At 42.5% G+C, this 213,113-nt stretch overlaps 3 protein-coding genes across 3 annotated transcripts; all 3 read right to left on the reverse strand.

Moving 5' to 3' along the window:
* Window positions 1-59,938: 59,938 nt before the first annotated feature.
* Bcl2l10 (BCL2 like 10) lies at window positions 59,939-62,176 on the reverse strand. Its single transcript, XM_026389957.2, has 2 exons — window positions 61,748-62,176; window positions 59,939-60,082 (listed from the first exon to the last, which is right to left on the reverse strand). Exons 1-2 carry the CDS (start codon window positions 62,174-62,176, stop codon window positions 59,939-59,941), a joined length of 573 nt encoding a protein of 190 aa, XP_026245742.2.
* A 6,445-nt stretch (window positions 62,177-68,621) lies between these two features.
* Gnb5 (G protein subunit beta 5) lies at window positions 68,622-109,058 on the reverse strand. The gene is made up of 11 exons (XM_026391782.2): window positions 108,888-109,058; window positions 96,222-96,358; window positions 93,059-93,100; window positions 90,432-90,508; window positions 85,673-85,805; window positions 81,260-81,403; window positions 79,311-79,402; window positions 75,974-76,022; window positions 73,053-73,149; window positions 72,166-72,332; window positions 68,622-70,933 (listed from the first exon to the last, which is right to left on the reverse strand). Exons 1-11 carry the CDS (start codon window positions 108,997-108,999, stop codon window positions 70,922-70,924), a joined length of 1,062 nt encoding a protein of 353 aa, XP_026247567.1. The 5' UTR covers window positions 109,000-109,058; the 3' UTR covers window positions 68,622-70,921.
* Window positions 109,059-117,980: 8,922 nt separating this feature from the next.
* Window positions 117,981-210,414, reverse strand: Myo5c (myosin VC). The gene is made up of 41 exons (XM_026391409.2): window positions 210,262-210,414; window positions 200,721-200,831; window positions 197,623-197,788; window positions 196,433-196,577; window positions 194,777-194,933; window positions 192,395-192,538; window positions 191,201-191,282; window positions 189,923-190,030; window positions 183,707-183,813; window positions 180,221-180,486; window positions 176,068-176,149; window positions 173,265-173,405; window positions 171,323-171,448; window positions 168,570-168,653; window positions 166,530-166,664; window positions 165,543-165,640; window positions 161,206-161,292; window positions 160,599-160,710; window positions 159,395-159,606; window positions 155,854-156,019; window positions 155,394-155,540; window positions 153,902-154,066; window positions 152,693-152,786; window positions 150,742-150,805; window positions 147,768-147,948; window positions 145,566-145,659; window positions 145,231-145,294; window positions 145,064-145,144; window positions 143,321-143,501; window positions 141,723-141,816; window positions 141,261-141,324; window positions 140,986-141,154; window positions 138,127-138,214; window positions 136,138-136,236; window positions 134,823-134,977; window positions 131,527-131,616; window positions 129,131-129,281; window positions 128,221-128,503; window positions 121,956-122,130; window positions 121,380-121,460; window positions 117,981-119,573 (listed from the first exon to the last, which is right to left on the reverse strand). The coding sequence occupies exons 1-41, from the start codon at window positions 210,286-210,288 to the stop codon at window positions 119,421-119,423; spliced, it is 5,229 nt and encodes a 1,742-aa protein (XP_026247194.2). The 5' UTR covers window positions 210,289-210,414; the 3' UTR covers window positions 117,981-119,420.
* Window positions 210,415-213,113: the final 2,699 nt, after the last annotated feature.

A 213,113-nucleotide genomic window follows, 5' to 3' on the forward strand; every position in this document is an offset into this window, starting at 1 on the left:
AAGTTCTTTGCTTATTTTTAAATGGTATAGTTTAGCTGCAGGAGTTCTTCATTCAAGGTATTAACCTCTTATGAGGTATTATGGTTTGCAAATATTTGCTCCCATTTGTAGACCGCCTTTTCATTTTGTTTCACTTTGTTTTCTTTGCTGCACAGAAGCTAAATTTGATGCAGTGTCACATTTTTGCTTTTGTTGCCTGTGCTTTTGGTGTCATATCCAAGAAATCACTGCTAAATCCAGTGTAGTGAAACTTTCTATGTTGTAAATTTTGGGTTTAGATTTTTGTTTTGAGTTGATTTTTGTATACAATGCAAAGTTAAGGTCCAACTTCATTCTTCTGCATGTGGATAGCCAACATTTATTGAAGATATCCTTTCTCCATTATGTAGCCTTGGCATCTTTGTTGGCGATTATTTGACCATGATAGAGTTTATTTCTGTTTTTTTTTTTCCTTCTTCTTTTTGAAGAGAGGAGAGAGAGAGAAAAAATTTTTTTAATATTTATTTTTCAGTTTCGGTGGACACAACATCTTTATTTTTTATTTTATGTGGTGCTGAGGATTGAACCCAGCGCCCTGTGCATGCCAGGCGAGCACGTTACTGCTTGAGCCATATTCCCAGCCCCTTCTTCTCTATTCTTATACAGTGTCCTGCTTTATGCCTTGTCAGAGTTTTTGATAGCCACCTGGCTCTCTTGGCTACTATTTGCATGGAATAACTTTCCATCCTTTTCACCTTCAGCCTATGCATGTCCTTGTATTTAAAATTATTCCCTTTAGATAGCATATAGATTTTTTAAAGTTTATTTAGCCACTTTGTCATTTAATTAGGAATTTTAATCCATTTATATTTAAAGTAGTTACTGATAGGGAAAGACTTACTATTGCTATGTTGTTTTCTAAGTCTAATAGTTATTTTGTCCACTTTTACTCTTGCCACCTTACTTTGTGTTTGATTTTTCTTTTTCTTTCTTTTTTTTTTTTAGGTGATGTGCTTTCATTCCCTTTTCATTTTGTTTTGGGCATCTTTTATAGATTATTCTCTTTGTGGTTACCATGGGAATTACATAAAGCATTGTGGTCATATTTCTTGCACTTTAGGAGTCTTGTTAACAAGAAGTCGGGGACTAATCTGATATGAAGAAGATTGGGGCTTACTTTTTCTTCTGTTAGGTGCAGGCTCTCTGCTTTAATTCCTAGGTCCTTGATCCACTTTGAGTTGAGTTTTGTGCATGGTGAGAGATAGGGGCTTAATTCATTTTGTTGCATATGGATTTCTAGTTTTCCCAAAAAAGCAGCATTTGTTGGAAGAGGCTATTCTTCTCCAATATATATTTTTGGCACCTCTGTCTAATGAGATAACTGTATTTATGTGGGTTTGTCTTTGCATCCTCTATTCTGTACCATTGGTCTACAAGTCTATTTTGGTGTCAATACCATGCCGTTTTTGTTACTATTGCTTTGTAGTATAGTTTAAGGTCTGGTATTATGATGCCACCTGCTTCATTCTTCTTGCTAAGGATTGCTTTAGCTATTCTGGGTCTCTTATTTTCCAGATGAATTCCATGACTGCTTTTTCTTTTTCTATTAGGAATGTCATTGGGATTTTGATTGGAATTACATTGAATCTGTATAGTGCTTTTGGTGGTATGGTCATTTCGACAATATTAATTCTGCCTATCTAAGAACAAGGGAGATCTTTCCATCTTCTAAGATCTTCTTTAATTTCTTTCTTTAGCATTCTGTAATTTTCATTGTAGAGTTCTTTTACCTCTTTTCATTGATTTCCAAGTTTTTTTTTTTTAGGTTATTGAAAATGGGGTAATTTTCCTAGCTTCTCTTTCAGAGGGTTTGTCATTGATGTACAGAAATGCCTTTGATTTGTGGGTGTTGATTTTATATCCTGCTACTTGCCAAATTCATTTATTAGTTCTAGAAGTTTTCTGATGGAATTTTTTGCATCTTCTACGTATAGAATAATACCATCTGCAAATAGTGATAATTTAAGTTCTTCTTTTCCTATTTGTATCCATTTAATTTCTTTCATCTAATTGCTCTGCCCAGAGTTTCAAGAACTATGTTAAATCAAAGTATTTTCAAAGTGAAACTCAAGATATATCACCTTTGCTTCTGGGTTAAAAAGCTAGTTGATAGTATTATTCCTTACAAAATTGTTTTATTTAAAAGTATTATTTTTAAATCAGATTCTGTGGTATTACATAGACTATATTTGACTAGTGCATGTCATCAAGCAGACTGGACTGCTCTTTATCAGCCTTTTTGGTTCCCATTTACTTTTCAAAATCCAAAGGTTCTATCCTAAATTGGTCTACCATGTACACAATATTAGTCAGTTTCAACTGTAGTTTTACCCTATGCCTGTTCAGTTAGGGTTGCTTATTCAGGTTTAGCATTTGCGTAGATGAAAAAGAGTGCTGAACTCTAGGGAGATCTGAGTTTTAGACTTGAGTTTTATCACTCACCTGTTGTCTCTTGATCTCATTAAATCCTCAACTCCTCCACTTCCTGTTACTGGGGTTTGAACCCAGAGATGCTGTACCAGCTTTACCTGAGCTACATCCCAGCCCTTTTTAAGACAGGATCTCACCAAGTAGCCAAGGCTGGCCTTGCATTTGCAATCCTACTCCCTCGGTCTCCTGAATCTGGGATTATAGGCAAGTGCCATCTTATCTGACTTAAATTTCTTTTAATTAGAAAGTACATACTACTTGAACCTGACAATCCAGTCTTCCTGGAACAGCATTTAATAGGACAGTTTGTGTTGAATACTAACCCATTACAAGAGCACAAAGATTAGTCCTTGCCAGGGTGTGCTTCTTAACAGATTTTATTCCTTTAATATCTATATTAGACTGGCCACAGTGAAGGGCCTTTTAAACATTGAGAATAAAGTTTTTCACTCTGTGAATAAAGGAACCTGGAAGTCAGTGCTTTTTTTTTTGGCAGTGCTGGGGGTGGAACCCAGGGTTTCATGCATGCTGGGCAAGCACTCTGCTACTGAGCCACATCCCTGTCCCTTTTAGTTTTCATTTTGAGATGGGGTATGAGTTGCTGAGGCTGACATCAAACTTGCAGTCCTCTTTCCTCAAATACCTTTGCTGCTGGGATTGCAGGTATGTACCATGGCACCCAACTCAAATGGGACACTTCTATCCTGGCTCTGGTAGATGGGGGTCCTTCTCTAACTGGGTGCTGTGAATCACCTATTTTTTGGAAAACTGACACATTTCAAACTTTGATTCCATAAAACTTTGCTCCAGGAGCTCCATCCTGCTTTGGTTATTTTAAAGGATAACCTCCCATAAATGTTACTAAGCCCTTTCCTCATTTCCTTAGAGCACAAAAAGCCTACATCTAACCTGTTTGGAAACCTCAGTGCATGAAATATCAATTTTTTTTTACCCTAAAAACAAAGGTTGTATTTATTGCACCCTTACCTACTGATCAAGGAAAAAAGAGCCAGAGTATTGAAACCATAGTGATGTTTACCTTTGACCTTGAGAGCTTGTGTGAAGGTTCTAGTAGGGGAGCACAGCTGCTTTTATACCCTTAACCAGAGAATCAGGAATGTTGTCCTTCTCCACCCAAGCCTGCAGTTCAGGTGGGATGCAGGTAGAGTAGTGAAGGAGGAAAGGGACACCCATGTGGCCAGCCAGATCAGTCAACACAGGTGATCAGTGGGTGACAGATGTCAGCTAGATGGCCCTTACATCTAGTTGTTTGCCTTTCAAAGAGCAGTGTGAATTCACCAAGCTCTTTCCTCATAGGACCTGGGGCAGTCTCCTTAAATATTCCAAGAGATGGATTTTTGTGTGCTCTTCCTACATTTTGTGTTTAACAAATATCTTGAAGGGAGGGGCTATTGATCATTCTCCTTAGAGCACTGTCTTGGTTACAATGCAGAGATCTAATAAGATTCCATTACCTTTGCAGGTTCTTTTGGATACCTTAGTCCAGTGCAGTGGTAGTGTTGCAACTGTAGCTAAGCAGAACATTTCCTTTTTGTTACAATGTGTCAGCACCTGTGAAGCCTTGCTGTGGCTGCCAATGGGCAAGTGTGGTGCTAGTGCCTGGTCTGAAACACTGCTCCTGGTCTTCTGGTTCAAACTCCATTCCAAGCTTATTTCTTCATACCAGATTTAAACCACAAACTTGGATTCATGTCTGTACATTTAGACTTTGTTTTCACCTGTGCTTACCACTCCCACCCACTCCTGGCTTGAACCTCTGATGTGACTTCAGCTGCCAGCTGAGACATTGAATTTTGTATTGTTGCATAGTGCTTAAGCACTATGGGAATCAGATCTCATCAGCTTTAAACTGCATGTTGTTATGTATCAACATTATATAGATATTATTTAACTTCTTGGCTTTCTTTATTTGTAAAGTAGGCTAGTGACACCTAATAAATGGGGTTGATGTAAGAATTAAATGAGACTATGAACATGGCCTTTTAGCATGGTGTCTGTTCCTAACAAGTTGTTATAGCCTTTTTTCTTGATTGATGAATTATTGTCCATTCCTGCCAAATTGAACTGAAGCACTGGACTCTGACCTTGACTTTACCTTTAGTATTGCATTCCTCTATCTAAACGTCTGACCTGGACCTACAGGTGGCTTTGTGCTCTAGCCATCCTACTCATCAGCAATCTCCAACTTTTGGTTGCAGTATCTGGACCTTTATCACCAGCTCAGATCCTTATTTGAATGAATTCAGTGTAGGGAGTACTCAGATCCCTAAAAGACTAGACTGAGTTCATATTCACTTTTTGGGTTTGCCATAAGTAGCCTACATTGCCACCCTGCCCAAACAAGCATCTTCACTTGGAATCCGAAAACCCCAGGGTCATTTTTTTGAAAGCTCACATCCCACCCATCAATGAATTCTGTGGCAGTTCATAGCTGCCACATGATTCCCACCTACAGGACTATCTATTGCAGTAGCCTCCTAACTGATCTCCCTGCTATGACCTTGACCATCTACAGTTTATTCTTAATATAGTAGCCAGATTGAGCATTTTAAATCCTAAAGCAGACCATGTCACCCCTCTAGTTACTCAAAATTTGAATGAACTTTTCCCTTAGTAAATGCCATAATCTTAATTGAGGCTAACAAGGTATTTCTCTGCCACTCTTTGTCAATCTGTCTCTCACAGCTCCAAATCACACTGGCTCATGGTTGCTTCCACCTTAAGGTGTTCACCAGTTGTCACCTCTTAGAAAGTTCTTAGCTCAGAGAGTTCTTCATTCTTTCAAAAGTCTCTGTTCAAACATCACCTTATCACAGCAGTGCCATACCAGTGCATGTAAGATAGCACATATCCCAGCACCCTTGTGCTTCTGCCCTGCTTGATTTTTCTTTCTAGCACATAACCACTGAAATGTTATGTCCTTCATAAATTCTTTCTCCCTCTACTTAAAAGTATAAACTCATTACTGCAGTTTCTGGACCTTTCTCACCAGCCAGGACCCAACACCTAATACAGGGCTTGGTATTTATTGGTTGAATGAAGGCGTGAAGGGAACTATGACCATTGTCTTCCAGATTCCTTCTGCATTGATGGTACTCTGGTGCAAGGACACCAAAAGTTCTGAGGTTTGCTTACTTTGGGGATAAGTCATTCAACTTTATAATTTGCAGGGGGGAATCTGTAACCTTGGGATGACTCTGCAGAACCAGTAAGCTCTTCAGTTGCTGTTCTAAGAGCAGTTAAAAATTCTCGGAAAACATAAGTCTGGTCTGGCCAGTTTATTATCCTTAATTGCATTTTCAAATGTGGGTGCAGCTCGGGTTAGCAATTGTATTGCTCCTGAGTCAGCTGCTTGACTGTTTCCCTGTTCTTGTCAGAATGACTGTACCTGTTAGGATTGCACAACATGTTCTTGACCCAGTTAAGATCTTGCAATGCTGTTTGTTTTTCACTGTCTCTGCACTATCCTTGTTAATCGTAACCCTGGCAAATGAGCCAGGCCTGGATTATATGTCTAGTTAAGGATCACTGGTGACCACCTATGCTAGCCTTAGCAAAAAGGAGCAATTTCTCAGGATGCAAGAGTGACTCATGGATCATGAATCCTAAAAACAAGAGTCACAGGAAGGACCAGAACTAGGCTTCGGGTCTCTGCTCCTCTGCTTTGTTCATTCATGGTCAACTGGGATTTCTGATCCAAAAAGCTGGCAGAAGACAGGGCTCATTGCTCCAACTTCAATCCTTACAACTCTATATAGAATTCTTCTGTCTGTCCATCCCTGTGTTTCCTTCTCCCAGTTCAAAGTTTCTCTGAAAAGAAATCACATTGGCCCACCCCAAGTTTAGTTAGCTGTTGCCAAGTGGCAGGGTTATGTTAAAAATGTAGCATTAATGGGGGTTAAACCTTGTTGATGTGATGTGGAAGGCAGACATTTTTAGCTAACTGTCCACCAAATGGACCTGTAACATGGTAATAAGCTATCTCTTATCTATTGGTCAGCTTTCAGACATACTCTAGGTTACAGTTGCTCAAACTGGGCACACTGGGGCCCCAGGCATTGATGCCATTAGTTTATCTCTTGGCTGGCCTTGAACATGATGATCCTCCTACCTTAGCCTCCTGAGTTGCTAGGCTTATAGGCATGTGTGATCATGTCTGGCTTAAAAAAATAATTGTTTTTAAAAAGTGAGATAATGTTGAAATAAATTTTCTCATATATAATAATGTAACCCTAAAAAACTTAACCTGAGTTATTGGTTAGCTACCTTCATGCACCACAAAAAAAAAAAAAAAAAAGGAATTCTAAGACTTATAACAAGAAATTAGAATGTTAATATTGTATCATCTGGATTCATAGATATCATATGAGTTATCTTGTACATAATAATTATTCAAGTTGAAGGTTCACAAATTATACATCAAAAATTTGAAGTTGTGGTGTCTCAAAGAGGGACATACAAAGACACTCGTGATTTCCAGGTTTATGATTTGGAGTCTCATTCTCGCATGGCGTTTTAAGTGGTGTTATTGTTTAGAGTCTGTCTCCATGTGTACCCAATGTGTCTAGGGCTTTCCTCAACTGACCAGCGGCTGAGTACTAAGACATCAGGATGTTATTTTATTTTTCACTTTTTAAAGATGCAGGTAAGGGGCTGGGGATGTGGCTCAAGTGGTAGCGCGCTCGCCTGGCATGCGTGCGGCCCCGGTTCAATCCTCAGCACCACATGCAAACAAAGATGTTGTGTCCGCCAAATACTAAAAAATAAATATTAAAAAAAAAGATGCAGGTAAGAAAATGAGGAAAATAACTATTATCCCATCACATGGGTAATATCATAATCACTGTTAGTATTTTGGGCTTTTCCATCCAATCCATGCTTATTACTTTATTTTTCTATTTGGTAAAAAGTAAAAATTCAAAGGTACCTGAAATAATAATTTCCTCTTTTCCTCTCTACACTCTCTCTTCCCTCCAAATATCCTAGTCTTCACAGGTAACCACTTTGAGGGCTTATTGTATATTTATCCAGAATTTTCCACACATATACATATATATGCACTTAATTTTTAAAAATTGGAATATTATATGTACTGTCCTGCAACTTTTCTTCTCACATTTCAAGCATCTTTCCATATTAATGGTAATTGAGATATGCTGTTTTTAATGCCTCTCCAGTGTGCAGTTTTGAAGATAGATTGTCACTTATGTAACTAATTTCCTAGGAATGGATATTGTTTACTATTACAAATGCCACTGTAATAAATATTCTTCCTGTGCTTTTTGATGAATTTCTGAGGATACACTTCTAGAAGAAATTCTGGGACAAAGTTTGCTTCCACTGAACATTTTGATAGATCCTCCCAGGACTGCCTTATATCCTGTCTATATCAAAGTAGCAGATCGATTATTTTCAAAATCTGGAATTTCTGAGCTGAACTGTGCTATACCCACTGGAATTGCTGTTTAGCATTTCCCAAATTGCCTTCTAAGTGGTTGCACTATTTTGCTTATTTTTCCCCTTTCTGGACTGCATGGCATATTATTGGGGAGTTCATCATTTTCTTTTTTTTTTTAAAGGACACCTACTAAATATGCCACACAGATTGCAAAAATCCTCTGTGACTTTGTATGTTTATAATAAATTATAATTGAAATGAAAAATTTACATATAAATTTTATAATGTCTTCATATGTATTTCAACATATAACTCCATATTTTAAAAGGATACAGAGAAATGTTCTTAAGCATATTAACAGGGTTGTGCAACTATCACCAGAATTTCAGAACACCTTCGTGTCCCTTAAGAGAGACCCTGACCCTATTAGCAGTCACTCCTCAATCTGTACCCCTCCAATCTCCCTGCAACCACTAGTGTGCTTTCTCTAGATTTGCCTGTTACATATCCAATAATGTGTTCATAAATAATGTGGTCTTTTATGAATGGCAGCTTTCATTTACCTTATTGTTTCACTGATACAGTAGCATGTATCAACACTTCATTGCCTTTTTTTCCTGAATAATATTTTATTGTATGGATGTATCAATTTGTTTATTCATCACTTGGTAGCCATTTGTATGGTTTTTACTTTTGGCTATTATGAATGATGCTGCTTATATGTTAATATTCAATTTTAAAATTAAAAAAAATTTGTTGTAGGTGGACACAATACCTTTATTTTATTTTAATATTTATTTTTTAGCTTTTAGGTGGACACAATATCTTTATTTTACATTTATGTGATGCTGAGGATTGAACCCAGTGCCTCAGGCATGCCAGGCGAGCACTCTCCACTGAGCCACAGCCCCAGCCCATATTAATATACAGTTTTTGTTTAGAAGTATGTTTTTAGTTCTCTTGGGTATTTATCTAGAAGAATTACTACATCACATGATAATTTTTTGAGATGTTAGACTCTTTTACACAAAGACTGTATAAATTTCCCTCCCGACTATTGGTGTATGAAAGTTCCAATTTCTCCATATCCTTTGCAAAATTGGTATTGCTGTCCTCTGAACTATAGCCATACCAGTGGATGTGAAGTGATATTTTATTGTAGTTTTGATTTCTACTTTTATGATGTTGAGAAATTTTGTGCTTATTGACCATTTGTATATAGTTTTTAGAGAACCGTCTCTCCAGAACCTTTTCTAATTGCATTAAATTGTAAGAACGCCTTACATATTCTAGATACAAATTCCTTATCAGATATATGATTTGAAAATATGTTATCCCCTTTACTCCACACACTTCAGATAGAGCCCTAATAACCAGAATATACAAAGAACTCAAAAAATTAGACAATAAGATAACAAATAACCCAATCAATAAATGGGCCAAGGACCTGAACAGACACTTCTCAGAGGAGGACATACAATCAATCAACAAGTACATGAAAAAATGCTCACCATCGCTAGTAGTCAGAGAAATGCAAATCAAAACTACCCTAAGATACCATCTCACTCCAGTAAGACTGGCAGCCATTAGGAAGTCAAACAACAATAAGTGCTGGAGAGGATGCGGGGAAAAGGGCACTCTTGTTCATTGCTGGTGGGACTGCAAATTGGTGCAGCCAATTTGGAAAGCAGTATGGAGATTTCTTGGAAAGCTGGGAATGGAACCACCATTCGACCCAGCTATTCCCCTTCTCGGTCTATTCCCTAAAGCCCTAACAAGAGCATGCTACAGGGACACTGCTACATCGATGTTCATAGCAGCTCAATTCACGATAGCAAGACTGTGGAACCAGCCTAGATGCCCTTCAATAGATGAATGGATAAAAAAAATGTGGCATTTATATACTATGGAGTATTACTCTGCATTAAAAAATGACAAAATCATAGAATTTGGAGGGAAATGGATGGCATTAGAGCAGATTATGCTAAGTGAAGCTAGTCAATCTTTAAAAAACAAATTCCAAATGACTCCTTTGATATAAGGAGAGTGAACAAGGACAGGGTAGGGACGAAGAGCTTGAGAAGAAGATTTACATTAAACAGGGATGAGAGGTGGGAGGGAAAGGGAGTGAGAAGGGAAAGTGCATGGAAATGGAAGGCGATCCTCAGGGTTATAAAAAATGTCATATAAGAGGAAAGGAGGGGTAAGACAAGATAATACAAATGGAAGAAATGATTTACAGTAGAAGGGGTTGAGAGAGAAAAGGGGAGGGGAGGGGAGGCGAGGGGAGGGGAGGGGGGTTAGTAGAGAATAGGACAGACAGCAGAATACATCAGACACTAGAAAGGCAATATGTCAATCAATGGAAGGGAAACTGATGTGATACAGCAATTTGTATACGGGGTAAAAGCGGGAGTTCATAATCCATGTGAATCAACCATGTAATATGATGTATTAAGAACTATGTAATGTTATGAACGACCAATAAAAAAAAAAAAAAAAAAAAAGAAAATATGTTATCCCATTCTATGGGTTGTCTTTTTTTTTTTTTTTTTAGTTGTAGATGGACACAACACCCCCATTCCGTCTATTCATTTTTTGTGGTGCTGAGGAGCGAACCCAGTGCCTCACACATGCTAGGCAAGTGGCTACCACTCAGCCACAACCCCAGCCCCTGGGTTGTCTTTTCATAGGATAAATTGGGGAATATTTTTCCCTCTTCTAGTTTTAGAACAGTTTGTGAAGGATTGTTATCAATTTTTTGAATGTTTCATAGACTTCACCAATGAAATCATCTGGGCCCAGCTTTGTGGGAAGTTTTAAAATTATTGTTAGATTTATTTTTGTATGTGATGTTAAAATGGGTCTCTAATGTTTTTCTAAATAAATGCCAGTTGTCCTAATGCCATTTGCTGAATAATCTACCTGTTCCTATTGATTTTGAATGAACAAGTTTTGGAGATTTGGATCTTGACTACAACTTTACTCCTATAAGTTACAAAGCAAATTTCATTTATTAGTGGTTATAATGTTGGAGTCTTGAGAAATTCTTTGTCCCATTATAATGTGGGACATCAGGAAAACAGAAGGGACCAGGATATGGATCATAACTTCCCTGCCATCACAGTCGATGTGTTGGTATGGTTGGGACTGCATACTTGGACCACCAATACCCCAGAGGCGTGTCTAGTGGGCTGGGAACACATACCTCGGACATCTGCCCATCCACACACAGGTTCAAGCCAGGCCAGAGGTCACCACCCAAGTCTGCTGGCATGGATTCCTGCCTCAGGTGACTCTCTGGACTTTGGAGTCTGCTTGCTCTGTTGGGCCTAGCATGTTCCCTGTACCCCACCCTACCTTTGCCTTGCTGTTCTCAGACTTTGGACTTGGCATCTTAACACACATCACAGTGGCCACACCTCCCTCCACCCTTGGGAGCAGTGTCTGGGACTTCAGATCTGGACACTTTTCTCCCTCTAGCATGTGCCTTTGCTTATCATCTGTAGAACTTGCCCTGACCCTCACTGCCATGATCATCCCACAACTGCTCATGATTTAGTCTGAATACATTTTGCTGGACCATGATGTCCGGGAAATATGACCCTCTGTTTGTCCCTGTGACATTCTGTCTCCTGATTCTATTGTGCACAGTAGATGCATATGAAGTCATGGGAGTAAATGAGAGCAGGAGGGCATGGTGAGAAGGGACCAGAACTGAGCCCTGTAGAACAGTAACATTCAGAGTCGAGAGACAGGAGGCACACAGCCAGCAATGGAGGCTGAGAAAAAGTGATGTCCAGGGTAGGCAGAAAATGAAGAGGACAGAGTGACTCAAGTCAAGAGATAAGAATTCTTCAAGCTGGGCAGGGTGGTACATGCCTATAATCCCAGCAGTTCCAGAGGCTGGGGCAGGAGGATCGAAAGTTTAAACCCGGCCTCAGCAACTTAGTAAGATGCTGTCTCAAAATAAAAAATTAAAAAATGCTGGAAATATGGCTCAGTGGTTAAGTACCTCCAGGTTCAATCCCTGGTACCGCGCCCCCCCACAACAACAACAAAAAATCTTCAGCATGGAGGGAGATGGTAGCAGGTAACAGTATCAAATTCGACTAAGAGAATTCATACTTTATACTGATTGAAAAGCACCTAATGGATTTGGCCACCTAAAGATCATTGACTATCACATTTATATTCACGATCAAGTAACTGTTAAAAGCCCCTCAAGGGCTCCCTAGTACCCTCCAGATAAAGTATCCTTCACACCAGTACCATCTTTTAACACTTCCACTCACCCAGGCTCCAGCAAAACAGAGCTATTGCAAGGATAGATGACACATTCTCTCTTGTCCCTGTGCTGTTCCCTCTCCTACACCCTTTTCCTCCTTTCAAACTCCCTCTGTGCTCAAGTATCATCCTCCAAGAAGCATGCAGGCTGGGTTGGATGGCTCTCTTCTTTCTCTCCCAACTGTGCTGGTATAGGTAAGGTTGTCTTGTCCACCTTCCTCCCCCAAACCTCTGGTCAGGGCCTGCCTCACTGATCTCTCATGAATGCAATGAAGCAATTCTTGGTAGTGGAGGTGGGGTGCATCCTGCTTCTGACCAGGTAAGTAGACACTGGCAAGCCAAACTGGCCACAGGCCACAGGCCTTGGTTTTGTTTAAGCTGTAGGCCAGGTTTGCAAAGAGACTTGTGCCAGGAATGCAATTCCAGGGCATTAGGTTACAAAATCTCCAGTGCCATGAGGTCAGTGGCTTTCCACAGCACTACATCTGTCTCCCCACACATCATGGCCTCTGCATCCTTCCCCCACTTCCTCACATTACGTCCCTTCCCTCCTCCATGCACCTATCTTTTACAAGTGTCTGAACCTGGTAACTCATACTTGCTTCTGCATTTTTTAATCCCCTTTGGATCATCCCTTGCCTTCAGGTCTTCTTATCTCAGTGCTTACACTGTGAAAAGGTCATTGTGAGTTTGCTGCTCTGGCTGGATGGCTAATTCTCCAAGGGCAAGGAACATCCTTGCCATTGCCCAGCCTAAGCCTGCTACTCGCTTGTCAACTGGTTTCAGGGAAAGTCAACTTTTATATTTTTAGTAACCAAGGAGGCAGGCATTAGGATGCCAAAATCTTCAGACCATTCTGACATGGTTCTTAGGCATGGTGACAGAATTACCTATGCAAGATTTTTCCTTCACAACACTAAAAATTGGACTCCAGGCTCATCTGCCACCTTGAGGCCAGGCGCCCCCTTTGTGGAAAAAGACCCTCTCTTCAGAAAGGTCAAACACCACTCAGAAACCACACACTGCCCCTTGCAAAAAATTCTTCCTAGGGCTGGGGTTGTAGCTCAGTGGTAGAGCGCTTGCCTAGCATGCGTGAGGCACTGGGTTTGATCCCTGGCACCATATAAAAGTAAACAAATAAAATAAAGGTATTGTGTCCATCTACAACTAAAAAAATATATTAAAAAAATTCTTCCTGGGATTAGAAAGTAGCTTAACTGTTTTTTAAAACGTAATAACATATATTACTTTACTTTTGATAATAAAACCATAACTACTCATAAAGTTCAGAAAGTTGTAATAAAGAACAACACAATAACAAGCTCCAAACCCAAACCAAATCCTACCTTCCAAGAGAGCGAGTGGGGATATTTTAATGTCATTTATTCACCTAAACCTTTTTCTATGAAAATAAAGGAAAGATGTAAAGAGTAGGAGTATATACGTAACACAGAAAGTAAAATACAAATGTAACAGTTGAGGTCCCTCCTCCAGGCGAGCCCTTGTCCTGGAAGTCTTCTGACTTATTAAGCCTGCAATCACCCTGGCTTACCCTCAGCACTTCCAGCTTCTCCAGCCCGTGGCTTTCGTTTTCTTTAATGCCTAGCACCTTTCACCTACTGCACAATCTTCTTATTATGTTTATTATGTGTCTGTCCCTTACCTCATGAATGTAAGAACCAAGAAAATGGATCTTTGTTAGTTCTGTATCCCAAATGTCCACAACCGTTCCCAGCACACACTAGGTGTTAAATAATGATTTGTAGAAGGATGATTTAACATTGAATATTATGAGTCTTCCATTTTTCATTAAAAAATTTATAAACATGGGCTGGGGCTGTAGCTCAGTGGCAGAGCCCTTGCCAAGCATTGTGAGGCACTGGGTTCCAAAGAATAAAAAGGTATGCTATCCACCTACAACTACGAAAAACTATTTTAAAATAATGTGCAAATGTGTAATAACTGGAAAGTGTATAATATTCCATTCTTTGCCTCTATCATGATTCATTTGACCTTTTCCTTATTATAGATTATTTAGATTGATAGTTTTTCATCATGATAAATAATATTTTGACTTTTTTTTGTATGTATGTGGGGCCAGGTATTGAACCCAGGGCCTTGTGCATGCTAGGCAAGCATTCTACCAACTGAGCTATATCCCCAGCTCCTAACTTCTTTTTATTTTTTATTATTTTCTTAGAATAAATTTCTAAAAGCTTAATTCTGGGTCACATAGTATTAACATTTAAAGTTTTTCTGATGGCCAATATAAAATTCATTTCTATAAAAATTATGACACATTACAATATCACCCAAGTATACTGATATTGAATATATTCTTTTATCTTTTCAATCTTGGCTAATATTCAGGCCAAAAAAAATTACACCTCAAATTAAATTCACATGTCTCTGATTTTTATTATTTATTTATTTATTTATTTTTGAGAGAGAGAGAGGGAATTTTATTTTATTTTATTTTAGTTTAGTTTAGTTTTCGGCGGACACAACATCTTTGTTTGTATGTGGTGCTAAGGATCGAACCCGGGCTGCAAGCATGCCAGGCGAGCGCGCTACCACTTGAGCCACATCCCCAACCCTGTCTCTGATTTTTCAAGTTAAAAACATTTTCATGAATATTGGCCATTTGATTTTTGCTTAAATAACATGCCAATTTATATATTTGCCCATTTATAAAAATAGAGATTTGTTTCAATTTTGAACCACACGAGTGTAAAAGTGGTCCACTTTATGCTTTGACTATAGCCCCTGCTGCTCTGCCACTGCAACTTATTTTTGTTTTATTTATTCTTATTTGTAATATATAATAGCAGAATGCATTTCAGTTCATAGAACACAAAAGAGCACAATTTTCTATGTCTCTGGTTGTACACAAGTAAAATCACACCATTCGTGTATTCATACATGTACTTGGGGTAATGATGTCTATTACATTTCACCATCTTTCCTACCCCTATATCCCCTCCCTTACCCTCCTTCCCCTTGCCCCACTAAAGTTCCTCCATTCCTCCCATGTTCCCCCCCACATCCCCATTATGGTCCAGCATCCTCATATCAGAAAACATCCAGCATTTGTTTTTTTTGGGATTGGCTTACTTCACTTAACATGATATTCTCCAGCTTCATCCATTTACCTGCAAATGTCATGATTTTATTCTCTTTTAATGCTGAGTAATTTTTCTTTGTGTGTGTGTGTATATATATATATATATATATATATATATATATATATATACATAGATACTCTTCAATAGATGAATGGATAAAGAAACTGTGGTATATATATATATATATTTCAATAGATGAATGGATAAAGAAACTGTGATATATATATATATATATATCACAGTTTCTTTATCCATTCATATATATATATATATATATATATATATATATATATACCACAGTTTCTTTATCCATTCATCTATTGAAGAGTATCTATGTTGATTCCACAATTTAGCTATTGTGAATTGTGCTACTATAAACATTGATGGGGCGGCGTCACTGTAATATGCTGTTTTTAAGTCCTTTGGGTAGAGACCAAGGAGAGGGATAGCTGGGTCAAATGGTGGTTCGATTCCCAGCTTTTTTTTTTTTTTTTTTTTCCCAAGGAATCTCCACACTTCTTTCTGGATTGGTTGCAGTAGTTTTGATTTGAATTTCTCTAATTGCAAGAGATGTTGAACATTTTTTCATATATTTGTTGATTGATTGTATACCATCCTCTGAGAATTGTCTGTTCAGTTCCTTGGCCCATTTATTGATTAGGTTATTTGTGGGGTTTTTTTTTTTTTGGTGTTAAAATTTTTTGAGTTCTTTATATATCCTAGAAATTAGTGCTCTGACATGTGTGTGGTAAAAATTTGCTCCCATTCTATAGGCTGTCTATTCATCTCACTGATTATTTCTTTTGCTGAGAAGAAGCTTTTTAATTTGAATCCATTTCATTTATTGGTTCTTGATTTTATTTCTTTTTAAATTAATTTATTTTAATTAGGTATATATGACAGCAGAATGCATATTGATTCATTGTACACAATTGCACAACTTTACATTTCTATGGTTGTACACAATGTAGTATCACACCATGTGTGCAGTCATACATGTAACTACAGTAATGATGACTATTTCATTCCACCATCTTTCCTGGCCCCATGCACCCTCACTCCCCTGCCTCCCCTTTGCCCAATCAAAGTTCCTCCATTTTTCCCATGCCTCCCCCTCCCCGTTATGGATCAGCATCTACTTACCAGAGAGAACATTCAGCATTTGGTTTTTGGGGATTGGCTTACTTCACTTAGCATGATATTCTCCTACTCCATCCATTTACCTGGAAATGCCATAATTTTATTCTCTTTTAATGCTGAGTAATATTCCATTGTGTATATATATCACAGTGTCTTTATCCATTCATCTATTGAAGGGCATCTAGGTTTCTTCCACAGTTTAGCTATTGTGAATTGACCTACTATGAACATTGATGTGGCTCTGTTAACTATAGTATGCTGATTCTAAGTCCATTGGGTATAGACTGAGGAGTGGGATGGCTGGGTCAAATGCTGATTCCATTACAAGTTTTCTAAGGAATCTGCATACTACCTTCCTATTGGTTACACCAATTTGCAATCCCGCTAAAATGTATCAGTGTGCCTTTTCCCTCACATCCTTGCCAACATTTATTGTTGCCTATATTCTTGATAGCTGTCATTCTGACTGGAGTGACATGAAATCTTGGAGTAGTTCTGATTTGCATTTCTCTATTTACTAGAGATGTTGAACATTTTTTCTTTTTTTCTGATTTTTTTTTTGATATTTTATTTTTTAGTTGTAGTTGTACTCAATACCTTTATTTTGTTTATTTATTTTTATGTCGTGCTGAGGATCAAACCCAGGGCCTCGCATGTGCTAGGTGAGCACTCTACCGCTGAGCCACAACCCCAGCCCTGAACATTTTTTCATATATTTGTTGACCAAATGTATATCTTCTTTTGAGAAGTGTCTGTTCAGCTCCTGAGCCAATTTATTGATTGGGTTGCTTTTTTTTTTTTTTTTTTTTTTTTTTTTTGGTATTAAGGTTTTTGAGTTCTTTATATATCCTGGCGATTAGTGCTGTATCTGACGTGTGTGTAGCAAAAGTTTGCTCCCAAAATGTAGGCTCTCTGTTTACCTCATTGATTGTTTCTTTTGCTAAAAAAGTTTTTTAGTTTGAGTCCATCCCATTTATTAATTCTTGATTTTATTTCTTACACTTTAGGAGTCTTGTTGAGGAAGCCGTAGCCTAATATGACATGATAAGAATTGGGCCTACTTTTTCCTCTACTATGCGTAGGGTCTCTGGTTTAATTCCTAGGTCCTTGATCCACTTTGAATTGAGTTTTGTGCATGGTGAGAAATAGGGATTTACTTTCATATTGCTGCATATGATTTTCAGTTCTTCCTGCACAATTTGTTGAAGAGACTATCTTTTTCCACCATATGTTTTTGGTGTCTTTGTCTAGTATGAGATAACTGTATTTATGTGGGTTTGTCTCTGTGTCTTCTATTCTGTACTATTGATCTACATGTCTATTTTGGTGCCAATACCATGCTGTTTTTGTTACCATAGCTTTGTAGTATAGTTTAAAGTCTGGTATTGTGATGCCTACCTGCTTCACTCTTCTTGCTAAGAATTGCTTTGGATATTCTGGATATCTTATTTTTCCAAATGAATTTCATGATTGCCTTTTCTATGTCTGTAAGGAATGATGTTGGGATTCTGATTGGAATTGCATTGAATCTGTATAGTACTTTGGATAGTATGACCATTTTGACAACATTAATTTTGCCTGTCTAAGAGCATGGGAGATCTTTCCATCTTCTAAGTTCTTTAATTTCTTTCTTTAGTGTTCTGTAGTTTTCATTGTAGAGGTCTTTCACCTCTTTTGTTAAGTTGATTCCCAAGGTTTTTTTTTTTTTTTTTTTAGGCTATTGTGATTTCCTAATTTCTTTTTCAGAGGATTCATCACTGATATATAGAAATGCATTTGATTTATGAGTATTGATTTTATATCATGCTACTTTGTTGAATTTATTAATTAATTTTAGGTGTTTTCTGGTGGAGTTTTTTGGATCCTCTAAGTATAGAATCATGTCATCAGCAAATAATGAGAGTTTGAGTGTTTCTTTTTCTCTCTGTATCCCTTTAATTTCTTTCGTCTGTCTAATTGCTCTGGCTAAAGTTTCAAGGACTATGTTGAATAGAAGTGGTGAAAGAGGGCATCCCTTTCTTGTTCCAGTTTTTAGAGGGAATGCTTTCAATTTTTCTCCATTTAGAATAATGTTGGACTTGGATTTAGTGTAGATAGCTTTTACAATGTTGAGGTATGTCCCTGTTATCCCTAGTTTTTCTATTGTTTTGAACATGAAAGGATGTAGTATTTTGTCAAATGCTTTCTCTGTATCTATTGATATAATCATATGATTCTTATCTTTGAGTCTATTGATGTGAGGAATTATATTTATTGATTTCCAGATGTTGAACCAAACTTGTATCTCTGGAATGAACCCCACTTGATCATGGTACATTAATTTTTTTGATATGTTTTTGTATGCAATTTGCCAGGATTTTACTGAAAATTTTTGCCTCAATGTTCATCAGGAATATTGGTCTGAAATTTTCTTTCCTTGATGTGTCTATTCATCTCACTGGTTTTGGTATCAAAACCCTGCCTGGTTTTGGTATCAGAATGATTCTAGATTTGTAGAATGAGTTTGGAAGGGATCCTTTCTTTTCTATTTCATGGAATAATTTGAAGAGTATTGGTATTAATTCTTCTTTGTAGGTTTTGTAGAACTCAGCTGTGAATCCAGGCTTTTCTTGGTTGGTAGGCTTTTGATGGTGTGTTCTATTTCCTTGCTTTAAATTGATCTGCTTAAATTGTGTATGTCCTCTTGACTCAGTTTGGATAGATAATATGCCTCTAGAAATTTGTTGGTGTCTTTGAGGTTTTCTATTTTACTGGAGTCTAAAATTTCAAAAAAAAAATAAAAAAAATACAATTTCAAAATAATTTCTAATTGTCTTCTGTATTTCAATAGTGTCTGTTCTGATATTTCCTTTTTCATCACAGATTTTAGTAATTTGGATTTCCTCCTTCCTTTTTGTTAGAGTGACTAAGGATTTGTCAATTTTATTTTATTTTTTTCAAAGAACCAACTTTTTTGTCAATTTTTGAATTGTTTCTTTAGTTTTAATTTCATTGATTTCTGCCCTGATTTTAATTATTTCCTGTCTTCTACTACTTTTAGTGTTGGGTTGTTGTTCTTTTTCTAGGGCTTTGAGATGTAATGTCAGGTTTTTTAATTTGTTGACTTTTTCTTCTTTTCATGAATGAACTCCATGCAATGACTCCTCTTAGTACTGCCTTCATAGTGTCCCAGAGATTTTGATAAGTTGTATTGGAGTTCACATTTACCTCTAAGAATTTTTTTTAATCTCCTACCTGATGTCTTCTGTTATTCATGTGTCATTCAATAGCATATTGTTTAGTCTCCAAGTGTTGGAGTAGCTTCTCTTTTTAATTTTATCATTGATTTCTTATTTCTTTCCATTATGATCTGATAGAATGCAGGGTAGTATCTCTATTTTTTTGTATTTGCTAAGACTTGCTTTGTGGCATAACATATGGTATATTTTGGAGAAGGATCCATGTGCTGCTGAGAAGAAAGTATATTTGTTCCTTGACAGATGGAATATTCTATATATGTCTGTTAAGTACAAATTATTGATTGTATTATTGAGTTCTATAGTTTCTTTGTTTAGTTTTTGTTTGGAAGATCTATCCAGTGGTGAGAGAGGTATATTAAACTCATCCAGTATTATTGTGTTTTGGTCTATTTGGTTCTTGTATTTGAGAAGGGTTTGTTTGATATATATAGATACCCCATTGATGGGGGCATAGATATTTATGATTGTTATATCTTGTTGATGTATGAATCCCTTAAGCAGTATGAAATGTCTTTCTTTATTTCTTTTCACTAGATTTGGCTTGAAGTCCACTTTATCTGATATGAGGATGGAAACCCCTGCTTATTAACGTGTTCCATGTGAGTGGTATATTTTTTCCCACCTTTTCACCTTTAGTCTGTGGATGTCTTTTCTTGTGAGATGAGTCTATTGAAGCAACATATAATTGGGTCTTTTTTTAATCCAATCTGTCATTCAGTGTCTTTTAATTGATGAATTTAGGCCACTGATATTCAGGGTTGTTATTGAAATGTGATTTGTATTCCCAGAAATTTTGGTTTATTTTTGGTTTTTAACTTAACTTGGTTTCTTCTTTGATTGGCCTTTTCTTTAGTGTAATTCCTCCCTTTGCTGATTTTCATTTTCTCCTCATGGAATATTTTGCTGAGGATGCTCTGTAGTACAGACTTTCTAGTTGTCAATTCTTTTAACTTTTGTTTATCATGAAACATTTTTATTTTGTCATCAAATCTGAAGCCTAATTTTGCTGGATATAAGATTCTTGGTTGGCATCCATTTTTCTTTAAGAGCTTGGTATATGTTGTTCAGGATCTCCTGGATTTTGAGGGTCTAGGTTGAAAAATCTGCAGATATCCTAATTGGTCTTCCCTATATGTGATCTGATTCCTCTCTCTTGTGGCCTTTAAGATTCTGTCCTTATCTGTATGCTAGGCATTTTCATTATAACATGCCTTGGTGTGGATCTGTTGTAATTTTGTACATTTGGTGTCCTGTATGCTTCTTTTGTTTGATTTTCCAATTCATTCTTCATGTTTGGAAAATTTTCTGAAATTATCTTATTGAAGAGATTGTGCATTACTTTGGTTTGAATCTCTGTGCCTTCCTCTATACCAATAAATCTTAGATTTGGTCTTTTGATGCTATTCCATAATTCTTGGATATTCTGTTCATGGATTCTTATCATCTTCATTGTGTGGTCAACTTTATTTTCCAAACTGTATACTTTGTCTTTATTATCTAATGTTCTGTCTTACAAGTGATTTAGTCTCTTGGTGATGCTTTCTATTGACTTTTTTATTTGGTTTATTGTTTCCTTCATTTCAAGGATTTCTGATTGGCTTTTTTTTCAGAATCTCTCTCTCTTTTTTTTTTATTTAGGTGTAGTTGGACACAATGCCTTTATTTTATTTATTTATTTATTTTTTATGTGGTTCTGAGGATCGAACCCAGGGCCTTGCACGTGCTAGGCGAGCGCTCTACCACTGAGCTACAACCCCAGCCCCAGAATCTCTAACTCTTGAAGTAATCTTTTGCTACCTGTATTTGTTCCCTTCTCTCTTTGTCGTTGTGATCTATCTTTGCCTGTATTTGCTCTCTTTTCTCTTTGTTGGAACGATTAATTTTTGCCTGTATTTGCTCATTTAAGTCTTTCTTTAATTCAGAGATCATTTCTTAAAAATATTTTTTTAGTTGTAGATGGACACAATACCTTTATGTTATTTATTTTATGTGTTGCCAAGGATTGAAGCCAGTGCCTCATACATGCTAGGCAAGCACTCTACCACTGAGCCATAACCTTGGCCCCTCAAAGATCATTTTAATTATGTACGTTCGGAACTCCTTCTCTGACGTTTCATCAACTGTGCTGTCCATGGGTTATGTTATTGTAGTATCTTGGTTTGTTTGGGACACTTTTTTCCCTTGTTTTTTCATGTTATCTGTGTATCTTCCGTTCTTGCAGTGCAGATCTGAGGTATTACAGTTTCTGCCCTATATGTTATAGTAACCGTGCATATTATCTCTACCTCACCTTGGTGTTGAGCTTCCAGAACCTGCCAGTGACCTTCAACGGATACTACTGGAACTATAGGTGGTGGTGGCAATAGTAATTGATCTATTTAACTTGTGATTCAGTTCGGGCAAATCATATGACTCTAGAAAGTTGTCAATGCCTTCGATATTTTCTATTTTATTAGAGTACAAATTTTCAAAAGAATTTCTAATTATCTTTTATATTTCTGTAGTATCTGTTGTGATATTTTCTTTTTCATCTTGGATGTTACTAACTTGAGTTTTCTCCCTCCTGCTCTTTGTTATCATGGTTAAGATTTTATCAATTTTATTTATTTTTTAAAAGAACCAACTTTTTGTTTTGTCAATTTTTTATTGTTTCTTTTGTTCCAATTTCATTGATTTCAGCTCTGATTTTAATTATTTCCTGTCTTCTGCTGCTTTTGGTGTTGATTTATTCTTACTTTTCTAGGGCTTTGAGATGTAATGTTAGGTCATTTATTTGTTGACATGTTCTTTTTTTTAAAGGAATGAACTCCATGCAGTTAACTTTCCTCTTACTACTGCCTTCATAGTGTCCCAGAGATTTTGATATATTGTATCAATGTTCCCATTTACCTCTAAGAATTGTTTTTATTTTTTAGTTGTAGATAGACACAATATCTTTATTTATTTTTATGTTGTGCTGAGGATCGAACCCAGTGCCTTGCATGTGTGAGGCAAGCGCTCTACCACTGAACGATAGCCCCAGCCCTAAGAATATTTTAATCTCCTCTTTGATGTCTTTTGCAACCCATTGTTCATTCAATAGCATATTATTTGATTTCCAGGTGTTGGAGTAGCTTCTTTTTTTAAATTTTATGACTGATTTCTAATTTTATTCCATTGTGATCTGATAGAATTCAGGATAGTATCTCTAGTTTTTAATATGCTAAGAGTTTCTTAATATATGGCAGCATATATTACGCCACATAATCTATGTGCTGCCGAGAAGAAAGTGTATTCACTCCTTTATGGATGAAATATATAACTGTTATGTCTTGTTGATGTATGGTTCCATTAAGCAGTATGTAGTGTCCTTCTTTATCCCTTTTGATTAACTTTGGCTTGAAGTCTACTTTATTTGATATGAGGATGGAAACCCCTGCTTGTTTATGTGGTCCATGTGAATGGTATGTTTTTTTCCCAACCTTTCACCTTCAGTCTGTGAGATAAGTCTCTTGAAGGCAGCATATTGTTGGGTCTTTTTAAAAATCCAATCTGCCAGCCTATGTCTTTTGATTGGTGAGTTTAGGCCACTAACACTTAGGGTTATTATTGTGACATGATTTGTTTTCCTGGTCATTTTTGGTTTTTGACTTGACTTGTTTTCTCCTTTGATTGGTATTTCCTTTAGTGTAGTACCTCCATTTGCTGATTTTCATTGTTGTTTTTTAATTTCCTCCTTATAGAATATTTTGCCAAGGATGTTCTCTAGTGCAAGCTTTCTAGTTATAAATTCTTCTTTTAACATTTTTGTCATCAAATCTGAAGCTTAATTTTGCTGGATATAAGACTCTTGGTTGGCATCATTTTCTTTCAGAGCTTAGTATAGGTTGTTCCAGGATCTCCTGGCTTTGAGGGTCTGGGTTGAAAAATCTGCAAATATCCTAATTGGTCTCCCCTATATGTGATCTGATTCCTTTCTCTTGTGGCTTTTAAAATTCTCTCCTTATTCTGTATGCTAGGCATTTTCATTTATAATGTGCCTTGGTATGGATCTGTTGTGATTTTGTACATTTGGTGTTCTATGAGCCTCTTTTGTTTGATTTTCTAATTCATTTTTCATGTTTGGAAAATTTTCTGAAATTATCTCATTGAAGAGATTGTGCTTTCCTTTGGTCTGGAACTGTATGCCTTCCTCTATCCCAATAATTCTTAAATTTGGTCTTTTGATGCTATCCCATCATTCTTGAATATTCTGCTCATGATTTCTTACCATCTTCACTGTGTGATCAATATTCTTTTCAAGATTATATATTTTGTCTTCCTTGTCTGAGGTCCTGTCTTCCAAGTGATCTAATCTGTTGGTGATGCTTTCTTTTGAGTTTTTAATATGGTTTATTGTTTCTTTCATTTTGAGGATTTATATTTGGTTTCTTTTTCAGAACCTCTATAACTTTATAGAAGTAATCTTTTGCTTCCTATATATGCTTATGTGGCTCTTATCAAAATGATCTCTTGCTGCCTGGATTTGCTCTTTTAAGTCATCTTTAATTCAGAGAACATTTTAATTATGTACATCCTGAACTCCTCTCTGTCATACTTCTGCTGTGCTGGCCATGGATTCTAATAATATAATGTCTTGGTTTGTTTTGGACACATTCTTTCCTTGTTTGTTTTTTTTTTAATGTTGATTTTGTGTTATCCCTTCCATCACTGTGGATCCAAGGCATTACAGTTTTTACCCTATAGGCTTGAAGTGTCCTGCAGGTTTTCAATACCTCTCCTTTAAGAGGGAAAACAATGTGAACAGATCCCAATACAAACAATATACAACCTATTTAGTCTTTTATGGTTTTGTCACAATATACAGAAATGGTGAGTTCAATTATTATCCACAGTATAAGGGGTCTACAGTTTCTGGTGGTGGACAAAGAACCAGGGGTAAGGTGTAGGATGAGATGTTGAGGTGGTAGGAGGTGAGGATATGGAGTTATTAGATCTTTGAAAGTATGAAAGTGGAATCTAAAGAAGTTGGTTAGTAGCAGGAGAAGAGAGAGAAAGTGATTTTGGGGAGACAAGCAAGTGGGAAGACAGTAGAGTACAAAAGCCAAACATAAATGTCAAGAAAAATAAAAAATGAAAAAAATAGGAGATAAAGAATATACAACACCACTGTAATATACTATTCAGACATCCCAGTCCTCAATATCCTAATTCATGAAAAGTACTTGGTTTCACAAATGTTGGGGATATGTGGGTTGGAGGACAGAGAGAGAAATCTTGAAGGAAGATACAAGGATTTTTTTCCTGGAGATCAGTGTCTTTCCTACTTCCCTTCTCATCTAGTGGGTGGGCTTGTGGTGTCTTCACCCTCAGGATGGTGAAGGTTATTAGGGTGGGAGGGTTGGTCTTGGGGGCAGAGCTCCTGGAAGTGGGATATAGCAATTGCTGGTCCCCAATGGGAGACTGCACCCCAAGGATCTCCTTTGGGGCCTACTCATGTGATGTGGGCGCCTGGTCTTATCTCCTCATATTGCCTGTAGACCTTGCAATTCCTGGTCTCTAACTTGGTATCTAAACTGCATCTTGTTCACCCCATCTCATTCATTTCCCAATCAGGAACCTTTCTCTCCAAGGTGTTGTGGGCTGGGATCTGGGGGCTACACACCTGTTGTGGAGAGATGTTTTATATTGGGAAATTCAGGACCTGGTTTTGTGAACTATGGATCAGCCACACAAACTCATGCACTGTGCAGGGTTAGCAGCTGCTGGGGAGAGTGGGTAGTTGGAGACTTTCAGTACCTTGATATTGCTTCTAAGCCCCAGCAGGTGTTCCAAGCTGGGGGTTGCCCCAACTAAAGATGGTGACAAAGGTGTCCCAAGATGGAGGTGGCTGCTCTCAGCGATGGGGTGTTGGGTTGGGTGGGGCCTGCTGGTGGCATTGAGCAGCTTGTTCGGAGATGCAGCTCTGTGGCATACAGTGTTGTGGACAGCAGCTGTCTCTGAACCCAGTGCAGTGTCCCCAGGTGCAGGTTACCATGTGTAGGGGACTGCGGCAGGGGTTGCAGTGCCCCAAGATGGAGGCAACCGAGGGAGCCCTATGTTGGCAGCTGGAGTTCCTGTACAGGTGGTGGCCAGGAGTCCCACATGGGTGCCGATGCCGGTGGTTCTACTCGGGCACCTGGAGATCCTGTGTGGACGAGTGGCTGGGAGTCCTATGCTGAAGCTGAGGCCTGGTTACCTGCACAGGCACGATGGCCATGATTCCTGCATGGGAGCAGCCGTAGGGGGTCCTCTAATTACTTACAGAGAAACAGTATTCCCACCACTTGAATCCCAAGTCCCAGAGTGGCACAGAATGCAGCCTCCCTCTAGCCCACCATCTTGGAAACAGCGCCCCCCACAACTTATTTTTAAAAGGGGACTTGTTTTTTTTCTCTTCCTCTCTCTCTGCTCCTCCCTAGTATCTCCTCCTCCCTAATCTCTGGGGAAACAGGACCACCTTTATTCCTAATCCAAGCCAGAGTTATCTGTCCTTGAACACACATCCACCACAGGAATGAAGGAATTCCGATTTGGGGGATGGTACCAGAAGATCTCAGAAATAATTACCTTCCAGATTAACAAGTGAATTACAACTGCACCAGAGAACATGTGGAATGTAGGCTTTGAATCATCTCTTTAAAAGCCCCCTGTTCCTGCTGATGGGCAGAATCAGCTTCTGGGACAGGAGTCCCCTGTGATTCTTTTCCTTTGTTTGCAAAGCAATAATATTCTTTTTCCTTTTTTCAAAACCATGTCCTTGTTATTGGATTGGCATGGGGACAAGGATAGAGCTTTTGATAACATGAGCTCTTTATATATTTAATTTTAACATTTACATCTTGTTAGATTCATCACTCATTTTGTCCAGAGTAACTTTCAACTTAAAATTTTTTTTTAAACATTTAGGCGTTAAAAAGTTCTTTTTATACTTGAATTTACCATCGTTTTTTCCTTCGGTAAGTATCTTTTTTTTTTTTTTTTGGTTTTGTGGGTTTTTTTGGGTACTGAGGAATGAACCCAGGGGTGCTTAATCACTGAGCCACTCCCACAGCCCTTTTATTTTTTATTTTTGGGGTACAGGAATGGAGCTCAGGGGCACTCAACCACTGAGCCACATCCCCAGCCCTATTTTGTATTTTATTTAGAAACAGAGTCTCACTAAGTTGCTTAGGGCCTTGCTAAATTGCTGAGGCTAGCTTTGAACTTGCAATCCTCCTGCCTCAGCCACCCAAGCTGCTGGGATTATAGCATGCACCACCATGACCAGCTTGCTATTTTTATAACTAGAAAGTTGTTCTAAATGTAGAGAGTTTTTTGGCTTTTATTTGGTTCTTATGTTTATTATTAATTTTTAAATTTATTTTGATTTACAATGTAAAGGACCATCTCAGTTGATTTTTTTTCCTGGAATGATTGAACTTCCAAAGATATTTATCAAATAAGTCTTTCTGATTAATTTCTGATTATTCCACTTTCATTTATAAAGTATTTAAGTATATTAGGAACTATTCTTAGGGTAGATATTGATTTGCCAGTTTGTTGCAGCATTAGTACCATACTGTTTTGAATATTATAATTTTAATATTTGTATCTTCAAGTTTCTCCTTATTAAAGCTACCTTCCATTTCTCCAAATTGAAATGAGTTACCTAGAAGGGGATTCACTTCAATGAATTCCACACATACTTGGGAATATGCTCAGGCTGAGGACATCACCTCTGCACTGTCCTCTGCAGTTAGTTGACAGCTCACCACCACCAGAGATGTGATTCTGTTTTAAAGATGAGGGAGCTAAAGTGAAGAGAAGCTGGGCTTCAGCTCCAAGAATGTCTCCTTGAGCAATTGAGGACAGGGTAGAGCACGAGGAAGGGAGGACATGGCTTCCTGTGCCTCTGGTAGGGGTCTGGTTCAGGAAGGGCCCTGAGCCTGCACCTGCTTATGCCCTCATGGATTTCCTGAGTCAGATCCTCAGTCAAGCTATTTCCCTGAATTTTCTGTTTTTACAGAGTTTGAACACAGTTTCCAAATATATTTTCCAAAAACCCTAGATCAAAACAACTCCCCCTAAACCACACAGTTCCACACAGAAAAATCCAGATCTCTAACCTCTGGAGAGAACAAAACAAAACAGAAAACCTCAAAGAATCTAGTTACGTTAGGGGTTCTCACGTAGCAAAGATCAGTGGGGACTCCCCTTTAGATGAGTCATACGTTCCCTGACCCATTTATTTTCTGCCCTGGCCTTGTAGGCTTCTGAGGGGACAGTCCCCAGGGTTAAGGGACCAGGAACAGAGCTGCAGGTCAGTCCCCACTTCATTGATTCTGAGATAGCAATTTAGGGTAAAGAGAGAGAGAGAGAGAGATACTGAATCTTAAAGGAAACACTCACTGCCATTGAGATGTAGAAAGCATAGTTGTAAATCTTGAGCAAAATGCCTTGGCCCGTGACCTTTAAAACTAAGGGAAATACAGAAGTACAGGGGAAACTGGTAGAAATTTTGCTGCTCTACCCTGGCTCCATCTCCAGACTGGCCCCTGATATAGCCCTTCTACAAATATTGGACCCCCAGTTCAAGTCAGGGCCGCTTCTCACTCTAAAGACAGCCCACATTCTCCCTTGAATGTGTAGCTGCTTTCCTAAATAAACCTCTGTCTCAGCCTCTATCTGGCTTGTGCTGAACTTCTTTTCCTTTGCACTAAGAATCCCGCTGATTCTGAGTTGAGTTCCGGCTGTCCTCTGGGAACTCCTCAGACCCTTCCCCTGGAGACATCTCTTCCACTTCAAGCTGGGAAGTGCCTCATGAGTGTGTCCTGCTGCTGATTCCCTGGGAGATGCTCCTTGCTCCGTCAGCATCCCATCCATCCCTGATCTCTGCTCTGCTTTCTGACAGAGAACAGCAAAGTTTGCCTTTCCTGGCCTCAGTGGACTAGGTCCCATGAAATACCTACTGATGTCCACAGTCCTTTGGATATTTCCATAAAAGCAAGCATCTACTCCATCTTGTGGGACAAAGGGGTTGGGCCTCACAGTACCCCTCACCCTTCATTTCATGGGATTCCCAACACAGATGCAACTCCATTGATTGAACACCACCCAACAGCAAAGGCTGTCCAGAGTCAACCCAGCACCACCAGGGCCTCAGAAATCAGACTGTTAATGGCACTCTTGCTTATTTGTCAGAGGTCTTTGAAGCTGAAAGCATCCTTGGCAGTTGCTGAGGTCAACCCACTGAGGACTGAGGAAGGCACAAGTTAGCTCCCCATTGTCTCACAAGATTTACAGCAGGTTTTTTCCTTGCATACTGCATGTAAGAATAAAATACTGGTTAAATAACCTATGAAGCTAGGCACAATGGTGCATGCCTGCAATCCCAGAAACTCAGGAGGCTGAGATGGGAGGATCTCAAGTTTGAGACCAGCCTCAGCAATTTAGCAAGACTCTCTCAAAAAAAAAAAAAAAAAAAAAGAGAGAGAGAGAGAGAGGTGGGGAGGGGCTGGGGATGTAGCTCACTGATAATGTGCCTCTGGCTGCAATCCCCAGTTCCTAAATAAATAAGTAAATAACCTATGGCAAAGCAGAGAGAGGCAAACACTATATGATCTCACCATATGTGGAATTTTAAAAAGGCAAACTCTGAGGTAGAGAGCAGAATGCTGGTTACCAGAAGTGGGGGTGGGTGAGTGGAAAGGGAAGCCATCAGCTAGTCAAAGGGTATGATGTTTCAGAGAGGAGGAAGAGCTTCTGGTGTTCTGTTGCAGAGCACAGCTACTAACATTAATAATAATGAATTGTATATTTTAAAAATTTAAAAAGATTTTAAATGTTCTCACTGAAAAGAAATGATAAATGTATAAGGTAATGGACATCCTAAATAGCCTATTCAGTTATTCTATGATGCACAGATGTAGTAAGACATCATGTTGCACCTGTAAATATATATAATTATTGTTTGTCAATTTAAAACAATATTTTAAAAACTTGGGCAAATCTCCTCTGGGATGTACTAATGGTAATATCTCTAACACCATGGAGTAATATATTAAATATGTTGTTAAGTAGAAAAAGCAAGGTTAAAAACAGATAAAGTGTGGCATATCCATATACTGGAATATTATTTGGCAATAAAAAGAAATGCTGGTACATGCTACAACATAGATTAAGCTTGAAAATATGCCAAATGAAAAAAAAAAAAGGGCCAGCAGGTGTGCTGACACCTACCTCTAATTTCAGCAACTTGGGAGGCTGAGGCAGGAAGATCATAAGTTTGAGTCCAGCCTCAGCAACTTATTGAGTCCCAAAGCAACTTAGCAAGGCCCTGTCTCAAGATGAAAATTTTTTTAAAAGGGCTGGGGATGTGGCTCAGTGGTAAAATGCTCCTGGGTTCAATCCCAGTACAAGGAAGGAAGGAAAGCAGGGGGGGAGGGAGGGAGGGAGGGAAGGAGGAAGGCAGGCAGGCAGACCAAAGGTCCCATAGGTCCCATATTATATGATTCCACTTACATGAAACATCTACAATAGCAATTCCATAGGGAAAGAAAGTACCTTAGCAGCTGCTTAGGCTTGTAGTGGGAGAGTTGGGAGAAACAGGGTTGATGGGTACATGATTTCCTTTTGGAATAAAAATATCCTAAAACTGATTATGGTGATGTTTGCATGACTCTGAATATATTAAAATCATTGAGTAATACTTAAGGTTAATTGTATAGTATGTGAATCGATAAAGCTAAATATTAAAAAGTTAAACCTGGAAAAAAAAGCAAGTTAGAGAAGTGTACAATATGCTCTTGATCTCCTTAGAAGGGGTGCTAAAACTATAATGACGATTCACATCAGAAGGATAAAACATAAAACTTTTTTTTTCCCTTTTTTTTTTAACCTATGGGGAAAGAGAAGGGATAATAGAGTTGAAGTTTGGGGGATAGAAGCCAGAATTCTCTGAATAGACTTTCTAAATTTGGATTTGAAATCATGAGAATATTTGAATAATTTAAAAAACAATTCAAAATGAACTCCTACTTTAAAATCTGGAACAAGACAAAAGATGTCCACTTTCACCACTTCTATTTAATATAGTGCTAGAAATTCCAGCTACAGCATTTAGGCAAGAGAAAGAAGTAAAGGTATAAAAATAGAAAGAAAGAAATCAAATTATCACTGTTTGCAGATGATATGATCCTGTATTTAAAAGATCCAAAAAACTCCACCAAAAGACTGCTAGATTAGCTGAGTGTTGTGGCACATGCCTGTAATCCTAGCAGTTTGGGAATCTGAGGCAGGAAGATTGTGAGTTCAAAGCCAGCCTCAGCAAAAGTGTGATGTTAAGCAACTCAGTGAGACCCTGTCTCCAAATAAAATACAAAATAGAGCTGGGAATGTGGCTCAGTGGTAGAGTGCCCCTGAGTTCAATCCCTGGTACTCCCCTCTACAAAAAAAAAAAAAAAAAAAAAGACTGCTAGATTAGCTAGAGCTACTAAACAAATTTGCCAATCAGGTTATAATAGCTTTCCTAGATACTAACAATAAATACACTAAGAAAGAAATCAGGAAAACAATCCCATTCATACTAGCCTACACATAAACAAACAACAACAACAAAACACTTAGGAATAAATCTAACTAAGAAGGGAAATGATTTCTACAATGAAAACTATTGAATATTGAAGAAAGAAAATTGAAGAAGATCTCAGAAGGTGGAAAGACCTCCCATGTTCATGGATAGGCAGAATTAAGATTGTTAAAATGGCCAAATTACCAACAGATTGAATTCAATCCCCATCAGAACACCAATGACATTCTTCACAGAACTAGAAAAAGAGTCCTAAAAATCTTTTGGAAGAATAGAAGATCCAGAATACCCAAAACAATTTTAAGCCAAAAAAGCAATGCTGGAGGTATCACAACACCTGACTTCAAATTATACTACAGACCTAGAGTAACAAAAACTGCATGGCATTGGCATAAAAACAGATGCATAGAACAATGGTACAGAATAGAAGACACACAAGTCAGGCACAGTGGCACATGCTTGTAATCCCAGTGGCTTTGGAGGCTGAGACAGGAGTATCACGAGTTCAAAGGCAGCTCAGCAATGTCGAGGCACTAAACAACTCAGTGAGACCCTGTTTGTAAATAAAAAATACAAACAAGGGAATGTGGCTGGCTCAGTGATTGAGTGCCCCTGAGTTTAATCCCCAGTTCCCCCCCCCCCCAAAAAAAAGAACAGAAGACACAGACACAAACCCACACTTTTACATCTGATCCTTGACAAAGGTACCAAAAACATACATTGGAGAAAAGAGAGCCTTTTAAACAAATGGTGCTGGGAACACGGTTGTCCATATGTAGAAGAATGAAACTAGACTCTTATCTCTCACCCTGTAAAAAATCAACTCCAACTGGATCAAAACCAAGGAATTAGACCAGAAACTATGCAACTCCTAGAAGAAAATGTAGGGTCAACACTCCAGCAAATAGGCACAGTCAATATGCCAAGCTCAAGAAATAATGCCAAGAGTTAATAAAAGGGATAGTACCAAATTAAAAAGTTTCTGAACAACAAAGGAAATAAGAATGTGAAGAGAGAACTTACAGAATGGGAGAAAATCTTTGCTAGCTATTCTACTGAGAGAGGATTGCTATCTAGAATATATAAAGAACTCAAAAAACTTCACACTCATAAAATCAAATAACCAAATTAATAAATGGACAAATGTACTAGACACTTTTCAAAAGAAGAAATACAAATGGCCAACAAATGTAAGAAGAAATGCTCAGCATCATTTGCAATTAGAGAAATGCAGATCAAGACTGTACAGATATAATCTCACACTAGTCAGAATGGCTAGAATACAAATAAGAGTAAATGCTGGAGAGGATATAAGATATAGAGAAAAATGAGCACTGTAGGTGGGATTGTAAATTAGTACAACCACCGTGGAAATCAGTATGAAGTTCTCAAAAGACAAGGAATGCAAGTACAATGACTTAGCGATGCTGCTCCTTGGTATTTATCTTAAAGAAAATTAAAGGCATCAGGGGTTGGGGGCTTTCTCAGTGGCAGAGTGCTTGCCTCCCATGTGCAAGGCCCTGAGTTTGGTCCTCAGCCCTGGGGAAAAAAGAAAGTGATAAAGAATTAAAAGCAGCATGCTATAGTGATATGTGTAGACCCATGTTTATGGCAGCACAATTCACAATAGCTGAACTATGGAACCAGCCTAGTTGTCCATCAACAGATAACGGATAAAGAAAATGTGGTACATATACACAATAGAGTTTTATTCAACCATAAAGAAAAATGCAGTCATGTCATTTGTAGAAAAATAGATGGTACTTGGGAACATTATTGTAAATGAAACAAGCCCAAATTAGAAGGTCAAGGGTCATGTTTCATGTGTGGCAGTTAGAGAAGAAAATGGAAAAGAAAGGTGGAGGTGATCCTATGAAAATCAAAGGGAGATCAGTAGAATAGAGAAAAAGGTGGGAAGGGAGGTGGGAATGGGGGGGGAGGAAGACTGGTCAAATTCTATTGTTATGTTGTGTGCACAAACGAATATATAACAACACATCCCATCATTATGAACAACTGAAATGCATCAATAAGAAATGAACCCTAAGCAATTAGAAGCAAAATTAACTTCATACCAAGTTTATGGATAACTAAAGAAGAAAGAACACTTCTTGGTGTTTGAAGGAACAGAGTTTTAAGGAAGTATACTGATCACAAGTCCCTAATAGGATTTGTCCTAGGGACAAAAAGAACTTCAGAAATATCCCAAACTATTTTTAGTAACTACATCATTTTTGACGCAGCAGTATGCTTATCTTGACATTGTTGGATATATATTGCACAGAAAAGCCAATGAATGTTTGTGTATTGAGGAGTGGGATTTTTAGCATAAGAAATAGAGATGATTATCAGTAAAGTTAAATAAACACTGTATAACCCTGAACTGGAATGGAAAATACCAATATGACCTCATAATGTTTTCCTGTGTGTGTGTGTGTTTTGTACTGGGGATTGAACCCAGGGGCACTTAACCACTGAGCCACATCCCCAGCCCTTTTTATATTTTATTTAGAGACAGGGTCTCGATAAGTTGCTTAGGGCCTCACAAATTTGTTGAGGCTGGCTTTGAACTCATCATCCTTTTACCTCAGCCTCCTGAGACACTGGGATTACAGGCACCACCACACCCAGCTCATGATGTTCTCTTTATCCTTATTTTTTGTACATCTTCTTCAGTATGAGGGATTGAACCCAAGGGTACTTTAACGCAGAGCTACACCCCCAGCCCTTTTGGAGACAGGTTTCACCAAATTGTTGACTCTAGCCTGGAACTTGAAATCCTCTGGCCTCAGCCTCCCAAGTAGCTGGGATTACAGGCACACGCCACTGCATCCAGATTTCTTTATCCATATTTACTAACCTTTACTTTATCACTTACCCATCTACCATCTGTCATCCATCTCTATTTTCCTAGATCTGACCAGTGAAAAGGTTTGCCTATGTACATGGCTTTAAAACCTCACTTCTCATTTTCTACTGTGTTTATTTTCCAGCTCTGTTCTCCTGGAAACCTGATAACAGTGGAATGTCAGTTGTGTTACTAGGCAACGTTGCTAGTGGTAAAAATGACCCACTGCATCTGGACAGCGAGGATAGTGAATGAATGCAAAGAACTGGTGGGAAGCTGTGGCTTCTGAGTATATGATTCAGAGCTAGATATGTCCCTTGAGGCACCATGGGAGCTATTCCTGTTAGACTATTACTAGAAATATCAGGTAATGGGGAAATGAGGCTTTAATTTGCTATTTATCTGAAGTTCCAATATAACTAGGTATCCTGTATTTTATTTGCCAACCCTATTTGGGGACAAGGAGCTAAAAAAATGTCCTCTGCTACCGCCACTGGTATGCTGTTTCCTGCCCTTGAATTTTTTTTGTTGTTGTTGTTGTTTGGTTTTGGTACTGGGGATTGAACCTGAGGTACTTAATCTCGGAGCCACATCCCCAGCCCTTTTAAATATTTTATTGAGAGACAGAGTCTCACTAAATTGCTTAGGGCTCGCTAAGTTGCTGAGGCTGCTTTGAAGTCACCATCCTCCTGCCTCAGGCTCCTGAGATGCAGGGATCACAAGCATGAACCGTTACATCTGGCTGCCCTTGAATCCTTTTTCTAAATGAAGTCAATATCAAGTATGGCCTACTGTAGTCATGTGAGTCCAGAGGTCTAGTAGAACCTGAGAATAACTTCAAGGAAAGCATTGTCACCTGGAAAGAGTAACCAGCTCAGGGATATTAGCACCTTGAGAACCCAGACTGTGGTCTCTAGATAACTGTTTCCTATTTAAAGGCAATGGCTGATCCCTGTCTGGGGCAAGAAAGGTACAAGATGAACCTGGAACCTGGTCCTACGGGCAAGCAAGGAGCTTCTGAATACCACAGGCATGTGTTTCAGAGGACTTAGGAGCTTGCATAGAGAGGCTGCGATGAGCATAAATGAAGATATGGGGAGTGAGGGAGCATGTAGAAGAAAAAGGATCGACCATAGTTGAAAATCGTTTAAGCTCGGTGAGGTATGTGAGGATTCATTATGTTATTTTCTCTAAAATTGTTTTTGAAATTGTCCATAATAAAGGTCTAAAAATAATAAAATAAAAAGTGGTTGTACCAATTTCCACTCTGTGCAGGAGGGGTATAGAAGCATAATGACAATTTTAAGTGGCTGCATGGAAATGAAATATCATAAGTTATTTATATGTTCTATTATTTTAAATACACTTCAAAGACAAATTGTTTTATATAGGCTGGGAGTTTTGAAAAGTTTGCATATAAAGAGGACTTGAGTTGTAAAAAATTGCAGGGACCCAATTGTACATAAATATAAATGAGTAAGTAACAAAAACTCTAGGTTCAGCTGGATATGGTGACACTCGCCTGTAACCACAGCAGCTCAGGAGGCTGAGGCAGGAGGATCACGAGTTCAAAGCCAGCCTCAGCAAAAACGGGATGCTAAGCCACTAAATGAGACTTTGTCTCTAGATAAAATTTAAAATAGGGCTGGGGATGTGACTCAGTGGTTGAATGTTCCTGAATTCAATCCCAGGTCCCTCACACCGCCAACCCCACCAAAAAAAAAAAGAAAAGAAAAAAGAAAAAGAAAAACCCAACCCTTTAGGTTCAATGAGTAAAGAGCTGAGATTCAGAGAAAATATCAATTTTACTCAAAAGAAGATAAGCTGAACCCCACTGGTAGTCAGGGGATGCTCGTGTCTCTGTATTCCCTTCTTCTCTCTTCTAGGATCAGACAGGAGGTAAATCAAGCACCTTGGGTCCTTGGAAGACCACTTCTGTGTGGCCAGAGGCAAAAGTACCTTCCTGCCACTGCACATCCAGGGCTGCTGGGTGGCCAGTCAGGGCTCCACCTCACTGCAGGGGGACCAGACCACTGAAGCAACAGCCTAGGCTGTGTGGCCCTGCCCTAGACTGGAGAGGAGCCAGACTTTTTAAGACTTTGAGAGCTTTCTCTCATTCCAGCAGGTTGCCTTGGGAGAGCAGGGCTGTATCTGGGTGTCCTTTGTCAGGGAGCAGGACTGCTCAGCACATTCTAGCCAGTTGCTCAGTCTGTGCCAGTCACCGGGCTACACTTGGCCCATGGAGTGCCCTCTCCTTCCTTCACTCTAGCACCACTGGCTGTCTTTTGGCCTCTTGTTTTATCTATCCCCCTCCCAACTTCCACCTCCGTGTAGGGCAGGCCCTGGGTCTCAGAAGAAAGTCTCAGGAGTCAAAGGCCTCCCAGAGCAATTGCCAATCTTGAGAGTTGCTCACAGTTACTGGAAAGCTGCTCCCAAAATATAAATAGTTGTGGTAAAGTCTGTGGTCAGAGCTGTCAAACCACAGTAAACCCAACTTCTCTCTCTTCTTTCTCAGCTGATTTCTGAGAAATAGTCTTTACTCATTGAATAGCAGGTCTGTCTCTAGTGGGGGACACTTGTTTCCTAATAGTACACAGAAGACACAAGAATCTTGCGGGTGGGAAATGTCCCAGGTGCCTTCTTTATTTGACCTTTATCAGAGGAAATAAACTTCTTAGCCAAATTAGGCATTTTCTGGATATGCAGTGGGTGCTAAATATATATCTTCTAAATCAAATTTACTCTTGCTTGATTTTTCGGGTGATGGAAACATACAATTACAATCATGCTGAAATGCATGTGTTTCTAGGAAGCTCCCAATTTTTAAGATGAAATAATCTTTGTGTTTTTATGCATTCTTTTTCTTCCTATTTCAAACCTTTAATTCCAGGGTGGTGTGCTGTGGGAGCACAGTTTGCAGGGTGATTATTTCGGATGAACATATGTAACAGGGAAGAGCACCAATGAATATGACTGTATTGTAGAGAAGAGCTTTTAAGTCTTTTCTCTTTAGGGCTGTTTAACAAACTCCACCGCTTAAATCAGTCCTGTGCAATTCTCTAAGCTCATGAAGGGCAGATGTGGCTTTGTGTGGCGAGGTTTCACATGCTCTCCCCACGTGGCCCATGGCACCTCATCTCCCCAAGCTCCTCTGTGTATGTTACTCTGCCCACTTGGAAGGAAGTTCTACTTGGTTCTCCTAACCCTTTTCTACAGATTTTCTGAAGACACCAAGAGGGACCTGGGTGTTCTCCTGTCTCATCTTAGTTTCCCCACCTTGTTAAGACATGGTTTCACATGACATCCATGAGCTCAAATCTCTCTCGTTCCCTCCCTTCAGTCAACCATTTATCAAATACTTACTGCCTGCAGAAATGTATCAGTTTGGAATATATTTGGCTCAAAGAACAGAAAAAAAATCAACCTCCAGAAGCTTAGAAAATGATGATTCATTTTTCTCATGTAACAAAAATTCAGGGGACATAAAGTTTTTTTTGTTTGGTTCAGCGGCTAGAAAACATTGGAGATAATGTCTGATTATTTTGCCTTTCCTTTGTGGGCTCAACATAACTATTTCAGTTACATATTTATATTAATATTATAAGTGGTTTCATATTTATCCATATGAATTCATACTTAAGGCAAGGAGAAGGAAGAAGGGACCATGCCAGTACTGTCAGTTCCTTTGTGTTAGCAAAGCAAAAGATTTCTCAGAACCTAGTTACATACCTTCACTCACATTTCCTTGGTGAGGGTATGTTATGTGACCACATCTAGCTGCAACTGTGAGCGGGGAAAGCCACTACTTAGCCTTTCCAATTCCAAATGTAGAATCAAAGAAACAAGAAAGTTGAGACTAGGCAAAGATGAGTCAACCCTCTGGGTCTGCAATGAGAGTCCTCCAATTGTATTTTGGGTTTTTTTCTTGGAACTTAACATGTCTGAAGTCAAGTTCCGCATTCCTTATCCTCCAACCCATCCTTCCAGTTTCCCACACCCTAGCTCTGTTTCTTGCCTTCTGTCAAGGGTTCTCAACTCTAGACTTGTAGTGAAAAATAGAAGGGGAAGACCCTTGACTAAAAGGCAAAAACAAGTCACTATGACTCAACTCCACAAATGACTTGCTTTGGGATCCTAAGTAAATTATTTGCAGCTTCTGAGCCTTGTTTTTTTTCTCACCTGCAACATACCTTCTAAACACTTTTACTCCATCGGAATATTGAAAAATTTGGCTGAACTAACTACACCTGAAAGTTCCTGGTACAGCATCTGGCCCATATAGATGCCCACAGACCTTTGTCGCACAAAAAAACAAGGCTGTCAGTGTACATCTATTGGTCTGGGATGCCAGCACTTCTTACCCACCTCTCTGGTAGCATTACCCTTTTCAAGAATCCCCTGACTACATCTTGCAGTTATATATGGCTGGCTACTCACGGTGCCCCCACTCTTGGTCAAAGTGTGAGCACATGATCCTGTCCTGACCAATCATATCGCCCCATCTCCTCACACAGTGATCAGTATGTGACTGGAAAGGCCAATCAGAGAACTTCTCTAAAAATCATATGTGTACCAAGAGATATTTTCCTTGGCCATTGGTTCTTCTGGGATTGTATAAATCTGAGGCTGCTTTTAGCCCTGGTATTCCCTTTCTCAGTCACACTGTCACCAAATTTTTAATATGTGCTGTGTGTTGGTTGGTGTGGATTTGTCGACAATGGGTGATAAATTCTGTGATAGGGGAGAAAGGACTACTGGCGGTTATCTGCTCAAGACACAGGATACTGGTGAACTAAGGGGGTTAAACACAACCAAGAAGGCAATTAAGGGAATCCAGGAACATATGTGAGGGAAAAAATTGCACTGAGTAAGATGTTTGCATTTTAAGTTTATTTTCAATGGAGGGATAAAACAAATGGCTGAGACTTGCTCCAGTGATGGTTCCAACCTAAGTTCATCACCAGGGCTGCATAGAGTACGAATCAGCTGAAGCATGTGCATATGTACACACATCTGGAAAGCACAATTATAATTTACTGAACTTGAACAGTGCACCTGGCCATGATGGAACAGTGGTTAAGGCACAGTTTTTTCCTCTGGCTTCTCAGTTTTCCTCCTGTCTCACCACCTGCTCCTCCGGGGCAGTCTTTGCAGGACTCACTTCTCTACTCAGTCAAGAGTCACAGCCTCCCAACAAAGCTCCTCGTTACTGCTCTTGCTCCTCCGTTTGTGGTCAGTCTCCCTTGAAATCACACCATTTACGTGAATCCAAAACTGAACTTCTGAAGTCCCCTCCCTGCCCCCAACCCCCCCAAAAAGACTTGTTTTGACTTTTGTCTCTTATTTCTCAGAAAAACTTATCACTTCCAAACTCAAAATATATCTAGAATTTGACATTTTGTCACTGCTAGTGTTAAAGTCATAACTATTTACCAGCTGTGTCAATTCAGAAGCCTGCCCACTAGCCTTCCTTTCTCTGCCCCTGATGATACCCTGTACACACAACAGTGTTAAGATTTAAATCACATGTCGTTACTCTGCATCAGTCCCTGTCCCTCCTCAAGTGACAGCCTAAGTCCTTACCACATCTCAGAAGGCCACAAAATCTGCACTCTCCACCTCCCTCCCTGTCTCAGCTCAGCCCCTGGATTCCTCTGGCTCATTTTGTCCCCAGCCACACTGGTCCTGATAACAATTCTTCAACATGCTGCACACGCTTCTTTCTCAAGGCATTTTTTTCCATTTCTTCTACTTAGAGAGTTCTTCTCCCAGATGTTCTGCCTGGCTGGTTCCTTTGAAATGTTAAAATCTTATTTTCAGTGAGAACAACAACGCCTTTCCCGGGACTCCTGGGTTCCCCTTACTCTGCTCTGCTTGTCTTTTTCTCCCCTATATAACACATTTCTTTCTTTCTTTCTTTCTTTTTTTTACTTGCCTTGATTTTTTCTGTATTTTTTATTGGTGAGTTAAAATTGAACATAATGGTGGGATTCATTGTTACATATTTGTGCCTGCAATATAACAATAGGATTTGGCCAGTATCATTCCCCACTATTTTCCCCTTTCTTCCTTCATCTGTGACAGGGGTTCATTTGATGCTTTGACTATATCCCTTGTGGCTTTGAAACTTACATGTTTTTTTTTTTCTTTTTCCCAGTCTTCTTTTCCCTAAACTTCTCACTTCTCTCTGATCTTCTTTTCCCTAATATCATTTTCTCTAAAACACCTCTATAAAAGCCTCCTGTTTCTGCTGATGGGTAGAATCACAACCTTGAGGACAGGAATTTCTGTGTTTCTCCTTTGTTAGCAAAGCAATAAACATTCTTTTTCCTTTTTCCCAAAACTGTGTCCTTGGGCTGGGGATATAGCTCACTTGGTAGAGTGTTTGCCTCACATGCACAAGGCTATGGGTTCAATTCCTAGCACCACATAAAACAACAAAAAACTGTGTCCTTATTAGTGGATTGGCATTGGGGACAAGGACTGAGCTTTTGGCCACACCTCCACCTGGTTACTTTCCTTCCTTCTTCTGATCTCCCTTTGATTTTTATGAGAGGGCCGGCACTCCCCTTTCTTTTCCTTTTCTCTTGCTAGCTTTCATATGTGAAGAAAAAACATGACCCTTGACTTTGAGTTTGCTTTATTTGGAATTAACCAACGACAATTTCATTTTTCTTTATGGATGGATAAAACTCCATTGTTTTATTCATTTTTTTAATGACTCAAAGCAAACTACAGTATAAATTTATTGACTCTAATCATTCTTAGTTAAGATTTAAGCAAAATGAACAGACAATAGAATTAGGTACAAGTAAGCAATGGATTAACACTAGATATTCTATTTGAGTATGGATTTTTACTCTAAAACAGCTTATTCCTAAAAAAAAAAAAAAAAAAAAAGATGATTTACTCCAAGGCCTAACAACAAAACCACTCATTCATTGTTTTTACTGAATAAAACTCACATATATCACATTTTCTTTATTCATTCATCCACTGATGGACCACTAGGCTGGTTTCATGGTTTGGCTATTGTGAATTGTGCTGCTGTAAACATGAGTATGCATGCATCACTACAGCATGATGCCTTTAATTTTTTAGGATAAATACTGAGGAGTAGGATAGAGGGATCATACCGTGGTTCTATTCCTCATATTTTGAGAAACCTCCATACTGATTTCCATAGCAACTATATAATTTACAATCCTACCAACAGGCACATATTGCTTTCTAACCTATCATATTTACTAATTGTATTTATTGACTGTCTGCCCCTATTAAAATGTTATTTTCATGAGGTAAAGGTCAAGAATCTTCATCCGTTTTGATCACTGATTTTCACAGGAGATGGGAAAGGTCTTTGGGAAATCTGATCATCAGGGGAAGGATCTCAGGATAACAACTTTGGATTCTACAACATTCAGCTCAACCAGATCACCTGACAGTGGAGTACACTGATAAGCATCCTTAAAGTTTTCAACCAGCATTTTACTTAGCCCCTGTTTTTTAGATACAGGCAAACAATCTAAAATTACCAAATACCCAAGGAAAGACTCTAACATGAAAGAAAGAAAGAAAGAAAAACAAAAAAATTAAATGATAACAAATTGTGGGAGGTGCAACTGGAACAAAGACTGCAAGAAGAATATTTAATAGCCCCCGAAAGATTATGCATTCAAGAAGCAAAAAGAAGTTATAAGAAGGAATATTCAGAAAACAAAAAAAAGCTCTAAGAAACTAAGAACATGAAAAGGAAAAAGAAAGATAAAATTGAAGAAATCTAGTATAAAACAAAACTCCAAAACCAAGATGTAGGAAAATAAGAAAAATCAATGAGACAAAGTAAACCCAATATTAAGAGTAGTAGGAGCAATAACACAAAAGTAATAAGAAGATCAATGGACTGAACCAAGTAAATCTCCCAGGATAGAAGAAAATGAATCTCCAGATTGGAAAAGGTTTTATCTAGTCTCCAGAACAGTGGATAAAATTATACACCTGCATCATTGTGAAATTTCAGAATCCAGGGATCAAAGAGAAGATCCTGTAGGCTCCTGGAGAGGAGAAGAAAACAAAGAAAAAGAAAAGAAAGGAAAGGAAAGGGGAAAGGAATGGAAAGGAAATGAAAAGAAAAGAAAAAAAAAAGTAATAAAGGACTGTGAACGCCAGGCATGGTGGCATACACCTGTAATCACAGCAACTCGGGAGCCCAAGACAGGAGGATCACAAGGTTGAGGCCAGCCCGCACAACTTGGCAAGGCCCTAAGCAAGTTAGTGAGACCTTGTCTTGAAATAAAAACTGAACAGGACTGGGGATGTAGCTCAAGGTAGAGGGCCTCTGGGTTCAATCCCCAGTACCCACTTTGCCCCTCCCCCGCCCCCCAAAAAAAGATCAGGAATCAACACTAGAAAGGAAAGAAACATGGAAAAATCTTGGAAACCAGAGGAAAATGGAGAGGCCCCTCTAAAATTCTGAAGGATAATAATGGACAATTTTGAATCCAGACAAAGCATTAATCAACTGCAGGGGTGAATAATGATTTCAAAGCAAGGCTTAGAATATTCACCTCCTGAGTACTCATGGTCAGGAAGATATCAGAGGGTGAGTTTCACCAAAATGGGGGTGTAGAGCAGGAAAGGCCAGTGAGGCATAGAAACAGGAGATTCAGCACCAGAGAAAAATGAGGGGAATCCTGGGTCTGTGACACTGAGGGAACAGGATGACGATTGTGTGCCTGGCACAGAGGTAGTCAGTCCTAATGTGAGGCAGGGAGAAGGTTCTGGTAGGTTCTTCAGGAAAATGAAATTTACAGAACACCCCATGTGAATAAATACCAAGAGGAGATTTAAACATCTGATAGAGAATTTAAGGATGGATTACTGAGAAGTTTATAGAAAGCGAGTCCCAACTAATCAAGTAAAAAAAAATTAAGGCAATTATTAACTCAAGGAAATGAAAGTGCAAGAACGAACTAATCATAGTTGGTTACATGACTCAGCTAGGAATAACACAAAAATCATAATGTAAAACATGAATATTGATTGAACTAAAATTATAATTGTATTGAGTAGAGTTGGGAATGGAAATTGTGTATGTGGCAAGAGACGGGGGTGGGAAGGCTGTACCTATCACAGTGCAAAGACAAGTGACAATGTTGCTAAATGCAAAAACATCAAGAAATAAAATCCAAGCACCCTACTTAAAGATAGAGCAAATCCTGAAAGAATCTATTTAAAGACTTGAAAATGTCTCTGGGACTGGGAAATGGAGGGAGGAGCCTAGGAACTGTTTTTCCCCAACAGACCTGATTGAAATATTTGATTCTGTCAATTATAATTCTGAAAAAGTTGGCATTCATCTAATTCAAAGTGCATGTGCCTATTTTAAGTATGTTACTGATGAAATCTTAACTAGGTTAATTAATGTGATTGAGCTCAAATAGAGTTTTATGAAAGGGTAACTATCAGATATTCGTTTAATGCTGTGGCTCAGTCCTGGATGTACCAGCACTGGCTGCAAGTTAGAGCCATCTGAGGAACTTTTAGAGCCTAGTCATGCCATGATCCACCTAAACCAATCAAATTAAATCCCCAGGACCAGCAGAGGCAGCCCCAATTTTATATGTACTTCTAATATGTATTCTAATATAGTCTAATGAAGACCTGAGGAAATATTTTTAGATTTACCTCTACATTTCTTTAAGTGCCACTCATGGGCTACTCAATCAGGGGCATAGACTATTGAGGAGTTCTGGCCCCACTTTGAGGACACGAAGGTGATGCACAAGACAAACTCCACCTCGGAAGCAGGACTGGAACAGGGTCTCCTGGCTCTATGGGGACGTCAAGGTCAGTATTACTATAATCCCAAGGTCAGAAGAACAGTGACCTCCATGGCATTGGCACAGGATAAATTATGAGGGCTCAGGACATGCATTTATTCTTTGTCTTTGCATTTTCCAAACTTGTGAGGAAACCCAAATGCTGAAAGATTCTTTCTTTATGAGGTGGCCAGAACCTGGGTTAACCTGTTACTTAAACACAAAAAAAGAGAAAACCAAACCTTCAAAATAATTTTTAGCACATAATAAATTCAAATTTATGGCCCCTTCACAATCCCATACTTCTCTTTGAACTGCTAGGACCACCTTTTTTTTAAAAAAATTGTTTTTTAGTTGTTGACAGACCTTTATTTTATTTATTTATATGTGGTGTTGAGAAATGAACCCAGTGCCTCAAACATGCTAAGCAAGTGCGCTACCGCTGAGCCCCAGCCCCAGCCCCAGGACCATCTCTTATTAGTCATGGAGGTATGATGGCTCTAATTCATCTTATTTTTAAAAGCATGGTTTATGGACAAGCATTACATCAGCAGAAACTTAGTCTCCACTTGACATTTTTTTCATAAATCAATTGCAGAAAATAGCAAGCTCATGCCAGGATCCCCAGGACTGTTGCAGGAAATCAAGTTCACTATCATTATAGCCCAAGTCAAGAGGAATGAATGGCCTTCTGAGGCTCAACTCTTAGGATAGTTAGGGAGCCCTTACCTGAGGCATGGGATGGACACTAGGTTTCAAGCAGAATGGAGGGTCCCACCTAACTGAACCAGGGCCTCTCCCTATTTCCTTGCAGGCATAAGGGACCTGCCTGAGGCAGGGTCTGGATTAGGACTGGGCTATAGGAGCTGTGGCTAACGTAAAGGTTTTACATGCAGGCCGTGTTCCAAAGGCTTTGTGCATATCACCACCCCTGATGGGCTTGCGTGGATGACATTAGATGACTTGTCACAGGGCTCAGAATGGCCAAATAAGAGCCAAAATTTACAGAAGGTTCACGCTGGGATAGAAATAGATTAAATCTTCCACAGAGCAAAAGGGAATAGCAGTGTCTGGGAGGAGGTAGGAAGTGGAGGCTGTTTGCCTTGCAGTTGGAAGTCCCCAGATGAGTGTCACAATGCCACGTAACTACTTATGCTCTAGGGGGCTATAGACTCCACCTCCCCAGCGGGCAGTGCCCAACCCCAGACAGTGGTACTTTGCTTCGGGATTTTCATCAACTACAGTCATCCACATTTTCAATTCCTTTGAATTTCAAAGATTAGATGTTATTTTTTAGTTATGAGGTGTCCCCTAAAAGCTCATATGAGAGATAATGCAAGAAAGTTCTGAGGTGGTTATGAGAGCCTTAACTCAATCAACGCATTAATTCACTGATATGAATTAACTGGGTTTAACTGTAGGAAGATAGGGTGTGGCTGGAGGAGGTAGGTATGACTTTGTGGTTTATGTTTAGTCCCTAAGGGGCAGAGCTCTCTCTGCTTCCTGGTGGCCATGTCCCCAGCTTCTTTCCTCCTCCACACCCTTCAGCCCCGATGCTCTGCCTCACCTCAGGCCCTGAGCAGTGGAGTTGGCCCTCTGTGGACTGAGACCTCTGAAACCATTAGTACCGAATAAACTTCTAAAATTGTTCTTGTCAGGTCTTTTGGTCACAGCAGCAAAAAAGCTGACTAAAACACTAAGACATGGTGAAGAAACAAACTGGCACTGTTAGCTAGTTGAGCAGAATCTTAACAGTGTGGAATATCCCACTGCACAGGATGCAGGCTTAGTGTGAGAAGTGGCCAACCTTCATGGCATAAGCAAAGCACCATTTGGCTGCAGAAGGGGCAGAGGACCCTGTCTTCCGGCAAGTCAGCATGTGTAGTCATGTGGTCCAGGAAGCCAAGGGAATAGGGGCAGAAGTCTTCTATTTTAAAGAAACAAGTTGTATTTTCCTCAGATCTTGCTTGGGTAGAGAGGAAGAGTTTCCTTTCCCCTTTGGGTGGTGTGACAATGGTCCACTTTATGCTTTAATCCATTTATGCTGGATGCTCTTCCACTGAGATAAGAGCAAAGGACTGATAAAGTAGAGAATGAATGATTGGGTCCCTAAGATGGGGGCTAATTCAAAAGCAAATAAAATGCTAATTCCTCCAGAACACTTCTCCCTCCTCAAAACCTATTGCCAAGTTACCTGCCTGCAGGGAAGTGTTCCCCCCAGCAGAGTTGTTAATGAGCACGTCCTGGGCGGCTCCTTTCCCATCTTTGGTCATTCCCACCTTTTGGCCAGATAGGCAGGATGGCAGAAAGGGGCATGAGAAGAAATCTATAAAATCTATAAAAGGGCAACACACCCCACTCCTTCGGGCACCAGCTCTGGACCTCCTCCTCTCCAGAGGAGTCTTTCTCTCTGTTCTACTCATTTGCTCCAATATTTATATGAAATTTTGTTCTATCTTTTAATTCAAACTTTTTGACCTTGCCTCGGTGTTTCTCAGGTGTTTAATCTTCCACACCAGGGGTACAAGGATCCAATCCTGATTTTCAAGACCAGTTTCACTACTGTGACTTATTTTTAAAAGGATGCTTCTTTCTCTTCCTCACTCCTCCTCCCTAATCTCAGGGGAAACAGGATTACATTTCTTCCCCATCCGAAGCAGAGTTGTTTGTTCTTGAGCACACACCACTGGAAGTAAGTACTTTGAGGATGACACAGGAAGACCGAAATGATGTCTTCCGTATTAATAAGTGAATTACAACTCCCGACAGAGAACGTAGATTGTAGCCTTTGAATCACCCAGTTCCCTCATGGGCAGAATGTGAGGATGGCCTTAGGCCTGAGCCTAAGCAACTCTATTTTAGAAACTCTAGTTTGAAACTTGGAGTATCACCAGGCATGCCTAACGGAGCCTCCCCAGTATGGCCCTCAAGCACAAACAAGTCACTTCTCCCCACCCTGACAAACTCGGAGTGAAGTCTCTGTCGTGCTGTCCTCCCCCGAGAAAATCAGGGTGGAGACCACCAGACCAGATGTTTTAACCCCAGGGTAAACAATGTCACTGAGAGACCTGGAACTGATAAGGATTAAAGGGGGGGGCGTCAAAAGCCCCAAAATTTTATATAAATATTGGAGCAAATGAATAGACATTAAGCCAGCTGACACTGATGCACACAAGCCTGAGAGCCTGATGAGGACCTGGACTGACATCCCAACACTTGTCATCATTTGCCTGATCCTCTGCATTTTCCTCACCACTCTCAAACTCTGCAGCCACATCTTGACCCTGGTGAAAGCCAAAATTCTCCCTATGACCCTCTCCTCAACCGGCTGTCAGCTCCACCCCAGGAGAAGCCTGACGTGGTTCTGATCTGATCACCATGGTCTGAGTGAGTGTGCATCTGCTAGACGTAAAGCCTAAGGCTTGAGACTTTTGATCTGATACTTGAACTTAGTACTCAGAGGGAACGTCTGTCATGAGCCAGTCATGATTAAGGGTATTTGTGTGCTTAGAATCAATCTAGAATTGTTTGCTGTGAATTGATTAAGTCTATTGCAGTGCCTAGCATTAAGGATTGTCATTTTCTTGATTAAGAACCTATAGAGTGAAATTGTATTGAGTGATTTGAGTGAATAAAGCATTGACTGGGGCAGAAATGCATGGACATTCTTTATCTCTACCCTCGACTACAGATGTCGTACCTTTTGCCCCTCTTGACACAGAATCATAGCCTCTGGGACAGGAGTCTCCTGTGCTTCTCCTTTGCTAGAAAAGCAATAAGCCTTCTTTTTCCTTTTTTCTCAAAACCATGACCTCATTATTGGATTGGCATCGGGGACAAGGACTAAGCTTTTGGTAACAGTGGGAATGTGTAATAGTGTGAAGAACAGTGTAGCAGTTCCTCAAAATGTTAAACATGAAATCACGTGACCCAGCAATTCCATTCCTAGGCATATACCCAAGAGAACAGAAAACAACCACACAAAAACCCGTGAAAGAAGGTTCCCAACAACGTATTTGTAATAGCCAGAAAACAAAAACAACCCACGTGTCCTAGCTGATGAATGGATAATAAAGTGCTACATTAACATATTGGAGTATTAGCCCCTAAAGGGATTGAGTACTGACATGTGCCACTGTGAGGATAAACCCGGAAAACACTATGCTAAATGAAAGAAGTCAGAAAAAAAGTCATGAGTTATCTGATTGTTTACATGAAATGTCTGGAATAGGCACATCCATAGAGACACAATAAGGTAGTGGTTGCTAGGGAGTGTGGGGAGGGAGGATTTGGGAGTGACTGATAATGGATCCAGAGTGTCTTTTTGAGGTGATAGAAATATCTGGAATTAGATAAAGGAAATGGTTGTATGACACTGTTAATACACTAAAAACATGGAATTATCAGTGTGCTTTAAAATGTTAAAAGTCATTGTTAAACAAATTTATTGTAATAATAATGAACAGAAAAACTGCAAGTTGTTATAAAAATAATGTCCAGCAAGTTTATTTTATATTGGTGGTGTTGGCAATCAAATCCTTATCCTTACTAGTATTTCAGTAATATTTATATTTTTGTACTAGGGATTGAATCCAGTGATGCTTTACCACTGAACTACATCCACAGATATTTTTGAGACAGGGTCTAAGTTGCTGAGACTGGCCTTGAACTTGAGGTCCTCCTGTCTCAGCCTGCTGTGGTGCTGGCATTATAGGCATGTACCACTATGCCTGGTGTCAGTAAGATTTTTAATTTCCAAAACCTTTATTATGGGAAATCTTTTAAATGGTTGAAGGTCTTCCAAATTGGAGGTTTCTGTGTTTTCCTGTGAAGTTTTTTTTTTTTTTTAATTGAACCCACAGTGCTTAACCACTGAGCCACATCCCTAGTACTCTCATACCCTTTTTTAAAAAGTATTTTTTCTAGAGACAAGTTCTGAGTTGCTCAGTACCTTGGTAAGTTATTGAGGTTGGCTTTGAACTCATGATCCACTTGCCTCAGCCTTCCAAGTCCTTGAGATTATAGGCAGCATCCTTAATCCTTTGAAGTTTCGCTTTAGTTGCTTCTTCGATTCTGTTTTCTTGGGAGTGTTCTTTCTGCTGTTTGTTACTTCTATGCAGTTAGAATTTTCTCTGAATGTTTGGTGACTCTTGGGGGTTAGTTACTAGTTATTGACAAGGATCTAAATCAGTAGTGCTTAATCCTGGGTGCCAAGCAGGGTCACCTGGGAATGCTGTAGGTGGCAGGGGGACCAACAATATTGGAATTTGGGGGGAGTTGGGAAGGACTGGCATTGACATAAAGACCCCATGTGATTCTATGTGCAGTGGAGTCAAGAGCTACTCATCCAGATTGACTGGCCAAGGCTTTTAGGGCCAAGTGTGAGCCCCTGAGTCCAGGCAGGAACTCTCCTTAGGTGTTGGAGGGGACAGGGAGAAAAAGGGCCACTTGTCTGCAAATAGGGGCTGTGTGGCCGTCTGGGTCTTCTGTGACCTATGGCCCTCCCTGGCTGAATTCAGGGCTCCCTCTGGGAGCCTCCCTTATTACAACTCTCATTTCAGGAAGCTATAATTATTCCTTAATCCACTGGGACACACCTAGAGCCCGATGTTTGGGGTGGGAGACTGGCTGCCCCTTTACTCTTTATGCACCCCCCCAACCCCGCCACAGGACCCTGCTTTCTCATCTTACCATTATTCCACAGTTTTGTGGGAGAAAAACATCATGGGTTTTGAAGATGCTCTTTATTTCTGGAAGCAGAGCTAGAGATAGAGATCCCGGGTTCCACTGTCAATTCGCTCCCAGTGACATTGAATCTGGATAATCCATTCTCTAATAGCACCCCTCCCTACTTTGCTAATGTTGATTATCAAATTGTAATATACACATATACACACATTTGGGCTGGGGTTGTAGCTCAGTGGCAGAGCGCTTGCCTAGCATGTGTAAGGCACTGGGTTTGATTATCAGCACCACATATAAATAAATAAAATCAATGTCCATTGACAACAAAAAAAATTAAAAATATATATACACATATATACATATATACATACATGTGTTTACAATAAATACATATCTTTTGGTATTGGGTATTGAACCCAGGGGCCATTAACCACTGAGCCACATTCCCAGTTTTTTAAAAATACTTTATCAGAGACAAGGTCTCACTGAATAGTTTAGGGTCTCGCTAAGTTGCTGAGGTTGGCTTTGAACTTGCGATCCTCCTGTCTCAGCCTCCTGAGCTGCTGGGATTACAGACATGTGCCACTGTGCTCTTTCACAAGCTGTCTGTGGGCTGTGTGTGGACTGTTGTGCATAGTAGCCTTGTGGGGGGATAAGTCTGACATTGGGAACTCCCTATGGCACTCCCCACAGGGATTGACCGCCTGATGCAGGTGAACTTCCCCCTCAAGCTCTGCCAAAGATCCCACACAGCACCTGAGATGGGTGTGACCTACCAAGATGCCAATCAGCTTGTTGACTGCGAGACATCATAAGCAAGACTCAGCCCTTGAAACCTTATCTCTGCCTTTGGTGTACCCCCATAAATAAACCACCAGAGCCATTTTGTCTTTCTTGTATTTCCAGAGCCCATGTGGACTAGATCTATCAGGAGCTTCACTTTCTGTAAATATTTCTGAGTATTTGAGCTTTGTTTTTATTACTAATTATTTGAGATTGTAGGTCTTAGGGTGGCTTGGATTATCCTGGGCAGAAAGAAGACCCCTTAATGAGAGGCTGGCTGTAGTCCCCTTGATAGTGCCTAGTCCCAAACCATTCTTAATTTTGTTTTTAATTTGTAAAGTTTATTTTTTTACAATGAATCTTTTTCTGTGGGAAACCAGTGACAAAAGATGAGTGTCTGTACTGGGGTCCTAAGCAAATACAGAGGATATGACAGCACACCAGAACAGATACACGGCAACCACCGAGAAGCAAGTCTCACAGAATAGTCAGAGAAAGAGAACTTGGGTGTTCTTATAAGCTATTTTGACAGGGCAAAGCCAGGATACAGGTTGTCCCAGATCCACCTCATGCTGAACAGTGCTTCTTCAAAGGTCTGTCTAGTACAACCAGGGGACTGGTTATTAGGGCCTCATATTACATATAAAGGCATGATATTCAAAGATGGGAATCACTTGCTTAGAGCGGACAAGTGCTAAGAACAATAAAATCAGTTTGACATTCAGTACTTGTGTACTAGGCTCTGGACTAAGAACTAAGAGAAGACTCTTTCCATCATCAAAACAACGTCAACTTGTAAGTACTATTGTCAACAGGCATTTTCTCCCTGATGAGGAAAGAGAGGTTAAGGGAGGTTAAATAACTCGGTGTTGGGATTTCTGTCATGGTTCTCTCTAATCTACTCTTGAGTACGACCATAAGTCAAGGTAGCCACTCTCTAGGAGAACCTGGACCAGGAGGTTCCGGTGTGCCAGTCAGTGAGACCCAATGAGGTAAAACTGAAATGAACGAAATAGAAGAAATTTGTTACTCACAGATCCCAGAGAACTTAGGAGCACTGACAGGAAGTCTGGAGGCAAGAGCAGGAGAGTTGTGGGACCACTCCTTTATTAAGGCCCCAGGGGCTTTACCTGTTGGGCTTTCCCATGGGTGTTGTGATTGGCCAAGTTTTAAGTGACTCTGGTGTTATTCCTGTCAGTGGCTGTGGGCGTGTTGCGTTTGGTCAGTGCAATGAGGAATAAGTGGCTGTACTGCAGTCTGTTGGGGAAGAGAAGTTTCAACCAGGCCAGCCCTGGTGGGGTATGGCTGGGTTTGGAGCAATTTATGTTGATGCCAAGGCAAAACAAAACTATATTGAACACATTTGACAATTTGGCCAGTGTCATTCACTTGAAAAGTGGCAGAGCTGAGGGCAGAGCAGGCAGGGTCCAGGATCCAGCCCAAGTCTTCTGAGTTTATCTCCAGCATGGAACCTGGGAGTAAGACGCAGCGGACAGCACGGTGGCTGAGATAGCCAAGTCAGAGGTCAGCTGCCCTTTCTTCCAGAGCTGGTCACTTATCAACCGAACCTCTCAAAGTCTGTTTCCTCAGAGGAGCAGGGCTCAGCTGTGCTGAATACCTGACAATGAACCCTTCTAAGTTATTGATACTCGTGAAAAGAGGCAGAAAGGAATACACAGAGGAGAGCTTAGATAAAAGAAAAATTATGTACACCAATAATTCAGTTTTTAAAATTCCTGATTAGCCCATGGGAAAAAAAAATCCAGAAAAAGTCAAGTTGATTTTGCCAATTTTCAAATCAGAAAGCAGAAGCTCAAGGGATAGAAGGGAAAGTGGGAACATGATTTTCTCGGTCCTCTTCTTACACGACCCATCAGGTTCCACAGTCGATCATGTCTTCTACCTTGAGATGCTTTCTTCTCCTAACGTTCAGGGCTGCAGTCTGGTGAGGAATTTGTAATTGGCAATAATATTGATGTTATCCTTAACTCTTTAACTCCCACTAAGTAAATATTACTTTTGAAATCCAGCCTATATAGATTTGAGTCCCATCCTAGTATTAGTTCTATACAAATACAAAGGATGTGTCCCATGGCAGAGTGCAAGCATTGGTCACAAGAGTGAGACAGAGTGGTGAGCATGAACAAGGTAGCTCAGAAGGCAGAGGCAGTAATGACACATATGCGTAATCAGTAGGAAAGGGTGCCCTGTGACCATCGGGAGCAGGGGGCCTCAGAAGTCCCTGTTACCTGCTTAGGAGCTGGAATGGGAGTGTCTGATTATCGTTGCTGCTCAGATTCTTTCCCTGATCTCCTACCAGATGCTGCACTAGGTGCTGGGTGTACAAATGAACCAAGTAGGGCACAGGCCCTGCTCTCAGGAGCTTATGGGATGAAACAAATCCAGGGCTACAGTTTGAGTCATGAACACACAGAGAGGATAGGGTGCTGTGCAGGAGGGGCTCCTCCCAAGGGGGCTTCTGAAGAGCAGTCTCTTGAGCTAAATCTTGGACAGCAAGCAGGATGTAGCTGCATGCAGAACACAGTGGGTGAGGAGGCCGATGGACAAGTCTCCAGCTGTGAAGTTATAATCCACTCAATAAGAAGGAACCCAGTGGGGAAGGGGCAGAAGACAGCCCAGTGCATGGGGGTGAGCACATGGCAGGACATGAGGAGTTGAATGAGATGTCCGTCACCTAGGCCCTTGTGGATTAATTTAAGCAATTTGAACTGATCTGAAAGCTGGAGGATACCGCTGCAAGACTTAAACTGGGAAGGTAGACACCAATAGGCTGGTGTTTTAAGGAAGAGCTTCCTGGCTGCAATTCAGAGGACTGCTAGGAGTGGGGAGTGGCTCGGGTCCCACTTGGAAGAGGATGAGGGTTGACTGAATTGTGTCCCCCTCACCCCCTGCCAAATTCATATGTTGACGCCTTAACCCCCAATGTGACTGGATTTGGAGACAGGGCCTTTCGAGAAGTACTTAGGATTAAATGAGGGAATAAGAGAGGGTGGAGTTTGGTAGTTCAATGAGTGGTGTCCTCATAAGAGGGGGATACACCAGGGGCACATGAGGACACAGTGAGAATACAGCCACCTGCAAGACATGGAGAGGGGGCTCAGGAGAAACCAAGGTCCATTGACCTTGTACTTTCTAGCCTCTTGAATTGAGAGGTAAGTTCCTATTGCTTAAGTCATTCAGACTGTGTTATTTTGTTACAGCAGGCCTAGCACACCAACACCAACAGTGTTCTCTATAAGTTTTAGAGGTTGTAACAGTAATTGTGGGAAGGTCACAGTGTGAAGATAGGTCATAGGCCAGACTGACATACTACCTAGGTTAGCATTAGATAACCAACACATTGCAAAATACACATAATTATTTGTGTGCAGCATGAGCATTAGGCCTGGACTCTAAGTGATGAACTATAGTTTTGTCAGCTTCCCTACTCCCTTAGTACCAGGGATTGAACCCAGGGGATCTTTAATCACTAAGCCACATCCCCAACCCTTTTTATTTGTTGAGACAAGTCTCACTAAGTTGATGAGGCTGGCCTTGAATATGCTATCCTCCTGCCTCAGCCTCCTCAGTTGCTAGGCTTACCACCACACCCAGCTCAAACCAGCTTTTGAATAGGTTTTCTTTTGTAGCTCTCTGCTGTCTGCAGTGAGGCTTGTCAGTTTTAGGATGCCTCATCCTCATATCTGCCACTTTGGATGAGGAAAATCGTGGCCTGCTAAGGGTTCCTTTCTTCTGCCCATCACCTATCTGGGGTCTAGAATGTTGGTCACAGTTTGAGTTACAAGCAGCAAAGACCACCCTGGCTAATTCAAACAGGACTAGAAGTTTCCCTGGAAAAGTCCTCGGGTGACACAGTGTAGTGTCAATGAACTGAGCCCCAGGAGCAGCAGCATCAGGGAAGGAACATGCCTCATTTGCTCCCAGTAGTCATATCCTGTCACTGAGCTCTTTCTGTGTGTGTGCTGCCACTTGAAGAGTTGATTGTCCTAGGACATGTCCCATTTGGTACATCCTGTTACAGTAACTCCTTCCCTCACATGGCAACTAGGTATAGAATATACACCTGGCATCTTTCCAGGTCATGACCCTGCTGGTCAGATGTGGGGAGGCAAAGGGGGACCTCACTTCCACAGGGAGGTCTGCCTTGTCCTGGGTCTGGGCTAGCTCGTGACTGGCATGGTCTCATTGCAGAAGGAAGGGTTTGGGAAAGACCACCGAGCTAGACACACTTAGGTCAAGGGCCAGCTTTCTATTGAGAGGAGGGTAAATTGTTCTTTCTTTCTTTCTTTCTTTTATTTAAAAAAATAAATGACAGCAGAATGTATTACAATTTTTATTACATGTATACAGCACAATTTTTCATATCTCTGGTTGTATATTCGTGTCTTCATACATGTACTTTAGATAATGATGTCCATTGCATTCCACCATCCTTGCTAATCCTCTGTCTCCTCCCTTACCCTCTTACCCTCTGCCCTATCTAGAATTCATCTATTCCTCCCATGCTCCCCCTCCCTACCCCACTATGGGTCTGCCTCCTTATATCAGAGAAAGCATTCAGCATATGTTTTTCTGGAATTGGCTAACTTCACTTAGCATTATCTTCTTTAGTGCCATCCATTTACCTGCAAATGCCATGATTTTATTCTTATTGTTGAGTAATATTCCATTATATATATATCACATTTTTTAAATCCATTCATCCACTGAAAGACATCTAGGTTGGTTCCACAGTTTAGCTATTATGAATTGTGCTGCTATAAACATTGATGTGACTGTGTCCCTGTAGTATGCTGTTTTGTTCTTTTATTAAAAGTAAATATGAGGGGCTGGGATTGTGGCTCAGTGGTAGAGTGCTTGCCTAGCACTGGCGGGACCCGGGTTCGATCCTCAGCACCACATAAAAATAAAGGCATTGTGTAGAGTCCATCTACACCTAATAAATTTTTTAAAAAGTAAATATGAGTGGGCTGGGGATATAGCTCAGTTGGTAATGTGCTTGCCTTACATACATAAGACCCTGGATTTAATACCCAGCACCACCACCAAAAAAAAAAAAAAAAAAAAAAGGTAAATATGAGCAGGCATGTACGGAGCAGTTGTGAGTGGTCAAGAGTTAATGATGATTAGTGTGATTCTGTGTACCTGAGGGCCATTAAAAAGGTAGCACAGGGGGCTGGGGATGTGGCTCAAGCGGTAGCGCGCTCGCCGGGCATGTGTGCGGCCCGGGTTCGATCCTCAGCACCACATACAAAGCTGTTGTGTCCGCCGAGAACTAAAAAAAAATAAATATTAAAATTATTTTTTTAAAAAAAGGTAGCACAGGATTATCATTAAGGATATGAGTACCATTCAATGGTATTTTGTGTTGGTTTTATGTTGATAGGGAAATTTGGGATGGAAGTCAGGGATCTGTGCTGCTTTTAACAATTCACAGCCCCTTGGAGGGAGATGAGCGAAGGAAATGGGTGTGTGTGTGTAGAGAAGAGTAATGAGGGAATGTCAGTCCAGGTGATTTGTACCATTTCCACTGGAGGCAATGAGGAATCCATAAAGGTTTTCGAACAAAGATATATTTCTGGTATTTTACTAGTTTACTCCAAGTAGCAGAATTGCAGATGGATTTGAGGTATGAAAGGATAAAATGTGCCCAAAAGAGCTGGAAAGAGATTCTAAGTTCCTAAAGAAACACGGGATCAAGAAATCCTTCTCTACCACTGACCTGCATACCTGGCCATTTTTATTTTTTTATTTACAGAAAGTGTCTGTGTTTCAGAGAACGGCCTTAAACGTGCTATCCTCCTACCTCAGCCTCCTAAATTGTTGCAATTACAGGCATGCCCAGTGAGGACAGAGAGATTTTGATGAAGAAAGAATATGTCCTGGGAGTGATACCAAATACTTAGGTATGTGCTGGGAAAAGCAGCAGGGAGATAAGGAAGTGGGGTCTCAAAGGACTCCCAGATTACAGGGAAAGTTCGACTGGGGGAGGAAATTGAGTTTGAAGCAAACAACATTCACCTAGAAGGTCCAGCCAGCATTTAGAAATGCAAGAAAAACTTGAGATAGCAACACATAGCCTTCAAAGTAGCCAAGGAATGGAGCCTCAGGCCAAAAGTCCTTACCTCCAAGACCACAGGGCTGTCACATTGAGACATGCTATTTGAGGGACCTACTATGTACAGGCTGACAGGTGATATCACTAAAAATTTTGCACCAGAGAGGCCTGAACTTCCACAGCAACCCATGCCACGTCATGCTAATCTTTCTTCCTCTTAGTAGGCCAGACCACTTAGCTTATGGAGCGAGCTAGAAAACAAGTGATTGCCACATGAGAAAAATACTTCTTTCCTGTGGCTAGATATTCTATTTGGAAACATGTCCTGAGACTGCCAGGCTCACCACATGGTAGTCAGCACTGCTTACCTTCAGGAGACGGTTTCTTGCCTCAGAGGATTAGTGCAGATGTATTTAATCCCTAACGGACTCCAAGAACTGAGAGTCTAAGTTAAATTCTGACCAGAGCAATATCTCCGTCTCTCCTTCCTTCTCAAGTGGGGGGAAAATGCTAAAAGAAAAGGCAGCATCTATCGACTGGAAATCAAGGGAGATCCTGGTAGATAGGGGAGAGTTATCACAACTATTTATGAATTTATGCAATTAACTAAGAAGGTAAGGTGTAAGTGTTGGAAAAGGAAACTAGTTAGAACTAATGAGCATTCAAAACAGCCAGATTTAGACTCTAAATTTCTTTTTATAGCAGTCATACCAAATACTTAGGAATCAGGACTGAATAGTTTCATGTGTATCAACAATTAGTTTAAATAGAAAAGGAAATCTGGGTCCCAGGTACTTTTGGGCATAGTCACATCCTGAGATGGGAGCACTAACACCAGAGCAGTTTCCTGGGGGGGGGGTCCCTAGCATTCCGTGTGGTCTTCCCTTCATGTAGGCTCTCTTCACCTGGTGCGCCAGAGTCTTCCCCACAGAAACCCAGGGGCCGAGTCCTGTTAGCTTGGCTCAGGAGTGGGCTCTGTCAGGCCAGATCTGGATTGTGTTTCCTCACGTTGGGGTGGTGTAAAGTGGGGAAGAGTGGACCCCCCCAGAGCCACATGGTCTGAGAGGAAGGAAGATGCCCATAAGAAAACTGAGGTGTTTGCTGGGCATGATGGTGCACGCCTGTAATCCCAGTGGCTTGGGAGGCTGAGGCAGCAGGATTGTGAATTCAAAGCCAGCCTCAGCAAAAGTGATGTGCTAAGCCAAATCAAAACTACTCTAAGATTTCATCTCACTCCAGTCAGAATGGCAGCTGTTAAGAATACAAGCAACAATAAGTGTTGGCGAGGATGTGGGGGGAAAAGGCACACTCATACATTGCTGGTGGGTCTGCAAATTGGTGCAACCAATCTGGAAAGCAGTATGGAGATTCCTTAGAAAACTTGGAATGGAACCACCATTTGACCCAGCTATCCCACTCCTCGGTTTATACCCAGAGGATTTAAAAACAGCATACTACAGGGACACAGCCACATCAATGTTTATAGCAGCACAATTCACAATAGCTAAATTGCGGAACCAGCCTAGATGCCCTTCAGTAGATAAATGGATAAAGAAAATGTGATATATACACACAATGGAATACTACTCAGCATTAAAAGAGGATAAAATCATGGCATTTGCAGGTAAATGGATGGAGTTGGAGAATATTATGCTAAGTAAGCCAATCCCAAAAAACCAAATGCTGAATGTTTTCTCTGATATATGGATGCTGATCCATAATGGGGATGGGTGGGGAGCATGGGAGAAATGGAAGAATTTTAGATAGGGCAAAGGGGAGGGAGGGGAAGGGAGGGTGCATGGGGGTAGGAAAGATGGTGGAATGAGATGGACATCATTACCCTAAATACATGTATGAAGACCAAATGGTATGGCTCTACTTTGTGTTCAACCAGAGACATGAAAAATTGTGCTCTAGATGTGTAGTATGAGTTGAAATTTTTTCTGTCATATATAACAAATTAGAATAATTTAAAAAAAGAGAATTCCTCCTATAAGTAGGGAAAGAACAAAGAACAGATCACTTTATAATCTTGGGATAAGGATGACCTTCTTATAGAAAACCCAAATACCAAAAGCCATAAAGGAAACATTTAGGATTACAACTTTGGCAAGAATGTGAAGAGCTAAGCATCCACAACTTTGGACTGGTAGAGCCAATTTGAATAATAATATAGTGGAAGCCAACTTTGGGTAGGAGGGGTGAGGAATTGAAACCATGGGCACTTTGCCACCGAGTTCAGCTTCAGCAGAGGCTGCTCTTGAATTTACAATTCTGCCTCAGCCTCTCAAGCTATTGGGATTATAGGTGTGCACCACTACATGCAGAAGTAGCAGCCAAATTTATACACACACACACACACACAGAATTCTCTAACATAATCGGCATCTGTGAAAGGGTACGCACACACACACACAAGAAATCCATGCAACATTGCTTCTAATAGCCTGAGGAAGGAGAAACACCCTAAGGCACCTAGCAATGGAGGGATAGTTAAAGCAGCTAATCCTGCCATAGGGGAGAATACTCTATAACAGATCTGCATGGCAGAGCTTCATGCTCTGAAGTACAAGAGCTCATAAGACTAAGTCAAAAGAGCATGTCCACTTTTATATAATGCAAGTATAACAGTGGCCAGGAAGGCCTGAAGGGACATGGCACAGCTGACCACCTTGTAAGTGATGGGTTGATTGCAGAATGGAAGGTGGAACAGAGGAAAATTATTTTTATGAGCTTGTGTGGTGATTAAATGATTTAAAATAAAGCATTGTTACATATTATCTATTTAAGGAGGCAATGAAAAATGGTCATCGAGTTCCTCATAAAAACAAAGGAGAATTGAATCAGAGGAAAACCAACTTAGTTTCTTTAAAAATATACATTTATTAAAACTTTGAAGTTACTTAAAATTTTGTTCAAGTCAGAGGAAAAAAACAATATTGGCTCTATAAACCTAGATGTCCCAGGAAGTCGATATCAAAGGATTTAGATTTCAAAGAATTCCTTATAAAAGGATTAATATCACATTCCTTGTTGCATGGGACTTAGATTTCTCTGAGGATCATTTTGCCCTGAAACCACAGCCATGGTGAGTTAGCAGCGGAAATGTTGGATGGACAGGAGAGGTTTCTATTCATTCATCCTAATGCAGCCAAGAGCACATTTCTCAGTTAATGGAATGCAGTTTCTTCTGCAGTTCTTTGGAGCAAAGAGCCTTTAGACTCCCTATTTCCCCCACTCAGAAAAGAGCCTCTGCGGTTTAGTCCTCACACCTGAGTATATGCTGAAACATTGGCTGAACATGAGCTGAAACATTGGCTGAATCATCACCGCAGGACTCCCTGTAGCATGGGGGTAAAAATGTCTCTGGGAGGAAGTTTTCCTGAGTTCTTGTCTTCTTATCTGAAATTGTCACTTAGCTGGTCATGGTTAACAGATAAAAATGGGTTTAAAATGTTAGGAAGTACGATAAAATCGATAAAATCGTGTGCAGAAATAGATGAAGATAGTTGCTAAAAGGCACGACATAAAAATCTGGACCAGAAGATTTCTCCAAAACGTTAGTGGCAAGGGTGTCCTAAAGAAGTCACAAAAGCCATCCTACAAGGGACAGAGAGAAGAGAAGAATTAGGTTTCCTGATGCTCAAAACCTGAGCTCAAATACACAGGGGAGGCTGGGGGTGCAGCCCAGTAGTAAAGTGCAAGCATCGCAATGCACAGGCCCTGGGTTCAATCCCTAGCATAAAACCAAAACCAAGCAAACAGAAATATTAAAAAACCCAATATGCAGGAGGTTCCAGATTAAACAGTAAAATAACTCTTGTATTTAAAAAGAAAGGGGATTCTGACAATAGGCAACTTGTAGCTAGGAGCCCATCAGAATTTGTAAGAAGTCCAACATAGTGCACAGAAGCAACCATTTAACTTTGTCACCTAGAGCGGGAACACTCTAAATGGAAGAAGGGAGACTGCCATGAGTAATCACACTCTTTTCTGAACAAAGAACCTATGCCATTAGGGGAACTGCTAAATCACTAGATTAAAAAACTATCACCTGAGATAATAAGGCAAGAGGCTCCATTTAGGAAGGGAATTAAACTCCAGGTTGTGGCATTTTATTTCTAGCCAGAAAATAAGGGTAAATCCTGTTTACCCAGTAGGATAATTTCCCACTTATTGATGTTAAGAGATTATTCCTTAGTCACTGTTGATTAGCAAAAAAAAAAAAAAAAAAAAAAAAAAACACCAAAAAACCAAAAACCAAAAAACACAACACCCTCCTAATTTCCTCTTTAGGTGCAGAGAGCCTCAGGTACCCCATCTGTTACCAGAGAAAGGCTACATGGAAATTGACAAACAGACTAAAGTTTTTTTTTTTTTTTTTTTTTTTTTTTTTTAAATTACCAGTTTCTATAGTTTAGCTGTATTTATCCTGTAATATGGGTCACTCCAGTCCTGATTCAAGACTGGTGAGGAGGGGATGAAAGAAACAAGGGGTCTAGCTCAGAATCCAAGAGTCATACTGTGGGCTTAAGTGGTCAGCTTTCCTTGGGTCCAGGAGCTGAAAATTAATCTCCAGTGTAGTGGCACACGCCTGTAATCCCAGCAGCTCGGGAGGCTGAGGCAGGAGGATCTCAAATTCAAATCTAGTCTCAGAAATTTAGTTAGTGTCTCATTGAATTGCTTGGGGCCTATCTCTAAATAAAATGTAAAAAAGGGCTGGGGATGTGGCTCCGTGGTTAAACACCCCTGGGTTCAGTCCCCAGTACCAAAAATCATCATCATCATCATCATCATCTCCAACCGAAAGTCTGGGGCCTGGAAGGTCCCATCAGCAGGGTTCAGGGGATTAGAAATGAAGGTCCCCACTGGTGACCACACACTCTGCCGGATCTTTCTCCAAAAGTCATTTAACAAGCAGCAGGAGGGGAAAACCCGCCTGGCCTGGGCTGCATTATTGTTGACTTTACTAGTTGGGAATCCCTACATGAGTGAACCCTGCAGACCTAACAGAGTTTCCTAAAAGCTAGTTAAGGGGGCAAGGTCAAAGCTTGCAGACCCAAGTCATGCTCAATTAATTGGAGCCCTCTAGCAAGCTCAATTTCTGCCAATCTGACTGCCAAGAGAAGAAACCCCGGACATTCACCAGCCTTTCCCGTGCTGCTGAACCCAGACTTTTCACTTTCAGGAGAACCCCCGCCCCCCGGGGGCTGATGGGTCGGGGTCCCCCTCAGTGCTAGCAGACCTGTGCTGCGTGGTGCTCACCCAGCCGCCTTGAGCCTCCAGCCAGGCGCGGTGCCGCCCCACGAGCTGAGCACAGAGCAAGTCCACGAGACGCCGACTGTCCAGGGCAGCTTGGTCCCGCGTGTGCGGCCCGTGGGTGTCCTGCGGCTTTCTCTCCAGCAACGTCCCTGCGAAGGTCACAAGCATCACCACACGGCCCCAGTTGAGGGCCTGGTTGTCGGAAAGAACAGCCTCTGCCATCTGTGCCATCAGCTCGACGCGGTTACCTGGGTGCCCGCGGTAAAGGGAGAAGAAGGGCTCGTATCGCTGTTGTAACCGGGTGGCCGCAGAGCGCAGCACGGCGGCCTCGGGAGTGGACGGCGGCGGCTCGGGGGTGCCCGGCTCCCGGGCACAGTACTCCAGGTAGTCGGTCAGCAGCTGGGCGGTGCGCTCCTGCAGCAGGTCTGCCATCCTCTGGCCTCCGCACCGGGCCTCGACCCCCGCCTTCTCTCTAGAGCCCACTGCGTCTACCCCAGCTGGCGCCAGGTTCCTGTTTTTCTAAGGTCGGGAGAGAAGCCTTTGATGGGAATCCCACTTGCACCTGTGACATTCTATAAGTGAGTCCCAGAGGTTTGCGGGAGTTCGCGTGTGTCTGTAGCAATCAGGAGCAGTGCCAGACTGGGATTATTGCTTAGTTCTGGGCTCCGGGATTAAGAACCAGAGTTGACAGTCCAAGCTGGGCATGGCTCTTGCCTTTCCTTTAAGGCCACACAGCCCGCACTGACTGCTCTCCAGCAGCCATTAACCAGCATCTCTAAATTGGAAGAATGCATTCAGGTGTGTGTTGATTTCTTTGGTTGGGTGTGGCAAAAGGGGCAGGAAACAGGGCTAATTCTCCTGGAGGCTGCTACAGTGCTGTATTCATTTGCAGATGTTAAGAGCCTGTGGGGTGCTAGGCCTTTCCCCCTTTGCACTGGAGATGTGATGAAGAACAAGACATATGGTTCCTGACCTCAAGGACCTTAACTTCTAGAAATGGGTGGACACAAAGGAATGGACCATTTCTTTAATTATAATTATCACTATAATAGGAGAAGTTGAAGTATTCAGTTATTAGGAGGCAGCTGCTCCTTGCACCACCATTCCTATATTGCTTAGAGTTCTCATTTCTTTTACTGACCAATTCCTTATTATTCCAATCTTCTGATACAGTAAAAAATCTTCTATTAAACTTTTTCAGTTCATATTACTCTATGGTTTCTTTCTCCTGATTGGACACAGACTGATATAGAATTGGTACTAGCAGTGACATTTCTGAGGTTCAGTGGTCTGGAACATGTTTTAATATCCCTTCCAGAGTAAAAGACAAATCTGCATCACCTACAAGAAAAAATAAAGAGGGGTTGAGGTTGTGGCTCAGCGGTAAAGTGCTTGCCTAGCATGGGCAAGGCCCTAGTTTCAATCCTTAGCACCACATAGAAATAAATAAGTAAAATAAAGGTATTGTGTACAACTACAACTAAAAAATAAGAAAAAATAGTGAAAGAAAGAAAGAAAGAAAAATGAGACACAGCACTTAGTAGTTATCTTAGTCCATTCAAGTAACTATAACAGAATACCATAGACTAGATGTCTTATGAAGAAGGGAAATTTGTTACTTACAATTCTATTGGCTGAAAAGTCCAATGTCAAGATGCTGACAGATTCTGTGTCTGACAAGAGCTCACTTTCCTGGATCATGGCAGTTTTCTTACTGTGCCCTTACATTGCAGAAAGGGTAAATGAGCTCTCTGGGGCTTCTTTTATAGGGGTAGTAGTCCTATTTATAAGGGTTCCATCCTTGATCTAATCATTTTCTAAAGTCCCCCATCTCCTAATACCATCATGTTGGGGTTTAGAATTTCAGCATGAATTTTGGAGGGATACAAGCATTCTGTCTGTAGCAGTAGGCCATTTAGGTTTCACAGGCAACATATACCACATTTGAGTGTTCTACTTCAACTCAGTCTACAGGCTGGTGAATTGGGGACCGCAGTAAAAGAAAGCTGTGCAGAACATGCAGGCTGCCATGAGGCTACTCCACCCCTTGGGTCTTATGATCCAGCAGATCTAATGGTACTTGCTGTGTCAAAATATGCTGTATGCAACCTCTGGCAAACACTAGTAGACGATGGTTGGAGACCACTAGAATTTTAGCAAATTCTATTACTTCTTCTGAAGATGACTTTTCTCCTTTTGTGAAGTAGGCTGTGGCTTTCTACTGAGCCTTGGTAAAGGCTATAGGCCTAACCATAAAGAGACTACACAGCTTGAGTCCCATCTGAACTCAATGTTGTCTAGACTACTGAGTCATAAAGCTGGATGTATAGAGCAGCAATCTGTCATCAAATGGGAATGGCATATGAGAGACTGAACTCAGGCAGGTTGAGAAGGAACAAGTATATAAGCAGGTTGCCCAGACTCCTTCAACCCCAAGGTGCTTTCCCTTCCCCTCTTTCCATGTGTATGGTCTCTTGGGGTGTTGTTTAGGCCAGTTGATCGAGGAAAACTCAAGCCTGGATTACAGATGGTTCCATATGATAAGCTATTTCCATATGAAAGTGGATAGTGCCAGGCATGGTGGCACAGACCTGTAATCCCAGAGACTTGGGGGGCTGAGACTGGGGGACTGTGAGTTCAAGGATAGCCTCAGCAAATTAGCAAGGCCCTAGGCAACTTAGTGAGACCCTGTCTCAAAATAAAAAAAATAAATAGAGCTGGGGACTTAGCTCAGTGGTAAAGCACTCCTGGGTTCAATCCTCAGTACAATTAAAAAAAAAAAAAAGTGAATAGCTATGGCATTCACTCACACTTAGGGGTGACTGTGAAGGACACTGGCAAAGGAAAATTTACTCAGTGGGCAAAAATAAGAGTAGTGTGTTTGTTGTCTACTTTGCCTGGGGTGAGAGATGCTTAGAGTACAGATCTACACTGATTCATGGGCATTCCTGATGGTTTTCCTAGATTGTCAGAGCCTTTAAAAAAAAAAAAAAAAACAGGAGTGAAAGACCGATGATAAGGAAACACTGGGAAGATGATTATGGCCGGAGGCCTCTGAATGGGCATAGACTGTGAAGGTATTTGTGTGCTGTGTGAATGCCTGCCAAAGGGCATCCACTGCAGAGACTCAATCAGGTGGACCAAAATAAGCACTCTGTGAAATGTCAGTCAGTCTCTCTACCTAGCTGTTTGCTCAGTGAGCAGGAAGGTCATGGCAGCAGGGACAGACGGTATGTACAGATTCAAAAACATGGAATTTCCACTATAGAACTTGAGCTGGCTAATGCTACTGTTAAGTGCCTGATCTACCAATGGGAAAGATTCCCATCAGAGTGAGCCAAATGAGAGATGTTGTAAGAGAATATAAATCTATACACATCAAATTCTTATTTGAACTGGTTAAGTATCATATATGCAAGAGAGTCATGATTCTACTATTCTGAACAATATATTTTAACAATAAGCACAACTTTTCTTAGATTTAGAGAAGCTTGAGAGTGAGTAGGAAATATCTGCCATTGGTAACTCTTTTATCAATAGAACTAAACAATAGATAAAAAAATTATCTCCCACACAGAATTTCCTATTCACACATAGTGCCAAGAGGCAGTTTGTAGTCAGACATGATTAAAATCCTGGCTCTGCAGCTTTGAAGCTGTGCAATCATGGGCAAGCTATTCAGCACTCCTGGCCTTGATTTCCCATCTCAAAAATGAAGATAAGTAAACGTCTGCATCCCAGGACTGTGGCCAGGAGTATATTAGTTGATGTATGCAGAGTGCTTAGCACAGTGTCTGGCATGCTGTAAAAGCTTGCTTTTGCAGAGAAGTTTTTGATATTCATACGAAATAACCAGGGCTCCAACCCAGGCTCATTTGTTTTACTCAAACATACAACTGTCTTATCTATGTGATTTCTGTTTTGTTTTTTTTTTTATTTTGAAATTTTGCAAACAGCTTGTAGCTGCCTTTTATTTTTCTGCATTTTTACATAACAGCTTTACTGAGATATAATTTATATACCATAAGACTCACACCTTTAAAGTATGTAACTCAGTGATTTTAGTGTATTTAGAGTTGTGCAATCTCACCTCCATCTAATTTCAATACTCCAAAAGAAATCCATTCAGCAGTCAAACTCCACCTCCAGCCCTAAGTAACCACAAATCTACTTTCGGTCTCTGTGGATTTGCTTATTTGGACATTTCGTATAAATGGAATCATATAATCTGTGACTCTTTGTGTCTTTCTTTCACTTGGCACAAAGTGTTCAGGGTTCGTCCATGAGGTAGCATGAGTCAGCACTTCATTCCTTTTTATTGCTGAATAATAGTTCATTCATCCATTCAGCTGTTGTTCAGCATTTGGGCTATTTCCACTTTTGGCTATTATAATGCTGCTATGAACATATGTGTTTGGGTTTTGTGAGGACAAACTTTTCTTTTTTATTTTATTTATTTTTTTAGTTACAGATGGATGCAATACCTTTATTTATTTATATCTATGTGGCGCTGAGGATCGAACCCAGTGCCTCACACATGCTAGGCAAGTGCTCTACCACTGAGCCACAACCCCAGCCCTAAACTTTTCATTTCTTATGAGAAGAGACCTAAGGGCAGGAGGCTGCCTGTTACTGTGGAAAACACACAGGCTGGAAACAGTGACCTCAACTTCATGGTTTCTTGTTTATGACAAAGTCAGGCATTCACAGTGGTGTGTTGGTTAGCTAACCTCAGGTTCCGAGACAAGCACTTCCTGTTGTCAGTTTTCACATAAGTGAGATACCATTCTTACATTCAGTTATTGGTATTTATTTATGGGGGTTAGATTAACCATAGCACCATTTCTGATCCCGTCTCCTCACTGGAGGCTCTGCATCCTTTTTGTAATACAAAATATAAAATAACTTCATATCTTTCACCAGAATCAGCCTGAGTTAGCCCACGGGGGGCCATAGTCCCTGTGGCTGTTAGCAGTTCTGAAAGCTGGCCTGGCTCCAGACAAGTCCTGTCTAGAAATGAGAAGTCCGGGGTCTGCCCTGAAGAGTGATCCAATTCTCACTCACAGACAGGATCTGGAGACAAGAAGATCCCCCAGGGGGCTTCCTCATCGTAATCCTGGCCCCTCTGTGCCTACCCAGTGCAGCCCGAGGAACCATGTTTCACCCTGCTGTTGACTGGGAAGGTTCTCAGCAGGCAAGTTTGGGAAATGAAGATCTACAGTAAATCCCTGTTCTCCAGGCCTGGGAGAAACAACATGGCCTCAACCCCTGCCTCTGTTAATCTTCCAACCTATCATTGCTCTTACCCGGGATTCTAGAGGTCCTCCTTAGAAAAGGTTTTAAGCAGGTCACAGGCTCCAGTTTCTCTTGGGCCCTTCTGACTGCCTCTCTGGGACCCTCTGTGACTTCCCATGCTGCCCAGGGTTGCCCCAAGCCTCCTCTGAGGGCCTTTCCTAGAGGCCAGCTCTCCTTAGTTATCCTGGTTTCTTCTTTTCTAAGCTCTTCTAAGGCCTTAATGGCCCCCAGGGAGTTCTCACTCAGAGGTGCCTGAAAGGGCCCACTAGCTTCTTCTTCTTCTTTTTTTTAATATTTATTTTTTAGTTGTAGTTGGACATAATACTTTGATTTTATTTATTTTTTTAAAATTATCTTTAGTAACTGGGGATTGAACCCAGGGGAACTTGACCACTGAGCTACATCACCAGTCTTTTTTATTTTTTAAAGAGAGAGTGAAAGAATTTTTTAATATTTATTTTTTAGTTATCGGCGGACACAACATCTTTGTTGGTATGTGGTGCTGAGGATCGAACCCGGGCCGCACGCATGCCAGGCGAGTGCACTACAGCTTGAGCCACATCCCCAGCCCAATACTTTGATTTTATTTATTTATTTTTATGTGGTGCTGAGGATTGAACCCAGGACCTTGCCTGTGCTAGGCAATCACTCTACTGCTGAGCCACAACCCCAGCCCCTAGCTTCTTAAAAGTATGAACCAGAGCCCCTGAAGGGGTGAGAGGGAGGAAGCCAGGAAGGGGATGAAGAGAGGAGAGAAAAGATGGTGAGGGGAAGAGAGGAGGAAGAGAAATGAGGTAGGGATAAGAATAAGAAGGAAGGAGAAAGAGGGAGAATGAGTAAGAGGAGTGAGAGGGGAGAGGGAAGAAATAGGAAGGGGACTGGGAAATGACAGAGAGGGGGCCAAAGTTTTGAGTAGGCATTTCACCTACTTTACTACTGTCCCATTTCATAGATGAGGAAACTGAGGTTGAAAGATATTTAGAATTATGTATCCTGCATAAGTGGTAGAGCTGGGAACCCAAGGTCCTCACTCTTTGTCACCATACCGCCCCTCCTAACTTATGGAGGAGCCGAGTGTCAGTGGGGCCAACTTCTAGCTAGTTGGAATTACATGAGCCCAGACACACAGGCCTTTTCAAGGCCTAGAACCTGTGCTGCTTTTAAACCACCAATCACCGAGAGGAGGGTGTGGAAAGGGTTGGAGGGGAGAAGAGAAGTGGACACGGAGTGTCTGCTTCTGGCTCACCCCAGAACAGGGAAGGTCACTGGGACCCCAGGTTCTTATAGGCTGACTGCCTACTCTCTAAAGCAGCTGATATGATTTTGTTCCACAAATATGTCCCACAAACACTGTTGACTCTACACATCCTTTCTGCCTAAAGTTTCTCTCTGGCTGGGGAGGAGGTTCCCTGAGGCTCCTCTCTTGCCTGGGACACATCCTTTGCGCCCCTTCACCACAATTGGTTCAGCAGGTTGTCCCCAGGTCTGCTACAAAAAAAAAAAAAAAAAAAAAGAAAAATTGATTCAAAAACTACACTCAGTATTATTTTCAATATGCAAAATACAATTTATTACATGGAGTTTACCCTTGAGTCTCCACATGGCATAGTATATTCCAAATAAAGAATTTCACCAATAAATACTAAACAGCACCCACTGTGAGAACATGGACTTTGGGGAGAGGTGGCTTCCTGCCCAAGGCATTCTGTGGAATACTTTCATCTGGCCTTGAAGTTGCTCTCTTGGTTGGAAAATCTTGGGCTACTTTGCAGGTGGACTGATGATGCTTCCACCCCCAAACATGGACACTTGAACTTGCTTCCCTGAGTGCAGTGGGCTTTCCTTTGCCCTGTGTTTCTTCACTTCTGGAAGCTAGCAGGTCCAGGTCAGAGTAGAGAGACAAAGAGGTGTGTGGAGAGGGAAGGGGTGACAGCTCGAGGTCAGTGAGTCCCAGGCAAATTCTGGGATGTTCAGGAGCAGAGCTCATCCCTTAGGGTTGACCCTGTCAGCCGTTGGACGATTCTAAAACATGGCTCCTCTGAACCATGCTCCCTCTAACCCTGAGCTCTCAGGAGGCAGGAAGAGGCCATTAATCTTTTCCTCTCTACCCTGGCCCTGGTGTCTTATAAAAACCCTTGGTAAATATTTGCTCTGCAAATGATTAAATACAAGTACTGTGTTTATTTAAAGTGAGTTTATAGAACAGCTGATCTGCTTGATTTTGACTGGTGGGCCCATCATGATGCTTGAATAGTTTTGAGGGTGGGCTTGGCACTCCCACCTCCCCAGTGCTTATGGGAGTCCAGGCCTTTCCCATGTCTGTTCCAGCTCCAGCTGTGCAAGGGCCTCTTGGAGAAGCAGGCCCTGGGGCTGGGCCGACAAAGCCAAAACTACCACTAGGAAAAGGGCTGGGCAGAGCAGAGAGGGGACTGGACAACCCAGGGGATATACACAAATAGCCTCAGCACAGCAAGCACCTGGCCGGTCACACCCCAGGCCACCCACAGGGCAAGCCTCGCCTAGGAAGGATTTGGGTCTCTGAGGTGACCTTTCAGTCCCCTAAGTAATGTATCTTTTTGTATCCACCCCTCCCCCCCTTTTTTGACAGGGGTCTGGCTATCTTGCTCAGTCTGATCTTGAGCTCTTGGACTCAAGCGATCTTCCTACCTCGGTTCCTGAGCAGCTGAGACCATGGATGTGTGCCACGGTGCCTGGGCACATGTGAACTTTTTGAATGAGCAGCTTACTAAAACAAAGAATAGATCTCTACAACTTAAAATTAAAACAAAGAAAGGGAAAGAAAGAATAAAAGGAATCTCATAACAAAAAGTACTTGGCATCTTCTAGAAGGAACTGCTGAATTTCAAATAAAGACAAAACGTTCTTTTGATATTTTTCTCCAAATATATGATGAATAAATACATTATTATTCAAGATCTATCCATCAATCTGTGTATGCAATTACAATTGCAGTGCAATATATATGAATATAATTTATATGGATAAGATCCACTTTGATCCAAGTGTTTCCACTAATGCTACTAATAGGTTTTTAAATAAGTTTACTGTCCTATGTTCCCACACAGGAAGGTTTTGCTTGCTCTCAGAAGCATTGTGTTACAGACAGCATTCAGCTCTTCCCTCAAATGAGGAAAAATGCCCTAATACATTTATTTAGGCATATACCACATCAGCAATGTAATTCATGAATCAAACATCCTGTCTGTTTTATGCATATTCCTGCTTCATTTATAACAGTGTACACAGACAAAAATGTTCTATCTCAAAAAAGATGACAGGAGACTGAAAAAAGATAATTTTATAATAAAAACACATTTTTAAAAAGTGATTTTGTCCAATGACATTTGGAATTGGAATTTTGTTCTGTCACAGGCCAATTAACATATTCCTCCTTAGACAGTCCATAAAACCAGCACTTCTAGAGCAAGGTTCCAAAAGTCACAGTGTACGCTAAGAAAAAGCAGATTTTAAAGTGTTCTGAAAATGAATTTGATTCAAGGAAGTAGTATGAAATATTCAATTGCTGAATTCTATGGGCAACAGAATGAGTTGAGTTATTCAGAATAAACTTGAAGTTATTTAGAATAACCTTAAAAATGGATAAACTTTATAAATAGGTCAAAATGAAAAATACTGTTCTTCAAAGTATTCTTGTAGTGCTGAAGGCTCATGAGAATGTATTTCCAGGGGCGGTGGTTTTAGCAGTGATGCTGAAGATGCTTAGTGAGCTTTGAGCTATGCAGCTGATCCCTTAAGCTAAACTGCAAGAAACCCTAAGCTCTTCTAGAAGGTCTATCTATTTACAGGTGAAGATTTCACATTCCATCCTCAGGTACGTATGTGTGAACTGTGAGATGACGATTATGCCCAGACCTGTGAAGACAGATAATTTTTAATTCCTTAGTAGTTAACAACTTGTCTCACTTGAACTTAAGGAGATAAAATCAATCTATCCACTTGTATGCACACGGCACACGCATGAACTCACTCCATCAAACTAGGGTACTCACGTGCCTTAGGAGGAAAACATTTCATTCCCAGCCACCTGAAGGTGCTTCTGGGGATCTGACTCCCCTCTCCCTTAGTTAATCATCCATAGGCATCTGTGGCCTCTTTACTAGAGACTGGTAGCTCTTTCAGATTGAGAACTGAGCCATCTGTACCCCAATAGTTCACTGTGTTTGTCAATAAGACACTTAGATGAACTCACAGAAAACTTTTTGTTTCAGGAATTTTGTAAAAATTCTTTATGTCTATTTATCCTAAAACTAGACATTCCATTTGCCCACTTTAGAAATAATGTCCAAGTCTCAGGACAACTTAGAGCATCAAATGACTGTTTACTCTACCAGTCTTTGAAATCCTTCCCTCACCCAGGTTCCAGCAATCTTAAAACTATCATGCCACAGACATGCCCAATCCTAACCAACTGCCTCTGTCCTAAGACCTGCCTTAAGCCAGACCCTCACATGTGCCTCTGCCCTCCCCTTCTGAGATGCTACTAAGTCTCTGTCAAGTTTGTGATCCTTCATATTGACTTGTGGAATAAACTTGCTTTGCTTAATGAATAGGCTATTTTGATGATACTTTGAGGGAGCCAATGGTGGACAAGGTCATGGAGCTTGAGAATCTGAAGAAAGCCACGAGGGCTTGTTTCACACACACACTTTGTAAGACCATTTTAGGAGCTTCACAGGCTTCCTAAAGTGTCTGTGGCCTGTGTCCCTTGTCATAACAAGGTCATCAGTAAGAAGAACACAGCAAAACTGGGAGGAGAGGCTAGAAATCTGGTGTGCCAAAGGTTAGGATCACAAGAATTGTCCCTCAGGGTCAAAAGCAGCATTGTGGATTATTGAGCCCAGCTATCCCTCAACTTGACGCTGACACATGGTTGTCCAATCTGTGCTTGAACACCTACCTGTGCGGATGGGGCCCTCTGCACCTCTCCAGGAAACTCCTTGCCTCTATGGCTGCCCACAGAGCTGAAGTGATTGCTGCCTGGCTGACCAGCCCATCTCAGCCTGCTCTGCCCTCTCTGCTTTAAGGAAGTCTGGTCACTTCTCCCTCCTGTCACACCCGGAACAGTAGAAACACATTTCACTTACTCTCAGGGTATGATCCCACGATCCTGAGCAGAAAGCAGTCCCGTCAGGAGAAACTCGGAGAGTACTGACGCGGTTTTCGTGCCCAAACAGGATGGAGACTCGGGTGCCTTTGAGAACATCCCAGACGTTGATGGTATAATCATTGTATCCAGCAAAGAGCAGGCGACCTTCAAGTGGGTGATATGATGGTTATTAAACCAGTTTCCTCCCTCCTGCTTTTCTTCCGTCACTCACTCGCACATTCATTCACTTATTCATTCAATCAGTAAACAGTATCTTAGGCCACAATGTGCCAGGCCCTGCACTTTGCCTTTGGGATTCAAGGAGGAAAAAGCACAGTTGCTGGCCTCATGCTGGATGTGTGGCAGAGAGAAATAAATCACTGTAATATCATGTGACCATTCTATAAGGACTTACGTGTAGTACAGGATATGGGACCCCAGAGGAAGGGGGACCAAGGGGCAAGGCGGACAAAAACAGATCATTTTGCCAGGTGTGGTAGCGTACCCCTGTAATCCCAGCTACTTGGGAGGCTGAGGCAGGGAAATTGCAAGTTCAAAGATGGTATAGACAATTTAGCAAACCCTGTCTCAAAATTAAAAATAAATAAATAAATAAAAAGGGCTGGGGATGTAGTTCTGTGGTAAAGTGCCCCGGGTTCTATCCCCCAGCATCACACAGACACAGACACACACACACACAGACACACACACACACACACACACACATACCACATACACACAAAGGGCAGTTGAGAAAAATGGCACAAATGTGAGTTTAGCATATTGGTTCACAGAAAGTTTAGTTAGTAGAAAGCTTGACAGAGAGTTGGTTGCATTCAGGTCCTGTCTTACAATCCTGGGGAATGTTCTGAAATACAATCTTACCACTGAGGGAGAAGTCCACGCTGGATGCTCCGAATATGATACTCTCTTTGGAATAGATGGCAACCTCCCTGTCTGCTCGGAGGTCATAGAGGCGACACTGAGGTACAAAGAAACAGACAAAAAAGCACTTACTTTTGGCTCCACTTTGGTGACATGGTGACCCCAGAGCTACTGGTGGGTGCTAGTGGCTTGTATGGTTTGACAGATGAGGTAAAAATATCTCTTTAGCTTTTTCTTCTACTATTTCATCCCTCAATTTTGACTTCCATTAATCTCCATGGATCATTGGAAACCCAAACAAACAGTACATGCAGAAAATTTCTTCAGGTACAAAAACAAAAATGAAATATCTTTTCCTGATAAAGGAAATATGGTTATTGTAGAAAATTCAGAAATATTCAGAAGTGCATAAAAAAAGGAAATAAAAGTCACCCCAAGTCCTAGACGTATGCTAATGTCTAGATTGTTTCCTTCAGTCTACTTCTATCTTATGTGTGTGTATATAAATGGGGTAGATTTAAAAAATTTTTATTAATTATTGGTGGACCTTTATTCATTTATTTGTTTACAGGTGGTGCTGAGAATCAAATCCAGTGCCTCACACATGCTAGGTAAGCACTCTACCACTGAGCCACAACCCCAGCCCTGGGTAGATGTTTTATTATTGTTTATAGTAACATTATAAGCATTATTTAATTATCATTAGATAACCTTCAAAAAATTTTATATGGTTGTCAAACATCCCTCATGTTGATATGTTAGAATCTTTTTGGCCACACCCTGTTAAGTGCTTGCTTTGTGACTAATTTTTCTCTATAAATAATACTATCATGCTGCCTCATCTGGTGGTGTACACCTGTAATCTCAGCTACTTAGGAGGCTGAGGCAGGATTACAAGTTCATGGACACCCTGAGCAACATGGTGAGGTCCTGTCCCAAAATAAAAAAGGTGTGGGATATAGCTTAGTGACAGAGTGATTGCTTAGCATGTGAGAGACCCTGGGTTCAATTTCCAGGACTGAAAAAAAAAAAATCTATTGTGAGCATTCTTATGTAAAAATCTTAATACACCTCTGAAAATTTCCTTAGAATAGTCAAGAGGTAGAATTTCTAGAATAGAATTGTTCTCAAGAAATGGCATGCCAAGTCAAAACACAAGGATGTCTTAAAAGCTCATAATTTCCACTGAAAATCTTCCCTTCAGAAGGGTGGTACCTACAAGCCTCACTGGGGTTTCTCCAAAGATTCTCTGCCTCACCAGCTCCACCCCTGGGCAATGCTTGGCTGATCCAACAGGCAAAACAGGCATCTGAATACATTCAAGTTGCATTTCTTTGATTATAGATGAATTAAAAAATATTTTTAGGTATTTATTGGCCATTTTGGATTTTATTATTTTGTAAATGGTCTATAGTTATCCTATATAATAAATGAATAAAGGTCCATCAAATGTGGTATTCAGCTTATTGATTATGTAACCTCTTCATATCTAAAGGATTTTTACTTGGTCTATCACATACATGGCAAGAATTTTTCCAAAATATATGCTCTACCTTTTTTTCTTCTGGCACTGGGATTGAACTCAGGGGCACTCAACCACTGAGCCATATCCCCAGCCCTATTTTGTATTTTTATTTGGAGACAGACTCTCAGTGAATTATCTGGTGCTTTGCTTTTGCTGAAGCTGGTTTTGAACTCTTGATCCTCCTGTCTCAGCCTCCCAAGCTGCTGGGATTACAGGCATGTGCCCACATGCCCGGCTATGTCCTTATCTTTTGTTAATATTTTTTGACATAGAAAAGCTTATGATTTTCATTATTACCAAAACTCTTAATCTATTACCTTGTAATTTTTTTATAGCAGCAAATTGGAATGAAATCTATTATTTAATAAGATATTTAATGCTTTTTTTTTTTTTTTTTTTTAGGAACAGGGTCTCCCTATGTTGATTAGGCTAGTGTTTAACTCTTGGGCTCAAGTGATCCTCCCACCTCAGCCTCCCAGGTAGCTGAGACTTACAGGTGCACACGACCAGGTCCTACTGATACTTGACATTTTTTTTTTTTTTTTTGAGAGAGAGAGAGAGAGAGAGAATTTTTTAATATTTATTTTTTTTAGTTTTCGATGGACACAACATCTTTATTTTATTTTTATGTGGTGCTGAGGATCGAACCCAGCGACCCGCGCATGCCAGGGGAGCGTGCTACCGTTTGAGCCACATCCCCAGCCCAATACTTGACATTTTTGAGGGCAGCCGAAAAATATTTTTGCCCTCAAAAATTGATAAACATAATTTGCAATTAGTATCAAAAGACTTGAAGCTGGGTCTACTTTTGGCTCAGCAAGTTATATCTAAGAGTTCTAAGGAAATAATAAGAAAGGTACACAAACATTTACTTAGAGCAGTGTTTTTAACAGGGGAAAAGAAAATGAGAAAAGCTGACTGTCCATAAATCAAAGCCTGTTTAAGTAAATGCTGGCATGTCTATATGTGGAATGCTATTAAGAAAAATATAATGTAGACAAATATTTACCAGTATGAGAAGACTTTTATAATCCACTATGTGAAAAAGGCAAATTATAAAGCATTTTGTTTGAAGAGACAAAAGACAGGAATTTATCTAACTGATTTTTGTCTTAGAGATATTAAGGTAATTTTATTTTTCTCCTTAAAAAATTAAGTTTTGGGGACTGGGGCTCAGCGGTAGCGCACTTGCCTGGCATATGTGAGGCACTGGGTTCAATTCTCAGCACTGTGTATAAATAAATAAAATAAAGGTCTATCAACTACTAAAATTTTTTTAAATTTTTCTTCACTGAATATACATTACTTTCATAAGAAGCTATTTTTTATAAGACAAAATTAATTTATTATATCTCTCTTTCTCATAGGAAAAGTTTTCAAGAGCTTAGAAACATACCGTAGCATCATCTGACCCTGAAGCAAAGGCGTCTCCACTGGGATAGTACCTGCAGAGAGAGTTTGGGTAGAAAGCAGTTAATCCAGAATGGTCATTACTGCCCCTTGACACCCATAAGAGTCCTCTGGGATGGCTGTTCCAGGAAGACCCTCCCATGTTGCACATCCAAAATCAGAACCTCCACCTCTAGGGACAGAGGAACATTCGTTAAAGAGACCTGAAGGGAGGCTTCTATGGCAGGTCCAGTGACCTCTAGTTTTCTTCTCTGTCAGCAGGGGACGGTGACACTGGCCTTGCAGGGTGTGAATGAGGAATAAATGAAATATGTGTATTTGTATCAGGCACTGAACACAGAGCAGGTGCCCTGTAGATGTAGTTTCCCTTGATCACATACCTATTTCCCGAGAGTGGGCTCAGAGCTCAAGGATAAAAATGTGGTTATGAACAGGCACTGGAGTCAGATATACACAGCCATGTTCAGCTGTCTGTGCTGTCATGTACTACATGTGGCTGTATCTTGCCTAGCTTTAGTTTCTTCAGCTAAAATTGAGGATAATATCACATATTCCCTGTTGGGAAGACGAATAAGACCCAACGTGCAAAGAATTTCACATGGTGCCAAATAAAAAGCATTCAATAAGCAACTATTACTGCCATGTTCACTCTTCTCAATGATAGGTAGGAAAAATGGGTAGATGATGGGCTGTGGGCAGAATCAGAACAGAGGTCTCCAAACCCCACTCTGCCAGCACTCAGAGGTGTCCCCACACCTCCTGTTGCACCCTCTTTCTTGTATAAATGGCCTACATCCAACAGCTCTATAAAGGCTGGAGCAGAAGGTCTCTTAAAACAGCTTATGGAATTACCTCTCCTACCTGGGGGAGTTGAAAGTAAAGACATTTGGCAAGAGAGAGTGGGAAGCTTGACTTTGTGTGACTAACTTATACCAGTCTGAAAGCAGGGGATGGAGAACAGAAAGGCTCTTAGATGGCACGTGCTGAGAACTGGAAGCTCTGCTTCAGTCAGTCTGTTGTCTTTGGAAGCTCATATTTTTGAAAGTACTAGAGATTCATGGAGTCTGACACACCAATATTCCAATGTCAAATTAAAATGATATCTAGATTATACTCCATTTGGGACATCATGAGCTATGATTTCCTTCTGCTGGCAGGAAATTTAGGGTTCAAGTGTAAAATGGATTATCTGAAAGTGACGTTTGGTGTGTCTGTCTCTTTCCCTCACTGTCTCTCTCTACTATTGCTATGGTTAAATGCCAAGGGCATGCTAAGAGACCAATGACAACACTTAGTGTGACCTTAGCTTTGGAGGGACAGTATTTTGTGTTTGCCCTGGCATCCTAGACACAGCGTACTGGATCAGTCCCCATAAAATCTGCCTGATGAATCTCAGCATCAATTTATAGCACTCTATAAAATAAGTTAACTGGGATTGCACTCTACACAGAAGGAATGTCCACTTGATAGGTAATATTTTTTTCTTACTGTCAAGAATGAGGTCTATTTCTCTACTTATCAATATCTTTAAAAAATTTCTTATCTTAAGAATTCATAAATACTTAATGTTTGGTTGTATGTATCCCTCTGATTTCCTCAGCAGAGGAGACAGATGAATACATTGGCTGTACAATGTGGCCCCTGTCACCAGAGGACATCTAACTCAGTCCTGGGAACTAGGCAGCCTCCTGAAGAGACCTGGAGACCTGAGAGTCTGATGGACATTAGAGGAAGGGGGTTCAGGGTAGAGGGCACAGCATGGGTGAGAGAATGTGCACTTTAAAACTGTACTTCATTATCACTATTTTTGAGACTTTATCTTCCATTATGCATCTTACTTCATTTGCTCTCTGTAGTGTTTCTGGATTGATTTTCCTTGATTGTCCATGTAATTACTACTCATTTGCAAAAAGGAAGTCTCTTTCTTTTTCCTTACCCCACATTTGACAGTAGGGAGTACTGAAGTAAATAAGTATTCTTTTGTTCTTGCTTTTAAGAGGAACAAGTTTAGTGTTTTCCCACCAAGTATAAAGAACATTCTTGGGATTCTGAGTATAATGAAGACTCTTTAAATACTATCTCAGCAGTGGTGTCTTCCATACATGTCACATCCTGACCTCTCCCTTAGAATCCCATTCACAGATTCTGCAACCTACTTGACATCTTCCTTGGATATCTATTAGGCATCTCAGACTGAACTAGTCCTGAACAGAGCTCCTAGATCCATGTGTAAAATAATCTCCTCCCTGCACTTCCTCTAGTCTTCCCTGTCTTAGGAAATGGATCACTACTTACTGCCCCTGATAAAAGATTTTTGTTCCCTAAGTTCAGGGTTCTCCCATAGTGCATCCTGTGAGCGTGCAGGTATTATTTGGCTCTCTGTATGTCACCCTGGGGTGACTTGGGCTCAAGTAACCAGCACAAACATACTGATACTCTGGATATTGCCACTGCTGTTAATAGAAACTGTCCTTCATCTCTGAGTCGTATCTTCTACCAGCATCTATGAGTGATGGCAGCCTAACTTGTTCACTTTCAGGTAGGTAAAATCTCAGACCCTTGATAATTCTTAACATTTCTCTGTCTCCATCATGTCTTCCTTAGCTTCAACCACCATTTCTTTCTTGAATTCACACAACCTTCTAAGTGGTCATCATACTGCCATTCTTGCTCCCCTATGATCTATATAGAGTGCTCTTTTCAAGGTGAAACATGCTCCTGTTAGCTACCCTGCCCCTAAACTCTCCAGTGGTCACCTGGCCTTTTGTTAGGTCCCTCGACATCTCATTTCTGTGTTCTTCCCCCAACTCTTCCACCTGCAGCTTGGCTCTTTTATTATTCTGGCCCTGATTTCAGGGTTTCCTTCTAGCAGAGGCTTTGACTTTTTATCTAAGAAATAGCCCATCCCATCATATCTCCCTGTCTTACTTTTCTTCATATCATTTATTGATATCTCAAATTAAACTGCACTTTTATTATTTATAGTTTATCTCCTCTAGTAGAGAAAAGACCTTGCCTATGCCTATCTTATTCACCACCGGCAATCTCAGTTATGAAAATGATGTCTAGTATATTAACACTCAGTAAATATTTGCTGGATGCATGAGAAATATTAATTCAATTTAGGGAGGTTAGCGATTATTCCTAAAGAAATTAAATGAAAACTCTCCATGTGACCTGGAGCGCTGATCATTTCTATCACCTTCAGCCTCTCTTGTTGAGTAGTCCCTCTCAGCCTGAAGGTGGTTCCTGGGCTGGGGATAATCCAAGCCCAGGTAATGCTGACAGGACAGAGAAGTAACAGGAACACTTTGCTTACTGACCGGACACTGTTGATGTCAGATTCGTGTGTTTCAAAGGCCTGCACACATTGGCCAGAGCGCATGTCCCACACCATGGCTTTCTTGTCACATCCCTGCAAATGTAAAATGACTCAGAGTTATGGCACTGCAAGGACTGTCTATAGTCAGAGAAGGAGTCCCAAGACATTTTTTTCTGAGAATAGCTACTTTTCTCAACCGATAAACCCTGAGAAAGTTAGAACTAGGTCTAGGAATAGGAAGGAGCAAGGCAGGGGGGCACCCAGCTTTCCCCTTTAGCATGTTTTCTTCTTTCACACATTTCTCAATGGAGGTGACTCTCCAGAGCCTCCTTCTCACCCTCCTTCTGGGCATTTCCCTGTCCTTCGTTTCCCCTTCTCTTTTTCCTTTTTCTGTCCACCTTCTTAAGCCCAGAGGGCAAGGCAGGCAGACGGTGGTGCATGGTGGGCTCTCTCTGCTGTGACACTAATGAGCGGGTCAGCAGGGTTAAAGCTGAGTAGCAAAAGTACCAGCTCTGTCTGAGGTGCCCTTGGGCCACCTGCAGCTCAGCAGCATGCTGGGCTGGGAACTGGCAAACAGAAGCTTAGTCTTGGACTTGCCATCAATTTAGGAGAGGCACCTGCTGGGCTTCCACCTCAGCACTTGGAAAGGCACCACACAGAGGATCATAAAATGAGACTTTTCACACCATGCTATCAGGATTCTGGGAACAATTTGATAAATTCCTGCACAGCAATCCTGTTACCAAGCTTAACAGGTAAAACGCAGACCCTCAACAGTCAAACCGAAGCAATGGCTTAAACTTGATGACCAAGTTGCAGCTTCAACTCAGAGCAAAGGGTTCAATGAAGCAGCATAGGGGCTATCTCGGGGAGACCTGATGGGGTGCAGTACTCTGAGTGTCACTGAGATGCGGACAGTAAAATCAGGAGTGTCTTCACATCTTTAGTGGACAATAAATCAAATGGAGTCCAGTGCTCTAAAAGATAATATAATCTACAGTAATAATGATAATTTTAAAAAAAACCTGTATAGTTGAGCAGTGATAAACACAGTTGTATAATCACAATGGGATAAAACCTACAGATGGTCAAATACCCATGAAGAAAACCAGGGTCCATGCCAATGACTCCCAGGGCTGAGGCATAGCAGCCTGAAGTAAAAAATCTTATGTCTCTCAGAAGCAAAAGTCATGGGACAGACTGTGTGTGTCACTGTCCTCACTCACCACTGTCTTCTAAGTGAGGTGAGTCAGGATTGGGGGTCAGGTCAGCCAGCTCTGTTCTGACCTTATTCCTGGGCTGCCACAGAAATGCCTGCCCCTATTACCGGCACAACACAACCTCTTCCATCCACTGCTGGTAATGTTTTGAGGAAGGGTAGGGGTAGTTCTATTGCATATTATGATAAATTTATAGGTGATAATATTTGAAATCAGGTAGTGAATCCAGAAGCCAGGTAGCCTGACTCCTAGTCTAATGCTGCACCGTGTTATATGGCCTTGTCTTTCAACTCTGAGCCCTCAAATACTCTGGTCCCTGCACCCTGGAGCGGGAGGGGGTCGGTGGCCAGTAGACATAGGCTGGAAGAGTTTTCGACAGCTCTGAAGCTCTGAGCACATCTCTGTGCCACCACCTCAGTAGCCATTGCACCTGTGTGGTACCTCATCTCTAGTGCTAATACTGTATGGCAGATATGCACCTTGAGTTGAATCATTTACATGGGAGAACATTCCAGATCTTTCTTTAGACTGCTGTCAGCAGCAGAACAGAAGGGGGCTTGGAGCCAGTGTTGCCATGGTGATAGGAGCTGGGGTGGTGTAGGGAGCTGAGGACTCTTCCTGCAGCTCCTTCTATGGAAGGAGCAAGTCTGGTTCCATGAATGCATAAGAACTGCCACCACAGGCCTCCCTAATGGACAAAGGACCATAAAGATTTTCCTTGGGTCTTTACCCCAGACACAAAGGTGTTTCCGGTTTCTGAGGGGGCCAAATCCAAGCAGAGGACATCAGCCCCGTGCCCATGGAAGCTCTGCAGCAGCTGCCCGCTCTCCACATCCCATAGGGCGCATGTCCCATCGCCACTGGCTGTCAGGATCTGTCAGCAGAAAAGGACAAGGGAGAGTGTTGGGGGAAGTCCATCACTTAAGCTTAAAATTCTCCAGGAGTCTGTCCAAGCAGGCTCCTTAGACAGACAGACAGACAGACACAGACACACACATACACACACCCCTTGGTGGATCTGGATGCAAGAACATAAGTCTCTCCTGTAGGAAGGTCTCTGGCAGTCACTGAGTCATAGATTTCTGGGCCTGTTTTCCTCTAAAGTCAAAATGCCAGTGGCTCTACTGTGGTACCTACAGGGCTCCACCACTGGCTGCATGTAGGAGGTGCTCTATGGAAACCTGTCAAACAGATACCACTATTGTGCAGGCCAGACACTAAAGTGATTCTCAGAGGTGCCCACAAACCACTGGGCTGCTTGCTGATCTAAGGAGTCTGAAGTGGGGCTCAAGAGCCCATATTTCTCCTACACTCTCAGTGAGGTTGTGGTTGGTCACTAAATTGTACGTAGAGCAACAAGGACCTAGGCAGCTATTTGTCAGGTGCATTCTCCTGCTGCTGCTTCTGCCAGAGCAGGATGTGGCTCTAGAAGCTCCCCAGGATCGTTGACACATGCTGGAAGACACTCATGCACACACAGATTCAGTACACATTTGCTACGTGCTGATGATGTCTGGGCCCTGTGCTGGGGCATTAGGGCTTGCAGAAAGATCTTGTGATGGTGTTTGTTTTCCCAGAACTTGATTTAACAAGACTGGCAGTGAGAATGGAACCAACATAATTCCCTTTTCTGTGTTAACTCCAGGACCAGACATTCTTTTGTTACTATGCTAGACAAAACTGAGACCATGTAAAAGGACCTGGATGCTTGCTCTAGGAATACCTGCCCCTGGAAGAAAAGACTGTGAACCAAACAGACTTCCTTATTAAGACTAACCATGTGCTCATCAAGACTCCAAGACCTTCACTGTGCTCACCAGTCCATAGCTATAATGTCATAAATCAGTTTCCCATCTGTCTTGCAAGGCTCATCTTATAATCACTCAGCCTGGACCCTGAAACATGGGGAGAACCCTCCCCTGATGACCCCATTTGACATACAACAGATGTGATGGAGCTGAAGTGCTCCCTAACTGCAGGGGTCTAATAAACTCAGCTCTGCTTGACAACATGTTTCCCTGATGGTTGCCTGGGGGCTGCCATCATCACCAGACAATGCAATGATCACTGGAGTCCATGTGAGAAGTACTGAGATGCAGGCAGTACCTGAGGAGCCCTGACCCAGGGACAATGTCTGAGGTGGCCTTGTAGGAGTGAGAACTGGCCAGACCAAGAGAATGGGAAGGAAGGGTGACCCAGGAGGCCTAGGTTCCGCTCTGAACGAAGGTGAGCTGCACCAGACTGAGGACCTCAGACTGCAGGCAAGTAGCTGTGGAAGCTTCTAGCAGAACAGCAAGAGAAAGGCACCTTCCAGGAAGTCTGATGGAGGCCAGTGCAGCCACCCAAGCGGCCTCTGTGCAGCAGCCAAGCACAGAGGATAGCCTGGAGTGCAGAGGAGCCCTGGTGCCAGGGAAAGGCTTGGGTGGAGGTGGAGTTCTGGTTGTCACCACTGCCAGTGCATGGGAAGCTTGGGCTGTGGCTGAGCACAGCCTCCTGGGGTTGGGAGCTGGTAGGAACTTAGGGCTCATGGCCCACTTAGGTCGCATCAGAGAGCCCTGGAGCCCTCTTTGTACGCAGCAGAAGAGAAGATCCACCACGGTTAAGTCCTGAGAACAGAGCCTCCTACTCCTCACCTCTGGCTGCCCCACAGGGTCTAGGTGAGGTGTGGATGGCTACTGAGGATTGAGGGAAGGACACAGGGACTGTGCCTCCAGGGCTGTCAGATCTGATGCACTCACTGTTCCCATCCCTCTGCCAATTTCCAGGACTGGTGAGTTCTCCCTCCTCTCCTCTCCTTCCCCTTTCTCTTGTCCCTTCTTATATGTTAGATCTATCATTTAAGTTTTTTTTTTTTTTTTCCTGTAGGGATAGGGCAGATTACAAGGAGGGGAATCTGTTCCCACCCTGGCCTGCACTGTATTGGCTTAGGTTTCCTGATGGACAGTCTGGGGAGGCCAGGATCTCCCTGAAGCCAGGAGAGGATACTCTGAGGTTCCTCCCTGGAGCAAGAGCTAGGAACGCGTCGTCCCCCAGCTCACTTGCCTCCTGGGCAAAGCTGCTGAGGCCCCACTCAGGGACAGCACTCAAATTCAGGGGATCTCCAAGGCTGCAAAGCCCCTGCACCTGTGCTCAGGGCTGCCTCTGGCCCTGGTGTCCCTTGGGAGGCTTGTGCACATTCAACAAGATGACTTAGGTTGGTAAACGTAGCTTGTGAACCCTTAGACTTGAACAAAATATTTTTTTCTTTTTTAAATTTCCACCTCTAGTACCAGGGATTGAAACCAGGGCCCCATGCATACTAGGCAAGTGCTCTACCACTGAGCTACATCTCCAAAACTTGAAATAAATCTTAATTTGGGTACCAGTGTTTTGGAATGTGCTCTTTAGTCTCTCCTGGCCACACCCACTAGTGGATGTTCCAGCCCTTTCCTGTCCTAACACTTGCAAAGGGTCAATAACATGACTTTTTATGGGACACTAGTTCCAAATAATCTGCTTTAAATGATTAGCCCAGTCTAGCTCTTTGAGAGATTTTTATACCATACTCTTTCACCAAAGAAATAGTTTTTAAACATCCAAAGTAAATTCTTAATATGGATTTTTTTGTTTTAATTTTTTTGTGATTTTCAATATAATGTAAATAAAAATAAACTTTAAAAAATTCCAAATATTTATTCAGACAAATGCACTATACTGAATCCTAAGCTCACTGTCACTCGTTTGTTATGGAATGCAGAGTCATAGCAGCCACTTCAGTTTCTGTTTATCATCCTAGATCCTAGAGATGGAAGAAACCTTAAGTTCAGTGGTATCAAACTATGAAGTGCATCTGAATCACCCATAATGCTTTGTGTAATATTACTGAAATAATATTGGGTAATATTTATTGATATTTACCAGGAACTATGTTATTTTATATAAATTATCTCACTTAATCTTCAGAAAACCTTAGGTGGGAAGAATTTACTATCATCCTTACCTGTAGTGAGAAAAACAAATGACAGAGAAGTAAAAGCCTTACCTAGCATCACTATCTAGAACACCAGGGAGCCAAACCTAGCCCCTGCATTGCCCCCTGGGCTTGCCCCCTAGAGGAAGGCAGCAGGGACTTCCCTCCATCTCCACCAGCTGCAGGATGACACAGGTGTCCCCTTAGCTCCTACTGCCAGCATCTGTGGCAACAGAGTGAGAGGATGGGTATTCACCAGAGGGACCTCAGACGGCTTCAACCCATTGATCTTGAATCCCTCAGAGCCTCTCTTTATCCAGACTAAATGTCCTGTGTTGCTTTGGCTGACCCTCAGGCTCGAGGACATCTAGCTATGGCGATTGCTGGTTGCAATGCCCCCTACTGCGCAGGTCTGTGAGACTCAAACAACAGATGCTCGCATTGCCCATTGGTGGCACCCCAAGTGTGGACATTCCTTCCACCAGTGACTGAATAGTTACAGATACCTGGACTCCCTACCTCCAGCCTCGCCTCTCTCCTGGCATCAACCAGCTGAAGCCAGAGCAGCCTATGGACTCTCCTTAAACAACCCAAATCTGACTCACACCTACAATGGTTCCTTCTATAGGGCCCTCCCTGGGCTCTGCCACTGCCAACCTCTAGGGCTGCTTTCTTCCCATGGGCTCCCTCACACACTGTGGCGGCCTGAGGTGGCAGCCATCCCTTCTCACAGGCAGGGCACGTATGTGATGCCCTCTGGCTCTGAGCTCCCCAGCTTCCCCCACTGTCCAATCATTATTGATTCTTTTGGAGGTCCCTAAGGGTGAGACTGAGCTTTCTGCCCCAGAGTCAGGTGGTATCTGTCAACAGGGGGTAGGCACATAGGCAGGATTGCTGGGTAAGTGTGAATAAACAAACTATGGGAGGCTTTTTACAACTTGCTAAGGAAAATAGTGAAGTGTTAGGGTTGTATTGCTTTTGCTGTGGTTTATTGAACGTAGGGCACAAATTTAATACCAGAAGCATTTTGATTTTGCAGTTGTTAAAACAGGAATGTAAAGTATGGATATGAGAAGTGTGAGAAGCACCACCCCGAAGCTCAGCCAAGTTTTACACAAGTAAGTGCCCTAAAAACTCCATTCAGACCAGGAGACAGCAAGTCCCACTGCCCCAGAAGATTCCCTGCCCACTTACCTGCATGTCAGAGTTGGTGAAGCTGCAGGCCGACAGGTAGTTGGTATGCATAGCTACAGACTTCTTTTTGGCAGCCATGTTCTCATTTTTGTCAAATGTCAATGGGTACACGGAGCACTTATTATCCAAACCACTAGCAAGAGGGAAACAAGCATCAGGGTGAACGCAGATGTACAGGACATGTGTACTGTCTTATTTGTATACACTTGCACAACCTTTTCCTTAGCAGGAAACTTACACTGTAACCTTCCCCCCAACTTTTACTTTGAAGATTTTCAAACCTGCAGTAAAACTGAAACAAAACAAAAAACCTTATATCAGATTCCTTCACCTACATTCATTAAGTAATATTTTGTCATGTTTGTGGGAGCAAATTCTGAACCCTGTGAATGCAAACTGCAGACATGACATTTTATTTCTAAATACTTCAATTTGCAAATTCACATCTCCTAAAAATTATAATGTTCTCCTATATATCTACTACATCTTTATCATATCTGAAAAAAATTAACAAAAATTCCATAACATTATGTAATAAGTCATCCATATTCAATTTTCCTCAGTTGTCCTCAGGATCCAGAATCCAATGAAGGTTCACATCTTACATTCAGTTGTTACAATTGTTTAAGATCTTTTAATCTAGAACATACTACCTTTATGTTTTTCTCATGACAGGAGATCTTAGGTCAACTATTTTATAGAAGGTCACACATTCTGGATTTGTCACATTGGTTACTCAAGCACAGGTTTAGAGTCCCTTAGCCAAAATGCTTAGGACCAGAAGTGTTTCAAAATTTAACTTTTGAAAAATCTGCATATTTCAAAAATTCTGGGGAGGGGACCCAGGTCTAAACATCAAGGTCTCTGTTTTATATATACCTTATACACATAGCCTGAAGGTAACTCTATACAATACTTTTAGTGTACCTATGTGTAGACTGTGACCTGAAATAACAATAGTAACAGATCACAACACAAGGAGAAAAAAGTCTACAGGTGTACAGTAACACTGGGAGAGGAGATTCCTCCTTCCAGAAACATACCAGCCAATAGAGGTAGAATTTTCTACTTGTGGTATCATGTTTCAGATTTTGGGGTACAGTGGACTTCATTTCCAGATTAGGGAAATTCAACCTGTATAATATTTTTTGGCAATAATAATGTAAAGGTGATATTGGGTACTTCTCTCTTGTTGCTTCACTTCAAAAATATTGTGATACCTGTTGTTCTAAGATTGGTGATGCTTACTACTTGGTGAAGGTGGGCCTCCACCTTTCTCTCCAAGGTAAAGGTCGTTAGTTGATCACAAGTAATAATCTGTGGTGTGATATTTTGAGACCATGGAAAATATCCTCTTCCCCCAAAGCCTTTCATACAATGGCTTAGTGTGATCAGCCTTGCTTGAATCAAATATTACTGTAGGGATGCAAAATGGTGACCTTCTGATTTGATAATGCCTTTTGCATTTATCAGCTGGTTTGTTTCTGGAAGGAAGAATTGCCTCCCCAGTGTCACTGAGCACCTACAGACTTCTTTTCTCCTTGTGTTGTGATCCATTACTATTGTTATTTCATTTAAATAATTATTTCAAGTCGTCCCAAATTTGGAGTCAAGTCAGCTCTTTTTTTTTTTTTTAAATGAGCCTCAATTGGTCCTTGAACGTTTCCTCCCTTCCTCTTCCTTCTCTCCTACTCTTCTTTCCTGTGCTAGGGATTGAACCTATGGGATGTTAAACACATGCTCTACTACTGAGTTATATTCCCAGCTTTTTCCTACTTTCTGGAACAGGAAAATATCCCAGGTTTATTATTTTTCTGCCCCAGACCTAACATCAGCCTTTAACCAAGGATCCCTGTTTCCCTTCAGTAGGGAATAAGCATGGGGTCACTCTTTCTGAGGCTCTGGGGAAGCTCAGGGAACCCTCTACCTTTTTAGAGATGGAGGTGTATGCTTGGGTGGTTTATTATTAGCAATCTGCTCTGGCAAGCTTGTTCACAGATGGTGTGGTTGAGAATGATTTGCAGTAGGCTGTGGTGATGAGCAAGTGCGCCATGGGGCAATGTTCTCACCTGAACCTTCAGTTGGGGACATGTCTTCCCCAGCCTGGAGTCTCACAATAATTTCTCTGTAGCTTTGTTGGAACACTTAATACTTAAGGTTATTTGCATCGCTAAGAGAAGCAGAGTTTTGCAGAGTGATGTACTTGGTATTGAATCTCTGCTTTAGTACCCAACTAATTTTGTGATCTTGGTTGTTTTATAGAACATGGCATGGGGTGGACTTGTGAGGATGCCATGGTCAGGGAATATTATGTTAGATTTACCACCAGAAACTTTACCACAGTTGCTCATGGTAGTTCTAGGGAAGGTCTGGGGGAGGGGGAGACAGTACTTTTGCCTACACTGAGGATTCAGTATTTCCCAGTTTAGTCTATTGCTCTCCCATCCATCCCCAATTAAAAAAAAAAAAACACACAAATATGCACACTTTCTTCTGGTTCCTTTCTCTGAGATCGGCGAGGCAGCCAGTACAGGTACTGACCATCCCCATTGGTCAGGGCCAGGGAATCAGATGACTCAGATTAGGGCACCTGTGAGCCCCTCTCTGAACTGTTTCTGCACCAGTGTAAGGCACCAGGAAGCTAATTACCAGGGCCTTTCACAATCCTTCCCTCCTGTCCCCTTGCCCTCATCAAAATCCTTTCACTGGGTTCCACTTAGTGAGGGTCATAATAATAGCCTACAGCTTCACTTTTAAAACTATTATTGAAGACATTGTTCATTCTATTATTAGCTGCATTGTAAGTTACAAAAGAATCTACCCAATATATTCTTTCTAAAATTTAGACCTGATACTTAATATTTCAATATCAAACACTAAAGAATTATGTGACCCATACAACTTTAGGCATTTGCCAAAATACATACCCAACTAGAAACATTACTCTAGGATTTTTAAACTGTATTTATTATACCTACTAAGTGGTGAAGAACTGACCTGACCTAAGAGAATTTTTTCCTGGGAGGTGATGTCTGGGCCCCTGGAATGTCCTGCCCGGTAAATGTCTTTGTTTGCCTGAGGGGCTTTGGCTATTAAGCAATCTCATAGGTGATTTATGATGAGAGCTTTGGGATATGTCAGTTCCAACTCCAAGAGGAACTGCAGACTGAAGGTATGAGCTGGAGACTCATGCAGGCAATATGTCATCGAGCTCCAATAACTTGGGACACAGAAGGCCTAAGTGAACTGCACCAGCTGGGGATCTTCTGTGGATACTACCACACTGTGGCCAAGAGGAGAAAATGGCATCACCTCCTGGGGAGAGGATGATTGGAAGCTCACCATTCCCAGAATCTACCCTATGCCCTGTCCCTTTGGATGGTCTGGTTTCTACCCTGCTGTGATAAAGCTAAGACAGGAAGTACAGTGCCTTCCAGCCTGAGGGTGGTTGTGGGGACCTCTGAATTTGTGGTTGGCACCTGCAGTGAGGACAGCCTTGTGGGGACTGTGCCTCCTAACTGTACAGCCAACAGAACTCCTCTGCACCAACCTTATAATTGTGGCTGCTTCTCTCTCCCTCTCTCTCTAAATGTGGCACGTATTTGGCACATATATATGTCTATTTTTTGTAGCCACGTCATATTCTTTTAGAAAGAAAATGGGATGAATTTTACATAAATGAGCACCCAGCTATAATTAACATGACATACTTTTGTTAATTAAAAAGTTAGAAAATATGAAATACATGTGTATGAGCTCTAGGGACACATTTGGTCTTGGCACTTGGAAGGAAAGAGTGAGAAGATGTCCCCAGGACAGCTGCACAAAGGGAGTGGACACTGGTGAAGATGGTTGGTATGACTCTGGCTGGGTGACAAAAGTTTTTCTAGGGGCCCTGAGTTTTCCTTTCTAAAATGCCTTTTTTTTTCTGATTATAAAAATAACATATGCTTATTAAAAAAACCCTAAAAGTAGAAAATATTATCAAGAAGAGAAAAATTTCCCATAGTCTCATCATCCAGAATGAACTACTATCACAATGGCTACAGTTCATCCCAGTCTCTACTTTGTCTCTTTTTTTCAAACATGGCTGAGACACTAGAGAAGTATTTTGAATGGTCCCAGAATTGTTTAACACAGGACAGGAAATTATGTATGTTTCAATTCTAGCCATGTAAAACTGAGCTTCAGGAGAGAGAGAGAATAAGGCACAATTTTCCTAGTAACCTTGATATTCTTTTCACACACTGTAATTGAGAACTTCTATTTTAATTGCTGTATAATATTTCAATCAATTCATATACCATAATTCACTCATTTTTTGATGAATACATTGTTTCCTTTCTTTTTTATCTATTTTAAAAATGCAAAATAAATGTCATTTTTTGCATGGCTTTTGTACATTTGGGGTCATTCTTTTCAGATGAATTACTAAATGTAGTCACTGGAGCAAAGCTTACACATTTTTCAAGGCATTTGAAATATACCACCAACCTGCTTTCCAAAATGTTTGCACCAATTCACAGTCCCACCAACAACAGTTGAGAGGACAGGGGACAGGTCTGGACTTACACTTTTGTCAATGTGCAGTGAGAATCATCATGAAAGAGAGTTTTGTGGGTTCTTCTTTGATAAAGTTCAGGGAAGGATTTAACCCATCGTTAACAAGTAGTAACAAAATTTATAAATTCTCATTTGTTTGCTTGTTTTTGCCAATAGAACAGTATTTTGTGACTAACTGGAAATCTGAAAAGCTTACCCGCAAGCTATGGCACATCCCGACGGGGCGTAAGCACATGCCATCACCCACGTGCAGGGCATAGTGACCGCGTGCTCCTGAAACACAGCATGTACCGTTCCAGAGTGAGCGACAGGCACTTCTACACAGGTCTTAACATTTAACTTTTACAAAAGAGTTCCCACTGAGTCACCTCATAGTCTCAAAGGGGAGAGCTGTAGGACAAAGGTGGGCTTGGGACTGATGAAGGGTCTCAGCCTCCCATCATCAACCAAACTATGTCCTATATTCTAAAAGTAAAAATATCTCAACTAGCAAAAAATATTAATAGGTTTACTTCTAAGTATTAATTAATATTTTACTCTTTTTTTCTTTTTCTTTCTTTTTTTTTTTTTTTTTTTTTGGTACCAGGAATTGAACTCAGGGATTGCTTAACTACCTAACAACATTCCCAGAACTTAGAACTTTGTTTTTTATTTTGAGACAGGGTCTTAGGGCCTTTTTAAGTGGTGGAGACTGGCTTGGAACTTGTGATCCTTCTGACTCAAATCTCTAAATAGATGGGATTACAGGTATATATCTGCATGCCTGGTAATATTTTATTTTTATTTTTATTCATTATTTTGGTGGTGGTGCTGGGGATTGAACCTAGGATATTGTGCATGTGAAGCAAGCATTCTACCAACTGAGCTATATCCTCAGACCAATATTTTACTTCTTAATGTTACATTCCCTTTGTTCTTCTGCTTGACTACTGGGGTTCCTTTTCTTTGAATCTGAATATGTATCTGCATCTCCTTTCAGGTAAGTATTTTACCTTATTGATTCTGATTTCCATTTTCCATGTAGAAGTTTGCTTACTGGTGAGTAAGCATAAGTCTCTGCTCACTATAGGTCCTGAAACCATTTCTGGAGAGGGGGTACATGCATGGGGGTGACAGGTGGAGGAGGGTGACCTTGGGTTGTGTGCATGGATCACAGAGAACCTGTAAATGGAAGCATTAAGAACTAAGCAGACGGGGCTGGGTTTGTGGTTCAGTGGTAAAGTACTTGCCTAGCATGTGTGAGACCCTGGGTTCAAATCTCAGTACCGCATATAAATAAAATAAATGTCCATTTATAACTAAAATAAATATATATTTTAAAAAAAATAACTAAGCAGAACATCCCTGGCTTCTGCCTGGTGGCCCAGTCACTATGTCCTCCTGCATGCAGATAAGCTAACAATAAAAACCATATCTCTTGGACACTTGCGTCATGATCTTAATTCCAAGGAGCACAGGATATTGGTCCTGGTTTTGACAGTAACAACATATGCAATCCCATGTGGAATGGACATTTTTCCTGCTTGTCCCGCATTGTCCACCAATGAAGCGAGAGATGGGACTAGATGATTCCCAATGGACATTGGGAATCATGGTGTGAATCTCCATGTTTCCGTGGGGAAACACAGGCTCCAATACTGCCTGCCAAAATCCTGTTGTCACTCACAGTCTTGCAGCCTTTCAGATGCTAAGAATAACCCACACCCTCCAATGAGCGGAGCTGAAGTGGCCGCTCTCAGCACAGGGCCAGGGCCCTTTTGCTTAATAGTAATGGCTATGTTCTCTAAGCAGCCACACAGCATCCCTGAAGCTCCCAGAAATCAGCCCGTGCCCTATGCCTAAGGTGCAAATAGAAATGATTGCACCCCACAGTGCAGAAGATGCTGAGGGACGCCAGGAGAGGCTGTGGCTTGCAAGGAGGTGATGTGTAAGAAAGCCCTATTTAGATTGCTCTTTTTATTATTCTCCAGGAGCCTGACCATTAAGGACTCTGTTCTACAGTGGAAGAGGGTGGACAAGTTGGCCTCCTTCAGTGCATGGTGTCCCTGCACATCCTCTACAAAATGGTTCTGGTCCCTTACTGGACTAGATCACGTAACAGCTGCTTACCATGACATTTACTAACACAATCAATGATGGGGAACATGGATGCTATTCAGCTGCCGCTGTATCAGGAGGTATGGGTCTCCTTTTCTTATATGGCTAAGAGGAAGATCTCCTTTCCAAATAAATATTGGAACCCATATTTAATACACAGTTCTCCTACTGCAAATGCTGTATGATATAGGTATGCAAATGCCTAGCATAGAGCTCAGCCTATATGTTATGTTAAGTCTAAATCTAGATCTAATTTTAGGCATGTGTGCCCAGACCAGACTCCACAGTATCACATGATGGTTCAGTTCAGTCCCACAGCAGCCTCAGCTTTCCACCTGTTCATTTCCACTGATGTGGAGTCTGGCCCAAGGTACAAGGGGAAGAAATGATGGAGGATTTTGGTACTTCCCATCATTACTTGGAAGAAAAATAGTAAAATGCAGTGGGACATGCGAATGTGGCAGTTTTCTATGCTATGCCCGTTCCCACTTTAGCATTAGTTCCCTCTATAGTAACTACATGTTCTTCTCAGGGTGGGGGAGTTCTCGAGAGAAGAACAAATGCTGCTCTGGGCTGGCTGAGCTGCTCAAATGTGGCTGGGCTTTCCCTGGGCTTTCCCGTCTAGTGGTCACTCGCAGTGGGGCCCTGGTGGAGGATCAGGATAGAGCACTTTCAAACCAGGCAGGATACTGAGATTCCCTGATGTGCCTGGGAAGGAGGCCTCACCTTGTTGGTGGTGAAGGAGTCCCACACGATCACCTTCCCATCCTGGAGGGAGAAGAGAAAACAGTTCAGGGGCTGGCAACAAGTTCTCTCAGGTGATTGCTGAGAAGTCCGTGTCAAGCTGCGTCTAGCAGGACAGTGAAGTGGAAAGCTGGTGCAAGTACCTGGTAATCGAGACCCGCCAACCTACTCATGAAAAAAATGGAGGTGGGGAGGGGCTGAACTTCCCAGGCTGGCGAAAGGCCCAGTTTTAAACCCTACATTCTCTGAATCAACATGAGTACACAAAGCAAGGCTCAGATGCTTCTTCTATACTGCTGATCAACCTGCACAAGCTGTTGGTACACTGCTGTCATCCCCCCTATTCTAAATGTCCAAAAGTTAGACAGGGGAGTAAAAATTTTAAATTACCTTTAGGTGCCTGACAGGTAAACAATAAATCTCTACATTATCTCCAATACCTCATCCCCTCTCCCATTTCCTTGAAGTCCATGTTCTCTGCAGTCCACTTCTCCAGGTGCCCAAGGACAGCAGAGCTCCCCACTCTTGAGATTTCACACCCAGAACAATGTGCAATATGCTCCTATAACAACAGGGAGCCCTTTGGGCAGTTGTTCAGTGAACAAAGAGCACCCCCTGTCAGGGGTGCTGTGCGCTATTGATTTCACAAACAATATGGTTACTTTCCTTGTGACTGCTGGTACCCATGCTGGGGGTGTAGGGCATGACCACCTTGCCGTCTATTTGTAGTATAAACCCACTGGAGGTAAATCTATGAGTCCTGCCCCCTACAAGCATCCACCTGCCCAGATCATGGCGGATAGTGGAAGAGGGTGGACAAGTTGGCCTCCTTCAGTGCATGGTGTCCCTGCACATCCTCAGGGATGGTAAATCTGCGCTCTCTATGGCAGGCTCAATTTTTGAATCACTCAAGCATTTGGAGCCAAATCTGCTGAATGAGCTTGAGGGAAATCAGAAGAAAACGCCACCTACAGGCAGAAGCAAGGTCTGATTTCTAAAGGGATGCAGCTTCTTGCTTCACATGATCTGATGGAAAATTTCTGGATTCAGGTGTGTGGCTGAGGAACCTTGAAGCTAAGTCAAAGTTGGTGTTCCTTTCAGGATCCCTAAGTGCAGTGGTTCTTCTGGTCTGAATTCTGACTAAATGGCCAAACACAAAGTGTGGGTAGCTCAGCTAAGCCTTCTGTGCCTCAGTCCTCCGTGCCTAGAGCCTCCACAGACGGTTGTGGGGGAGAGTACTGATGTCACCTCACTTCCCATGTCCATGGCTTCCTCCCCCTCCCAGCCCACTGGTCTCCCTGTGTACTCTGGAATTTCATTAAACTAAATGTGGTCCCCTCCATGAGCACAGATTTATATACCAGGGGCCTACATGCCTGGAGAGATTGTGCCTTCCACCATAAACCCTAATCCTACCCCATCAGGATGACTAATCTCCTGCCTTTTAAGGGAGAAGGTTGCTAATGAGTCAGTCTGTTGCAGAGCTTTCCTGTATTTTCCAGTTTCCTCCCCACACCCACACGCACCTCCTCCTACCTCTCTGCAGCAGAGGAGGATGTGCGGGCCTGTGCTATTGTGACCCTGGCCTTCCCACCTGCAATAGGTGGTGCATGAGTGATAGAAAAGCTGGTATTCCATATGCTTGTAAGGATTTAAAAATCCAAAGAGCTAGCTAGGTAGCACCATGTACATCTGGATAATCACTTTGTGAAAATAAACATTTGAGAAAAAAGAAAGGTTAGAAAGAAATGCTGCAAAATAATAATAACAGTTGGGGCAAGGCAGTGGGAAGAAAACCTTTTTGTTCTATTTTTCAGGGTTTCTTTAATATGCCTAAGTGATAAATTTATTATGGACAAAAATACAAAGCAGGTGAATATGACATGTTAGGTTTGTAGATGATATATGGTAGTAACTGTCCTATCCAATTTTAGGCTGACATAAATGTTATAGCTTGTGGATAATCTAGGATATGTAATTTTTATACTTAGAAGTTATTAAGAAAAAATAAATCTTCTTTTAAAAAAGCTGAGCAAAATCCAGGGGTGACAGAAAACCTACACTGACCATAAAAATCTGATTTATGGAATATCTTATTGAACTTCAGTTTACAGTTTAATGTGTAATACATACAACATAAAAACGGATTAAAAAAAAAAAAAACAGATGTAAAGGTTACTAAACTGTGGGAGCCAGCCTCCAAGCTCCTCTCCATCATCCCAGGTGATCATGTTCACACTCCCTAACAGAATCCCCTTGTCATATCAGGCCTGTTCTGTGTGAACCACAGAATACATTATAGGGATGGAATGTCATCCTAAGGCTAGGTCATAAAAGAGAGCATGGCTCTGCCCCTGTTCCCCTCTCCTGGGTCACTTGTTCTGGAACAGACTATCTACGTTTTGAGTAAAACTACAGATAGGTTCACATGGGAAGGAATGGAGGCCTCTCGCCAATAGCCAGCCATGTGAGCAATGCATCTTGGAAGTGAGTCTGCACCTCAGTTAAGGGGTCAGCTAACTGCAGCCTCATCAATGTCTTCACAGCAACCTTGTGAGAGGCCCTAACCAGAATCAACACCTGGGTGCTTGATTCTTAGAAACTGTAATAATAAATATCTGCTGTTAAAACAGCTGCTAAATCTTGAGGTAATTAGTTATGCAAAAATAGATTATAAATTGATAAGTTGTAAAATAAAATATGTAAACTACAAAAAATAAAAATGATAAAAACAATAATTTCCAAACACATATCTTTAATTTATTAAGATATAAGAATTGATAAACTCTTAAAATTAAAGAAAGTATTGGTGGAATCTCAATCACTTATGTCCTTGATTCGGGGGTGAAAAAGACTTTAAAAATTGCATTTGAACAATTTGTAACATGTTCAGATAGAAATAATATGAAATGGCTCATGAAAGAAGTCAAATACAATCTACAATGTTCCAATTATTACCAATTTCAAATCTACCCAAACTAGTGAAGTTCTATAGTGTGCAAGAGAATTCTTTCTGCTAAATCATGTCCTTTGGAGAATAAGCCCCCCATAAAGATCAGAAGATGGCTTTTGAAAAGGACAGCTCTGCTTTCTCTTAGCTACAAAAGCAGAAGGTTGCTCAGGTCACTCACCAGGTGCAACGTACCTGTGAGGAGCTCACGATCCTCCTCTTATCTTTGCACCAGTCCATGCAGAGAACTTTGTTCCCATGGCCTTTGAGGGTCCTTCTGGTCTTCATGACAAACTGGCCCAGGGCCTCCACCCGCTCTGCCACCTGGTGCACTGGAATGACAATGCCAAATCAATCTTGAGCCCCGAGCTAACTCAGCGATGACACTGGCTTTTCGAGGGTGAGGATGCTGTGCATCATCTGTGTCACAGCTTGATTGTCCTATTCTACACATTACATAATGCCTTTGCAATACTCCCTTCTAAGGTCAGTAGTGGGTACAGATAATACAGTCATGCTCTCTTTGTGTTTAAGGTTTTCCAAAGCACTTCAAATAGGTGCATATTGAGGGATTAACAAGACGCCATATTTGTAGAGCACTCTATAGAATCCTCCCACTTAAGGGAGAGGTGGGCAGGCAGGCAGTGGAGACTGCTATCCCTATTTAACAGGCAAGGAGGTGGAGGCTCACAGAGACTCTTTGAATCATACAAGTTCATAGGACTCACTGGTAAATGGGGACTTCTGGTCATTTAATTATCACTTTATACTCACAAGGAAAGTTGACCGTATAAAAATTGTCCCATTAGGGCCATCCTATGCACCTTGCTGCCTGACAGAGGCACCATGTCTAACTGATCTTCGTGTCTAGCACAGGCTTGGCACATGGTAGGTGCTGCAGCAAGAATGAAGGGGAGGACCACCAAGCAAGCTGTCAGCAGAAGGCGCACCTGTGAATTTACTGCAAATCTTAGAGTCCTCAGAGAGAACAATGTGATAGCCTAAAAGTCTGAACACATCCTCTCCCTATGATACCACCTACACCAGGGACGAAGCTCCCAAGGTCAGCTTCCCACGGCCTTGGACCACATCCTGACACCCAGGGAGAGCTTTCTAGGGCTTAGAGAGAGGCTATGACTGATGAGTCTAAGAGAGAGACAAGTTCACAGGGGCAAAGAATCACAGGGGCCAGCAAGCCCAGGCCCTTCATCACACAGGTGAGGAAACTGAGATCTTCAGGGAGCATGGGTTCTCCTGCCATGGGCAGCAGTCGAGGGTACCCCTTCCTTTTGGGTCAGTGAGAAGTCAGTCTCCTACCCCTACCTTCTCCTCTTAACCCTCTTGGTAGGCCTTTCTGCAGATAAGTGGGGAGGGAAGGGTAATCTACCGGTAGACAGCCTAGGAGGGGCATAGTTCCTTACAGACAGAGCAAGGAGTGATGAGAGGCAGGGAGGTTGACCTGTTCCCCCTGGGAGTGTGGGAGGTTGTTGGGAAAGGGCAGGGAGCAACCTGCCAATGGAAACCAGTGACAGGGCAGAGATGTGGTTTGGGCTGAATGACAATAGCACCCTCTGGCAAAACCATCTTCCCTTGCCTCTCCCTAAACACCACAGTGTGCAAACAGCTATCTTCAATAATATTTAATGATCACAATCAGAAAATTATTGCTGAAATAATACTACTGTCTAAGCTAAAGCCTTATTGAGATGCTGCCTATTGTCCCAGCAACATGCTTTATCGAAAAGGAAAATCCAAGATCGAGTGTTACATTCATGAATGCTTCTCAGCCCCCAATTATTTCACTCCCTAATTTGTTTTTTCCTGATGCTTATTTAGGATTAGGTTTGGCTAAGGCATAGGTGGTAGGGATGTGGAGTTCCTGGGGACACATGCTGCCATCAGCCACTGCTATGGGCGGTAACCTTCATCATTTGTTTAAGGTAGCACCTGCCAGGTTTCTTTTTCTTTTTTCTATCTTTCACTATCTTTGTAGTGAACAAGTGTCTTGTGGGGATGTACTCTGAGACTGTATAAATACCATGTTATTCCTCAGACTCTGATATCCTTATTGTGAAACTCATTAATTTCTCCTGCCTACCCTAGTTATTGGGCTGCTGATTAGAAAGTGGTGACTTTTCTAAGTCTACCATCCCTTCTGCATTTATTAGTTGGTTTTCCAATCTGAGGAGGTGCTTTTCCTCCTCTCGAATTTATTTATTCATTTATTTATATTAGCATGAATTCTTACTGTATTCAATAGGTTATAATCTATTACTAGCGATATTTACTTTGATGCTGAAACTGTTCTCCTTGCCCCCTGGGAACCTCTTCTGCAGGCCTGTGACTTCCTGACATGCCCCACCATCCTTGGTGCACTTCCCACTGAGTTCCTGTTATTCTTTCCCTGTCCTGGAATCAGTCATTTCTCCAAGAAGTCTTGGTTCCTCTTACTTGCCCCACTTTTGTGTGATGAAAGAAAAGAGGTGTGCAAAAAAGTCTTTGTGAGAACTCAAAACTGGAAAAACACTTGCTACACTCTGAAGTGCTCCATTATGCCATTGCTCCTGCTGAAACACTGAATTACTGCCACCAACAGCATGGCAGTCTTATTGATACACTGTTCACAAAAACACTTGAATGAAGTTTAAAAACAGACTGAATTTTCTGAATTCTTACAAGCCTTTTACATAAGCCTGTATCATCAGTTCAGCATTGTGAGCATATTCTATTTTAATATTTTACTGATATTATACTGATATTACTGCTGCTTCTCTCAAATTCAGCATTAGGACAGCCATAGCTTTTTAACATCCCCCTTAAAAAAAGAGATGACTCATCAACTAAAATAGAGCCCTCCTTACATAACATGAATTTGAACATATCCCAACTATTAATTACTTTTTCTCACTGCATTTTCCCTTCCCACATAGAGATTCACTCCCAACCCACTCCATCCTGTTTCTGTCTGCCAAGTTTTGCAACCACTGAATTCAAGATTTTCTTAAAAGTTAAATATCAGAAAGTAAAAGGAGATCTGGAAAAGAGCTAAATATGTTTTGTGTTCTCTTTGGGGGAGCTCAGTCTGGGGTACATGTGGTTTCTTTTTTGCCTTCTGATGAACCATCCTTCCAGGATATAAGTTTTAAAATGAATTTTTTTAAAGAAATGATGACCACAACCATCTGGTTTCTGCAAGAATGGCAACCTGGTGGAAAATTCCACTAGAAGCTAAACTTCAGGAAGACAGGGGTGCTGTCTTATTGGAGGCCCCCTCGAGGCATAACCGGAGCAGGTAGTTCCGAATTCTGACCATGGGTTTAGGCTGCTGGGGTCAAAGCCAGGCTCTGTCACATGTCAGCTGTGCAACCTTGAGTATCACCTTCCTTGTCCCACCTTGCTTCTCTCCTGGGGTTGCCGGAATGACTACTCAAGCCTGGCCAAGGGAACACGGGGTAATTAGCTGTGATCTTCTCTAGCTCGGGTACCCTGGAATACTTTTTTTTTTTCCCTGATAAAATAGGTTTATTTAAAACTTAATTCTCACCTTGAGTATGCAAAATACAAATTCACAAAAAATGTTCATTTTACTTTGTAGTTTGCAAACATGCAAAACTGAAGTATGCTTAAATTTATATTACATATCTATTAAGGCAAGGAACTATAGAGAAAAAAAAACACATTTGTTCTGCTTAAGGCATACTTGGGAATAGATCATTGTATAAATTGTTGCACATCTGAAAGAACAGTGCATAACAGACCATCTGCGTAAAAGAAAGAAACCTGGCGTATTCCCAGTAATACTTAATTGACATATTCATAGTGCTTAGTATTTACTACTCTTCAATCAACTGCAGCAATTCTAAGCAGCAGTTTTTGGTGGAGCAACCAAACTTGTAAGCCCCTTTCCCTGCTTTTTCTATACCTCTCTTACACTAGCTCTTAGCTCTCATTGCTACATCAGTTGCCAAGCAGCTCCTCCAGTTATCAGGGCAACTCAGGAGCACTGGGGGAGACACACAGTGGTTTCAGGCCCACTTCCTGATCTGCACAGGAACTCAACACACAGTCCTTTATTTGGGGTGGGTGCTGGGGATTGAACTCAGGGGCACTTGACCACCAAGCCATATCCCTAGCTCATTTTGTATTTTATTTAGAGACAGTGTCTCACTGTGTCACTTAGTGCTTCACTACTGCTGAGGCTGGCTTTGAACTAGTGATCCTCCTGTCTCAGCCTTCCAAACCACTGGGATTACAGGTGTCCACCACCATGCCTGGCACATGTAGCCTTGCTAAAAGTTCCTTCTAAATGTTGGCCTTTTTCTGCCCCTTGAGAACTTGGACTTGACCTTTACTACACACAAATCTTAATGCCGTATACAGACAGCTCAAGCTCTCTCCTGGATGATCCTGGTTCAACATGTGCAAGGCTGCAGGATTGCCAGATGTGTGAGACTCTGTCTAGGTTCTTCCTGGAGTTCAGAGTCAGGGGAAGAGATGGAGCCATAAGATAACTTCAACCTAACATGTGACTTGCTGAACTAGACGTGTGGACACAGGGAGTATGTGCCCCAAAGGGTGGGTGTTGCACTGAGCTTTCTGGGGTGATATTTGAGATCAGAAAAAAGGACAATAATATGATTCACAGGTAAGAGGGACTAGGTGGGCACTCTAAGCTGAGGAAATGGCAAAAGCTAAGGCCCAAAGGCATTATATTAGTTAGGTTTTTTTGTGGCTGTCACCCAAATATCTGACAAGATCAGAGGAAAAGCTTTTGTTGGACTCCTGATTTTGGAGGGTCAGGTCAGCCGACTCCATTGTTTTGGGCCTGAGGTGAGACAGAAAGTGTGGCAGAAGGGCAGCAGTAGGGGAAAGCTGCTCAGCTCATGGCAGAGTCAGGAAGCAGAGAGGGGAAAGCAAAGGGGCCACGGGGCAGATGAGCCCTTCCAGGGCACACCCTCAGTGACCCACCTTGCCTCACTTGCCTACAGTTACCACCCAGTTAGTCCATTCAAACTAAGATGGACCGATGAGGTTATAGCTCTCATCATCTAACAAATTCACCTCTGAATATCCCTATATTAACACAGGAGCTTTTGGGGGGCACCTCATATCTAAACCATAACGGTCAATATGAGATAAGCAAACGTTTTTAGGGCAGTACAAGCAACTTAATCACAATAGAAGACTAAGGGTGAGGAATGGGTACAGGCAAGTAATGGCTTTGTATACCCACAACAGAGCTCCCCTAGGAACAGCGGCCTGTTGGGGAGCTGTCATCAGGGGCGTGACATGGTCAGATCTGCCTTTTCATGACTTTCTCTGGAGCAGTCTGGAAGAGTGTTGATGGAAACCACACTGGAGGAGGAATCCAGTTAGGAGACTCCTTTCCTTGGCAGATCCCTCTCACTGCTCTTCTCTATGGTCCCTCCAAGATGTGCCTGAAACAGCCTTGAAGCTACTCCAATAGGGGCTGCTCCCTGGCCCCATACTCTCCTTCCCATGTCCCTGAAGTGGGTGCTGTCATTCTCCAAATTATGAGGGTGATAGAGTTTATCCAGATGCGGCCTGGGAGACAGCTTATAATTGTGGCAAAGACTAACTTTTCGCCAAGACATAGCTTCCTCTCAATTTTCAGAGGATAGTTTTTCGTTTATTTTATAATCTATGCAATGTGATCCTAAAGCAAATGTACAGCATGCAGATCCACCACAAGAATTCAAACGATGTAAATTTACAAAGTGAAAATATGCGACAGGGTCCTTCTGATCATTCCACAAGGCCACCAACAAAAGGACCAGGGCAGGAAGAAACTCCAAAATGTCCCTGAAAATGAACGTTCTGAAACTGAATGCTCATTGTAAACAGAGAAGATAAGTTCAAACACAAGTGAGATGTCTTAGATGCGAAGACAGAACTATTAAAAAAGATACTGAATTGTTTTCAAAGGTTTGTACTAATACAGTCTTTTAATAGCTACCATTTAGTAGAACAAGAATCAAGGAGGAAAATTATCCAAAACTAATTTTTGAAAATTCATTCAGTCTGGTTTTGCCCCTAGGTAGGATGGGATGGGATAAACTCACACCCCTCAAACATTAGTTTGGAGGGAAAACATTTACAATCACAGTACCTTTCTTGTTTGTGTCAAATTTTTTTTTATGGTATGTCTTTATTTTATTTATTTTTATGCAATGCTAAGGATCAAACACAGTGGCCTCCCATGTGCTAGGCAAGCACTCTGCCACTGAGCTATAGACCCAGCCCTCCGTCAGAGATTTTTGAATTGCTTTAAAACCACACATTATCCACAAAGAAATTCTACCCCCAGTTCCCCGATTAAAAGACAGAAAAGTTAGACTGTAGTGCAATCTTAAAGACAGTCCAATATAATATTATATGACAACATTAAAAGGAAACATAAATGATATAGGGAGCTATTCAATCTATTAGGTTAATGTAAAAACTAGGCTTGAATTCTACATCCAGTACAGTCCCAAGTGTGCTATAAATATATACACAAACATAAAAATAAGCTATGAACTATATCAAAAAATTGAAAGGCACTATTCTACATGGTGGAGTTATGAAAGATTTGTTTTCTTATGTATTTCTAAATTTTCCACAGTATTAGTTTATTATAACACTTGCATTAGCTGGCACATGTGTAATTATGAATGTAGAGCAAAAGGCAGGGGAGAGGAAGTGCAAGGCAGAGGGCTCTTGTTCCCAGCCTGAGGCCAAGCAGCAGGAGGAGGGGGATGGAATTCTAGAAGCCTCTGTAAGTAGAGCATGGTTACTTAGGACACAGAAAAGTAAATGAACATATTTGCTTCAGACTAATCTAGAAGTATGGTTTTTCCTAGATTTCCCCCCTAAACCATGATATCAGAATATCCAAGGCTGCAGCTATAAAGCATTGGAGAATAAAACTTTTCAGGTCAGGTGCAGTGGTGCATGCCTGTACTCCCAGCAGTTTGGGAGGCTTAGATAGGAGGATGGCAAGTTCAAGAGATGTGGCTCAGTGGTTATGGACCTCTGGGTACAACCCTGGTACTCCACCTCCCAAAAAAAGAAAAAAAAATTTTCACAAAATTATATCTAGAAGAGACATAAAAGTCTGTAGCCTCTGATGATGAATTCTGAGATTCACCTAAATTTAATCTGTATTTGTACTCAGAGAAATTAAATTAGCTTCAGTTCCTTTGTTACTTAACAAAGGAAGCTGCTGCAAGAAGCTGGGAACCTGGATGAAGCTCCCACAGTCCAGGAGGCTGTCATGTATATTGGATGAAATGAACACTGTGTCCTTCCTGCTCTGTCTGCTGTCTGTCTTCCAGATCATTCTTCAGCCTAATTTCAAATTAAAGAGTCTTTAAAGTTGAACTCTCTCCCACCTCTTTCTTCCTTGATCATATTTCCCATTTCAGGATTTTTTTCCTATTTATTAAAAAAGGAATAATGTGCTGATGGGTATAAAATGAAAAGTGTCTCCATTAGTGCATATTAATGCGGCTTTTTTAAGCTAAGGAAATCAGGTTACATATACTGTTTGGCACTTTTTTTTTTTACTTACTAAAAAATGAACTTCTTTTCATACATCCATACATGGATTTACTTTTCATTCTTTTAAATGCAAATCTCAGCTGTCTAAAAGTCAAGTACAGTGAAGGGAAGAACTACACCCAGAGCCTGTACCTTGGCTTTCCTTCCTGTTCTGCTCTAAAATCACTGCAGCTCTCTGCTCTCTCATCTGGAAGGATGGGTTTGCTAGGAGAAGAAAATTCTTTTTTTTTTTTTTTTAAGAGAGAGTGAGAGAAGAGAGGGAGAAAGAGAGAGAATTTTAATATTTATTTTTTAGTTTTCGGCGGACACAACATCTTTGTTTGTATGTGGTGCTGAGGATCGAACCCGGGCCGCACACATGCCAGGCGAGCGTGCTACCGCTTGAGCCACATCCCCAGCCCATGGAGAAGAAAATTCTGTGCTGGAAACGGAGGATGAAGCAGGAGACCCTTCTGGATTCCAATCCCTAGAACCTGAGATTATGCTACCTAAATGGCAAAAGGGACTTTGCAGATGTGATTAAATTAAGGATCTTGAGATGGGAAGATTATCTGGGATTATCCAGGTGAGCCCAATTAACCACAAGGATCCTTTTAAGAGGGAGACAGCAGGGTCCAAGTTAGAGAAGGGGATGTGACATCCGAAGTCGTGATCAGAATAATGTGGTCAATGAGTCAAAGAATGCAGGTGGCCTCTAGAAGTGGGGAATGGCAAGGAATAGAGACCCCTCTAAAGGCTCCAGAATGACCTACTGACTGATTTTAGATCTCTGACATCCAGAACTGTTAAGAGAATAAATTAATGTTGCTTTAAGACACTAAATTTGTGGAAATCTGTACAGCAGCAAGAGGAGACTAATATAAGCTATAGCCATGATTGTAAATACCTTAGAATCAATCAAGGAAGCACTCACCCATAGCAGAAGGTAAGTAGCAGGTGACAAGGGAAACATCTAGGGAGAAGCAGGAAGCTCTGGAGGAGTGTGGGGAGAAGTAGAGTCCCCTGGAGAACAGGGCCTGGGCTCTGAGTTTGAGGTAGGCTGAATTCTCATCAGATGATTCACATTAGCTATTTCTGTGTTTCATGATGGTCAAGGGCCTGACTTGGGGATGAAGGTCCAAAAGAATGGACTAAAGGGACTGAGGGTTAAAGGGATGGGAGTTGAAGAACCGAGGGTTTGGAGTCAGGAAACCTGAATTTTCCCCTCCAAATTCATGAGCTCCAATTTTGTTGCACTAACTTTTCAGGCAAGGATCTGAGATAACAGCAGGGTGACTAACCATTCTGGTTTGCACAGGACTGAAGGGCATTTTAAAACCCAGTCCTAGACAAACTGGGATGAGTTGGTCATCTTAGAGCTTATGGTGTAAAGAAGTCTCAGAATAGGGAAGGGGTTACAGTGCAAAAGTGCAAAATGCAAAAATGTACAGGCATCCAACACATACTGCTCTGGGGAATAAACCATGACCCTCTGGTGTATAGCCATATACCCTAACAATACTACAAATCTTATGTGTCTGGTTTCATGTTCTCAATTTGCTGCAAACTCCTTAGACTTCACAATGGGACATATCTGTTTGGGCCATCATGAAGCAGGCAGGTAACCTCAACGGGGTCTGTGTGTGTCAGAAACAGATCTATCAACTAAGAAGCTGCCTGCCACATACTGGTTGCTCTGGGAGATACAGGAAAGTACCCGATGCCTGTCTCTGCTTTGGAGAGTAAGCCAGATTCAGCTTCTGCTCCTCCCCAGCTTGATAGACTCTTCTCCCCCAACCCTAGGCTCTTGGCCATTTGTTTAATGGAGAGAGAGCCTAGTGAAGGCAGCCTAATTCACAAATTGAATCCTGGCCATCCTCTTACTAGTAGCATGATCCCGAGCAAGTGTTTTGGCTTTGCCAAGCCTGTGTATTCACCCTCCCAGATGGGGGATACTAGGTTTCCCTTCATACAGGGAAAAATGAGAGCACAGCTGTTTGATTTTAGCAGGGGCACCAGCACTATGTTTCCAAACTGCAGATTACCCCACCTTTCTTCCCCTTTCCCACCCTGAGTGCTGAGGTATGAATGTGCTTCTTGCAGAAGGAAGCAGGATTCTGGGGTAGAGTGTGGTGAGAACAGCTAAAGGGCAGGCTTTGGGATCACCTGGGGCTTTAACTTCCAGTAGGAACTGGGGAGCGGTGAATAATGGGGCTTTCCACAGTATCTGATAGGTTGCTGCAGAGAATCCTGTACCCTAGGCATTGACATCTCATGCTCTCCCTCAAGCTGTCTTATTCTCCCACAAAACACAGCAGGTAGAGTTATCCCATTCAAATTAGATCAGGCCTCTCTCCAAACCCCGCAATGGCTTCTCAACTCACTCAAGGCAATAAAGCACTAGTCCCCACCCAACCCCACAAACCTCCCTGCCAGAAACCCCACTCTTCCTACTCTGCCCTTTGTGCACTCCCTCTGGATGCTCTGGTCTCCTGGTTCTTCCTCAGACACATCAAATACTCTCTCCTGAGCTTCGCAATAGTGTTTCTTTTGCTTGAAATGCTCTCCCCTACCAGCCATAGTACTCATGCTTCTCTTACTTCAGGAGGGATTTTGGAGGCCCTTCTCCAGGAGGCCTGCCGATGCCATCTTCTCTGAAGCTTTCTTCTGCTCCCTCATACCTCATTCCCCACTTCCCCACTTTCCTCCTTTTCTCTCTAACCCATATCATCAAGCCTATCACTGGTTTTACCTGACTCCCACTTGAGAATGGAGGTTCCACGAAGGAATTCATTCGCTGCAGTATCCCCAAGGGCTGACAACAGGGCCTGACTTCATGGGCTGTCAAAATGTGTTGAGTTGGTAGAGTGCTTGCCTTGCATGCACAAGGCCCTGGGTTCAATCCCCAGCACCACACACACACACACACACACAGTGTTGAGTGAATGGGAGACTTGGGCATGTGTAAATGTCAACAGAAGAGGTCAGGGGAGATGGAACCATAGACAGGCTGTGTTAACTGAAGACCAGAGATGATGAGAACCTAAGCCTGGGGGACGTAGGGAACTGGTCCAAGCCAGGAGGGGACAGATGTGAAGGAAAGTTTGTAAGTGTGAACTGAGAGGTGGTGGTGGTGTGGAGGGGTCAACTTACTGGCTTCTATTTTCTGTGGAGGAGGAAGTGAGAATACAGAGATGGGGGAGAGAGGAGTCAGAGTCCTGCACAGAGGTGCAGAAAGCCTAAAACTGTCATGGTGGGGAGTTGACCAGGGAAACTGCTGAGCAGCTCTGAGAGCCCAGGCGACTTAGTGACTAGAATAATAATGGTATCCATGTGCTTCCTGGTGCTTTTCTCCAGCAGCATCAGTGTTCAGGAGCAGGAAATGAAAGATTCATCCAGAGCTGAGGTTTTACCAGGCAGCTCTGATGAAGAAACAGGAGGATCAGAGTCAAGGTTACTTGGCAAGATTGTTGCCGAAATGCTGGACCAATGCATCCATCCTGGATTTATAGGGAAGAGAAGAAAGGACAAGACTGGGAGACTGGAAGAGAGAAGAGGTGGGGTCCTAAAAGATCTCTCCTGGGAGAAACTGTAAAGAGCAGGTTGCAGCAATTAAGAGTTCTGGGAGGAAGAACAGTTCTGAGTACTGACAAGATCCCAGGTGCATATGGTGGAGTGAGGGTCTTATGTCATAAGGGCTCCCCTTGTGAGGCTTAGGATCAAAAGCAAGACACAAGACACAGTCTTAAGAAATGCCTAAGTTAGGCTGGGGTTGTGGCTCAGCGGTAGAGCACTCGCCTTGCATGTGGGTTCGATCCTCAGCACCACATAAAAATAAATAAGTGAAATAAAGGTATTGTGTCCAACTACAACTAAAAAATAATAAATATTTGAAAAAAGAAAAAAATGCCTAAGTTCTTAAGAAACAAGGGAGCCTGGCTGGAGATCAGGAGATGACGTGTGAGAGAGGAGAAGAGATCAGTGGGTGACAAGAACCTTAAAGGAAAAAGGTTTTATAAGGTAATGCAAGAAAAGTGGTTTAGAAGCTGCACGGAATAAGGGAGAACACATATTGGAACAGACCCTTCCACTGTGGATAGAGAACCCAAAATTTGGGCCCATCCCTGGATGGTACCCTGCTCTTGGCAGGCCAGCAGCAGCGTCCACTTTTGGAATGAAAATCCACCCTCTGGGGTTCCCTGTTGAAAAGAAACATCTCATAGTTCTGGCCAAGGAATAGGTGAATAATGGAGGGAAAGAGAAAGTGGAAACTGGTGCCCACATTTCCTTTCTTCTTGTCTTGGATACAGAAATGATGTGTGGAGCTGAGGCAATCATATTATAGTCATGGGGCAAAAGTCAGTGCTGTAAGTGTGGAGAAGAAAGACAGAGAGGCCTGGGTCCCTGATGGAATACTGAGAAGCTGAACCTCTTTGTAATATAAGAAAAATGATTCCCAAATTACTTAACTACATTATTGTGGGTCAATGTTTAATTATAGTTAGACACATTTCTAAACTATATAGGGACTTAGTGAATCTTTTACTTACAGAGGCCCGGAGGAAAGCGTTACTCAGCAAGGGGAGCTGCTGTCTCCTAAGCCAAATGGTAGGAGGTAAGACCAATGTCCCAAGCCTGGCCCTTAGCCCAAGTTCTGCCAAGGAGGAGCTATCTGACCAAGAAAAGGAAAAGCTGATCTGGCCAAGTCATTGAACCTGGCTCTGTAAGTCAAGTGCTCCCTCAAAAAGATCAGAACTGGCTCTGAATCATCGTGGTGGTCAGTAATGTAAGTTTATTTAACACTGCTATTGCCCTTTTATGCCAGTCTCTGCATCTGTGCGAAAGCTACTTAAACTGCCTTCAACAAACTAATGGTTGGATCTGGTTAGTTTCTGTGGCTTCCCTGCAGGGGGGACAGTAGAAAAGTGAGGTATGAAATGGGTGTCTCCATCCTTGCAAATGCAAAACTAAAAAGGACACAACAGTGATGGAGAAGCCAGATAAAGATTTAAAAATCAAAGCAGTTTTATCCCTAGGCCGCGCCCACACGGGCTCTCAGCGCTTGTCACCATTGGCATCCTCTCACCCCCGCCCGGGAGGGGCGGTCTGCATCTTCCAGGCAGGTGATGACCAGAACCGGTGCCAGATCCTCTGCCGGCCAGGGACGGGGACTCTGCAAGGTGCCCTGACCATCCAAGGCCCACTCCCCGCGCCAGCGCGCCTGGGCCCGGCCTCCACCTGCGCCGCGCGGGCCTGGCTGCCCGTCCGGTCCCCCCCGGCCCCCTCCCGGCCGCAGCCCCCGCCCCGGCCCGCACTCACGCTCCACGTCGTGCAGCTTGGCCCGCTCCTCCTCCAGCTTGCCCTTGAGGCTCTCGGCCTCGCTTTTCAGCGACGCCAGCGTCTCGTTCTCCTGCAGCCCGTCGGTTGCCATCTTTGCGCGCGGACACGGCCGGGAGGGAAGCGCCGAGCGGGGATGCGGTGAGCGGCGGAGAGGCCGGGCGGGCGAGCGGGCGGGCGGGCGCGGAGCCGCGGCGGGCGCAGCTCCAGCCGCCGTGACCCCCGAGCGCCGCCCCGAGGCCCCGCCCTCCGGCGATGACGCGGGCAGCCGCGGGCCGGCTGCGGCGCAGACCCCCTCCCTCCGCCCGCCTCGCCCGCGCCCCTCCGCAACCCCGCGCTTGTGCCCCGCGGGTGCCGCGTTAGCGCTGCTGCGGCCACAGCACCCGGGAGAAGCGAGCGAGGGTCGTGCCCATCTTAGTGGGGGGGAAACTGAGGCTCAGAGATGGAACGTGACTTGCGGGTGACCTACGCGGGGTGAAAGGTCACTTTGGGGTTCAACTCAGGACTCCCAGCTCCTGAGGGGGGCCCTGGTGAAGTCCCAGAAATACCGTCCTTTCCCTCCACCACTTCCAGGGACTTGATCTGGTGGCTCCTGCTTGCAGAGAGGACAAAAAAGGAGAGGGCAAGGAGGCCTGGCCCACGCCTCTGATACCCGCTCTGACACTGGCTAGTTCTGCAGCTTCCACCCCAACAAATCTCTTTTGTTGACCCAAATATACAAAAACATAACTAGTTCTGGCTGCTGAGAAGCTCAGTGGTCTCTGAGACATTAGGAGGCCACCCTTAGTTTTGCTTTTCCTTTCTTCATTGGGCAATCTGGCTCCTGTCCTGGGGGCCGCGGAAGGGGTGGTGTGGGTCAGAGGGCCTCTGTGCACAGGCTCAGCCACGGGGCTTCTAAGCTCCCGTTCAGCCATTTGGCAAGGGTGACTTTTGAGAACTCTTCCTCACCCCTAGAATGAAGGGTTGCTACATTTTTCTTAAGAACTCGAATTAGTGTCTTAGGGACAACACATCACCCTCTCTCTCCCAGCACACTTGGCTGTCTTAAGGGCTTTAATGAATAACTCGATTGATGCTCCCAAGAATCACCCTGAATGGGCACTATTATCTCCATTTTACAGATGTGGAAACTGAGGCACAGAAAAGCCCAGTCATCACTTAGGGGTCCCACTGCCAGAAAAAGGGAAAGGCAGGATTTGGACCCAGCTAGTCTGGCCCCATCAACAAGCCTTTGGACTTGGGTGTGGACCATCCAGCCCAAGCCTCCTTTCTTCCCCTTCTCTGAGGCATTCTTAGGTGAAGAATGGGAAGGAAAATCAAGGTTATAAATCCTGGAAGGACAAATGGGGTGTGAAAACTCTTAGCAGACTTCTCCATACATAGCAGATGATCATTAACTGCCAATTCCCTTCTCCCTGCCAATCAATATAGGTTTATTCATCATTTATCCTCAGCATTTAGCATAATACTGGCATATGGTTGGTGCTCAGTTAATGCTAGTTTATCGAGTGGTATATAAAACAATATATAAAATATAAATGTATATATATATATATATATATATAAATTATGTTATTAAAATAAGTACATAAATTATGTAAATAGAGAAATGTTTTTATACTACTAAAGTACATATTTAAAATAAAAATAAAATGTGAAGGCAAAATATTACATCTGTTTTTGATCTGAAGTGCCATAAGATTAAAGGCTGGCTCAGGCTCTGTCTACATTGGACTTCCTGGGAGCAAGTGTTGGCTCTGAGATGTGGACTGGAGCCATCTACTTCTCAGTCTCAGGCTCCTCTTCTGTAATGGGGTAGCACCTTCTTCAGACAATGTAGAGAATTCAGAGCAACGTGTGGCACACACGTTAATATTGTTGAAGCTGTTTGATACATTTGAGCAATCCACAGGAAGTAACTTAAATGGGACAATAGATTATGGGGTGCACTTCCCACAGGGCTATCTCAGGAGGCCCTAGCAAGGAAGCATCGTTTCCTAGTATCCTTAGACTGGTGCTTCTGGACCCACTCTGGGTTGGGTGCAGCCCAGGGTCTCCCTGCCTGTGGAGACTGTGGTGGGTGGCACTTGACACTGGTGTTCTCTGTAAAATAAACCCCAAATAACCTCCAGTCTGGGGAATCTACCATCTGGAGATGAAGTCATGATTGCAAAATGCCTTCCTGAACTTTGGTGTTAGCTCCCTTTTAGGAGTGGGGAACCTGGAGATCAGAAAAGTTGCGGTCAGCTACATTTCAGCTGCGGCTGAGTTAGAGTCACCCCTGTTCATGAAAAGGCTCCTTTGAGGGGCTGTGTCTACATGATCTAGAATGTCTGGATGAAAAGCCAACTGTCAGTCACTGGATGTCTCCTCAGCCATAGGAATATTTGGGAACCCCCAAGTGCTTGTGGTGGACATGGCTGGTGCTTGACCCCTGGAAGAGTCCTGGCAAGGCCTCTGAGCTGGGAAGAAACTCCCATGCAACAGAGGACCCAAGGTTTGGGATTCTGGGCTCCTCTGCCCACAGAGGAAGTTGTTTAAAACCAGAAGACTTAATCAACAGAAGGAGGGTAGCCCCCCACCCCCACCCCAAGCAGGTTTGTTTTAAGAACTGAATGCCTGCAGTTTTACAATTTGCAGAGCCAAGTTTAGAAAAAAAATGTACTACAGGTAGAGTCCCATTACATGGAGCCCCAAGAGACATCAGAATTACCAAGTTGTACCAAGATCTTTTTATGTTTACTTGCCATTTGCTTTTTGGGAGTGATTTTTTTCCCCATATTTTTTATTGGTGCATTATAGTTGTACATGATGGTGGGATCCATTGTTACGTATTTGTACATGCACACAACAGCAGTTTAGCCTTTGGCCAATATCATTTCCTGTATCCCCCTCCGCTTTCTCTACTAATCTTTGGAAGTGAATTCTGAAATATTTATTTATTTATTTTTTAGTTGTAGTTGGACACAACACCTTTGTTTTATTTATTTATTTATTTTTTAATGTAGTGCTGAGAATTGAACCCAGGGCCTCGCATGTGCTAGGTAAGCGCTTTACCACTGAGCCACAACCCCAACCCGTCTCCCCTGGAAATAAATTCTCTTTTCAACTGCCTATCTCTTTTCAACTGGGTAGAAGCCAGGCACCTGCATGCCTGCAATCCCAGCAGTTTAGGAGATTGAGACAGGAGAATCACGAGTTCAAAGCCAGCCTCAGCAATGGTGAGGTGTTAAGCAACATTGTGAGACCCTGTCTCTAAATAAAATACAAAATAGGGCTAGAGATGGGCTCAACACAGTGAGACCCTGTCTCTAAATAAAATACAAAATAGGGCTGGGGATGGGGCTGGTGGTCCAGGCCCCTGAGTTCAATTCCTGGTCAAAAAAAATTCTTCTATTCTATTCTATTTCCTTTGCCCTCTGTGCCACCCTCCCCTCTCACATGCACACATTTAAAAAAAAAAAAATTGTTGATATTGTGGGAATTTCCAGTTGGGGTTTTCTGGAAGAGTGCTTTACCACTTTTCACCAGGTGAGGGCTCTGCTTAGCCACACTATTTAGCACAGCTTTGCAAATCCTCTGAGATATGACTAATGCCTAGAATTTTAGCCATGCTGTTGGACATGTTTACTGCAAGATCTGAAACCTGTGCATAACCACCTCTGGTGAGGACACGATTTTTATGTACTTGGAAAAAAAATTCTAGGATTTGTGTTTCAGTTCATAACCCTTCCCAAAATCTTAGCCAAGAAGCCCTTTTGGAAGTTAATTTTGCTCACTACTGAGGCCCCAAAATGTTCAGACAAGCTGTACATACAGCTGGGACAGGGTCCTTGATAAGATGGTCCCAGGCTATTTATTTTCCAGTGTCTTTTAGCTTGGTGGCTTCTTTCACAGACTGGTGAAGACTAAAGAAAAAAGCATTAGGCCTGAGAAATAACAGCTCACATATTCATTAAATGTTTTTTGTGCTGGGGCTGTTGAAACACCCTACTAAATGAATTCACTGGAGCCTCACAGACCCCCCCCCCTGATGCAGATGCTAATAATGTTCTTATTTTCCACATGGGAAAATGGGTTCAGGAGAGTAGTAAGAACTGGTGGCACCTCCACCTAGAACACAAGCAGGACTTGCACCCTACAGTCAAACACCAAAGTCAACACCCTGTGCCACACTGCCTCACAAGCCTGGGCATGTGTTCTGTAAACTGATTCTATGGCAACTAATTTTTCAGAGAACTGTCATTAAATATTGTTCCAAGACAGGTAACTCACAGTTAAAAAAAAATAGTAGCACTTACAAGTTCTACACATATTGAGCAGTAGCTGAGTTGTTGTGATTTCTTGAAAACTGTTCTCAGAGCTCTTTGTCTGAGACATTTGTCACAGGAGCCAAATACGTTAACTAAGAAGGTCTGATCACACATCTTTCACCCAAGGTGTTTCTGAAAGGAAATAAGAAAGGGCAGGTATGAGAGAAAATCAGTGCTTTTAGATTTGTAGCACCTCTGCTTCCTTCTATGGTGGTAGCTGCTTAGACCTGTACATGTGGGATAAATCACAGCAGTTAATTTGTAACCTTTGATTTATTGCAATACACTGGGTCAACACTTGAGAAAGCACCAGAGGGTAGTGTTCTTTTTAAGTCAACATGTCTAACTGGTTGTTTTGGTGACTTGCGGAACCCTCCCAGTGGATCTTTGTAGCACAATATCAGTTCTGTGGGGTTTCAGGATGGAAAACATTGTTGTAGTGAATATTAAATCTAAAATTTTAAAAACCATTCTTCCTCTCTGGGTGAACTTTTGGAGTAAAGACAAGAATCAGGAAATGGTGGAGTCTGATCCCAACCAAAAATATGAGGCTGAGTTAGTGTGGAGTTGGTTCCCTGCAAAGCAGGCTTCCCATTTATTAACAGGAAGTCAAACACTCAGGTTCTTACCTGCAATCAAAAGTCAAGATGGGCCCAGGCCACCCAAGGGAGGGCATCCTTGGGGAAATAACACCATCTAGTGGTTGAAGATACAGGTTCTGGCTGCCCAGATCCCAGCCCTCTGGTCAGGTGAGTTCCTTGACCTCCTAAAGCTTTTGTTTGCTAGTCTACCAAATGGAAATCTCAAAATCATTCCTCATAGGATTTTTAGGTCAATTTTAAGATGCAATGCTTAAAGCACTGTCTCAAGGTCAGAAATATAGGGGGTGCACCTGTGAGTGGTAGCAACAGTAACAGCAACAGCTTTGTGGGGGAAAAAATGCAGAGAAAAGAGCAAAAAGAACCTATGGCAAGACCTAATGAAGGCCCAGACCAAAGCAAGGCAGTGGGGTGGCCTTGGACCATGCTTAGGAAGGAGCAGGAGAGGGGGCTTGGAGTGAGAGAGGGAAGAAGAGAGGAGATATCTACAATATGGCCTAGGTTTCTTTTGGGAATTCTGAAGGACTGTGATGTAAGGTTGGAAATAGGACAAGGCAGTTAAGAAGGGGAGTTTAGTAGGTGATCCAAAGAGGGTTAAGATTCAAAGAAATGACTCCTCGAACAGAGATATCTGGGGGCTTTGATCTGAGACTTTCCACGCAGCCAAACTTGAAAGGGATGTTTTTGTGGGGGAGGTGACAATGGGTACACTTCTGAGGGGAAAGTCTGTCATGTAGAGGTCACCATGGGGCTAGAGAAGGAATGGGAGCTCATGAGTTGGGGGAACTTCTGTAGCAAAGGGGCAGGGAGGGGCGCAGCACTTGAACACTCTAGGTGACAGAGGAGTAGAGGGCAGTCCTTTTGAGAGCAAAGTTACAAGGCAATCAGTTACTGACTGCCACAGAGCACTTGGCCCTAGCCTCTCACAACTGCCCCAGGAGGAGGGAGGCAGGACATCTGTGTCACAGCTAAGGAAATGTGGAGGGACTACACAATGAGGTCAGTGATGGAGCCTGAGCCTGGATGTAGTTTCACTGCGGAGCCAGTGTGATCAAGTTGTTTTGTTTTGTCGTGAAAGGAGAGTTTGCCCACCCTGGGGCTCAGTAAACATGTCTCCCACTCCCCTACCCTGCAAAGGTGGCTGGTTTTAATGTCAGGCTGAAGACACCCAGTAATAGCATTAGAACAGGCTTTAAGCAGGAGAGCAACATCATTCCAGTGGATTATTCCAGCATTTGTGCTTGCAGAAGTAGGTCAGAGTGAAATGGACAGCAGGGCAGCCAACAAGGTTAGGAGATTATTTCCATGTTACAGAGGAGAGGAAATGAACGTTGGACAGAGCAGTAGCTACAGGAATGGAAGGCAAGAGCAGCCCAAGGGACTATAGAAAGAGGGAAGAGGAAGTGATGGGAGATTAGGAAAATAGAAGCAGAAAAAATTGCCAATGTTCTTAATGTGGGTAGAGACAACATTTTTCTTCTCTATGAATTTTAATTTTTTTCAAATTATAAAAACTACTTATAATATTCATTACAAATAATTAGGAAACTATTTATCTATATGGCCTACACCAGCAACTGACCTGTTAACACTTTGTTTTCTTCTAGTATCTTTATAAGCATATCTGTGTATACTCCTTATATACTATTTTGAACTTTGAAAAAATTTGTCATTACTCAGAAAGTTAAATATAGAATTGCTACTATATGGCCCAGCAGCCCAATTCTAGGTATATACCCAAGATAAGTGGGGAGCATTATTACTAGCTAAAAAGCAGAAATTACTCAAATATCCACCAACTAAATAATGGATAAACAATATGTAGTATATCCATATAGCAGATTGTTGTTTAGCAATAAAGAAGAATGAAATCTAGTGTGACATTGATGAATGTGGAAAATATTATTTTGTGGGAACCGTCAGAAAAAAGACCACATATGATTCCATTTCATTTATATGAAAGGTCCAGGACAGGCAAAGCCATAGAGACAGAGAGTAGCTTAGTGGTTGTTGAGGGCAGAGGAGGGGAGAGGTGGAACTGGGAGTGATTGCTTGATGGGTATGCAGTTTCTTTTTGGGGTGAGGGAAATGCTCTGGAATCAGTGAATTGTACATATGCTGAACACCACTGAATCTTTTTAAAATGGTGAGTTTTAAGTCATGTGCTTTATATCTCAATAAAAATTATTTTAAAAATGGGCAAAAGACTTGAACAGGCACTCCTCAAATAGTCAAAAATGTAAAAATGTGCTGGACATCATTGGTCATCAAAGAAATGCAAATTAAAACCACAGTGTGATACTACTGCTTACGTATTGGAATACCTAAAATTAAAAATATGGCCATATAGAGTAGGGGCAAGAATGTGGGAATTTAACTGTCTTTCCTTGCTGGTGGGAATGCAAACTGGTACAATTACTTTGAAAACTGGTTGGTTGGACCTACTAGTGTAAACATGCATATAGTCTGTGATTCAGCAGTTCTATTCTTGGGTATGTAGTCAACAGAAATGAATACTTATTTCCTAAAGAAAATATAAATAAGAATGCTCTAATACCTTTATTCATACTAGTCCCAAGCTAGAAAAATTAAAATGTTCACCAGTAGTAGGCCAGAAAAATAGTGATCTGTTCAGACAACAAAAAATGAATAAACTGTTGATACATGAAACAACGTGGATGTATCTCGCAGGCTCCCTACAGCTATAACATGTTCAGTGTCAAAAACCTTCTATCATATACCACAATTTCTTTATCCATTCATCTGTTGATGCGCACCTAGGTTGGTTCCATAGCTAAGCCATTGCAAATTGTGCTTCTATAAATATTGATGTGGCTGCATCATGTAGTATGCTGATTTTAAATCCTTTGGATATATGCTGAGGAGTGGGATAATCGGGTCAAATAGCGACTCCATTCCTAATTTTAGAGGGATTGCACCAATTTGCAGTTCCACCAATAATGTATGAATTCATGCAACTTGAAAAAAAATGAGAATATACAACAACAAATAAACTATAACCCAGGTTCCCACTACATAGGAAGCCCCTGGGAACCTTGGTCTGTATGCACCTGGACACCCTGCTGAGCTTTTAAGAAAACCTGAGTACATTCACCCGTGCTTACCTTCCACAGAGTCACACTTGGAACCGACCAGCCAACAACCAACTGACCAACTGGGCAGGAAGGTGAGGAGTTTCTGCTGCAGTGTGAAGGTGTGAAAGCCGCTGGCCCCTAATCTCCTTATCTAGGTATTACACTCAGCCTTCTTGTTCCTCTCCACCTGCCTGACCATGCTCACTCTTGGGCACTCACTTACCCCTTGAACCTCCTGCCCATTCACATGGCCAGGATCCCTGTTAATCCCTGAGGACCACTTCATGGGCCCATTCTTTGCCCTCTGTAGGAGGCAAACTTTGGCACGTTTGATCCCATGAATCCGCATCCACTCCACTGAGCAACCCCATGACTGCATGTGGTCAGCATCTCTCAGTGTTGCCCCCACCCCCTTCAGCTGTTCAGAACTGATCAAGTCTATGCAGTGAGTGCTTTCCCCCTTCCCTTCTGTACCAGTAAACTCATGGCCTCCACAGGTCTCCTTGTCCCCAAGCAAGATCTATTCTTTCTCATGACTGACTGCTCCCCCACACTTTTGATCCCTGCCACCTCCAAAAGGACTTTTCTCCTTCAGTTCTCTCCCATCTCACCAGCATGAAGATAAATGTGGGGTATGACCTCCAGGAGCCCACAGGACAACAGAAAAAAAATGGTCAATGTTATTGGTTTACAGCCCAGAATAAGCACTAACATATAGGCATGAATCCTGAGGTGGGAGACAGAAAGGGAGAGTGTGGGAAGGTCTGGACAGGACACCAAAGCTCAGAAACTGAGACGATTCCCTGCCCAGTTAGCCCCTCTTTATGATGCACTCTTAGAGCCCCATGGAGACACAGCCAGAGCCAGTTAGGATGTTTACTTCTTCTTTAAATATTTCATATACTTTAAATGAGATATTTTGAATCTATAAAGATTCTAGTATCTTTCTTACAACCCCTAAAGAAGGGCATAAAACTTGTGCACTGAAGACTTATAATCTAGCAACTACAAGAATCTGACCCAATTTATCTTGTAATTTATTTTATTGAAGTATTATAAAGGTCCATTTCTCATTGTTTTATATACAATGTATTGAAGTGAACTAAAGTAAATCATTTATAATTTGAAAAGACATTAGTACATAGTAGGGTGGCATTGCTTCATAATCATGTGTTATTCCCACTCCTGAGATGTATGTCTCTAGTGCAGAATCACAGTTTTGCCTGAGACCTTGTCAGAGGCACAAGGGGGTAGGGGATTCCTCGGGTGTATAAGAAAGTGGTAGATCCACAGGTCACAGGTCAGGAGTGTACATCAAAGGAAACTTTATGATCTGAAGGGAAGGAATGAGAAGGTTTGGGGCATAAGAAATAGCCAGTTTCCATAAAATCTGGGAAATCGATTTCTCAAAAGAAAAAAGTGACACAAGTCTTCAGTTACTTTTTTTTACTCGTTGGTACCAGGGATTGAATCCAGGGGCCCTTAACCACTGAGCAATGTCCTCAGCCCTTTTTTAATTTTGAGACAGGCTCCTGCTAAGTTGCTTAGGACCTTGCTAAGTTGCTGAAGGAGGCTTTGAATTTTCAATCCTCCTGCCTCAGCCTCCCAAACTATTGGGGTGACAGGCCTCTGCCACTGCACCTGGCGTCTTCAGTTACTTTTAGTAAAAAATTTAAAAATATATTGGGGTGTTGATTAGGTACAGAAAAACACTTAGGTTGCCTTTTTAAACTTAGTTTTAAAAGTTATGGTATAAAAATATTAAACCATGAAAAAGTATGGCAAATATGTTGGCAGATACAATTTAAAGAAATATTCTTTCAGAGAATATGGTAATTGGCACAGCAATTAAGGCTTGATAATATATTTGTTTTAAATAGATTATATATAAAATACTTCTTATGATTAATTTGAGATTGAATATTCTCTTAAAAATTAGAGGAATCTGAAGTAAGAAAAAAAATATATATATACTGAGCTGTTTTTAGTAAAACTTTTAAAAAAAGTCATTGAAATCCTTCCCCACCCTGTAGGCATAGGGAAAGGGGACTCTGGGTGGGTCTGGTGGCCAAATAAGACTATTTCTTGGAAGACACAGCCATAGAACCAATTTGTGGCTTCATAAATGTCCCTGAGCTTCACAGGAAACTCAAAAACGTTAGAAGCCACTGGTCCCCAGATCTCATTCCCTAGTGTGGAGCCCTGTCACAAGACAGATTAGATCAAAGGCATCTAGAAGAAAATATGATCCTTCCAGGGATTCCAGTAAAAGCCAACTGAGATTCTGAAGTGAGATAGGGCCTTTCCAACCACAGTGGATTCTTACAAAATGACAGCAGCAGCAGCACCACCACCACTGAGAGACAGAGATGTGGCCGGTTGGGAAGAACTTTCTTTTCTTCCTGAAATCACATTCCAAAGCATTTCCAGTTCCAGGGAATAAACCGTGTTCTTCATCTGTGACTTCACTCAGGCTTGGAGGGACCAGCGCATTGACCTTTTCTCCTGCTATAATCTATTGAGAAAGCCTAGCTTGAAACTGCTGGGGATCTGAATCATTTCCAGAGCATGTGGAGAGGCAGTAAAAGGAAATGTGACTTGAAAGAGGTATTTGGTATCTAACATCAGCTGTGATGAATCCTCCCGGCTATTCAGAAGTGCCTGAAATTAGAACCAGAGGAAAAGTGAGTATGGAAGACAGTGCATTCAGCTTCATTGCTACCTGGAGGTCAAGAGCAAAGAAAACCCAACAGCTGCAGCTTCAACAGAGAACTCCTGTCCACATCCTGCCATCTCACACTGTTCAGTAGCTCAGCTCTGAGAAGAAAGGACTGTCCAGCTCTCATGAATCCTTTTGTTCCAGAAGTGAATTTCCCACAGGATGGGCTGACTGTAAATCTGTTTTCCATTCTTACGTATTCTCATGGCATAATTCTAAGTGCAAACTTTGGGTCTTATGGCTGCTTTATATTCTTAAAAATTATGAGGACTTCTCACACCAGTCAGAATGGCAGTCATCAACAAATTCTGAAGAGGATGTGGAGAAAAGGAACACTTACACTGTTGGTGGGATTGTAAATTAGTACAACCACTATGGAAATCAGCATGGAGGTTCTTCAAAAGACTAGGCAGGAACCACCATATGACCTAGCAATACCACTCCTTGGTATTTATCCTAAATAATTAAAGTCATCATAGTACGGCGATGCATGTATACCCATGTTTATAGCAGCACAGTTTGAAATAGTCAAACCATGCAACCAGCCTAGGTGTTCATCAATGGATGAGCAGATAAAGAAAATGTGGTATATACACAATGGAGTTTTATTCAGCCATAAAGAAAAATGAAGTCATGACATTTGAAGGAAAATGGATGGAACTAGATAACATTATGTTAAGCGAAATAAGTGAAAATCAGAAGGTCAAAGGTCACGTTTTCTCTTACATGCAGAAGTTAGGAAAAAAGAAAAGAAAGGAGGGGGCAGATCTCATGAAAACTCACAGGGAGCTCAGTAGAGGAATGGGACCCAGGAGTGGGAGGTGGGAAAGGAAGGAGGAAGTTCTGAAGGTGATCTTGGCCAAATTATATTGTTATAATGTTGGCATGTACAGATAAGTAGTAACAGATCACATCATTATGTACAATTATAATGTACCAATAAACAATGTGGAAAAAATTTATGAGGACTCCAAAGAGCTTTTATGTATGTGGCTGTAATTATTAACATTTATTGTATCAATAATTAAAGTAACAATTTAAAATATTCACTAATTCACTGGGATAATAATAAATTCAGTACATGTTAAACATAACATTTTCAATGAAAAAGAACTAATTTTCAAAGAAAAAAGACTTAGAAGTGATATTTCCTATTTCTATAAATCTCTTTAATGTCTGATTTAACATAAGACACATGACGTAAGATATTATATCTGCTTATGCACTCAATCTGTTGTGAGATGTTATTTTGGTTGAAGTAGATAAGAAAAATCCTGCCTCACCCAGGTTATGTCTTTGAGAAAAGGAAGGATTTTGCAGACCTAGGAAGGAGTCTCAAGGACCCCTCCCCCCACCCCAGAACCTTCAAACCAAACTTGGGGAACTGCTGTCCTAGTTCACTGGGGGAAGAAACTTTAGGGATTACATAAGAAAACCAGATATGCAGGTCCCTGTTTCTATTCAGCTGTGCCCATCTGTGCTGTATTTCAAGACCAATCAGAAACAAGATGGGCTGAAAGATCAATCACAGCAGCTAAGACCCAGTTTGAGTGTTTTTATTCCCTTCCCACCAGGACTAAAATGGATTCTGAAAACTGGGAACATTCCTATTGCCTTTGAGCTGGGTGTCTTTCATTTGCACGTATGGTAAAATGTACTTTAACCTTGGATTTCAAATTAATTATGTATCAGTGGCTTATATCATACTTAACAGGTAAAATTAAAAGGCACATCCTGAAGGATCTCACCTGTACTTTGCGAACAAAGGATGGAGTCACTCTTTTCTCGAAGTCATCTATAGGTGTGTATGAATTAAGGATCTTTATGATCTGCAAATATCACATAACATGGTATTAGACCATGAAAGGTAACACTCTGGTCATGTAATAACAGTCACGGAATTTTGAGAACCACAGTTGGTTCTTTTATACTGTCATTTGGCTCAGGAATCATGTTTTCTATTTCCAAGAAAAGAGAAAACAAGGGGAGAAGGGTGTAGAAGACAAGCAAACACAAATAACATATAATTAGATGACAGTAAAGGAACCCCCCTTTCCAACTTCCCTGCCTCCCACGTGTGCACCCTTCACACATGCACATGTATGAGTTTAATGATCAAAGAGATATCACATACGTGTTTGTGTTTTGAGGCCTAGAGTTAGTATCTAATATATATTTAGTAGGCAAAAGGGTGGGCCCTGGGAGACAAGTGTGCTCTGTGAACACAAAGTCCAGCGCAACCTGGCTGACTGAGCCAGGAAAAGCCATGGCACTCCACGATTTGTCCTAGAAGATCCAGGGAGGCACTAGGGAAGGCTGGTCACCTGCACAGCTGACAATGAGGTGCAGCGTTCGTAGATCTCCTTGGCATCGCTGTCTGTGGTCTTCTTGACCTGGAGCAACCAGGCTGCCTGAGAGAGGGGCTCCAAAGTTTCCTTGGCTAAGCTGTTCTGCAAATTCTTATCTTTAAGCCATTCTTCTAAGTAGCTGATGTTGCACCTGGAGTGAAAGGCAGAGGAGCACAGAACATTCAGGGAAGATGCCAAATCCCCCAGTGTGTCCCACACAGTTTACAGAGATCTTAGGAGCCGGGTCCAGCAGTCTCATCTCTAACAGGAGGGGATGGCTGAGATGACCAGCTTTCTGGATCCATGGTTCTAAGGGTCATGTTGGTCTGAAGTAAGGGGCTGGAATAGCTATGCACTTGAGGGAAATCTGAGTAAAGAATAAAGACTACAGTAATTTTCAAAGTTCAGTTTTGAAAATCTATGAAAGGACCAAAACAGTAATATTTGAAGAGAAGATTTCTGTAGGATAAAACATTGATTTCTTTTCCTGAATTGGCAGAAATGTTTCATTTGGTTGGAAACTTGCTTTCGGTCAACTGGGTTTTCATTCTTGTTTCTGTCGCTAATTATTACAGGTTTACGAGTTAAGAGGCACTGATTTTAGTGCCACCAATCACTGTTGAGCTTAGGAATTTATCAGCTTCTCTGGGTATGATGAAAGTGTGGAGAACCTTCATACTTTGCAAACACATTGCTAATGGGAATGTAAAATTACACAACTGCTGTGGAAAGTAATCTTGTAGTTTCTAGAAATTAAACATATAGTTACTGTATGACCCAGTGCTACAGTTTGGATCTTGGATGTCTCCCAAAGACCCATGTGTTGGAGGCTTGGTCCCTAACAGGTGGTGCTACTGGAAGGTGGTGAGACCTTTAAGAGGTGGGGCCTAATGAGAGGAAATTGTGTCACTGGGGACATGCTCCTGAAGGGGATCCTGGGATCCTGGCCCTTTCTCTTCCTCTCTTTTTGTTTCCTGGCCATCATGCACTCTCTACCATGATATACTGCCTTGCCACAGGCTCAAAAGCAATAGATTTGTCTATCTGTAGACTGAAACCTCAACCATTCTGAGCCAAAATAAAACTTTGCTCTTTATAAGTTGATTACCACAGGTATTTTGTTATGTTTTTTGACAAAAAGCTTACATACCAGTGATTCTAATAATATATATATACACTCAAGAGTATCACTAAAATATGTCCATATAAAAAACTGTACAACAAATATTCATAAAATACATACAACAAATATTCATAACAGCAGTATAAGCCATCAAATGGACCTAAAATTATGAAAACAACCCAAATGTCATCTATCAGCTGATGAGTGGGTAAGCAAATCGTAGCACATCCAATACAATGAGATATTTTTCAACAAGAAAAAAATAATAGGAGTTGATATCTGTTCCATGGAAGAATTTCCTCTTAAGTGAAGGAAGCCAAACACAAAGACAACATATTTTATGATTCTGCTGATTTAAAAATGTTTAAAAATACACAAAATATGTAGTGAAAGAGAATATATAAGTGGTTGCCCAGGTTGGTGGGAGTATGTTGGGGTGGGGTGGAGTGTGGGTGGGGGAAAAGAGTGGCTGCTAATGTGTATAAGATTTCATTTTGGGGTTGATGAAAAGATTCTAAATCACATTGTGGTGATGCCTACTCAAACCACTGAACTATATGCACTTTAACTTGGAAGAGCACTACGATATGTAATATCAGTGAAACTGTTAATAAAAAGTTTGAGTATTGGACATCAATTAGGTGATCCTGAAGGTCAATCTTAGTTGATCATTGAAGTTATCTCCAAGGTCAGTTCCAGCTGTGGCCTTCCAGATTGGCAACTCCCCATATGGGTCTTCTCTCTAATTATGAACTGGGGCAGTAATGCTGACTTATGTGCTCCATAGGGATGGAATGAGTACATTGGTCTCCTTTGTTGCATTGTTGCAAAGAACTAGTTTGAGTTCTTATGACTTACAGTTTTTATTGCAACAGATTCTTAATGGACTTCCCATCTCACCCCTTCCAATCCACCCTATTCAATCCTGCCTTAATCCTTTCTAATTCTGAACTCAGCATGCTAATCCTCCCATCTGTGAATGTGTATGCGGTTCTGGTTCTTGGGGAGAGAGAATAAGCATATTCTATCCTCTCTCCTCCACTGAATGGGGTATAAAACCTGGACAGACTGCATGGAGCAGCTGTCTAAGGACTCTGAAAGGTAAAAAGTAGCAGGTGTGTTGAGGAAGATGACCAAAGTTTAAAACACTTCCAAATTGACAGTGAGTTTACCAATTTTTCTCCCATTCACTGGCTTGAACTCAATGCAGCCTGAAACTCAATAGTGGGATTAAGGCTGGGGTTGTAGCCCAGTGGTAGAACACTTGCCTAGCATGCGTGAGGCACTGGGTTCAATTCTCAGCATAGCATATAATATCTAAAATAAAGATCCATTGACAATTAAAAAATTTTAAAAAGTGGGCATTAACAATAAGAAGCTCTAAGAGGGGACCCCTGGTTCTGGCTGAAGAGCTAAAAAGGAATTCCAAGGCTGAGAGAGGGAGGGTGGAAATATCCTGCTTTTATATTTAGTTCATCATCATCATCATTATCCATAAGACAACTATAACATAAAGTAGGGAGCATAAAGGAGCTTATGTAAGATTTTTATAGTCCACTTGACATGGTAAGATTGATTCTAACTAAAAATTATTCAAAAAGATATGGTTAAAATGCAGTAAATTAAAAGAGATACTAAAAAATGTTCAAATAACACTAAAGACAAAAAAAGAAAAAGAAAATTGGAGAAACAAACAACAACAAACAGAAGGATACTGGGAGTGGGTAGCACACACCTGTAATCCCAGTGATTTGGGAGGTTGGAGCAGGAGGACTGCAAGTTTGAGGTCAGCCTCAGCAATTTAGTGAGCTCCTTAGCAACTTAGTGAGATGCTGTCCCGAAATAAAACATAAAAAGGGATGGGGATGTAGCTCAGTGGTAAAGTGCCCCTGGGTTTAATCCCCAGCATCAAAAACAAAAACAAAAAACACAAAGAACAAATAGAAAATAATGAGATGGTAGACCTAATTCTAAATATATCAGTAATTACATTAAATTAAGATGGTCTAAATATCCTATTTAAGGAGCACAGATTGTCCTGTTAGATTTTAAAAAGTATCCCAACACCCTAATATATGCTGTCTATGAGAAACTCACTTTGAATATGATACATGTAGATTAAAAGAATGGGAAAAATATACTATGAAAATGCTAATCAAAGAAATATGGAGTAGCTATGTAATTTCAGATTAAAAAAAAAAGACTTCAGGGAAGAGGAAATTACCAGGAAGGGATAAAAGAGGAACATAACATAATCATAGGAGGGTCAACTCACCAAGAAGACAAAACAATTCTTAATAGGTGTGCATCTAACAAAAGGCTTCAAATAACCACAAGCAAACACAGACAGATTGCAAGGAGAAACAAACAAATCCATAAGTATAGTTGAAGACTTCAACATTTCTGTACTAATTATCAGAACTAGTAGAAAATCAGCAAATATATAGAGCTGAACCTATTCATCAACAAACTGTGTTGATTTGATATTTTATTCAAACATTAACCCAATGCCATGATATGCATTCTTTCCAAATGAACATAGAACATTCACAAAAATGGACCATATTCTGTGTCATAAAAGCAATTATAAACAAATTTAAAATAATTGAAATCATACAAATTATGTTTTTCTTAACTGTTAATAAATTTAGAAATAAAACTGGGAAAGTCCTGAGCAAAGTGGGATGGTTGGTCACTCTGGTGTCATAATCCATGCCCTTAGTCCCTGGGAACTACCGTTCTACTTTCTGTTTCTAAAGCATGTTCTGTGACCACCATGGAATTAAACTAAACATCAATAACAGAAAGATGATAAGAAAGTCTCCAAACACCTGGAGATTAAACAACACAGATGACTCTTGGGTCAGACAGTAGGCCTTAGGGAAACTTAAAATAGATTTTGAATCGAACAAAGATGAAAATATAAACATACCAAAATCTGTGGGTTGGAGTTACAGTAGAGCTTAGAGGGAAATTAATAGCATTAAAGGCTTATGTGGAAAAAAAAGAAAGGCCTCAAAGTCAATCATCAAAACTTCTACTTTAAGACACTAGAAAAAGCAGAGCAAAATAAATCAAGTCAGCAGAATGAATGAAATAATGATGATAATATGAGAAATCAAGAAAGTTAGAAACAAAAGTAGAGAAAAATCAATGAAACCAACAACTGGTTCTTTGGAAAGATCGATAATATTGACAAACTTATAGCAAGACTGATGAAGGAAAAAAAAGAGAAGACACAGATTTCCGATATCAATTACTCAAAAAGGCACAACATTACAAATCCTGCAGAAATTAAAAGCATAAAAAAACTTATTAAGAGCAACTCTATGCATGTAAACTCAACAATTTAGATGAAATGCACCTGAACTCACCCAAGATGAAACCTACAATCTGCATAGTCCCATGACTATTAAATTGAACTCATATTTTAAAGCCTCTGAAAAAGAAAACATCTACTGTAGCTGCTGAGGAGGTAAAGTATGCATGGCTCACCTGGCCTTCCACTCTCTGTTTCTAAAAAGTTCTCCCATCATTCCTGGGTGAACAGATCTAAAGGGGCTTTTCATTCTCTGTCTTTAGTTTTTCCTTCATTTCAGCTTGTGCTCATTGAGCTAGTTCTTGATCTGTTAAAATCCTACCTGTCCTTTAAGACCCAAATCAATGCCTTTCATATTCTCCCCAGATTTCCTCAGGCTAGAAAGCAAGGTATTTACTTGGGCCACATTTTCTAGTTCCTGTTCTGGCAGCCAGAAAGCAGAATCAGTTTTCAAGCTACTCTATGCACTATATGTACTTTTCATTGATTCTGATTTTCTACTTGTTTTCATGTTTTATTGTTTTGTTGCTCATATTTTCATCAAAAAATCTTTTGCATGCCTTGCTTATGGCAGGTGCTTAAATATATGAATAAGTGAATGTTGTTAAAATGTACATGCAACCCGTCGCTTTCTAACGCTGGCACCACCTCTAGCTTGTGGAGTTCCAGCCCTAGGAGAAGTGGGGTAAGTAAGCAGGCCTTTCTACAGTGGCTCTTACAAAGTTACTCAGTGGTTGAGTGCCTCTGAGTTCAATTCCCAGTGAGTCATGCATCTCACTCATGTCTCCTTTTACTGAGGTCCCCATTCAGTTTAGGTGTATGGCTGTAAAGAAGGCTGCAACCTATCTCAGAGGGCCACAGGGCATCTGCCTAGACCTTGCGAAATAAACAGAACTCTTTACTTTCTCGAAGAGAAAAAAACCTGCAAAGGCCAGTCCTTCTGAACACTCCTTTGCATCTACAACCTGGTGTTATGGGAATTTGTCAGCCAGCTTTGTGGGGATGCCCAACTCCAAGTTTCACTAGTCTAAAGAGATATGATGGATGCCTCACATTTATTTCTAGGCTCAAGAGACTCTGTCACTTTCGCTCACATTACCATCATCACCACCCCCAGCTCTCAAATCCCACACAGGTGTCCACTTCCTGTATACATTCTCCGAATCATAAACATCTCCCCTGTAGCTCCACTGTTACTCCTTTGCTCACTTCCCTGCCTGGAAGTTCTTCTCCTTCAACTTTACCACTCAGTGCAAACTCTCTGGCTTTCTCAGTTTTCCATCCACAATAATCTCTTTTCTTTGAAGCATTTCCTGCACCACTTGCTTGTGATTTACATGGTTGTATTGAATTGTTATTTAGCTGCTTTGAGCTTCTCAAAGGTGGGGATCCTATAGACTTTTCCACTGTTTCCTGTGTTCTCAGCCTGGTTTCTCCACAAAGTGGCCAATACTGGTAGCCAGAATTTAAAATATACAATTATTGGTTCTCAGCTACAGTCACTATGCCAGAGCTTCAAGTTAGATGGTGGTGTGTGTGGGGGGGTGGGGGTGGGGGGCATGCTACCATCAACATCTCCAAGGCTCTAAGTGCCCTGCGCACTCCTACAGTACCACCCCTGTGCATCTGATGCTGGGGTGTGTGTTGCATCTACACTGGGAATTGAACTCAGAGGCACTCAACCACTGAGCCACATCCCCAGCCCTATTTTATATTTTATTTAGAGACAGGGTCTCACTGAGTTGCTTAGCACTCTTTCGGCCAGCCTCCCCAGATTAGCGGCGGTTTATGGGCTTTACCTTATCTGCATCCCTTTCCTGCAGGAGCACATGTCCTTGCGCAGGAAGAGGCTATTCAGGGTGACTGCCCCAATCAAGAAGAACAGCTGCTTCACTGCCTGCCTCACGAGCTCTGGGTCCAGGCCATTCTGGCACATGGTGGTGTAGAAATAGCTCAGCTGCTGCAGGATGGAGGTCATCGTGTAGGCGTCCGTGTCATCAATGCTGGATGACCGCTTCCGGAAGCCCGTGGGCTTCAGGCCGGAGATGCCCTGCAGACTCTCATACTCCAGCATGCCAGGCACTAAGGGGAGAAATAGAAGCACTTCTCACACAGGGGCACGTCAGAGAACATGTCCCACTGCCCTCGTGTGTCTGACGAAGGAGATGGCACACTTTCTATAAGAGTCAGTGGATGTAGTTGAGATAAAAAAAGCAAGAGTCAAGGATTTGGGAGCATGGGGGTGCTGGACAGGGGTGGGGGGACACAATGGACAGCTCTCCTGCAGAGCCAAGCTCCTTACAGGCTTGATGCCACTCTTAACTCAGAGGAAGGAGAGCTGTTTAGCAATAACTCAGGGCCTAAGGCATTTTAGTTTCAGAAAACTGAGCAAAGTATACAAGAATTTAAATGGGACTTTTAAAGCTCCAGAAATAGCTACCTAAGAAGTAGAGAGATCACATCAATGATAGAAGCTCCCAAGTGTTTTCTTTCAGGATGGATCATCTTTACAGAAAGAAAACTACCAGCTGTGTACTATTATTAATGGAATCATTTTGAGCAAGCAAAGAATGAAAAGGTGGGCATTTATATTTTCTTGGTTTTTAAAATCATGTTACTCATAATCAAACATTCCTAACACCAAGCCTATGTTTTAAAAAGTTTCAGTGTTACTATGAATATTTTTTTGGTCATCAACTCTCTTCTTACCTATTATTGGTTGGATGTTATTTTCCATTACGATAATGAACTGATGATATATTCGTATGGCCACATCACTAAGAATCTGTCTGTATTCTGAAAGGTCAAAATTGTTCAAGCAATTCTTATTCTGATGTGGACTGTTATGCTTCATAAATTCCTGAAAGCAATTTTGAGCATATTAATATTAGAACACAATAGATACGTAGAGAATTGAAAGTCCTGTCTCTACTAATGATATTATAATCAGCATCTACTATAGCTTGTACACCTTAAAACTTCATGTCTGCTTTGTTTCAAATGAGTCCTTGAAGTTTGGGGTAATATTTATTTTCTATTAAAAAATGACACCATTTTCCTTAATGATCTGCCAGTCATCGTGTCACTGCACTTCCTTATAAAGGTGCCCTGGAGCCTGGGACTCAGAGGAAAACAACTCCCACAGAAGCTCACAGAAAAAACTGCAAAGCTCCCAAGGAAACCAATTGCTGATTAGAGGTCTTAAGATGGAGTAGCCTTACAATTACAAGGTCTAGATCAACCTGAGATGTTTTAAAATGTATATTATGGACTGAATGTTTGTGTCTCCCTCAAATTCATATGTTGAAGCCTTAATTCCCTCTAATAGACGTGGCTATACTTGGAGAAGGATCCTTTAAGGAAGTAATTAAGGTCAAGTGAAAGCCAGGGTGGGTCCCTGATCTGATACGATTGGTGTCCTCATAAAAAGAGACAACACAGAGCCCACTCACTCACCCTCTGTCATTCTCTCTGCACACAGAAAAGGACACAGGGTGAAGGTGGCTCTCTGAAAGCAGGTAGAGAGCCCTCATCAGGAACTGACAATCTGTCAGAATGGTGAGAAAACAAGTTTCTATTGTGTAAGCCACCTGGTCTAGGGTATTTTGTTACACTAATACACTAATACAGTATATTTAATATGTTACACTATTACACTAATACACTAATACAGTATATTTAATATGTTCAAAGAGATTTTAAAAAATTAAAAATAGGACATTATGATAAGAGGTAGTGGGAAAAAACAACAGAAATTTAGATATAAAGGTATAGTAAGTAATTGAAAAATTACTCAAACTTAGAAAAGAATACTCCCTATGTGGCTGAAGGACACAAAGAAAGAATCCTAAAATAAATGATGTTGAATAATATCCTCTTCCATTATCATCTCACAGATGCCAGTTTGTCTTAACTAGACTGATCCATGGTACCTCCTACCCCTCCTCTTACCCCTTGGTGATTTTTAGTCAGTTTTTTTTTTAAGTTGGAGTTTCTTATTTCTCTTTTTGTTTTCTAGTACTGGCAGGATTATTTTTATGCTTTATTTTATCTTCACTTCATTGGGACGATTGGCTATCCACATGGAATAAGATATGAGATCATGACCTCACACATTATTTGGGATTGATAAAAATTGCACCAATGTTGGATAGGTAAAACCATAATTGTGGACTCTAAATTCTAAACTGTAAAATTCTAGAAGGGAATATATTCATGATCTTGGGTAGAGAATTCTTAAGACACAAATCATGAAAGAATAGGATTAATGGATTTAAGTACATAGGAATTTTAAAAAGAACTATGTATGACAAAGGACTCCATAAAGAAAATTAGAAAATAAACCACAGTACATCATAATATGTAAAGACTTTCTACAAACCAACAAGAAAAACATCAGCTCTAAGAAAAATGGAGAAAATATGTGATTAGGCAATTTAAAAGGAAACACAAATTACCAATAAGCCTCTGAAATGATGCTTGACCTCACTAGTAATCAGGCAAATAAGATTCAAGTAAAAATGTACCATTTTATATTCATGAAAATTGGTAAATAACAACATGTTAATACTAAATGTTGAAGGTATGAGACATTGGAAGCTTCAGACATTGCTGGTGGGATTATAAGTAGTACAACCATTTTAGAAAGCCACAAAACCCCTAAGAGGCACTTTGTTTTTTTCATTCAATGAAGTTTTTCTCTGTGAGTTCTTGAAAGTGAAGAACTACTTCATGGCAACAGCTCCAAGAAGCAGAGTTGGATTGTAAAGGAATTCTATTTACAGATCGTGGAAAAACAATCAGAATCTATAGAGAACGGCTCACAAGAAATAAGCACATTGGACTAGAGGCTATATTTTGGAGTCATAATACCAAAAACTTTGAAACGTCCCAACCAGAAGGACGTGGCCTATGGTGTACACCCAAGTGTCTGACAGGGGACATGCCTCTGGTCTCTTGGGTGAAGGGGAAGCCAGAAGCCTGTTGGAACACTAGCTGTCTCTGGAGCTGAGTGTCCCAGTTCCTAACCCCTATGTGAGCTCTGGATCAGGAGAAGGTCAGAGGCCAGTAGTCAGCACAAGACACAAAGCAGGCCAGTATCCTACCTCTTCTCCACTGTACTGCTTCAGGCAGTTGAGGAAGTGACACGTATTGGAAAGCCAAAAGGACAGCATCTCAAAGTCTTCTAAATGGTCCTAAAAAAATAAGATAACGCTGGACTTGGTGATGACTGGTGTGTCTGAGCCAAGAGCAGATGTAGCTTACCTGTTTGGTTCATTGTTGGCTTTTGAGCAAAATTAACTTTTACTTTTATTCACTAAAGCCTTGATCAAATTTATGCTATAATAATAAGAGCTTATAATTCTATAGTAGGTACATTTTGCAACATAGTTCTGTGCAGATTATGTCTGTAGTTATGAAGCCTGCAGAAGGCACTGCAGGAATGCCTGGGAAATGTCAGTCTCACATTGTGAATGGGAGGACAGATATAACAGATGTAGGAACAGATAAATAGGTGGTTAAGTGCCCACATGATTGATGTAGACCGTGCTGCAAAAACTCAGAGGACAGAGAGATGATGGGGAACCAGGGGTGGGTGAAAATCTCATGAGAGAGGTGGAAGGATCTGCCTCTTGAAGCACAGGGTGGAGAAAGGAAAGCCTTGGAGAAGGAGAGCAGGAGTGAGCAAGAGGCAGAGGCACAGTGATCATGATCAAAGAGGTACAAGGAAGACTTGGAAAATCCTGGAATTTGGAAAACAAGGGAGGAGCGTTTCAAGAAGATGATGATAATACTTTAGTCAATTTTGGGAGAATAAAAACAAAAGCAATACCATTGGATTCAGTGGAGGAGTTATTGGAGGTATTTTAATAGATTGTGTAGTACTACATCTTTATCATTCCAGATTGCAAGGAGAAAAAAGAGAATTGGTGGAGGCTCCTAGTAGAAGCACTTTGGCAGGCAGGAGGGGGAGGAAAAGGAACAGTGGCTGAAGAGGGCACGTGGCCCAGGTGCGCATTGGTGTATTGGAGGTAGGGCAGGGGCAGGTCCTGGGCATAGACAAAGGCAGAGGGAGGTGTTCATGGAGAATTTGAGACTAAAGTTGCTGGCAAAAAAGGGCTTTTGTAATTCTCATGCCAAGCATCTTTTAGTGTATATAAATATTTAGCTAAACATTTCAGAGCATCAAGATGAGATGAATATTGTGTGCCTACGGCTGGAACACAATGTGAGTTTGTCTTGTTTTAAGAAAACTCATTTATGAAAACATGAATAAGGAAAATGTCAATTTAAGGAAGCCCTTATGACAACATTCCACTGACTCTATGAAGATAGTGATTATAAAGTGTGTGGCACAAAGCAAATGCTCATTTTCTCTAACACCAGATGAAAAATGAATTACTGGTACAATTTTTTTTTTTCTTGGAGGAGAGGGGGAAAATGCCCATATTCTGACCTCTCAAACATCTACTTTTTAAAAATTATTTCCTTTTGTTAGAATAATTTAAATAGGGTTTAACTCTTTGAGAAAATATATTTTGGGGCTGGGGTTGTGGCTCAGTAATAGAGCACTTTCCTAGCGCATGTGAGGAACTGGGTTCCATCCTCAGCACCACATAAAAATAAATAAATAATATAAAAGTATTGTGTCCACCTACAACTAAATTTAAAAAAGAAAATAGGGGCTGGGGCTTAGCTAAGTTTTAGAGTACTTGCCTCGCAGGTGTGAGACCCTGGGTTCAATCCTCAGCACCACATAAAAACAAATAAGTAAATAAATAAAGATATTGTGCCCATCTACAACTAAAAAAAATTAAAAAAAAAATATATTTTGCTAAAAGTGAGGTAGGTCTTCCTTACACTAAAACATTCAAATATATCCCAATATTAAATCGTGTTTCTCTTTTGGAGGGGCATGAAAAATAGTGGATCTATATTTTATTCTTCCTTTTTTCATGTGGATCAGTATGTTATAATAGCCAGAAACTTGGACTTTTTACTGAAAACTGGATGATTATTTCCTAGAAAGAGAGAAAACAGATTTGGTACTAACTCCACTTACTGTGGTTAATGGAATTTTCTAACTGAGGACAGCGTAAAGTCCAGCTTTGTATCCCAGGATCCAGGTTGAACCAAGCATTACTTAAGAGCTCTTTTTATACAGAGCTTCTACCCCTGTGAGCAAGGATCTGGTCTGTTTAAAAAGATCTCTGAGTCTTAGTTATAATTATTTTCTCATTTATCACTTAAGAGTTTCCAAGAAAAAATGAATCCAGTAAGTGCAGAATGGGTTTAGGATTATGTTGTAGCTGGAAAGGAAATTGACAATGAACTATATCTTACTGTTACATCAGTATTCACATAACTCTTTTCCTTTTTATTGCACTTTTTTTCATTGCCTACATGTCACACCATGAGAAATTTAGTTAGTAACTTCTGATTATGCACTACACATACAGGATCTATGTCCCATGGTGGGACATAGATGAATTGGCATGGATTCCCTACCACCCAGTAGCAAACTCCTGTTGGTGTAGTTGTCCAGTCTTTCCATTGAGGAGAATGTCCTAGGGATTGGCATTCAGCAAGTTGGAAGAAACCTGGGTCCTTGCATGACTGTGTGGAGCAGAGATCCCTTCCAAAATGAATGGCTCATTATGAGAAGAGGAAAACCTCCATTTTCTTTCATGCATTGCATATTTGGGGTGGGTAGATGGGAGTGTCTCACAGCTACAGCAGCTTAACCTTATAAAGCTACTAACCTAACAAACACACAGCTCATCTTCATTTCTGGACTGGGGAGAACAGTACATAATGTGATTTTAGGAGGGAGAAGTGTATCATTGCCAAAGGAAGAGATGAGTAATTTTTCACTTCTTCCCATTCCTCATCATTCATGCTTGCTACACTGTTAGAACACATATGCCTCACATCTGGTAATCTCACAGCTATTCTATTCTCCTAAGGGAATAGAAGTAATGAGGTAGTAGCTAGTAGGTTGTAGTCTCACTGGTAAGGTTTTGAGGTGCTAGGGGTTGAACTTAGGGCCTCATACATGTCAGACAAGAGCTCTACCACTGAGCTATATCCCCAACCTTATTTATTTTATTTTGAGACAGTTGCCAAAGCTGGCCTAAACTTGTGATCCCCCTGCCTCAATCTCCTGAGTAGCTGGGATTGCAGGTGTGCATTTCCACACTTAGCACTTCTGAGGTCTGTTGACAGATTCTTGTTTACTTGTCTTTCTCTGACAGCTCTTACTAGTTGGGCCTCAAACTGGTTTGAGGAATTATGTGGCTCACCCAAGACTGGACACTAAGGGTAGGTCAAGAATGAGCATCCAGATGTTCCCTTTGGTGCACACCCACACGGAGGGCCAATGTCAAAGGCAATTCCTTACCTTAACCACCTGCTTGATGCCATTAATGGTGCTGTTCATGAGGGACTTCAGCATGTTGGCATCATTTAAAGAGTCTGCATAGCGTACACACATGAACAGGATGTGAGCTGGCAGTCCGGGGATCATGTTCACAACCACACCACGGGGCTTCAGATCTGGAGCAGAGAGAGCCAGTGAGGACCAGAGCTGATGGGTCAGCTCTCCTCCTGAGGACCCTTGGTTGTGGGCAGGGGATTTGGTCATTTTTCTGCACTTCATGCAGAGCCTGAACACTCAGGGGTTTCTTTTCTCTTTGAGGAATTCCATCTGGGTCCTCTCTTGGTGCCACCTGCTCCTCTCACTTCTCATTTGCAAAGCACTCTCTCCTTTATAAAAGTCCAGATGAGAGATAGAAGTTGTAATTTTCTTTGGTGTGGAGACCCTGGATATTTGATCCCCAATAGAAGAAAGGAACCCAGTATCATAAACTCCTACCTCAATTTCTTTGATGAGGATGAAAAATGATCTCAACAACCACAAGAAACCACCTTGAATAGGAAATCCAGGAACATAACAGTATAGAGGAGTCGAGCCTGGTCTTGGGTAAAAGAGAATGGCAGAGAGACAGAATGAGGCTGAAGGGAAAGACAGGCTTCATAGAAAAGGAGCTCATTGCTGCTGCATTAAGCCATGGGAACAAAGAAGAGGCCACTACTCATGGTATGCCAGTGAGGGTAGGGAAGGGAAGGGTGGGGGTACTTCATGCTCTGAGGGGGTCATTCTGAAGAAGAGGAAGTAAGACTACCCCTCAACTTTCTGTTTAAAAATCTTGGGACCAGCTACCAGGAAGGCAGCTTTTCTCCCTTCTCCTGGAAAACCACTTGGAGACTGTGGAAGATTGATTCTAAGACCACTAACCCTCATGCAGTCTGGGATGTCCTAGAACTGGGGTTTGGCTGGGCAGCTCCTATCACAATGCCTGTAAGTGGATTTCTCAGCAGAAGTCAAATAGTGCACAGCGCCACAATTATGACCACTGTGGCTCCTGTGCTGAGACCCAACGATGAAGGCAAAGTTTGGAGATATTTTTATTGTCGTGACTAGGGGTTGCTACTGGCTTCTAGCAGGGGGAAGTCAAGGATGTGGCCCACCTCACTCCCTCAATAAGGAGTATCTGGTCAGTAGTGCTGAGGCTGAGAAACTGCAAGCTAGAGGAAGAAGCAATGAAGGAAGAAAGAGGAAGACATGGGACTTGCCCTGCCCAGGACTTTGGCATTGACTGATGTTTGAGTTTTCACAGAGAAAGCAAGAAAAGCAGAGTTCCAGGTTTTACTACCAAGAATGAGGTTTTGAATGAGCTTGGCCTCGTCTTCTCTCTTGTATTCCAGCATTCCAAGATACTCCTTGGGTCCCGAGGACAAGTGTACATCATTGGCTGCAGACGGAGGCGAATAGTCAGCTAAACACACAAAAAGCAACACTCACAGATTTCTTAATGAGACTTCTCCATCTGCTCTTGCCCCGTTCTGGCTGGTCTGCTTATGAACTTCTGTGGCTTTCAGATATAGTGAAACCTCACAGTATTTTGAAGATTTTTCTCCCAGTAGTGATTTCTGTCTGTGAATATAATCAGTGAGCTCAGCTGCTACTAAGAAGGCTAATGATGAGCACCTGATAGGTCTCCATCACAGCAGGGATAGGAAAGAAACCAAGATGCTGCCCGTCTTCAAGGTGCTGATGCTGTGGTGAAGGAAACGGCCTAGGAAACATTTGTCGCGCAAACTACCAAACTGTACAGTCGTGAGCACAGTGACCGAGTTCAATTTTTTTTTTTTATTGCTGTGACAAGTTACCCAAAACGTGGTGACTTAAAATAACTATTTTTTTTTTTTTTAATGCTGGGTATTGAACCCAGGGCCTCATGCATGCTAAGCATGCTGTTTACCACCGAGCTACTTCTCTAGCCCAGACAACACAAATATTTAATCAGATAGTTCTGAAGGTCAGAAGTCTGAAAGCTAAGCCAAAATACCTTCCTCCTGGATAAATAAATTGCCCCTGGATTCCTGACCCAGAACTGTGTTGTTAAATGTTATTTGTTGTAGGCTTCTAAGTTTGGGGGTAATTTGTTGTATAATTTATTGCAGGAAAGCAGATGAGTTCTAATTTAGACATGCTGATTTGGAGGGACTGATAGAAAAGCAAAGGAAGTAGTGTTAAAGGCAAAAAAGAGCTCGGATGAAGGAAAATGAGTGAAGATGAACATGGATTTTGGTAGTTCCTGGGTAGAGATTGTAGTTCATTCATTTATTTGTTCCAACAGTGGGGGACAGGATGAGGGGTGAGAAAGGACAGAACTGGCTGTGCTTTCATGGGGCAGACCAGCATATATCATTTGTTACTGAAGAGGAAAGAGCCTCAGTTTGGTTTTGGACATTTCAGATTTGAGGTGGGAGTTGAATACACAAAAATAAAGAAGTTCTTAAAAAGAAAATTAATAGAGTCCGGTGTGAAGTGCATGCCTGCAATCCCAGTGACTTGGGAGGCAGAGGCAGGAGGTTTGCAAGTTTGAGGCCAACCTCAGCAACTTAGCAAGACCCTAAGCAACTTAGTGAGAACTTGCCTCAAAATAAAAAATTATTGGCTCTGTGTTTAAGCATCCCTGGGTTCCATCCCCAGTTCCCAAAACAAAATGAAACAAACAAAAAATAATGAATAGAGAAAAAGGAATAGACAGTTGCAGATACAACCTGAGCAAGAAAGTTGGGGAGGAAGAGGAAAAGTAATAAAGGACAAAAGAGTGAAGAGTGAAAGGACAGAGCTGAAGACGGGCAAAGTTCAGGGTCTCTGCAGCACAAAAAGGGAGGAGAGGCTTTGGGTCCTTTCCCCAGGGGCTCAGAGAACGCTCTAAGTGTGACGTTCAGTCAGTGTCTGCCTTCTTGGTTCTTATTCCTCTCCCCTAATAGAAATCGGGATATTACTGATCCTACATATGTGACAGGGGAGAAGGTGAATTTCAAAGTGGTTAATTCAAAAACTGCAATTTAATTTTTAAAGGGGCAGGGCTAACAGAGGAAGAGGTTACAAGTATTTATCATAAGACATCAGCTGCAATGACATGAGCAAGTCTTGCATTATCTGAGGGGTGGTGAGCTGTCTCCCTGCCTTGAAAGAGTTTTTCTTCAGTGCATCACTAAGCCCTACATGTGACCAGTTGAGAATCACCACTTTAGGTTTCCTACATGGCTTTGGACCATGTAGGACATACACGGTTCAGCACATGTTGGCCTTAGCTGAAAGCGCCAAAGAATAAGTACCTTCCTACCTTTTTCAATCATCTTGGTTAGAGTCTTGATTTGATCTTGTAGCTTTTTAATCACTCTGTCCTTCATGTCTAACTCTTCTTCAAGGTCCTTCAGGAATGAAAAGAAACAAGGACATTAGTATAGAAGCACCCCCGGTCTGTTTGGGGGCAACCGCTTTATTGAACTATAATTCAAATACTGTACACTTCACTCATTTAAGCCACTTAGTGGTTTTTAGTGTAGTCCGAGCTGTGCTACCATCACCATTATCTAATTCCAGACATTACATTGTCTCCCAAAGAAAGTATAATCTTTGACGGCCAGGCTTCTCAGTGATCACTCATTTTTTCCTGTCTCTACAGATTTGCCTATTCTAGACAATTCATATAAATGAATGATACACTATGTGATATTTCATGTCTGGCTTCTTTCACATAGCTTATTGCTCTCATGCATGCTGTGGCTTGCAGTTACATTTCATACCTTTCTATGGCTGAATGATATCCCATTGTATGGGTCAACCGCATATATCTTGTTCTGTTTTCCTCTTACTCTTTTTAAAAAATATTTATTTCTTAATTTTAGGTGGACACAATGTATTTATTTTACATTTATGTGGTGCTGAGCATCCAACCCAGTGCCTCATGCATGTGAGGCCAGCACTCTACCACTGAGCCACAATCCCAGCCCCAAGAAATCTGTGACAATGAACTACTTGTGTGTAAGACTAAGGGGAGAAATGCTCTGGAGAGGTGAAAGCCACTGACCCACTGGAGAAGAATTAGCTTTCTTTTTTTTTTTTTTTTTTATGGTGCTGGGGATTGAACCCAGGGTGTTATGCATGCGAGGCAGGCACTCTACCAACTGAGCTATATCACTCTTAGGTAATCATCCATCAAAGAGAATTTTAAAACACGAGTATAGAAAAGTGGACTCTCCAGATGTCCGAAGCTGGAGATGTAAGCCCTGATTTTGCCTCTCCTTCTTTATAAGGAGGTGGCCTTGCCCATGATGAATTTGGCTAGTCTTAGATACCGAGAAATATTTCCTGTAGAGAGCATCTTCTTAAGAAGAAGTTCTCATGGGTACAGTTAGATCTCTAGTAATTAATGTGTAGTTTCAATTTTGAATTTAACTAAAGGATTATATTATAGGTTGAACAGTCTTTTTAAAATTTATGGCTCCCCCAAATGTGACCTTATTTGAAAACAGGGTCCTTGCTGTTGTAATTAAGCTAAAGATCCATACAAGGTCATACTGTTAAGATGGGCCCCAAATCCAATAAGAGTGTCCTTTTCCCAAAAAAGAACACACAGGGACACATAGAGAAGGCCACGTGAAGAGAGGAAGAGGCTGAAGTGTGATGCTGCCATGAGCCGGGGAATGCCAGGAGCCACCAGGGTGCCTGAAGAGGCAAGTCTCAAGAAACCTTGGAGAGCATGGTCCTGATTTCAGACTCTGGCCTCCATAACTGTGAGAGAATCAATTTCTTTTCTTTTCTTTTTTTTTTCTGGCAGTGCTGGGGATTGGAGGTCAGACAAACACTCTACCACTGAGCTCTATTCCAAGCCCCCAAATTTCTGTTCTTTTAAGGCACCTCATTGGTGGTGACTTCTTATGACAGATCCAGGAAAATTACACAGATCAAGTCTCATTGGGCAAAATCTTCCTCCTAATATGGCATGCAGAAATTATATATTTTTTGTTTCAGATTCATCTGATAATTTGTAACATGTAGGCTCACTCATGGGTTCAAAAATAGCTTGTTGAAATGAGCATACTGGGGTGCCTACTCCCTAGCTCTGGGCACTGCAGAAGAAACAGGGCTCCCTCTCCCTGCTTGGGAGTACAACCAGACACGAGAGGTGGAGGACTCAAGAGAAGGGCACTGATCAGGACCCCACTGTGATCCTCGGGAATCAGGAACAAATTCATGCAAATTCCAATCAACTCAGGGAAGACACCTGCTTACAGCCAGTGGGTGAAGGATCACAGGGGACGACATGCACATAACCCACTGCTCAGCCTCTCTCTTAGGCTCCACTGACAGCCAGCCCCCCCACAAGAGGCCTGCGCATCCCCTTCCAGTTCGGGCAGCCTCACATGCATATGGCAGGCAGGCAGTTACTTCTTTGGTGGGATTTGAGAATTCTATTCTCTAAGAAAGTTGTGCTTGCCTCAGAATAGATGGCCATCACTTATAGGCCACTGACTGGAATTTATTATTTCCTATTAAATTTCAAACTCTTGGAATTCCTCTGTTAGATGAAATTACTCTCTTAAGTTAAATCTTGATACTGCAAGACATGCTTTTATCCTATCCAGGCTTTTCTGTGAGATAGGATACAGGGACTTGACAACAGAGAGAAGGGCTCATGAGCACGTCCAGACTGACTTTTCAGAAGGGGCCAGAGAGGGTCCTGACTCCAAGGAAGGATCCTGTCTTTTACTTCATGCTTCTGAGTCTTGTGGGATTCATAGACCAGTACAATTAAAAAAAAAAAAAAAAACAGCTGGGGATTAAAATAGGGTTGCTAAATTTCATTTTGGTGAGGGCATTTAAAATTTGGAGAGAACTTTATAAAATTTAAAGTCTTCCATCTGTTGTCAAGGTCATTTCATAGAAGAACAATGTGACTCTCAAAATTATAGGTGATTCATGCTCCCAGAACAAGCATGGGCTTCGTGAGGGGTACGTTCTGCTCAGCAAAGTGCTCACACATCAGCCTTGTCCTCCAGGTGCTGGAGATCAGGGCCCCCTTGTCTCAGATGGTGCCATCGGGGACAGCACTCAGGAAACAGGGTCCTGTGGGGTGTAGCCTCTCCGCCCCTCTCCGCCCCTCTCCACTGTGCCTTTCAGCAACTGGAATTGTTCTCACCCTGTTTTCCAAAGAGAGACGAGAAGCTTCCTGCCGAAAATCACTCCCGACTTCACTTTCGGTCTCACATTGCTTCTTCAGGTGCTCGCTGGCCTCCTGCAGCTCTTGGATCTTATCCATCAGCTTCTCTTTCGCTTTGGTGTGTATTTCATTCTGGGCTTCTGCTGCCCTGGGAGAGACAGAGGGACTTCTCATATTAGTTTGACCATCATGCCAAGCGCTGGTGTTTCCATAGAAGGAAAAACACCAGAGCTGATTTGCAAGATAACACTTACTTTCTTTGTGTTCCTTCCTCTTCTAGACTGTGATGTAACTGATTAGACAATTCTTCCAGTTTTCCTGTAGTGAGAAGAGCTGTCAGTGCTGTGGTGGGCTATCTCACGGCATTCTGATTTGGATTGGGCATTATTTTCAGTTATCAGAGGTGCTAAACTGCATTCAGGCAAATGTTAGGTTTTGTTGGGTCTGAACAGTGTTTAAAATAATTTGTTAAACCCTTATTTAAAAGTTATAATATTTCATGTGAAAAATCTAGATTTTCTTTAAAGCTAGGAATATCCAGCAATGCTGGGGACTATCTTCCCACTTGGCAAAACTCAATGGAGCCTCGAGGTAGCTGTCTCCTTTAAATGCCCTCCAACTGTAACTGTACCTTCCACTGCTGGGGGAATCAGAGCTTAAAACCCCTGAAAGCAATGACCTTTCTGGCCCTAGACACCAGTGGGAGTTCCGTTTACCTTTCATTTTCTCAGTTTGTTCATTCAGACGAATTTCAAGATCTTGCTTTTGTTTCTCCAGCTCTGAAATTTGCTGTTTAAAGTCTGGGATCATCTTTAGAGAAGAATTATAAACATTAGACTAAATACCTTCTTCATCTGTGAACTTTACCATCTCAGAAACAAACTACACTGTCTCTGTGTTCAGACCATAGAACGTGTAGTTGTATAACGGGGCCAGTGGAGGTGCCCTACTGGATTCCCTCCCTCCCTCCCTCCTCCCCCCCCCCCTCCCCTCTCTCATTTTATCCTTAAGACCTATATGGTAGTCTCAAGAGATTCCAGCATGCTCAGAACTACACTGAGACAGATGTGCAGTGAAGCAGATGTGTACTGTGCTGAATGGAGGGAGGGGTGATGTGAAAGATGTAGGCAGCTTTTTGGTCTAGACCCAGAGACCCGCTCTCCTCATCAGGGAATAGAAAAAAACAAAAAAAAAAAAACATTTCAAATCGTTCCACTGCTACTTCTGAATTCCGGGCCACATATGGCTCCATTAGTGTAGGTCTGGAATTGTCCACTGTGCTCCACAATCCTTTATCCTTTTCTGTTATTTTTTTAAAAATGTCCATCAGCTCCATCCTTAGCCAGATAAAAACTTGTTTTTGTTGTCTAAGCTTTATATAGACACCAGTGACTTAGAATTGCAAATTCCTCATTAAAGTTTTATCCAAAGAATATAGGAAGACATGAATGTCCTTAATGGCTGTTCTACATGTCCCGCTCCTGACTGCTCACCTGTTGATGCACCCAGAGAGTTCCTAACTCTCTCAGGTAGAGGAGGAGATAGTAAAGAAGTGGAGGAGGAGCATACTGAGGCGGGGTGAGAAGCCTGGGCGAGTGCAGTGATCTGGAAGCCAAGAACAGCCGGGAGGTGGGGAGTGACCGATGTCATCAGAGGCTGCCGAGAACCCGTGGGGGTGCAGGCCGATTTGGCTGGTAGTAGGGGCATGTGACAGAGCAGTGTGACCAGAGAGAAAATGAGAGGCTGGTAGAGAAAGTATGATTAGATGGCCTTTGAGAAGTCCTTCAACTCTCCAAAACAATGGGCTGGTAGCCATGGAAGACATGAGGTTAAGAAAAGGATGGTTTTTGAGTAACAAGATTCTGAAAGTATTTTTCCATGCCAGAAGGTGTGGGTCACAAGAAACGATGAGACAAATGCTGTGGGTGAGAATGGGAGTCACTGAGGAGGAAGCCCTAGAATAGGTGAGCCTCACACCACGAACCGAATATACTCCCTTCTCAAGAACCAAGCTTCCACCTTAATGTCGGTTTCTTTCCAAGGGCTTAGGGCTAAATTTAGGTACATGGATTTAAGGAGACACACACATACATAGAATTTAAATCCAGCATATGGTAATCAAACCTACACTGAAATCAAACTGCTCTCTAGCCTAGGGTCATTTTACAGTTTTATCTTCTGATAAAAGTATTATTTCTGGAAAAAAAATAGTGTAATTCCCTTGTTCAACTGCCAAAAAACTGAATTTTACTCTACTGAGGAATAATGTCTCCAGGATAATGGCCACGGCCAGGGACCATGGCTGAGATGATACCATGTTTTCTGATGTCAGCCTGGCAACTTCATGATGGATACTTTCATTGATATCATTCTCTTCTCTAAACAACTTCTGCAGGTGGTTGATTTCTTGACTTAGATGCACCACTTTGAAGTTCAGAGCTTCAATTTCCTTTTCATAGCAATCTTTCTGAGACTGGAAATGGTTCTCCAAAACACTGTTAAAGGAGGATCAAGAAATAAACCATAGGGCCTCTGTTCTGTTATGCTGACTACCGTGAGGGTGTATATAGACAGCAGTTATGAAGGTCATGATTGCAGTTGACTTATGAATATGCATGGTTACAGGCTATGGTGTTAAGAGACTGTCATTATGGGGTCCATCTGGGTAGTTATGAAGCATTGTGTGGGGTTAGCTTGTAGTTAATGATAAAAAAATTTCATTTTTGAAGTTATTAAATTACATTTTTTACTTTCTTAATGTTAAAAATATATGCCATGGCCAGGCGCTGTGGTGCATGCCTATAATCCCAGCAGCCTGGGTGGCTGAGGCAGGAGAATCACAAGTTCAAAGCCAGTCTCAGCAAAAGTAAGGCCCTAAACAACTCAGTGAGATCCTGTCTCTAAATAAAATACAAAATAGAGCTGGGGATGTGGCTCAGTGGTCTAGTGCCCCTGAGTTTAATCCCTAGTATCCCCCCCCCCTTCAAAATTATACATATGTATATATGAGCTATGTATGGTGCTACAATTGTGAAAACATGTCATTATGTGTGGGAGACCAACCTTACATGTGACTGGGTTACACTCCCGGGCTGGGTGCTGAGGCACTCAGTCGCAGAAATGTGGCTTTCCCCACCCTTCTTGGGTTCGAGGGTTGGTGTCTTGTGCATGGGTGTGTCTTGCTACAGCCCCATGGGTGAAGCTATGCTCACCTGTTCCTTTGTAATATAACCCCTTGCCCTGTTTAGGATAGAATTTTCCATGGAAGTGCCTTGTGTGTGTCCCCTTCTCTTACTGTGCCCTTGGATGTGGCCTACCCAGGTGTCAGTCAACCTGCTGACAGTGGACATCATGAAGATAGACTCAGCCCCCTGAAACCTGACCCCTTGCCTCATTTGAATAGCTTCTCCTCAATAAAAGGGGTCAGCGCGTGCTCTTACTCTCTCCTTAAGGTCAGAGGAGCCGTCCCAGTGACCCCAAAGAAAAAGGTATTTGTGTCTCTTGTGTGGTTATTTTGCGCAGCCCAGTTAGCCCAGTTCAGCTGGAGTGACCCCTGAGCCTTTTAGTCGTGAACAGAAACCCGGCAATTATGCATTATGGGCTTTGGGTGGTGGCAGTGTGATGGGGTGGTGGGATGTTGGTGGTGGGAAGGCTGCGTGTAGTCACAGGGATATGTGGGAACTCTGTGTCCTCTGCTCAACTTTGCTCTGAATCTAAAATTGCTACAAAAAACAAAGTGTATTAATTTAAAGAAGACAAAAAAACTCCTTAAATATGCCCATATATCCACAAGCAACAGTGACTGACTTATTTGCTATAATTAGCTTTTACTATATAGGCTATAGATTTTTTTACTAGGCAGTTTATCCAATGAAGAGATTATTTCTCATTACTAAGATAATTACCTAATTCTCAGAGATATTTCCAGTAAATATTAGATTATTCTCCTGTAAGAACATACTTTATGTGTCAAATCTACAAAAAAGATAAGCTTTTGGCTTTTCAATAGTCTATTATCTCTGAAAAATAAAACAGAACCCTGAGGGAAATTTCTTACCGTGTTGCTTTCTTTAGTCCTTCATAAGCAAACCAAAGTTCTCCATCCTCATTTAAATGTTCCAAATCTTCCACAGAAAGCCTGGGAAATAAGGAGGGTAGGAAAACTCTATCATCTCTCTCATGTTTTACATGTTTTCAAATGTTTGATGATGCAGAAATGATTACCTGCTTCTTACGTCTTCAACGTCATAGCTCTCGAGAAGTTGTTTCGTGATCTCTGACATCTTTTCTAAAAGGAAAAAGTAGAGCAGTATAAATCACATTTGTACATGATTTCTCTTCTCCATGACATTGCTAGAATCCAGCTAAAGAACTTACCAACTGTTTGCCCAAGTGACCAACCAACCTCCCAGGTATTCAACCAACCAGCTATCCAAGCCACCAACTGACCAACTGAACGCACACCAGTCACAGGCAGCATCACTTCTGCAGGGACACACCTATGATAACTATGATAACTCGGCCTGCATCCCACGGACAGTGACTTATATCTTTGTTACCTCTCATTTCTCGTTTCTGTGACTGCACGTGTTTTTCCACGTCTATCTTCTGGGTCTGAAGCAGCTCGATCTCCTTCTCAAACTCAGAGATGGTCTGAATCATAGTGATGATAAACAGGTGGAGAAAAAATATTGGTTTTGCTTTGCCTGGGACAAGGGAGCTCTTACAGGAGTGGGTGGGGGCAGGCACCCTCCTGGAGTGCCTTCCTAAAATCTCAGAAAGCCATCAATGCTTGTAACAACTGCTCTTGAGCATGGTTCACGGCTCAAAATGCTGTTGTTTATTCTCAGATCTACTTGATTGTATCAGTAGAATTAGCTTCTGTATTACAGAAAGGAAAAGATAACTACTAGAGCTTGCAGAGGGAGTGGGTAGAGGCTAGCTGGGAAAGTAAAATCACAGGGACTAAAGCTCTCTTTCAGGGGATAAAATCTGGGAGGGGCTGTGGGCAGAGTTGCCATCTTCCTAACTGTGGCCTACAGCTAGGCTTAAACGTGGGACAGTGGCCCAGGTAGGGTGATTTCAGGTAGTCAGGAGGGCGGCCTGGGCACTGGGGTCCCCTGAGGGGCAGCTCTGGTGGTGGAGAGGCTGTATCCTACCTTACTCAGCTTGTGAGCTTAGCTAGAGGAAGGATCACGGGTTTGTGCTTTTGTAGGTAAGAGAAACATAAAAATTCTTGGGGCAGCAGAGGTGAATCACCTCTCCTTGGTATTGTAATATTTCGGTGAATGTTATAGATCACACTTGTATTTACTTATACATTTCAGACTGACTATAACACAACTAACTTGATAACAATGGGTTATTTTCTTGGAAAATCAGACATCTTAATGTTATTACATTGGGGAGCTTGATCCAGAGTTTTAGCTACCAAGGAGGAAGTGAGTGACATCTACTGGAGCCTCACTCCAAGTGCAGCCTCCTGATTTCCTAAATGTAAGAAAGGCTGTAGCCAGATGGCATGACTCTTGCAGATTGATGTCAGTCTTATGTGATTGCTCAGAATAAAGAAGGCATAGGATTATGTGGCTGAAGGTGATGCTTTCTAATCATGTGTCCTGTATCCTACTTTCAAACAATTGGAGACCAGGATCCAGAAAAAAATGGTCAGCCCTGCCAATAGAGTTCAGAGGCTACCCAGATGTAATTTCAGAAGCTCTTATATAAAAACTATGCATGACTATTCCAGGACAGTCATGTAGAATATTTGTGTAATTTTACAAATATTCTACTAATGTGTTTTACATATTTACTAGAAGCTTAAAAGCTCTCCAACTTTACAATGAAATGTCTTATATTTATGAACATAGGTACACATAGGGTTACATTTTCTGGTAGGGAAACAATTAAGGTAAGCCTTAATTGTCCAAACATGGGTCATTGCTTTGTTTGTTTAAAAAATTTTATTCTTTCTAAGAGCTTTTTATTAAATTTCCCAGGAACATTTATATGTTTTTATGATAAATAAAATACTAGACAACAGCTAATATTTTTGTATATGATTTAGCAGTTTAAAATGTCTTTCTATGTGGATTTTCCCTCTCCACTTTTTCATTTTTAATGTAAATTGACATAGTATAGTTGTGTATATTTATGGGGTACAAACTAAAGTTAAGATTTTAAACCAAGCTAATTAACATACCCATCCCCTCAAATACTGGTCATTTTTTTGTGGGGAGAACATTTGAAATGTACCCTCTTAGCAATTGTGAAATGTGCAATACTCTGTTGTTAACCACACTCACCATACTGTGTAATGGATTATTGCTTTGGGGGACTTCTGATGAGTGTTTAGAAGGAATATTCTGATATAGAGTAAGTTAATTTTGATATAGGTATTTATAGATGTATAACATGATGGGTTATATAATAAGGGTTCACTTCAATTTATAACTTGATTTGAAAGTATTCTTTAAATCAACATATTTAGATAACTATGTAAATTACATTTACATAGTTATCTAAATATGTGTTGGTGTTTCCCCAACACCACAAAAAAAAGTTAGAAAGCTGACTTTTAAACTATGAAATCCAGTTTCATAAGGGGCTCCTGCTCAGAACCTGGTGGACTCAGGCTCCTCTGGCCTTTGGCCCTGATGCCCAGGCTCTCAGTTGTTCAGGAGGGAACTTGGAACAGCTTCTACGGGTCGGATGGCTTCCGGATGGCTTCCCAGGGGAGTCTGAAAGCCAGAGTGTCCCACCTTAGCCTGCTTGCTCAGCCGAGCCACTTCCCCCTTGAGGCCATCTGAGGTGACACGCTCCTCCTCCAGCCGATGGTGGAGCTGTGTTCTCTCATCCTTGAGGGCTTTAATTTCTTCTTTCAGAGATTGAATCTGCTTCTCATAGTCTTGTGTTTTCAACTCAAAACTTTTTTCAAGAAGTCTAGGAAGAAAATGAAGACAACGACTTAGAACTCTCTCTTCAGTCTTTGAATTAGAACAAAATATCATTTTGGAAATAATGAAGAGACCCCCCACAGAAGAGGAGAAAACGAATTGGGACCTATTGTGATACTTCTGCTAGCCAGTGGGTTTATTTGAGCAGACTTTTTCCTGTTCCCCTAGTTAAAAGAAACTTCTTTTTCTTTAAATATTTATTTATTTATTTTTTAGTTTTCGGCAGACACAATATCTTTGATTGTATGTGGTGCTGAGGATCGAACCTGGGCCGCACGCATGCCAGGCGAGCACTACCGCTTAAGCCACATCCCCAGCCCCAAAAGAAACTTCTTATACCTTCTGATCTGAGAAGTGCAGCTTTGAGATGATCATGCACAGGGAACACAGGACCAGGGGCTGAACTTAAGACATAGTGGGGGGCTGGGATACAGCTCAGTTGGAGGAATGCTTGTATCGAATGCACAAAGCCCTGCGTTCAATCTCCAGCACCAAAAAAAAAAAAAAAAGACACAGTGGATGCTGGGGCTCTGCATTCCTAAGCCATCCCTGGGTTCCATGCAGTCCTCCTGAGGGGCCCCTTCCCTCAGCAAAGACCTTGGCACGCTCTGTCAAGTCAGCTCCTGGCCAGTTTCAAGGACCCTGTAGGGGCTTGGTTTGGTCCTAAAGAAATTAATACAAATTGAGCACCCCAATAATCTGAAAATCCATAATCTGAAATCTAATACCATTTGATCACAACATGATGCTCAAAGATTTCAGGTTTTCAAGCACTTTAGATTTTAGGTTAGGAAAGTCAAAGCAATGACTCCAAAACATAAAAAAACTGAAATTTGAAGCACTCTGACTCCAAGCATTTGAGATAAGGGATACTCAACCTGTAGAGCCATCTGATAAGTCCAGGGATTTAGCTCTTCAAAATTTTTAGAACACATTGCAACAAATGCAGGTTCCCTGATCTCCTGCTAACTGCATGGAGAAGTTGTGTATTTTATTGTCCCACTGTCTCAACCTCTGGTCCCTAAGAAACATGACAAGAATGTTCTATCTCTTCCCAAACCCTGCCATGCACCACTACTTTGAGGTCTAAACACACACACACACACACACACACACACACACACACACACACATACACACAGAGAGAGAGAGAGAGAGAGAGAGAGAGAGAAAGATTGAGAGGGGGAGAGAGAGAGAGATCTAAAAACCTTTGGGTTAATGGAGTAAATTTGATTGGGGAAGGGAGGGGAGGGGAGGGGGCATGGGGGCAGGAAAGATGGTGGAATGAGATGGACATCATTACCCTAGGTACAGGTATGACTACACATATGGTGTGATGCTACATTGTGTACAACCAGAGAAATGAAAAGTTGTGCTGCAATTGTGTACAATGAATCAAAATGCCTTCTGCTATCATAGAGATCTAATTAGAATAAATAAATTTTTAAAAATGGGTAGAAAAGTGGAATACTAGGCCCTATGACTCAAAGAATTACACATGATCTCAGCCTTCAAAAATGTATAATCCAGGTAAGAATTTCTTTGGTGATGACTGCCTTGTCATGTGATTGGTAACTAGAGGCAGAAATTTTCAGAGTCAAGAAATTGCTCTATCTTCTTGACCTGACTTATCAGTGTTTTTACCCTCAATGTACATGAAAGCTGAAGCTTTTACTTTGACTTACTTATCTATAAATAAGATCTTTTAAAAAATTATTATAAAACTCTCCTGTTTTGAAAGAATCCACTTGAAATGTATTTCTTGGAATCTACTATTTCTGCACTGAATTGATATTTCTGGCCCTGTGTGTACTGTGTATACTGTGTATTTCTTGTATGTGCATAAATTGCATGCATGCACAATTTAAAATAGAAACTGAGGTAAAACTGAGGTTTTTCTATAGTAAAACTATAGTCATTAATGGTTATATGTGCTCTTGCGAACATAAACCTAGGAGGAAAGTAACTAATTTTGTGTAATAAAAAAGAATCTAACCAGAAACAAACAAAAACACTTTGAGTTGATTTCCTTGAGAGATGGGAACCCAAAATGACATCCTTGGAAATTAGCAAGGGGTTTGATATTGACATAAGAAAGGGGACTGACTGGTATAGTCCAAGGTTATGGGGACCTACATTATTTATTTATTTATTTTTGTACTGAGGATTGAAACCAGGGGCACTTAACCATTGAGCCACATCCCCAGCCCTTTTTAAATATTTTATTTAGAGATAGGGACTTGTTAAGTTACTTAGGGCTTCACTAAATTGCTTAGGCTGGCTTTGAATTCATGATCCTCCAGCCTCAGCCTCCAGAGCTGCTGGAATTACAGGCATGTGCCGCTGTATCCCCCGCCTACCTTAGTATTTGTAGGTGGGTTACATAACTTATTTTCTGGGACAGAAATCAAGTTAACAGGTACAGCAGGTGATGGGAAGAGAGGGAAGTGTATTTCTTTGGCCATAATTTTAATTCTTTGATTTCATGGAAGTTGGAGCAGGTGGTTGTCTTTGAATTTCTCACTGTCTTAACAATAAAAAGCAAGAAATTCCTAGCCATCTACTGTGCCCATCTGGCAGAAGCTGTAAGAACAACTTCAGAACCTGTGGTGTCTGAAGGCGTATGCTGAGCTCTCAGGGATCTCAACATCTTTTACTTCCTAAAAATATTCCCACCCGCCCTCCTGTATCTGTGATGCACTATCTGCAAGCTGAGAAGCAAAGCAGAAAATACCAGAGAGGAGGAAGAGGTGGCTTTAAGTCAAACTAGATTTCATACATTCTTTGTCGTTCTTCTTTTTGTACATCATCAAAGAGCTGCTTGGTGAGGTTGTCCATTTTTTCTGTGAAAAGAAAATGTTCTTTGAAATATGACTGCCAGACCAATGATGATTGTCTCATGTCACATTCAAGAAACTGAGGATGTAAGAACAACCATGTGGCATTTATTTCTAACGGTGCTTGAGATGGAGTGCATGCCAATTTTTTTTTTTTATAAATTAGAAATGTAGATGAGAGGGTTTCAAAATAATAATTCTCACCAATCTGTCATGTTGGAATTTATGAATAAATAGTTTCATTTCTAGTACTTTTATTGGCCTGAATGTTAAATGCTTTTTAAAAATAGACATATTGGCATTAGGACAATAAATATTCTTAGAAATAAACAGAAACCTTTCGGGAAGAAAAAATCACAAATTTATCATAGGGTTTCTCAGTCTCAGCACTATTGGCACTTGGAGTGGATGATCCTTTATTATGGAGAGGGGCTGTCTTGTGTTTTGTAGGGTTTTGAGCAGCATCTCTGGTTTCTACCCTCTGAAAGCCAGTGGCACCTCTGCTCCAGTTGTGACAACCAAAAATGTCTCCGGACCTAGTCAAAGGTCCCAAGGAGCCTGGAGAGAGAAAAAGTGCCCCAGTTGAGCACCGCCATCAGTGTTGACCAAGAAAACACGAGTGTCTATTTCATTTGGGCAGCAGAAGAACCCCAAAATGGCAGAATCTCAAACACAAAGTCTGTAGGTTAAGGGGGAACTTGACAAGTAGGAAACCACTGGTAGGGCTCAGGATGTTCCATGGTTATGACAACTCCATATCCCCAATATGCCTCTACACAGCAGGGGCTATCAGGATGGGGGCTTGCAGATGCAGCCCGTCAAGGTGGCATCCATCTTTGTACTCAGCTAATATCCCATCATCTGTAATAAAAAGGGTAGAGGTAGGTAAGCTGAACCTGACTCAGGTTCAAGTTTACTCCCAGACCCATGACCCCTTCTGTTCACTACCAACATTTCCATGGATTCCAAGGACCATGTCAGCCCTATGAGACAGGGTGGGGGGCATGCCTCCTTATCAGCACCCCAGTCCCATCCTGGACCCAGGATGCTTACTTCCTCCTCACTAACATGGGCTTCTCCCATGCTCTGCCCTGAGCTCCTCCAGATCCACCACCTGCTGGCTGGGGTATATGCAAATCCCCCAATCTGAACCCTCATATCTTTGTGGTCTCATGGTGGAACTCAAGGAAAAGACCCTTGGCTAAGATAATTAAGTATGGGGACTTCAACTATCAGATCAGGAACCACCAGGCTCACGTTCCTGTTGCCTTTTCTGGGATTTAGCAAGTACTCTCTATTCACATTTGAGCTGGAAAGCTTCAGGTGGATAGAGTTAGGCTAAAGGTTCCATAGCCTCAAAGGAAAGTGTTTCCCACTAATCCAAGGTCTGCCATCCCTTCAGGGACAGGACAGTGGCAGAGAACATGGGTACCACTTAGACTAAGTAACCCTGATTATCAGAAACTTTCTGTGCATCTTTGATGAGCAACAAATGTCACTGCAGCATTACCCTGACTGTGCGTCACGATTGCCATGGTGTTTTAAAAATACACGTCTGAGCCATCCCAGCAACCACCACCACCCAGACACCCATGCACACGCGTGCACGCACACGTTTCCTGATGCAAATGCTCCAGGCTGACAGTCCAACCATCTGTGCTTTGCAAAAGGCCCAGGGGGCTCTGAGGCATAAGAAGGGATTGCTTTGCTGTCTGATAAGAGATGGAACAGAAATACAGGGTAAGCCGCCACAGTTAAATATAATATAGTTATAATATAGTTATTTCCTGTGAAGTAAAAAATGCTCGCGATACTAAGTACACCCAGAGACCCCTGATTCTAAAATGACTGGTTTAGTGAGTATATGGATTTATCAGCCATCTTGAGCTTTACCTTTCAACTCTTCAGTCTTCTCTTGAAGCTTCAACTGTATTTGATCTTTCTGTATTTCCAGTTCTGAATTATGCTTCTGAAGCTTTGCCAATTTCTATTGGAGAGAAGGGAGAAAAGAAAAAAAGAAAAATCTTTTTTGAAAATCTCACTCCAAGTTTGTCACTGCCTTCCTCCGTGAAAAGCTCCAGGCTCTCAGGCTGGCTTCTCCCCATGGCCCCCGCCCACCGGTATCAGCCAACACCAGCCCATTGCAAGTGCTCCTAGCCCAGTAAGGCTGACACCCAGGACAAAGCCAAATCCAATGTCTCTTCAATGTCAAGGAAATGACAATGTCCTCCTCCAGAGCTTCTTGACAGCCCAGGAGCTTACACACTTAATATAATATAATTACTTAATTTATGACTCAGGAAGCACGTGAGCGTGGCAGAATCTCTATCTTTCAGCTTCTTCTTTCAGCCTTAGTGCTGATGGCAGGTGACTAGCAGTTCTGGTAATGCCAGCGGCAGCTGTGTGGGTGCACCTGGGCACAAGTCACAGGGAGGGCAGAGGGGCTCCTTGTTACCTGCTATGGGTGCCAAGGACTTTGGAAAGTGCAGGATAATGGATGGTAATAATAAAGATCTCCTCCTTTAGAATATGTTAGCTCAAGCTAACGCAGGGCCTATGATGGGTGTTTGGCTAAGTTACTTCACTTGACAATTTTATCCTCACAACAACTCAGTCCCTAATTGTTATTCCTGTTTTACATTCAAGGGAACTAAAGTTCAGAGAAGATAAATGACTTGGCCAAGGCTGCCCAGCCAGATGGGAGCAAAGCCAAGATTTGAATCTAGGACATCAGGTTTTGGGGTCTATGGCCCTTTTCACTACACCACAAAGATGAAAATCTTCTCCAAGCTTTGCAATGAGGTTCAAGGAAAGATACCTTCAGGGCAGACCTGATGGACAAGTGATCAAGGTTCTCCTAGAAGAGAGAGAAGCATCCAGCCAGGGCTCCTTCTTAGGCTTCTCATCACTTTTTGAACATGGGGAAGAGAGAAAAATCTGTACTGTGCTTCCTGAAGCATTAGCCTCCTCCCTGTGTAGACTCCAGTCCTCTGGCCTCCCTTTCCTGTGGTCCCACCACTAAGTCTGCTCCGCCCTGTGGAAATGTGCTTTACAGTCTCATGGAGAATGCAGGTGGACCCCCACAGCCACCCTGGCCCTGACCTCTTCCACTGTATCCTTGTATCTCTTGCCCTTCTCCTCGTAATTCTGCCTGTGGGTGGCCGCTCTTTCCAGCTCTGTTTCCAGCTTCTGAATCTTCTCTAGGTCACCGGCCCGGAGAGCAGCCAGGCTGGTCAGCTTCTCCACCAGCCCGTGGTTCTCTTTGTTCTAGAAAAAAGAAAGCTCAGCAGGTCAGAGGTTCATTGGAAATAAAGAAGCTTCTTATAACCTGCATCGTGGCCTTACTGGTCACATTTGTCATGATGTCCATGTTTATTAGCATCTTCACCACAGTGAAACAAGTGAGGCAGATCTTGTCAGGTGACTATCTGCCTGAGTTGGTGGCTCTTTTGGTGTAGGGCCCATCTGATCCTGGAGCTCCAGGACAGCTTCAGTGTTGTGGGCTAAACTGTGTCCCCTCAACAATCCTAATCACTAAATCTTGGATATGACTGTATTTGAAGATATGTCCCTTAAAGAAGTAATTAAGGCAACATGAGACCATTAGGGTGGGCTCTAATGCAATATAATTGTTTTCTTATAAGAAGAGGTTAGGACACAGACACACAGATGGAAGGGCATATAGGGACAGAGGGAGAAGGCAGTGGCTACCAGGCCAGGTGGGAGGCCTCAGAAGGAACCAAGCCCACCAACTTCTTGATCTGGGATATCTGGCCTGCAGAACTGTGGAAGAATGCATCTCTGGTTTTGAGGCCACTCTCTCTGGGGTGCTTTCTGATGGCAAACCCATGCACTTAGAAGGGAGCTCAGGCAGTGTGGGGACCCCACCAGGCACTGCTCCTGTTAGTCCATGGCTGTGTCTAAGCACCATTCTGTGCATCTGATAACATACAGATATGCTGCACAAGAGTATGATAAAGAGAAACTGCAATAAAACCTCAGGTTTATTCATTGACTCATTAAGGACCCTCATGATGTTGCTTAGGATTAAGTTTAAAGTTCATGGTAAAATAATCTCTGTATTATTAGAAACAGATCCAGGAGTGAGTTTTATATATTATAATTCACAGCTCTCCACTGGCTGAGAATATATGGATTTTTTTTTCCCCTACCAGTGGAGAATCAGATGGGGCTGCAGCAAGGCCCTAAGGTACCTGTGGGCAAGTTCGAAAACAGCAAGTCCTCTGAGCTGACAGTCTTGAGGGATGCCGGCTCTGTCTTTGTGCATGTTAGAAAAAGGCACCCTTGCCTCAAGCAGCACAGCTTCAGATAGATACAAATTTCTAGCCAGACTGGATTCAGGCCCACTTGCCCTCTTGGGCACTCGCCCCGCCCTTCTGCAGTGAGCAACCTACACAACCATGTGAAGCAACCTTTAGAGTGTACTCCTGCAACCTAGCCCAGGAAGTCCTTGGAACCTGTTTGAACCTCCTAATATGGGCACACACCTTAATAACAAAGATAAGGATCTGATCCAGAACAAAATAAATCTATGTGAGAAGTTTATATGGAACTAGGTATTATGAACACCTACCTGATCCTCTAGCTTTTTCTGCAAACGCTGGACCCTGTAAGTCAGCTGAATGTTGAGCACAAATCGTCGGATATTCTGGAATCTACGCCTGGCCAGCCATGCCCGGGCATATTTCTGAAGGATCACGGCCTTGTGTTCCTCCAGCATCTTTAAAGCAAGATTTTGTAAAATGTAAGCTGGATCTCCACTGCTTCTCTCGCTGACTCTTCCCATGCTGGAAGATGAAACTACCAAAGCATTCCCACATTCCTACCGTGCAATATATGAGTTTCTAGCCATCAACCCACAGAGCACATCTACCTGGACTTCTCAAGCAACCAGCAAATCCCAGTTGTGGCAGATGGGTGTGAATAGATGCTCTCACACCCAGGAAGGTCTTCATGCAGAAAAAACCCCTCACCACTGGTGGTAAAAAAACAGCATGAGTCCTGGAAAACCCACCTCCCGGGAAGCACTGTACCTTTCGATACCTCCTCCTGGCCAGGAATCCTCGGGTGTAGGCCTGGATGGTGATGGTGGCCACGTGGATCAGCTGGTATAGATTACGGACCAGGTATCCACGGCAGTGCTTCTGAATGATGATGGCTGCCCAGGCTTCTTTCAAGGCCAAGGCAGTGATAGCTTTCCTTAGTTGAAAGAATGTGGGGTCATTCTGTTGTCCACAGTGCCTCAGATCTCACTACCCAACTGCAAGCTTGAGCAGTTTTCAGTAGGGAGTGTCCAAATGTCTCTCATCTCTACACGCTGAAGGCTTTAAGTGGTTTATCATAATATGAACTTGAGGCCTGTCCTGGCTACCTTTCCTTTCCACCCTGATCTGGCTATGGGTTATTTCAGGCACTGAGGGACCACAGGAGGCCTTTCATGTGCTGATTATTCAAGCCAACTGATCCACCTCCATGCATGTCCCCACAGAGACAGTGACACTGAGATGGTGCGCCAGCATTGCACTTGCTCATGTACGGATTCATGGGCGAAATCAGGCTGGAGGCTGTATAGATCAGGAGTTAGCAAGCAATGGTCCAAATCTGCAGCCATCCGTTACTGTCCAGCCTTACGGGAACATAGCCATGCCTATTGTTTAAATATTGCCTATGGCAGCTACTATGGTTTAGATGTGGGTGAGAGTTCACATTCTAGAAGCTTGGTTCTCAGTGTGATGTGAAAGATGGTGTATATTTCAAGAAGTGGACCCTGCTGGAAGGAATTGGGTTATTGGGGATGTTGTCCTTAGGAGGGAGCCATGCTGGTCTGATGGAGTGAGTCAGCTGTCATGAGAACAGGTTTTTATAAAGAACAGGCAATTTAATGCAGTGACCTCTGTGCTTCCCTGTTTCTCTTCCATGTTGTGGCACAGCCAAAGTGGCCCTTCTCAGAGGCCAAACCAGTAGGGCTGCCCCATCCTCTAAACCTGTGAACTAAATTAACTTATTTCCTTTATAAAGTACTCAGACTCAGACTTTTTGTTATCGAAACAGAAAATGAACTAACACAGCTGCATTCTTGCTATGATGGCGGAGCTCACAATAGCTCCAACAGAGGCTATAAACCTCTAAAGAGTCAAATGGTTACGATCTGACACTTTACAGAAAAAAATTTGTGAAGTCCTGGGTAAAGGAGTGTAGGTAACAAAAAAATCTTTCCTTCAAAACTTAAAATCTCACGAGCTGACAGACTTATGAATGGCTAAGAAAGAGGGAAAATATAACTTCTACACAGATCTATAAGTGAGAGAAGAGGGGAAAAGACTACTTCTATTTGGGGAGAGATGGCAGATGAGCTGCTATTGGAGGAAAGCAGGATTTCTGTTGACAGTGAAGGTTGGGGAAGGCATTTCAGGCTAAGGCATTAGCATAAGTTAGGGCACAGAGGCTCTGCAGTATCTAAAACACTCAGGAAAAGGGAATTTGTCTGGACTCGCTAAAGAATAAGATACATAGAAAAAAATTAATTAGTACTCAGTGCGATTAGAAAAGTAGATGGGACCATTTGTTATTTAAAAAATATATTCATTAAGCTGTGACTTCTATGTGACAGCCATTGTGCTAGGTCCTGGACACAACGGGGATGGATAAATGTGACCCCTGTTCTCACAGAGCTTTCGTTCTTATGAATGCACAATTAAGGTCTCTACATGGAGGTTGCTATAGTTTGGATCTGGAATAGTCCCCAAAGGCCCATGTGTTGAAGATTTCATTCTTAGCCTGTGGCACAGTTGGGAGGTAGTGGACCCTCCAGGAGATGAGGCCTAATGGAAAGGAGTGAGGTCGCTGGGGGTGTGCCCTTGAAGGGGATATTGGGTCACTGACCCTTTCCTGTCTCTTCAGTTTTTGGCTGCCATGAGCTCTAGCCATGATGTACTTTGCTGCCATAGACCTAAAGCAACAAGGCCTAGTGACCATAGATTGAAACCCGTGAAAGCGTGAGCCAAAGTGACCTTTTTCATTACTGAGTTGATTTTCTCAGGTATTTTGTCACACTGACAGAAAGATGACTAACATAAAAGTAAATGCACAGAGGGTTTCAAACACCATGTAAAAGATGGAATGTGTTCTGCAGGAAATGGGGGACCACTGGAGACACTAAAGACAGAGTAGAACAGCAGTCCAGACAGGCCCTACTTAAGGAAGATGAGGGAAATGTGGCAGGTGGAGGGCTGAGCTGGTAAATGTAAAGTAAGCAGTCATGAAGGCCTAATCCAGGGGAGGAGCAGAGAGATGAATAGGGAAGGTCCAAAAGGCAAGCGGACAGAATTATCAGGTCTGGGTGACTCCTGAATGGAAAGGGAATATGGGTTTTGGGTAGAAGATAACTATATGGTTTCTTGCCCTGGAGACTATTGTTATTAACTGGACCCAGAAGCACAGGAGGGCAGGAAAGCTTGGTTGTGCATGGTGTCCCCACCTGTAGAGAAGCCCAAATACTGCTGGAGGTTGGGCCTCGCCTTAGTTTGCACCTGGAATGTCCTTCAAAGGCCCAGGTATTAGAGGCTTGGTCCCTGGCTTGGTGCTATTGGGAGGGGTGGGAGGTCTTTAGGTCTTTAGGTCACCTCAAAGGGAATTGTGGAACTCTGGTCACTTCCTCTATTTTGCTTTCTGGCTATGAGGTGAGAGGTTTTGCTGTGACACCTGCTTCTGCCATAATATGCTGCCCTACCACAGACCTAAAATAACAGAGCCAACTGACCATGGTGTGACCTCTAAAGGTGTGAGCCAAAATAAACCTTTTCTCTTTATAAGTTGACTACTTCAGATGTTTGTTATAGTGGTGGAAACTGACTACCACAGGCCTCAAGCTCAGGAAGAAGACAGACTCAAAGATGTAGCTTGACCCGTAAACCCCACCTTCTCAGCTCCTGGCTCCTCAAGGAGGGAGGCAGGACAGTCATTCAGAAACCACAAGTCAGGGAAGGCTACCTGGCCGCATGCTCTCCAACAGGTACAACAGAGCAGGGAATGTCACAGGATGATCCTGCAGTAGGTTATAGGGCCTCTGGGCTCTTGGGCCCCTGAAGGAGGGGTAGGATTGGCATGGTTGGTGAACTCCCCATGGGGCTGCCACTCCTCCCTCCCAGCATCTTGCCATTGGTCCCTTCTGTGCACCCCCACTCTTGCAGGCAGGTAATCTGGGGATATTTATCTTTATCCAGGGCCTTCACTAGGGTCCTACTGGTCTTGGGCCTTTTCAGTTCCCGTGGGAAGGGACCCTATGCCTCTGCCCGGCCTCAGAGCTCTACACCCTTCAGTAACACCCTGATCAGGGTTTCCTCCCCTCAGGGTGGTCAGCTCTGCCCACAGGACACCAGGCAGTCGGCACTACCCGTCCCTGAGGGCATCACCCTTCTTATCTCCAGGGTCCCAGACTTTAAAGGGGACTTGCACTTACGCATCTATACCCCAGGGGCAGAAGAAAAGTCCCATGTCCTCTACAGTGCCTCTCCCCCTGGAGGTGACCAGCCAAGAAAGCCCTGTCATTCGACAGTGCCCTCGATTCCAACATACCTCACGGTTTGCTGGCCCCGGAAGTACTGCTGGATGGTCAGGGCAGCTTGCCTCTCTCGGAGGAATTTTTTCCTCTGAAGCCAGCCACGGACATGCTTTTGTATCACAATACAACCCTGCCTCAGTTTATCCAATCGGAGTTTCTCTAAGTAAGCCACTTGACCCGCTCTGAAGAAAATTTTGGTTTTACCAAACTGGTACTGATTAGAATCCTGGAAGAGATAAAAATGATATAATCAGAAATGAAATCTTTCAGATCTGACATCGAATTTGGAAAAGACATTTAGAGGTTCAAAAATTCCAAAGATATTGTTAATTTTTTTCCTTTTTTCTTTTTGGTACTGGGGATTGAACCCGGGGGAACATTACCACTGAATTACATAGCCAGTTCTTTTTTATTGTTTATTTTGAGACAGGGCCTCGCTAAGTTGCTGAGATTTGCTTCAAACTTGTGATCCTCCTGCCTGAACCTCCTGAGTTGCTGGGATTACAGGCATGCACCACTATGCCTGGCTAACACTGTTACTTTGACATAAAGCAGAAAAAATCTAATCATGATCTAGAAACCTATACTTCAAGTTTCTGTTAAAGCTCCTTTGCAGAACAAATAGGGTTTAGGGGAGGGTGTCTATTGGAAGGCAGGAGGGGATGGATGTGCGTGCTCTCAGTGATTCTCAGCTGGGCTGCTGGGAACGTCAGCCTCCCTCAGGTGGTTTCCCTACAAGCGTAGGAGAACCTGGAGAAGTCTGGTTTTCTGTCTTGATTTTGGGTTCCCTTCACCACCCCCTTTGCTGGCCATCATAACTTCCCTATCTCTTTCCCATCCTAATTCTCCATTTCAGCAATAATCTAAATCTACCCTAAGTGCCAGGTCTGGCGCCCACTTGTCTTGGTGATCTCAGCTGCCCATATCCTACGAGCCAGGTTCATGGAGGATTGGATTAGATTGTGGGAGAACAAAGCAGGATAGAAGGACACTGGGAGAAGCCAGTGTTCGAATTTGGCATCCCAAAGAAGCACCTGCTGCTGGAGCTCTTGCCCAGTGAGCGAGTCCACTCTGGTCTTGCTCAAGACACATTCCCTTTCTTCTTAGGTGTCCCTGACAGTTACAGCCCTGAGGCTCACAGGCAATGATGAAGAAATACATTTGAGATACATGCTGTTTGGGAAGAGCCCGTGGTTCCAGAAGGTGAGGAAGGCTGACCTGGATGAGCCTGTGCAAAACCGCTTTGCACACCTGCTTCTTATCACTGACAGTGAGCTCCTGCGGGGTCATGAGGATGCCATAGCGACTATAGAACTCGATGTACGTCCACCTGCAAAGTCAAAGGGAAATCCAAGCCAGGCATCCAGAGAGAAAGCTCTTGGTGTCTGCGCACCCTGCGGCCTGGCCTGCCACCCAGCTTGCCATAGGAATGGGGCAGTGGATTCTGCTCCAGCAATTCTGACCACGGGTCCCCTCCATGGGACGCCCCCAAGACCACCCCAGCATATGTGCTGCCCCTGAACTGTTTCTGTTAACTCCAGCCCCACTACTGCCCTCTTCCTCCCCTTCAGCTTGTGTTCCCAGTACACTGGAGAGGCGGCAAGCAAGGAGCACGGCCAGGAGCTGAGCGGGGGCTCTGGGGTGCTGTGGTGGCTTCTGTCCCACACACGACCTCTCTTTCACCTTCTTTGACCTTCCCACAGGACAGTGGGACAAATCTTGGGTGCACCCTGCAGGAGCCCGAGTGTGGAACAAACCACACGGCAGCATACCCTTGGTTCTCAGCACACACTCATGCTCTCTCCCCAGACGGCGGACCACCTACCTGGAAGGATAGCTCTGCGCACTGATGCGAATTGTCTCCAAAACACCACAGGCTCGCAGCTGCTGCACGATTCTTTTGGAGTCAAACCTTGAAGAAGCAGATTTTGTAATGTGTCAAGTGTCATAACTGACGGCATACCCACAGCAGCTATAGCAGAGCTGTAGGGACTGCAAGTACCAGGCAGTAGTGTTTGGGCCTGTTGTCCCCATGACAGGCAGATAGCACCTGTGTGACCCAGTCAGAGGGCTGTGGTGGTGAGGTGAGGACAGAGCACTGATTGTGGAGGAGATGACAGGTCTGTGGGGCCAGGAGGCCTTTGGTTTGAACTTTGAATAACAACCAGGTGGAAAGAAATGTGTGAACTGGACTGGTTTTAGTACCCGTTTAATGAGGGAAAGTCCTTTACAAAACACCCACAGGTGGCCCTCCAGCATACCCTCTCTAGCCCTCTAGGTATCTCTAGGTACCCCCGCTTTTTTTTTCTTTTTTGGCACTGGGGATTGAACCCAGGGGTGTTTAACCACTGAGCTACATCCCCAGCCCTTTTAATTTTTTTTTTCTTTTTTTAGACAGGGTCTTGCTAAGTTAAATAGGGCCTAAGTTTCTGAGGCTGGCTTGGAACACCATGCTATTTTTGTTATGATTGCTCTGTAATATAGTTTAAGGTCTGGTATAGTGATGCCACCTGCTTCACCCTTCTTGCTAAGGATTGCTTTGGCTCTCCTGGGTCTCTTATTTTTTAAGATGAATTTCATGACTGCGTTTTCTGTTTATATGAGGAATGTCATTGGGATTTTGATTGGGAATTGCATTAAATCTGTATGGTGCTTTTGGTAGTATGGTCACTTTGACAATATTAATTCTGCCTATCCAAGAACAACGGAGATCTTTCCATCTTCTAAGGTCTTCTTTAATTTTTTTCTTTAGCGTTCTGTAGTTTTCATTGTAGAGGTCTTTCACCTGTTTCATTAAGTTGATTCCCAAGTATTTTATTTTGGTTTATTGTAAATGGGGTAGTTTTCCTCATTTCCCTTTCAGAGGATTTGCTGCTGATATACAGAAATGCCTTTGATTTATGGGTGTTGATTTTTTATCCTGCTACTTTGCTGAATTCATTTACTAGTTCTAGAAGTTTTCTGGTGGAATTTTTTGGGTCTTCTAGGTATAGAATCATAGTGATAATTTCTTTTTTTCTGTCTATATCCCTTTAATTTCTTTCATCTGTCTAATTGCTCTGGCTAATGTTTCAAGAACTATGTTAAATAGAAGTGGTGAAAGAGGGCATCCCTTTCTTGTTCTAGTTTTTAGAGGGAATGCTTTCAATTTTTCTCCATTTAGAAGGATGTTGCCTGGGGATTAGCATAGCTAGCTTTTATAATGTTGAGATATGCTCCTGTTTTCTCTAGTTTTTCTAGTGTTTTGAACATGAAGGGATGTTGAATTTTGTTGAATGCTTTTTCTGCATCTATTGAGATGATCATATTGTTCTTAACTTTAAGTCTATTGATGTGATGAATTACATTTATTGATTTCCATATGTTGAACCAAGCTTGCATCCCTCTAATGAACCCCACTTGAGCATGGTGTACTATCTTTTTGGTGTGTTTTTGTATTTGATTTGCCAGAATTTTATTGAGAATTTTTACATCTATGTTCATTAGAGATATTGGTCGAAGTCCTCCCTCCCTCCCTCCCTCTCTCTCTCTCTCTCTCTCTTTCTTTCTTTCATGTGTGTCTTTGCCTGGTTTTACAATCCGAGTGATATTGGCCTCATAGAATGAGTTTGGAAGTGCTCCCTCTTTTTCTATTTCCTGAAATAAATTGGGGAGTATTGGTATTAGTTCTTTTTTAAAGTTCTTGTAGAATTTGGCTGTGTATCCGTCCAGTTCTGGGCTTTTCTTGGCTGGTAGGCTTCTTATGGTGTCTTCTTCTATTTTGTCGCTTGAAATTGATCTGTTTAAATTGTGTATATAATTCTGATTCAATTTGGGCAAATTATATGACCCTAGAAATCTGTCGATGCCTTCGATATTTTCTTTTTATTGTAGTACAAGTTTTCAAACTAATTTCTAATTATCTTCTGTATTTCTGTATTGTCTGTTGTGATATTTTTTTTTCATCATGTACGTCAGTAATTTGAGTTCTCGTTTTCCTTCTCTTCATTAGCATTATTTAGTTTTTCAAAGAACCAACTTTTTGTTTTGTCAGTTTTTTCAATTGTTTCTTTTTCCAATCAAAATCCCAATGACATTCCTCATAGAAACAGAAAAGGCAGTCATGAAATTCATCTGGAAAAATAAGAGACCCAGAATAGCTAAAGCAATCCTTAGCAAGAAGAGTGAAGCAGGTGGCATCACTATATCAGATCTTTAACTAATACAGAGCCATAGTAACAAAATAGCATGGTATTGGCACCAAAATAGACTTGTAGACCATTGGTACAGAATAGAAGACACAGAGACTAACACACATAATTACAGTTATCTTATATTTGACAAAGGTGACAAAAATGTACATTGGAGAAAAGATAGCCTCTTTAACAAATGGTGCTGGGAAAATTTAAAATCCATATGCAACAAAATGAAACTAAACTCCTATCTCTCACCATGCCCCAAACTCAACTCAAAGTGGATCAAGGACCTAGGAATTAAACCAGAGACACTGTGTCTATTAAAGAAAAAGTAGGCCTAAATCTCCATTATGTTGGATTAGGCCCCAACTTCCTTAATAAGACTCCTATAGTGCAAAAATTAATATCAAGAATCAATAAGTGGGATGGATTCAAACTAAAAAGCTTCTTCTCACTAAAAGAAACAATCAGTGAGGTGAATAGAGAACCTACTAATTGGGAACAAATTCTTACCATACACACATCAGATAGAGAGCTAATCTCTAGAATATATAAAGAACTCAAAAATCTTAACACCAAAAAGACAAATAATCCAATCAAGGAACTGAACAGACACTTCTCAGAAGATATACAATCAATTAACAAATATATGACAAAATGCTCATCATCTCTAGCAATTATAGAAATACAAATCAAAACTACTCTTAAGATTTCATCCCACTCCAGTCAGAATGGCAGCTATCATGAATACAAACGACAATAAGTGTTGGCAATTATGTGGAGGGAAAAGCACACTCAGGCAGAGATATGAAAAATTGTGCTCTCTATGTGAAATATGAATTATAATGCATTCTGTTGTCATATATAACAAATTAAAATTTTTAAAAAATAAAACTTCCCTTTTTCGTTTTAAAAAAAATCTCTGTGAGAACATTAAAAGAGTAATTTTAACAAGGAAATACTTAGCACAGGCTTTAAAGACAGACCTTTTCTTGTCCATCCATTTATAGGTTGGTGTATCCTACCATTTAACTTTCTTTTTTTAATTTTAAATTTTGTCTCTCAGAATTACAGTAGGAAGACTTAGATGGGCACTTGGAGGATCCTTATGAGACAAAGGATCAAACTGAGACTAACATACGTCACTATGAATGGCATCTGGATAAACTACAACTTCTCTGGAAGTCTCCTAGTATCTCATCTATAAAATGAAGGGGTTCATCTCAACCTCGAAGGCCCCCTCTGTCCACAAAGCACTATGATTTGGGCTTCTGCAATTATTATCTAACAGGTTACTGAATTCCAGTTACCACCTATTCTATTCTATTTAATAGAAGTAGAAATTTGGTTTTGTATACTTGAGTGAATTTAACCTTTGAAAACCATTTGTTCCAGTATTGTAACTTGAGAAGCTATGTTTCTTTAAAAAATCATATCACTTCTTGGTGGATACTAATTTTCATTTTGGGTGAGTACTTGTTAAACCACTTCTATCTGTTTTGGTATTGGATTATTAAGTACCAAAAGAGAGCTGTCTGAGAGTTTTTAGGGAACAAAATCATATGCATTACAATAATTTACTTCTCAAGAGTATTAATATAGTCAGGTAGCACTTAGAAGTCTTTCCTTGTACTTCAACTGTGTTAAAGTAGTAAAGATTAAAACTAATTATGCACATAACATCAGTGTCAATATTTGTAATTAATTGTGATTTACAGTACACTAAATAATAAACCAGTTTGGAATTTTTAAAATGTTATGTGAATAGTCATTAATGTGTTTCTTTTCTATTGCCTTACTCATTTTTAGAAATATATTAAATGTGTTCATATTTTTAAAAGCAAATTAAAGTCATGCTCAGTCCAGAAAAATAAAAAAAATTCCAGAAACAAAGTAAAGTTTACCACAATTATTAACAACTTCTCCAACATCATGAAACAAACTGCTTTCCCAGTGTTTTTGTTCTCTGAGGTGTAAAAATACTTACTCAAAGGGTAATTTCTCATCATTTGGCTTGATGCATCTAACATAGTGAGGTGTTGTGGCATTGAGCGTCTCCATGAGCAAGTACAGAGAGCTGCGGAACTAGGAAACAGGGCCGGAGATCAAACATTATTCTGAAATAATTTAATTTTTAGATCAAGGTAAAATGAAGTCCAGTCTTGGTAAGTTGATCAGTATGCAAAGCTAAAACATCTATTATGGAAGGTTTGAGACCATGACTTTGGTTGTTAGCATGACCCACACTTTGTCCAGTCCTCCCAGAGAGCAGAGAAGTGGTACAGCATGCTGCTATTGTTAGACCAGGACGCAAGAAAAGACCACTGACTCCAATTAAAATAAAATTAAAGCAAGCTTATTATTTCAACTGGCTGGGCTGCCTCTCCCTCCCAAAACGGCGGGAACAAGACAGCCCCGAGGCTTCTTTGTGGCCCAGTTTTATAGCCCAAAAAGTTACACAAAGGGGGGTTACAGATAACAACACTCTGAGGAGCATAACACAAGTTTACATTTTTGCTGGACCCGGCATCAGAATTTATGGAGATCTTAGAGACTCAGAGAGGGTCATTATCCGGCCAGGGAAGGCCAGAATTTATGAGGTGTCACTAAGGTTTAGGAAAGGGTTGTTATCTGGTCAGGGAAAACCGGACATGGGTGAGTTCAGGGCACTGGCAGGCATTCCAAGTAGGTTCAGAATTTGCAGTAATTTATAGTAAAGCCGAAATTATCTTTTCATGGTTTTATGGCGAGATGCCCAATTTTAAGAAAAGATCAGGTTGGGTCTATCACTATGTAGGGGGGTGCAGCTTGCTCGGGTGTGTGCTGCCTTGGCATCTGGAGTATGATGGCAATGAACTTTTTGCATTTGTGTGTGTACTGGATTTGAAGAGGCCCATGGTCTATGGCCAGGTCTGAGGTGTGGGTCCTATGATTGCTCCCCGGTGACCCCCTCGCCCTTAGCATCTTCTTGTACCTTGCTCCCAACTGTGGTCCGGAAGTGCTTGCTGTTTGGTTTGATGACTTGCTTAGCAGATTTAACTGTGATCATTGAGCCGAAAGGGGAAGAAGGAATGGGATTTTCTTGAAAAAAGTTGGCACAGAGATGAAACTGGAAGTAAAAGAGAGGATTTCAACATCCAAAAGTGTCTGCCCACAGTCCTCACTGGTGCAAACCAAGAAGTTACAACAGCCATCTAAAGTAGTGGGTAGTATAGTAACCACCTCAGCCACTATCTACGGCCAGAGCTCAATCCCGCTCAGGGTCATACTCACTAAGGGTGGCCCATGGCTTCTTTCTCAGGACAGGGGCATAGAGGACAAGTGTAATGTCTATATCTGGATATCATTCCAAGGGTCAGAAAAGTGAGACACTTCTATTCCCACCTGGTGCCCCGGCTCACCTGGAATCTCCTCCTTCCTTCCCCACCTTCTCATCCCTGCAAATCCAACCCCTACCTAGCAGTTGAGGCTCTGTTAAAATGTTTTCCAGCTGTGCTTTCTTATAACACTCTCCCTGACGCCCAACATGAGTTAATCCCTATCTTCATCTTCTATTTGTACCTATTTTAAGGCAATTGTTACTTTCTTCCTTGTATCAGTTATTCCCTTGAATGTCCCTCTTGTCTCTGAGTGAACCTCATATTTTGTTTTTGTTTTGGTGCTGGGCCTCAAGCATGCCAAGCACAAGCTCTGCCCCTGAGCTACTCCGCCAGTCCCTATTTCATTCTTCTAAACCAGACATTGACAGTGTCCTTCAAGGCTGAACTCTGCCTAAGGTGTTCTTGTATGCCCTCAGGAATGAATGAATAGGAAGCTCCCACTGTGTGCTCAGTAGACACACCCATTTCTGTTTCACCAACATTTGCCTTCATCTTCTAGACTGGACCCGCGGCGACCCAGCTTAGGGCTGGTAAATTAAATCCACTATTTTTTTTCCTCACAAAAAAATGCAGTTTGTTTCAATATTGATTGCTCTGTCATAAGCCAATTTTAATAAATTCAGTTGTCATGGCCTGGCATCTATTTATAATCATCTGTGCAAGTTCCTGGGTTCTTTGGGGAATTGCCAAGAAATTTGAATATCAATAATGTGCTCAGATCTTTTAAAGGAGGGAAAACAAATATCATAACCAAATTACCACAGGAATGAAGCCTAATGCATGAAATATTCTCAAAATTTCATAAAGAAATATCTAAAGTAAAAGAGAAGAAGCCACAAGCCATTCTTTTGGTGAAACTATTCATCATAGAAAGTATGGACTTGAGGACCCTAGACATGCCAAGCAGCATGTCTTCCTGAGCAGTCTCCCTTGGCATGTTTTCGTTGTCTCTTAATACTACCAATCTGCTTGTTTACACATCCATCTAGAGGGACATAGCTCCCTCTAGACCCTGAGCTCCACCAGGGCAGCAACCTGCTGGCTGTATCCTCAGAAATTAAAACAGCACCGGACACATGGCAAGTGCTATTGAAACGTGTGAATATCTGAATTAAAGGTGAATTGTGATTCCCTGATTGGGTTAGCTGTCTTCCTTTCTGGCATCTGCACATTTAGTTTCTGATTTGCATATAATTGATTTTAAATGCTTTCAGCTGCTAGAAGGATGTTTTACTCCCAATTTAAAAAACAGTTATTTTTGGCCAGGCATGGTGACCATGCCTGTAATCCCAGTGGCTTGGGAGGCTGAGGCAGGAGGATTGCAAGTTCAAAGCTAGCCTCAGCAACTTAGTGAGTCCCTCAGCAACTTAGGGAGTCCCTAAGCAACTCAGCAAGACCCAGTTTCTAAATAAAATATTTAAAAAGGGCTGAGGATGTGTCTCAGTGGTTAAGTGCCTCTGGGTTCTGAAAAAAAAAAAAAGGTTATTGTATCTACGAGCCAGCCACAACTTGCTATAGCCTAGACAACATGTGTACATTCCCCCACCCCCTCTCTCTCTCTTTCCTGATATATATCTATATCCATATCAATTATATAATGAATAATATTCATTACCCCTTAGGACTCCACAAACCTTGCTTGCTCTCAGGGTTTCAACCAGCATGTCATAGACAGTGTCTCTGTTCTTCTCGAGGAAACCTTCACATTTATACTCTACCTATGCAGAGAAAGGGATTGATTATTTTCAAAGAGACAGGATGTAAGTACAGTTGTCATTTCTTTCCTTTTCTTTCTTTCTCCACCCACCCCCTCTTTCCTTTTTGTTTCTGTCTTTGTGGTACTGGGGATTGAAGCCGGGGCTCATGCATACTAAGCATGCACTCTTTCACAGAGCTACACCCCAAGCCCTCCTGATGGGCTATACCCAAATCCTCTCTTAAAAAAAAAAATCTTAAGAAAGAGGCTTATAAAGGCAATTTAATAAGGAGGTTCCTGTTTATCACAGCAATCCCTTTACAGGTTAGTTTAGGAAGTGGGGGATGGGTCTTCTGATATACAGAGCCAGGTGCTCCTGCAGCACACTGACCACACTGCACTCACCTGTGGGTGCCCTCTGGCCACAGGTGACCACTCCTTTCCTGTAGCATGTGCAGTTCATACAAGAAAACCAAGCTTAGGGCTGCCTTTGCTTGGGAAGCCACCAGCAGGAGGAAACAACTGAGTGGTGACCATTGGGTCCAATGCTGTTTTCGTAAATGAGCATCGATATGCAAGAAAGGAAACAAAAACTACCCACTGCCCACTGAGCTGAGTGTTCACTGAACCCTCAATGTCAGGCTGCGAGTGGGTAAATGCTTGCAATGCTTAAATTTGGCTTAAAAAACAACAACAACAACAAAAAAAACCCTCCATGTACTTTCTGGTTAGTAAGGCTTCTCAAATCCCTCAAGCAAATCCAGGGTGGCTGTCTAAACATTCAAAACCTCATAGTTTCTATCTCTGGATTGTAAGATTTAATGTTTTATATATTTATATATATATATATATATATATAAAATTAAAAATACACAAATATATATATATATATATATATATATATATAAAATAAATTAAAAATACACCAAAAATTAAGTATAAAGCTGCAGATGTGGCTCAGTGGTAGAGCATTTGCCTAGCATGTGAAAGGCCCTGAGTCTGAACCCCAGCACTGCAAAAACAAAATTTTTAAGAGTTGACTTTGAGCAGACAGGCCTTTTGGGGTGCTGAGGTCTGGAGCAGTCTCTCCTGGGTATGGACCCTGCCTGGTAGCCCCAAGGTGGGGAAGAGTCCTTGCTGGTGGAATAGGAACCAGGAGCACTGGCTGTTTGTAAACACTGCCCTGTGAATGAAGTACATGGGTTCTTGCACAAATTCTTCCTGAACATGTGAGAACCACTAGTATAAATGGACGGAGGTCTACCCAATAGAGAGCTTTGTGGGTTGAGGGAGACCATTTGCAGACCCAGCGGTCCAAGCAGCTGGGTGCCTTTGTGAGACCTCTGGGATTGAGGGATTACGGAGCAAGCTGCTGCATCTAAGCCCATCTACCTTGCTCTCAGAAGGATTTTATTCCTTCGGCTGATTAGACCCAGAATCTAATCTAACCTATAGTTTTTGTGTATGGTTTTTTTTTTTTTTTTCCTGCACATAGTCCAAAATGCTGCTAGTTCTTTTAAAGGGGTACTTCTTGGAAGTAGTAGATGAGAGAAGGATATGTATAAAAACTATGAATAAAGATAGACCCTTGAACTGAACCTCATGTGATTTTTATGGATTTTAATTGTTTCTTCTTTTCCTCTTCCCCGCAAAACTAGAACCCTGACATCATGAATGACAGTTTGGCATACCATCATTTATTTCATAGGCATCTTTTCAGGGACCCATGTAAAAGACTCTAAGCATTGCATCATAGTTAACAGTACTCCTCTGGCCTTCAAAGGTGTTACCCCTTTCTAGGTCATTGTCCCCTCGTCCAGCCCCCAGTAACAGCCAGTAGGAAATGGACAGAGAGCAGGAGTTCCCCCAAGGAAGGGAAACAAACAAGAGTGTGCATTCAGGGCAGGCACTTATGACAAGTTTTCTTTTTTGCCTTCTATTTCCTAAGCTTTCTATGAAGAGATTTTTAAAATTATTTTTCTCCTGACAAAAGTAATATCTGCTTAGTAAAAAGTAAGATAAAAAGGAGCTGAACGGAAAACAAAGATGAAATTGAAAACTGATCAGCTTGAGTTACCTATGTTGTCACTATAATAAAGATATTCTGGTTTAATAAAAAAGGAAAACCACACACACAAAAAGAAATAGCTTTCATCGATGAAAACAATTATTCTGCTTGATTATCACAAGCTTATAGGGAAAACAAATTGGAAAAGGTTAATGGATTTACCAAATGTCAAAAATCAAAATTCTAAAAATCAGAAATAAAATCCATTAATGACACATTTGTCTTTAAAACAGTCCAGTTGAGACTTGACATACTTTTTTTTTTCATTTTTTAACAGAGAGAGAGAGAGAGAGAGAGAGAGAGAGAGAGAGAATTTTTAAATATTCATTTTTCAGTTTTCGGCGGACACAACATCTTTTGTTGGTATGTGGTGCTGAGGATCGAACCCGGGCTGCACGCATGCCAGGTGAGCACACTACCGCTTGAGCCACATCCCCAGCCCAAGACTTGACATACTTTGTAATAAAAAGAAATTAAGCATCATTACCCAGACACATTTGTGCAGGTATCCTTCATCAAAGCTACAAGCTACGTGGGATTTGAACCCCTCCAGAAAAACTGCAGCCATTCCTTTGGGAAGCAGCACCGTTCCTGGGTAGAGAACTCGAAAGACCTCACTGTACCTTATCGGCAAAGTGCTGGATGATAAAGGATGCGCTTGACATTCTGGGTTTTTCAAATAAGGAGTTCTTGTTGACAAAATTATTATACAGCTTCTGAAGCCAATTTTCATCAGTTCCATGTGGTAACTGGAAGAGAAAAGCAAATCAAACAGCAAGTAAGAAAGTGAGAGATGAAAGATGATGGAGGGGAGAAAAGCCCTGATGTAGGTGGAGGCCCTCCCTTCTTGTTTGTTTGTTTGTTGATACTGAGATTGAACTCAGGAGTAGTCTACCACTGAGCCCCAGCCTCAGCCCTTTTTATTTTTTATTTTTATACAGGGTCTCACTAAGTTGCTTAGGGTCTTGCTAAGTTGCTGAGGCTGGCCCTTGAACTTGTAATATTCCTGTCTCAGCCTCCCAAGTCACTAGAATTACAGGTGTGCACCAACACATCCAACTCCTCCCTCTCTGATTAAAACAACAACAACAACAAGAACCCTGTAGACATTAATCTAGCTTTGATCTTAATAACCTTTAGGGTAGTTTCTAAAATTATTGTTGACTAATAATTGTGTATAATTTGTGGTATGTAGTGATATTTAAATGGGTATACCAATGTCCTTTTAGAAGAACAGAACTTTTTAAACTAAATGGAAATGGCTGTGTAATCACTTTTTTTAATAAAATTTCTGCAACTTATGCAGAAATAAAAATGGGCAATATTTTGTGATTCTTCCAAAAGAAGTCTCAGAGTTCAGGAAAAACACAATGGGTTCCATGACAGGAGCATGGCTTCCTTTTCGGCACAGTGGGACAGAACTGGCACCTGCCTGTGTCCTCTCCAGATCTGCCTCAGAATAATGGGTTTTCTTACCTAAGTAACGACCACCTTGAATTAAGATCTTGCCTCTTTAAACTGAGCTCCTTGTAAAACTTGTTCTTGATGCTGGTGATTTTGAAACTATCAGTTAAATTCAGCCCAAACTCTGTGACTTTAATACCTCACTGTGTCTAAGTGACTTCTGCATTAGGTGTTTATGATTCACCTAGGAAATACCTGTGTAGAATAGATATAAATATTTCCTAGCAGCTTCTTTGGCCTTGGCACCCTGTGCCTTGTGGATCATTCCAGAACTCTTGGCCCTGATGCCTGCCCTTTAATTTTACATACTATAAGGGCTGAGGCTCAGGTGGCATTGGAAAGGACAATTTGTGAGACGAATCTTGGAATGGAGAATTCTAAGGAGAAATCACCAAAAGTCTTCAATATTATTATTATTTTAATCTTTATTTATTTATTTATTTATTTTATGTGGTGCTGAGAATTGAACCTAGGGCCTCGCATGTGCTATGTGAGCACTCTACCACTGAGCCACAACTCCAGCCCCATCATCATTATTTTTAATACAATAAATCTTTGGGGAAAAAACCCAAAAAAGCATCAAAATATGTCATTGATAGCAAAAACATTAACACTCCTTGGAGATTTTTCTGGTGGAACACTGCTGGACTGACCCACTGTACAGCTACTCCTCCCAGAGGGTAAAAATAACAGGACAAATCCTAGAGACCTCTTCTCTACATCATATGGTGCTGGTTTTCCAGCTACACCTCCTGGTGACTCACAAGAACCAGGAAAAGAAAACTCATTTCTTGTGAGTCATTAACAACAGCAGGGCGTCATTTGCTGTTTCCAGGCCTATTCTGGGCACATGGTGCACTGGGGTGCAGCCTCAGAGGCCACCTCCTTGCTGGACGTCACCAAGATGTCCTGTCTGCTGCCCAAGGGTGGCATGCATTTGCCGAGGGAGGGAGGGTCACCTGGCCCCTGGGGTCCTGTTATCATTACTGTCCCAGAATTAATATCCCATCAATTAGGTAAGACATAAGACTTTACAAATATTGTTCAAAAATAAAGGTAAAAAAAAGGATAAGATCATTAAAAAAATTTTTTTAAACTTACCAAACATTCTTCATCCAGTAATTCCAAAATGCCCATCTTTGCTTCAATTAGGTCAATAACTGGCTGGTTGTCATAAAAATCTATCAGAGTCCAAGGGATGTCTTCCTTCATATATTCTTCTTGTTCAAGTTTAAAGACATGCTGGGTATCCAAAAGTTCATATGGTAAGTATAATACTGAGTATGCTCCCAAAGAGCAGGGTGCAAGCATTGGGGAAAACAGCTAAAGGGTTGATGATTACATTAAAGTTTAAACAGAAAGATCTTTGTTGGCAACCCCCCTTTCCCAGGACCAACGTCCCGAGCTTCTAATGTGGGTATAACTGTCATTGTCCCACCCGGTCTTAGTGGGTCCCCACCTCCTGGTGTCACCACCATCTCAGCATGGTACTCAGTGTGGTCCTGGAGGCCCTCCCTGCTCCCAACAGATTCAACCTCTTGGGCCTGCAGCAGAATGGCCGGGGGGTGGGCAGGCAAGGGCAGCCATCTGAGGATGCTTGCTGCACAGCCATTGTGAGAAGCCCACAACTTAGAGATCTGTGTGGACGACTTGTTGGGGCCAAAGAGGCTTCCCAGGGGACAGGGCTCAGGCTCCCCTGGAGGACAAAAGAAGTTTTGGCCGATAAGTGGCTGGCTGAGGGGAGGAGCAAGAACAGCTCCTACAGCAGATCCCAGTGGGGATGGGTCAGGAGCTCAATAGGTGGTGGAGAGGTGAACCTTGTACAGGCTATAGAGTACCACAGTGATGGGGAGGTGATGAGATGGCAGAGGATGGCACAAGTCAGATTATACAAAGCCTTCATGTCCTCCCCAGAGAATTCGGGTCCTGTGGCCTCTGGCCAATGAGGGAAAAAGCAGGAAGGTCATGATGACACCTGGGGTGGCTTTGAAGAGGGCAAGACTAGAGACCATAAGACTCAGCCCAGTGTTATTTGGTGGCTGAGACCCTGTGGGAAGCAAAGCAAGGACTAGGGGAAGGGGAGGGCTGAGGAGCAGGAAAGAGGACAGGGGATAGGGTGAATGGTGGGCTTAGGACCCAGGTCAACCCTGTTGGTTTAACCACGAAAAGGAGCAAGGCGGGTAGAAGGGTGAGCAGGCTAAGAGGGCAAGTAGCCAGTTCACTCCTGAACTTGTTCCTGTTGAGCCTCTGAGCATCTGGTGCAGCCCAGCAGCAGCCAGATGCACAGCCCAGAGATGAGAGTCCTCAGCAGAGCATCAAGTGACCTGTGAGGGTAACACCCTGCAGGGGCGGGGGGCCTGCACGATGACACAAAGACGGAGGAGAGGAGGGGTGTAAGCCAAAGCCTGTGTGTCCCCAGTGTCATGCTGTCTTCTCCTGGGGGTTGTGTAGGAGAATGAAATGCCCGGATGCTCGGTACTAACAGTGATAAGCTGTTCCTTGGAGTAACTGTTAGGATTTTAAAATGCATTTTCCATTATGAACAGGAATCAAACTTCTTTCTAAGGAAATGAAGCCAAAGTTTAAGTTGGAAGCTAAAGGACAATGCTAGTGACTAAAGCATTTTATTTTTTTTTAATTTTTTTTTAAAAGGAGACATTTTTTTTTTAATATTTATTTTTCAGTTCTTGGCGGAGACAACATCTTTGTTTGTATGTGGTGCTGAGGATCGAACCCGGGCCGCACGCATGCCAGGAGAGCGCGCTACCGCTTGAGCCACACCCCCAGCCCCAAAGACTAAAGCATTTTAGCATTTCAGATGGCTCTTAAATAGCCAAACCTCAAAATGAAGAAGCCGGCATAAAAGTACCATACTAGCTTGTGGTAGAGCCAACACAGACTGATATCCAGCAATTTAATTTCATTGATCTCTGGTTAGAAGCAAGGTATAAGTGCTGCTAGGGAATACAAAGAATGAATTCAATAAAATTCCTGCATCCAGGGAACTTAAAGAGGTGACAATTGTATTTAATACATGTAGCAATATCAAAATGCCAAAATATCCATAAGTAACACATAGCTAATAGTTTTTAAGTGTCTTATCCATTTTTGTATCTCAGCACTCAATTCAGCATCTGGCATACATACTCTGCACTCAGCAAATTTGCTTTTGAATAAATGAATTTTCCCACTGTAGGAAAAATTGGAATCCATCTCTTGTCTCTCTTTCCACCAGAGGACATATTTGAGTTTGTAATTAGGAAGGTACTACCTATGACTTGCTTTAAATTCAGGTTACAGAAGCTCATTCCCATATTCCTCAGCCATTTGCTGTTAGTACTGATGCACTGAGGCAGGCACTGAACCAAGAGAGACAAAGAACACAAGACCTGGCCTCTCTGAGTGCCCACGTGTATTTAAAGACATGCATGCGAATAATGATAATTCCATGTGATAGAAGCAAGCACAGAAGAATGTTTCCTAACCCCAAAAAGACAGAGGGCAGCACAGAAGACCCTCATGGAGAGTAAATCTCAACAAGCCTGAGTTCTCCCAGTGAAGATGAAGAAATGGGGAAAGGACAGGAGCAGGTGGGTTAAGGCAGATGCAAAGATACAGAGGCTCACAAGACAGTGGAGTCTTCAGGAAACTAAATGGTTTATCCTGGCTGCGTAGAGGGTCTGGGCAGGTGATGACCCAAAGCTCAAAAGTTGGCTGGAGGCTCAAAAAGGATGAAATGGAAGACAAGAGGGTGTGATTTCAAAATATGGCCACAAGGTGGCACAGGGACTCAGCATGAGGCTCCCTTAACAATCGGGAAATTGGAAGATGGAGGAAAGCAAGACCAGGCCTCTTACTGGCTCAGGGCTGAGAACTAGTTCCAAGAAGGTAGAAAAGTACCTACCAGATTAAACTGTTGTTGCAGCTTTTCATTAGCATAATTGATGCAGAATTGTTCAAAGCTGTTCACATCAAAGGTTTCAAAACTGAAATACAGTTTAAACAAATTTAAAAAAAGGAAGTAGGACATATGCATCCATTTATAGGCAAATGGTGTGTGTGTGTGTGTGTGTGTGTGTGTGTGTGTGTGTGTGTGTGTGTTGCTAGGATTGAATCCAGAGGTTTTATTTTCTTTTCTGACAAATTTCATAGCTTAAAAGTTTGCTGTTTTCTCCAAGTTTTAAATATACCTTTAGGCTTCCAGCTTTAATATCCTGGAAGTTTATAAATTACATTTTTCCTCATTATCTCCAAGAGGGAATCTGGTTGTGTACAATACACCTACCCAAAGCCAGGCATTTAAACAGGCATGTCCCAATATGATGTACCCATTTAATCCATACAACACTGATGCCAGCATTATCATCCCCTTTTTATAGACCAGGAAATGACTCTAGAGGTTGGGAAACTTGCCTGAGATCACACAGCTTGTGTCAGAATTTAGCTGTGAGCCAGACTGACAGGACTGTCCATGCTTTCAGTGAGAAAGTCATGTGGGTCCTATATCCTCACTCCCTGCCCACTGCACAGAGAGGCAGCATGAATTTCCCTCCCCAAGGTTGGATTTTGCAGTTCCTGGAAGGAAAAGGCAAGGTCATTTAATATCCCATGGCCCCACAGACCCCACATGGGGCAGGGCACAAATGGTCCTGCCTCCACTTTCAGGCTTTCAATAGCTGTCTCTGTGGTTGCCCGGGAGTTGCAAACTCAAGAGCCAGAAGCAGGCAGGCAGGAGGCACAAATGGGAAACAGGCTGACTCTCACACAACAGTGAACTCCGAGGAGCCATGGCAAATGGGATTGTCCTAGGGGCAACTGCTACTTGGCTCCTGCCAGCTGCATCAGCCATAGATGAATGTAGGCTGGGAAATTAGATCACCTGATTCCCAAGAAAGGGCAGAAATCTGAACTTTTAGGTGAATCATTCGCTTTGTAAAAAAACATGGTGCAGGACAAACAAATCACAACCCCAAATCTGCCACCTGCCAGAGGAGCACCCTGTTGGGAGGAACTGGCTCAGGCTTTTAGGTGTCAGCACATACACACACACATCAACTCCTTTCACCTTAACTCCGCCCCATGTGCAGGACTCGGTGACCCCACTGTACAGAGGGGAAGGTGACTATGGCGAGGACCTGCAAGTGCTGCCAGAAGGCTATTTGGCCCAGTTCCTGGTGCCTCCAAAGGCTTCGTTCTTAATCGCTCTAATCCTGAGAGATTCTGCCAGCTCCAACCATGGGGCCCCCGAGTCTCTCTTGACTGAGCCATTTTGGCTCAGTTTAGAACTTCCTGGCCAGATAAGGGCCTCCACTGTCCTCTAGACAGCTTCAGGGGGACTCAGAGCAGCAGCAGGATGCACACAGCTCTGTGGCCCTGTTCCACCTCATCCTCGGTGGTTCAGAAGTCTGGAGGCTGATCTGGACAAGGAGGAGAGAACTGGGGGAGAATCAAATGGGCCTCATCATGCTCCAAAGCCCACAACCAGACCAAGGATGGGGCTTTCCAGAACAAAGCAGAATGTCAAATGTCAGTGATTATTTTCATGCACTCTGAAGTTTCAAACGAAACCTATGGGAAGACCTAAACCTATGACTTAAAATGCCAGAGGTGCGTTGAGTAGAATAGCACTTTGCAGTTGGACAACACTGATGGTCTTCAAGGTCCTTCATAATTTTCCATTTGACCTTCACAGTAACCCTGTGAGAGGCCTGTCTAACAGACACAGGAATTGAAATTTGGAGAGGTCCTGTGACTCCCTGGGGGACACACAGCTGGTCTGCTACCGAGTTTACTCCTTCGCTCTGATTCTCAGACCCAGTTCTTTCCAACCAAAAGTCATGGCCTTGGTTTCACTTGAATCTTAAACCTCGAAGCTCACAACTTGGGCTTTACTCATCTTCAAAGAGTAAAGAGTTTACTTGTCCTCCAACGCTTCCTTATTTCCAGGTCAAGCTGAGCTCTCAGAAGTTTGGGGTCTGCACAGGTGAGGGTTAGTCTGCACACAGGCATGCTGGAGAAAGAGGGAAAGATTTGCTCCACGCTAGAGCTCTGCCTCTTTGAGGGGGCACTTGCGTTTTAGAGGGTGACCATGAATTCATAGGTGGCAGCAGCCACATGACTTTTATAATTTCTGAAGAGGAATTCCATTTTTAAATTAAAATTGTAAATATACGCGAACAAGTTCTTGTAATTCACAAATACTCTTGTCTCAGGTTTGTCAGCTTAGCTGAAAAAACCAAAGTCTTTATTTCAGTGGTCCACAGGCACACTGGACCCGAGTCTGGCTGGCCTGCCAGGCTCCTCACTTGCTGCTCCTTCACATTCCCATCCCACTCACCTCCAGCACACTCACCGACTCCTCCAAGGTATCAGCCCTGTTCCCTCCTACCTTCTGCCTACCCACTGAAACTAAGTCCCCAGAGGGCCTGGACCCTGAGTCTACTCCAATTACAGCCCAATATAGTAACTGGCAAATGTTTGTTTATTGGATGAAAATAGGAAATAATATATTCTTAAATATATTATACATAAATAATATATTCTGTTATTTATTTACTTATTGGCAGTGCTGGGATTGAACCCAGGAGCACTCTACCACTGAGCTATACCCCCATCCCTTTTTACTTTTTATTTTGAGACAGAGTTCCACTAAGTTGCTGAGGCTGGCCTCAAACTTGCTATCCTCCTAACTTAGTCTCCTGAGTCCCTGAGATTAGAGGCATACACCTTTATTTTGAAAGTTAGTTTTTAAAACACAGAGAAGAACCTGGAATAACAATAGTCACAAATTCCCATCATTATGAAAGATGATTTTAAACTAGCCTAATCCTTTTTTTAAAGTTTACTTAAAATTTTACTGGCTGCTCAAATTCTTTCTTGGAACAACATAAGGTAAATAATTTACTAGACTCTCCCAGTAATGTATTAGTATTTTATAACTGTTGACATAAACCATTATTTGGGAGCCATATGTATTAGAGTCTAAATAAACAGTGACTCTTTTGTGGCATTGTCTCTCCTGAATCAGCTGTGGGAAGAGCTGACTCTATCTGGGTGAAAGCTCAAGGGCTTGGCAGTGGCCCCTAAACCCTCCCCATGTCCACAGCAGGCAGCAGCAGGGGCGTGAAGTCCCAGGGCACGGCTAGCTCTCCCTTTACATGGGGAGAGTCAGTTGAGCTGCTTGTCACCAGGGCGTGGGGACTTCCAGTCTAGGTGGAATACTCTACAATGCCTTTCATGGGACAAACTTCCCCTTCTCCTCCTGAAAAGTTGGGGGTGGTGGGTGGTCCTGGGGGAGGGACAGGGCATCTGGGGCCAGTTGCTAACAAACAGAAGCCTGGGTGGTGACAAACCCCTCAAGCTCTGCTCCATGCCATCTTCTACTCTGCCACTCTGTAGGCATCCTCAGCTGGAGCCAGATCTGAGATTCAGAAAAGCAGGGTGGGTAGAGAGAAGGAAAAGAACAAAGTCCAGGGTAAAACCAAGTGTAGATCTCGGGGAGAAGGGGTGGAGCTTATCATCCCACCCTGGGAAAGGCTTTATTTAGGCGGGTGCAAGTGAGAAATTGAATCAGCCTCAGGCCCTGCAGCATGGCCAGGAGCTGGTCAGCTGTGACTATCACTTCTATGAACCAGAAAAGTGCTGCAGGGCTGTATGCCTCAGGGGCCTCTGGGAGAAACAGAAGTAGGCTTCACAGCACTGAGCTCTCCTGCCAGTGGGGCAGCTGTGAACAAGGTATGGACTCTTTCCAAGCCTTGATTGCTGCAACTCTAAAACGAGGACAGTCGTCATGTTGTTTAAGGACTCAAAAAGAAAGTGCATGGAAACCTCTGGGTGCTGGCATGTGATGAGCGCTTGATGTTGGCCTGATTAGTTTCACATTTGTTTATGCACTCTGAATAAAAGATACCATGGCCCAGGAGAGTGCACTTAGTCTATACATGGAAAACAGAGAACCCCATCCTTGTAACCATGAAAAACACACAAAATTCAAAACAGACCCAAGTGATCATTGACATCTAAGTGAGAAAAAACAGGCTCACTGAAGAGAATCTTACCCATAAATGTCCAAAACACCAATAAAAGTGTGCTGCTTGCCTGAAAACTGCAATGCTTGGTTAATTCTCTCCACAATGAAGTCAAACAGGTGAGCATAGATCTTTTTGGCCAGCGCATCCCTGGCGTTGATGGCCTGGGGCCTGGTCATGGGTTTCACCACTGTCTCAGAGGTTGTGACAATTTTACGGTTGCATAGCCACTGAGCGACTTTGCTATTCTCCAGACCCAGGAGCTCGCAGAACACCTTCAGGTGACTGTCATCCTCCTTTAAAAGCAAGCACAAACCTTGTCAGGACTGCTCAGACATCTAATGCAGCACCACCCCACCAGTCCTGGTCCTGGTCCCTTGCCTGCACTGGGGCCTGTGTGAGAGTGGAAGAGGAGCTGATAGGAGGGAGACCAGGCCTAAGGTAGTGGAGCAGATCAAGAGGGACTCTAGTGACACGAATCCCACACCTGTCCCTGAGCAGGCACCATGGCTGTGATGGTGGGCCCACCAGGGCTGTGTCCCACCTGTACATCTTCATTCTGGTCAAAGAGCATCAATAATGATAGCGGTCATGGAAGCCACTGCCCCTACTCCTGTGCACGTGGACACAACCCCCAGCCCTCTCTCTTCCCTTAGCACCACACCAGGTCATCTGTCAGGATGTGCACCCACTAGCCCACCTAGTGTAGTCAGGAGTCTACCTAGGTTGGCTGGCCCAGGAGGTGCCTGGATGTTGTGGCAGACAGAGATGGTGGGGTTTCCTCAACTGGGCTAGCTCTTCAGCCAACATGAGGGCTGCAGTGGGGGACTTATCCTGAATGCACCAAGCAACTCTTACTCCTCCTCCAGAACTGGGCAGCAAAGCTCCTGTTCATCTTCAGCCAGCGTGAACTGTGAGCTCTTTCCACTTAGCCTGGGGATGTGACGCCATGCAACTGAGCACCATGGATGGTCTCAAGCAGGGGACCTTCCATCTCAGCCCAGCAGCGTATCCGTGTGATTGCTTCTTAGAAGCATCAGGAGGAAGCAATCTAAAAAGACTTGCCACCTCCTCGCTGTCCACCCACCTGCCTTCTGACCAACACCACGATAACTGGTGTGCCTGACCTCCTTGCTGGAGAGGGGATTGGCAGAGTCATTGGTTTCCTTCCTTCTAAGAAGGAACAAAACCTTTTAAGTAAAAAAATTCAGCTATAGGTGAGGCTAGGAAGGAAATACAAAGATGCAGAAGTTTAAAAAAAATTTTTAAAAGGCTTCAAGTGAATTTAATTTGGCCATCCTTCTAAGTGCCTGATGTAAGTGAGTTATATGTGTGTACCAAAGCCAGACCAATGATTATGAAACTGACAATTTTCTTTCTTTCTTTCTTTCTTTCTTTCTTTCTTTCTTTCTTTCTTTCTTTCTTTCTTTCTTTCTTTCTTTCTTCCTTCCTTCCTTCCTTCCTTCCTTCCTTCCTTCCTTCCTTTCTTTCTTTTTTTCCTAATGGTATTGGTTTTTTAACTCAGGGCTCTACCATCAAGCTACATCTCAGCCCTTTTAATTTTTATTTTAAGAGAAGGTCTCAATAAGTTGCTCAGGCTGGTCTTGACCTTGGGATCTTCCTGCCTCAGCCTCCTGAGTGGCTGGGATTATGGCTAGGGCTGGTAATTTTCTACAAGATTCTTAGAATACTTAATGAAAAATTTCTCGTCTACCGATTTTAATTTCTCCTCCAAAATGCCACCTTTATGATAAAATTCATGGAATAGAGCTCAATGTGACAATCTTTTTTGGGTGGAAATCACACTTTTAGTCTATGAGAGCTCAGCTTCTCTGGGATAAACGAGCAAGGAAATAGGGGGAGCTGTCATTTAAAGCACATTATATTCTCACCCTGGGTCCAGGTCACCTCTCCCAACTTAATAGCCATTTGAGAATCAACTAAGAGGTGAGGTCTGGATGCTGCAGGGATGGAAGGGGAAGAATTGGAGCAGAAGGAGAATTAGTTCCTGGCCACAGGCCACAGGACAAAGCACCCAGCCAGAGTGCACCCTCCGCTCTGCCTGGCTCTTTCCTCCCTAAACTGCAGGTGCCAGAGAGTTAAGAAATCACAGGTTGCACAAAATTATTGACTGTTCCCATCAGTTATTTTGGGGACATGAATAAAGACATGGTTATGGGCTATTTCTGTACCCTCTAAAATTCACACATTCAAGCTATCCTCCAGTGAAATATTTGGAGCCGGGGCCATTGGGAGGTAATTAGAGTTAGCTGCGGTCATGAGGTTGGGGCCCACATGATGGGTTTTAGGAAGAGACAGCAGAGAGCCTGCTGTTTCCACCAAGTGAGGATGCAAGATGAAGGCAGCCATCTGCAAGCCAGGCAGAGCGCGCTCACCAGAACCCAGCTCTGCTGGTGCCCTCATCTCAGACTTCCAGCCTCCAGAACTGGGAGAGAGAAAACTTCAGTGGTTAAAGTCACCCAGTGTATGATTATGGCAGCCAGAGTGGACGAAGACAGATGTAGTAATACAAAAATTTATAAAGGTGTGCTGATTTTGTGCTTCATGGAAATGAATTTTTACTACCTGTTGTTCATTTTGTTCTCTTCTTCATGTGGACATTGATGAGACTAACCAAACATACCCCCTACCCAGGATCTCTGCTCATAATATTTGTTGCAGAACAGACTTCTGCTAAGCGTCATCTTGTGTCCATTCAATAGAGTAAACTATTGCAGAATCTAGGTGGGAATATATTCTCAGAGAGGGAGCTGGCACTCTGATGTGGATTGGAGCCGGTGTTAGGATGTAGTGTTTTGGCCAAAACTGAAGACCCTACATGATCTGCAACACATACTCCCCGTTTCTGGTCTCATCCACCATCCTGACTCACACTCGCCATTCTCTAGATTTGCTGACTTGACTTCTGATTCTCAGATACCATCTCTTTTCTGAGGGTCTGTGCATTAGCTGCTTCCTCTATTTCCAAAGTTCTCCTTCTAGATATAGATGTGATTTGTATCATCATCTCCCTTGGGTCTCTGCCCTCAACCACCTTATCAGAAAGGCTCTTCCTGACCACCCTATACAATAGGCATGGCTCCCGTGCAACCCAACCCTGCTTTACTTTCCTTCATGACAGACATCATCAGCCCTGGAACTTGCAATGGTTTGTTGTGCCTCCTGCCCTCCCTCCCCAGATCACAAGATCCACAACAGGATTTTTATGTTGCAATGCTGTTCTCCAGAGCCCCTGGAACAGAATGGATGCTTCATAAATATCTGTTGAATTGAAGAAAAGAAAAAACAAAACAGAAAAACAACCAACCCCCATCTCAAGGGGAGGAGGCTCTCTTCTTTGAAGACAACCCCAGGAAACCCTGGCTTCCTCCTTCCTGCTAAACCAGTCTGCCCAGCTGGTCCAACTGAGCCTGGTGCTAATGCAAAGGCAGCTCAACTGTGAGCCCTGTTTCCCACAAACCTCCCACCCATAAAGGACAAACAAACAAGACTCACACTAATGAAGGATCTCTCGTTGCCCACTGCTGCGATCTGCACGTTGCCCAGGTGCAGGATGGCTGCCAGGATCTTAAAAACATCCATCTGAAAATCCTCCTTGAAACCTGAAAACAAATATTTCCCCAAATTAGGGATGCTGCATCTCTTTTCTTCTTAGTAAGAGAAGCACCTGGATCCTTTCAAGACCCTCTGGTACCATCAGTGCTAAAAGCTGGGACAGGGAGCATGAAGCGGGCCCAGGGACAAGCTGGCTCACTGTTCTCTCCAGTCAACCCTCCTGTACACACAAGGCGAACACTGCTTCCCCTCTGCCATGGTGGCTGGGGAGCAGCGCAAAAACAAATGTCAGAGTAGCCGTTGTATGCGGGGTTCCTAGGAGAATCAGCTCTTATTTATTGTGTGCTTTCTTTATTTAGAAGGTTTTTCTTTTCTCTTTCTGCTCATGAGTCCCTGGAATTCTCTTTGAAGTGGGATGCCGGTGGGATCCCATCTGCCCCTCTGGATTCTCTGATCTCAGGAAACTGACCTCTGAGGACCAGTGCAATGGGCTCTCATGCCCTCTGGCCCCTGGCTGGGCTGGATTAGTGGGGAGCCCTAGCAGATCAACGAGAAGGAGGAAGGGAAGTTCTAAGCATGTCTTCCCCTGGCCCTGGGGGCAGTTGCCTCTGACCAGCTGTGTGGCCAGAGGTCCCCACTCCTGACCTGATATTGACCACCTAAATCTCCTTGTAGGCTCTCAGAACACTTCTGGGCCTGAAAAGGAGGGAGCAGAGAACAGCTCTGCTGTTGTCCCAGGGTCTCCACTGCCCCTGGGTCTTGCCTAGGTCCCATCTACTTCTTTGTGTTGGTCCCTTCATAAGTAGACCAACCCTCTTCAATCCTATTTTGAGTTTACTGCATGTTTCCCCAGGGCCTTGGCTGATGTGGGTGGAATATGAGTTATGAATATATTACACATCCAGTCCTCATGAGAGGATCAGCACACCTCCTGGAACTGCAAAGAAACGACATTAGCTGCTGGCAAGACTTTGTTATTAGCCCTGAAAATCACCATAAAGAAGCTGCCAGCCGAGAGCCGGGCTTTGCTGGGTCAAGTTCCCTCCAGTGTGTGTTAGTGGCAGTGTGCTGAGTCCAGAAGCGGGGACAGACACCTGGGCTCTCTCATAGCACGATCCAAACTCCTGAGTCCGCACTGGAGTGGAAGCCGATGCCTCCCCCTACTCCCTCTAAGCAAAATGGAGCAGTTCCCAAGCCCAGAGAAGAGCGACTACCACCCACTCTTCTCACTTGAGGAAACCTGGAATATTTTATTAGCAGGTAGGTGACATGCTTACATAATTTCAAGACCTAATGAGTCTTCTCTACTTCCAAGCCTAAATAAAGCTGAAATCCCCAAAGATTCCAAACCAAAAATATCTGGAAGACTGCAGCTCAAACCCAGACCAGGCATTTGCTGCCTTCCCATTGGAGCTAGCTAACCCCCCAGACTCTCCTGCCACACACACACTGAGAAGGACAGACCTATCTCCCAGGTCATCCACGCAATAAATAACAGGTAAGTAAGGGGCGAAGCAAAGCAACTAAAAATGCAGAGACTGGGAATCTTCTCCTGGCACTCCTCTCAGCTCTCTGTGATCCATAATGAAACCCTTCACTACTCCATGCCTTCTATCAAGAAAAAGGTGGAATAAGTACTCTGAAGTGATGTGTGAAGTCAAAGTCACACAAAAGTAACACCGGCCTGGATTAGACTATGAGGAGCAGCAGCCTGGTGGTGGTTCTCCAGCCTGAGGTCCAGGTGGGGTCTGGCCATTTCCAGGCTGTTCTTTCTGTCAGAGGTCAGAGGTCATGGCAAGGATCAGTGGGTGAATCAAATGAGGAAGAAAGAGCAGAGGAAAAGTGCTTTCTACCAAAACTCTTAGCCTTCCGCTTCCTCAGGGGGCTGCTTCTCAGCCAGCTAAGATACCTCGGAGCAGGACCAGAAGGAAAGCGAGTGGGACTTTCATCTAATGCTCAGGACAACTACGTGAAGTGCTAGAATTGTTCCCATTTTACAGAGGAGGAAACGAAGGCATAGAAATGTTAGGACTAACTCACCCAAGGTCACCCTAGGTGTTTATTATATAGGCAGCTTAGCACCACTGCCCACTGCAGTATGTGACAAGACCTGAGAGTTCATCAAGCCATCCTGACTTCACCCCAGTGTGTCCTAGGACCCGGGGCCAGGCAAAGGAAAGGACTCTGAGCAGAGTCCACAGGCTCATTCGTGGGGCATGGTGTGGAGTAGATTTGAGTATTGAACCAGATGGCCTCGATACTAAGTTGCCCATTTCTCTATAACAAACACCACCAATAGACGAGTCAACCAACAATCATTAAGCACTTTTCTTTCTTTTTTTTTTTTGGAACCAGGGATTGAACTCCAGCCACATCCCCAGTCCTTTTCATTGTTAGTTCTGAGACAGGGTCTCGCTAAGTTGCTTAGGGCCTCAATAAGTTGCCAAGGCTGGCTTTGAACTTGTGCTCCTCTTGCCTTAGCCCCTTGAGCTGCTGGGATTACAGGCCTGTTCCACCATGCCCAGCAAGCAAATTTTAAACAGGATGATGTGTCCAAGTGTGTTGTAAACCTCCATGTGATTCAAGATAGGCAGTCTGCCCTGGAGATGATCTCTAAGAAAGATAATACCAAGATTCAATCAAAAAGACAAGTCAATGGGACCAGAAGTATAAGCAAGGGATTTGCATTGTTAGATGTGCTGTTCTAGGTTTCCATGGTGACAGAGAAATCCCATTGCTGTGTTGTATAATAAGGTAGCTGTTAGTCACACATGGCTGTGAGCACTAGAAACATGCCTAGTACAACTGAGGAATTGAATTTTACATTTTATTTCACATTGATTAAAAGTAAATGGAACAGTCACTTGCAGCTGTGGCTTCTGGGTTGGAAAGCACAGGTTTAGAGATCATGAAATTGACATAGCACTCGACCACTGTTTGTGGGGTCATGTGATGATGGCAATCTCAGGGTGACTATGAGGTTATCTGGTCCCATCCTACCCAGTCAGTGGACCTCTGGCGCCTGCCTGGCATGGGGTCATTGGGAGACTTCCAAGTTTAGACAAGACTCACTGCGATGAAGCAGGCTTCATAAAACCCACAGATTACGAGAAAACCCTAAAGAACTCAGCATCCATGTCCACTCCACCATCTAGGATGAGGGTCAGCAAAGGTTTTCTTATGAGGCTCTGCAGGCCCTAAGGTCTACGTCACTGTTACTCAACCTTACCAATGTAGCACAAAAACAGCCAAAGATAATACACAAACAAATGACGATGGCTGTTTTAATAAAAGTAGATTTTCAAAACTTGCCAGAGTGCTGACCCTGGGTCTAGGACATTTTTTAGTGATTGCTTTCATGGAAGTGCCCTGACCTCTCACACTGACACAGCATGGCACAGCTCCTAGACCACTTTAGACACTGGCTCTTACTCCTTGTAACATCCCTAAAGAGACCTGGCAGCAGTGATGCTGTATGATTTCTGAGGCTGGTTCACAGACAGTCCTACATGTCCCATCTAAACCTTTTGCAAATGGCTCTGGAGGAAGCTGGTTACAAATAACAAGTCTGTCTACCCTGAGGCCAGCATGCTGTGAGGAAGTCCAGGGATAAGGCCACTGAAGTGAGAGATGCCCACCCAGCCCCAGAAGTTCTAGCTGTCACAGCCCTCAAGAGAGGAATCCAGCTCCTGCCACTGTCATGTGAGAGTCCCCAAGTAAGATATTCCCCACCTGAGTCAAGTCAACCCAAAAGCAAAAGATATTCTAAGGAGCTGTCACTTGAAGCCACTAAATGTGGAAAACAGCAATAGATAATTGGAATAACTAGGTATTTTCATATCTCCACTGTACAGATGGGGAAACTGATACCCAGAAGTAATGACTGACACTTGCCAGGTCACAGGTTGATCTCATGTTTGCATAAAAAAACTGGAGAAAATGCTTGACAACAAATAAATAAATACTAAATTGAAAGGTCTAATTGCCAATGCAAGGCATTGAGAGGACACGGAAATCATCAACTATCATCTTTAAATAACTAGTCCTGGGAATAAGCAGGTTCTGCCATGGTCCTAGATTTCTTCAGCCACCCCTGCCCCTGGCTGAGGACCCCTATCTTTCCACCCATCTACCACATACAGCAGGGTGGTAGCCCTGTTACTAGGGGAATGGCAGGTTGCTGTCCTCTACCTCTCCACAAAACTCTCAGAGCTGTGTCTACAAATCTAGGCCTATGTGCAGGGCTGGGACAAGGGCAGACCAGGTCAGGCACCAGGGTCACCCCCTGCGCTTTCTGACTCTGAGAGTGAGTGCCTCTCTGGCCTCATCCTAGTCTCAGCTCTGGTGGCATGGAAATTTGTGGAGGTAATCTAATTTGTGTGATACAATAGGAACAACTGCTGCAAACTGCTGATCTTCCATAATTATAAGCTGTGTGAGAAGAGGAGATGGTTTAATGCAAGCAATGGTTTGAGATGGGACAGTAGGGGGAGAGAGAGAGAGAGAGAGAAAGAGAAGGCAGGCAGCAGTATTGGCCAAGCACCTGCTGGGTGATGGCCGTGGCTAGGGCTCTTATGCACATTTCTTTGCCAACTGTCCTAAAAGGTCAGGGATATTGCCATCGTATAAGTCAAAAACTGAGTCTCAGAGAGAGCAACCTCCTAAGTCATGCCAACTAGGATGTCAACTGAAAGCCCACACTGTATTTCCTTTGTGTCATTGCGCTGTGAGGAGGAGGATGTTATGGAGGTGGGAGTGAGTACACAGGAGTATAAAGGGGGGTGGGGCAGGGCTGGGGTTGTGGCTCAGTGGTAGAGCGCTCGCCCAGCATGTGTGAGGCTCTGGGTTCGATCCTCAGCACTACATAAAAATATATAAATAAAATAAATAAATATATTTATTTTAAAAAGTGAGGGGGGGAGCACAGTCAGGGTAGGCACAGGGACCAAGGTCACCTTGAACTTGGCCGGAGCTGGGCTAACTATCCCTTTCTCATAGCCATGCCATGCTCCCTCTCAATGGAATGTGTTACACAAAAATTGAGATATGACTACAACTATTTTAAGAAACTGTTAATCAGTACTAAGAGTGTTTATCTTATTAAGAAATGTGCAAATCACCCTTCTTGCAGCAGTTTTGAGGGAGAATAATTTTGCTTAGGAAACCGTCTGGTTTTCACTCTGAATTATCCAACTTTACTCCTCTTTCCTATTACTTTGATAGATTTTAATCTCAAATTCTTTGACTTTTACCTTCAAATATAGCTAATCAGGCCACAGCAAAGGAAACAGTGGCCTGAGATTTCATTAAGATGTAAAATGGCTTATCCTCTCACACTCATCAGAAGTTTGACAGGCAGTCACAGGTGGATGTCTAGACAAATATAAAATGAGAATGCAAATGACTATTTTTATCCTTCTGAACATGAGCTCCGAGTCGGACAACGACTGCAGGGGAAGACTGAGACCCTCTGGCTGCCCTGTGAGATACCTTGCTCCCTCAGGATCTGCATCCAAGTGAGATATTTGCTTTTTGATATAAACATGAGATATTTTAAGACCTCAGAGAGCAAAAACCAGTTCTGCTCCACCTTAACCATGTGATTTTGGGTAAATCACTACCCACCTGTAGGCCTTAGTTTGTATTGTAAAATGGGAAAAATACCAACACCCACTTCATGGGGTGGCGAAAAAGTTAGAATGAGTTAATACAGGTGATAAAGTGCTTTGGATGAGCCCCATGCATGGGAGGCTCCACAGAAGTATTTACCATCTCATTAGCCTCCTTATCAAGATCCTCTGGAGTCCAAGTGGGGTCAACAACTCTCTTCCGAACTGAACCAGAACTCTGTGTCACCACTTTTCTCCATAGCAGCTCAGAGGGCTTAGGAGCATCCGCAGGGCGTGAAGCCCATGCCTCTAACAGCAGGCCAGCAAGCACGAGGGCAAAGTGAGGGACTTCTTGGCTCGACTAAGGGCCTTGGCCACTTAGTCTGCCGATATGTTCTGAGTGTATCATCCTGAAATTAGAGTTTACTAGGAGTCTTCAGAACACAGAGATGCTGGGATCCCTGATTTTTCTCTTCTTTCTTTGATTTTCTTTTTCTTTTCTTTTTTGGGAAATGGCCATAGCCTGGAGTAGGATATTTTTACTTACCCAGTAGCTTGAAGGTCTTCTGAGTCTCTACCATGTCAGCTCGGTCATTCACACCCTCGATGACAGTACTGCCTCCCATTCTTGTATAATTAAATTCTTCTGCACTCCCTGAGACAAAAAAAAAAAAAAAAAAGTAAGATATACATAGTTACCAGACACAAGAAGAGAAACTCACACTGGATGAGCTATATTCAAACACTTCACATGCTTTCCACTTATGCCTTAGGATTCTACATTGCACATGTAGAAGCTGAGGCTCCAAAAAAGCAAATGACTCTCAAGACCCCACAGCTGACAGCAGGGCAAGAATTTAGGCCTAATTCTAAAATGTTTTTCTGTTCCTGCATTAACACTTTTACACAACTTTATTGAGGCTTATTGAATATATAATAAACTTCATACATTTAAGATGTACAATTTGATGAGTTTTGACATAAATATGCCCTTACAAAGCCACCACACATGCACATTTAATATTCAAACAACAGAGGACCCTTCAGAAAGCTCTTGTACATTTTGCTTCTTATATTCTGTTGGTATTAAGCCTGGGTATTATCTTCATGTAAAATCTGCAGAAACTTAGATTCCAATTTTAGTATATGTGCTGCCGAAGCGAGCACAAGAAACTTAGATTCCAAGAGTGCCAGCAACTTCTCCAGAATGAGAATGTATGAGTTCAACTCCAACACACTCAAAAGTTACCTCTGACAATTCTCACCCATCAGAGGAGAGAGGGAGGAGAGCTGTGTCAGCCATGGTGAAGGCCATCAGTGCTGATGGACAAATAGCTGTACATCTTAACTGTCCTTGAAGTATAGTTAACTATGACTTCAAATAACAAATGGCCTCTAGCTTATCAAATTATGATAGAGGGGCTTTGTTTAAGAAGATGGGGTGAGGTCATACATGTTAGAAAAACAACTCTCTAAGGATGCTCCAATGAAAATGAACCCTGGAGACTGCAGCAGTAAGCAAAGCCAGTTGTCGGCAGTCCTTACTGAGGTGATTCTAGCTTAATGACCACAATCATCCAATAAGCTGTGAGAAGAAGTCCCAGGGCTGATGCAACTCCTGTCCTGGACTCACCCTTCACCCCAACCAGAATCTATTTTCTTAGGTATAGATGCATAAACTCCATCCCTGAAACCAAAGGATATTTTATGTCTTTAGACAAAAGACAAACTTTTCAAAAGTTGTGTTATACTAGTAAGAAGAAATTAACCAACAATTTAAACCTTTGCAAAAAAGAGATATTTCTATACACCATTCATCACGTACCCAGTTTAAGATGTTTAAATTCCGACTGTTGTGCAGACGCGCAAAGCTGATAGAAAATGTGGTAATTCCGTTCATTTTCTGACTGTAGAATAAAGAAAAAGACCTCAAAATTATACCAATTTTTTTGCAAGTAAAAGTTCCAGGTTTATAATGAGAGGATTCTAGATGGCTAATTTGGATGGACAGTTCTGTTCATCCAAATGAGGACTAGGGATTTAGCTCAGTGGTAAAGTGCCCCTGGGTTCAATTCCCAGTACCTGTCCTCCAAAAAAAATTTTTTTTAAGTCTTTGCATTAAAATTATTGGAGCAGTATTTAGTAACATCCAAGACCATGTGGACACTCATGTTCATGGCCAGCGCACAAGCAGGCCTGTCCTCTCAACTGAGTGAAAACTGAGTGTCCAGAGATCTTCAAAATAGTGACCACAAAGAAAATGTTATTAAATGAAAACATCCATGGAATGGCGATGATGTAATTCATACCAGATGAAACTTGTAAGAATTCCTGAAATACAGTACAAGATTTCCCATTGCTCTTCTAGGCCAAGGCTATGAGATGTTTCTATATTTTACCGATGAAAAAGCCTTTCTCCTGGCCCATTCCTTCACTAGCTCTAATCCCATTCCTTCCCAATATGAAAACCAGGCCAACTGCTTAGCCTATTTCAGTTTTTATCTTCTAGAAAGATAACTTGATTTTTTTTTTTCTGGTATTGAGGATTGAACTCAGGGGCATGTGACCACTGAGCCCCAGCCCCAGCCCTATTTTGTATTTTATTTAGAGACAGGGTCTCACTGAGTTGTTTAATGCCTCACTATTGCTGAGGCTGGCTTTGAACTCATGATCCTCCTGTCTCAGCCTCCTGAGCCGCTGGGATTACGGGTGTGCACCACCTGCACCTGGCAGATAACTTGATTTTTAAACCTATAAGGATTTTTTTTCAAATTAAAAAGCCACAGCCTTTTCTCTCAATCATATTACTACTCCACTGATACTGAACCCACCCATCCACCGGTTTTTGCTCTTAATACATGGAGGAAAACAAAAAAAAGAACCTGAACTGCAAATGAAAAATGAGAAAACACGACTCTTCAGATCTCAGAATAATATAGGTTGACTGTTAAGTATATACATCTATGTAATATTTTAGAAGTTGGGAAAAAGGAAATTTAACTAATACTTTTATTCTTACTTGAAAGACAACTCTGGATTTCTCCAGGAGGTAGGTTCTCATGTTGGCTCCTATAATCTGATTTCTCTCATCAAAGCTGATTTCTGTGTACTTCCCGAAACGACTGCTGTTGTCATTGCGTGTGGTCTTGGCATTTCCAACAGCCTATAAAACAGAGGACTTTCTTGAAACAGAGTTTAAAGATCGATTCTGAAGGCTGAGGCAGGAGGATTGCAAGCTCAAAGTCAACCTCAGCAACTTAGTGAAACCCTTGACAACTTAGTGAGACCCTGTCTCAAAATGAAAAAATAAAAAGGACTAGGGATTTAGCTCAGTGGTAAAGTGCCCCTGGGTTCAATTCCCAGTACCCGTCTTTGCATTAAAATTACTGGAGCAGTATTTAGTAACATCCAAGACCATGCTCTGGGGAGCAGATCTGACTCTCAGAGAAATGTCTGGGGTCAGAGAAGGTGAAAAGCAGCTGGAGGCACACAGGGAACATGGCCCAACATGCACACCAGTCCTAGGCTCCTCTCATCCCCGCTGAGAAACATTGGGGAGGAATAGAAGAAGCATGGGTTTTGCCATTTTGTGGCCATGGGGTCCATTTCTGCTCTCTGTGTAATGTTGTAAAAGTTATTTCAGCCAGGTGTGGAGGTGCACACCTGTAATCCCAACAGCTCAGGAGGCTGAGGATTGTGAGTTCAAAGCCAGCCTCAGCAACTTAGCGAGGGCCTAAGCAACTCAGTGAGATCCTGTCTCAAAATAAAAAATAAAACGGGCTGGGATGTGGTTGAGTGGTTAAGCGCCCCTGGGTTCAATCCCTGATTTAAAAAAAAAAAAGTTATTTCATCTATCCAAGTCTCAGTTCCTCTATCTGTAATGTGGAAATAACATGCTTCTTTACTGTTATGGACTGAATGCTTGCGCTCCCACCTCCAATCCATGCATTCAAACCCTAACCCTATGTGTTGGTATTAGGAAGTGCTACTTTAGGGAGGTAATTGGGTCACGAGGATGGAGCCCTCACAAATGGGATTTAATATCCATATACAAGGGACCCCAGAGAACTCTTGTCCTCATTTTTAGCCTTATGAGGATACAGTGAGAAGATGGCCCATCTGCAACCCAGAAGAAAGTCCTCACCGGAATCCATCAGGCTAGCCCCCTCACTTTGAGTCTCCATAACTATAAAATGCATTTCTGTTGTTTATAAGCCACCCTGTCCATGATACTTAGTTATAGTATCTTGAACTGACAGTTGGGAGGAGCAAATGAAATAATATGAAGTGCCTCAGTTCATCCATGTTCCAAATATTATACATGCTCAATTAAAAGTTCACATTCTCCATTCAACCTGTATTTTTTTTTCAAAAAATTTTTAGACATTGATGAACCTTTATTTTATTAATTTATTTATATGTGGTGCTGAGAATCAAACCCAGTGCCTCACACATGCTAGGCAAGCGCTCTACCACTGAGTCACAACTCCAGCCCCTCAACCTGTATTTTAAACCTTACTCCCTTAATACTTCCTTACTCAAACTTTATTTTCAACCAAAAAAATTCTGCTCTTTCAGACCTCCCACACTGTGGGCCTGATTTGTGCTTTCTGCTTCTGTTCTTGAATTCCATTACTCCTCTGCCTGAGCACCTTATTATGTTCCATGCAGAAGGACTCTTCTTGTGCACACACACTGCTCTTCCTGCCCAAGTCATGATGATTTTGTCAGCATGTTTGCTGTGCACCTACTATGTGCTGCACACATGATAAGCATAAATGAGCCAATTAGACATGATTCCACCTTCATGGAGCTTACAGTCAAGTGGAGAGACAAACTCTAAATAAATAATCATAACTCAGCATTGCCCCTTGACAACTTTCCTGTTGCCATCTTGGATGGTAATTTGTGTTTCTATTTAGCAGCTTATGGCCTCGCTGAGTTGCTGAGGCTGGCTTTGAACTTTGACCAAAGCCAGAAGAATCAGCTTGCAAAACTCTTGAATATGGCACACTCAGCTCATGAAAATTGATGCCAGCTGGCTGGAGAGCACCAGTGGCCTCCGTGCACCTGGGGTGGTTATGGGGGGCATCTTCCCTGGGACATCAGCAGCAAACAGGGGACTCCTGAAATCCAGTCATAGACTTTCTAGCCCAGCAGGTAGAGAAGGAGGGAGTAAACTCTGCCCCAATCTCCTTGGAGGGAGTAAACTCTGCCCCAATCTCCTTCAGACCCCACTGGGGAAACCAGGTCCTTTGTTCATTCCCACCTGACTTCTTTGGTTTTTAAAAGATGGGAACTTGCATTAGCAAGGATGACATACACACACAGGCCGACCCACATCTCCACCATGACACACTGCTGCCTGGCCCCCCACCTGCCTCCTTCCACAGGAACATACCTCGGTGATGGGATTGGACGCCAGAACCTTGTCCTCCACGTGAGCATTGCTGCTGGACTTGCTGACGGTGGCGAAGTACCTCATGGCGTATCGAGCAGACACCGTCTTTCCAGCTCCCGACTCCCCACTCACAATTATTGACTGATTTCTATTGTTTCTAAAGCAGATAAATGAAAGAGTTTTAAAATATTATCGTTATTTTTTCTTTTCTCAGTGCTGGGAATCGAACACAGGGCCTTGTGCATGACAGGCAAGTGCACTACCACTGAGCTACATTCTTTAAAACATTAATCTCTTGTCATTAAAAAAATGAATTCTGCCTGGACAAAATCCAGCATAGGCCACATAGTGGGACTTTTAAAAAAATAATTAGGAATAAAAGGGACAATATATATTAAGAAAAATACAGACAAACCTGAAGGCAAACTTCATTTTATCATTATAAACATTTCAGTGAATTTCTTTCTAGTCTTTTCCCTCCATGTGATCATGCAGAACACATGATCCTGCTATGTTCCCCCTTGAGGGTCCCCAAGCCCAATCCCAGGTTCATTGGTCCACTAGGAGGACTCAGCGTTCCAGCATGATAGCCATGCCTGTGGCTCAGATTAATTACAGCAGAGAATTCAGAGAAAAGTCAGCAAAGAAGTACATGGCAAATCAAAGGAAACCAGGTGCAAACTTCTAAGGGTCCCCCCCCCCCCAGTCCAGCGACTTGCGACAGGCCTCCAGCAATGAATCTAAAGGCACAGGTAAAACTTCCCCTCCTGGGGAAGCTCGTTGGGGACCCTTCCCACCCTTGGCCTAACCCATACCCAAATCCCAGACTCCCAGAAGGAAAGCACCTATTCAGCAACAACCACACTGTTCACACAATGTACCCCATTTTCGGTACAATGAATGAGCCACTTAGTAGTTAGGAAGTGGTGGGAAGTGTCCTGAAGTCCGAGGCTAGCCACAGGCCCGCCTTGCCAGCAGACCTGGAAGCACAGCAGCCTGGCCTGTCAGCCCCTTTGTGCACGTCCCACTGAAATGCAAAACCACCTCAGATATTATTTTTGAGAGCAATTATTCTGAATATGCTCAGGAACACGTGTACCCTATAAACCGACGTGCTGTTACATAATTTCTCTATTTGAAAAAAAAAATGCATTGAACTTTTCATAGCACAAGAAGGTGGTGATCGAGTGATTCTGTTCTATGCATCGAGCACTGCTTATGAGCCAGGTGCTTGCCGCGAACACTTCACACACATTCTCAATTAAACTTTACAAAAATCCTAGGACATATGTAAATCTATTTTTCAGATGAGTAAAATCTGTGCTTGTCTTTCATTAAACACTGCCTCCTTGAATGGGCTTAAAAAAAAAAAAAAAAACTTAAGCGTTTTACCATGTAAAATCAAGCCGACTGCAAGAGAAACGTGGTATTCCCAGACGGGCACGACTGACTTTTAACTCTCCAGAAGGGACAAAACCCAGGAAACTCAGTCCAGACAGGTCAGTTATGCTGTACCAGTCACGGGCTACTGAGTACAGGTCATCTACTCAACAAACCATCCTCTGGCCTGACAGTCTCCTTCCATGAGCCCAGCCAGCAAGTGCAGGGAGGGTTGGTCGAGCTTGAGGAAGGCCAGCCGGGCGGGCAGGAAGCTACCTGGCCATCTGCTTGTAGGCCTCTTCTGCCACGGCAAATATGTGTGGGTCCATGTCGCCCATGTTCTGCCCGCTGTAGGCATGGATGATGGCATCCCCATATATGGGCAGCTGCTTGTAGGGATTCATGGCCACCAAAATGATTCCTGTGGAAAGACATGAGATGCAGTTACAGCAGTCTTACAGTCACCCACTGCAGTGATTTAAAAGTGTTCCACAAAATTCACCTGTTAGAAACTTGATTCCCACATTCATATGTTAGTGGTATTTGGAGATGAGCCTTTGGGATTGGGATTAGATGAGGGTGGGGACCCCATGATGGCATCAGTGGCTTTATAAGAAAAGGAAAGGACCTGAGCTAGCACACTTGCTCTCTCACCAAGTGATGCCCCATACCATGTGACGGGGGCCCTCACAGATGCCGTGCCTTGCTCTTAGACTTCCTGACCTCTAACCATGAGCCAGATAAACTTCTATTCTTTTTTAAAATTTTTTTGGTGCTGGGTACTGAACCCAGAAGTACAAACCACTGAGCCACATCCCCAGCCCTTTTTAATATTTTATTTAGAGACAGTCTTGCCGAATTGCATAGGGCCTTGCTAAGTTGCTGAGGCTGGCTTTTCGATCCTCCTGCCTCAGCCTCCTGAGCCACTGGGATTAGGGGGTGTGTGCCACCACATCTGGTAACTTCTATTCTTTATAAAATACCTAGTTTCAGGTATTTTGCTATGGCAACAGAAAACAATCTAAGACACCCATCTCTCCAGGTTCTTTTAGGAAACCCCAGCTCTGCCACTTAACTAAACCAGCTTGACTTTGTCAGGTCACTTGATGCTCTGAATCTTGGTTCCCTGATGATCACCTGTATCTCTGGGATATTCTGATGTTTGAATGAGACGAATGAGATGACAGGTGGGAAATGTACCCAAACTGAGAGGCTTTTGTCATTTGCAATGTAACTGTAATAACAATACCAGTGTCCCAGTAAGTGATCAATGTACCAAATCCAATGAAAAACTCAAACACAAGCCTTGTTATTTTGTTTTTCTAAGCAGTCCAGTCTTAGTTCTTGTGGATTCTTCTCCCCCCATAGACACTTTTCACAGCAGATCCTAGATGCTCAGTATAAACATGATAAAAACCATCAGGAAGCTCTGGACAGCAGGTGTTCAGGTTCAGGTCCTTCCTTACCGCTGTAGGTGTAAATGAGTTTGGACTCTGCAAAGCGGATTCTGAGATTGTGGAGCACTGCAGGCTCGTGGAGATAGCTGAGGGCGGTGAGGTCATTCTCGCCCACAAGGATGTCAGGATTCCTGAGAGGAGGCAGTGATCCTGGGTCAATGGGATAATCCAGCTCCTGTGGGCAAAGACGAAATTAAACTTTTGAAAAGACAAGACTTTTTGGCATTTCTGCAGAACCACTGGCTGTTTTTCTATCTACCTCCTGTAGACTCATCACTGACACTGAAAAACAAGCTTTCAAGTGGAGCAAAAAGAAAACCATCTTCATAGGCATCTATTGGAGCAATAAAAAGTGGGAGCCAGGGGACCAGGGCACTGACTGTGTGCTGGGGGCAAGTCACTCACCCTCTCTGGGCCTCCCTTCTCATCTGTGAATAGGGCTAAACCAGATTGAGGTAAGCAGAGCTGAAGAAGCTTCAATGCAGGGTGACAAGGAAACTAGATGGGCAGGGACCCAGGGACCTCATCCCAGTTCTACCACAGGGACTCCACTTGTTTGTGGTTTTCATTAGAAAACAGGGTGCTGCTGCTAAAATGACAGATATCTTCAGGTCACTTAAGCTTCAGGGTGGCAAATTTCTGGTCAGAGTTGCTATGCTTGGTGGTGAGAAGGGTCTGAAGGAGGCTTTGTGGGTGGTGGTCTCGAGACAGGCCGCTGATACAGGCAACTGCTGTCTGCACCCTCCTGCGGGGTGCCCAGGGTCATGGCTCCCCCTTTAGAGCCCTGGACTGAGTCACTTTCTCAGTGGGCCCTTCTTCTGCCAGATTTACCTACTGTTCCCAAAGTAGCTTCCTGAGCAGAATGAAGACCAGGTTAACATCCCTTGTTAACCAGAGACCACCGGGTCCTCCAACTGTCAGAGTAGTCTAGGGCCACTCTTATTTCATGACTGGGTAAAGCAAAGCCCAGAGAGGTAAGGTGACTTGAGCAAGATCACCTGGCAAGCCTGTTTCTGTTCTATTTTTCCAGGCTGGCTTCCTGGCATTTAGTCAGTACCACTGGCTTGTTTTTGATCCCCAGTCCAGGGCCAGCTGTCCCTTGGCAGGTGCCCCTATATACTGCACTCATGCCAAGCACTTAGCACTGATTGCTTTGTTTAATCCTCAAAACTGCCTTCCGAGGACAGCATGACTACTCTAATGAACTTCAACAAGACAGGTTCGGAAAAGACTGAGCCTGCTGTCCCAGGTCACATGTCAACATGGGCCTGGCTCCAAAACCTGTGCTCTTTCACTACCTCGGCGCCTCCCATCAGTGCGGATGGGTTTTGATGGTCGGCAGTTGGTCTGTCTTGCAGCAGATGACCAGCTCAGGACAATGGAACACAATCCTGGAAACAGCCCTTATTCCACCATCAACAGCACAAGTCCCTGTGTGGGCCAGGCCCAGTCAGCGACTAGCTGCCAACTTGTGTTTTGAGAATAAAATTCAGAAAGATGTTTTTCATATAATATGTTTTACTTTTCCTGTTGTAATTTTTCTGTTTTAAACCAACAAGCCCTGTTTCCTGTTTGGCCATCGTGTGTGCGATGTGTGAGAGAGACCAGGGAAGAGGGGGGATGTGAGCTGGTCTTTGAGGGGAGAGGTGTTGGCTGCTGGAGGCAGAGGTGACATTTTCTCACACAAAGTAGGCTCTGTCCTCCAGGTGCAGCTGGGGCTGAGGTAAGAGCAGCCTGGCCCTCTGCCATCCTACCTGTCTCTACCTGGGCCGCTGGATCAGGGCCTTTTGAGCAGCCACCACAGCTCCCTGACCACTAGAGCAGCACACTGCCACTGCACCTGCTGTCTCCAGATTCTTCTCCCAAGATGAGGCTACTGATCCCTAAGGGGCACCTCGATCCTGCTCAGGAGGATCTCAGGAGAAATCACGAGGCGATACTGGTGGGAAGGGAAGGGAAGGCTAAATGGCACTGGGGCCTTCTCACACAGGTTCTTGCACATGGACGCCACCTGGGTGATCTGTGTGATCTCAGGACTCTGTGATGGCACTGTCACCAATTCCTTTTACCTATGAGGAAGCCGAAGGGCCACTGTCACAGACTTAGCAAGTGGCTGTGCCAGGACTAGATCCAGCCAGCTTGATTCTGGAGGATATGTCTTCCGCCGCCATGTTTGCCTCCTTCCCAGGACCTCAGGAATGTCTCCCAAATCCAGGACAGTCTGATGGGAAATGTGTTTTGTAATTTCCAGCATTCAATATTCACCAGGTATTCCTCAGACCTCCTCTGGTCAACACCAGAGGACAAATCTTCTGTCTAGCTCTGTATCCAGACGTAAGGTCACCTGGCTATGGATACCAAGGGGTGTCATTATGGTGGGAAAAGGACCACTCATGATGGCTGCTTAAAGAGGACGCTGACATCTTCAGAAGCCGCACAATCAAGGGGTACAGGTAGCCTAGAGAGGCCCCTCACAGGCTGTCCTACCATGGAGCCCCTGCTGACACTCATGGCTCATCGGTGGCCTCTCCCTCACCATGCCAGCACTGACAGAGGCTCTGCCTAATGTCACACACAGCTGCATGCTCCTGTCCTCTGGTGTTGGCCACGTGTCCTGTATACCTACAGACAGGCTTTCTCTCCCTCCCGTCTCCTCCCACATCTCCCTCTTCCTGATTTCTCTCTCTTCTCTTCTTCCCATTTTGACTTATTTTTTTTTCTCCCTAATTGATTATGCCCTGGGCTCAAATTACTTTCCTCCAAGTTACTCATCTTTGTTCAGTTTCTCTGCTGAGACTCACGAAGCCAAAATAACTCATCACTTTTCAACATTCAGCAAACAATGCTGAATGCCTGGAAATGCGGAGGAGGGGCTCAGAGGCTGGCTGAGGACCCCACTACAGGGAGAGCCCTGCTGATGTGGAACAGCACGGGGTGGGGGGTGCACGGTATGAATACCTCAGGGGGTCCACAGCACCAGCTGGCCTTCCTGGACTGGAGCTGGTGCCCTCTCCTGGGCTGCTCCCACAGGACCATCTCCCCCCTCCCTACCACATACCCGTTACCACTTTATTCACCACTGTAGCTAGGAAGAGCAAGGACCTCACCGTTCCATCTTCTAGCAGGAGTTGCAGGACTTTGTCACCAATTCTGTAGTCCTTTGCTATTTCAGCAGACTTCCAAACTTCTTCAGGATCAGGAATCCAAACCCTGTTGTACTGCCCAACAGAATAAGATGGACTCAATTTCAGCACTTTAAAACCCATAGCACACACAGATCGTGAGATGATTAGATGCAGGAAGGCTTCTTTCTGTCAACTAAGTTCCTTTGTTAGGAATATTTCTTACCTATTTTTTTACTGATGAGACATTTTTTAGTGCACTCTGCAATCAGTGTAGCTTGATTTGATAGGACATGGAACTCCCAAAGCATCCTAAGTATACATTGAAAACTGGAAGCCTTAGGGGTAGAAAGGAAGCCGGAGAATCCCTTCCTGGAATTTGTGAGTACTTTCTACAAGAGTCAGAGCAGAGGGATTTAGTTCATCACGGATGGTCTACGGGGGTTTAAGCCAGACACTTCACTTCTGGTGTCTTAATGTTTCATCCATAAAATGCATACAATACCTACTTCATGGGCTTGCTGGGAGGCCCAATTAGACAGTGCACTTGAAAGCACTTTGTAGAGTGTCGTGGCAATATCCTTCCAGTGACCCCATCACTGTCTCATCACACTGGGAAGCAGCAAGGATTCCTACCCTGGAGATGCCAAGTCCAGAGGTAGCTGCCCAGCTCCATTCCCAATAGGCAACTGGTACACTTGGCTCAGTGCTGATGTCCAGGTATTTGGGTATAATTGAATTGTGTCCTCCAGAATTCATGCTGAAGTTCTAACCCTCTCCCCATTTGACTTCATTAGAAGATAATTCAAGTCAAATGAGGTCATAAGGATAGAGGATTGCTTGAGCCCAGGAATTTGAGACCAGCCAAGGCAATATAATGAGATCAATCAATTAATGAAAAAGGAGTAAGAATTTAAAACAAAGTTCAGGCCACAGTAGTTGACTAGGAACATGTTGGATGAGGAACGTATCTGTTAACTCAAATTGTGTCAATCAACCAAAATAGAAAAAGATAGTCATTGGTTGATATCAGTCATATCAATCATATCTATGTGAGTTATCTGAATTGCCTTAATCCTCCACAGCTAGCAAGCAGAAAGAGCTTGCTAAATGGACATGGGACCAATAAGTTTTGACAGAGAAAGAAAACATGCGAATGGAAGAATGATCTAGAATGAGCTGGCAGGCAATGACACACTCTAGTGCCTCATAAACAGACACACCTCACACAGACGCACACCACCCACTCCCACACACATCCTTGTTGCCACGGGCTACGTGTTTTCTACCTCAGGTCTGCTCTTAAAAATACTTACTGATGACCCCATTAAGTGGAGTATCCCAATTTATCAAGAATTGGCCAAGACAGAGTTTCAGAGCTAAAAATATCCTTGGAGACTATCTAGTCCAAGTTGTTTGTCCATCTTCTTAAAACTGCAGAAGCGTATTCCCAGTGATAGTGGAGCCCACCATGGGAAGCAGGTGAGAGTGGAGGTCCCTAACAGGAGTCATGGGCGGTTGGGCCCAGGTCCTTCTGCGGAGGCCTGGGGCTCTGAGAGGTCAGGTCCAATCACTAAGTCAATCAACCCTTTTGTTTTACTGATTACCCAACCCAAGCCCAGGGAAGGCAAAAATTCCTTTGAGACTCATGGAGTCTCAAACATAATAAATAGCACTAACATAATGCCAGGACACTGGGAAAGCCAGAGCCTGTGACTTCAGGTTTGAACTCCTGGTTAAGTGAGTTTGGCCAGAGAGAGAACCCTGAACTCCTAGCAGCAGCCCTCCAACTGCGAGTCTGCATGCTCTCTGAGAAATAGTTTAGGATTTGTTTCAGCTAAAAGTACTATTAAATGGCAGGTAGTGATAGAATAGGACACATGTAACTACTGGCCGCTTCTCCTCTGTGCCCCAGTGTGGTAGGCAGCCCACACCCTGCTGGTCCTGGTGCCGCTGATGCCATCTGCGGCCAGGTGTTCAGAGCCCAGCAGTGTAACCCAGCCTGGTAAGCAAACATGAGGCAAGTTTACTCAGCCCCAAGGAAGTTCCACCCATTGGTTCCCTCCCATCTTCCTCACATTCCTGTACCTATAGGCAACGCTTCAAGCTGCAGGAACAGCTAACTCTGCAGTGTTTAGACAAATACAAACTCAGGCCCTGCAAACCATGTGACCAGTCTTGCATGAGTCCCTGAGTGTGGTTCCTTCCTGTGAGGCAGAAGCCTCTGGAAGGCCTCTCGATGGCTGTAAAAGCTGCTGCAGAACCAAAAGAGAGGAGAGGTCACAGCCTGAGCCTTTTCTGGGACTCCTCATAGGGAAGGCCGGGGAAGGAAGCGCAGGCTCAGGACCACAGAAGCTCAGGAAGTTATATGTGCTCTCGAACATGCTGGATGCTCTAGCCCTGGTGTGCACAGGAGATGCTGCTGCCTGTCTGAGGGTCTTCTGGCACTAGCCACGGAAGTGGCTTGAAGACTTACACAGAACATGGAGTAGTACGAGTTTCTTTCCTAGAGCCACTTTCTTGACTAGAAGGGCATCTCCACACTTCGGGTCAGCCAGGCTGACCCTGGCATATGCCAGCTCTACTGAAAACAAACAGCACTAATATAATGCCAGGTTGTAGTGATGGGTGCTCACAGAAGGTCATACCATGCAGTTCCAGGGGCTCATGTTGAGCAGATCAGATCTAGCAAACTGAAGACACTGTGCTCCTTATTGTCCTCCTTTTCATTTGTTTCTCAAAGACCCCTTCCCCAGGTTCCTCTATCTCCTCTGCCCCATGTCCATGTCTCCCAAGATCCTTCCTGGCCTCCTCTCATGACAGGCTGTTTCTGGAGAGTTCCATCCATTTCCATGGCCTCCACATCTACCCTCACACCTGCACCTTAGACACTCCCAGTCCAAATCTCACAGTGGAACTCTAGACCACATCTCTGTGGCCTCCCAGACATCGGTCCCTAAATGCCCTTGGATAGTCACAAATTCCCAACTCAAAAGATGATTCTGCCTGCCCCAAATCTGCTTCCCCTTCTCATTTCTCCTTCTCCTCATGTCAGGAGACAATGCTATCTCCTTCTCTGTGTCTCTGCCCCCAACAAGTGGTCACCAGGTGAAAAGCCTGCCCACTTCTTCAACAGCTCTCACCTCTCTGCTCCTGCCCACAACCCCTCTGCCACAGCCCTGAATTAGCTCTCCCCTCAACATTCTTGGGCTGCTGCCTCAACCAGCTGAGCACCAGGTTTCTTTGAACACATAGACCCCTTCACCCACACTTATCAGAATTTCTGCGGGTGTGGCCTTGCAAGAAGAAAGTCCGAAAGTCCCCCCACTCCATGGATTTTGATGAACGGCCAGGCTTGGGGAGCCACTGTCCTAGCCAATTTTCCTATTAAGACCTCACCCCTTTTAAAATCCATCCTCTGCATGTTGCCATTCCAAACCATTAGCAGTTTCTAGAATATGACCAGCTCTTCTTTGGCTCTCTGCTGTGTACTTCTATTCCTTCCAACCCAGCCCACCCTGCTTTTCCCTACAAGTAAGCAAACCCTCCAAGTAGCCAAGAGTCGATTCAAGGACTCCCTCAGCTATGATGCTCTCTCTGCTGCCCTTCACCCCAACGGGGCTGGTGCTTTTTCTGCGGAGCTCTTACTGCCCCTCCCCAGGTGTCTGAGTTACCTCCTCATCAGCTCCACTGGCAACTGTGCCTCAGGACCCAGTGTGAGGACTTCCCATAGCCAGCATTCCATACACACGTGGTGAACAAAATCTCAAGTTCCCAGGAGTTCAGTTGCACCAATTAAAGACTAAATCTGGTCTTTCATCTGTATTCTTTGTAATATTCTTTACAATAAATGAATAAAAAGTGAATTAGAAAAAAGACTAAATCCAGTCTTTTAGGTTCTTTGACTTTAAAAAAGAACTTCTTGGAACTACTAATAGAAAATACAATAGATAAATCTAATTTTCTAGCATCATTAATGATATATAGAGAAATTGTTTAGAATAGCCAAATGGAAAATGACTACACTGAACTTTAACCTTATTTTACACAGGGATCCAAGACGACTGGCGAAGATGCTCCTTTTGACTTGGCACATCTGAGGTTCAATGGAACTTCTTTGAATATATTTGTGTACAAGTGAGAGGAATGGATAATTATTATAATCAGTGAATCTGTGGCTAAAGGCTGATAACCTGAGTCCTTAGTAATGAGTAAGAGCAGAATTTTATTTTTCTGAACATCTCTAGAGGGCATAGAGCTCTGCTGCCTCCCCTCCCACTTATCATTCACCAGTGTCTTAAATGAAGAAAACAGAATATGTGTGTGGGGGATAAGCAGATGAAATGATAATTAAAGATGACCAAGATTTAAAGGGTTTTGACAAGCTACAGAAACTCTGGGCAATAACAAGATGAAAATTTTCATATGACTGTTACAATAAATACAGTATTTAGGTACTCAAAATTCACTATATTCTAATAGTCTCAATATAAAAAATAATGAAACTTTATTAAGGATTATATGTCAGGTATTATGCTAAGGGCTTTACACACATTATTTAATCCTTAGAGCAACTTTCTAGGCTGAGAACTTGCCTAGCACCACCAGGCTAATGAGGGGCAGGACCAGAACTTGACCTAATGCATCACGCATAGACAGAGCTTTCCGGGGCAGAGCATGTGCCAGCTCCGCTGAAAACAGCACCAACATAAGGCCAGGCTCTCCTGAGGGGTGCTCACAGGAGGACTTACTACGCAGTTCCACGGGGCTCATGTTGAGCAGACCAGATCTAGCAAACTGAGCCACTGAGATGGACATGGAGGTACTTAAATTCATCCTGGATGGCAGGGTGTCTGGATGATGCTATTAGAGAAAAGGCTGGTGGTACTGTGGCTCTCCTGAGCTCTCAGTCCAATTACCTCTCATCTCAGCAAATGCCAAGGGCTCTCACCTTCTTTCCTTCTCTCTAAAGACCTCCAAACCTTCACCTCCTGTCACCACAGCCTCAGGCTCCCCTCTCCCTGGAGGCACACCCAAGCCAGCTACCTCTCTTACAACTCCAGATGGTTCCTTCCTCTCAGCTCACAATCATGTCAGGATCCAGTTCTACTGACAAAGAATCCTACCACGAACTTCCAAGAGGCCAAATCTAACCACTTTCTTCAGCTTTCATCCTGCTTGACATCTCTGCAGCTATGGGAACTGACTGTCCAGTCTTTAGTCATCGACATGCGTGCTCTTTTCTTTGTCACATATTTTCATGTTGACAATCACAGTAGATACAATTTTTGTTCTCTTGTTTTTCATGTACTGCAAGCATTTTCCCTGTCATTTCAAAGTCTTCATTAGCACTTTTAATGTCTTCCTACTCTCAGATCATGTGGGTCTTTTGTAATTTGCTTAACTCTCTTGCTGGACATTGGAATTAGTCCCATTTTAGTTAGAACAAGGAATAAGGACAAATTAGAAGGTGCCGGGGAGGTCTTTGGGAGGTGGATGGACTTCTCACAAGTCCTCTGTGTGTGGGGAGAGCCTTTGAAGAGGGGGAAGACACTAAAGGTGGTGAGACCCAGAGCGGGTAGTGAGAGGCATCAAGACAGGGGCTTTTAATCCTGGCTCCATCATTTCTCTGTAACCCTGGGCAACTTACGTGACCATTTCTAAAACTGAGATAACAACATCTAACCTGCAGAGTTGTTTATTTGAACTGAGCAAGAAAAGGTACATATAGTTCTGGCACCTAAGAAGTACTGGATTTTATAAAGACTGCAAGATAGAAATAACCATCATCACTGCCATTTTCAAACCCAGAGCTTTTTCTGTCCCCCACTTGCCTCTGATATTGGGGATTGAACCCAAGGCCATAGCTTTTCCTTAAGCAAAATAAATAAAAATAAAAAATCATTCTTGCACTTACGTTCACATCCAGATTTATGGAGCCCGCACTGCTCCCTATTCCCTGGAAGCTCTTGGTCAGTGGGGCAGACACAGTTAAAGGCGATGTTGACAGGCTGTGTAGAGGGGCAGGCTGCAAAGAATTCTCAGAAGTCCTGCCCAGATGGCATTTGAAAGGTTCAGGCACCGTGAGCAAGCCAGACAGAGGAGCCCTGTGTGCCAATACAGGGGAGCAGACACACAGGCAAAGCCCTGAGGGACCAGGAGCCAAGGTAGGAGAGGAGAGGCAGGGGCTGGGCGCTAAGGCAGGGGGAGGGTCCAATGGCTGGACAGCAAGTCTGAAAGGGACCAGGACCTCCAGAAGCTTCATGTAGACAATGGCCAGACCAGTTTTTCTCAGAGAGATCGTGAATAGTGCAACTGCTCCTCGGAACATTTCTAAGGCCTGTGGCCAAATCACTTTGAAAAGAGATGGGTCATATTCCACTTCACGGGCAGCAATCACTCCTCTCTCCAGACCCCCTCTGCCCCATTTGGTGCCTCTCTTTTTGCAGCTCCCCATGGGAGCCTTCCTGTTTCCTCCTCTGCGATGGCTCAGCTCGGGCCCTCTGCTTCCTCTCTCTCCCTGAACAGACGCACTCCCCAGGGTCCTGTCCTCAGCCCTCTTCTTTCTCCCTGGCCAGGGCTGGTGCTGCCTTGGCTTCACTGACTGTGTCTGGGCAGAAGACTCCCAGCCCATGGCCTGGCCTGGCCATCCTCTGCAGCCACCTGCACTATGGACTCTCCCTGGAGGCCCCTTCTCCACTTTAACACCCTGGCTTGGAGGAAACCTGTCTCACTGCTTGCCTCAGAAATGTGTCCTCCTCCTGGGGTCCCTGCTGATGTCAACAGCGCCCCTGCCCTCATTCATACAGGCTCTACCCTCTGTGTCATCATGGTCATGTCCTCTCCCTCATACTTCAGGCCAGTGTCCCCTTCTCACCAGCTTGTACCCTCCGTGGCCAATACTGCAGTTCTCATTCTTTCCTGGAAGGTTGGGATGATGGGACAATTTGGTTACTTGACCCCCAGTCACTACTGGCAAATTCACTTCCTAAAACACTGACCTTGATTCTGCTGTCCCCATCCAAAATCTCCATGAGAACGTGAAGCCAGCTCTGGCTGCCTCCCTTCTCAGCTCCATTTCCCACCACACTCCCAGGGCACCCTAGGCCTCAGCAACGGAACTACTCCCTAACTAGGAAAGTCCTTGAGAGGCAAGGCAACCACTTCTTTTTTGAATCTTTTTAGGTTCCCCCAATTATAATGCTTTTGCATACAGAGAGTAATATGTGCCTTATCAAATCACATGCCTGTCTTCAAGGGCTAATGCAAGAGGGGAGATTAGACAGGGGCCAGGCAGGTGAAGTGGGTGAGGCAGCCTGGAGATCATAGGGTGGGTGCAGCAGGCACAGGAACTGACTACTGTGCAGGGGTTTCAGAATGGACAGTCCATCTGTCACCCTGATGCAGGGACACTGTTTGCCTCTGAATGAAGAAGTAGGTTTCAGGCTGTTCTAAAACATGTGGTTTAAATTGTGCAGGGAAACAGAGCACCCTTTATATTTAAAAGTGAACAAGCTTCCCCAGTAGCAAACTTGGATTTAGGATAATCCTGTGGGCTGGCATCCCAGGACCATCGGCTGGATTGCAGAGAGGAGGGGTGGCAAGGAAGCAAGGGACAGAGTTTAGATTTGTCTCAATTTAAGAAAAAACTCTAACAAAGTAAGATCTCTAAAACCTAGTCAGGCAGCCTCACAAACAGGGAGCTTCCCATCCCCACAACTGACAAATGAGCTGAATGACTGCCTACCTGGAAGGGAGGCAGTCTAAGGGCACAGGTGACCCACAAGAATAGTCTTGGGTTATTATAGTTTTGTTATATTTTGCAGAAGGGACAGCTATCAAGAATCTTTCATCTCTGGGATTCCCAGATTCTCTGTCCATCCAAGTTTGTCTCTCTGTAACTCTCTCATATCTGTTTTCCTATGTTGTACCTGGCATCTAGTAGGCATTTACTAATCTGAGATTTGAAGTGCTTGATGATGGGGTATTTGAATTGTCACCAATTAAGCACAGTGTATCATATCTGTGTATTTTTGCTTCAGGAAAAAAAATTGTTACTTATAATAAGTTAATCATCAACAATTTTAACTCCTAAGAATAGTTTTTTGTTGTTGGTTTTGGTACAGGGGGTTGAACTCAGGGGCATTCAACCACTGAGCCACATCCTCAGCCCTATTTTTTATATTTTATTTAGAGACAGGGTCTCACTGAGTTGCTTAGTGGCTCACTTTTGCTGAGGCTTGCTTTGAACTCCTGATCCTCTTGCCTCAGCCTCCCCAGTAGCAACTGGGACTACAGGCATGCCACACACACACACACACACACACACACACACACACACACACACACACACTGCTTGCCTGTTCAGCTAAGAATAGTTTTGTCAACAATTCTCTTCCACCTCTAGTAATTTAAAGATTTAAGCACTGTTGGATATCTGATGGCTCACAGTGTCACTGGTAAAAGTATTATAGAGCAGAGCTAGGGCAATTCAAACACTGTCCATTTAAAATTCTAGTTAATGGAAATGCATTAGTGTGGAATTCCCATTTTGTTGATTTGTATTTGAATTGTCACCAATTAAGCACAGTAGAAGAAAGAAGTTTGCTTAAACTATTGAGAGATTATTCTTCACAGTGATTTTTCTATGTGTATCTACCATGAAATTGACTTTTAAAATTTAAAAATAGGGCATGTGTCAGGAGAAATTAATGGATTCCCATCCATCAGAAGTTTGGGGACTCCAGATTTCCCACCCCAGGGTGTAGGAAGATCTTTTATACCCCTTATCCAGGTAATTGCCCAATCTCCTCTTAGAGGGCCTGGGCACTCTGTGTGAGTGAAGCCCTTAACCTGAAGGAGGAAGTTTTAGAGGAATGCTCTAGAGTGTTTCTCGGTCAGGGCATGCAAAAGGTGCTTTATACACTGAGTATTACCTAGATGTTAGCTGAAGGGTCTGGGGCTGCACATCAGGACTCCTGGGTTCCCAGGAGCGCTCAACCTCCACAGCAGACATGTGGCCTAAGCAGCTTCAACTCAGGGCATCAGATGAGTGTAAATGGACAAGCAAGCCTTTTGAAGACAGCGTCCTAGAAGGCATGCTGAACACTGCTGACATAAACTTGTGGGCCAAGTTGTTCAAGGGGCTCAGGAGGATCGGGAAGATTACAGAAGCTCCCAAGTGTCTGAGGTTTCTACATCCTGGTGGGCAACTCTGATTCCATGGTGGTGAGGGAGGAAGGGGCTGAGGGGTTACAGGTGAGGGAGGTGGGGCCCCAAACACAGTGAAGGCCGGGCCGCCCACTTGGTCTTCCTATTCCCAGTGGACCCAGGGGCTCCCGGGGGCGCTTTTCTCACCGGCGGGGACCCCAGTCCCTGAGAGGAGACGCTTACCTGGGCCCCCCTGTCCCGCGGCCCCTCCCTGCGCCAGGTGCACAGGTGCGGCGCGGGCACCAGGTACAGTCAGCATGGCGCGGGGCCCGCGGCCCTTCAGCGGCCCTCCCCTAGGTCGGGCCGACCCTCCTACCTGCGTGTACAGCTCGGCCACCGCCATGGGCGAGAGCCGCCGGGCAGCTCGACCGTCGTGAGAGTGCGAGCCTCGACCGAGGGGCTGCGGCTCTGCGGGCGGGCGCGGGGACCCCCAAATCACTGCAGGGCCATCTTGCCCAGAAGTTTTCCAGCGACCGACTGCTCACTTTCGCAGCGTTGACTGCGAGGGGAGGAGAGAAGTCGCAGGATTGGTCCTTCCGGGACCAGCTCCGAGAGTCCACCCTGCCATTGGCCCGGGCGGGACGGCCAGCTGGCAGGTGTTGGACCTTGGAGCGGATCCTCCGCGAGGGAGGGCAGCCGCCGCCTCCGAGGGCTGGAGCTCGCCCCAAGGCAGGTAACAGGAGTGTCCCGAGCGCTCCCGCCAAAGACTCAGCTTCCTGGAGTCACAGTTTACTGAAAGGAGCAAAGGTATGAACACACAGAAAACCCAGGAGAATCAACAAAGGGATGGAACTAAGTTTAACAAGGTGGCTGTGTTCAAAATCAAATATAAAAATGGGTGATCTACTTTTTTTCTGAACATTTTATATATAACAACAACAACAACAAAGATATTTACGACATCAACGAAAATGTAAAGTAGCCAGAGGTGACACTAACAAAAATGCATTTTGCCTTTGTGGAGGAAATGTTTCAATGGCTCTTTAAAGGGCATAAAAGAGGGCCTGAATAAATGGGGAGACATGCCATTTTCATGGATAGGTATATTTAACATGGCAAAGGTGTCACTTCTATCCAAGTTAATATATTAACCCAATATATTGTTATATATTGGGTTAATGATAATATTATTAATAATTATATATATAAAATAATAATAATTAATAAAAAATATAAAATCCTGTTAGTATGTTGTACCATGATTTAATATTTTACAATATATTTATAATGATTTTATATTTATATAGAATAAAAACTCCATCTATCTATCTATACACACACACACGCACATGTACAGATATATCCCTTTATTCTAAGACAATTCTCATAATAAGGCTCAAAGAAGAGAGATGTACTCTATTATACAGTAAGGGACATAACAGAGCTATATTAAAACAGTGTTATACTCACATGAGACTGGATACATGAAGGACGAAGCATGATGGAATACACCAACAGGGCCCTACATTTTATGGTATCTTTGAGCCAGACTGAGAAGAGATTATTTAATAAATAGGCCCTTTATGTGGAAAAATAAACAAATAAAATCAGATCCATGGCAAAAGCTGCATCCAAAAATAAACTCCATGTAGATTCATGATTAAAACTTAAAAGTAGCTGGGTGTGGTGGCACAGGTCTGTAATTCCAGCAACTAGGAGGCTGAGGCAGGAGGATGGCAAGTTCCAGGCCAGCTTTAGCCAACTTAGTGAGACCCTGTCTTAAAAAAAGAAAAAAGAAAAAAAAAAAAAAAGGCTGGGATTGTGGCTCAATGATAGAGTTCTTGGCTAGCACGTGGGAGGCCTGGGTTGGATCCTCAGCACCATGTAAAAATAAATAAATAAAATAAAGGTATTGTGAAATAAAAAAGAACAAGGGATATAGCTTAATGATAAAGTGCTCCCGGGTTCAATCTTGAGTTAAAAAAAGAAATAAAGAAAGTCATAAACTTAAAAGTAAGTAACAAACTAAAACCAAGAAATTATTAGACAAAAATAAAATCAGTGACAATGTCTTCAAAGTGTTGGATTGTTACAGCTTGAGAATATTTAGTGAAAATAAGTTTAGACAGAAAAATTCTCAGTCACTTTAAGAGCAAAGTAAGTATTCATCACAACATGGTTATAAGAGTTGAAAACACTTAAATGTCCATTGATAGGGAAATAAATAAAATAGGAAAATACAACGTAAAACCCTACAGCTACTAGTAGGAATGGACATGATCTAAAAAACAATGTTGAAATAGATGTCTAGTGTAAGTTTTTATATCATCTAAAGATTCATAAAAACTGCAATATTAGATATTGGTTATGGATACAAGTACATGTAAATAAAGGTGTGCATGATCAATGGCAAAGTCATCCATTAAATGTGCAAGAGTGGATACATATGGAAGGTGGAGGGGAATGGTAGGAAGACAAAGAAAAAAGGGATGTGTGTGTGTGTGTGTGTGTGTGTATAGATAGATAGATAGATAGATAGATAGATAGATAGATAGATAGGTAGCCTGGCATGGGCCAATAATGATAGATGCCACAAATGAAGGATTAAGGTACATTCGATTTTGTGCACCAATTGTCCAAATAATTATATAAAGAAAAGCCATAATGTGGATACCGTTGCCTTGCTGATTAAAGAGGAAATCTAATTGGTTTCTTATTTAAATAAAAATTTTATTGAAGAATAACATATACAGAAAAATGTACAAACTGTAAATGTCTAGCTTAATCTATTTTTTTCATCGAACATATTAACACATCTGAGTACTACCAGACAACCACCAGCTCCAGATGCAGAACATTACTTTTTCTACTGAGGTGATCATGTTCCCTGCTCCCCCAGGCTCACTTTCTTTACTTGTAAATTTGTTCTTTTCTTTCTTACCTTCCTTCCTTCCTTTCTTTTATGGTACTTCTATGGATGGAACCCAGAGGTTTTTATCACTGAGCTATATCCCCAGCCTTTTTTATTTTTTGAGACAGGGCCTTGCTAAGTTGCTGAGGCTGGTCTTGAACTTGAAGTCCTCCTGTCTGAGCTTCCTGGTTTGTGGGGTGCCAGGTGTGCACCACCACACTCTGCACTTGTAAGTCTTTTCAGATTTCCTAGGTCTCATTGAGTCAGTTTTCATATTTGTGTCTAAGAATTTGTCCATTTCATCTCACTTGTTGGCA

Source organism: Urocitellus parryii, chromosome 6 (assembly GCF_045843805.1).
Source record: "Urocitellus parryii isolate mUroPar1 chromosome 6, mUroPar1.hap1, whole genome shotgun sequence".
Taxonomy (NCBI): domain Eukaryota; kingdom Metazoa; phylum Chordata; class Mammalia; order Rodentia; family Sciuridae; genus Urocitellus; species Urocitellus parryii.

Coding starts and splice junctions, on each gene's coding strand:
- Bcl2l10 (XM_026389957.2), bottom strand. CDS start 62,176: ATGGCAGACCTGCTGCAGGAGCGCACCGCCCAGCTGCTGACCGACTAC. Junction 60,083..61,747: donor TGGAGGCTCAAGGCGGCTGG/GTGAGCACCACG, acceptor TGTCCCTTGTAG/GATGGCTTTTGTGACTTCTT.
- Gnb5 (XM_026391782.2), bottom strand. CDS start 108,999: ATGGCAACCGACGGGCTGCAGGAGAACGAGACGCTGGCGTCGCTGAAA. Junction 96,359..108,887: donor CAAGCTGCACGACGTGGAGC/GTGAGTGCGGGC, acceptor TTGTCATTCCAG/TGCACCAGGTGGCAGAGCGG. Junction 76,023..79,310: donor TCTGACATCAACAGTGTCCG/GTCAGTAAGCAA, acceptor CTCTCTCTGCAG/GTACTATCCCAGTGGAGACG.
- Myo5c (XM_026391409.2), bottom strand. CDS start 210,288: ATGGCGGTGGCCGAGCTGTACACGCAG. Junction 141,817..143,320: donor GGCTGACATCAGAAAACATG/GTATCATCTCAG, acceptor TCTTCTCTAAAG/ATGATCCCAGACTTTAAACA. Junction 141,155..141,260: donor GAGGAAGGAACACAAAGAAA/GTAAGTGTTATC, acceptor TGTCTCTCCCAG/GGCAGCAGAAGCCCAGAATG.